The sequence below is a fragment of the Phallusia mammillata genome, chromosome 6 (assembly GCF_965637545.1).
Source record: "Phallusia mammillata chromosome 6, kaPhaMamm4.hap1.1, whole genome shotgun sequence".
NCBI lineage: Eukaryota > Metazoa > Chordata > Ascidiacea > Phlebobranchia > Ascidiidae > Phallusia > Phallusia mammillata.
In genome coordinates this window covers 20,230,458-20,483,360 of record NC_137257.1, presented here as the reverse complement: position 1 = coordinate 20,483,360, position 252,903 = coordinate 20,230,458, and the positions used below count along the sequence as shown (strand labels likewise).

Below are 252,903 nucleotides of genomic sequence, written 5' to 3'. Positions count from 1 at the left end.
CAGCTCAAGTCTAGGTTTACGTTTACTTGTAGCAGGGATTCTACTGTCATTTCACTAAATTTGTTCCTTATAAGTGCTAAAATAAGGACCCGAGTCAAAAACAAAGACATTTCTTAGAAATAGGGACATTAAATTTAAAAATTTTTCGTAGCGGGCCGGACAATTTTAATAATCAAAGCCGCGTGGCTTACAAGCCCAGCCTTTTCCAAACTGGAACTTGCGAGGCGATTTTGACAAGACCGCAAAGGGTTCATGTCTGTCCGCGCATTACTGTTTTTTGCTCTTGTCTGTGGCGTAACAAACCGCTTTTGAAACATATCTATGCGTTGCAGTCTAGGGCAGTGCTCTTCAACCTTTTTTGGTTTGGTGAACCCTTAAAATTGTTGTGACGAAATTATGCACCCTGTTTACTTAAAAGGTAAACTGAGGTAAACACGATATGAAAAATCATACATTAAAGGGCAGCCACATTTTTGATCAAAAACTTTTGACGTAAATTAGCGTCAATCCGCACTCTGCACAAAACTTCTGTTGACGTAGATATATACGCAAACCGCACTGAAAGTGTTAGACATCAACATTTAAAAAAAATACAGAGTTTCATTTATACATCAGTTGAAACCTTCATATTTTTCCTAATATCCTGTCAAATATTATCAAATATTAATCGTTCATTAAAAGTTTGTGTACTGGTGCACCCCACGCATATTTTGTGCACACAGGTTGAAGAGCACTGGGACCATGTTAAAGAGCACTACAATGTAGTCCAATTAGACCGGGCTAATTATTATTAGAATGTTTTCTGTAAGTTTACGCATCTTTAACCAAAGTTTAACGTATTACGCTAAAAATAGTTCCATACATTTTGTTAGACCGAAAATACCTTCGCAGGCCGGATAAAAAGGCGCCGAGGGCCGTAATTCCCTGTTCTGCTCCGTTTGGCGTCTCTGTTTTTGTGGTGTGCTATAGAGATCTGCTCCGTACATATTTGTAGGCTGCACTGTTCGGAATTTATCCTGTTTAAGAACCGTAATAACCAAAGCCAAGTCAAGCTCTTTTTAGGCTGCACTTTTAGGAACTTATCCACCGTCAGGAGATTAGAACCGTAAGACCAAAGTCAAGTCGAGCTTTTCTGATGATCTTAGTTCCTTCTAGCCAGTGGCTTTAAAACGGCCAGTGTATGCAACATGTTCATTCAGAGCCAGAAATGGTTATGGCTATAGCAGAATTTTTAAAGTGTTTCCTGTCTTAATAAAGAGAAATTGTTTATCGCATATGCTAACGAGATAACGTTGTATTAATTAAAACAGGTTTAAGCAGTGATGAAAGTAGAAACGTTTTTTTAAGAAACGATCTAATATTTGACAAAAGAGTCTCGAAATTTAAATCCTAGCAACGCATTTTCGCTTCATCTTTATATAGCTAAAACAAACTTAAGAAGAACTTCCAATTATTAATTACCTTCACTAGAAAGTTTTTGCAGTAGTTACGTCGGAGGTTGTATGCTACTTTAAAGTACCCAATCCATGATATCTACGAACAAAGTGTAAATTTATTAAGGTACTGACAGTAACAGGCCATTGAAGGTGCTTGGTACCAGACTCAACACATGTAAGAATTTTAGCCCCAAAAGGGTAAATATATTGAATTATAATATTATTTTTATACCAAACCCTTACCCAGGCCGCGATGACCCCAACTGTCAGCTTTTCTTACAGCTTTTTTTTCAACCCGTTTTACATGCGTTTTTAAGTGTTTTGCGTATTTTAGAGGAGTCCAGTTTACTGCAAATACAAACTCATATTTAAAGGAGATATATAGAGTTGTTAGATATGCTTTGGATGTTATTTGTTTTCATTATCGTCGGATGCGTGGAAGGGGAATGTCCTGGTGAGGATCTCAGTCTTGCTCCTCGACCTTATACAAGTAAGTTTACTTGGTTTGTAGTTGTACCTGATATTAAAAAGCAAAGTGCGCACAGCCAGGAGATGCGAAAAAGCACCCTCAGCAAGTTCACATTATTTGTTTAATACCGGCGGTATGCAACCTTTATCACTGTGCGGCCAAACACAATTACCATGATTAGCGGGCCGCACCGTTTTATAACACAGTGTGATTTTACTTCGTTGCATATCAATAAGTTTGCGTAGATTGGGGTTACCAGACGTTCCGAGTTTCCCCGACATGTCCGGAATTTTGAGGGGAAGTTTGTACCAGAAATAATAGTAAAAACACTCTTAACGGCGGGAATTAAAGCAAATTGTAGCCTAACGTGCAGCAGCTTTTCCAATTCTTTTCCCGAGGTACTCAAAAGTTTAAGGTTTATGCTGTTTTGTCTGTGCTGTTTTTGATGCACGGTGCTGCCTAACTACTTGTCAGCCTGAATTAAAGGCTATTTGGTGATTTTTGCGTCTCAAAAGCTAACAAACAAAAACTGGATCCGGTAAAACTCTCTTTTATGTAACTTATTAAGAAACATTTTTGTCGCTGTGATAGTAATGCCTTTTTCCTAAAATGGGACTGTAATGCAGGTAACATGTAACGATATGCGATATAACGCATTATAACTATTGTTTTGTATCGCCTATAATGTATTTATTTAAACCGTCAGGAAATTTGCTTACGCGGCTATGGTAACTCTAACTTAGATTCTAGTCTAAAGTTAATAGAAAAGTACATTGTAGGTGAGGATATGGCGAGTTTTAATTTAGTTACTGGAGGAGAAGGATGCAATTTTTTTTCAATGACGTTGAAATTGCATGTGTGCAGTTGTGTGGCGCTGAGAGCAAAAGTATAGGTCCAAGACTAAGTACTATATTTGGAATGGCCACAGTTCGCGCTTGCTGTATTTCGGAAACCAGCTCGTACTGTGACATAATCCTATGCCCCCTTTCTAGAATGGCAGTAGTGTTTTCCCGAGGCCCCGAAGGGCTTAGCGCAGCTAAGTTGGTCGACGGCGAAAAAGCGCGTCGGTGCGGAAAATTTATTCATCGAATAGGTTTGATTGGACGAAAAACAACTAAGCCATGTAATAAAATTCCGATATGTACAACATGTTAAAAATACAAATGATACAATTGTTTGCTCAGAGTTCGTTGGGCATGGTTAATAGTTCGTTGGGCCTATCGCTTTGAAACATGTGCTTTCTGTAAATGTAGGTTAAACCCGATTTGTATTAAGTGTACATGTAAATTTAAGAACGCTTTAACAAAAAAGCAATTTTTGTTGTGTGTGATGTTTGTGGTCTCTTGGCTACGACGTGACAAACCGCTTTTTGATCATAGTTACCATCTTTAACCAGGTAAATTATTATTAGAATGCTTTCTGCAGGTTTACGCAATCTTTAACGTATTGCAAAATGTTCCATACGTTTTGTTAAACTTAAATGCCACATTGAGTTAAAACAAGTTGTTCTGCTCCGTTTGGCGTCTCTGTTTTTGTGGTGTGCTATGGAGACCTGCTGTATACATATTTTTAGGCTGCACTGTCAGGAATCTATCCTGTTTAAGTACCATAACCAAAGTCAAGTCGAGCTTTTCGAATAATCCTATAGTGCCTTCTAACCGGTGGCTTTAAAACTGCCAGGGCATGCAACATGTTATTTCGAGTCAGAAATGGTTATATGTCTATATTAGTATTTTTAAAGAATGTCTGATCTTAATAAAAGAGAAATTGTTTATCGCATATGCTAATCTAGTGAGACAACGAGGTAATGAGATAAGGTTAACGGCGCTTTTCAGCGATTCTCGTTTTTATTCTTGACACTACCACCACTTTCTACAGTTACTCCACTAAGACACGCTCACCCTCTACCATGTGTCCGACTTCTGGCGTAAGTCTTTGTATCAAGAAAGACTCACTAAGCAAAAACTGACCTCCGAAAAAGCCCCAGAATATTTTCATGTGTTTTTTTGCTATTGTTTTGCACGCCACGCTTTTCAAAAACTCAGATTTGAAAACAAACAGGCAAACAAAAATTGTACAAACCGATTTTTTTCACCCACAGAACCTGAAAATCTCTCGGTGTGCGTGAATCCTTACCTTGTTCCCAACTGCACCTGCCCTCCGTCAATGTTCGAATGTGCCTGTCACAAGTTCGGTGGGTGTGGGGACAAACCAGGATGTATTGAGATGTCGCGGCTGAATAACTGTTGGGATGACTGTGGTGACTGGAGCGACGAGTATAGTAACATTTGTCCTGAAGGCAGATTTCAGTGTGACTGCTTCAACACTACTTGCAAAGGTAATATTGGATGTATCCCAGAGTGGGACCAGTGTAATGGAAGAACGGATTGTGTAGATGTCAGCGATGAGTTTAATTGCACTTGTCCAGCTGATATGTTTGAATGCGATTGTTATAAAACAAAGACCTGTCACGTTTACGTTAATAACGGTTGCATCTCCAAATACTCCCTAAACGATGGTTTTAATGACTGTGGCGATTGGAGTGATGAATACAACGCCCAATGTCCAGATGATATGTTTGAATGCGATTGTTACAAAACACGAAATTGCACACATATTGATCGCAGCTGCATCAACGAAGAATGGCAATGTGATGGATATAATGACTGTGGGGATTGGAGTGATGAAGTTAATTGCACTTGTCCTGCTCATATGTTTGAATGCGATTGTTATAAAACAAAGACCTGTCACGTTTACGTTAATAACGGTTGCATCTCCAAATACTCCCTAAACGATGGTTTTAATCACTGTGGCGATTGGAGTGATGAATACAACGCCCAATGTCCAGATGATATGTTTGAATGCGATTGTTACAAAACACGAAATTGCACACATATTGATCGCAGCTGCATCAACGAAGAATGGCAATGTGATGGATATAATGACTGTGGGGATTGGAGTGATGAAGTTAATTGCACTTGTCCTGCTCATATGTTTGAATGCGATTGTTACAAACCACGAAATTGCAGAAATATATATGGCTGCATCAACGAAGAATGGCAATGTGATGGATTAAATCACTGTGGGGATTGGAGTGATGAAGTTAATTGCACTGGTCCAGCTCATACGTTTGAATGCGCATGTGTTGTAACTAAAACATGTATTAGTATGGAGGGAGGTTGTGTTGACCGGTCTTTGTTGTGTGATGGAAATCTTGACTGTTTTGACGGTAGTGATGAGACACATTACACATGTAACTGCTCTGGAGTTTACGCAAGATGTCCGTGTGATCCTGGTAACAAACATTGCCCACCAACTGGCAGATTCATACCTTTTGACTGGTTAGGCGACAACTTTAAAGATTGCTTCGATGGGAGTGACGAACAATGTTTATTCTCCAACTTTACATGTCAATCTTACACAATGTTTGCCACAACTTGTAAGAGTGAACAAATTGCCAGGTATCTTGTACATTCCACAATTCCAGAGTGCAATACAGTTTTCCAACCATCGTGTGCTGATGACATCATCAATTGCAAAAGCATGAATGTGATTTGCGTCTCTTCAAGCTCCAATGAAACAGAAACATTTTGTCAGAATATCTTTATCTGTGAAAACAAAGAACTCATAGCTGGAACACATTTCTGTGACTCAGTTAGTAGTTGCAGTGACAATAGCGACGAGATCAGTTCGGGATTTGGATTTAAATGCTCTGGATCATCGAGAAAAGGCGTTTGTGTTTTGCCTCAATCAGACGTTTACGATTCAACGGCTCAATGTTCTGATGAATCTGATCTTTGTTTTGCCAACGGACAGTTCAGATGTTTTCAGTGCTTGGATAAAAAGTTGATCATATCACCCAGGCAAGTTTGTGACGGTATAGTAGATTGTTTTGATATGTCAGATGAATGTTTATGTTCAAATCAAAGTTTGTGTAACGATATTAGGGGTGCTTGCCCAGCAAATCAGATGCATTGTCAGACTAAATCTTCCTGTTCTTTTACAAGTGGGAAGTTGTGCAATTCTAGCGTGCAATGTGTTGACCAAATAAACACAAAATACTGTTCATCTTCAAACAACTTGGAACAAACCCAGTGTTTATCAAAAAACTTTGAGGGCCGCGGAACTAACGAAATATTTGAATGTGCAAAAACAGACAATAAAATGTTACGAATCAGGTTTTCGTCGTTTTCGGGTTCAGACGTCGAGGCCAAAGAATTCTTGGACGAAATATGTGATGGAATATTGGACGACCATTGGGCGATGGAAATGTCGATTGTGACGACGGCTCAGATGAACTTTTACAAACTTGTCAGAATACTCGTTACTATTGCAAAACCAAAGATAAGTTTTCTATTGACAGAACAACTGTTTGCGACGGTATCATCGATTGCGACAACGAATCTGATGAAAGCAGATGCCTTTGTGAAGAAGTGAGGTTTTATTGCACAAACAAACAACCTTTGTCGGTTGACTTGAAACTAGTGCAAAATGGAATTCTGGATTGTTCTGATGGAAGTGATGAATGTGTGAACTTGGCTGGGAACGCGTTTGCAGATGTCAACGAAATGATTGCCAATACAATATACCGTGGAATTTTCTGGATAACAGCTTTGCTAGCCCTAGGAGGCAATCTGTTTGTGTTCATTGCAACTGCCCACAGCTTATGGAATGTAGATAGGTCACAAAACGTTTTTGTTAACACAAGTATTTTTATTCTAAACCTCTGTTGCTCGGATTTTCTCATGGGAATTTATCTGCTTGCAGTTATAGTGCAAGCGACTCGATTTTCTGGCTCTTATTGTTTGTTTGATAAGGAATGGAGATCAAGTAGTTTGTGTTCGGGGCTTGGAGCACTTGCAGTTGTCTCATCACAGGGATCAGCCTTTACTATGACAGCTATGACCACTTTTCGCCTTGCATCAGTTTTCAAACCTTTCAAGATTCAAAACGTTGGCGTTCTTGGAGTTTTACTGGTTGAATTGTTTTGCTGGATTTTAGCGGTTGTTTTGGCAACTGTTCCTTTACTAAACGTCACTTCGGTATATTTCACAAGTGATGTTTGGTTTCCAAACAACTTTTTTGGAAACGATTTTGTTTCCAGGAGAAACATGTCACTTCTTGCAGAAAAAATTACCAATGTAGAGCCGCGGAGTTGGAATGATGTGAAACAAACTATAAAGAAGACATTTCCTCGCAACCCAATCATAGGAGAGTTTGGATATTATGGAGAAACCAGCGTCTGTTTGCCACGTTTGTTTGCCACAACCAGTGATTTTGCTTGGGAATATTCAACTTTCCTCATCACAACTAACTTCATTATGTTCATCTACATGGTTGTGGCATATGTTCTCATCTACAAACAGATCAACCGCATGAAAGGATCGAGAAGCAACGATATCAGCTCCAAAATACAGAAGAGAATCTCGAGGTTGATTTTGACCGACTTTTGTTGCTGGATTCCAATTTGTGTGATGGCATATTTAAGCATTAGAGGAATTCAGATACCAACAGATGCTTATGTATTGAGCGCTTGTCTGTTGCTTCCCATCAACAGCGCCCTAAACCCCCTGCTTTATTCAAAAGCAATAGAAGATCAACTTGTCCGGGCAAAGAAATGGCTGGTGGAGAAATTGTTGTCTCTACGGGCATCCACTAATCGCTCATCGGATATATCTGCAAGATAGAGTGCTGATACCCAAGAAACGGATTGACTGAGATCGGCAAATGAAACCAACAAGAACTAAATCAATTTGAATGAATATCCCCGAAACTTTTTGTAGTTTTCGGGAAGTGTTTAAATCTTGTTACCCTTAATACGGTTTTATTCATATGCATATGCTTGTGTAAATAGAAAATCTACTAACTCAAGAATTTCACACCAGTAATTTAGAACCTTATCCCAGTTTCGCTGTCAATTCAAATAACTGTGCTCTTTACGCTACCTATCGGTATTTGGCAAACTTCTCTGTTGTGAGGAGTTTAGTTCTTAACCCTATCCCAGTCTCGCCGTTAATTCAAATAACTGTGCTCTCTACGCCATCTAGCGACATTTAGCTTGCTTTTCTGTTGTAGGTTCTTGTGTTAGTAGCTGTGTGTAAATACGTTAAAACAATATTGTAAATGTAAAGCATGACGCCATGTTTAAATATTAGTGTAAATAATGTGCTGTTACTAACAGATATACTGTTGTTACTAACAAAAAGTTACTAACAGATAAACTAGCAAAAACATTTCTCAAATATTGAAACAAATTTATAAAAAAGTTTTGGACATTTCATTTGAATAAACTGGATTATAAGTTTGCTCTTTTGTGGCAAATACAACATCTTTATGATCAGAAATAAGTTTGCGACAAACTTACACAAACCAACAAGATTCGAAAAAGTTTTAGTTTCTCAAGATACATTTTCTCATTGGGCCAATAATGTATCAAATATATTGTCAGGACGACGTCTCTGTTACCAGCATAAATTCAGGCATGCATCATCTCAGACAGCTAAAGACATAAATTTGTCAAAGACATCCGCAAAATACACTTATTTCACAGTAATAACAAAATGTTTTGATTAAAAAACGGCTCGGATTTTAATAGTGTTTGGTTTAAATGTTGCAAAGAGAAATTTTTATAAACCAACTGCACAAATTGCCAAGCGGTCAGTTATAACCAACCCAAAAACTTTTTGGCCTATTTAGAGTCAAATTTTGTTTAATTAATAGTTGACAGTTGGAATTTGGAATTTGAAGTAGCTACGTAATGAGTGCTTCCCTGATCTAAAAACACGGACAGTTGTTACTATCCGGATAAGGTTAGATGTTTTACACATTGCTCAAAATAACTTGATGCTGTTATATAACTTGTTTACTTGCATTTTTGCTTCTTTTTACCATTCTTTTTTAATTCTCTTTCTTTCGAGTAAAAAGCTCTTACAATAGTTTTATTAGGTAAACCGCGTTAAAGAAAATTAATAAAAAACAACAAGTCAACAAAAAACACTACACTGTTGGTTTTCAGTTCAAAAAATCCGAGTTACACACACGATTCTGCCTTTTTTACTGATTTTAAATCATCTGGCCTTTTTTATTGATTAAAATGTAAACCGACTAACACTAGCATTTACATAGAGTTTTATGTGTCACTAGTTGAAAGTATCTGATCATAAACATTACTGCCAAGGTAGTGGTGTATATAGAATACATCGATTGAAAACATGTACTGATGATGACAACAGAGATTGTCGAAACGTCTACACGATGTATTCTATATACACCACTACCTTGGCAGTAATGTTTATGATTAAACTACTGTTCAAGTCCGTGCATAGTGTTCCTATGAAAGTATCTGCTTTTTATATTTAAAGACATGACGGTTATTATGGTTGTGTTTGAATATTAACGGAACGGTTCTGTTCTAAAATTTTATTTCTTACTAATTGATTCAACATAAATTCACATTTTCTTTTTATGCACGTTTGTATGTACATGTAAAACATTTTAGTCTGATCTTGTGCATCAATAAAGTTGCTTAAGTTTAATTTCAGACTGTGGGTTTTAGACGTTTTCTGATAAGCAACGTATTTGTGTTACTGTTGCTATATTTAGAAAAAATCATTTTAGACAAAAAGAACCACGATGCGCAACTAATCTTGAAAAGCTGCCAAATTTAAAGTAAAGCCAAATGTCATGTGAGATGGGCTGATAAGCCAAGTACGGCAGATAATATAAAGCTGTAATCTTGTTTCCATATAAAAGCTTAAATTAAGCCAGTCAGTTGTCATTTCCCAAAGCAAACAAAGCATGAAATAAGCGAAGAATAGATAAAATACTCTAAAACTTGTGGTGCTAAAAACTTGTGGTGTCAGTTTCCAAGTCTGAAACATCTGCTCGAAACATGGAAAGTCAAGAAAGCGATGTTAGCACAATTCTGTTACCAAAGAAGATTCTAGAAGCTTCGGTACCTGGGCCTTCAGGAGGAGATTTTGATTATGATGTTTATGTTATGCGAGCCGCATTTAAACGCAACTGTCGTTCCATGGGAGATTCTTTGAATGATGAAACAACACCTTTGCTTACAAACGAACAAAAACAAGGTATTGTTTAAAAAGATAAGCATGGAGTCATTTACAATCCAGTCAACTGTATGCAGTGCACTGTTTGACCTCCAAAGTCTAAACAGTGCAGCTGGTGACAAGACATTGGCCATATAGGATAGTATAGGGGTAGTGAACACTTGACACGTTAATTATATGTTAATGTCACGCCAAGTAATTCAGAACTTCCTACATTCTGGTACTAATTGATGCAATTTGGACTATTGGAATGCTTGTTTGGTGTTTGGTATGATGTAGTAGTCCTAAAAACCCAACGAACAAGAACTCATTTGGGTGCTTTCTGATACTTTTTAAGTGACTATTATACACTAAATGTTAGTAAGCGAAGCTAATATTGTTTTGACATAACAAGTAAATTGGCACCCAGCGTTTAAGATGTTGGACAAGAATTACTTTGCTCCTTACAGAGTGTGCTGTTATCTAGCTAAACTAGCTTATACATCCTTCAAACGTTATTAGATATTACAGAAGATTTGTTTAGAGATCGAAATAGATTAAAAATGGACAAAAGTTTTTTTTTATCTATACAGTACGTAATTTTTGTTTAAATTGTTTTCGGCTAATTGGTTTCAGCATAGCTTTGGGTCAGACCTTTGCAACCCTTAGAAACTAAACATAGATTTGTGGAATTTCCTGATTATACATATTTTGGCGCTGCCATCGAACTATACCAACTCGCAATAAGGTTTTTAAGTCCGTGCTCCAGACAATTCTTGCCTTGGCATAGAACAAATGTGTCAAGGCACGACTTTTCAGTCTGTTACTACCAACAAGAGTGGCGTAATCTGGCTTTTTTTAAAACGCCAGGTGCCAATTTACTTGATATGTCACAATGATAATAGCTTCACGCAAACGTTTTAGGGTGCAATAGTGGTTTGTGCCATCGGATTCAAACAGAAAGCAAGACACGTGTGCAAATGGTGGTCAACCACTGCTAACGTCTGTTACGGCCAATGTCTTGTTGTCAGCTGCATTATATGACACGTTGAAGGTCAAAACAGTGTGAAATGTATTGAATTCATAACAATATCCTTAATGAAAGTTTAAAATTTACATGCCACCAAATACGTTCATTGGGGCGCCATTATATTCCTTTAAAAAAGAAGATCTGTGAAGTTTTATTTTTTTATCTGACTTCGAACATCTTTGGATTTCTTATTTCAAGGTCTTGTTGATAAACGCCACACATTTCCCAAGCACATTCATCTGACTGACACGCCAAGTGATTTATCCGGAAATTCCGATCGTGCAATGGTATTATGGTCACAAAGCAATCACGACTTTTCGACTATTTCATCAGGGCAGACACAGACCTCCAGTACCAATGATGTAAATGTGCCAATAAAAGGTGTGCAAACTGCTAATAAGTTATTTTGTATTTAATTTCCGTATCGACCTTAACAAATTTTGGGAAGTCTTGCAGAGCACTGTTTAGGCTCGGGCGTAATTTGATATTAAACATAATTGATTTGGGCCTCATTGAACACTCGGCAAAATTGGTATGTTAATTTGGGCTGATTTTTACACAAAAAAGTAAGGTTTGGCCTGTATTTACGGGTTAGGGCCGCTTATAACTCTGCTGTGGTCATTATTTAAAATTTTACGTTGAGTAAAAAAACTTGTTCACTTTATGCTTTGCAGAAAAGGGAAAAGACAAGACCCTACGACGAATTCTCTGCGCCCTAGTAATCTTTATCTTTATTGTTCTTGCAGCTATTGCTTGTGCGCTGTTTTACTTCTTGTCAAGTAAGTTAAACCCAAAACTGCTCGAAAAAACTTTTGTTCGGCAGCTTATTTTGCATGAACTAGAAGGTATACCGTAACAGGCACATTAGAATCAAAACCATTATTAGCGTTTTTGCTACGTTTTGACTCTCGTTTTGGAAGTAGAGCATATGTATCAGAAAGAAACACATAAAACTGTTCCGCCAGAAAAAAGACAATTCTAGATTTTGTTGCAAAATTTATAACAAAAAAACTCTTTTAAATAAACTAGTGCTCCCATAACGAGCAACTGTCATAAAACACATTCGGCTTTTTTCTCATTTAAACCCATTTATTGTGTTATTTTTTGCGTATTCACTGAAGTGGCCCATAGAGCCCGTTTTTCGAACAACCGCTGTTCATAACGCCAAAAATTCTTTATGTCCTCAGCTTGTCCTGCTATTCCGCCAGACGACAACAGAACACAGCAATGCACATCTCAAAATCGTTTCCTGTCCAACTGTGTCTTCAGCTGTAAACCAGGATTTTTCCTAAAGGTCTGTACAAATTTAATGTAAGCGAGTGCAAATTAGGGCCCGAACCAAAAAGTACAATCCCGGTCCGAACGTTTTTGAAACAAAATCCGAAATATGCTCAAAGTTGGTGAAACTGCGACCCAAAACATAACGTCAGACACGATTCAACCCCTATTAACCAAACTTAAGTTCGAATCCGGCCCGAAAGCTCTGCCCTTATACGTACTTACAACTTTGGTCCAAATCACAATTGTAAGCCTTCATGGGACGGATTCTGGTTTACATTTGAAACGGGCTAGATTTGGACCTGACTTCAATTTCGGCATTATTTGAATCGCTAATCAAATCGAGATTGGACTCAAATTGTCTGCCTGCTGCTTACCACTCAAGTCCATACACTCTACATAAAATAAATTGAATGAACTTCAGCCTGACAAACCCTTTTTACAATTTCAAGGGATCAACAAACGCCACTTGCCAATTTTCTCGTCGTTGGTCATCTCCAATTCCAACTTGCCAATGTCCAGCTTGCAAAGAAGGACCGCAGTGCCAATATTCAATTGACTGGAACATTGTTCGAGGCGAAGTTTCAACAGTTGTTAAAAACGTTTACAAAAAGGTAAATAATTTATGTAACTTGTTGCTGACTACAAAATGTCATCGTTTTAATCTTTTGCTTTCATTATGGCAGATTCACTATGGAATTTATACGCTTGAATGTAAAGGCTATTGGACCTGGCCTGTCAAATATAAATGCGAATGCGTGGACGACAAATCCCAAATACGCCTTTACTGCGGCCCGATGGGTTCTCTTTCAGGCGCTTGTATTCACACTTTGGCCAATCTTATTGACAATCGGGTTAAGGCAGGAGAATACCCGGTTCCATGTAACGCAGCAGCGTTAAATGGCTCCCTCGGGTGTCCGTCGTAACTTTTTTGATTTATGATTTTTATGTGTTGTGCTGTAAATTTGATTTTCATGTGTGATCCTGATCTTGAATTGTAAAACCTATTGACTTAAAGTTACAACTTACCGACAGCAATCGTCGGAATTCCGAAAAGGTGGAGAAGATGTTAATGGGAAAATCTACTAACACCATAACTCACGTCAGCCGCACAATTAGCTAAATTTGCAATCGGTAAAAGAACACAAATCCTATTGATAACGATATATCTCAAAATATGCTTACGGTTAGGGCAGTGGTTCTCAATTGGTTTCGGGCCATAGACCACCGATCCAGTTAAAATTAAATCCTGGACCATTTATTTTTTGAGCAAGATTGAAGTATGTATACACAACATCCGTTTGGTCTTTAAACATAATTCTTTAAAACAATTATTAACAGCTACCATTTTGTTACTCTTTTAGCTTGTAATATGCAATCATTTCTAGTTTATCACCAAACTTAGTGGACGTCTTGTGGACCACCCAAAAAGTCATCATGGACTATCAGTTGAGAACCACTGTCTTCATGAGTTGTTATAACGGAATATTGATTCACAGTTTTGCCGTTTTTTATGTCATTGTCATTATCAGATTGGACAATATCGTGTAGTTTGGAAATAGCTTCATCCTTAGTCAAGGTCATAGAGGTTGTTTCGTCGTATTCAATACTTTTCAGTACAGTCGCAACAACAGAACTTTCAGCTAGAGTGGATGAGCGATAGGCAGAGAACCGGAAATTCAAGCAGCAGAGATCCACATAAGCTGACATTAACATGTGATTCGGCTCATTCCTATTCGGGAGCTCCAAGGCTATGTAAGATGTGAACTATGAAATCAATTAGTGATGCACCGAAGTTTCGGTTGGCCGAAACATTTCGGCCGAATACGCTGTTTTTCGATGTTTCGGTTTCGGCCCGAACTTTTTTGGAATATCGGCCGAAACCGAACTCTTTGATTGCATGAAATTAATACCCAAACTTTCATTTTCGCCAATACGAAACATCATAAATTAACTATTTGTTGTATCTATAAAATACTTGCCACATCGTCTGCGAAATATTACAAGTTTAGTGAAGCTTTTGCATTGTGAAAGTGATTTTGGTTTGTCATAATTGAGTTCACTTGCATCAACAACACAAGGTTAAGTTAAAAACACCCATAAAAATGCGGTTTTAGGTTCGGCCTGATTCGGCCGAAATTATTCGGCCTCGAGGCCGAATATTCGGTTTCGGCCCGAACCTTTTTAGGCGGGTTCGGTGCATCACTAAAATCAATAGGCGTTACAGACATAACGTCGAAGTTTAATTTGTCCAGCAGTACATCTTCCATGTGGATAATGTCATGAACAGATACAGACATTACAGCATACCTGGACAGTAGTTCAGTTGTAAGAGGGACAGATTGTTTTAGTTTAGACGCTACTAGCATACAAGATGTGCCCAAGTTTTAAAGGTTTGCTCTCGGAAAAGCTTTGCTCAAGTTTGAAACGCAAAACGTAGATTCGATAACTATTAGATTTAGCGAATTAAACTCATCTTAATTTATAACAAAATAAAGGCATGTCGCTTTTCAGTTCAATTTATGTTACTGGAATTAGTTAAATGAACAGATTTGTATGTAGCGTTCAAGTTTTCTATAGTTTTCGATGACTTTAACGCTAGAATTACTGGGTGAGGCTAATAATTTTATGTAATTGCGATGTTAATATCGAAAGCACAAACAAATGAACTAGACTCGGGTTTTTACGAGAAAACGGGTTTCGTTTAAATTGGCTTATAACGCGACATATATGGCGTCCAACTTCCTTTTGGCATCATCACATGGTTTCGCTTTCAAATCGTGTCGTAAGCATCTGCTGTAACACAAATGCATAACACAGGCTGCGTAAAACACATTTAGCGACATACTGTGTAGGGCAGTTGTGGGCAACCATTGGCACGCGAGGTGATTTTTTTATGGCACGCTAATCGATTTGCTAATTCATGTTCACGTACTTTTTGAAATAATATATTTACAAAATTAAATAGTGACTCTCTGTCGCAATAGCATCCGTCGTTGGTCATAAATCAAAAAGTTTTTTCACCTTTTCGCAATTTTGATGATTGCTTTTGATAAGTTATGATCAAACGGTTTTACAATTCAGAATCATAATTACACATAAAAATCATATTTACCACACAACACACAAAAATCATAAATCAAAATTCACGCGACGGACACCTGAGGGAGCCATTTAACGCTACTGCGTTACATGGAATCGGGTATTCCCCTGCCTTAACCCGATTGTCAATGAGATTGGCCAAAGTGTGAATACAAGCTCCAGAAAGAGATTGGAAATTGCCGCAGTAAAGGCGTATTTGCGTTTTGTCATCCACGCATTCGCATTTATATTTTAACCACTTTGTCCAGTACCCTTTACATTCAAGCGTATAATCTCCATAGTGAATCTGCAATAATGAAAGCAAAAGGTTAAAATGACGAAATATTGCAGTTAGCAATACATAAGTTGTTTACCTTTTTAAAAACGTCTTTAACAACTGTTGAAATTTCGTCACTAACAATGTTCCAGTCAATTGAATACTGGCACTGCGGTCCTTCGTTGCAAGCTGGACATTGGCAAGTTGGAATTGGAGATGACCAGTGACGAGAAATTGGCAAGTGGCATTCGTTGACCCCTTGAAATTTCACAAAGTTGGTCAAGCTGAAGTACATGCAATTTATTTTATGTATGAGTATATGGCCTAGAATGGCCGACAATTGGAGTCCAAACTCGATTTAACTTGCACTTTAAGTGAGGCCGAAATTAAAGCTAGATCCAAAAGTTTTATTGAAATTTAAATCCGAACCCGCTTTTCAAAAGTCGCTTATTTTGACTCACTAATCTGATTTGGGCCAGAGTTATAAATAGGACACGGCTTTTCGGGCCGGATTTAGGCCAGGTTTGAGCGTAAGATTTAAAAAAGGGCCTCAATCGTGTCGTCACCATTTGGGTCGCAGTTTCACCATCTTAGGCATAAAATGTGTTTGAAAAACGTTCGGGTCGGGTTTTCTGGCTTGTACTTTTTGATTCAGGTCCTAATTTCGTGCCCGTTTATATTTTCAATTTGTACAGACCTTCAGGTCAAATCCTGGTTTACAGCTGAAGACACAACTGGACAGGCAACGATTTTGAGATGTGCATTGCTGTAATCTGTTGTCGTCCAGCGGAAAAGTTGGACAAGCTGCAAACATAAATAATTTTGGCATTATGTGCAGCAGGTGTTTGGAAAATGGGAGTTTTAGTGAGTCACTTCAACAAACATGCAGAAAATAGCATAATAAATGGGATTAAGTGGGAAAAAAGGCGATTGCCTTTACGACAGTTGCAGGTTATGAGAGTTTCACATTCTTGGCTGAAAAAAATTACAACAAACGCTATAATTGTTCTTTTGTGGCGAAACAGTATTATCTGTTGCTTTCTTATAAATATGCTCTGCTTAGTAAACGAGAATCAAAAACGTTGCAAAGAAGCTATTAATGGTTGTAATTCAAAGTCTACAACAGATGTTTATGACACGATCTAAAATCGAAACCATGCGATGATGCCAAAAGGAAGTTGGACTCCATATAAGTCGTGTTATAAGCCAAATTGAAGCAAATTCCGTTTCCTCGTAGAAACTTGAATTTAGTTAATCCGTTATTTTTTCGGCACAAACACCGCAATTACCAAAAAATTATTAGGTCACCCAAGTAATTCTAACGTTATAGTCATTGAAAACTAGAAAACTTAACACACAAGTTTTTTTTCATTGAACTAATAATAGTAACACTGACCCTTATATTGAACTGAAAAGCGGCATGCCTTTATTCTATTACAAAATAAAATGAGTTTAATCAGCTAATTCTAATAAGTATCGATTCTAGATTAGAACCGAAACAAAATGATCGGCAGTTTTTTAAAAAATTCGAAATTGACCGAAACATGTGTGACGTCACGCGAAGTCGTACGTCACGCTTTCGACAAAATCACATAAGTTGGCAGACAAATAGTGGTTTTACTGCAACAGGGATGGTTGTGTTGTATTATCATGTTAGCTTCGTGGGTTACTAATGTTGCCTCGGTCGTCGTTGCCAGCATGCAAATAAATTACTGATATTTATTTTGTCTGCAGTGAACAAAACATTGAAGCATCAATTGACGCGATAATGGTTGTTGTGCAGTTTGAAAGATTTTGCGGTACGGTAAAAGGCGAATAAGACACGCACTTCAAACTTGGTTACTTAATAGCTTCGCGTTAGGCCGAATCGCATCAAATGATTTCGGCCGAAACCGAATAAAAAATTGTTAAAAACATCAAAAAATTGCACACTCGTTACTTAGTTTTAGGATTAAACGAATCATCGTAAAAATCGCTGTTCGTCCACCGAAGCTTTGGTACTTTACAAGCAAAAACCACAATTGTGCTCAAATGTTTACGAGTTTGGATATATCTACGCAACGTAGAGACGTTATAATGCGGGATAAAGCAAAGGCCACTGTTGGTAGATAAATGTTGATCGCGCTGAAGCCACACCGTTAATACAAAACGTTATATGGCGGGGGACCTTCAGTTGCGGAGAACGATTTTGACACTTTTGTTATTCACGAGCGCTACCTGGCGGATGCAAAATACAACATAAAATTACTTATTAGTTATTACTTAATTATAATGTTGAGTTAAAATCACGCCAATTGTTACAATCAATACATAGTTAGACGGACAACCGTATAGTGTTCACATTACAAATAAGATCTAAGGAATTTAGACCAATTAATTCTTACAACAAACATATTTTTTTCCATCGAAACATTAATATTTGCAGCATTGGTTCAAAACGTTTACTGGAATGAGAAAAAAAATCTGGTATTGTTTCAATTGCAACGAAAGCAGGTACTATAACATTAGATTTCGGCCTAATAAGTGTGTTTAAACATATGTAAACATACACAAATATATGTAGAAATCATAAAATAGTTTGGCCTTGTCGAATGCCAAGTTTATTTCACCTTTTGGCACTAGTGTTTATAGTGCAAACAACGCTAAAACCATGACAAAGTTGAAACAATGCACTATAATAGTTTCCATGTGAAAAAACTTGCAACACTTGCATGTTTGTTACGTCACAAAGCACTTTTAACAAAGGAGGTGATTGTTTGTTTCCAGCTGAAACGGATGTACATTTTCGTGTGGTTTTGTACTCATAAGTATTAGCATGTATCTCGGTTGTAGTGGGTTTTTACGTTTTTGTTTGGTCTTTAGATCAGCGACCTTCCTTGACTTGACCTTGTTATTACAGTAGTTGTATTGCAGACCTGTTCCGAAATTAAATCAGTCAGAAAAAAGTAAATTTGCCAATACAGTCTAAGTTGAAATCATTTTAGTTGGAAAATTTAAGTTACCACGTGGCAAGAAAAATCCGTTTTGGGTGTAAAATATCTTGTGTTAAACTTGTTTTACCCGATTTTTGCATCCAAATCGGTCATAATTTAAAAAAATCAAAGACTTTTTTCCATCTTTTCGGTAGTAGGGCCGAAAAAGTCAAAGTAAAATCAGATTTAGGTGGGTTTTTGCTGTATTATTCCCAATTTAAACTTTTTTGCCGGGGTTTGCCTCCTACCGAACCTTCGAACCGGAATCGAAGTTCAAATTTTGACCTAAAAAAGTAGGTCCGGACCATTACATTGTCTTGGTTCTCGGAAATCCGACTTTATTAAACTCAAATGACACATGAATTACTATTTCCAGTAAGCTATACAGGAGGTTCATGATTTGTTTTAATCCAGAAACCAGAAATTTAGCGGTGCATAATATTCTAGCGGATGTAAAATATCATGTAAAAACTGATTGGTCAACCTTTAAACCTTAAAGAATAGTTTTGCTCTTGATCGATTAGCACGAGTTAAAACTATAGTTGTACTGTTTTTCTGTTGCAAGGTTTGCCGTGTTTAGCATTACTGATACCACATTAAAAACCAGATTTCGATTTGATCTATTGTAAAGTAGCAAACAGAGCGTGAAGTCAATGCAGGTTGTCATTCTGACGTAACAAACAGGGTTAAATTGGCAGCGTTTTAGCTACTTAAGCATTTTTCGCTGTACTTTTAATGCTACAGACATATTCATGGCTAAAAGTTGTTACTGTGGTCATTTAAAGGTTAGTTTTAGAGAAAAGTTAGGCGGTACAGTATTCTAATAAGTTTAAATTGGAAAATTAGTTGTGGCAAACATGGATTTGGTGTGCAGAGAAATTTTGTTGGATTCGCGCGTTATTCGTGCCAAGAAGGACATGACCTTACTGAGGAACTCCCGGGTATTGGTGAACTTACTTAGTTTGGAAATTCGCTATGCTGTCTCAACAAGCTACTTTGTTGAAGTACAAACTGAAGTTACAATAACCATGAGACGTAAGTTATTGCTTTGGATGATGGACGTCTGTTTGGAACTGAAATGCGAAGAAAGCGTTTTTCCACTTGCAGTCAATCTTTTGGATCGCTTTCTTGGCGTAGAGCCCTTCCCTAGAGCAAAGCTTCAAAACTTGGGATCATCATGTATGCTAGTAGCGTCTAAACTGAAAGAATCTGTCCCTCTTACAACTGAGGTACTGTCCAGGTACACTGTTATGTCTGTATCTGTTCAGGACATTATCCACATGGAAGAGGTACTGCTGCACAAGTTAAACTTCGACGTTATGTCTGTAACGCCTATTGATTTCATCGTCCAGATCTTTCAAAGCCTTGGAGTTCCCGAACGGGAATGGGCCGAATTGCATGTTAATGTCAGTGCTTATGTGGATCTCTGCTGCTTGAATTTTCGGTTCTGTGCCTATCGCTCATCCACTCTATCTGCAAGTTCTGTTGCTGCGGCTGTATTGAAACGCATTGAATACGAAACGACCTCTATGACCTTGACCAAAGATGAAGCTATTTCCAAACTACACGATATTGTCCAAGTCGATTCTGAAATACTGAGAGAATGCGTTGATTTGCTTCAAGCTGATTATGTCTCACTCATAGAGCCAACATTAGATGGATAAAACTGAAACTGCAAAACATTTCAACAAGTTTTCTTCTTTTGTGTTGTTGTAAAGCATTTTCGTTCTTTAGTAATAGCCATTAGAGATGTAGTGCTTTGAGTTCCAGTTCTTACAATTTTCGTTCTTGATAAATTTCTTTGTGGCTCAGACAGGTTTACTAACTTTGCAGTATTTACAATACTTCAAAAGAATTGAAGGTCTTTAAAACTTGTAATAAACAAAAGATATTCGTTTTAAAAATTAGTATCTATTCTTGTTGTAATGAGGCTCTTTGTATTTTGTCAACAATATATTTTAGAATTTCTCTTATTAGAACTCAAGGAAAAGTGTTAGATACAAAATTTCAATTGGCACAAGTCGTCCAATCGACTTTTAAAGGTTAAACATACTTTTATGTCAGTTCTAAGACTGACTAAGCGTTAAAGTCGTTTGCAAAGTGTTTGGAATTCGAATTTAAATCAACCAGACATGCATTGTAAATGAATGACCAGAGAACCAAGATTTCAGACGGTAAGTTTTGTCGACAGGAAATCAACCGCTATTGTGTCTCAGAAATGAAGGTTCAAAACAAAATATTGCGACAAGAGAAGTTCCGCTTGACTGCGTACTGGATTAACGTTGGCATATTTTTCCTCATCAACAGTATTTGTGATTTTCTTAACATGCCCAAGATTTAACCTTTGGTTTTGTTCTTCCAAGTTAAACACTATACACGGATCTGTTTATAAGTTCAATATAACAGCCCAATACGCAAAAGGCGACAAGCTTCATTATTTAAACGTTTCAGAATTTACTAAGCGTTTGAACAATAATGCATGTCGCTTTTAACGCCTAACTAAACCGTTATCTTGGTCAAGGACAAACATAAACTTAGAGTTAGTGGTGGATAAGTTTTAACGAAATTGGAAATGACAAACCAATGGTGTTCCTTTTAGTAAGTAAAGCGTATGGCAGTGGTTCCCAAGGGAGGGAATATAAAACTTCAGGGGATGAATTTACTTTAATTTGTACACGTGGTTTAAAACGACACTTAAGCCCAGGAAATACAACCCGTGAAGTTGATAAAAGGGTACAATTTTTAAAAATGTTTGAATGGTTTAGCATCTAATTTGCAATCTTTTGGGGAGAAATGAAAATGCTTTTCGAAACAGGTTGCCACCCACTGACGAATAGCATTTTGGAGGTAGTTTGTAGTTTAAAAAAGCTGTATTTATATTTTTATAGTGTAAAAAACCTTTATCCAAACATGTTATTTAACCAAGAGTGACAACCAGTTGCGCAATAGCTGTTTTAAGATAACCACTCTTCCTGGCGTTGTGCAGATTGACCTTTTTTAACCTTATCTTGCTTGCACGTGACCGATTGCGCCATGTCATAAAGTGGTGACGTCATGTTTTCGTGGTGAAATAAGCGCTGACCTAGTTTGTTTTTAGACCGTCTTCTATTCGTGTTTTTCCTTGCGAACTCTGCCTTGTGCCGTCAAATTGTGTAACTTTGCTTACAACTGCAGACGAATACAATAATTATTTTACCAGATTGCGTTCCATACTGTTCCGGTTAACTTTCACCGCTGGCACTTTGTAATATATTCAAGACGTGTAACAAGTTTGTAGATTTTATATGATTGGATTACACGTTTTGAAAATGTTTTGGCGCTTCTAATTGGTATCTTAACTTGACTCGTTAACACTTATTATTCAAAATATCGTAATTTTTTATCGGACTGACACATGACAAACACTACATGACAGATGACACATGACAAACAACACATGACTGTTTGAACTTTAGAAGGTGAGTTAGTAAGTATAGTAACAACTTAGTTGTAACTAGAATCATCTTTTTTATATTATATATAATCATCTTTTATATTTAATATTTACAGCTTGTTTATGCGTGTCCACAGCAATAAGAAAACGCTAACCAACTTTTATGGATGGTGTGGTGGGCAAGTTAAGAACTCTTGCATGTTATTTTCATTGCACGGTTTAGGAAGAATTCCCTTCTGAGTGGCGTTGTATATCAGATTGGCGAGCGTGTGTCGGCACGCTCTGACGGAACTAGTAAATTCACTGCATTTTGCGGATTCGTGTTCTCGGACCACAGAACATCTGCAGTTGAACATAATACCTCCGAGATACGGTGTACATGTGATTTTGTGCATGCCATAATAAATCTGTAAACAAAAAATAAACTTTAGTCGACCCCAAAGGGTAAATTGGCGTTTGGTTTGTGAAGTTTTAGAAAAAAGTTATGTTTTGGTAAGTTCTAAAAGATGTTCAAGTATATAGTAAAGCGCCTCAAACTAAGGCCGAATCGAGTTTTCAAGTCTACATTTGCACAATCATTAGACTTTGACAATGCGACTGCCACCAAGGTTGTGGGTTGTAATCCTATCTCGGTCGCTTATGTTTCCCTGAGCAAGAAATCTGACCTACATTAATTCAGCCCAGTGGCTCCGTGAGCATTAAACTAAATTGCAGTCACCACCTGCACAAGTCAAAAAAATCAAATAAAGAAATGATCAACGGACCAGCAATAAAACAGGCGACTCGACGGCGGACTCATTGTGGTCATAACGCACTCAGGCATTGCCCGCCCACCGAGGATAAAAAATAAAACGAACAACAACTTACAACTTCTGGAATGTACACTATAATTGACAGTAACTGATCCGACACAATGTTCCAGTCAAGGGAATATTGGCACTGAGATCCTACATAGCAAGCTGGACATTGGCAAGTTGGTACAGGAGATGACCAACGACGAGAAAATTGGCAAGTGCTGTTTGATGATCCCTGCAAACATGCAAATTACCAACTTAATAAGCTGTATTTAGTATTTTAGGAAAATGCCTTGTTGTGGACGTGCTTTGTGTGCAAGTTTCACAGTCTTTGACATAAGAGCTAGCCGTAGAATTAACTCTTTTTTTACATTTGATGTGACGTAATGGTGTTACACAATTATTACGTCACACATGCTCCATGGTGCCCCTAGTGCCCACGTGTTGTGAGCTACGATATTTGACGTGGCAGGGTTTTGGCCTTGTGAAAAAAATACTGACGTGATTTTCCTTCTGGATTTTATATGCTGGTTTTATTTTTTTTACAAACATTGCAACAATTGACAAGTGTAGGTCTACACCGAACTGAGAAGGCGTGTAACAATAGCAACAATTGCAACAATTTTTTTTACGAAAGATAGCAATATGATTGATATTTTGTACACTTTTCGAAATATTGGCTAATCGCTTTGAAATTTTTCGGACCTTTGAAAAAAATATAGCCTTCCCACCTTTACCGAACACTACTAATATTGACTAATATGTACGTTTTGAGTGAAAGTATTGGTTATTTATAATCTAAGTAAAGGTAGAAAATACATTTAACATTTGTAACTAAGACAAAATAAGAATACAATCTGAAAATAAGGACATTTCTTAAAAGAAAAATTAAATTGGTTTGGAGGGTATTTATCAAGATAAAGACCAATCTTAAACATAAAGACGGTACCTGTTTTAAAACTAATTAAAATTAACCTTAATTTCTACCTTTAAGACAAATCCGGTTTTACATGCAAATTCACACGAGGAAAGCATTCGATTTGCAGATGAACATTGCTGACTACGGTTCGCATCATAAGGTAACACAGGACAAGCTGAAAGTATTAGAAGTGTATGCTGGTAATGTTAATTGGTTACTCTTTTAACAATAACTTCCAGTTAACAACTGCAGACATAGATTTTTTGCAAAAAGTTAAAATTAGTGGTTGCATTGCGTCACTTTTCATCAACAATGTCGAACAAATGCATTGTTTTGTTAGTGCAAATTTTTTTAACAAACATTTTTGTCTTTTTGTTACAAACGTAAATGAAAATTATAGACTGTTTATTAGAAATGGTATCGGAACTTACTCAAGAGAAAATAAGACAAGATGAGAGCAGATAGACCAAGTAAAAGAAAAAGTATCACAAAACAGATGATCCACAGTTTCCGATTGGACGGCTCTTTATCTAAAAAACGTATTTTGTCACCTTGTGAATATTATTAAATTCTAATGAACCATAATCATGATGCACGCCACCAATAATTTATCACACTACGGCCGATTACCAAGCATTCCCTAATGACAAGGCGAATGATAAAAAAACAACTGAGCTACACAGGCTCAGTGGAGAAACCGCCGAAAGTTGAATCTCAAGCACCGTTGACTGCCTTGTATGCTGGACATGTCAGCTTTGTAGTAGGAGATCGCCAGATTGACCAGTATTAGTTAAGATGAACACAAATTCATATCCAGGATCAGTCCTGAAGCGTTTATTTCGATTTTAGACCAACGATCACGATACACTCACAGTACGCCACGCAGGTCCTATGTAGGCGTCGTACCGAGTCAGCCAGTCACCAAGCATTCCCTGATATGAATTTATGTTTATCTTAACCATTATAATTTACTCGTACTTGGCACGGGAAAAGCAGTGGAAGTGGCAGAATTTATTGGCTCGTTCTGTTCACTATGATGGGTATCTTCTATTGAGTATAACACCGGTGTGCTGATATCGTCTGAAAGTTGTGTCCGTGATGCACTAACACACACCAACTTGGGAAACGTCTGCTGGTCGTCTCGAACACCTAAAAATAAAGAGGTATGGGTTAACCGTTATAATCAGTATTGTACCTTCCACTGTTTTGCGCTTCATAACGTTTCAACGTTGCGCAGCTATTTTCGGCTTGCTGGTTGTTCAGCGCAATTATGTGTCACTATGTGTTGTTTCACCAAGCGATATAAAGTCAATGTACATGTACCAACCTGGCTTTGGTTTTGCCACTTCTCGGCTTAATAAAGGTGAACGCTCGTCAAATGAAACACCGCTCACATCATAGAATTCGACGGGTTGCAGGGTGGCAGATTTTACAATGCCCACACTTTTATTTTTCGATGAGCTTGGTACTGCTTTCTTCATAAACAGCTCTGATACTGCAACTAAGCATGCACTGTCCCTAAAATCTGAACTATCAGAGGTTTCAGTTGTTCCGTCGGTCAAAAGTGGTTCTTGGTTGCTGTTAGCCATGTCTGTTACCTTGGTGGTTCAGGTTAGGTCCATACAAAGTAGCGCAGTGGTTCTGAAACTGTGGTATGCGTACTGCAACGTCGGGGCGTTTAAGGTGGTACGTGGGTAGCTTTCTGTTTCAAGTCAGATCATGAAATGCAACTTAACTGACCAAACTAATCAGCACTGATTTTGATCAAAATTCGTGTCTTGAGTAATCCTTTGGAATTGCTAACTTGCAGGTTTCAGAAACATGCACTAGTCTAATCAAGAAAACAGGCCAATATCTTCGTCTACCCACCAAAAACAGGGTTTATAGGTGGTACACAACGCCACAAAAAGTTGTCACGTGGTACGCGATCAGTACAAGGTTGAGAATCACTGGAATAGAGGTATATGAAACAAAACATTTTAACGGTGGAACGTCGCGGAAATAGCTGGAAACCTAAAATCGTGTTTTGACCAATTTCATGAAATTTCGCTTTCGCTTTAAAATGATTCACGTCAGGTCAGGATATTTATGTCACAAAACAGTTTTTGAAGCTGTATTTGGTTTTGTTTACTGTTACCAAGCCACTTCTTTGCATCGGAGTTGTAAGCGCGCCTTGTTTAGGCCATGAACTCGAAATATCGGGCAACATTTCCCGATGCTTTGTCGTACAATAACACTACCATCTGGGAAAAACAACTTTGGAATAAACGCCAAATCAGTGGTTTCGAACCATAAGGGAGGAATTTTAAAACTTGAGGGGAGGAATTTACTTTAATTTGACCGAACAAACTTGAACACGTCACAGTCGTTGTGCATCAGTCTGAAGAGCACAACGAAATAAATCGCTGGTTTCAAAGGAGCCATTTTGCAATCAAAACAAAATGTAACGCAGGCTTGACTCGTTCATTTATCGTTTGCGTTTTGAAAATTAATTCGTTTGAAAAAGGAGCCATTTTGCAAACAACACAAAAACGTAAAACAAGCTTGGCTCGTTCATTTATCGTCAGTCGTGGCTGCGAGTTAAAAAATTATCTCCAGCCAAAGCCGATATTAAGAGAAGACATTTCTTTGTTTGTTCCATATGCACAATACAACAACAACAAAGAGCACAATGTATCAGAAAATTTCATACTATAGTGTAACGGTGTCTTTATTATCACTAATCTTTTGGTTTCAGTGGGACTCCATCTCTTCTGCTGCTAATGCTTGCCTCAACATAAATCTGTGCATGCCTGTAACTTGCGATTTTCTTATAAAACTTTACTACACCTATACTTCAAGGTCTTAATCTGCTTTAAAAGAGACAAACTAAACTAAACTGAACTGTGTAAATGTCGCACAAACAAAGCAACTTTTCAGAATACCGTTCGCATTACAAGACAGCGTACTATCTTGCAATACAATTTATGCAGATGCAACGTTGAACAACCAGGTGTTGGGGGCAAACCAGTAACGGATTTTAACGATGAGCAATTTTCACGCAAGACCAAAATCACTCAACGTTCCAAACTGCACAGTATTCCGAAAAATCGATTGTTTGTACAACAACTTTCTAATACACTGTTTTTCTATTGAAGTTATGCTGTAGTCTTGGAGTTACATCGTAAAGCAATGCAAAAGTATGTCACTAAAAATGCAGGGTAAAACAATCTATAGTTTCTAACTGTCTAATATATGATAAACTTATTATTACCCTTCCTTGATACTACGCTGGCTAATGATCTTAAAAAACAGCTTTAATTTAATCTCCACTGTTAAGCTTCTGTGACAATTAACGTGTGTTAGTGCAATCCGCCGTGTGCAATGAACAAATTTATCCCAAGCCCAAGTCCGTTAGGCGTAACGTCCATATGCACAAGGCAACCGAATGCTCACTTTCCCCTCATAACTTGAAATTGTGATAAAATGGCTGTTCTTGGTGATGTAAGATGATAATGATAATGTGGTTTTGCAAATCCAAGTTGATTGTTCGTGAAACGTCCATATGCTTACTGCACGACACCATAAATAACTGTTTGTGATGGTTTGAAGAGATAATAGCCAAGCCCAGTTCTGAAGCTTGTGCTGTTGACCCAGAGTTGCAAGCGGGCCCAAAATCTGAGCCCGAACCCGGCCCGAACCCGAAAGTATAAGCCCGAAGCCCGGCCCGAACCCGAAACGTTTTTGAGAAGCCCGTTTAGGCCCGAAATTTTGATTGACAGGCCTATCCACGAAAGCCTTGCAACAAAGGATGAGAAATAAAAAAGAGAAAGACAACAAACACAATGAACAATAGTAAAAAATGGCGTAAACAATGTGTTTTAGAGTAGGGTGGGCATTAAGTCTAAGCCAGAGACTTGTTACTTAGCTGAGTGATTTTATTTAAAAAATGGCGGACACGGAACGCAAAGTCAGGCCCGTTTTAAGCCCGTTTTCTCACAAATACCTAAGCCCGAACCCGGCCCGAACCCGGCCCGAACCCGAACCCGACCCGAAAAGCCCGGCCCGACTTGCAACTCTGTGTTGACCGGAACATTATTCTGTAGAACAAAGTGGAAATTTTGTAACGTTATGCTTTGATATTATATTTAACAAATGACAAAGCAAAACAATTAAAGTTATGTTTTCCCGTTTTATTGATAAAACGCATTAAACAGTTAAACATTATCTTAAAACATACAACACTACTTCATAATTTCTTTTATTAACCGCATGAAACATAACACAGGCTGCTACTACCTATGCATGTTTCTTTATGATTAATAAATTTAATCATTAATTTAATTAAAAACACAACTGCCATACAACTTGTGTACATAGAATGTACTATACATCTTAGTGAAACCGTTTCATGTTGTCCCTTTATGGTTTGTTGGGGCAATTTATATTAAATAAAATATAAACCACTGTAGCACGGACAGCGCTAGTTAGAAGCACAGCATAGTGCGACTAATATGCTTGGCTTGTGTTCATAGAATACATCTTAGTGCAGACGTTACATAGTATTCCTGCTTTGTTTTGACCTCATTTATGTTAAGTGATATAAAAAATCGCTGTAGCATGGGTGCTGCTGCTTGAAATTAAAGCAAAGTGCGACCAATATGTTTAGCAGTGTTAGCACATTGCATACCGCCAATAGAGGGCGCTGCCACAACACGTGAGAAGCAAGAATTACACGTGGCCGAATTTATACACTAGTCAGAGGCAGGCAAAAATCTCGCAATCACCCTGGAACTCGAAATATTTTGCAATCAGCGCTTCTTGCGATTGAGCGAATAGCTTCGTTGATTGGCTTAATTATCACGTGACAGTGCTGCGCATACCAGCTATTGTTACGTCAGTTTTGAAATACGTGGATAAAACATGAAAGTTGCGCAACACTTCCATCGTTCTCAGCTTGAAAAATAGACAGACTATTTCTCAAGCTAAACATACAAAATTTATGGGACTAAATTTTCGTAGTAATTACATCGGCATTAGCAAATCAAAATGTTATCAAATGATGCGCTTGCGTGCGTACTGCAAACTTCCTTCACTTAGAACTGAGACTAATATTAGCCTTTATCGCAGAATAAGTACAGATTTTTCAAGACAATTATTACTGTCAAAAAGCATAAACCAATGGAAGCGCGTTAAATCGTTTGACAAACGTTACACTTACAACAGACTGTGACGCAAGACTTTTTTAAGGGTTTAAAGAACTCGATTTGACCACACTGTTACACATTTAACAAGTTGAATACACACAACAATACTAATACATAAGCTGTTGTTGCTAGGCATAATTTTCTGCCAGAAAAGTTAACAACAATACTAAGTATCTCATGCAAACATAGACCCACCTCTATGAAGACGTTTTTTCAAGTCACTGGCCGAAGCAATGGCCGACTTGTCGAGAACTGGTTGTTCTTGCAGCACTTTGGTGCCTCCAGATGACTGTACAAAATATATATGTTTTAAAATTTGCACTTCGTATACAACTTGTCTCTTAAACACTAAAAATCTTCAATTGCGTAAAAGTGGTTGGCATTGGTATACTTTGCAAACCACAATGGGCCTTTTCTTCCCAAAAAAATCTCAATAACCGTTTGTTTACAATCAAAATTCGCCATTATCAGCAAAAAAACTAGCACATTACCGTAAAATGAATGCAAAGTCTTGTTAATTGAACATTGTTGGTATCTTGTAGCTTCAATTCAGCAGCATTTAATTATCAGCATGTTCTGTAAGGATTTAAGTAACTGCAAATTAGCAACTAGGTTCAATTCTGTAAGGATTTAAGTAACTGCAAATTAGCAACTAGGTTTCCTATTCCTCCCTGCTAGGTGACAAACATTCGACAGCGCTTGCTTAACTTGAAATGCAAGAGCAATTTTATCAGCGAAAAGCGCCGATTGCGTGAAAATTGCGCCGTTTGAAAATCGACTGCGCAAAGTGGCATTGTTATGTAACAGGGCAACTGTAGAACTTTACTATTGTTAAATACTTTGAACTAACGAATCTTTGCAAAAACAACATATAAACACTGCAATGCATTAGATTAAGCGATGAAAGCTAATTTACATTCTTTTAGGGACAATGCAAAAATTGTTACGTTTTAATTGTCGTTTAAATGCTGTAAAACACCAACAGACTGGGTTTGAAAATAAAACTACGGTAGCGAAACAATATCTACAATTTAACTTTAGTTAATTTGAAAGTAATCACAAGTTTGCTATTTATTAAACAAGGCGTGGTAATATTTGTAATTTTTATTCAAAAACATGAATAAAAACCTGCGCAATCGTGCATTTTTTAACTTTCGCCTTTATACATACATTTGCAATTTATAGTTTGTATTTACGTTGCGTTCTTGCTTAGCAGAGAGAAATAAAAGTTAACGTCAATTTTAAATCGGTTTAATCTTGGTACAACATATAAAAGTCACAAAAAAGCACCCTCACCTCATGAGTTTTCTTACACAAAACCGGTCGTGGTGTTTACGCCTACCGAGTAAGGACAATCTGATCGCATCTGGCACTTAGTCACATGGCCACGCACAAGGGCGTATTTCATAGAAATCATGCACAAAAAACTTGTTGGTTATTAACTAGTGACGTATCGAGTCGGCTATATTTCGGTTCGGCCAAAACTAAATATTCGGCATTTTTGCCGAATAAGTTCGGCTGAATCAACCGAATTATTTATGACATTACGCAAAGTCGTACGCTATACGCGTTTGACATGAAAACGTACTATCTATACAAAGGCCTATATATCTATATCAGGCGAACAATGCTAAATAGTTTTGTTTTGTCCTTAAGTTGTGTGGGGTTTAACACTGCGCGATTTAGTTATGGTGTAGTTTGCAAGATTTCGTGGTACCTTACCAAGCAGAAAATACACGTTCTGTGTTTGTGTTGGTAAAAGATTCGGTTTCGGCCAAAATGCAACATATTTTTGGGCCGATACCGAATCTTTGCCAAAAAGTCCGATTCGGCCGAAAAAAATGCAACAAATCGAATACTCTGTATATCTGTATTATAAACGTTTCGAAATTCTTCACAATGCCGCATAGGCTCCAATGACAACTGGGCTTAAACATTAAAACCAGTTTTACGTAAGTTTTCGGTTAAAATATGCCGTTTTGCCAATGTTTTGGCATTTATTGTATGAAATTTTTACTCAAATTTTCACTTTTGCTAATCTGATCAATCAACTAATTGTTGAATTTAGAAATCAAGAGTCACGTAGTCAGAAAAAATATGTGTTTTGTTCATCTTCCATATGACAAACGTTGTTTTGGATCATAAACAAGTTTACCCGCATAAACAGCACACGGTTTAGTTGAAAAACATACATCAAAATAGATGTTTTAGGTTCGGCCTGATTGGACCGATATTACTCGTTTTCTGTCAGAACTTTTTAAGGCGGGTTTAGGTCCATCACCGGTAAACTTGGTTATTATTTGAATAAAACCTGCTTTTTTATTTACAATTGAACTAACACATAAAACGCTGTACGGTTATTGTTGTACAATATTATGTCTTATTTTAGCTTTTGGTTTCATGTCGTTTCGTGATAGTGGATTAGTTACTTTATTGTATAACAGCTTTGGCAATCAAGTCTCGCAGTTTGCCAATTGTTGTGTTCAAAGAAGTTTTAACAAAGCGTATTTGCCGAAAATTTGCCGAAACGCCTTAAACTTGAACAATTTTTACCCCGCAGGGCAAAAAGCTGTATTTAGCCTATGCTTGTTTCGATAGGTATACCCAACAAACAACAAAGTATAACTTATAACGTTGTGTATTTTGTGCATTACGAGTCACTTTAACGACTTTTATCGCAATACTCAATTTGTGTATGTATACAATAAAAACATTTGTGTTCACATAAACTCGGGTCAAAGTCTAACACAAAATGGTAAATGCATAAAACACAAAACGCATAGGATCATTGTTGCAAACCTTCTCAACATTTTTTCACGGGGTTCGAACCCAGGCGGCTCCCGAGGACGAATCCCGATTATAGTTTTATTATGTTTGTACTTCGGCCAAGTTTCTACCCACGTTTTCAACATTTGCAACCAACAAAATAGAGAGCGCTAGAGGATAAATACGCAACTTGAAATGCTGCAATAAATTTGACAGTAGAAACAGAATACAGCAAAAAGAAAAATTGAACTTGTTGTATTGCTGACGTTTCGCCCACCAGAACTATATATGGCTTCTTCATAACAACGGACATTTTGAAATCACATGACTCAAGCAACGGTTGATTAGTTCCAGTAATGTAAAATAACGTCAGGTCTCCTAATTCCCAACATACGGAACGACAAAAAGCGGCAACACAACATCGAAACCAAAGCTTTCACACGATATTGCCACCTCTGGACGCTGTATAATCTAAGTTGGATACGAAATTTGTTATACAATACATTATCATGCTACTTTTGACGGCAAAAACACTTCATTTTTTTAAAGAACGCGGACAGTGGGGTAAGGGGGTTTAAGAAGCCCCAAACTATACTTTAACAAACGTTGTAGAATTTAGAGGCAAACAATATAAAAAATATGCAACATATTGGATGATAAACGTATTGAGTATCGCTAGTCAGAACGAATGTACCATCAAACCTGGTTTTTGTCTCGTATCAGGTATTAAGAATTGCTTACAGGATACTTGGGGTTTACAAAAGTTGTATATGATAGTCAGCAGTGTATAATTAAAGGCAGCGAAAATAGATTGCTGTTAATGACGTGCATGCACATGGGTACTGGAAGCAATGTGTTGTCAAAAAAGCTTCTGTAAACCTTGGTAATCAGGACCCGTTTGGCCCCCCAAAAATGTCCGGAATGTCGATATTTTCAAGCCTTACTTTATATAGATAGTGGTTTATCGGTATAAATCACTTTAATTGGATTCAGTAACTATGCTATACAAATTTATAAACACTGAAAAACGATGCAGTGTAACAAGTAGCAAACAGTAAGCAGTTGTTATAAACCACCGTGTAACTTCAACGAGGTTTGATGTACAAAAATGACATTGTAACGTAAAAAGTCCAGATTAGCATGTGTAGAAAGAGAAGTTTTTGTTTGCGGGATTAACCAAAGCGTTTTGTCAAGAAAAATATCAAAAATCATTTGTACCTCAAGCTTTGTCCGAATTAGGCGAAGATCCGAATTAACCGAATCCGGTTTAACCGAGGTTTACAATACTCCGAAGTCTAACACGGTAATTCTTAACAGTTTGATTGTCGCTACCCCTTGTAACAAATGAATGAATTTTATATGCCTTCCACGACGTCATAGAATGATGGCTTTACGTAGCTACAAAATGATAAACTTGAAGTTTAATAATCAACAGGTTGAGAACCACTGCTCTGAAAGGATAAAGGATTTTCCACACCCTAACATTAAAAGAAATGTATATAGGTGCACAAACTTGCTAAAAAATGTTGCAAAATACACTTCTTGCATATAAAGCCATGGATAAGTAAATTAACGTTTCTATTAGAGCACTTCAAAAAAACATGCCAACTAAATGTAGGTTCGAATGGCTTTTTCAATGCGAGTTCTACACATTGGACAATTTTGAGACTGCGCAGAGCTTTGAAGAGTCTGAACACAAGAATGACAGCAACACAGATGACCACACGGTACAAAAACGACATTTGCTTCTCGGTCTAAACAGACTTTGCATTGACGTTCGTCTCTCAATTCCTTAACTTCGTCCTCCAAAGCTGAAACTTTATCTTAAAACATACACGAAACTTTTCACTTCAAACAGTATTGGGTTTACCAGTCCTTTAGGAACGGTCAAAAAAATCTCCCAAGAAAAAGTGAACTATATGATATAGTACGATGGTAAAACTAATCTAATAAATCGGCCAACACGAAAATGCTGTTTTCGGCATCTGATGCCAATAATCGGTTTCGTTACTCTTTTTTAACTGCAAAACTGACATGTCTGTGATTTTTCTAGTTGGAAAATATATGTTTGTAGAGCAAAACTCTGGTTTCTGATGTTTTATAATGACCTGTAGGTGTGCTGTCTGGAGTTCCAATGTTATTACTGACAAGCTCATCCAGTATGTCATCAAGCGTTAGTGCTCCACCTTGACGAATTCTTCTGTTGAAAAACAATGTAAAATTGTATAAGACTACTATTTAATTATCTTAGTTATGAAAAATTATGTGGAAATTGGTGATCACAACTCAAACTGTGTATGCAGAAAATATTATCATTTTCCCACAAAAAAAACATATTTTTTCAAAAGTAATGAAATTCACTGAGCATTTTACCTTTCAACAGCTTGGTATATTGCATGTTTCTGAAAACCAAGCGTAGTTAACTGTCTTGCGATTGATGAATTCATGAATTTCAGACTTTTCTGTAAAAATGTTCACCAATACATAATCAATAAAATAGAACATTGTTGTAACCTAGAAGTTAACAACACAATTCTAGTTTTGCTGGTGTTTCAGTAACCCACACCATGCATGCTTTGTTAAACTGTTAATAAACTGGGCCAAGTATTGCAAAAACACTCTTTGGAAAGAGGATGAACCATTAACAAAACAAAATGTAAAAATATTTTGTCTGTACTTGCAATATTGTAGCACGATTGCATCCTTTGTTTCGGTTGTTGGAAGATTGACGAGTAATATCTGGTCGAGCCAAAAACGGAAACATGGACAACAGCCCTTGGGACAATTCAAGGCCCTTTCGTTGAAGAACAAATTCACAGCTGGAAAGCAAAATGATTTGTTTTGTATTTTTACATAGCTTTTCTGGGTGCCCTGAAATGAACCAACCAAAGTTTCATGTTACTCCACATTTATACTTCACAAGAAATTACCTTGGATAATACTTTGCATGTTCTGTCCAAGGGTCATCTTGACTTTCCCAATTTTGTAAACCGCCATTGCAGTACCAACACTTTACCCTGTCTCTATTACCTGTTTTTAAACAAAACAAAATTGTCTTATTTTTTTATCCGTTTCTTTGTGCATTTGGTTTTGCATTCAGAATTAAATGTGCTTAACTATACCTGGTAAACACAGTTTGAAAGGTGGATAAGTCAAAATTACGTTTATTGCAATGTTCTTTAAACATTTGGCCAATTTTGAAACACTATACATGAATCTGTTTGTAAGTTTGATGAGGACAATAATGGCCCAAATAGACTTGTTTCACACCCTTCATCAAATCTTTTAAGTGTATTTTCAACTGTTGTATTCTCATTGCATTTGAACAACTGTTTTCTTTTAGAAAAGCATTTGAAAACTATAAAAGCTGCAAATCTTTGTTAAAAATTAAAAACTTTTTCAAACGAACCCAAAAAATAGAACCCAGCTGCAGCCATTTGCCGAGGAGTTGCATTAATACGATGTGCGGGCCAGAGATGATTGAAAGTCTCAAACCGAGTGTCTTCATTTCTCATATGTGGATTAATTGGGTCTTGACATGGAAACATGTTGTGGAGATTTCTCTTATACATGAAAATGAAGTAAAATATCTAAGATATATGCTCAATAAAGGCAAATACTTACCGCTTCATCCCCAGAAGGATCAGGTGGTTGATGAAATGCAGTTTGTTGACTTGAAACACCCTGTTCATCTGGTAACAATGGCACGTTTCTTGCCTCTGTACCCTGACACATTCTGCAGAAAGTTGACAAAAATCATACGCATTTCATTTATATACTTTATTATGAATGAAACTTACTTGCAGTGTGGAAAGTGTCTACGATGTTCAGTTTGCACGTTATCTCCCTGATGCCAGTTTCTCAAAACTCCATTACATGAAAAGCACTTTACACGATCAAGATTGCCAAGATAAAAAAAACCCGACTTTGCCAAAGCAGCTGGGTGACTTGTCTGTTCCCAGCCCAGAAAAGTTTGCCTTTAAAATTTTAACATTTTTGTTTAAAAGCCCATTTTGCTGTTGCTAATGAACAGTTTTTACACCCCCTATATATATTTTCCCTGTTCAAAACTCACAGTTAAATTACTGCAATCTGTTAAAAAAGTAATTCCTATTTTTAATTTGCCCAGATGTTTCTGTACCAAAGAATGCAATTGAAAAAAAAATGATCAGGCATATATTAAGAAAACCGATTTTCCATTCGTTGGAATAGCCACAGGTCGGTATGGAAAACTCATCAACACAACGAAAACGATGACAAAACGGCTTTGGCGCACCACTACGCTATTGCACACAGCGACATATTTGAAGAACATTTAGACATCGCTCTATGTTTTTTTGTGCAGTTCGTACAAAAACCACCGGTTCATTTATTGGACATTTACGAGGACAAATGGCTAAACAAAAGTGGTGCAAGCATAAACATCCAAAAAATGGTTCTTCCTAGAGTAAAATAACTTCCTTTGCCTTTCCCTCCAGTTTGTTTGTGTTTACTTTTTTACCTCGCCTTATCTCGTCAACCAACGTGTTTTTTCTGCCTGTGGATTTTTTATCGGTAGATAAAATACAATTTGCCTTGTTCCCTCCCTCCGGCTGCGCACCTGCAATATATTTTTTTCTTTTTCTTGTCTCTTCGCTTGTTTGATGCGGTAGTGGTTCACTCGTTGCGTTGGTTGACGCTGCAGCTTGAGTAACGTTTTTTAACATTCTATTTTACACTTTTATTAGTAGATTTTTATGCATACTGTTTTCATTTATTTTTATGAATCTTTCTGCTTGTTCGTAGATACTGACGATGCTGTATTAGCGAAATATATATATCTTTAAAACCAAAGGGTGAACGACTAAGTGGTTTTTCTGAACTTGCATATATTAAGATTCATAAACACACTCTAACATGTTTTAAATTAGTTTTGGTCCATTTTTGCATTTGCTTATCTTTTTTATGTAATCTGCATTTTCCAAAGCAGCTAAAGAACGGCTAAATATTTTAGATATAATTTAAAAATTTGGCAAATTAAAAAGAGAGAAATAAAGCTCCAAGGTTTATTACCTTTGAAATTTTAAAAAATTTTGAAGAATTTTAAAACTGAAAGCACAAAATACTGAACACCTTAACATTTACATTTCATTTTTTCAGAAAAAAATCTAATATGTGTCCTAAAAAACATCATTTTTACTTACAGACGATCAGTTTCATTGGCAAGATTAAGACTGGCTAAAAACTCTTGACGTGATCCACTCTGAACAATTGGGTAGTTGATCATCTGTTCAATTATAAACAATCATTTTATATCATTTTAGTTTAAAAAATAAATTCTTCCAATTAATTCTACAACAGTGGTTCCCAACCATTGTGTCCTTCACATCCAAAATATTGTAATTTATCCCAATAAAAGAGAACTTTGTTTTTTGGTTGAGGTAGCTTTAAGTATTGTGGCTTAAAAAAATACAAGCTTGAAGAACACGTATAACTACGCGCCCATTTGGCCCGCGCAGCCCACACTTAGCGGTTGTTTCGGTCACTAAGTCCTTGTATAGGGGATTTCCCCACAAAGTTTTTTTTTCTGTAATTATACCTTACCCAACCCTCACAGCCCTAACCATCAACATTTTTGCAAGCGGTGTGGGTAATCTGCTTCATGGCTGAGAGAGCTAAGCGAGTGCTAATTGGGCACGTATTTTAGATGGCCCCAGGAAAAACATGGATTTGGTATTGAAAAAAACAGATACATTGGTAAATTTACAGACAAAAACACATTCAGAATAATAACAACAAAAATAAACAAAGAACAAACCTGTGTTAATGGCCTTGGAGTGTTGCTATTGGTCTGCATGACTGGACGTCGTAGGTTAGGAAACTGGGCTACAATTCTGTGGACAAAGTTTGGCCCTTTGTGCCGAAGCAAAAATTCACATCTGAAATTTCACAACAAGATACTACTAATCATTTTTTTAAATTTTACCATGTTAATTCTATAGGAAGGATCTACAACTTTCAGGGAAACCAACATTAAAATTGTAACAACATAACAAAGGTTTTAATAAAGTTATGCATAATTGTTTTTAAATACTTTTTCAAAGGTTGCAAATTTGGATTTAAAAAACATTTTTTAAGCTTTTAGTAAGAGGCATTGACATATAATTAGAAGGTGAATTCCTAACACCCTTATTTTAACAGGGTTTCCATCTTTAAAATATTCGTTCTTATCACCATTACTTTCTTTGTAATCTTGGTGTATTGGTAAAACCACTTCTTTACAAACCAAAAATACTAAATGACTTACGATGGGTACCACTTTGCATGTTCTGCCCAAGGTTCTTGATCCGGCTCCCAATTGCGCAGTCCACCATTGCAATACCAGCATTTCACTTGATCCCTTGAGCCTGTTTATTATAAAAAACAATTAAACAACAATAATAAAGTTTGCACACTTAATTTACCCTGTTCATAGTTAACAAGGTTTAAGTCTAAACTACATATATCATCTATGACAGGGGCGTATCTAAACATTTTTAAAGGGTGAGAGGTCCAACATTTTAATTTGGGAATTTCCCTAATGACAGTTTATGACACCATTAGATCTGCTTTGGAAAATTTCCCACACAAATGTGCTAGACCGCATGTGAATACTTAATTCACCTGTCAAACTGCTACTAGTTGTTCCACTGCCTATTTTGTTTTCTAGTTAAAAACAATATGTTATGCGACCAAGCCCTTTGTCCAGAATCGCAAGCAGGGCAAAATCTGAAAGTGCAAGAACGAAACCCATTCCAACTTTAAACTTTAGCACTTTCTCCAGTTCGGAGGCGCTGATGCGAGGGCACTGGCTTTGAACGTTATTCAGAGAAGGGTAAGATGAATATATTCATTCTAGGATCAGACCTGAAGCTACGATGCTGACCAGCAATTACGGCAAACTTATCAATAAATCATGGGATGCCAGGCCTATTAAAGACATCATACCAAATTAGCCGGTCTTCCAAGATTTGGTATAAATCTTGTGCTTTTCAGTGTATATGGGCTGTAAAGGTAACCATTTGGATGATTTGGCCCAGGACTGGAAAAGGACTGGAAAAGCTAAAACCAAATATTTTGGAGTTTAAGAGGTAAAACAATAGGTGAATCAAATTAAAAGTTACAAAATTCTTTAGAATACCTTACATTGCACCAAACAACAAAGCATGAAACTCCTAGCTAATGTACTTAAGTCAGTACAGCCGTTTAAGAAAAATATGTTTTGGGGGCCTGTGGGTGAACCGCTGGGTCATTTGGGGTCAAACTTCAGGAGGATCAAATTTGGATCAGTAACTAATATCCGTGTAAATTTGAATAAATTCGAAGCAATCCTTGACCAAATGCGTATAACAAACCAGCATTACACAAAAAAAGAAGCAAAAATATGGACAAAAACGATATGTGTCCCCTTCAGGGAAGGGGTCTATAATTAAAATCATGGAAAAAACTAAAAAATCTTTAATGTTAGGTAAAATCACCAACCTAAATAGAAAAATCCGGCTTTTGTCAGTTCTGAAGAAGTTGCATCAACTTGTGCATCACCCCATTCTTGGTTGAAAGTTTGAAGTCGGTTGGTTTCGTTTCTCATGTGAGGATTTGCTGGCTCTTGACATGGAAATGATTCCCGAAGAACTTCCTGCACATATTTTGAGGCGGAGATATTAAAACTATGCATCTCAACTCAACTAAAATATACATGGATTTTTTGGTCATTGGATGTATAATATCATTGTGTTCACAAATGTATCCTTTACTTGGTGCAATCACTTTTTTATTAGTAGGCAGATGGTGAACTTTGATTGGACCCAGATGGTGGACAAATCAAACTCCAAAAAGCAACCCTGTTTTCCCAATCTTTAACTGATTTAAATCTTATTTTTTTGGAAACCTGTATTGGATTATAAATGCTGAAAAGCACTTCACTGTTGGGTACCTAGTCATGGACATTCGAATTTGATTTTAAAAATGAGTTTGTTACTTACAGCTTCATCCTCAGATAGATCAGGTGGACCCTCAGTGTGTTGACTCGAAACTGTAGCCTGTTCATCTGTTGCCAGTGGTACATTTCTCATCTCACTATCCTTGGACATTCTGCAGAAACAAACACATAATTGTAAAACATAAATACATTTTTTACATCACAGTGTGGCAATATCCTTTAACCCAGTGGTGTAGCCTCACCAGAAACACCCACTAAAAATCAGTGAGTCTAATGGGCAGAATTGTGTGTGTGCTGCAAATATCTTTATTCCCTAACACTCTTTTCCATATTGAGGTTTGTCACCATTATAGTTTGTTGTTTACTCTATTCGATTTGTCCACAAGGCACAAAATATACTTTTTGGGGGCTACATTCCATGAAACATTGAGAACCACTGCTTTTACCTAATGGCACCAAGTTGTTTGTAGTTAGGCATTTACCATGTTTGGGTTTATAACTAAATCATACTATATGATGGAAGAAATTATTTTAAACTTATAGACAATGACTTACTTGCAGTGTGAAAAGTGTCTGCGATGTTCAGTTTGTACATTATCTCCCAGTTGCCAGTTTTTTAAAGCTCCACCACAAGAAAAGCACTGTACACGATCAAGGTTGCCAAGATAGAAAAATCCAGACCTTGCTAAAGCTGTTGGGGAGACTGATGGAGTTTCAGAAGGCCAATCTTCAAACGTTTGACTATTCAAAATATTAACTTTAGTGCAATAAATCAACAAAAACCACAAATGCAACATGCAGATGAAAATGCATATTTCTCTTTTTTAATTTTGACAAACTTTGGTTGAAGGTGTAACATTGCAAAACAATTAACATTGAGGTTTGCTTACATTCTTTCAGATTCCCTTGTTAAATCCAGATGCTTGAGAAAATTTTCATGTAAAGATGATGGGATATTTGCAAGGTCAGCAATCTAAATAAATTGGGAGTGAAATCGCTTGTTTGCTTTATTCTAAAAAAATTGTAACAAAGATTTGGCAATTAGTTTTGTGAATTATTAAATGTCTAAATTAGATTTCAACTATTTGTTGGCTAGAGAGGGGAAAAGCTAAGCATTAAAAAAAAAAACTAACTACACTTCATCTCTTCAAAACTGTGGAAAATGTTAAACTTAAAATTACAACACAATAAAAATGTGTAGACATTGTTTTTAATCCGATTTGTGAATCCTAATACAGTACATTGTGTGCAAACATTGATACGAACAGGTACCACAAGAGTCACAATATAGATTATCATATAAACAGTTAAGACTGATCGCCAGACTGTTCAGCATAATCTTTGGATCAAGTTAGAAATCGATCTGGGCCTTTTAAGCTCTATTAGAAGGAAGACACATATAGATATAGACCTATTTCTTTAAATCAGGAAATTTAAATAAAAAAAAAACAAGCTGGTAATTGAAATAAGGATCTGTGATGCGGCTGTTATACCAAAAGGGTTGTGCACCTCTGCCTTATACAAATTGGATTTTAATGTACAATGCTTTTTATTGTTGTAGTGCCCTTAAAAAGACAAACTTACCCCATTGCCACATGGGTGAACAAAGTGGGCCATCCTTATATTACTGATCTGAAAGCCACATCTAAAAATGCAATCCAAGCTTTAAAAATGTTTAGAAAAACTTTGCCTAGCTTTCAATCGGCTATTAACACAATATGCAATCAAGCACAATATTTTTTATCACTCTGTCTCCTTTATCACATTGTCAGCAAAGTAATTTTACAAGGTATGAACAAACTTCCATGTGTAAAATAGTGCAAAGAGCAAAGTTGATGTGTTGCCCAATAACAAAAAGTTCAAAAATCACACCTGTAACATGTAGCTGAATTATTATTTCCGCTGCAGTAAAATCCGTTTCTTGCCAAAGTGTCTGCAATGGTGGGGTGATGTTGTAAGGAAAATATTCTGTCTTGTAATGAGTTGGGGTTCATTGCTGGTTGCTGTACAGTGCCTGATCTTGGATTTCTAACCACAAAAATGCACCAACTATACACTATTTCCTCTCGATTATTTTAAAATAAGTTTAGCAAACCTTGTTTGACCGGTTAGACTTAATCGGCCAGGAATTCTGCCTAGAATTCTTTGACAGCGCACAACAAAGTTTCGCAATGAAGGCTTATCTTGAAATACAAGTGCAGGTATGATTTAAAACAGGGTTTAGATAAAATCACAACAACTTTATATGTATAGGTAGTGTTTAGCATATTGTGACCAACAAAAACAAACTAATTAATGGTAACTTTTAAAAGTTGTGAGTTGAAATGTATTACATAAGTTTTAGCCCCTATTGTCATGGAAAATGATTATTACAAACAACATCAAAATGATGCCTGTAATACCAACAGTGCTGTATATCCAACCTATCAAAATACCAAATGCAAGTTATTTAGCTAATAAAGATTTGCTTAAAAATAGCATATGTCAATAAATGTTTAAAACAGAAAGCACTTACTTTTCTTCAGGTAGAACAAAAGCTCGTAAAGACTTTTTCTCTTGTCTTTGAACCATTGGTCTTCTGAATTAAGATTTAAAAATCTCAAATACGCCAGATTGGTCAAAAGAAAACACATGTTCAAAATCAATTGTTCATCAACTTCATTTCTAAACTGTACCATAAGTTCATCAAATCTGGACATTGAAAACATACACACTGCTCGCAGTGCTCGAATGATTGCAGATTCATTTGAATGAGATTCAATGTACTGATATGACCAAGTTCGAAAATCAGTAATAGACCCTCTGAACTGTTGTCTGATTTGCCTAACAACAGTCGAAACCCCACTTTGAATACGAGTTAGTTCATCTTCAGTTGTATTGACCAGGGGAATGGGTGCAGATATCTATTCTTGGCCTAATAAACTGTTGTGAAAAGGAGGTCAATAATATTTCAAAATTTCATGTGTAAACAAAAAACAACAAAACTACCTTGAGTTTGTGCTGTTGTTGAATTTGAACTCCTCCTTGTCAGCAGCTTCCAAATGTGGAAGTACCAACAAGGTGCACAACAAGTGCAATTTACAGAAAATCATATTTCCAAATGCCAGAAGTGCATTAGTCTGTTGGTAAAGTTATTAAATACAGAAACATAGTGGTTGCCCAACTACCAAAAGAACAAAACAGCAGTTTTTAATCTGTAAAAGTAATGTTTACCAAACTTGCAGAACATAAAAACCATAAAAACCATTTTTAATGATATAAAATCTTGTGCATTGAATTTCTGGAAGTTCAAACCTGCACTTGAGAGCATCATTTCCTTAAAAAACAAACTTATTTTTAAAATTTTAAAAGTTTCTGAAGCCCATTCCACTTAAAATTTGATTTATTCCCGTTATCAGTTACAAAAATGTAAAGGCCAACAATTTGATTGACCACAAACCCTAAACAACACATAAGCACAAACAACAATCGCATAACATTTCGTTTCTTGTGTTTTTTGAAGATGGAACAGGACAAAGTCACCTTGTAAGTACCAGGGGTTTCCCATCGTAAAAGTACCTGGGACTTTCCCCGGAAAAATCCTTTGTGCTGAAAAATTCTTCGAGTTTCAACCTTTCGAATTAAACTCATTTTGTAAATTGCATGGTATTGGGATCGAAAAATGGCAATGCATTTGTGTTTCTTTCACTCTCGAGTGTAGGAGCAGTCAATTTAGTAACATTTGAAAATACTTTGTAAGCGAAAATTATAGCGGTTCGGGTTCGGGTTTAATGAAACTAACCGCTCAAACCGGCTCGCGGGTTCGGATTTAGTTCCTGTTCGACTCCCTGCTTTTATTATTCTTGAAAGAGAAGAAAGTAAAAAAGCTAATGAATCCAAAAATAGTAATCAAAACAAATAACATAAAAGAACCTAGATCCCACTAGGTACTTTCCACCTACAATTAATTTTATAAGTTTGTGGCTAATTCGACACAAAAGGACGCATTGGAATTTGTTAGGTCTGTCGCCAAGCATTTACCTACTTCTGACGCTTTGGTAATTAACGCTAAATTTTTAATTATTGCCATTTTACTGACGACTCCTCGAACTTTGCAAGTAGGCCAAAGCTTTTTTTGTTAGGTTGAAAACTTTAGTTATTTGGAACGCTTGCAATTTAGTTCCACGGGGTCAATTAATGTCTCGTAGCGCACGCCAAACAAAGTAGAGAAACACTGCTTTCGGGACTGAAATCTTTTAAGATTAGAATTCTGACAACGGAGCATCGGCAGAAAAGTCCTCAAGACTTTTTTGAAACGGATCAAAGAATCAATCACAATTTATATCAAATAAGCTTGACAAATCCACAAATTTCGTAACTCATTTCGCCAAACTAATGTTGATTTTAGCCCGAGTGTCGTTAAGATGACCACAAAAGCCGATACGGGTTGTTCTGTTACAAAAAGAGGAAGGTTATGTTAGGGCGGTTTAACAACTACAGCTGTGTTCGAGGGTTTTGCGAAAAACAGCAAAGAGTTTTTCTTGTGTTAAAAATATCAAAAGTAATGCTCAAAAACACAATTACTGCATAATACGTTTTAATTTGACCGGAAAATGTTTAAAACGAAGTGAACAACAAAAAATGTTTACATCACAAAAAAAGCACAATAAACCCCGATTTTTAATTCATTTCTCACGATTTCCCCACGGACACACAATTTCACAAAAAAACAACACGTCCAACTCAATTGGAATGACGTTCCTCCTTTTTCCGGAAATCCGTAGTTTGAAACCAGTTCCGTAATTTGCATTATTTGGTCTCCAGAACTTCCGCTCGGTTCAAGCAACATTTTTTTAATTTCTGACATTCTGAAATAAATTGGAGTGACGTACCTCTTTTTTTCCAGGAAATCTGCAGTTTAAAACCAGTTCCGTAATTTGCAATTTCAGGCTCTGGTATTTCCACTACGTTCAAGTAGCAATTTTTTGATTTCTGACATTCTGAAAACAGCGTCTGGGGCCGGAATAAAGTAAAACTGTTCTTCCCCGTCTAAGTGGCCAATTGCGGATGTTTTTTTACCAAAAAGTTGCCACGAAGGTTTCGGTTTCATCCGTCTCTTTTCCACACAACCACTTTGCACCAAAACCTGTGTTTCAAATAAACATTCAGATTTAAACTACACATTGAGCAAGATAGGCCTGTACTAGAGTAGGCTTGAAACGTCACGATTTTGAATCCAATGTTGTCAACGAAAACTGTTAAACATGGTTTTTCAACATTTTTTCGATGATATAAAAGCCTTAATATAGGTAAAAATTTAATAATTAGCAACAGATTGATAACAAGTTAAAACAGAAACAAACACATTTAGTAGCTCACCCCTATAGTACCAGTACATTTCACAGGAAAACGTACTGCAGTGGTACATTTATTAACTTAGTACTTATCTCTCACAATTAGATGAATTGTGAATAAGTTTGAAGTTATCATGTCACATTTAGCCTATAGTGCACTGTCCAAGAGGCTATAAAATTAACTACATTAAGGGTCCGCAAATTACTTTTACCGCAAACCACAAGAATAAATGTTAACTTCTCGCGACCCATGAAACAATGAGTTATAACAGAGAAATAATAAAAGTTATACTAGAGATGTAAGTGAGCCCGGTCGGGCCGGGTTCTGGCTTATATTAGAATAAAACGGGCTTGATTTGAGCCTAAATTCACAGTAGGCATTATTGATACCGCAATTTACCCAACTTTTGGCCCTAATTTTTTTGAAACACAATTTTGGCTTTTTTACAGGTTCTGGCCAGCTCAAAGGTGCAAAACATTCACATGTACAGCTTTACAGCATAACATAACCAACTATAGAGAAGCTTTAGACCAATTTTATTTACCTCAGTCATCTCAATGACTTCAATTCGTTGCATGACGTGTGCGAAGTGACGTGTAAGGTTCTCAAGCGTGACGCCAGGATACCAGAAAATCTGAAAAATAGTGTTTTTATTAGAAACCTTGGCTGTACTAGAAACACTAATTGAGTTCACACAATATTAAAGCATGTTGGTAAGGAGATTTTGGTTTGTCAGCCTGTTACTCCCAGCGAACTGTAATGCAGTGGTGGGATTCAATTTTTTTGTCAGCCAGTTCTTTCACAAAAGTCATATTATTCCGCCGGTTCTGTTACAAAAAGTCCATTGACAGTAACCAGTAATGCTAACCGGTTCGCTGATCTCATAAAGACAGTTCTATAGAACCGGTGCGAACTGGCTGAATCCCACCACTTGTGCTATGAGATGGCTACGTTAGCTGATGCGACCTATGTATTGTCACCAGCTGCACTGATGAGACCTTGTAGGTCGAAAACAGTGTACACTGTCTGCTTATCATTATCATATATTTGATGCATTTTGCATGTGTAGCGAAAAAATATTATTTTTCCACTGCAACTTTCATTGAAAGTTATAAGGCTTGATAACGAAATGCAGATGTGCATGTCGTTTTGGTCTTATTTGTTACTACAAGGAATAAGTGGATTACTTACTTGTTGAAATACTCCGGTCATAATCATTAAAGCAGTCTTGGGTTGAATTTCACCACACACATTATGCCATGGACGACAGATAAACGTGATTGGATCGTAACTGCTCGCATCCAACCTATCACAACATGACACGTCAGCAAAATTAGAACATGAAAAAGTGGATTGAAGTCTAAATCAGATCTTGGGAACCTTGCAAAGGCCACGTGGCAATTTGTACATGTTAATCGTAAATTAGTAATGACTTCACAAACATTGTTGTGTGTAATACTGGTTTGTACTAGATGATTTAAACAGCACAAAACGCTGACAAATACGGATATAGCCTAGTTAATAAAAAGTAATGTATCGTAACAAACCGCAAACAAGGGATGCAATTGTTTAACTTATATCAACAAGTACTTGAATATGAACTGGCAATTCGTTAAATCCCGGTTTTAAAACTACAAACCCCACTGTTCAGCATTCACTGACCCCCTTGGAACCATCTCAATGGGTCAGGTAAACCTTAGGTTGTTGAAACTACAAGATTTACTGCTGCATTGTTGCACGGTAATTGTGAAAAAACTCTTGGAAATTTGTAGTTTAAGTGGACATTTTTTTACCAAACAGCAGCTGAATATATTATGACAATTCGAACTTACAGACTTAACGAATCTTTTGCAAAGGATTTTTCTACTGTCATATCATTCGCAGCTTCGTTGGCCGTGTCGTTGACTTTAGCGGGTGATGGCGTCACTGTGTTAACAATTGAAATGACATCACAAGCAGAGGAAGTCGTCGTTTTGCCTTTGGCTTGGTCAGTAGCACCACTTGAAAATAATTCAAAAACCACCAGTAAGTTGAAAGAAACAACTGTTGCAATTTCTAGTGGTAATACAGAAAGACCGGATTAACATAAAGACGAATCTACATTTTAGATTAAGCTTTTTTCATGCAATTAACCGGCTTTTTTAAATACATGGATGCGTTTAAGATTTACCATCCCTATGTAATGAAACAGGTTATGCGATAAACCAAATTCGTCTGTAATAACGAGTTCGATTTCGCATTGAATTACTACCAACAGGTTTAAGCAAGTAAAAAACGAACTGAAAAATGGATTAGGTTACTGTTGCATTTTCTATTTTACTCTTAAGGTCAGTTAATCGTCTGTTTTTTATTTACACCTGGCAATGCAATTTTTAAAGTCTTCTAAAAGGCGTGTAATAAAATCGAATATAATACACATTCTGAAATGGCTACTGCAGTTTGCCTTAAGCCCAAAGTATGGCAGCCATTTTTCTAGCGCTAATGCTAAAATGGAATTAAAGGTGAGTTGCCGTAGTTTTAAATCACTTACAGAGCAGGACTGGTCATCTCATAGCGAAGTCGCGCTGATAAATTTGTCCGATCTCCTTTAAACTTGACTCCTTCAACACACCACTTGGTGGCGTGGTGGCGCGTCACAAATCGACGTCTGCAACGACAAAAGCATTGGTAACTAGAAGGGTGGCTTAGCACATATTGCCCTTGCACATACACTATGATCTATTTTAAAACATAAATATAATTCCTTCACTTATTTTATATTGGGTCCCATATTTGCCACCGTCTTTTAAAACGTTAGTTGTTTCTGCAGGCAGAAACTCATGGGTCCCCACACATGCAAAGTTGTAAACACTGCATTTCAAGAGATAACCATAAGAAACTTTGGTGTTGTAAAGTAAAACACTGTGATTGGTACTAGGATTAAATAGTCATGCTATGCAAAGTTCAAACTATACAAATCGACTCAATTCAAGCATTGTTTAAAGTTTGTCTAGTTTAAAACAAAGAAGTAAAACACAACAATCGATACCTATAAATGGCATAACATTTCCAACAATTGCCCACTGTTTAAAAACTCACCCATTTTAGGGGGCTAGCAGGGTGACTATTGGGGCTACAGGGTTTAACACAACAATCGTCATTTGTAAATGGCAAATTGTACAAGCTATCCAAATTTCAGCCAATTCCGACCCTGTTTAAAAAATTTATCCTTTTTAGGGGGCTAGTGGGGTAACTGATGGGGCTACAGGGTTTAACACAACAATCATCATTTGTAAATGGCAAATTGTACAAGCTATCCAAATTTCAGCCAAATCCAACCCTGTTTAAAAATTCACCCATTTTAGGGGGCTAGTGGGGTAAATGCTGGGGCTACAGGTTTTAACACAACAATCATCAATTGTAAATGGCAAATTATACAAGCTATCCAAATTTCAGCCAATTCCGACCCTGTTTAAATATTCACCCATTTTAGGGGGCTAGTGGGGTAACTGATGGGGTTCTTCACCCTAATGTTGAAAATATGAAACTGCAATGACCCAAACAACAATCCTGTAAAATTTTGTCCAAATCGGCCAATGTTTCAATTTCGACCACTAGGGGGCGTTTTAACCAACAACCGTAATAACTTATGACGTCACAAGATGACCCAAACAACAATCCTGTAAAATTTTGTCCAAATTGGCCAATGTTTCAATTTTGACCACTAGGGGGCGTTTTAACAAACAACCTAATGACTTATGACGTCACAAGGCTGTGAACAACCCCCTTGACTGCTATCCGCAAACACGTTCACCAAGCAATCCTTAAACATGAGTACCATATGTAGTTGTCTTTATAACATCACACAAAACTAACGTTTGTGGTGCGCACAAACCACATTTTACATTTTGGGGTCTAGCGGGGTAAATACTGGGGTTATCATGACAAACGAAGCAGATGGCACATCTACACAACTATATCTACCATCTGTGAAAGTTTCATCCAAATCCATCAAACATTTCAGGGCAAAATGGGGTGGACAAACTTCAGGGAAGAAAAAAAAAAAGAAGAAAAAAAAAGAAAAAAAAAAAAAAGAAATCGAGTAAAATCAAGATGTGTCCCCTTCAAGGAAGGGGACCCATAACAAGCATGGCAAAGAATAGGAAAATTTGCATGTCACTTAGAACCATTGTCGAAAATACAAGCTCCGTTAGTTTATTTTAGACCACTGTGGGCAACATTAGATGTAGCTTACACGATGTGGCCACACACCAGTTTATGCTCAACACACATTTTCATGTGTCTGGGCATAAACACAGGCTTGCTGAGTACACTGAAGGCCACTGTGAGCTACATTAGATATGCACGCTGTGGTCACACACCAGTTCATGCATAGCGTAGATTTTCATGCATTAGAAAATATATATACATGCTCCCTGATTATATTCCTAGGATTGCAGCGAATATTAAAAATGCTGTGATTTCTCGTTTAAAATTTGGACCAAACCGCAAATCAGGTTCAATTAGAACTAAAGAAATCATTTCTTACTGATGTTTTCCAACGATGTAGAATATATTGGTGTTGCATAATCGTTCAAAACATTGCTGGACCAAAGAGGGTTCATATGATTTGCGTTTGGTAAAATGTGCTATCAGCTTCCAATCAACAACACCTGGTAAATACAAAAAGGGATTTTTAAAACATATTTAACTTATTGCTTTAAGTAAAGTGGACAATTTTCTGCCAGAATTCCTATACTTTGTTTTCAGAAGAGTGTTGCAAAAGTGTTTTTCATAAAAACAATAAAATTTGATCAAATGTTACAGTAAAAACGGCTACATAAGTAAAATAAGTGAATAGATAAAAGCACAGAACTCTACGAACCCATAGCACCCGCTTTCAAGACGTGATCCAACATTTCCGTTGCCAAGGTAACCAGCTCGGGGCAGTTTCGGACCACAGCAGTGACGTCACGCCTTATTGCATCATCGCCGTCATCAACAATGACGTCATCGCTCGCCACAGTCCGACAGTGAAGGCACTGTAGACCTTTCCGTAGATCTCGATCTATTTCTTGGGTAACATGAGGCAACCCCTGGGTTAAAGAGGGTTTCCGAAGGGTCACTGTACATGGGTTAAGAGATACGTATTCCCGGGTGTGGGTGAGGACGTCTTTGTTTTTGTCGGATTCGTAGTCATCAGAAACATGCCGCTACAAAGATTGAATATAAAAAGAGTTATTTTAGGAATGGCCAACTAGGGATGGGCCAAATCTGCAAATGTTTCGTTCGGTCAAACCCTTACCACAGTGGTTCTCAACCTTTCGTGGACCGTGGCCCCCTAAAGGTATTTTTTTGACAAATACTCGATTAATTTGGGAATAAAGTTTTTTGAAACACACACTTAATTATAAGCATTAAAACGGAAACTGGGTTTTAGCGGGTGTTTCTGGTGAATCTACACCTGTGCTACAATCAGACTAAATATTTTGGCATTTGTTTTACCGGGTGCACTTTGGGATTCAAACTGACGTCATCGTCCTCTTCATGGTTGAGTGATTTCTTTTTTGAAGAGTCACTAGAGACAAAGTCCCATATACATTTTACTATGCAAGCATTTTTAACCTTATATTTGGTTTACATGTAATTTACCTGTGTTCAAACCGGTTTGAAAAGGAAGCAATGCTTTCAGGAACTTGTATATCAGAGACAATGTTTCCAGATAGAAGGCCGGCTACAGAAAAAGCAAATTTGGTCAAAGTGCTGTTTCATACGTATAGTTGACTCCAGGAAAAAACAAGCACCTTATGTGCACAAAGACTCGTATACTAATAAATGCGATAAATATGTAAGTGTTTAACCTAAAAACTAAAGCTATTTCCGGTGGATCTAATGGACTATTATTGAAGCCTGTCACTCAAGACGTTATGAGTAATTTAAGCGTTTTCCCCGAACATACTTGTTTTGTTGATCTGAGCAAAATTAACACTAAACAAGGGACAGCTTTAAACAAAACATAATTGCAAGAGAGTGCAGTCTTTGGAAACACATTGACAACTGATAAGTTTTTTGTGGCTTTGGAGCAGTGATTCTCGAAGTGTGTGGCGCGGCACGCTATAGTTTGCCGGAGAGATTTCAAATTGCGCCGCACAATTTTCGTTGTTTAAAGCAGTGGTCGGCAACCGCCGGTCCGCGAGGAGTTCGTTACCGGGCCGTATAACTTTTTCTGTGGAACGGTTTAAAACATTTTGCCCATGTATCCCGGGAATGATAAACTAATTTAGGTGTTTTTATTGCTAAATATTTGTAGTTTTTTGAAGACCGGTCCGCGATAAAATTTCACTTTCAAAAACGGTCCGCGGTGCAATAAAGGTTGCCGACCCTTGGTTTAAAGTACACACATTTTCTGGTATTGTCAGAGTTTATAACAAAATGTGGCACGCATGGCAACGTTTAGAATCCCTTTTTTACTAATTTTTTATAAAATGAAATCTTATTCAGCACAATTAAGTTGCAAACCAACTTTATTTGAAAAACTTTAGTGTCGTCGGCCTGCAAAGTATGCTGCGGAAAGAAAGTTTGCTTTTGTAGTGTTACCAATTCATTGCTTGGTTTGTAAAATATAAGTTACAACAGTTTTATAATTTAAATTATATATACACTTGAAAACACTATACACGGACTTTAAAGCAATATAATCAAAACATAACTGCCGGAGTAGGCTACTTGTGCCTTATGATAAATCATGAAGACGTTTCAACAATTTTATACAATCTTGTACTCTATATACACAAGTACTCTGGCAGTTATGTTTTTGAATATACATTCAATTTTTTTTTTTTTATTAAAAATGATTTTAAGCTAGGCACCAACCAGCCATTAAAACCACCGCTCCCGTGCTAGACTGAATTCCGCAAACAATCGAATTATTTCTCTCCAATTCCGTATTCGACTCACTGGTTTCCTTATAAACTAGACCCGCTATAGGTTGTTCAAAATACCTGATAAAATAAGATAAAAATGTTTTACAGAGTTTTACGTCGCTGTTAGACGAACAAATCGCACTTGTAGTGGGCAAGTGAAAGTCTATAAGCAGGGACGCCGAAAGGGTAACGTGTTTGACGTGGTGTGTTAACTTCTTTCTTGCCTTTTATGCTCCCTGCAAACAAAATTTTTATTAGTGACAGAATCTGCTGTTTGCAGTGGGTTTTCTTTAATTGTCTTGCCTTTCCTTTAATTTCACGCATGACTGAATGTGTTAATTTTTTAAAGGCAACATGCGCAGGTTAGTATTTATTTCATTTATTTGTTTTAGGTTTGTTTAGTAACAGGATCGCTATTTTTGATGCTCGGCACAAACTGACCCGAGCATTAAATTTGCATGTTCATGCTCTGCGAAAGGGTATCTAAAAACAAAAATGACTTTTTTCAAATGCGTTAAATGATGGAAAACCGCGTACCTCTGGGGCCTGTCATAGCAATATATAATACACCGCTAGTGGCATAATGGACTTTCTAAAGCTACAAAACTTGCGTGGAATGGGGATGTTTGTGACGTCACAATGCACCGAGCACTGACTTGAGATGATCGATCAAACAAAACATTTGGATTTTTGGTCCATCCTTATCAGTTTAAGATAATTTTCGAACAGCAAATTAGATTGTGTGGAATTTTTGATCAAGGCAAAACGGGTATTACAGCGTATGGTACCTAGGAACCCTATATAAGTTACGTAAACCATGAGATATAACGCCACAGATTAACTACGCTTACCTGACGCGCGCACTAATTCCCAAGTTCTGTGAACAAGATCTTCAGGAAATTTCTCAAAAACTTTAAAAGCCTAAAAATATTAAACAAATATTTAGTATAAATTTAAATCATATTAATCTTGGAAAGGAAAAATTTCAACCTGGAATTTGCTGTAATGGTCGTCATCTAAGTACAAAGTCGAGTAGATTAGAGTTTCCAAAACGCATCGGACGATATCGGATTCCGTTCGGATATCCGAAATCGTCCGAGTCCTTCCGAACGTTTCCGAAGTTTCGTTGCTTTTGTATTTAACGGTATTAAACCTGTAAATACGATAAAAAAGTCACAAACAAAATGTTTTTCTTTGAATATAAGTTCGTTTTAAAATTGGTGGGCCGTGACATCACCTCCTAATGACGTAATAGAACAACCGAACTAATTTTTTTTCTTTAAAAAGATCATCATCGAGATAAAAATGTTAAGTCAATATTATAGCAAATTTAAAATAAGAAATCGTTTTTAGGACCTTCGATTTAATTCCTTTACGGTATCAGGAATGGGCATATCGAACTGTCCAGGTCTTCGTTTTAATCTTGCTTGTAGGAGGGATACCACGTTTTTAAATAAACACGGTATTTTCTGGAGAAAAAAAACATAGCAGTAATTATTTGTTGCATGAATATGGGGGTACGTTCTCAGCGAAAATATTATGTGCTGCATTTTGAACGTGTTTTTTTACCACTAAAGCAGTGCTCCGCAACCGGTGTGCCGCCGCAAAACAGTAACTTTTTGTTTCAAATTTGTTTTTGTGTATTTAAATATTCGAGCAAATGATACAGTTCACAACACCAAACTGAAGCTACACTACTCACTACACATTCGTGTTTCATTACGTCATAATATACTTTACAATGGCTCAATGCAGGGGTCTCAAAACACGCGGCCTGGTGTTGCCCCAAGAGGGTTTTTGTGCCGCCCGCGAACTAACTTTCAAATTTTAGGTATTTACCTTAGGTGGAATACCCAGTCAGACCACTGATTTTAAGAAACAATCATTTTTTATTAGTAATGGCTAGAAATGAAAATAGTTCCTACTGTTGTAAATCAGGAATTCCAATTGTTGCGTCAAATTTTCCAATTGTTTCGGCATTGTATGCCATTGTTTTCATACATAGTAGTTTATTGCACTTGGCATTTTTACTTTGCTACACCGTATATTTGTTTCTTGTTTATTGCATTACAAATGTTTTATGTACATTATATGGCATAAACGCAAAACATTTTCAAGGACATACTATTTTTTGTTCATATTACTTTTACAAAAAAAGTTCCAATAGTACGACCTTTTCCAAACGTAAAAAATGTTTTTGGACCTCAAAGGAGTTTAAGACCCCTGGCTTAATGCTTTTTTCGGCTTTCAAAAATTCAAATCGCATTTTTTGGTTCGGGTGTGCCGCCAAACATTTAAAGCTTGTATGGTGCGACTTGCGTGAAAAAAGGTTGCGGAGCACGGCACTGAAGCACGTTTAAACAAACCCTCTTTTAGCAGTCAACCACCGCGAAAGGACTCTTTCTTAATTAATAATAAGTCAAACAAAGAAGGAACAAGCATTTTTGATTAACAAGGTTACTAACAATAAATTATATGGACTTTTGCAACAGTTTTTAAGGAATTGGATTACTAAAAAAATCGGTTTATTTTGCACCTATGGGTTACTAAGACAGAAATATAAGATATGCTTAAAAGTGGGAAAATAGATTTAAAAAAGATATACTTAAAGTGTTCAAGCACTTGGATTGCAAAAACAACTTAGGTTAATTCTGCACCTATGGGCTACTAAGACAGAAAGTTGGGGCCACAACTAAAAAGTACAAGCCCAAAACCAGTATACGGTTTCAAACCTCAGCTTTAAAGGAAAGGCTTGTAACAATATCACACACCTGTGCATCGACATTCTTACAGCCAGAAAACGCAGTTGCCATGAATTCCTGATCGGCCATTGCGTCAGCAACAGATATTCTAAAACATTAATGGAACTTTTAAAGATGCATATATGCGGAAACCGCTTTTGTTAGGAAAACTTTGCGAAGAATAAATTTGGGGAAAGAATAAGATATTGCATTAAACCATAAATTTATTTATATTTATTTTAGAGTGTTGTTTTCTGTTGATATTTTGCGTGCACTTTTAGATTCAATTCCAAAAATTGAAAAAAAAACGATGGTATTTACATATTTTTTTAAACAAGATATTATAATTGTATATTTTTACAACGTAGTAAATCTTTTCTTGTAAATGAAATCTCCTTTCGAGTAAAGCAATTGCGGCATGTCAGGTCCATTAAAATCAGATCAAGAAAATTCAACATAAAAACCACCAAATTGGTCGCTGCGCTGAATTTTCTTGTTTTTACAATTACTTTTTTCTCATAAAAAAATTCTTGTTAAAAATCCTGACCTAAATATAAGAAATACAAGAAGAAACTCACTGGTGTGAAATTATGTTGTGGCCGTTCAACATGATTGCTCGGATACGCCGGCCGCAAGCGTATGACGTTTTGTCACGTGACTCGGCACAGTGTTCTCGTAATACGTCACGGACGGCAATGAGGGGAATCACCTTCAACTTGGTAAGGGTCTGACAACAAAAGAAAAAACACTGCAATTTTACCGGGTTTTATACCTAAGATATTGTAGTTGAAATATTCGGCTATATATACATTTCTGTTAATTGTAAGAAATTATTTAAGACTTGTACCTGTTTTTTTTTATTAAACAGTCCAAATATTCTACTATATCTCAAAAATTTGATTAAGCTCGTTCAACGAATTTATTCTTTTATCTATTAAAGACAAGATGAAGGTGTGCTTTAATATACCAATTTAATAGTCCATTTTTGCTTTTTAGGAATATTTTTTTGAAATTTGTTTCCAACTAAACCGAATAATATAAGAAGCACTGCACAATAGTTTATATATTGAGGAATATCACTAAAAATGTTTTAAACAAGAATTTGAAAACTTGTTATATTATTTTTTTATATTTTAAAAGATGTGATCTAGGATTACAGTATCAATTTAATTACCAAAACAATCTTTCCATTGGCTCCAAGGTAACCTAGCAAAACGCAAACCTAACCCCTTAAAAATCCCAACACTTTATTTAACGTCCATAACCTAGTGACTCGCATAACCAAATCCACAAAAGTACCTGACTAATTATGATGGAGGAAGCAATCTTACAAACAAGTAACATTGCATCTTCAACAGCAGAAAAACTCGATCTTTGCTTCCCAGTCATTTCAACAAGCAGTTTAAGGGATTGGACGTCCACCGGGTCAACGTATTTCTTTTTCTAAAAAGCAAAAAACTTCAAGAAAACTTACATTCTTACTTATTCAAATCAGAGACTCCAGTTAATTGCATACCGGTAAATCACTCAATCCGTTTAATATTGATTGTGAAACCGTAGCCTATAAAGTGTTCGAAACATCGTCCACTTTATAGCATGATCCGGATATTCGCAAACTAGCTTTGCAGATTGCTTATGCTATTACCCGGATTCCTCTTAAACAGTAAACATGCATTTGCTATGTAAAACTGTTTTCGTTTAAAATATCGCTAAAGATTTTTGATGCTCGAATGAACAGCCAACCCACTGAACAACCAAGATCGGCGTGATGTATGAGTGACGTATTACACCATGTATGTGTGACGTCATTGCCACATGATCTTGGTGCTGGGCCACACAGACCATATTTTCCAAATAAACATCCTAATTAAGCAAAAAACATCACGAACGAACGATGTAGACGTACCTTTGGCGTCTTTTCTGTTGAGTCAAATTTTTCAGACTTCTTTGGAACGACGGGCGACTCGGATTCTGCTGACTCACGTCGCTGTTTCCTTTTTACGCCACGTCCCCCCTAAAGCATGACATAAGACGAAAGTTGAGATTTTGTTTGTAAACTACCAAAATAATTGTAATACTAAACATGGCTCTGCGCATGTTTTTGGGATGCACATAACAGATCATATACAATTGATTTTGCACAAATTATGAAATAATGCAAAACGAAATGTGAAGAGATAGAGCGTATAGCCTGTAGCATTTTATTTAGTCTGTTTACTGAAAACATGCAGTTTGGAAACATGTTTTTAGGGGTGTTTTAAACTTGGAGACAAGAACTAATGCCTTTCGTAACAAAACGTTAAAAATATTTCTGTTATTAACATTAAAATCATTTCCAAATTTTACAGTGATGTCACTTACTTTAACTGTCTCGTTCCGTCCAACATTGTTCGTCGTTACAACCTCATAATCCGCTAAAAATAAACAGTGGTTTGTTTTAATTAGTGTTAACAATACCCATCTTTTGGTATATTAATTCTGTACCAAAATCTTTTAAAATTTAAAGAGAAGACGATATAGTTTGCAATAATTTCTTACGGTCCGTTGTTGTATCTTGGGTTTGTGATGCTTTCCGTTTTCTTGTGCCTAAAATCAATGTAAATGTTTTACTAAACAGGAAAACATTTAAAAAAGTTTGCAGTTAAGTTTTTGTCAACAATTGTTTTCGCTTTTTACAAATTGTGTAAAGAAAACTTAGTTTCAGCATTTGACGAGTTGGAGTCAATTGTCGGTAAAATCAATTACAAAAATAGAAAAATGCAAAAAGTGTTTGACTCTTAAAGGTTAGAGGCACCTCTAAACATATAAAAACGGGCTTCGCGTCACCACTGTATTGGTCAAACAAGACCAGAGTAAATTTTGCCAGAACTCGGCCCTAACTCGAGTCAGCGACTTCCCAAACTCGTGTTTGTCCTGGACTCGCAGAGTAAACTCGACTTTCCACAAAACCATTGTTGACAACACAAAGTTCTACCCATAAATCAGAGTTGCAAGTAGAGTAATACTCACCAACATTTGATACTCGTTTCTTCTTCTTCGAGGTAGCTGCAACGCCACCTTCAACAGACTGCTTTCTTTTCCGCGGCCCTACAGCAATGTAACATTGTTTTTTAAAGTGTTTTGCCTATTTACTTGCTGCACAACGTTGTAAGTAGGGTTTTTCGAAATAGGGAGGGGGAAAAGGTTTAAACAGAATAGGCTGAAATCGTGCCCGATTTCAGTTGTAAAAATGGTTTTCTGGCTCGTTTTTTTGGGGGTTGGACACTGTTGGATAGTATGCCGTATACAAAGATGTACAATCGGGAATTCAGGATCAATTGTTGTTTATTCGACGCAGGGTACTACGCTTACTTCACAATCTATCCTTTCAACGTCATTTTGTAACCAAATTATATCATAAAAAATGGATTTGTTTGCCTCAGGTCGTAAAATGTGTTTTTTTGGCAGTAAATTGTTTATTTTATAGCAAGCTTGTGTTTGCATCGTTTGCTTTTGCACCAAAGACCCAAAAATGTTTTGTTGTTTGAAGAATCGTTCATTTAATCCATACCTGTTGAGTTTCTTTTTCTTTTCTTCGGGCTTGGGTTGAGAGCTTTAATCTTAGGTGTCACAAGACCAGGTAGTCTCTCCACTGCCTGAAAATAATATAACCTACTGTTAGAAAATATCGTTTAATGAACTCAAATGTTGACTGTCCGAATTCCGAATTTACAATTCATCAATGGCATAAAAAAACTAGAAAGGTGGCTTTCCAGTATACTACCATTCTATACCAATTTACTATACACATCATTTGATCTACACATATGATTTTTTTGCAAACAAAAACGAATGGTTTCCCACATGCGTGTTTGTGCGGATTAGTTACTAACGGTAAACAAATGTTCCCATAAAAATACTTTCAATTTAATCTCTTGCTTTGACCTTGATATTGTCGTCCAAGGTCAGTTTTCAAACACAAATTTTCCTAGAAAGCTTAACAGTTGTGTTACCCTTCAGGATAGGAGACCCATAAATATAATGATTCGTTTGTTATGTTAAAATTGCATAAAATTGAAGCCTTAGATACAAAATAGGTGTAAGTATAGGACCTATGTGCACATAAGCCGTATGATCAATTTCCGAATAAAGCAACTATGTTACCAGTTACCTTTCCGTTAAGAGGAAGATCTCCAGAAATTCCATCTGTTGCACCCTGGAAAATATTAACTTGTATAAATTTACAGTACAATTATTTGGATAGTGGATATTTCGTTAATAGTAATTAACGCAGCCTAACGTTACAGTGTAAGCAGGTATTTATTACTATGAAATATAACAGCTAATGATTATGAGAATACATATTAGAACCAATAACAGGATTACCCTTTAAAATTGTACATTGATGCTACTGTGGTTTATATTTATACTTTTGGAGCCCCATACCTTAGTTTTGATATTTCGGAACCAGTTTCGATACAAATGTGAAAACAGTGAAGAATCAAAACCACCTGCTCCTTTACCATCGCCGGGAGTTGAACCATCATCCTTTGGTTGTCGTTTTTCCCTATAAACACCAATGTTTGAAACTACTTTTCGCAAAATCCAAAGCGTAATCATTTGATAACTACTTGGTCAGCAGTTCCCAGACCTTTTGCCTTGGTTTACCTTGTAGGCCGGGCCTGGTTTTTTAAAATTGTAAGCCGGGCCTGGTTTTTGGTGTAAATTCGAATAGAATAGGCTTGATTCGGGCCTGACTTTATACTCGGCCACATTTGTACCAAAATCTTCTGTTGGTATATTAAACTTTCGGCATGCAAAAAATATAAACAAAACGTTTTCTGTCAGCTAGCCTAAAAGGGTGCTTTCATACCTTTTGACATGATTTTGAATGAATTTCTTGGTGGGGATCGTGTGTCGTTCTGAATCGCCTTCGTGATTGTTGTTTAGGCCTGTAAAATAAACAGCAATCTAAAAATCAACCTTTTTTATGGCCACACTTCATTTAAAATCCAAACGTTTACACAGGCCGAACAACCGCAATTAAACGGGCCGCTTGAGTAGCAGGTGATACACATTCTGGTTGAACCCATTAAATATCAGTGACAATCAACAAAAATCTACAACACACTTTACATTTTATTGTTTACCCAACGGAGTCATTAGACAAATCTCCTTCACTCGCACCCAGAACTTTTCAACATCAGTAAAAGTTGGAAATGTGAAGCTGATATTTCCATATATGGTGCTGTCCGATACTTGCATGTAGCTAGGGAAAAAATAGATGATACGTTTAAATACTTGATGGTGAAAATGGTTGTTGTGAAAATAGCTATCAAAGTACTCTGCAATGACAACGCTCTAGAATTCAAACTCTACTATAAACGGGCCATATATTTTACCATTTTAAGACACATTGCATATTTCTGAGTAGATTGGTTATGTTCGAGTAGATTGCATATTTTTTTACCCAAAAGCAAAGCACAATAAAAATTATGCTTTATATCTAAAGTTTTCAGGCAAGAATCGAGATTTAATTGCGTGGAAAACAATAGAAACGACCCCACCTTTTATCTGACTGAGTTGTGTCCTTAATAGATGCGTTCCTGTGGATATACACCATCTCCTGAAACGCACAATAGGATGAAAACCATTGGATCGTTACAAAAACTGTTTCATAATTTTTAGATTTCTGTTTTTTAATGATCTCGAATTTACATTAGTTTTAAGTGAAGGATAAAACAATTAATTGATATCCTTATCTTTAACAGCACAACATTAACAGTAAGCAAAATACATGTGTTTCATAACTGATAACTGGTTTCATTTAGAGATGTACCGAATATTCGGTTTGCCGAATTTATTCGGCCGAATCGATCATTTTTGCAAAGATTCGGTTTCGGCCGAATAATTTGTTGCGCTTCGGCCGAAACCGAATCTTTTACGAACACAAATTTAAAGCGTAAAACGTGTCTTTTCTGCTTATTAAGGTCCACGCAATCTTTCAAAAGCCCAAACATAACGAAAAATGCGTCAATGTTTATCTTTTTCAACACATTATCGTTTTCCCCACGGTAGTCAAAAAAATTAGTAATTCATTGACAGGTTGCCAATAATGCTTAAGGCAATTTTAAACCCCACAGAACTGAAATAAGGACGAAACACAACTATTTTGCACTGGCTGCCTGGTAGATAAACATGTTTTCACGTCAAAGACGTAGCGTACGACTTCGCGTGACGTCATAAATGATTCGGTTGATTCGGCCGAATTTATTCGGCAAAACCGCCGAATATTCGGTTTCAGCCGAATGGAAATTTAGCCGATTCGGTACATCACTAGTTTCAATGCACAATGAGAATGTATTTCTCAAAATGACTGAAGAAACCACTTGTTTTCACATTACAAAAACATTCTTGTGGTAACATTGGAATAATTATGTTTGAATTCTACCTCTTCTTTGCGTAGGCAAATCGAGTTTTGGAATTTCTGCTGACTCATGGTGACGAGCCCCATGAAGCATAACATCTCGATCACTTGCGTAAGTGAAAACAAGTACTTTCTAAAGAGAATAAAAAAATCGTTCATAATATAAACAGATTGAAGAATAAAATGGGTTTTGGCAAAATTCAGTAGGCTTTTTGCAACTGGGAAACGATTTTTCGTAAAAGCTAAAACATAAGTCACTTAAATTTTAAACCGACCTTTTGTGAAGTAACAGAGCCTGCATTTTAGACGGCAGGTGGCGCACAAGAGTATGTCTACGTATCGGGTCGTTGAGATATTCTTCAATGCCGGGAATCTTAACAAAAAAAATCAAGTTACTTTCGAGGAGCCATAAAAATGTCATAAAATACAGTTATGTAAACGTTTGAGATTGTCAACTGAGAATAATTGGACGAACTTCAAATTTGTGTTTGTAAAAGATTTTGTTCCGACTGAATCACAACAAAATTTCTCCAGCGGTTTCCCAAAATTTGCCAGTAGCCTAATAAATAATTCGTTTAAGCCAGGGGTGCCCAACCCGTCGATCGCGATCGACTGGTCGATCTCGGACTGATCTCAAGTCGATCGCGAGGGTTGCAGAATTTTTTTTAAATAGTTGCTTTGTAACGCGTTGCTGTACATAGATGACTTTATTGTGTGAATTAATCATAAGGATATGTTAATAAGTTCATAAGTAGGCGCTTTGTTACGTTACAAAAGTAATAGTTGCAGTAGTAATTGTTAATTGTTCTGGTACTCGCTATGTCTTTGCTAATTTGCATTGGAATGGTAGATCTCGAGGGTTGGACTACCTCAAAAGTCGATCTTGAGTCAAAAAAGGTTGGGCACCCCTGGTTTAAGCAAATATGGCTATTTTTTGGTATTTAAATGAAACACTTGCGGTCTCCTAAAACTACTTAGCGGTCACCCAAACCAAACCTTAAAAAAAACCTGCATGTAGTGCTGTTCACCTTATAAGTATATCTTTGAAACTGGCAGATTATGGAGAGTGGAAGTAGAAAACCTGCTTCTCCAACTTGTATCCACCCTTCACCATATTCAGGGTGTTTAGGCAATGGAGGTAGATACCTGGGGTAACACAAATTCCTTAACACATCTATGAATCAGCTCTTAAGCGTTTATGCACACCAGTGATCACAGCACACTCATATCGAAATTAAGTATGCCAGGCCTTCTAAACGCAATATACCAATTTACAAGTGTTCTTTTAACTTAGCACTGTTGTGGCATTGAAATGTTGGTGTTTTTTCAACAAAATGAAAAAGTATGAATACTGTTTTGAAACATTTGCTTCATAAATTTTAAACTTAAAGCATGCAGTCAGAATTTAAAGTGTTAGTTGGGAAAACAATCTTACTTCTGCAAAAGTCACCGCTTTATTTATTTATAAGTGTTGTATAGCAATACAAATGAATTACACAACACATTTACAGTAAAAGATAAAACACTTATTTTTAAAGGCAACCTATCACACTGACCTTTTCCAAGACCGTTCTGTGTTGTATTCATAAACTTTATCAAAATCAATCACATTTTGGTCACTGTTGGGTTTTTCAATGCCAGGGTGGCCATATGCAAGGTACCATAAATAACAGTGCACTGCCTGGAAACAGATGTGCATTAATGGTACTTACACGCACTGTCACATAAACCTACCTTTGCTCTGATATGTTTTGGCTGGTATCCGCTCTGATGGGGGGGTGTTGGTAACAAGTCCTCCATCTTGATGGCATCGTCATGGATCTCGATGCCCACTGTCTGACTCAGAGGAATCTTAATACATTAAACATTATAATTAAATCAAATTACAGTAAGCTAGGCCTAAGATAGGCAAATCACTCTAGTCTTCTATGTACCAAGAGATACGCTAGAAAAATAGCATGGAGTGGGATTTGAATCAATGAAGAAACCCTATCTAGGGTTGGCTAATTGACCACTGAGCGATGTAGGCCTGTAGAAAGTCGAATCACACATAAGCGACATTGCTTGCCTTGTACGCTGCAGACTTGGACAACTAGATAATTCTAGTTGTCTAGTTGGGCAAATTAGAGCAAAATGGCGGTAATTCTAGTTCTAATCTAATTTAGAATTATCGAGTAAGCTCTAATTCTAATTCTAATCTAATTCACAGTTTTCCCAAAATCGCTAGTTTGTCCAACGGCACTTTTAGGCATGTGATCTGAGCATGCATTTTTTAACCAAAGCGCACAAATCCATGCAATTAACAAGACCAAACTACATCACTGAAACACATTTATCAGTGAAATTTGGCACATATTTATATCGGTTCCAATTACCCGATATAAACGGCAAAAATGGATTCGAATCTAACTGGATTCGAATCCAAAGGATTCGTTATTCTACCTTGAACATCCCTATTTCAGATGCACTGAATTGTATTGTTTTAAATGTGCAAATCTACAAGTTAAAATTTGAAACAAACTAAAGTTGGTTGGCTTAAATCTAATTCTAGTTTAATTTCTAGATTTTGAGAAACTTCTAATTCTAATTCTAATCTAATTTGCAAAAAAAGGAGATGCTCTAATTTTAATTCTAATCTAATTTGAAAAACCGAAAAAAAATCTAGTTGTCCAAGTCTGGTACGCTGCACTTAATTCTAATAGGGAATTTCACCATTATTTAACAATCACAAATATGTATTCAACTGGTAAACTGCCTTGAAGGATTTTTCCTTAACTCACTTTGGCTCGATAATTTTATTTCCGTGTGTTTATGATTGATATTTCTATGCATGAAAATCCCAAATGAGCAAGTTTATGTGTAACAAGATTCAAATTGCAAACCATTTTGGCAAAAGAAAAGTCAAATGTTTCATTAAAATCTTTTGCTAAATCAACCAGGTATTTTGCCCTGTCATTGCTGGTGAGGTACACATATACAAAAAAAAAATTTTTCTGTTCAAACATTGCAGCTATGGCTGGGTCGGTAATATTTAAAATTTTGATCCTATATTTAATAGCTTTATTAACGAGAAACAATCTTACATCAGTTTTGCAGTGTTCTTCAGCAAAGTTCTTGGCTGATTTCTTTGCCTCAGAGGATAAAACTCGAAATTGTGCTTGTTCAATGGCAATGTTGAATCGGGCAGAACTACAATCCAATGATGTTACGAACTCAATCTGCATTAATAATATGATTGTATATTAAAACGTTTTCAAAAAAATATGACTTGCATAATGAACATAAATTCATAACTGGAAACAGCCCTGAAGCGTCTATGCAAAACAGCGATAACGGCACACTCATATGTAAATCACAGTATGCCAGTCACAGTATGTAAAAATAACTCAACAAAATATGCTATCTATACATACTAACGCAGGTTTATGAATTGGAAAAAGAAAAAAACAGTATTAAAAATATTTAAATTTGGTTTAAGTATTTTTTTGAGAAATAGATTGTATTAAGTTAACTGAAACTATAAGAGGTATTTTTTTTATTTTGCGGACTTAATATAATCTTACTGTATGTGTGACATCATTTGATGTGATAGGGACGATAACATGCTTCAAAAGACCATCGGCATCCATCTTTTTAATTGTACGAGAAACAGTCTTTTTGCAAATTTTTGAAGTTTCTCCTAAAAGAGTAAGGAAAAGCTTGTAAATGTGCATCAAAAACTACAAGTTTTTCTTAATTATACAGTTAGTTTAATAAGCTGCAGAGAGTGCACACTGTTTTGACCCATAAGGTTTCACCAGTGCAGTTGGTGATGTGATGAGAGATTGGCCGTATTGGCTAGTGTAGCCATCCAACGGAACTCTAGTTTGTTGGGAGTAACAGGCTAAAACGCATGCCTCACCTATTCTGTGCGATGCCATAACTGGACATAAATCACAGTTAGTTTAATGATTGATAGAGTAAAGACAAAAGCTTGTGTCAAGGAAACAATAAAAATTAAAATAAAGGACCAAAGATGGTACCACTACATATTGATTCAAATATTTTCTACCTAGCTTTGATTCTTCTGCATAAAGAAATTTTTGAATGAAAAAAAGGCCCTCTGTGACTTTTTGTTCATTGATAAATCCTAAAATTAGATTGGATCTTCTCATTCGTCGAGTGGTTAGGTGATTTTTCCATTTACTTGTGTTCAATGTGGGATCCTGTGAATGTAGAAATGATATTGAAATGGTTTGTAGTGATTGTTTGCAGTAATGTAAATGGTTGAAATCTTATATAAACCATTTTCAAATTATAGTCTGTAAAATAACTCATAAAACATACTTACCACAGACATTTCTTCACAATAGACAGATTCATCCAAACCCTTAAAAAACAAAAAAACAAAATTAATCTAATTGTTCCTCATATTTGAACTAAGATATTGCAGCAATATGAAAAACAGCTTAGATTGTGTGAAGCAAGCAAAACCTAAAAAAAACTAATTACAACATTTTAAGGCAACAATTTATCATACCATTGGTGTATCTTCATCTGTTGTTACAGAGCCCAGTCTATTTGATTCCTGATCAGAAGTGCTGCAAAATATATCGAAAAATAGCTTTATAGGAAATAAACTTTAGGTTCCAAAAAGGAAACATTAAAAAAGGCATTTTTTGTCAATGTCACTAATTAAACAATGCCACTTTTGGATTTGAAAACTAATTAATACATTTTATGAGATTACTCACTGAACGCCACAGTCACTTTCTTGTGAGCTCCTGTCACATAACGCTTTATAATACAGTGTAGCTGCAGCGCGTTCAGTTATTTTCCACCAATTGTGCCCACCCCCTATTTTGCGCTCCATACCATTTTAATGTTGTGTAGATATTTCTGGCTTGATGATTGTTTAAGTGCAATTGTGAATTGTGTCGCTACGTTTTTGTTTTGTTTTTCAACAAGCGAAATAAACTCTCAACTCAAGAATCAACTCATATCATAATGGGCAGTTTGGAACAAAACACAAACAGTAGGAAAAACTTAGGTATAGTATTGGACATAGGCGCCGAGTTTCAAAAAACTGCAAGGTGGCGGACGAAAAATATGACGTCACTTCATGTGACGTCACTTACCCTTGCAACCACAGAACTCAAAGCTCTACAAACTTTCATAGAATGCAATCGTCAAAGTTAGAAGAAAAACGATATGTTTAAAATAATATCTAAGTGGCAAATTGCAAAACGTTGCTGCAGCGTTTACCATTGGTTTAATAACGTTAAAAAGATGTTTCGTCAAGTTGTTGCTGCTTCATATCACCTTAGATAACCATTTATTACAACACATTTACATTGTACACAACAATGGTCAAACACTCACTGGCAGAATGGTGTGTTTGAAGTCATAAACAAGGCACTAACCAAAACAAGTTGCAATTTTACGCCACGTTTTGTGGCTGAACCGTCAGCACGGCAAAATCGTTCCTGATTTTCTGCAAATTTTACGATATTTCGTACGATGCCGCTATAAACTAACCAAAATTTCCATGGTGGCCGCCACCGTGCTTTACAAACCCAAGGTGGCGGTGCCACCTCGCCACTGCCTACTCGGCGCCATGGTATTGGACATTTCTTACCTTGCAGCATTGGTTGATAGTGCTGGTGATTTGGCTTGGCTTAAACTATTTTCCATAGTTGTTTCGCTGGCATTTGCTGTATCGTCATCAGCACTGGCTGCTGACATAACTGAAAAGATATACAAGCAAATTTTAAACCTTTTATCTCACTTTAGGTAAGACTTAAATCTATTTTTAGTTCTATACACCTTGATATAGATCTACAAAAAGGTTATGTACAGAAGATTCTGGTTAAATGCAATTACAATTATAAAGCTGTACTTGTAATTAACAAGTATGCAAACAACTGGACTATTTTATTGTCGACGAAAAGTCAATAGCTATGATGCTATAACCAAAAAAACTCCACAAAGCGAAGTAATTCATAATATGTCATTGAGTTGTAATGAGCAATAATAATATGCTTGAAAGTTCAGGGATTTTTTATAAAACCATAGGGTAACATGTATTTATGCTTATTTCTAAAAGTTGAAGCAAAATGTACATAGCAATTGTTCTATGTTTTCTGTAATTTTTTAGTTTAGTTTTAGTATTTACCAGAAGTTTCAAAAATCTCCTGCATTTTCTTCCTTTCAGCCAGGAATTGTTTTGTAAGTTTGCTGTTTATCGCATAGTCTTTGGCGATGTACTTCTGCACTCTATGCTTGCCATGTTCGATCATAATTGTCTGATGGAAAATAAAAAATTTTAACATTTAAGTTTACAATTAGGAACACCACACATATAAAAATATATGTTTATTAGTTTTTAAATGTCATAATTGAACATAAAGCAAAAAAAGTTCCGTGCATGCAGTGGTACACAAACTGCAATATGATTTTTTTCAAAGACAAGAGATAAACAGATATATTCAATTACTAATTAGTCCAACAATAGACTGTATTTATTTTCTGGACCTAAATAGTAAAAATTTCAGCTGCTAACATTGTTAAAAAAGATAATTTGAGGCTACTTTGCCAATGAAAAAAAAAATATAACAGCCTGCTAATAATATTCGGTCAATACTTTAGAAGCCACAAATTGAAAAAAAAAATGAAAATGATTATTTTTTGGAAAATATTATGTTTGAAATGTTATTGCATTTTTGCTTGTGTTTCAACCTTTAACTCACCCGGACAATTCCAGCTTTTTCAATTTTTCTGCACACGTGTCTGCCCTCTAATGATCCATATCCCACAAATAACTTGAGCATTTCAAGTTGAGAGCAACCCTCCTCTCCAGTTGAAACCACTGCAATACATGTCAGGACTTTAAACCACAAACACGGTTTTCTGTTTATTACAAGGGTGAATAAACTTTGGGATGTACATATTTTTGATTACAGTCAATAGTGTACCATTTCAAAAAAGGTTGACAATTGCTAAACTAAAATTCAGTCAGTTCACAAACATAACTTCTCGAGAAACAAGAAAAAAAAAAGTCTCTGCACTGTAGACGACCAATAGTGATAAAAAAAAGTCTACATTAAAATATATAACTATATTTAGGCTCTGATCAACGTTTTTTTAATTCTTATCTTACAGTGTCTGAATCCTTGAAGCACGACAGGCAGTTCAGCCACCAAACCAATACAACTCCCACTAGGTGGAACTGGTGGCAAATCAGTATCTTCTTCAGTTTCTTCCACAGGTTTACTGTTTGTTGATTTCTACACAACGCCAAACATATTCATCAATAAAATAGCATCCATTTAAATGACCACAAAAGTTCAGTGTTTTTGGCAAAACAAATTATCTAAACCAATGCACAAAGAACTGCATGGACTCTTTGATGATCAGACTGAGTTAGCAATATTTCATAACAATAATAATGTTTCATCAATTTTTGTTAAACACTTGATAGGTGAGTAAAACAAAAACAAAAAAAACTTGTTGACATTTGATAAAATATCATTACATGGATTTTAATTTGATTTTGAAAATGCCAGAGGCAGCAAAAATTGCCTCTCAGGCCATATCAGGCCCAGTTGCATGTCGAAGACCCCTGGCCTCGTTGATCCTATGAATCACTGCAGGGTCAAACTATAAAATGCCAGGCTGTCCGAAGCAAATTTAGATGACTAGAATGTACCTTGATAAGACGAATATCTTTTTCTCCTCTTGATCCTTTTTTGTCTTTGCTCACCACTTCAATCACTCCTTCCATTATTAGTTTTCTTTTCAGCTTTTTAAATGCAGTATCAGCCATGCCCTAAAAACACAAAACAATTGAACTAAAAAAATGAAGTTTCTTTCTCGTAAGCTATTTTTGACAATAAATCTGGCAGTCATAAATGGCCATTTGTACCATTTCTGGTTAATTGCATAAAGGGGTAAATAGGTGAAAAAGTTCTCAAACCTAGGTTAATTGAATAAACAATCTGTCCAAATGGATATGCGATTAACCAGATTGGTTGAATAATTTAAATATTTTGTGGAGAAACATACCAGAAATAGACGAACATTTTGCAGTGACATGGTTTTATTGTCAGCGTTGTACAAGGCAGCACACATCTCATCCGATTTGTGGTCCAATTGTGATCTCACAATGGTCTGGAATGATTTAACATGCAGTAGAATTTGTTGATACAACTTGTCTCCCTTGTCACGTCTAAAACGATAAATTATTAATTCATAAACAACTGTGGGTCTAAGCTTGTAGTCATGGCACACTTTGCATAGTAAAATAATTAAGCAAAGAAATTAATTGCAACTACTGTGCCTTTAAAACAAGTAACATCAAAATATGGTTCTACTGTAGTCATCTAACTCTGTTAACATGGCATAAAAGTAATTTTATATGGCATACAGATCGAGAATTTTTGATGAAACTTAATAATACATTAAACAATAATATACAATGCATTAATGTACAATATAATAACTTGTAATAAAATTGTTTCCCACTTAAAAAACGTTTACATTTTTTTCCTTATAATTTTACATGTTTATTAAAATTTGTAAAAACAGAAAAATTATGCCAACTTTTGCAATTTTGCAAAATTTTTAAAGTTGTGTACCTCCTATACGCATATGCTTGCTTCAAAACAAGGCCTTTCGTGGTCAGGGACTTCATGACATAATGGATATGGGATGTTTTTAGGTTCCTGCGTGAAGACAAATACAGTTAGCTGTTAGAAGCATTTCTAAATGAATTTCAATTCAAGATATTTTAAGCATTTATCACCTAAACACTAAGGTATTTAGAACTGTTTGAATTTCTCCTTGCCATCGAGAACGTCCTATTCTCTCCAAAATGCAATATTCCAGCTCAGTTAATTCCTCAATCACCTACAAAGTAGAAAATTGCATACAGTAAAGCACAGCCTTGCGATATGTACCGAATACATACAAGTTAACTTAGATGCATTACAAATTTGCCAATCTTTTTGTGCAAATAACTGGACTATGCAACTAACCCACAATTTTGTCAAAATCATAAAATTAGTGTAAGAAAGACAAAAATTAGGAAAGCTATGAAAAGAACTAGAAAACAATTAAAAATGTGCCAAATTGGCTAAATTTCGATCCGACCGAAACCGAATCTTTCGCAAAAGTATTAATTCAGCAAACCGAATATTCGGTACATCTCTAGAAACAATACCTTATCGCATTAACAAAAAGTTGCAATAGGAAAAGTTACCTGTGGGTGAACACCGGATGGCAGTAGAGCCATTTCCCTTGCACTTTGTGATGCAACTGCTACCAACTGTTGAGCACCAAATCTGCAAGCACAATGGTTCTTTTAACAACAGTAATGCCGCATAAGTTTCTTGCCTAGGGAACAACAAGTGGGCTAGACAGGATTAAAACCTTCAACCTTGTGAAAACATGACAGTTGCGATAAACACTCATCCAACAATAAAACAAAGAATTGGTACTTTTTAGCCTTTTTGCCAAACAAGCTAAGTCAGCTAAAGTAATAATAAGACAATGGTCGAAATATTTTTTCTCTGTAACAAAAAGGAAACTATAGGGAAAATAAGGATATAGTAAGAAACAATTTTTACCAAAGTATAAGTAGATAGATACCTGTTTGTGGCATCATCCAAACCCATGTTTGCCTCTTTGATAACCTCACTCACTTCTAATCGACTTTTGAATTCTGGACAGGAACCCTTTATATAAGATATAAAAACTGTAATTCGTTGAGTTCCTGTCTAATAAACTTTACATATTTTACAAACAAATATATACATATAAATTACCGTAATTTTCCAAGTATAGTGCGCCCCCGTGCATAATACGCACCCTAAAAATGGCATGTCGATGCTGGAAAAAAGCCTGTACCCATGTATAATACGCACCCAAATTTTTACTCTTAAATCCGTAAACGTAAAATTATTTCAGAAAAAAGATCATCTTTTGAAACAACCGGATGTTAGTCTGCCGGTCAGTATCACTGCGCATGCGCTCGCAAACTCGAAAAAAATGTTTGTTTAGGATTTGTGTAGGGTACATAGTGACAGCAAACGAGATCTTACTGGTCGCGTTCAAGCGTAACCGATCTTAATACTTGCAGAGAACATTTTTATTTTTAAAACACAAATGAAGTTTAATATGTATCAGATTAAAATACCTAAAAATCAGAATAATTAAATTCAAACTTATAAACAAAATTTTAGTTCGATCCGTTGCATATCGGCAATGATATCACCCCATTTACGTTGTCGCTAAATGGGCAGTGTGCAGTATTTGACAATAACACACCATCAAGGATTGCACCATCGCATCAAACGATGTGTCGTCAATTATGAATTTTACTGACTAAGTGTGTTGGGCAGGATGGCTAAATGTGATGCGCGATTGACAACAAACAAGAAGAAAGGTCTGATTCCAAGTTTTATTTCGAGGCAGATTTTCTTCAAAAATTGTTGTACCCATGCATAATGCGCACCCTAGATTTTAGGACATTAAATTAATTAAATTTTGCGCATTATACACGGAAAATTACGGTATATGATGGTTTACCATACAAAACAAAGCCACAATATCTACAAAAAATCAGGCGTTTTGTTTAGCTTATATATCACCAAAAATGTTTTAAAATGTCATAAATAAGTTGCACTTGCTTTAAAAAAAAGTTCAGTTCAAACCATTCTTCAGAAAAATCCTTCCACAGGCCAACTGGGTTAGGTCACAGTTATTCAACCTCTTGGCTAAACATTTTATTACAACACAAACCTTTTTGGGTGGGTTCTTGCATTACTAATCTTAACAGACTCAATTTAAACAATTTTCACCTTGATGCCTTCATCGTTAACAGGTTTAACAGGGTAGATATCAACAACTGTGTCTAGTTCATCTGGGGCTGAAGCGATAAAACATCCACTCCGCTGGTCATATCCAGAAAACCTATAAAATGTAATGCAAGTTAGCATGTTTTTGTATAGCACTAATTCTACACTCGATTTGTTTTTATTACAGTGTTTAACAAAAGAGAACACATGTAAATAATTTGTATTTACTTGTACATTTTATAGGCAAAACAAAATTTCTCAATACAGTAAACCGCGATTAATTCGGACCCTTTGGATCATATAATATTTGTCCGATTATGTATAGATCCAGATTTTTCTATGTCAATTAGTTTAAGTATTACCACATGATGTATCATTTGTACCATGAGTTATGTCTGAATTTGGTGAAGATCCAGTTTAATTGATCTATTGTATTTCTACACTATTCATTGCTTACAATTGTGTAAAAGAGTAAATTGTAGTGGTCAATCACAGTACGCCAGGCCCATTAAAGGCGCTATACCGAATCAGAATTGTAGTGGTCACTTTTAAAACTGTACAAATTTGGCAGCATTTAAACAGATAATTGTGGTTTTTGACTTGTCAGCCTAAAGCTTACCAAGAAAGTAAACTAAAACAATACATCACATTTGTAAAAAAAAGCAAAAAAACAAACAAACAAGAACACCTGTCAAAAATGATTGGATCTTGCCGTTCATTATCCAGCGCATAAAACAGAATATCATCATGATGAATTAAAAACTGCCAAAGATGGCTTTTCAGGAGGTCTGTCAATACAATTGGGATTTTGTCTTTCCTTTCAAGCAGACGAAGCCACAAGGCCTGTATAGTGATTCCATCCAAACCTTCCAGAGCAATCTCTTGAATGCAGATGGCAAAAATGTCCATGATCAGACCATATTATTACACAGGTTTACCACTATTAGTATTAAGAAGAGTTTTTTTACAAAGTGGTTTAAAAAAATACAAGATTTGTAGTTTCTGTAATTGTGTGAAGTTAAGAAACTGTTTAAAGTTGCAATAAATTTATCAAGCCATTTATGTTGCTTTGCCAAATTTTTCATTATCAAATAGTTTCATAACACAGCATAGACACAGTAAAAACAAGTGCTATTGAGTCAAATGTCCTGCAAATATGATGCCAAAAAATACAGAAAAAAAGTTAAAAAAAACTGTTGCATTACAAAAACCAACTGTATGTCCCGAAGCAGTAATATTTGGTGAAACTGTACAATTGTTTCCTGTACTGTACGTATGTTTCGGAACCAAATACATTTCACACAATCAGGGTTTTTTTAAGGTTTGGTTTGGGTGACCGCTAAGTAATTTTGAGAGACCGCAAGTGTTTCATTTAAATACCAAAAAACTGTACTGTAGTTGCAAGTCCAAATTTTGGGAAACCGCTGGAGAAATTTGGGACCGTTTCGGTCCCCCAAAACACCTTAAAAAAACAGTGCACACAATATTTAATTCACCAAGCCAACCTTCAGAGCATGGCCACTTCTTATCATAATGGAGCCAAAATAGAAAATTTTAACTCCGGATAAGTCATAAAGATTTCTACTGGCTCCACATAAGCCTATCTTAGGTATTATGGCTCACACAAAAAAGGACCCAAATTTAATCAGCCAATATAATTAAGGCTAGTATGCAATAATATGCCAATTTGGCTTGTTAACAAGTCAATTTTTGTAAAAAAAACATTTTAAACTCTATTACCTAACCAAAACAATGTGAACCAAGTATATACCACCTGCTGGTCAACAATCTTATGCAAAGAAGCACAGCAATTCAATAACTTTGCAATTATACAGCAACTCGAAAATTGTTATTTTAAATGTAAGGTTTTGTCAACTGAGATTCAATCATAGTGCAACTAGTTTAATTTTACTGTGTTATGGCATTACACCATATCATGTCAACATTGTCAACTATGTACTTTGGTCAACACGTGCAACGCAAATCTAAACATGTGGCACTGCAATACATTTACTGCGACAACTATAATAAGCGCACTACCATTTAACTGTCAATATTTTATTATTCATATATTTGCATATGTTTAATTTAAAGCAATAAAAGCAACAAAGCAGGACAGCCAATAAGTTTTTTGCTCAAAAATCAAGCAGAATTTGCAGCCAAGCTAGTCTATGCAAAGCCCATACACAAGCAGCGCACAAAAAGAGCTTGCGTTTACTAAAGTAGCAAACAGAACAAAAAATTGCAACAAACTTATCATTGAACCTTAGAATTGATTTCAGTAGCACATGTTATCAAATATTGTCAAACAAGCAAACACGTTTTACGAAATCGAAAGCAGAAAGACGCGTTTTGATTCGGGTTCAAATCTTGCCAGCGACCATCGCCATCTTGGTTGGGATTTCAACCTTCGACCTCCGGATTTAGGCGGTCACGTGGTACACCGAACACGCGTTTGTAAAAAGCAATAGAAAAAACATTCAAACAGATTAGATTGACTTGTTGGTGAGGCTTGGATAATAAATGTGGTGTAATAAAATTTTAAAAGTGTTTTGACTTCGCGCCATTGCCTCATGTTTGCAGTTTTGAAAATAAACGTCCCTTATGTAAACTTTTAGGTAATATTATTTTTAATGCGGAAACCATATTGGTGCATAAAGAAAGATGGAAACAATTAGTACAACCACATAATTTTGCTGTTAAATTATCATTTTTATTTTTTATCAGTATTTATGTGACACATCGATAGAAATCCTAAATTATCCCTCAAACAAGACCTGTTTAGGGGGGTCACCTTGTGAATTTTAGCAAAACTACTCCCTACTTCCTATTCATACAATAAAACGTGACTGTGAGGTAAGTTTTAGTTTTGCATTGTCTCGAAATTGAAAAAAAAGTTTTTTTGTGTCACCCACTTAGACTTGGTTGGAATCATTTTTTACTTAAAAATCGACAAGCCTCAAGGCCAACTGCCCTAGGAACAAAACCGTCATGTAGCGCTGTTGAGTTGCCGCCGAAAAATATTTGCCACCAAGTGCTGCATGGAAACCGCATCAAAAGTTTCAGGCGGAAACCGAAAGACCGAATAATTTCAGCAGAATCCACACATTGTGTAAAAAACACAAAAGTCAGCAATTTCGTGTAGCACTGCTCCCGTATGATTCTGTATGTTGTCTTGAATTAAGATTTTTAGGTTGGGATAAGGTGACCCCAATTTGCAACTATCTAGCCTACTTAATTTGAACATGGGAAGTCCCAAAAAGCACGAAACAAACATTGAACGGAAAAACGGTTCTTGACAAAGAAAATCAGATTTAAAATCGTAGTTTTTATGTTTACCTGTTCTTAAACATACCAAACTATAGAAATACCTTAAATGGGTACTTAATTTTTATGCTATTAAGCCATCACACCTTACATCGATCTTTAAAAAGAATTTTTTTTTCGCGGCATATAATTTGAAAATGTTTCACGTAATACTAATATGCGGCGGCACAGTGATTGAAGAACACTAATTCAATGCACCAGCTGAGCTAGGTAAAGACAATTGCAAAACGTATTCAGAATGGGTTAACCTTATTTACCAAGGCCTAACCCTCAAACATACTCTTCCTAAACCAACTTGGTTCCCGCTGTTGAACACAAAAGCATGGGAACAAAGGAACACATTATTTGCGGTTCCGGTTTTTAAGTGAATAGCGACTTTTAAAAACAGCTTTTAAAAAGTGTATAATACCCTAAAACGAGAACAAAACGTTACGTAACCGCAAAGAGAACAGGAAAGCATTGGGACCACGTAGCAATTGGATGATATATACTGAATGATGGGGCGCTTCTTATTACCTAAAAGCTGGAAATAACCAAAATACAATGGCGTACATATTGCTATAGGGCGGTGGACAAGTGACGTAACATCGTCGAATGGAATTTTAGAAAAAAATGGTCTAGTTACCTGGCGTCACAAAGTAAACTGTTCCTGTATGTCGTAATAATATACATAGTTCCTTTCGGATATTGAATATTAATTTACCTTGATATATAGGCTGACTGTGTACTTACTTGAGCAATACAACGTCTTGTTGCATCGTTATGTAAACAGTGGAAATGTTGGAAATATTTTCCTGTGGGCGTGTTGTCGTAAAGATGCGCTTTGAATTTTTTTTTAAAAGACTCCATGAATTATAATTTCATTACGATGTGCAAATGCCAAAAGTTCCCGTCTAGTGCATCCCCAGTGCCGCGAATCGTCTCATGTTTGGCCAAGTTACCCTGAGACGAGCCTATGCCCAACTACAAAGAAGACACAATACGCGGGAGCAAACAAACGAAACATAAAGATTACGCCTGTTCATGCGTGACGGCAAAATCGTCCCTGTGGGGAAACCACCGTCGCTTAAGAAGGTTAGAATGCTAAGGCTCCTTTTTTCACTTCCTTTCGTGGTACTTACCCTAATACGCGCCTTGTTGTACTTTCCAAGGCGACGGAATCATTTCTTGGTTGTCATATATAAGCGTAAGGTCTCAGCATGGATCATATAGACTGGTATATGTGTAGACAGCAGTGCATTGAACGCGAAAAAGAAGATGAACTTTTTAACAAAGGTAAGACATATACTTGATTATTTAGATTTGTAGTTTCAAACTGATTGTTGGTTAGCTAGAACGGTGTTCTGTCGCTCAGTGGCTGTAGTAGTAGGAACAAATTAGTCTGAAAACAGTCGTCTTGTTTAGAATCAGCAAAATTAGATCTAACTAACACAAAGGTAAATGCATTCATACTTAAATCAGCCGTAAAGCGTCGTTGCAGACCAGCGATCATGGTATACATATCGATAAATCATAGTACGCCAGGCCTAATAAAGGCGTGATACCGAATCAAGACGGCCTCCCAAGCATTACCATTTCGCAAGGCACAGCAGACTAGAAAAATCTAGCATGTGGTGGGATTCGAACCCACGATAGAAGTCTTTCCGGAACTCGCGCTATAACTAACACTATATGTTTGAATAAAATAAAAAGGGCGGCTTTTTGAGTAACAAGTGTTAAAATAATTGTGATGTGCCCATACCAAAGTAGGATTCCTAGTATTCACCTTCAAGGTAAAAAGCACTGTATAGTCAGCTATATAGGCTTCAAATTCAGCAGGATTTTTTTCCTTTATGTTAACGAATAAGCGTTAAAAATTTACAAGTCGTGTGCATTTTGGTCAAAAATAATGCCTCGCCTTTTTACGACTTAAATTGTTACTTTCGTTCGTTCAGCATTATGAATCTCCAACTTGGATTTTCATGGCCTTTTTTATTACTCTGGGAGGAATTCAAGGCAGGAAGACAGAAAAACAAAAAGCATTCAATTGGATTCTGAGAAAAGTAGACAACGAATCAAAGCAGTGAGTAATTTTTTTTAATTAAAATAGGAGGAATCTAAATAATATAAAAATCTATTGGAATTTTATTCTAACTTATTTGAATTAGACGAAAACTGACAATGACTTCTAAATATACAAAAATCATAATTATGTTTAGTAAATAAATGATTTCGCTGACACTGATCGTCTGCCACTCTTCTTGGGTATTTTGTTTGACATAAAAACTTTAAGGTTTTCTTAGGGGCCCAATTATTTATACGTGGTCTGTAAATTACTGCAAGGAATTAAATTTAACGTTCTAGCATATATAGCCTTAAAACCCTAAAACTTGCAACAAACCCAAACTTAACATCGTAGGGTCAAAACTACAGGAGTTGCGTTTGGGCAAGCATCTTCTATCGTAGGCTAATACTGGGTGCTATATAATCCTCAAAAATAATTGTTTTCATATTTGTCTGAAAAGTATTTCTTTTGTAGATTTTTACTGGAGCACAATTGCAAGGTGGTTTCAATAGAAAAACCGCACGAAGGACTGGCATCAGGACGAGAAGTTACTCTTAAATGTGACAATTTGGAGTACGCACTTCACCAAGCGGTGTACTGCGATAAACGCTGCGCTCCTCCGATTCCTGGTGCAAACAAAAAGATACAGAAACAACAGAAAATAATTCGTCGTGATCATAAGAATGTACCAGTTGTGCGAAAACGTTTATTTCTGGTTCGGCAATACGGAACAGACAGGCCTGCTCCTGTTTGGCACAGGTTACCGATATTTTGCAACTGTGTTCGAAAAGAAAAGAAAAACAAGACTAAAAAGGAAGGCGGAACCAAATAAAAATCAAGTGTTAAAAATGTTACCGGTGCTATTTAAAGAATTTTATTTCGTTTTAAAAAACTACAAAAACACACGGTACAAAACCATTAAACTCAAACGCGTTCAGGTTTTGGCATTTATTTATTTGTAAATAACAAAAAACATTTTGCTAGCTATTTTTATACTGTGCATTAAGCGTTTTATTTTGTTGTTGTTTTTTAAGTGGGTGCCACGTTATTTATTTTATGCAAAATTTTTTGTCCTAAGTGTCTATGCTTGTTTTTTAAAATTTGCCAAAAATATATTTGTAAAATGTTGCTGTATCATTTGATTGTTTTATTTCACTTTAAGTACCATTAGATTGTGCTTAAAACATATAGAAGACGGACTTATAGGTTCGAAAACGCTTAGCATTTGATAATTAATCAGAATTAGGGGCTCAAATCTTTGGTTTAGGCAAAAATAAAATTAATTTACCGAGATGATAATACGTTACAAATGTGGTCGGAGTTGAAGGCATTTGTTGATTTCAACTTAAGTCCGTAAGGCACAAAGTTTAACAAACATGTAAGGCGGTAGACGAGAAGTACGACGTCACTAATGCGTGTAACCGCAAGAGCTCAAACTCGAAGCCCAACAAACTTACCATAGAATACAACGTTGGTCAAAACTAGGAAAAAACGAAATGTTTGAAATAATATTTATTTTTTGTTAGTCAAGTTGTTGCTGCTTTGTATCACCTGAGATAACTACTTATTACAACACATTTGAACTGTACACTAATAAATAGCCAAACATACACTGCTAGCAAACAATTGTGTGTTTGGTGTCGCAAACAATGCGCTAATCCAAACAGGACAGGTTTCTAGAAACGTTTTGCTGCTATTTTGCCTGTGTAAAAGCTTTTTCTTCCTCAGTTTTTTAAGATTTTCCTATGTTTTGTACGATTCCGCTACAAACAAGCCAAAAGATCTACCCCGTCACCCCTTTTCGGCGCCTATGCCTAATCCTAAATCCAGCCCGGCTTTTACAATTACGTAACCTCACCTTTGTATTTTTTTAAGCTTAAACCTGTTAGTTTCGTGGAAAAAACATATTCACACCATACCTCAGTACACTACACGGGACGCACAGATACATTCACGTTTTTAATGAGTTCAAAATGTTACGCGCAAAGTGTACGGCTGTGTTACAAAATTTTAAAAAATCTAATGATCTTTTTTGGGTGTTACTCGTAAAACACCATGTTACTTACTTGGTTTAATTTGCTCATACAAGTGATAACTGTTAGGTGGAATAATATACATGACAAAAAACTCATGTAAGCTGTTGGTTGAACGTGGTGTAACTAGGGATAAGAATCGCCGTTTGTGCATCCATGGTTTAACTCTAACTGAATAATACGTTAGGTTAAAGACCTATCTGTCCACAATGTGTGCTTGATTTGAGTTGAGTTTATATCGCGGGGTGAAGCAGATCGTAGCAGCAAACTTGCATTAAAATTTTCACGAAGCCGGAAAAAGCCGCGCGACGTTTAGACGTTATTTAGCGCGGTAATTTAAGGGCACAATTGGTTGGATGATAAACGCGCTGCAGCTACACCGTTACAAGCGTTATGTGGCAGGGGACTCACATCGAAGGGTGAAGTTGGCGCATTTGGACATCGAGACTATGAGACTACGTAGGTGGAACCGGTCTAGTCAATTTATATTAAATGTTATAAATCTGGCCCATTAAATGCCAATTATCCAAAATCAACAGACTTTTAAACAAGTGTGTTTCATTTTAATTTTGGTATTACGCTATTACAGCCCGAAAAATCCTGAGCGTGTCATCTTTTGCTACATACAAAGAACGCGGCATAATTTCAAACCCGCTTGCAACAATGTTATGCGCAACAGCGGTTTATTTGTAAACTGTGCAGAGCAAAGAAGCGCACAGCACAGACGGAACGCTGACCCCAAAGGACGCTTTGTTCGCTTGCAGCAAGCATTAAAAGACAACCTAGTATCACTTTTATACGACAGGGTTGGCATCGACATAAACACCAAAATAAGGACAGCGGCGAAACTTTAAATTTCATGCCATACAAAACGAACGTTTTGAACAAATGTTTGCATTCATAAGAGCCATGACATGTCACACAATTTGTTCCAGCAACTAATTGTTCGTAGAAAATACTTCATACATCTCACGGCAGCGCAGGTCTTGGTTTACTTTCACTTGTAGCAGGGATTTGACTTGTAATTGTTAAAAAAAGACAATATAAGGACTTAAGTAAAAAACAAGGACATTTTTGTCAAAATAAGGACAAATCTTAGAAATAAGGACGGTATGGCAACCCTGATTATAGGTATACCTGATAACCACATTTGACATGTTTAGTACCAAAAAAAGTAAAGTGAATATAAATTATATGGAGGTGCGGCCTGCGGTCTAATGATTTTAATTACAATTGACCCATATTAGTGATGTAAGTTGCACATTCTTGTTTGACCTCCTGGGTGATGTCATCGCTATCATTAGCAAACGGAACTTAAAACAATAAGTCCTCTCGTTACAGGGTCGTAAAATTACACGATTTGCCAACAAATGCACCATAAGCGTGCTCTTATTGATACAAAAGTCGTCGTTAGTGCGCTAAATAAACTCAAAGTAGCCTTTGGTCACATCATCACATGTTTCTTGGGTATTTGCAAACATAACCCGCCACCCACCTGAACTAACAAACAGCATTTGCAATAGTTAAAGCATCTGTCTCTCGTAGGCCGGGATTTTCTCGTGCATTTGATGTTCTCAGCATTTATCGTTATTGACTTGCTCTTAAATGTTGTTATACTTTAAATATGGGATTGGATGGGATATAAATATGCGTTGCTTGGGCATATCGAGTCATACAAAGAACTTGCTGTGAACGTTGCTGGAACTTGCGGAAAGAAGACAAAGAATTGTTGCTGAACTGCAAATCACCATGCGTTTTCAAACTGTAAGTGAGTGATACATAGTCTATTTGTTTCTAACAAAAAGTAACGTTCAAAGTAGACGTGAACTATAGTTAGGTTTAAATGTTCAGTAACCTTTTGTGTGTATGTTAAGTTGAGTCCAGTAAGGCAAATTGCGACGAGTTTGAGTTGAGTTGAGTTGAGTTTATTGTGAGTTTAGCTTAGTAAAGTGGAAAGACCTAAGCTAAACCAAGTAAAACTAAGATGTGTGGAGTTAAGGTAATGTAGGTAAAGTAAAGATAAAGGTAATGTGGAGTAAAGGTAAATGCAGTTAAGTCGAATAAAATTGATTTGGGTTAGTTAGTTTGCATTGGGTAAAGTTTAGTAAAAATAGATAACCAATACAATCACCAAGTCGTCAATATTTTTATGGGATAAAACGGCAACACTTTCAGTTTTTCACTTTTATTTTGCAGTTGATTTTGTTGTTCTCGATTTCTGGATTATTTCTTCTTATTACGACAGTTGGAGGCAACCCGGTTAATCTGTTCGGCATCGCAACTCGAGGAATGCACGAAGCTTCTAAAGCGTAAGTATAACATCCAGTACAAGAAGTTCCTCCAACTCTATTTATTCCTAACGCTTGGGGTGATCAACTACAATACTTATACTTTTAAACTTGAAACTAGATTCTCCCAGCTCGTTGCTTGGTGAATGAAGACTTTAATGAACCGTATGTTTATTAATTCAAGTTTATAAAAACATTAAGTCATTCATTTTTTTAAGACATGTATATTTCGCCTTTATTATCTGAAAGCAAGTGTACACACATAATGTCGGTGAAAATGTACGCAAAAAAAATAAAAATAAAAACTATTAAAAAAACCTGTGTAAGCCATAAAAATGTAAAATTAATTAGGAACGTAAAAAAATGTTTAAAAAATCTGCCGTAACTGAAATCGGGGCGGCAAACAAAATAGAGAGTTTATAGCTGAATAAAGGTAAAGAGTGATCGTCAGTTTAAAACCTATTGTTGGTGGTTTTATACCTGAAACTGTGGTTTTTAATGATAGCGACTATACATTATAGGCCGAGCTTAAATTTATGACCGAAAGCGCCACACCCTAATTGTAAAAAAATCAGCAAAACAAAGTGGCGAAATTGCGGAACAAATAGTGTTGATTGTAAAACAAGGTCTTGTTCAATATACAGCTTCAACCCGGCCCGAATTTCAACACTGCTATAGACAATACCTAAAGCCATATCTGTATTGCGCATAGAGAGACCAGCGATCACGACACACTCATAGTTAAACCACAGCAATTATGCAAGCGCAATTAATGTACTACTTCTTTAACTTAACAGTTTTTTATCAACACTTCACAGGTTTCTACGCAATCAACATTGTCGCATTAAAGAGCTAAACGTTACACAAAGCGACGGGTTTGCCCATTGGAGAAATGCAATCTTTCGTTGCCGAGAAGAAGATATTCTTACTGTGGTTTGCGATATTCGATGCCGTGACCCAACAACACACCGACCCCTATCCGTGGAATACACAAATGTGCCAATTTTACACCAACAGAGACGTTATACTGGGCGCAATGGCACCAAAGCTGTGGTAGAAATACCTATTGCTTGCCAGTGTGCCCGAACATTAGGTCCACTCAAGTGTTTGAATTCCTTTTTGGTGTAATATGTTTTAGGTTTGCTTGTCCATATTTGTAATTTCACATTCTATTTGAATACTGGAGATTTTTAAAGCAAAATACGTAAGTGTGATTTAAACCGTTTTTTTTCTGGACCTAATTTGTCGATATCGTTTTAACATGTTTAGTTGTGGTTTTGCACATTTTTTTTTCTTTTTTTGTATTTTTATGTTAAAATGTCTCTTTGTTGTCAACATTATTTTAATTTTTTGTTTTAGTAAAGTGTTTTTGGACTTGGGTGTGATTTTGTATATAGTGTAAATGACTTTAAATAAGTTGCTTTACGTTTTTATGATTTATTACATAAACACAAGCAGGTTGTGTTTTTTCTCTTTTTTAATGCCGCTCAGCATGTACAACTTCTTCAAAATGTTACGAGATCCACAATCTACTTGTTGTTTCTTAACAAAATAATTTAATTAGGTTCAAATGCTCTAATTAGGTTTAAATGCTCAGTATACTGGTTATAACCTTATGCCTTATGTCACATACAATTTTAGTAGGACTCCAAAATGTAAACATTTGTGGTTGAAATGGGAAAAACGACACGAACTTCAAAAAGAATTCTGCAAGGCTGGAGCTAGGGAGTCGGAGCTAGGGAGTTTACCATCGACGTGACCACATAGACATGGCGCAATGTTGTAACCGTATATTTTACGCATTCCTGCATGACTACGCGTGCCGTTGGGGCCCTGTTTGATAGAAAAAGGCGGCTTACATAATTGAGTTGAGTTGCTTTACCGACCTCTGTTTATATTAAGCTTTTCTTAACCGAGAGATTTGAGATATATTTTTCGGTCTGTAAATGGAAACAAAATTAATGAATTAGGCGTTACTGTTATTTTTTATGACACTAAGAATGCTAAGATTTGTTTTCTCGCATTTGCTTAGAAACCTGTGTTATATTCACAACAGAGATGTACGCTACACTTAATCAAAACAAACGTATATTTGACAAAATAAAAGCAAACAATTGGATTTTTTTAGCGATGCACTGTATCAACAACAAAAAAGATGTCAGTTGAAATAATTTTGTTGACAAACCGCGGTTAAACCTGTGCCTAATTTGGACAAAAACTTGAGGTAAAAATGATTTGTAATGTGGAAAGACTTTCACTAATCGACATCGGTTAATTTCGGATCTCGTAATTAGGTCCGGATTAACCGAGGTTTACTGTATGTTAACATAAAAACTGGTTAAATAACAAAGAAATTGTAATTATGCTAACACCATTAATCGATTATAATAACAAAAATAGGCACACACAATTTGCACAATAAAAAGAAAACATAAAAAAGAAACAATGTCAAAAACACGTGATACCGCTCAATGAAAAGAATAAGACAAAATCAACAAGAAATAACACATTTCGCAAAAGAATGTAAGTATGGAGGCATATTTTGGGCTTTTTACACACAAGGAACACATCTACAAGTAAACGGCAACCGAACACGTGTTGTAACATTCATTCTATCGTAAAATTTGACAGTGTGATAAACCGGGTAGTTGCATAGACCTCGACACGGACAGGAATGCAAATGGTTGCATATCATTGTTTTGTAAACAGAAGTTTCGAGATTGTCACAATGCAACATTACATTGCTTCCGTATGGATCATTAAGCGTGTATCCGGGGTAAATATGTCGACAATTGTAGTCACGAAGAGTCCTATCAGAAGTAAATGGAACATAAATGAGTGTGGAAATAAATAAATTAAGATTTCTATACTAATTTGGAACCTTAAGGCCCCATCCACACTGCTCGCACGATCTTTGTTTATTAATGTTTTGTCCGCAGGCGGCGCGAGCTTGATCTCACGCTGCGTGCGTCGCTCGCAGCCGAATTGAAAATCCATTGTTCGGGCAGCGCGTGCAGGCAAAAGTGAACGAATTTGCTATGCAGGGGTTGAGCCACATGGTGTTTATGTTAGTAAAACTGCATATATATGTTCTTTGATATATTTTGTGTATCCCAAACGATGTTACATAAATACCAGATAATGTTTAAACTCGTTATGTTGTGCTAGCTAGTAATCACAGATCAGCGAATATATAGCAAGTAATAAAGCAAATATTATTCAGGAAAAATTATGTTTAATAATCTTATGCGGGATTTCATATCATTTAGTCTTGACAAAATGTTAGCAGTCAACCAAGCATGAAGTAGACAATGTGGTCAACGCCGACGCAATTCCAAGCCAAGCGAGCGATCGTGCGTGCGAGCAATTAACCAGTGTGGATCGGGCCTAACTATTTAAAGTGTATGCTGTTCTTGAAAGATAGTCAATTATACTTTCTTAAAACAAATTTTTATAGTTTTCTGAGATTGGGCTTAAAAAATTGCCATTTTTGTTTCAACTTTTAAATTATTAAACCTTGATTATAAAGACCAAAAAAAAGTAATTAACTATTTTTAAACCTACTTGCTTGTTTTAGAATCGATTCTACCCATAGTAACCACCTCCTGCAAATTTAGGCCAAGTCCTCTCGCTACAGCGAAGCCGACGAAAATAAGACACACAAGTGCAATACTCAACTGCAAATTGAAAAGACAAATGCAAGATTTTTTGTGTATTTAAGTTACTAATCACTAAATACAAATAAAAACAAAATGATACCCTATAGCCTACATATGCAGGGTTGCCATTCCGTCCTCCCTTTTCTAAGAGTTGTCCTTATTTTGAAGAGCAATGTCTTAGAAAACTTTTTTGTTCTCATTGCTAAACAATGTCCTTGTTGTTGACATGAGTTTTTATTTTGTCTTATTTTCAACAATGACAAGTCGAATTACAAATTTTGTTTCAGAATCTCAAGGTTTTTCTTTCTTCTTATCTTTAAAATATTGTGTTTATTATCAAACACGATCGTATAAAGAAAAGATCCAAAAATCGCTTGCAAAAATCGTTCAGTTTTGCGCATTTTAATCTTTGCGGTTCTAAATGCAATAGGCTCAGATATCGCAAGGAACAAGGTACATAAATGTGACACATTTTAATGTTTAGCTTAACCGACAAAAGTTAGTAGTTGACTCAAACGCCTCTGTTTTCTTGAAACAATCAGAGCACAGTTAATGTGCAAAACCTTTGCATTATATTGAAGAAGAAAAAACACATTTCAACAATTAACAATAAAAATAATAAACAGTAACTTACCTTCAACATCTTTTGCTTGTCAGATAAGACAAGTAGAATAAGAGATTTTGTGAGATATTTTGATTGCTGTAACTTTAAGCTCGTAAAGATGTCCATTGTGATCCATGGCAGAACTTTTATACCCATCTTGGGGTATCTTTATCCTGGGGATAGGTTTAAAATTCAACCCCCAAGGCGCTAACCGGTAGTAGAATGAAAAAATCAAACTATACGTCTTAACGTTTTGGGGATTTTTTTGAGTTCAGGACCCTGAAGAAAGTAGCGGAATATTTTACGCTTTGGTGGGTACCGGACCCATTCCGTCATTCGCGAAACCGACTCAAAAGTTGTTTCGCAAAAATTAGGGAAATTAGGGTTTTGAGAGTTAATTCCTTTACCTGGTACTGACAGTTTTTAGGTAAGTGATACATTTATCGGATGCTTTTACCAACAGAATTATAAAATAGGAAAATTTTCCACAATTCAAAGCATTTGCAGTTATTCAAACTACCCAAAAAAATGGATCTGATTTGCAAAGTATATTTTATACCAATATTTTTAAAGGGTATTTTATTCATTTTAGCCTCATGCTACAAGCGGCGTGATGAAGTCTTTATGAACGACGGGTAAAGCAAAACTTGAAATATTACAATGCAATGTTGTGTGTTTATCAAATAGGGCATTGTTTTTGATAAACACAATTATGATATAAAAAGTTGTATTAGGGATTGAACAATTACGATACGAAATAAACTGTTTAGTAATAACGATCATAAACTTGTTTATCGGAGAAATGAAAGCTAGTGGGGAGAAACTAGTCATCATTTCCCAATGTAAAGGGCCGTTTCCCTCTTAATATTGTTAATTTTGTGTTGAAGTTATAAAAGTCTGAAAACGCAAGTGACTGCATAATACATATTTTCAATTCCCAAATTTACGCCTTTGTGTGACGTTGTATTGAACAATTTCGCTACCTTCTGGCACATTGGCGATTATTTGACGTAATGAAGCGCTGACGTAATAATTACTACATAACATATAATTTTATTATATGCTACAGCTTTTTATTTTGTCAATAAGCAACTAAACACAAATGCTTAGTTTCTCATTATAGGCCACAAATAGTGACTGGTAATCATAAAACGATAAAGCTTAATAAAAAAAAAACATTGGCCGATTAGTTTATAAAATTTTACAGTTTCAAACTGGTCTGGTCTGGTGCGTAGTGGTTTATTTCGTAGGCTAAACGTAATTTATATATATATATATATATATATTAAACTTTTTAATTCTCATATTTATTGCAGTACTTATGCTGCTTGTGTGAATCGAATTTGGTAACCCCTATTTCGTTGCAAAAACTTCCCTGGAAAGCGGTAAATAGCTAATAAAAAATATAACTTGTTTTTGCAATTTAAGACTAGCCTAACTACATAAATCATCCTTTATAGAGTGGACTTTTAGATGATAAAGACACAGAACAAAATAAACCTAGTGTGTAAAAGTAAATGAGTCGTAGTTTTAGCTACTTGTCATGATTTATTCAGAAAATAATTTATGATGTCTATAGAACCACAAAAAATAATGCACAGCTGTGTTCAGTGATGCGTATAAGAAATGCGACGCGATCAATGGAGCGTGACAAGTATTGTTTTTGACAACTTAGTGCAAAACTTGTTAGATGTTGTTTGTTTTCGCGTTATAACTTACAAGGAAACAAAGTTATATCGTAAATACTAAAATATGTGAATAAATAAGCTGCATAAGTAACAGAATAAGAAATAATTTATTGAAGTTTTGAGGTAATGAGTTTAATAATAAGGCAGATGATTTTTTTGATTTGCATGAACATGAAACGTTCTTGACATTGTATTTCATTTAACTAAATGTCATTCCATCTGTTATAAACAGTTGTGACTTGCAGGTTTTTTTTGTTATTTTTTCCAATGCTTTTTTGATGGTACTGGTAAAATGAACAGTAAACACACATTTTTTCAAGTTGATTAGCTGTGTTTTGTTATCTGACTTATTCTTTGTACGGAATAACTGAAATGGTTGGATGCATATTTATTTTGAAGATAAGAAATTTTAATCGTTGTTTTTTGACATTTTGTAGGTTTATGCTTCTCTATAGTAGTTTTCAATGATGCTTTTAATGTGTAGTTTATTATTGTAGTTTAACTACCTTAATAATGTTTTCATAAATTAATTGATGGGTAATCATATTAGTCTTTCTTTAGAGAAAAGTTTTGTCGATTTGTAATACATGTAACATTTTAAATATGGGTTTAAATTTCACGTTTTATGTTTTTTGCTCAAAAAAGCCCCATTTTGTCAATAAAAGATACAAAATCAAGAAAAAATAATAATTATACATTGTTTCTTTGCTATATTGTGGACAGAAAGTAATTTATGTTTGGTCGAATCATAAATGTCTCTTTTGGTTGACTGTTTGGTAAAGTCCATTATCTCTTTGTTGATTTTAGCAAGATACATAACTATTATTAAATTAGAAATATGAAAAAAAGGTTTAAAACTGGTCATATCTATTTGACAATTTTATGTTAAAATAACTGTAATTTATACCATTACGGATGCATTCTTTATTTATAATTAATTAAATAGTTAGGAAGTTAATAAAGCAAAAAACAACAGCAATGTTTTGCATTGTTTGCTTAGAAATTGTTGTTTTTACTATTTTAAATTGTAACATTTGTGTCCGATTAATAATTCTCCAAACAGTGTAGTTTTCCTGGTAGTCTGTTCTTTATTTTTCTCAGAACAATCCTGCTACTTGTTTCCCACAATTTCCTGGTGCAATGAAGCATAAAATTGATTCTAAGTTGGTTTCCCCAGCTATCTTCTACCCTTACATCACAGAATCTGTGGGCATTTTCTCCTAAGGTCATCAGAGTTCATCGCATCACACCAGCAGCGGGCTATTTGCTCAAGCAAACATTATACTAGTTCTCAAGTATGTCACTGGGTTAGTCAGTGCAGCGCCTCAACGACAGTCGTAAATTTGCGAAATTGGAGCTCTTAACTTCGGGCGTGCCCACAACCGTTGAAATTGTCAAGAGAAAGTGTAAAAGATTTGTTTAACCGTATTGCACCGTTGTATCTCGTATGCCACGCTGCAAAACAAGTGAAATGAGTTGTTTTGAAGCTTGTTTTGGCTGATACGCGTTCTGAAACAGATTTGTCAGCACAGTGGGCTACTTAAAAAACAATACTTTCGTCAGTAACATTGTACCCGAAAACGTTAACATTCATTTATGATTATCGGGCTAGATATCAAGCAAACAAACAACTTGTTTCAGTTGGTTGTTTAGTATAGTAGAATCACCCTAAAGCCAAAGCAAGCGTTGTTTCCTTAGTAACGTAGATTCAGTGGTTTGGCAATGAATTGGGTTTAAACCATCTTTATTAGTGCACAGGATAGTAAATCTGCAAAGAACAAACATCACAAGGAAGTTGGCCACATTAGTTTATTGCGCAGGCGTATGCAGACAATACTTACTACGTCACCGAGGCTTCAAATTTTCCGTGGTCATTTATTTGAAAGCCCTTGCTTGTGCAAACTTCGCATAGTACACTTCATACCTCTTCAATTTGCACATGTCACCTAGCTGATGTTGATTTTTAACTTTACTCATACACTGGTAAAGCACTTATTTCAAGATCCGCATAACTTTAGCACCAAAGTTAAGGCCCTAGCAAGTCACAAATTTAGGTTAAAGCATACAAACGGCATAATTTGGATGACATAAAGGCGTACGTCAATATACATGACTATTTTGACAACGCAACGAACACGTTTCCTTCAGCAAACACAAAGCGTCTATATGACGTAAGCAATTGGAATGTTTTTCAACTTCAGAACCGGCACTGGGTTATTGTGTTGTCACAAAGAATTCTTTTGTGTGGGGATAATTGATATTTCTGTAGCAGATGACGTCATGTGTACTTTGTGTGTTGTTACCTGTTTTGACATGTTGACTAGCTTTTTAGGGTGCAGTAAATTCAGAAAGTTGACTAGAGACAGACGATTGATTTGTTCGTTGCCGTTTTTAGCTTAGGTAAACAACTTGTAGACATGTAACATTTTTGCTTGGATTTGTTGAGTAGATAGAGTTATTTAATGAAGCTACAATAAAGATGGGGTATTCGTTAGAATGTAGCACTAAAATATGTGACTTGTTATGACTTCTGTTGTTCCGTGGGTAAATGAGTTACATTTTAAAAAAGTATTAGCCCTACAGTTTATACTTTTTACGAGCAACTTTATCAAAAACAAAACTGCAGGACTTGATTAGGAAACCAGTGATTATTTGAAAAATGTGCATTTACGATGTGTTTGCTATGCACAATTTTTGGGCATTGTGTTCTGTGTTCAAAGTATTTTTCAGGTCATGTCTTGTGCCACAAAACGTTTAAGCATTGAGGTTTAAATACGATCACCTATTTACCTAAAGTTTACAGAATTGGTGGATAAATAGTGATAAATGATCTGCAACTAATACGTGTAGTCTGACGAATATTTATCTGCAGCAAATACGCTTGGGCCTCTGGGCTGTCTTTTCTTGTCATTTGTGACAATTAGTGTAGTGTTTTTCTTGAGTTGTTTGCTAAAAGTTTTTGAAGTTTAAAGGATATGTGTAACATAAACCCAAAATACCTCTTCCGTTAAATTCCTTTTTAGTACTATTTTTCGACGTTCTATAAAAGACATTGTAATATATAACACACAGCACGCTTGCTAAATTAGAATTCCAACCATGTTTTTGATTCATAGAACGCAATGACGTAAGGGTAAATTGAATACATACTTAACAGGGCTCTCTTTGGCCAAGAATGTTACGTATAAAGCCTAGTAAGCCTTGTTGAAGTGTTGGCAAATTTTTTGTCTGTCGCTTTTTTGAGTGTCGCAGTTTGTCCACTTGTTCATTTCCCGATAAGAGGGGAGTTTCATTTCTCGACATTCCACAAGAATTCAAGTGCACATTCCCAGCAGTTGCAGCCACTATCTAGTTAAAGAGTGATATTCGAAAACTTGTGTAGAAAACTAGTAGCAAAATATAAATATTCAAATGATTTATTACTAAAATTTTAGTTACTGATTTTCGTTTTCTTCGACGTAAAATAACTTCTTTTCAGAGTATTAAGCTCTTTAAGGAATTTACTTGAACAAGCAGTACTTGATTTAACAATTTGATTACGAACATATTAATTAGTGAACCAGTTTACTATTAACGGGCGGTTTTAGACAGGCTTTTTGTACTAATACGTTGTAAACTATGTGTTTGATTGAGTTAAACGTTTAACAACAGTTATTAACAAGCTTTAAATTTCCCCTAATTCAGTGCATTGAAGCGTTTTGTTACTGGTCTGTAGTAACTGCGGCGTTTTCAACAAGTTAATGGAAAAACTGGAATTACTTGATAACCTGGTTTTAAACCATGTTTTTTTGTGGTTAAAACAGTTGAAAAGATACTTTTATTGCACCGTTCATATATGCAAACAAAAAATGACAACAAGCGCAACGTCTTTAGCAACAGAGTGTCGTTCTATTTGAATAAGGATTTACGAGACAGAGCAAACTCTTCAATGCGTGACGTCAAACCGCCCGGCGCATACTCAGCAATATACATTTATTGCTTGCACGGGCCTGGGACAACTGATTCGTTCGTTGTGGAACTTACAATCGCTGGCCAATTACTCAGAGCCCTAACTACGACAAAGGGTTTATTAGGCGTGAATAACGTAACAGCTAGGACCAATGACGTCAGTCAGAAACCGCAAGCCTAGTTGTGTTGGTGACTGATTATGTATTGTTAAGAATAAAAGCGAAGTGTTTGTTAGTGAAGCAAAGTAGATTTTAAAAACGGGTGCTTTGTACAGGTGTCGAAGGTTTCTGCTACGGTTTGCTATAAGCAGGGTTGCCATCGACTTGAAACCAAAAATAAGGACAACCGAAAAATTAAATTTTTATGCGAAACGAAACAAACGTTTTTGAACAAATCTTTGCATTTATACGAGCCGTGACATAATATTTGGAATATTTTGGCCAGAAACAATCTGTTCCAGCAACTCGTTGTTTGTAGAAAGTACTAAGTGCATCTAACAACAGGCCGGGTCTAAGTTTACTTTTACTTGTAGCAGGGATTTGACTACATAGTAATTGTTGAAAATAAGACAAAATAAGGACATTTCTTAGAAATAAGGATAATGAACTTTTCTAAGACACAGCCCTTCAAAATAAGGACAAATCTTAGAAATAAGGACGGTATGGCAACCCTGGCTATAAGGCAATGAAACAATTGCGGAATGTTATTTGTATGTGCAGTGTTTAGGTTTGTTTTTATCGCGACTTATGTACGCAAGTCACAATAATTAGGTTGTGTTATAGATTTCAAAGCATTCTCTATGTTATCAGTCTTATTTACAAGGCTTTCAATTTTCGATTCTACCCATGCATTTAAAGTAGCCTAACTGTGTTCTTTAAATGTGGGAGGCTTACAATTTAATTAAAGGAGAAAATGTGTGGTTTAATAAACGAACCGTTCTTATGGGCTAAACCCTATAATTCAAGGCTTACTTTCATTTCATTTTCTAGATATGGCCTCTCAGTGCATTCAAGCTCATAGGTTTAAAGCCCTACAATCATAACCAGCTTAAAGTCTTGAAATTGACGCATTAGTGGCACATGGCAACACTGAAAGTTAATCTCAATCACAAGTTCGACCAAGTTGCACATGCCTGGGGCAGAAACCTTGGTTAAATAGAAATCGACTTACGGTTTCTCGTTAGTTTATAAATACTACACAACTATATATGGTGACACGTCGTATAAGACTTTCGTGTTAGTGTTGCTGTTATCAAGAAATTAAAAACGGTATCTTAGTACATTTTCCGTTTCTAAAGTATTGTTTACAGTTATTCTTTCGAGCAGATTGCATTTAGTTTAGATCTTCTTAAGTTTATTAAGCTGTTATGCAGACCTTGTTTTCGGACTTTACTGCACTATCTGGTAGCATTATATACCCAGTTGAAACTTTTTTGATTGCAATTTCAATCCTGCATAGAGGGAGTTTTTAAACTTATCATATTAGTGAAATTTTCTACCTAAACAAAGCAAAACCACGACAGAGGACAATATTCTAAAAAAATACCATATCTAATTGAAAGTTTGCCGCAGTTTTATTTGATATACCCTTTTCACTGTTAGGGTTTGCGATAAAATCGAACGTAGCTATCTCCTTTCATATTTCTATTCTAAGTTGCACCAACGGTGTTGCTACCTTTGACGTAACAGATCGGTATCGTACGATACGAAAGGGCGATATTATCGCAATTCTTGCAACTCGATACTAGCATATCAACATTGCTATATAGTTACATGAGATTGAACAGATCATTCTCACACGTTTTCAGGAAACCAATAAGTGTAAATTCCCCCCGACGTTATTGTGATGGATCAGTCCTTTTTGTGTGCAGCTTTGCATAGCCGAAGTCGTTTTGTTCGAGCTAGGTTAAATTTGCTTCGTTTTAGCTCATTTTACACAATGCGTGCAGGCTAAAAACAGCGATTGAGAAAACGTCTGCAATACGATGCATTCTTGTACACACGCTCTTGAAGATATCAAAACGATGCAAAGTGGAAGGTTAGGTAGCTGGCTAGCTGTATCTACAGTGTTCTGTAATTGCATGTTTGTTGCAGGCGATACGCAATTGAGGTTAATGTAGGCCAGTTAAAATACTTTGCGTCAAACAATTTTGAAGCAGTTTACTGGTTTAGGTCCGCGTTAAAAATACACTTTTGAGGTCGTCTTAACAAATTCGCTTTATTCCAACATGTATATTGTTTTATTTAAAGTTTTTTAAACCTGTGTCTTGCACTTGTAAAATAAATTCATGCAAAAACCTTTTGTCTATTTCAGCAATGTTTGCTTAAAGTATCGGAAACTCTATTTCTGGATATTGTTAAAATTGCAAGCAGACCGTTGATAAATAGACAGACATGACAAATAGCACGTTGTGATAATATTAACACGGTTTCATTGGATAACTAAACTTTTAGTGACAGCAACATAGCATTCGTAAAAGGGCATAAACATACATGAAAAATGCCTGATAGTATCTACATTTACAAAAACTTGGAAAGAAATGCAAAATTTAGTATGTTTTGGTAAGAAGGCAAATTTTTGATGTTAAATAGATATGATATGTTAAGGCACTTGGGTGATTGATTATGATGAATCTAAGCACTACATCGGTTTTTAATTTAGCTGTTCAGAAAATTGGCAGGCAAATTCGCAGGATTTGTGAAAATTACCAATCATCCACTTCTAGCCATTACGCCCACAACAAGCAATTCCAAGTTCAGGGAAGAGGTTTTGTGCCCTGTAGGCCTTTGCCTTCTTAACTCGTTTCACTACAAGGAAAAAGGCAAATGCTGCGAAGTTTCATGTTCGCAAGCATGTTATATGTTGCTTGTTAACATAACGCTGTGCATCATGTTGTACATTGAAAGTTGATACTTATAGTAGTTCAGCAATTGAAAGTTTATTGTTACTGTTAGCAGAGTTTTTAATAAACAGAGTAAAAAGCGATCTTTGCTATCTTGTGTTAATGCTGTTAGACGACTTTGGACATTAAAAGTATAAAAAACAATCTTGAAAACTAGGGACAATTTTATACAACTGACAGGTTGCTTATTACCAAAAGATGCACTTAAAAAACAAGTTTGCTTGAATTACCAAAAAGACGAATGACAAACCTTAATCTACTTGACCGAAGTAGTGTTTTTACTTTTCGTGATAGTCTGGTTAATAATTAACCCAAAATATACGTTTATAATAATGACGCTTCGTCTAGTTCACTATTTACATTTAGGTTGGGAGTGGTTGTTTAATTTTAGCGCAAATTGGGCGGCTTGTGTATAGTTGTCAACAGTTTTTGCTTTAAGACAAGTGCAAGTACTGCTATGATGTAACCGTTTGTGCGTTGGCGTTTAAATCAGATTATGACGTAACAATATAACCGAGATTAATTATAGAATATTACTTTCAGTACTTATAACGCAGTCTGGCTGTTTCGTGCGAAACATTGAAATGTAAGATTGCCTTTGAAATTTCGGCGCAAATATAGTAGATAAAGATTTAAAAAGGGAGGAAAGGTAACGAATTTTGTTAAGTAATGGCAAGAAAATGTAGTAGCCTACTTTAAAATGATGTTTTATGTTGTTTGCTGCATTGCAAATTTTCACGAAATTTGTGCTTTAGATATTCTCTAAAAATCTGTGCCATAGATCAGACATTTAAAACAACAAATAATAGGTTCTTTTACACTGTTTGAGGAGATAAACTATGTAAAAAGGTCATTTTTGTATCGCCTGTGCATGAATTGCTGATGGCTTGGTCAATACAAATCAAGAGCACGCATAATCATTGCTAGCTGTTTCCTGAAGCTACTTGAGAACTTCGTCACTCGCTTTTCCCATCAGAACCTCGATTACGCCAGGTTTCTGTCGCCACGTTTTCCGGCATTTCGAGGCCCGGTGTCTGCCTGGTATCATTTCAATGACCACTGGTTGAACCGTTTTCTATGTGTGTTCTTTTTCATTATCTTTTGTAGCTTCTTTAGTAACAATCGGTTAGTCCGTTATTTGTTTATCTTTGCTAAGCCGAATGCTGTTTTAAGGAGTTTTATCAGTTAGTTGGTGTGGTATTTTCAATGTGTGCAAGATTTGCGCTATCTAACTGTTTAAACTGAATGGTAATACGTATTGGTAATACACTGGACATGGCAACCATACGCAAATGCCAAGAAAATTAGCTTAAAAATTAAGAAATTCTGTCAAAACGTCTCGTCAAGATATCCAATTTGTGGGTGTTTTGATGAAGAACTATAGGGGTAAACCTGTTATTATGTCAATATAATTACTGTCAGTTGTCTAGACTTGGAAAATTTTCATTCAGGTAGGCTTCCCCCGTAGTGGTGGGCCATTTAGACCTTGCTACAGTTTGACTGCTCCTAATGGAATAGTTTGCGACTTTAATCTGTGTTCGTGCATGAATAATTTAAGACCAGCCATGGAACGCCCAAAAGCTGGGGGCATATAGAAACAGATGTCAAATACTTTAATGTATACTGTACGCAAATTGCAAGGTCACACGATCTAAAAGTTTTGTTGACATGTTTTGTTGGGGAGTTAACGTCTTGAGGTGCTTGACACATACACGCAAAATACATGAATTTAGAGAAACCGGTTTTATAAAACGTTTGGCTTTTTTTGGACGATATACGATTAAACAGACTTTTGGCTTTTTTGGACGATATACGATTAAAGCCCCCACAATTTTATCAGCTTGCTGGCAATTTTTTTTAATAACAAACGACTTTAACCTTTATTTAGCGCTGTACAAAAGTTTAAAGACTGTTGTTTTAAGTCCTTTGTTTAAGTCCGATTGATCTGATTTCGTTGCGTTAATTTTCTTTCTTTTTCAGAACTTGATCAATAAAATTAAAATTCTCGTATTTTTGACTTCACTGCAAAAATGTTAAACTAAAAACTTGGTTTACAAATAAAATACAATGCGATTTTCGGATATCAAAAAGTTCTGGGAGACGCGCTTGTCAGGCGGTGGTACCTCAAGCGCCCACCACAAAGACCCTCAAAATCAAACACAAATCATTCACCGAAGTGCAACGAACCCCACGAAATCTACGAAACGGCTGTCATCTCATCGTCCGCGCGCTGGGACGAGCCCTAGTTGCTCCCCAGTGCACAAGAACCAGTCTAGCACGAGTCATACACCGTCCGCTGTCCGAGAGACAGCTACGTCATCGACCAGTCATGATGTCAGCATGGTTAGAAAAACTGTTGTTAACTCATCGACCGTTATAGTAGACGCTGCTGCCGTGCCCTGTGTTGAAGAAGTAGATGCCTCTGTTTTGCCTCAGCTGGGCGCACGGCGACGCAGAAAAGTCAGCTACAACAAACGAAAGCGAGAGGCCAAAAGCAAAGAAGAAGCAGAGACAATGGCCCGTGCGCCAACTGTAAATTCGTTAGTCAGTCGCTTCATCGACAAAGGGAATGCAAATTCGTCATATGGAAAGCAGGCTAATTATAACAAAGTGACAAAGAAGACGCTACGACCTGCGCAAGACGTTGCCACTGTTGCTAGTTCTTCAGCACCCGCTTCAGTTAATACCTCGCCAGTTCGAAAACTTGTAGACCGCAGTGTGCAAAGCAACGTAAAATTTAACCAGGTGCAGAATTTCTGGCAAATGCGGGAAAAAAAGCTACACAAAAAGTCCGTTGATGAAAGAAGGTAAATATGTTTGTTTACACATGTATGTGTCATTAGGACGTTTTGTCGTCAAGTTTCATATATGTTAGGAGTAAAAACTAAAGAAAGAATACTAAAAGAAACCACAAATATCCCAATATTTATTTATTTTTTGAAAAACAAGTCATTTTTTTGCATGAGGAATGCATTATTTCAAACATTTAAGCATAACTGTTGTTATCAATGCATAGTTTATATGATTCAACCTGCGAAATGATGTACTTTCTAATTATTACCTAAGGCACTTTTTATTTTTGTGTAGGTGCATCATTTGTGGGTGTTACCTGAGTAATTACCTTTACGAGCAAGAAGGTGCCCTTTATTGTGAAGACGATTTTTGGAACAAGTTTGGCCAGCGATGTACAGCTTGTCAAGGAATTATTACTGGGCCTATCATGGTAATACACTTGTTGTCAACCTTTTTAACTGGTGTCACTGCTTTTTTAAGTCACAAAATGAAATGCTGCATGTTTGACTACATCACACACAAAAACATTTGGCACAGATATCAATTTTTTAGAAATACTTTTTAAAATTAACTTGAAAAACAGTCAAATATACCCATAAGAAGGAACTTTATATACATGTTTTTATCAGATAAAAAGGGGTAGCTTTTTGTCTAAAGATAAATGTAATAAACGGGTTTTTTGCAAGTCCTATGTCTTTGAAAAAAGTAGAAAGGTTTTATGTCTAATATATATTTTAAAATACACATCTTTAAAGGATAGGCTGAACTGGCAAATTCATTGCACATCTCATCCATATTATTGAGTTTAAATCTTACAAACTAAATATGTAATCAAAAGTCAGATATTTTTCCCTAATTTAGTTGGGTAAACATGAACATAAATTCATGACTTTGATCAGCCCTGAAGCATTCATGTAGACAAGCGATCATGGCATACCTATTTTAGTGGAAGCCTTATCCATTCTATTTATAATCAACCATTGTCTTTACTCAAGAAAGTTAAAAATATTTTTCTGGACAACAAAGCAAAGTCGGTTTTAGAGCAGCATGCGCTCAGTGCTAGAAGTCTTCCAGTCATTAATTTTATCGCTATCATAAATAATGCAAGGCCCTTTGGTGCATCAATAGTAGGAAGTTGCTATGTGGGGGTGGTATGGTTTGATGTGATATAGTTTAGCCTACACAGGATTTGTGAAAACACTTGCATGCAATTAAACTGTTGCTGAAACTGTAGTTCACCGTTTAGAAATGTGGAAGCATGCTATTTTTGTCTGTACAATTTCCTATGTTATCTTGTTGTGGGTAGTTGACACTGTCGGTTGCCAATTAAAGTCAATTGGTAATAAAGAACTTCCATTTTGACTAGTACGCTTGTAGAATTTACAAGAAATTTGTATTTGGTAAAATGTAAAAGCGTTATGTTAAAAATTAAATCCCCAAAAAAGACAAGTTTAATTTTATAAGGCAGTTTAATAAATTCAAAACAAATAATGTTTTCATGTCTATGATTTTGTCCTAAAACTTTGCCATATATATATACATATATATATCCCATAAATTTATTTATTTTTGGTAGACTTTCCTTTTGAAGTATTGAAATGTTTTTCACAGTATTTAAACAATTACACTAATTTGTTTTCAGATTGCTGGGCTTCACCGATTTCATCCAGAATGTTTCGAATGTAGATGCTGTTTGAAATGTATTTCTGATGGGGACCTCTATGCCCTTGTCCTGTTCCCCGGAGAAAATGACAAATCAGTACTTTTTTGCAAGGACTGTTACCAGGTGACCACAAAATTCCAATAAATGCACCAAAACCCTTTGATTTTTCTGCTTGTAAACTGTTTTCTGCATTGATATATATTCCTTGTCATTATGTGAATATACTTGTTTACATTGTTAGACCAAGAATGACATTTTCTTATTTCTCAGAATAACATACTTGCATTTCTTTTTCAGGGTCTTGCTGACAAAAGTGTCCAATCTCAACATAATGATGATAAAGTTAAAATGTGCACAGTCATAATGGTAGTTCACTTTTTGCCTTATCCAGAAAATAAACCAATGCTGAAAAAAGGTTTGTTGCTTTATCATTTCTTACATTGTGTCACCCCAAAAAAATTATATAACACATTTTTTTCCAATATGTGCCATTGTTGCTGGACTTCAAATTTAGTTTTTTAGGCATGTGAAGACATTGTATAAGTTTATTGAACCATTATGAATCAGCCTTATCTATCGCAAGTAACATACAACAACATGACTCATAGGACTTGCCACACAGATTATCTAACTCTTACAAGTTTGTGGATAGCTTCTATACATACAATACACCCACACAATTGGCCTGTGTCAATTTGCTATTGCATTCTGTATGACATGTGTAATATTAACATTTATACAGGTGACTATGGAATTGGTGTTAGGGACCCACCTGTTATACTGCAACCTGAAATTAATGGAAACCAACCTGTTGGTCAAATTGTTTGCAGGTAAGTTTAATAAATGTTCACACATAACTTACTACAGTAAACTTTGGGTAATCATGACCTGTTTGAACTAAAAAAATGTACAGATTCGGTGAAGAACCGGTTTAACCGATGTCATATAGTTAAAGTCTTACCACATTTCAATCATTTGTACCTAAATTTTGCCCAAATCAGCCGGATCAACTAAATCCGGTTTGTGTAAGATAGTTTCAGTACCCTTTACCAAGGCCCAATTTCAGTAGTAATGTTTAATAATTAGGAAACTTAAATGAAAACTGTTTTGTGAAAATGTTTCTGGGCTGTTCATGTTAAGTACTTGATTGTTTAACACAAAGTTATTATTTTTTTAGGTTACTAAATGAGAATCCAAACTCCGTTCAGCTTGAAGACAAACTACTTCAAGTTAATGGTCTGGCTGTGGATCACAATGCGTTAGATCTGGTGAGTAACCATTGTTACCATTGTTATGCGTAATCAAGTTGCGGTTTCCGTCATGAGAATATAATGAATCAATCACCATCAATAGTTGTGTAGCATCTCTAGTTGACCAGACTGACATTTGTCAATTCATAGTGTTGCCCCTTGTACATCAATTGTTTGTAAAGAGGCAAAAATGGTTTCTTAACTACTGACCAACTTTTTTACCCTAGGGCGCATAGTAATATGGTAAAATCAGTCATTAGGACCACGCTAACTTGTTTGTTATCTTTGGGACCACTGGTCCAATTTGAATTTGTGTCCTTTTTATCAGTAAACTTTACTGAGTAAAACATTTCAAATTTGTGCACTTTGTAGATAGGCATTTAAAGTTGTGCATAATATCTTCCATAATAATTAATGCAGTCACTTTTAAACCCACAGCCTTACGACCTAAAATATCAATTATAAATTTGCGCTTTTTCGCAGATTGACCGTCTCGCTGATCCGGGAAAACCCCTCCTTATGACCGTGCAGCGTGACGTCACGCTCGATGTGGAGGCTGCCGTCGCTGGGGGGCGCTGTAGGCATCGTACTGAAGCCGAAATCCAGAAACTCCAAGCACCGCTTCACAACCCACAAGTGGTCAATTCCCAGCCAAAAGCAGCGTTACCCAATGTCGACACGAAAGCAGCCCCTGATACAGAGGATTTCTCATTTTCCTGCAATACTTTGCTTTTTACTGAAACCAAGACGTTGTGTTGCTCCCAGCCACCTAGTGACGAGACTCGAAAAGAGCTAACAGTCCCACCACGAGAGGAACAGTTCCAAAATCAGGTAAACGCGTTTATCACTAAAGTAATGGTACAAAGCTTTTTTGTAGGTTTGAACCCTGTAATAAGTTTAGCAAGTCTGTGCCCCCCATGTACATTTAACCCCACTCAAAAGGTTGAAAGTATTTTATATTTTTGCATTCATGACCCCCCTGTAACCATCTCAGAGGTAACTTGGGGTCCGTGAACCCCAGGTTGGGAACCACTGCACTACATGAGGATAATGGGATTTATTTCTTTGCTTAGCAATACTAGATATAGATTTATACAGTAGCTTGCAACCTTGCTTGTTTGCTGCACAGGATCTAGATTCGCGTGATGCTTCCAGTGACGAACAACTCTTCGATTTCAGCAGTGACGTCGACGATGACGTCAGTGCAGCAGACTCAGGTGTCGAAGATCCCAAATCCGATGAGAGCACGATATCGTCTCCGGCAACATCACCCTGCAGGACGGCCGAAGATTTTACTTCGAACGAAAACAACCAACAAGAGAACTTAAACACTGAAGCTTCTGACCGCTTGTCCGTCATCGTAATTGAAGACGCAGAACCGAGTAGTGACGTCATTACTGGTGACGTCACGAGTAGAGAAGAGGAAAGCTCGAGGTCGGCGAGGTCAAAGTCGTTGCCACCTTTATCTCCACGGGAGATGAGGGGAGGAATTAAACGAAAACCCACGAGAGTTCAAATGTTAAAGAAGGATCGGGAAAAACGGAACGGAATAAAAACGGATACTTTAACGGTGGGTAAAATTGTAAAAAAAATTATAAAATTGTATTGTGATGTTACCTGCTATTGGCTGGACCCCAAACCCAAGGCTAACAGAGTCAATCAATATCCTGCAACTGTAGGGTGGATTTCGCTACAAAGGTTACGTTTTGTTGAAGCAAAGCAATAGATCCAAGTCCTGGGGTGTCAGAAAGATTTGAATTTATCGGTGAATCTTTTTAATGACAACACCCCAAAGGCAAGACCTTTATCAAACAACTAGAAAAACATTTGATTTGATACTTTCATCAAGTTAAACCATCCCTGTTTTTATGTATTAAATTGTACATGTACATTACTATGCACCTAAAATACTACAGGTAAACCAGAGTTTCAAGAAAGTAGTGAATTTCTTAAAGGGGTGTGTTTCTGCAGAATAATTGGTAGAGCGTTCTCGATCGTTAGTATAAGGACATTTCGACCTCCAGAACTGCTAACTCATGTTAAAGTAGAAAGAAAGTTCAAGCAATTGCCGCCCAGGGAGCTCTTTTCAGAAGCCCACCCATAGCATATAAAATGGTGTAGGTTACTTTGGAAAGAAAACATTTGCTGTTATACAAATTGCATTATTTTTGTGTTTTATAGACTTCGTCCAACTCTCACAGCCCAAGAAGAAGCAATTCTCTGCGAACTGATGGAAGTGTCATTATGCGAAAAACTTCGCCGAGGTGAGTAAGGCTTTGTAACAGCAGATTTATCATACTAGGTTGTTTTTCACCCCTTTTTAGTGCCATTTTGTATTTTGGGTAATTTGCATTTTAATACACAGCAAACCTCGGTTAATCCGGACCGGTTTGAACCACAAAAATTGTCCAGATTAGCAGTGCCGGATTAACCATTAGGCAAAGTAGGCACGTGCCTACAGGCCAGTCAAAAATCCAGGCCACTTTAAAATCAGTAGAATGATTTGGCAACACTTATAATTCTAATTTTTTAGTCGGCAATCCTGATTTTCGGGCCACTTATAAATTGTGCCTACAGGCCAGCAGACCCTTAATCCAGCACTGCAGATTAGGGGAAGATCCGGATTATCCGATGTCGATAAGTTCAAGCCTTTCCACATTACAAAGAATGTGTACCTCAAGTTTTGTCCGAATTATTCGGTGTAACCGAGGTTTTATTCTAAAAACGTTTCCAAAACATGTTCAAAAGATAATAATTTTATCTCTGTTAAAGTTCTCAAATGAAATACTTTAAAAGTTGTAATTAAATATTTGTCTTATTTTTACATTTCTAAAGCTAACAACGTATCTTTAAGCACAGCAATAAATTTGTGCAAGTATTTGCCGCATGAACGGTTTTTAGTGGATTGCAGCATCGACTTATTTACATTAAAGCGCTGCAGGATGGTAATACAAGGAAGAAGTTGTTATGGTTGGCACGTTTAATTTGTCATCACATGATTGACGCCTTCCGTGTTGATGGCTTATAAGCATTAGAACGTTAGACTTTTATTAACCAACACTTTTTATTAAATCTATTCTTTGCCTGAAAGGTAAAGCAAGATAGGCAGCTTAGGAATTTTCACAATATATATGCAATGAGATTATGCCTAACATTAAATTGTATTTTAATGATGTTTTTTGGGGGGTTTAGAACCTAAGACCCAACGACTTTGAAATCACACAACATTTCTTTGTTTTTGGTTGACGTTTATCGTGCCTAACGAACAAAACTTGCTCAGAGTGTTTGCTATATTAGCTTCTGCCTTAATATTTGCAATGCTTATATTAAACGATAAAAGAAGTGCAATGGCCCAAAAATCCCATTGAAAGTAACGTGCAGAAATAAAAAATGACTGTGTTCACGAAAGAGTACACAAAATATTCAATTTTTTGTGCCATAAATCGTTAGTCCCAAAATAAAAAAATTACCTGCAGACAGTGCACACTGTTTCGATCTATATAGTCTCATAAGTGCAGCTGGTAACGAGGCCGTATTGGCTGCTATAGCTGTCCAACGGCACTCCAGTTTGTTGGGAGAAACAGGCTTAAAAGCCGTGCCTCACCTTTTCTGTTCGATGCTTTTTCCGATGTTCGAAAATTGGACAAAATTCTAAGGTATAGAACAAGCCAGATTTTTGATAGCCTATACCTTGCCATATGAGGGTATTTGGTATACTGGTTAGAGTCGATGTAACACCATAGGCATAGCATACTATAATTTACGTACAAAACAACAAACGAACAAAAAACTAATATTGACTTCTTTGCTGCAGAACGAAGCCTGCATTATCAGTATACAACCAAACCACCACTCCGCCACCTATGACCTTCAACCAATATCCACGACCTTGTATTGGGACTGACTTGAGTCGGTCAGAGTCTATGAGAATACATGGAGGCCAGATCGGTCGCACACAAAGGTAAGGTATTTTGAACGTTGCTTTTGCGGAATTTGAACCATAAACCATCGGAAGTACAAATACCACTTGATCAACCTCTGGACAAGCAATAGGCGTTTTGTGTTTGTTAGACAGTTAAACACAACAGGTCGATAGGAATTTAGATGAGACTGGGTGCATTTAAGACTTGCATAACAAACATTTCGATGTTATAACTATTTCACTCTGAAGTGACTTAACTTAAGGTAATCTTGAAGTGACTTGACTTAAGAACGAAAAAACAAATTATTTCGCCTAAATTAATCCATTTCGTCAAATTTGGGTAAAACGTTGACGTTGTTAAAGTGCTATGATAATCAACGAAAAATAACCCATGTGGGAATGCTTGGTGATTTGGTATGATGCCTTTAATAGGCCTGATATACTACGATTTTAGAGTGTGACCACTGTGACGTGATGGCTGGCCTGCATGTACGCTTCTGGCCTGATCCCAGTTATGAATTTATGTATAACTTAACCTATTCAGTATTGCCTTGTATCGTGACCAAAACTTAAATTGACTAAACAGTAAAAAACACCTTGTTTCAAGTTTCACCACGCGCCTTAACATTGTACATGGTTCAGTTCTCAGCTAATAGAACCACATTGTGGTTTAACGCTTCGTATGGTGTAACGACTTTCTCCCTACAAACGTCACAATCCAAATTATGACGTCATACTTTCACTTCCAGGGTGTTCCGTCCTTGCGATCTCATTCATGGAGAAGTGTTGGGCCAAGGTTTTTTCGGCAAAGCGATCAAAGTTACCCACCGTGATACAGGAGAAGTTATGGTTTTAAAGGAACTCAATTCGCTGGATGAAGCAGTTGAAAAGTCCTTTCTCAAAGAGGTGAGCATTTACACACAACAAATTAATATGTCAGATTTTATTGGTGTTTTCCGAATCTTTGTGTGTAGCTGTATTTTTCATTTCCCTTCGTATGAATAACATATCGGGGCTTTTTCTTCATAGAAGTTAAGATACCGGGGATTTCAAACTATTCCAGCCTATGCCTTGTCGTATGGGAATGCTTGCGAGGCTGGCTTGGTTCGATATAATGTATTTAATGAGCCTGATGTACTATAATTTATATTTGAGTATGTCGTGATTGCTGGTCTGCATGAACGCTTTAGGGCTGATCCCAGTATGAATGTATCAATCTCAGTAAACATCTTAGTAAACGTTAAACATTACAAATCAGATTTGGTGTGCTTTCGGGTTGGGATTGGACTAAGTTTAAATGTAACGGGCTAGATTTAGGCCTTACTTTACACTTTGCCATAGTTGATCTTGATAAATTAAAAATTTGGGCTTGGTTCGGCCATATGTATAGACAGCCCCTGGAAACGCTCCTGTTATGGGTTCGAGTCACACGGCAGGGTAGATTTTATTGGCCTATGCTATATCACATAGGAATGTTTGGGAGGCCGACTTGATTCGGTATAACGCCTTCAAAAGGTCTGGCGTACTGTAATTCGAAACTAACTGGTGTTTGAACAAATTTTGATTTGCAGCGTTATAAATTTGTGGTTGCTTTTGTAGGTGAAAGTCATGAGAAATCTGTTTCATCCAAATGTCCTCCAGTTTATTGGTGTTCTGTACAAAGACAGGAGACTCAACATTATTACCGAGTTCATAGAATGTGGGACCTTAAAAGGTAAGAACTCGTGCAACAAAATTTACAAACAGGGAAACGGCGCAAAAACATAACAGACCAATTTTGCTGAAAACGCTTTCTAGTTTAAAGACATGTTTTGTCAAAAAGCCAAAAATTGTGTATTGCGAACGCTTTAGACACTAAGTAGTTTGATTTAACTCAACTTAAGCACTAGGAAATGCTAGAAAAAATTGCAAACAACGACTGTTTTATTGAATATCTACAAGCGTACTAACAAGTACACTATTTTTACACTTGACACCAAGAATTGTTTTCGTTTTGTAAAGCCCCCTAGTTTAAACTTTTCCAACTAACTTCATTTGAACTAAATGGTGTTGTTTGATTTCGTAGAACTGCTTAACAACGAGATGGAGCAGTTACCATGGCAACAGAGGACTTGTATAGGGCGTGACATCTCGTCGGGCATGGCCTACCTCCATTCCATGAACATTATTCACCGCGACCTAAACTCGAACAACTGCTTCGTAAAGGAGGTATTTAACATACAACTGATTGTAAGATATACAATAAACCTCGGTTAGCAAGGATATTCGGACGAAACTCGAGGTACAAATGATTTGTAATGTGGCAAGGCTTGAACTAATCGATATCTGTTAATCCGGTTCTTTGCATAATCCGGACATTTTTTGGGTCCAAACGGCTCTGGATTAACCGAGGTATGTACTATACCCGACAATTAACCGAGGTACTGTACTATACCCGACAATTAACCGAGGTATGTACTATACCCGACAATTAACCGAGGTACTGTACTATACCCGACAACGCACAAACTATTTGTGGGTCTCCTGTCCGTATGGGGAAACACATTGTTTTTACTAAGAGTTTAAATTGTCATTTACGGTTTAATGAACTGTTCGCTTTGTTAGTTACCAAGTATGCGTTCCCATTCCAGTAATATGTGGTGTTATTTGTATTCTGCAACTGTGTTTTATAGTTAAACATCAAATGTTTGGACCGCATTCAATAAATAAACGCTGTTATTGTTCAAAGTAAATCTTTAATTTTGATTATGTGCAAAGCCTTAAAGCAGTGCTTCGTAACTATCGTTTATTGTTACCCCTGTCCACAACCTAATGATTTTCATTTACCCTGTTTTTAATACCTTTAATAACCGACTGGAACGTTACAAAATATGACACCTCGAAACTAAAAACTGACTTTTATCCTCTCAAACATGTCAAATACCCCTTTTGGTGTAATTGCCCCAGGTTAATAAACACAGCATTGGACAAAAATCTTTTTGTGAAACACTGAAATTTTTTTTGTGAACCACTGGACTGAATAAAAATTTTCTGCAACAGAACGGAACGGTTGTGGTGGCTGACTTCGGTCTTGCCAGAGTTCTTCCCCGTTCAACCGCCTCATTAGGAAGGAGGAAACGTTACACCATGGTCGGCAGTCCTTACTGGATGGCACCAGAAATGATGATTGGAAAAGTCTATGATGAAAGAGTTGACGTGTTTTCCTTTGGTACGTTTGGGACTTAGAGCAGTGCTTCTTAAACCTTTTTATTATCGCTACCCCTAATAACTAGATGAATTTAATTTTTTGTCTTCGAGAAAAAAAATTACCAACTAGGATGTCACATAAAGGTTACGTCACGGAAATAAAAGATACATTATGTAACTACACCCCGAAAAATATCAAATTTCCCGTTTTGAGTAAATAACCAAAAAGAAAAAGCGGTATCACTTAATTGTGCACGTATTGCATACAAATCCTGTTCAGGTCTAAATCACTATCAATGCAACAAGCGTATTAGCAATCAACAGTGTAAAATATGAAGAATTTTCTAATACCCTTTCACATTTCGATATGTTTAGTTTTTTCACATCCCAAATTTCGGCTTTAAATTCGTTTTCCACAAAATGAGTTTAGTTTCAATATAAAATGTTTTTCTGCTGCCTGTAAAAAGGGGTTTTACACTTTTTACTACCATCTTTCTGATATGGGTTGACAAAATTTGATTTGTGTAGGCCAACTGTATTGAGTTTGGCCATTTGTCTTAAGTGCATTTCGTGCGCTACTTATATCAAAATGTATTTAGTACATCTTTAGCCGACTTTTCGTTTCCGATGGCCTTTTATGAAATAGCACATTTAATCAATTCATGATTTATCACAAGGCACTAAACTTTTGAACAAGAAAATGTAATTCAAACGTACACCAATTTTCACCACATGATAGTTAAGTCCTTAAAGTTGCGCACTGTAATTTTTAAGCCAGCCTGGTTAACCAACAGACCCAAAGTACAGTAACACATATAAACCCAAACCTGTTTATCATAATACACTTACTTCTTCATGGTAATATCTTGCAGGCATCGTATTATGTGAGATCATCGGTCGTGTAGAAGCCGACCCGGACTTTTTACCTCGTAGATTCGATTTCGGTTTGGAAGTTCACAGCTTTTACAACAAGTTTTGTGCTGATTGTCCAGCTTTTTTCTTCGCCATAGCAGCACAATGCACAAGCATGAAGCCAGAAGAAAGGTAAAGTAAACGTTTTTTTGGTACATTTTACTATATGTCTACGATATACGTTAGGTATAAGGTTCCTAAAATGTAAATCATAGTACGCTAGGCCCTTTGAAAGCGTTATAGACATGTGAATGCTTGGGAGACCGGCTGATTCGGTACAGCGCCTTCAATGGGCCTAGCGTACTATGATTTATATGCGAGTATGCCGTGATCGGTGGTCTACATAAACGCTTCAGGGCTGATCCCGGTTATGAATTCCTGTTCGGCTGTAAAAACGAACCCACAACATAAGCCTATCCTGGGCTGGCTCTCCTGATGTATTGTACTACTAAAGTACAAACTATCACACTACTAGATAAGATGAACATACAATTATACCTGGGACTCCCGTACTACAAAGTTGACATGTGCTTTCGACGGGTTCAACACTGAGCCTGTGTTGCTCAGTTGGTAGAGCGCGAGTCCCGGAAAGGATTCTGTCGTGGGTTCTAATCGCACAGGCGTGACAGTCTATGATACAGTGTGCCGTGACCGCTGGTCTGCACGAACGCTTTAGGGCTGATCACAGTATGAATGTATGTTCATCTTAGCTGATATGGTCAATCTAGCGATCCCCTACTACGAAGCTGACTTTTGACGGGCTTACCAATACTGACCCTTGCCATAAAATGCTTGGAAAACTATTTTTTCCACCCCAATTTACCACATATAATCCACAGGCCGTCTTTTCTCCGTTTGGAGTCTTGGTTTGAAATGTTGGCAATGAGGGAATATATGCCACATCTTCCTCAGCCTCCACATCTCAACGACATTATCTACGATCTTTACCAAGAGTACGAACTCCCTCTTCCGGAAGATTTCTACTCCTCCTGCGCTTCAGATCCTCCGGATGCTCCATTGATCCGATCTTCATCCGTCCTGAGCTCTGCATCTTCTTTAGAAGGAAGATCTAAAGATGGAGATGGGGATGACAGACGTGGAACCGGTTTTTATGCCAATTTTGAAGCCAGCGATCAACTTTAACGAACGTGGCGTTTTCTGATTGGCTAAAATAAGGCAACGCCCCCAAACACAGTGGATGGGGTTGGTTTAAATCGTGAAGGAGGTTGTAGACCAGTGTAAGTGCTACCTCGGGAATTGGACTTTTAACAAAGCAAACTTGCGTAATTTGTGTCTTGCTTTGAAAACTACACAGGCGCTATTTGCATCGTTAAAGACCTCAAGTGAGCTCATGCAGACGCCTGCAATAAGATAATTGCCGATATTGTTCAAATTAGCTAGAGTCATATTTTCCCAAAAAATTATATTGGTTTTATATAGTGATGCACCGGTTCAGCTTTATAGTGAGGCCTAAACTGAAAATTCGGTCGAAAACCATTTTGCGTACAACTTTTTGGATTTTTTTGTGAAAACTATTGTTGGTTAGCTGCTTTTGTATAAACAGTTTAATGAAGTCGCATTTGGTCGAATTTTAAAAATGCGGCTTAAAATCGGTAGAATACAGATTGGACCAAAATGTTTCAGCCAATATTTTTTTATCATCAATAGATTTCCTTTTCAATTCTGTTCTTTTTTTCTTGACAATAAAAAGTTCCTTTTTAATGTGTTTAATTTACAAAGCCATTTTAATAAAATAGCTTATAATTGCCATGGCAATAAACAAAAGCATCTAAACCCAAAACAGGCCATTTTCTTTCCAAGCCAAAATTGCCCAATTGCTTTTGACAACAACAAAATTCAGCAAAGAAAATATCGACATGTGTATTAAATGCTGTTTACGAACGGTTTTTGGCCGTTTTTTCTGTTCATTTTTCAAGTCAAGTGCATTTATGTTTCACACTGTATACGTAATTTTCATGCCACGCTCCAGCGAACACCGTTACGCTTCGTCGATCGTCGTTACCGCCCAGTATTAGCGCAGAGGCACTTCGGAATCTGAAAATCTGAAACTGCAAGGCCATTCCGTTGTATATTAAGCAATGTTTTCAAGTGTAGGTTTATTTTCGGAAACACTGCTAGTGTTGTATATTTTACGTACTTGTTGCAGGTGATCTTTTTCATTACTTTTGTGCTGCGAAATATTTCTTGAAACACTTTTATGTATTTCCAACTGCTATACTACTGTTTATCATTATACATCCCACCACAACGTGTAAAATTCCTTTACAAAAATAATCCCAGTGTTTCACATTCAATATTTTCGCTTAGCCGCATCGTTATATACGTGTTATTTGCACTTCTCTCGTTTAATTCCACCGCTGCGGATTTTTTGCTGTCTCCTTTCTTCTCACGGCTGCTGGCAGTCTCTTCTTTCAAGCTGTGCGGATTGCAATACAATTTTGCCAAGTTTTTTGTGTGTTTTGCTAATACGCTTTCAAAATCAACCGACAAATAGCTTAAACCCCACTCAAGCTGGCCTTCTTGTTTACTTTATTAAGGCCGTAACTTTCGCTTTGCCTTCGAATACTACAGGTCTGCTTGGTGCGCTTAGTCCGCTAGGTACTTTTGGTTGGTGCGCTTGGGATTTTCGCTACTTCCATAATAAATTATATACACTGCAGGTAACTCGTTTTAATGCGACACGTAACTTGAAAAGCTGTAGATACTGCAGTAAGGGCCGGGTTAACGTTACCTACAGTATTTACGACTCGTCGCATAAAAACAGCGCAGCTGCAGTATTTTCGAGTTACGTCGCACCTATAATGAGTTAACCTGCAGTATTTTTAAGTTATGTTGCACGAAAAAACGTTACCAAGCGCACCTGTAGTATTATTTAATTGAGGGAGTATCCCTCATAGTAGTATGTAACTTGGGGGGTATCCCTTAAAGGTCGGGGTGAATACCCCTTACCTTTGGATCAAACCATCAATACAATAGTTAAACTGAAACAGCATTGCATTATTATCAATGGATAATCTTTGTCTATGCGTTTTTAAAATGGGATATGGGTTTATAAAAAAGCTACCAAGGAAACTTATACTATATTTTAGAGCCCATTTTTTTAACTGAAACCAGTTAATGTAAGATTTCAATTTTAGTTTCTCTTAATAGAAAAAACATCCACGAATATGTAATGAGTGCTTAGAATCGCGCCCATCAAAAATTGAAAGTCCCTTAGAATTATTATGGCAAATTTTCCCTTAATCGCAACGCAACGTAATTTTATTAGGAATCCAGCCAATTTCAACAGGCACGCCTACGGAAAAAACAGCGGAAATCGTTAAATTCCCGTAATTTCGCCACCATTAGTTTTTCCGTGAGTGGGCGGGACGGGGAAACACCCATTTTTTCGGTCACGTGTCAAACAAACGAGTGGCACGCGTTCACCGCAAACCGTGCGCGAAAGGTTACCGTGGCGCAATATGGCGTTTAAACGGTAGAATCCCCTGCGGCGCGACTCGTTTAGGCTTACCAAATGCTTCCATCACGACAAGCGGTAAAAATAGACCTCCTTCCTATAGACAAAGTGATTATGTTGATAAAACTTGTATGTTATTTTACAATTGTGGTATTGGCGGTTTAAGGCAGCAGATACGGTGCGGTTCATATACCATTGTAAAGTGCCAATTGATTCTGTTTATAAAGGCATATGCGTTTGCCTGGGAAAATAACTTTGATGAATAATTATATTATGCATGAATAGTATCCTATAATCAATTAAATAACACAAAAACATGTAATTTAAACATAGAAAGCAAACCCAATATACGGCAGTTACATCAACCTTAAAATTAAACTTTGCACAATAGATATAAAATAGCCATATTTTGCATACAAACACATTTGCATATGTGCTGTGTTACTAACTTTAACTCAGAGCGCATCAGAAAGTAAGGTATCTGAAGGTATTAAGGCCTATTGTTTAAATTTGTAATGCATGCGAAAAAGGATTCTGGTCTCATCCCACTTTAAAAATTAATACCTGCTATGCCTAAAAATGTAAACATTGTGGCATTGAAACCTTCAGGTTTATCTATCGTTCTATGCGGCGCTTGTTTCGCACCTTTTTGTCATTTCTTTACGTGACTCAAGTGTATTTTAACGGGTGTAACTGATGTGGCCCTTCATATCACTGATGATGACATGAGTATTTGCCAAAACGTTTAAAAAATAAAGCATGTCGCTTTTATGTCTATTTAGGCCGTTATTAAAAATTGATTAATGCCTTTAGACTACATCACATTAGGAAACCTCATCCATTAAAAACGAACATTATTTCCCAAACAACGTAATGCCGAGACCGCAAAGCAGTGAGCTAACTTACGGAATGTAACACAATAGGTTACGAGAATGGGAAACCACCAGGTTATCTCCCCGTCTATCAGCGGCCCAGTTGTGAGAACTCGACGGATGAATTGGCTCCCGTTATGACTCGGCAGCTTTGCGATATTGCGAAGGGCTGTCTGAAACGATAATATATGACATAATTCATAAAATTCCTAAACCCTTGGTGCGGTGATTTTTGAATTATAAAGAGACAGCTCTGCAAAGTTTAAAACGTATATTGGTCTATTTTATTTGATGACCACATTTAGCAGTTGACTCACCAAAGTTCCAGGCTTGTAAAGGTCATGAAGTACCCTTTTCGGAAGGTACCTTACGGTATATGCTTTATGTATTACAATTTCAACATCCATTTCTCACATAGCTTGATTTACAACATCTATAACAAAGCAAACATTTCCTTTTATGCAAGTTGTTTGTAGTTTATTAATAGTTTTACACTAATTTATACTTTTATAGGAGCTTTACGAACAGTCTTTCTGTAACCTGTTAAACCTTATCCATAATAATCGTAAATAATAATAAAAGCTTGTTAATTTTTAACTAACAATGTTAATAATACTGGAATAATTGCAACGCTATTGCATTCTGTACTGACAAAAATAACCCATTCTTACATCACAAAGGCATTTGTTAAATTTGTAAACAATAAGTCAGGTGTATAACTGAAGTTATTGTCGGCTTTTTTGTTTGCGATTTCGGGCCTATGTTTTTGTAGTGAATCATAAAGTCACTAATCCTACTTATAAATGTGGGTGTCGATGTGAACGATGTGGCCACTTAAATGGGTGGTTTTCGTGACAGAGTCAATTGTTTTTTAATGTCAGTTTTAGCTATGACTTAATATTGCTTAAAGCCTAAATTTGTTTTCTGCCATAAATTGGATTTTTTACAAAAGCAACAGGAACAATACAAAAAAAGGTCAATACTAAAAACTTTTTATATTCTTTTTATAATCCTAAAAAACTTTTTATATTCCTCTGGAATTATTACTAACTAAAATATTTTTCTTGTCATAAATTGGATTTATTACAAAAGCAACAGAAACAATAAGTGAAGGTCAACACCTTTAAATCGCAACGCTCTTTACGAATAAAAAACTTTTGTTACTCCTTCGGTACTGTTGCAGGCTAAAATTAAACGTTGCTGTTTCGGTAATTGCAAATCTGGCATTGAATAGGCTTTCTGGGCAAAGGGCGTCGATCATTTGCACATGACAGCCCGGTTTCTCTCTCTTTGTTTGTGTTAGGAAAAAAAGAAAAAGGCAGCAGCGTGGCGCAACCAAGCGAAGCAGGGGATTCCCCGGCTTTTTACGCTGGGCGGGAACCACTGGGCTGAATGATCAATATCAGATACATTGCGTTTCGGCTGTGTGTTCTCACGCCGTTTGGACTTTCCGTTTAAAGTTTAGGTAAAATCGTAGGTAGGTGAAAGGGCTTATATATAGGCAGCTCGCCACAATGGCAGAACATAGTTTTTGCGACAACACTAGAGCAAAGAGACAAAGACAAAACGATATCAAGTTTATTGAAAAGAGGTTTCAATTTCAGTGAGCAACAATAAAACAAAAGAGATGAATTTACCGGTAAGGTTGTTTTCTGTAACTAAGTTTTAGTATTGTCATCCTTAAGTGACAGTCGTTACGAAATTGTCTTCGAACAATAATTTGCTCATATTGTTTTTGCAACAAGTGACAATAGAACTAAAGGGCAATGACATCATGATAGTCTGAATATGTACTGCCTTAAGTTAGTATTAATTGTTTATCTTAACGACATGTAAATGTGGTAACTAAAATAGTTTGTTTTATTGGGGAACCTAATTATTAGACGTATGAACAAATCCGTACGCACTTTATATTTTTATATTGTTTAGAGTAAAGACTATACGAATTAATATTAAATTCAGAATCATACCGTTCACTTAGTATTCAAGTGGTAGGGTAAGCAACTGGCTTTAGCGCGTGTAAGGTCATAGGCCGAGACAGACAATAGAAAAGTAACCGCAATGAAACGAAACCCAACAAGGAAATAAAATGTCCAAAGTGATCTCACAAAAATATCGGAGTTAAGAGTCGCGAAAAGTTTTCCAATTGTATCCCTGTCGAGAAAATATTGTCATTTAATTTTTAACAGCAATATTCAAAAACATAAACGTAATATTTGCGTCTCATACGCTAATTGAAAACTAATATCATAATATAGCTGTACAATTGTTTTTATCATTACTCGCAGGCAATAGTCACAGCTTCATTTCTTTTCGCCTCTCCACTTTTTGCTGATGCATCACAAGCAAGTTTATTCCGACAAGCAACCAAAGGTCTCCATGCTGTAGATAAAAGGTACTTTCTCTTGGTTCCGCTTTATTTTGCTGTTCCGCAAGACATTTCTCCGATACGAGTCAAATAAAACCCATTTCCTGTAACTTTGGGAAGTGTTATCTTAAAAAATAAGCCAATTAGGGGGTTTAATTTTGGAATTACCTTTTTACAGATAATAGTTTACTTTCTAATGACAACTTTCGGTTCAACCTACACTTATGAGGTGGGGCCATTGTAGGCCATTCTTTTGTACAGTAAACCTCGGTTAAATCGGACCCATTAGGACCAAAATATTTATTCGGATTAGGCGAAGATCCGGATGAACCGATGTCGGTTAGCTAAAACTTAAAATCTTATCACATTACAAATCATTTGAACCTTGAGCTTTGTCCGAATTAGGCAAGATTCGGATAAACCGAGTTTTACTGTAGTTTGTTTTGGTATAAGTCAGTATTGTGTTTGTCAAACAGCCTTACATATATAAGCTATTGCTGCCAGGCATAATATCAAGTTTGTAGAGCTCTTCTAGCAAATGTAATTGTATTCCGACGTTTCGACGTCCTATACAGGTCGTCTTCATCAGGGTAAATAACACTGAATGCGACTAGTGCAGTACACGTGTTCTGAGTCTTATATATGTCAATATGTGTTTTCGTTTTGAAGGTTTTTATCCGATCACAACTGTAAAGTGAATTTAACTCCCAAACGGCAAGACATAAGCCCTTCAAGATGGACTCAAGCTTACTTTAAATGTGACAACGTGAACGACTTAATTTGGACTGTGGTTTGCGATCAATTCTGCGTGAACCCCTATACCTGCAGACGCATGAGAAAATACAAGAACGTCCCTATCACCTTTGGATTTCAAATCAAAACCCGAGATTCAACAAGAACCGTCCAAATTCCAGTTGCTTGTTCTTGTCAACTAAGAAAACCTCGTGCAGTATGTCCACAAATAAAGAAAAGTAGACGTACTTAACTTCTTATGGATGTTTTTGTTGCTATTGCTTTGCTGCGCATTTATTGTGTTGTGTCTGCTGCTTACGAAAACCTTTTATCATCTTAGGCGTTTTGGCTGGTACAACCCCTGAAAATGTTATGCATTACACTGCCTCTTCAAAGTTGTGCAAACTTTAACTGCTGCTTCTGTTTCTTTATTTTTATTTTTGATATTTTTTTATGTACTGTTTCTTCTTCTTGCCTGCTTATACTGTAAATGTGACTTTTTTTATTTAATGTCGATCAAGGTTTTTATTTTTTAATACAACGCTATACCGAATGCAATACCCTGCAAAGTGTCTTTAAAATCAAGTCTTTAGCGAAGAGTTTAGGTGCTCTCAGACGCTCTCAGACATATCATCGACGGGTGTCCAAAATTTAGATCGGGTACAACGGGACTTAATGTCATAAAGACTGTAAAACACTCAACTGGGTCCTCACAAAACTATTTAATTTACAACGCACGCAACTAGGCCGTTATAAAAATGTTTAATTTGCGAAAAGTGTAAAACAACCGAAGATTTACATAGGAAAGATTAGTGCATGTTTTTGTACCAGGCACTTTGAAAATAGATTGGCTTACTTTTAGGCAATTCCAAAAAATGCCGGCACCCGTGATTAAATAGATGAAATCATTACATTTCATCCTGAGGAAAAAGAACGGAAAAATGCGCTGATACCAACCCTTTTTTCTGCATGCGACGTTTACAAAGTTGTTGTAAATACTGCCGCCACATTGGGAGCAATATAAGTTAATGTATGAATATATTTGTATTTTCTGTTTTCTGGTTGAAATAAAAATAAAAAAGATCGTAAAAATATGAAACATTGCATTTATGATTTTTGTATTTTTTTGCATTTTTTGTACAAATTTGTATTTTTTGGAGGTGGGTGGATGTAAACCTGGCGTAAATTTTCTATTTAACGGTTGCTCTATCTGTCTTCCAAGACTTAAGTGATAATATGAAAAAATAATACACTTTTAACAACCTCATGGATTTTGAACGACAACACAGTTTCGTAGTTTCGCATGGAAACCATAATTCTCATCATTACGAAATACTTGAGACAATTTGCTACAGCAAGCTTTGAAAAACTATACTTTAACCGTTTAGGGCAGGGGTCTCAAACACGCGGCCCGCGGGCCGCATGCGGCCCTCCAAGGGTTTTTGTGCGGCCCGCGAAGTAACTTTTAATCTGTTTTATTCAGGCGGAATACCCTTTATGAGAGTTTACATGATGCAATCATTCTATTAGTGGTATATTGATCAGGATAATCGAACAAGCCCATTTTTAGAATCAGCCATTGCGATTTTTGCGTCATTGTAGGTCATTGTTTTCACACAAGGCAATATAGCACATAGTTGACTCTTTTACTTTGCTACACTGTGCATCTATTGCTGTTTTGTTATAACAATATTGATTTTTATTGTAGCTAATGGCATAAATAAACAGTTTACTTTTTAATCTTGCAATATTTTTCTTCGATATCGATAGTGCGGCCCTCGACTTACTTAAAAGTTTGTTTTTGGCCCTCAAAGCAGTTTGAGTTTGAGACCCCTGGTTTAGGGTTTCTGTGCTGTGCGGTAAAACCCTAAACTGCAAGCCTATGTGACGCGTTTGGCGGTGTCACGAATAACCGACTCAATGAATTTCGATTGACTGGTGCAGTATATGGCCGCGTTTACTCTTTCATTGTTAACCAATTTTGGTTAATTTTTTTCGGAACTGAAACATGTTAAATGAAAAAACCCTAAGCATTTTTACGACACGATTACTGGAAAAATTGTTGGTTTTGTTTCAGAATATACGAAAATGGTCGTAATAATTATTTATTACTTCCGACTATTTCGAAGTTGGCATAATTTTCACTTGCGACACACAATTCCCTTCTAAGCTTTACCAGGGAAATGTTCGCCTTAAAATTCTTGCCTAATAGATTTGTCGTTTTGGCTGAACTCAAAGTCACACATAAAAAATACCCAATATAGTATTTTCTAAAGTGGTTATAAACGTTTTTTGCCAATTTTTAGTTCGCTTTGAAAGAATGGTGTAATTTAAAATTTTCAAAAGAACTTAAAAATGTATTTTTAAACAGTAAGTAGTGGTACAATATCGTTTTGCTGCATCATTTGAAGAAAAATAGTGGGCGGACTTGCAAAAGCAAGGATAGTGTGGGCATTTCGCGTAAGTTTTTGTCATAAAACCCGGGGGGTTAAATCAAAATAAATTTCCAACTTGAAAACGAACAGCGCATTGAGCACACAAAAAACGTGGAGCGTCCAAAATAACGCCGTATTCGACAGCCTACGCATGACGCAACCCCACGCATACGTATGGTGTTTCCCCTAGAACGAAACCAAGGCGGTGCTTGAGGGAAAAAATGCGACTGTAACGTTTTCCCGGCTTTGGCAGGTCACAGCCGATTGCGCCTTTTGTTTAACCGAGCCGCCTACGCTTTGCTTGTTCCTGCAAGACTGCTTTGGTTGTTTCCATTTGCTACATAATGCCGCTTCTGGCTGGCGGGAATTTTACGCCGTCGTAATTGCCGATTTGGGATGGCTGTTTAATTATTACACCCTGATGTGTAAAATTAGCGATGTTGTGTTTTTCCTGCACCTGCTGCAGTATCACAAGGCCCTTGATTGAGGTAACATGACTCCGAAATGCAAGGGTGTATTTTTTACCCCAAAACCAAAGTTTTCAAACGGTGTCACATAAATTTTGATACTTCAGGTTTCAAAACAAACATAAAAGCGCCCACACACACGAAAAGTCCGCTCCTTTACAAACAAACTCCAAACTTCAGAAAAAAAATCGACTTTTCGTTGCTTCTGTCCCCTAAGGAGAAATCTTCGGTCACGGTAGCTAGCTTCCGCTGCGCTCGGGTGCGCACGATGGGGATTCCCCTGGCGGTATATTGAAACTTTCAGAATCTTCTTGTTGTCATTTGACCCGTTTCGCTCTGCTATAAAACAGGCCGCCCGGGCATGTTACAGACATACCGAGTTTGTTTACTCAAAGGAAAGTCAATACTACAAGCAAGAAGTGTTTGTTAAGGACAAACAAGTCAAACGTATTCGAAATATTTTTTTCTGTTGCATTCAGCGGTAAAGGTTGCAATACAAAAACTTCAAGGTATGATTTTTGTATTTATTGAATAATGTTGTTTTATTGGTAACATTAATATATGAGATTTATATAAAACAAACGGTTTGACGATTTTTTACTTAATGTTGAGTAAAGTTTATTTTGCTTTGGAAATAAATTTGCAAATATCATATTAGCATTTAAATTTTGAAGTTAATAACATATTAATTTACTGCGTCTAAATTTTAAATGCGCGCAAAATGAAACTACGTAAATATTTAATTGCGAGCAGACATGAAACAAAAGTAGTGTAGTTCTGTGTATAAGACAAATCGGCAATCAGTCTAAATCTGCCATATTTTGGGCAAGGGATACGTTGTAATGTAAAACGACCTTAATATGTCCAATAGAAAACTTTACACATATGTGTGAAACAAATTTAAGTTTTATTTAAATAAAACGACAACATAAAAAATTGGTTGTTGCATAAAAGGCTTTGTACTTTTAGATGATGTCTACAGCAACACTATTCTGTGTTTTTCTGCTTTTTGTTCTCACTGAATCTACAGCTTCCGGTGGATATTTACCAATAAGATTCACACGACATATGCAAAGCAGCGACATACAGTAAGTGCCATACATACAGTATTCCCCAAAATTATTACTCAAAGTTGAACTTAATGACTTAAAAATTATGCCATTGGATTTCAAGACGTTTCTATTCTCATGCACTGCCTGCACGTTTAAAAAACAAAAATCCCCTCTAGAACTGAACGAATTGGAACACTCGAAAATTTCGTCTCATTCAAATAGAATATGATACAATGGCGATAACTATGCAGTCTACGCGCTGCCCTGATTTTAGCGCAGATAAAAATCTATATTGCGCATGTTATAGTGGTGTGTGGTCACAGCGTGCACATCTAATGCTGCCCACAGTGGTCCTTATACAATATGAAAGGATTTGTGTATACCCCATATGTAAATCTGCGCTTAAAACAATATGTGACCACAGAGTACACATCTAATGTTGCTCGCGGCAGTTCACAATGTACTTAAGTAGTCCTTATTGGACATATGATAACCTATGCTGCACATGAACTTATGTGTTGCCACAGCGAGCACATCTAATGTTTTCGGTGTATTTAGGGAGTTATGCGTAGACCTAGATACATTAGGAAATTAGTCGCTCTAACCTAGCAAACTCCAAATGTTTAGGTTTCTGGAGCATCACAATTGCAGATTGATAAAACATCACAAACAACAAAACCTTGGCATGTCCCGTTGGACGTATGCCCGACTCAACTGTGACAATTTGAATGAAGAATCAATTACCACTGTTCTTTGCGACCCTTTATGCGTTGCTGAGGATGGTTGCTCAAGATCTGTACTGTACAGAAACAAACCGGTTTTTGTTGAAATGCAATTGAGGAACCGAACTGACCATATAAGCAGGATTTCAATTCCTGTTGCCTGTTATTGCATACCGCGTCCTAGAGCACGTGCTTCATTAAGCAGATGCGAAAATGTTACTGAGTGATTTTTTTCGGGCCGGCACTTTTTGAAACGTTGTTTTTAAGGTATTATGATTTTTTTAAAGGTTTCTTCATTTATTTTCTTTGAATTGTAGAGACTTAAAACTTTACGCTAGTACACATGTTTTAAACTCTTTTTTGCGTTTACCCCTTCCTGGACTTTGATTACTTATATTTACCCCCAAAGTATTCAAATTTACCCCTTGGGTGTAAAATTACCCCCGGTTTAAAACCACTGTTACAGCACATAAAGGGACATGGTCCTAAAATTTAACTTTTAATCCTAAACCATACAGTATTGTTTGTAGACAGCATGAAAAAAAGCAAAAAGGGTGTTCAATGTGTCTAGGTAAAAATGTGTTTTATACAAAAACTGTTTTATCGCATTTAGACTCGCAAAATTAGAAACGTTTTTATTTGTTCTTTATGCAACTTTTTTACCTATTTTTTATATTTCTTGCCGTTCTGTGTTTTTGCACTTAACCCCTTATGTTTCAATGCAGCAAATCTACAAACAATTGTTTCTTACTTTACCATGACTTTTATAACTGCTTTGCTTGTCGATATAGTTCACAGCATAACCTACCATGACAGTGCTTCAAATATCAGTTTTATTGTTTTGCTATGTTTTCAATTTCGTTTCTTTTTGTGATATTACATTCTTTTTTACATAAATTCCTGCATTTACAATTGGGTGCTATGTTATGTTTTGCAATTAGATTATTAAAGAAAGTTTCAACGATAAAATCAGACAGCAGCTATACACATAGGGCAATTTACATTTCAGTAACTACTTTTTTAATATAAACCAGCAAATATAACATAAACAAACTTACAAACGGAACAGAATGAAAGGTGGTAGGCTATATGGAATAGAATGTAAAACAAAGAGCCGACGGTAATTTAGAATTTAGATAATGTGTATAAATTTCGAGATTCGCAAATATTTAAACGTGTCCTAGAAAAAACTTGAATCAAATTGCTTTTTCTGCTATATTTGTTCTTTATGTACGCGTTTCACAAATTCCAAATGAAGTTTAATTATTTGCCGCTACAAATTAGTGATGATCCATTTCGAAGTACTCGAAGTATATTGCAATTATGTTTTGCAATTCGTCGCTGCAATATTACAAAACGTGTTTATTTTCAACCAATATGACGTCACAAGCAAACCAACAAATATGACGTCACAAACACCTGACGGATGCGCCAACCCGGTCGGGGGATGGGCAAAAAAATTACGACATACCTTGGAAATTTACTGAAAGAAACACTAAAAAATACGGAATAGCACAGTGACCTCTTTCGGCACGCGCCCACGTTGTTACGTCATAAACAAAGGCATTGTTTTGCGCTTGTAAAACAACTTACGTAGGCCACTGGAATCCGGATGGCAAAGTTTGTTTATATACTAACATGTAGACAACGTGGGCCGGTCCTTTAAGAGATAAAACATCTGTGTTCTGTTTGATTGTGGACATTTAAGGGGCAGCTATAGCCACATATGATGGTGATGTAACTGTTCTTGCAGCCGTACGTGTACATCTTGTAACACTATACGACTATATGTCGTAAAAGTAGTAGCATTATGCTTACTTAATTACTACATATTAAGTAAATCCTAACTATTACACACTGAATACCTGTAGTTCTAAAAATTGCAAGCATGTGGCGCAATACGGAACTTATTTATTTTCGCGGTACACTTTGCCGGTCGACAACATAAGTTGCTAAAATAATGTTAATTTTCAACTTTATTTTGGTGAGTAAAGTTGCTTTTTATGACCAGTAACAAAAATATGACTTTTTTGCGGCAGAGTTGGAAATCTCTTACGGCGCACGCCACATACAGTTTGAGAATCACTACGCAAAACAGAAAAATGGTTTTGACTCCTCAAATATTGTTAAATTTTTCAATTCATTTGAGAAAGCCTTTCTATTGCACAGAAGAAATGTTATATCTACGTTACATGCACTTACTGGAGAAAATTGGGTAACTTATAAAATTAAAATGAATGATTTAGGGCTGAAAAACTCTGTTGTAGTCTAACACGAGGGCGCCGGAAACCTCGCGGATCTCGAAACAGTGCGGTGATATAGGCACATAACTTTAAAGGTGCCATCAGTAGGCCCTTTAATATGAACCGCGCTAAAAACCACGCTTTGGAATATTATGAACCAATAGCGTTGAAAACTAAACTGTTTTAACACTACAAGTTAGACTTTGTTGTTAGAAAACGTTTTGGGAACAGATAGGAAAGTATATTCGCATGTATCTCAAACCAAACAACTGTTTTATACAAACATGAGTTGTTATGTTGTCTCGCCGGTAAAAAGTGTTTTTTCGAGCATGTGCTTAGCTACAAAAACGGGTTAAAAAAACTGCTTGGTCAGATAAATAGTAAAACTCTACTGACTTAGTTAGAGTGAATATTTGACTGTTGATTATAGCAAAAAACGGGAAGTAGACGAAGGTCCTTTTATTTTTTCTTTAAGGTTATTATGACATAAGTTTAGGCCAATTTACCACTAATCATTTTTTATTTTTTGTGTTATGATAATAATGCATTTAAACCAATGTTTATTTCTTCAAATATGCAATTGTTAAAAACTCGTAAACAAAGAAAAACGCAAATAAAGAAAAGTAAGTTTGAAAAATGTTACAGAAATTAAAAACAAGAAACAAAATCTTTCCACATACAAATAAACACAGCAATAATTAAGAAACAAAACAGCCAATCACATTTTAACAGTTTCGTTGCCAGTTGGTAAAAATCCGTTTGGAGGACATACACCTGCTTCCTCACGATATCGAGGTATGCATTGACATGCAACTGGAATTTTTACCCCCTGTCCTGAGGAATCGCGTCTCCCAATTGGGATAAAACGATAAAGTGGGTCAATAGTATAGTTGGACATAGGTATAAGGGAGTCGACGTCAATACAACGAAGGCACAAGGTAACTTGAACGACACGATCGTCTAGATTAGAGCAGAGATAAAAGACTTTAGTATGCCGAGCGAATCCTAGGCAGTCAAGAGTTGTATTTCGATGCATTTTGTGACAACGGTTGCTTCTTAAAAACCTATAAAAGAAAAAAAATGGTTAGACAAACAATCCTTATTTTTTTGCTGCAACAAAAGTTGAAATTAGTTAATACAGTGACCAACAACCTAAAAATAAGCCATATCAGACTACACGTTTGCATTTACTTACTCTCTAGTGGCGGCTGGTATGCTTTTAATTTCGTGTCGATTAAAATTCAAATGTTGTGACGCACAAATCCCAAATATTGCAACGGACAGAAAAGTGAAAATCATCTAAAAAGAAAACAAATAACTGTAAATATTATGTAACTTACTATTTCGTAAAAAAAACTAAATGATTAAAAACCTGTACAAACTATGAATTAGATTTTGCACAAAAAATGTTTAATTGTTCCATGCAACATACGGTATCTGTTTAACGTGGAGTATAATGGATTCGATTTTCAGAGATTTTGTCTATACTCAATTCCCACGGCTTAATCAAAATTTTTTGCAAAACCTTGTGAAAGCAGCCTTAACAACAAGTTTTAATCTTGCATAAGTAAGTACATCTAGCACAAAACATTCAAAAGCATACAGTAGCCTACTTACCCAAAACTGCATCTTTTGCTAGTTTTTGCACCTTTTTGAAGCAAATTTTCAGTTTTAACTCTTGTGGGCTGTAGTAGACGGCTGATGCCCATAACTTTCATTTTCACGTCCATTTATACCTAACATCGAACTGCTGAGCTAACTCTTGCCAAGTTGGAAAACCATCCCGCAACAATGTTCACATATTATCAAAATATTAACGCCATTGACTTTCAACGTAGCGGGACTTCAAACACTGTGGCACAATAGATCCTAGCAACCCACGAGGGTATGTTTCCCATACTTCTATAGAGCTGTATATGATTTTCATAGTTGCAGTTGCACCCCAGGGGGCCCCCAATTGCAGAGATGTTTTTGTTTTGTACAGTATGGGGTGACTCCCGACTAGGAAACAGAGAAAAATCATATAGATGTTGCTCAACAGCATTCGATGATGTAATACTTGCGTTGTCACTTTTTGCTACCTTGAGACATACTTTTAGAACCTATTTTCATTTTTTTCTTTTGGAAACTTTACAAGATATTTTTTATAGCCAACCTACAATGTCCAGTTTCCTACGTAAAGTATAGGTACAAAAAATCCCGCTTTTTTGCAATTTCAAACTTTTTGGGATAGTTTCTTGAAATTACCATTTTTATAGTGATAGCCCATTTTTCTTCATTCTTGAAATTACAGATTCATAGTGATAGCCCATTTTTCTTCATTTTGTAATTTTTCTAAAACTGGTAGTAAACGTTTGGTTTTTGCATTAAAAAAGTTTGTGAATATTTAACACGTCAGCTGTACCACAAAAGTAAGTTAGTCTGTACATTACAAAACGAATAGCCTACAATGTCATTTTGAAAAAACTAAAACCAGGGTCAAATACAGCCGGTTGATTGAAGGTTTTAATGCCAGAAAAAAACGTTTGGATATAAAATGAAGAGTAACCGGCTAAACTATTTTAGTGCGGTGTTATCAAGCAATTCTTCTAATTTTGGGCAGATCAATGCGCATGGTGCCATGTTTTGCAGCCTAAAAATGCGTTTAAAATCGCTTGCAAATTTTACTGGTAGTTGTTCAGTCAATTTGTGTACGTGGGCGCCGGCAGAAATTTTTCCAGGGGGGGGGGTCAAAATTTGACACTTGCAGGGGGAGTTTACTATTTTTAAAGTCATTACATATGGCATAAAATGTATGTAGTAGATTTGCGTCAACAATGAAAAATCCTCGTACAGTCACGCTACTATGAACCATTTTGTCCATTTAAAAAACATAAAAACGGCAGAGGCTATAAGAACAACACCAGATACGTAAACAAGTTGAGATTATTAAAGTCGCTTGTTTAGACATTTGCTTTGAACATCTCCACTTCCCTGTTTAAAGCATTATAGTTTCAGTCATCGCGTTTTTTCAAAAAATGTTGTAATTTTGCGGTACTTTGAAATTCCAGGGGGGGTCAAGTGCCCCCTCTTGCCCCTACGTGCCCCCTCTTGCCCCTACGTGCCGACGTCCATGTTTATGTGTGCTTGTTACAATCCATGTAGGCGTGGTGCGCGGTCTAATCTTATTAAATGTTTTCTGGTTATCATTGACAAAGGCTGCACACCCCTAAACTAAACCAATAATCTTTGTAATATTTCTCAAAAAAAATCACCAGATGCAGTTTGTTGATGCAAAAGCAAATGGCAGAAAACTAAAAAAGCCTTTTTACCAACAAATGTTTTCAAAATGGTGGCTCGCAGACAAACAGCCCAAATTTGGTAATTTTCTTGGTTGATGTAAAACAGCAGAAACAAGAAGTGTAACTAACATTACAGCTGGTCGATTCAAATGAAAATACGATATCACTATGACGTCATAACGTATGTTGTTCCTTTTAATCACAGACTTCATTGAGCTTTTATCATCTGCAAAAATAAGAGAATGGATTCTCGATTAAAGTTCCGAATTTACATCACACCATATCATATTTGTCTTTGTATTCTTGTTAGATTATAGACTTTTAATGTATTGTTGTTATTTTAATAACAACAATACTTTCGTAGTTCTGCTTTCGTATGATTATACTTAGACAGAACCAATAAGCTGTTGCGAATCTAAAAGTGATAAAAGTGTATTAATGTTTTTATTTGTTTAACCCAAGACAAACAAAGGTATAATTTAAACGTAAAAACGATCTAATTTATAATGTAGGCTACCTATCCTTTGCAAAAACCAAAGCAATTTACACCTAAATTTTATCACCAAAAAACAACTAACCAAAGTAAAAAAGAGACACTTTTTGTTGATTTAACCACACATAGTATATAAGTATTGATTAAAATAAATGAAACCAAGCTAAAGGTTCACAGTTTCACACAAATACAGGAACAGTGAAATATTTCCTACACCAACAACAATTTAACAAACTGTCACAAATAAGTCAGTCAAACTTTACTTGTTGCAAGCTATCAAAAATTTACAAATAAAAAACCTTGATAACGAAGTGGAAATTACGCTCGAGAAAACATTTCAACAACGTTAAATGATGTCAACTCTTAAAGTAACCATGCGGTAGGAGCTTTGTACTGTTGGAAATCAAGAGAATGCTTTATTTGTTGATCAAATATTTATTGCATTACAAAAGCAAACATTACGTGTGGTTTGCAAAGGTTGCGAAATTACGAAATCGTTCAAGCGTGAAATAGCGTGTTCGCATTTTAGGTAAATTTTAAATAATTTGGGCGGGATTTTTTAAGATACTAAGGAATTAATTTTATGACACGGCTATTCCCATTGTTATATAGGAACCGAAAAATACTTTAGGCAATTATTACATTGGCTAAAATCGTTAAACTTGTTCTTGTCAAATATCGTTAAATCACTTTTGCCAATTTTAAGTCTAGATATTAGGTTTCAGTTCAGTTGTATCTATTTCAACAGTTGTCCAAAGCTCTAATTACGATTTACGTTCGCTACCTCTCTCCGTGTTTGTCCGTAGAGGGGGGATTTCCGTATGGGAAAATTTTGTGACGTAAGAGTTCTCGCCCATCCTACGCAACAGTACTGGTCATTCCGCGCATGCAGAGCCGACTTTCGATTTTAGAGGGAATATATAGGAACAGTTTGCAATGGAGCGTATAACTGATCAACCGGTGTTAGTTGGAGGTACAAGCAAACTATTTCAGAAATCTAAAAAAACTATCACATCGTATTTCTGTACGAAAAATTGAAGTTCAGAGAATATATTTTGACACTCAGAGAAAGGCACCAAACATGTCGGTAGGTTGAGTTGAATTTTTCACTATGTAACTTTTTGTATAACATTCACTTGTGAGCCTATCGTATGTTAACGTTGTTTAAGAGTGCGCTTCAAGTGTGTAAGATCACAATGTAAGCCGCAATGCGTACAACCGTATTTTTGAACCCATTAAAGTGTTGCAAGGGCGCACTATTGTTAGCAATAATAAAAAAACGGTTGACGCACCGTATGTGGCTTGTAACATCATGTAATATATACCAGAAGTAACATTAACTTTAGTGCTTTTGTAGCGAAATTTGGTATCCATGTATTTGATCGATTTCTGGTCTAAAACAACGTTTTAGTTTTTGTTTGCAATACTTTCTGTTTGAGTTTATAACCTAACGTTTCGGCACAGAAATGGACAATAAGAAACTGCAGCCACATTTACCATTTTTTCATTTGCAGAACGTTCGAATTCTGGTGTTGGTTGTCCTTTTGTTTGCAACTCTTGCAATCGTCAACTGCAAAAATAAGAACAAAAATAAAGACAGCAAACGCATCCTTAACAAAATTACGAAAGGAATGTTAAAATCACACAAAAGGTAAGTGTTGTCTTATTTTTCACTTTACAAACATAGTTTACATATCGTTAAATGCCACTGTACGCTAAAAGCAAGTTCCTTGATCAAAGCAAAGAAAAGCAGATCAAAGCAAAGAAAAGCAATTTTAGCTTTGTTAGCAAACAGAGATAAGCAATAACTTCGGTTTTTATGTTTGGTTAAGCGCAAAGCATGACATGTCATTGCTCGATTAGGCTTACTACGAAGGATATTATGAGGTCATACACATACATACATTAGATACGACGTTATTCTCGTCAAAACGGTTTAGGCCTACAGCGTCGTATCGTAGTATGTAATTTATCCTAAATCCGGTCCATTAAATATGAAAGTGGAAAAATATGCCCTAAACAGCTGTGCTTTTTCTGTAAATTACAAGATGTCATAATTTTGCGAATCAAAAACTTTCATTTCGAAGTAAAAATTGCGCTGGAAGAAATAAAAAAAGTGTCGCCTAAAGTCCTAAACAGCTGTGTTACTGCCATAGGGTAAAACCCGATACGTTCATTGTGAATGGAGTTTTGTTTAGATAATTAATCGACTGGACGCGTAAGCAAAAAAAAAACAGCTCTTGACTGCCATTTAGCGGTACATTGTAAAACTAAAACTGTAGCCACAAGGTGACTCTAAAGGACTAAAAATGCTTCACTTGTGGTTTTAGAGATCAGAAGCACAATCTTGTAAACACAAAGCGATTGCACTAACTACTTGCCAATTTTATATTCACCTATTCTTTTTTCTATGTTTTTACCTATTCGTTATTTCTGTTCTTGTGCACAACAATAAACATTGTATCTTTTTTTATGCAGGTTGATTAAGAAATATTGCAAAACTGCATGGTTTGTGAACAACAGCGAAGGAGAACGGGATCGCAACGAGCTGGGATTTGCCAGGTGGACAAATGCGGTGCTGAAATGCAGTAACATCGATGAGGAAACCATTCACATGGTGGCATGCGACAAGTACTGCGTGAACCCTGTGACTTGTGACCAGCTCAGTCCAAAACGTTACTGCAACAAGCCAGTTTTCATCGATATCAAAATAACCATTCGTGAAGGTAGAGAAAAACTTATGAAAATCCCAGTGGCTTGTCAATGTGTAAAGTGCGAAAAAACTAATAAAACCGGTAGAAGACAACCAAGGGAGCTGGAAGCATAAGACTTATATATTGCTGTGTATTAGATATGTTCATGTTGCTTTCATATTTATTTATTTTTCGTGTAGTCTATTGTTACTTTGTTTTTTTATCTGCGCCCACTGTTGTATATATTATGTAAACAAGGCTGTGTAAAGTTTTTTTTATTCCAATATTATTTAACAGTATACATTGTGAAATTCCACTTTACGTGTTACCTAATTCAAGTATTTGTGTTTACTATAGTAACACGTTGTTAATAATTGTAACTATACCCACTAGGCCTATATTTCTGAACACTGTGTTTGATATATTATCTCAGCTGTAGCGTACAATTCGTTTAAGGTCCTTTAAAGTGTCATTTTTGTGCACTGTGCGGTACAACAATTTTTTATTTATTTTTGCAATAAAATTTTGACGTTTCCAACTAGTTTGACGATTTTAGGTAATCAGTACTTACTGAGTTTTAGGCCTTTAGGATCAGAGGGTCGGGTTCGGGTTGGAATAAAACAGGCTTGATAAGAGTCTCACACGAGTTTTGGTCCAATTGTGGACTTGATTTTTTTTTCAAAATCTGTTTCGGTTAGAAGTGGTTCTCAACCCTAGGCTAGACTACTGATCGCGTACCACCTGACATTTTCTATGGCTGCGTACCACCTAAACCATGTTGTAAAGGTTAGAGCAGGGGTGGGGAACCTGCGGCCTAAAGGCCGCATGCGGCTTTTTAGGGCACCAAGTGCGGCCTTTGATGTCAAAATACATTTCAGGATGTTGATATTACGGACTCCACCAGGCGCTGAAATATAGACGAAAACGTATTTTTTGACCTTTATTCCACATTATTGATTAGTTATAGGGCAGCGATTTTCAAACAGGAGCCAATGGTCCCATAGTGGTTGACAAAGCGATTTCCGCAGGACTACTAAGAGTCCAAGTTCTACAATCTTACTCGTGTTGCAAAAGAACAATTGTTTGCGCATGATCGTTGGTCTTAAACTTGTCTGTGATGTCACAAGCTGCTCTTAGATATTAATATTTGTAAACAAGCGAGTTTACAGGTAAAATAAATCCTGAATGTTGTAGTGATGGTGGAAATGTGGGGAGGAATTTTATTTAGCTTGGGCCGTAAGTCCTACAACTCTACGAAAAAGTTTGAACACCTCTGCTCTTGGCCTGGGAAATAGTCTATGCGGCCTAAACGAGTATCGATAAACCGTTTCGTGGCCTTTATAAGCAAAAAGGTTCCCCACGCCTGGGTTAGAGCAAGAGATAAAGCCCATTCTTTTTGAATCGGAAATAATATTGCTAGAACTAGCAAGGTTAACAATTTCATGTCCAAGACACGAGTTTTGCCCAACACCAAGGATATTTAGTAGGTTCAGTTAAGTTATATTTAGCGTACTACCTGAAAAGTTCCGGCGTACCACAGGTTGAAAAGTTGAGAACCACTGGTACTGTTTCTAACTTCTACTGTCGACATCAGGCCTCATGTTTAACAATCATAATTTCTGTAATTTGATCACATTTAGAACTTGGTTGCATTTACCCAAGAACTTTATAGTTCACCACAAGTAAACGATTAGGATGAACTTGCTACTCAAAATTAGTTCTGTTCTTAATTTTTGTTGAAAACAACGAGATTTGGTAAGGCAAGCGTCAAACTACTGGATGGCGATTAACCGAAGCTTTCCATGTAGTTTCCGTAGTGTAGTGGTTATCACGTTCGCCTAACACGCGAAAGGTCCCCGGTTCGAGCCCGGGCGGAAACAACCTTTTTTTGGCGGAGATTTGAAAACGACCGTTGTTGTTTGCAACTAATCAAAGGGATTCCCTACTTTCGGTAGTAACCTTTCAAGTAGTTTCCGTGAAACAAGGTGAAAACAAAGACCGAATTAGACCCGTGGTTATGTATTGATTAGTTGCAGACAGCCGTTCATTGACTAGATCAGTGGTCGGCAACCGCCGGTTAGCGGTCCGGCATCGGTCCGTGAGGATTTTTTAGGTCGAATGCTATAAAACATTTTGTCCATGTATCCTGGGGATGATAAACTAATTTAAGCGTTTTCATTATTAACTAGAAGGGTGGCTTATATACACTATAATTATTTTGTATTGGGTCCCATATTAGTCACCGTCTTTTATAACTTTAGTCGTTTCTACAGGCAAAAACTCATGGGTCCCCACACATGCAAAGTTGAAAATAATGCAATTCAAGAGATAACCATAAGAAAGTCGGGTGTTGTAAGGTAAAACACAGTGATCGGCACTGGGCTTAAATAATAATGCTATGTAGAATACAAACTATAAAATTAGATTCACCCCAGATATTGTTTGAAGTATGTCCTATTTAACGTTTTAAAAAACTGACCCATTTTGGGGGGCTAGTAGGGTAACTAATTGGGTTCGACACACAAATTAAAAAATACATAAAAAACACAATGACTCAATCAATAGTACTGCAAAATTTCAGCCCAATCCGCCAATGTTTAAAATTTCGACCACTAGAGGTGTTTTGAGCAACAACCGTTAATGTTTCTAACGTCATAGGGCTGTTAACAAGCCCCTAACTGCCATGGCGCAAAAACGACCACCAAGCAACCCACCAACGAGCAACATACAACTGCTTGCCCTTGTAAGACTATTGCGCCAAAGAAATCTTTCGTTTGTGGTGCCCAGTAACATACAAATATGTTTTACACTTTAGGGGATTGTGGGGTAAATGTTAGGACTACAGGGTTGAACACAACAATCGACACCTATAAACGGCATACTTTTCAAGAAATCCAAATTTCACCCAATTCTGACACTGTTTAAAAACTCACCCATTTTGGGGGGCTAGCGGGGTAAATACTGGGGTTATCAACAAAAACAAAGTGGGATGCACATCTACATACCTATATCTACCATCTGTGTAAATTTCAGCCAAATCCATCATACATTTGATGGAAAAACGAGTCGGACAAACTTTGGGAAGAAAACAAAAGAAAAAAACAAAAACAATTCGAGTAAAATCAATATGTGTCCCCTTCAGGGAAGGGGACCCATAAAAATCTGTTGTTTTTTAAAGACCGGTCCGCGATAAAATTTTAGTTTCAAAACGGTCCGCAGTGCAAAAAAGGTTGCCGACCCCTGGATTAGATCAATGTGCAGTTGTTTCCCTAAGTGACTCATTCTGTAAACATTGCTTTCGAACCTAATTTGGCTGTATGAAAAAATGTTCTGGTGTCCAAAAGTTGGTCCGTATAGAACTCTAAACCAAACAGATCAAGTTCGATTGAACGAGCAATAAACAATGAGTGTCTTAGACTTACAACAAAAATGTCTCTGGTTTAATAGACTGTATAACTAGAATGGTGGCTTTCTGATATACTACCATTTTATATATTCTATACGATATTTACCAATTTACTACACATCATTTGATCTACACATATGATTGTTTTTGTAAACAAAAACGAATGGGTCCCCACACGCGTGTTTGTACGGATTTACGGTAAACAAATGTTGCGGTGATTTTTAGATTTTTAAGGACAAATTTTTAGAATGCATTAACCCAACAATAAAAAAAAATTTGTTCATATTCTTTTTGCACTATTATTGTCATATAATTACAAAAACTTTAAAAAAGAACAAAAAATAATAATTTCAATTGATTCTCTTGCTTTGACCCAGATATTGTGGTCCAAGGTCAGGTTTTAAACACATTTTTTTTCTAGAAAGCTGTAACAGTTGTGTTACAGACACTTTAAATTAAAAAGCAATTTGCTACAAGTGTATACATAACAAATTGTTTTTCATTTAACTTTGTTTCGCAAAACGAGTACCATTGACCTGTAGTAACCTCTCAGGGTGCACACGCCAAACGACTGTTTGACCTTTAGACACCGTTTTCAATAGCACGCAGTCCTTGGTGTTCAACAACACCTTTTAATCTATTTTATACATGCCTTGAGTATTGATTCCTAAATCGATTGCAAAAACGCTACGTTATGAAGAAAGAAAGTTCTGAATTGTGTTAGTGATACCTACTAGTTGACCTTAAGTAACCCGTGGTCATGCGGCGGCCAACCTGACAACGAGCTTTTGAAAAAACATTTATCTTGCAAAAATGTCAAGTTTATTTTTTCATCTTTATTTTTATTAACAAAGTTTTGCTTGACATATACGAAACCGAAGCACGCTTATTAGGTTTAAATCACGTCATAGGTATGAAACCTTTGCCAAAACTGAAAATGTGAGTGATAACTTAATAAAACGAAATAGCATTGCTGTGCAAAACAGCTGATTTCTAATCACCGAAACGACGTCTCGTAAAACGTCTGTCCGACGTCAAGCTGAGCCCTCCTGCTATCGTAAACCAGTGAGTTACTCTCTTGGGACTTCTGCCTACAGTGTCTTTCTTGACCAAACGAACGTTAGACACATTTACGTTTCAGGGGCTTGTGGGTGAACCGCTGGGTCAATCGGGGTCAAACTTCTGGAGGATCAAGTTCAGATTAATAACTAACATGTGTCCAAATTTAAATAAATTAGAAGCACTCTTTCTTTACCACATGAGCGATAAAAACCAGCGTTAAAAATTTACGTTTCGGGGGCCTGTGGCTGAACCGCTAGGTAATTTGGGGTCAAACTTCAGGTGGACCAAGTTTGGATTAATATCTAACATATGTCCGAATTTCAATAAATTTAAAGCACTCTTTCTTTACCAAACGAGCGTTAAAAATTTTACGTTTCGGGGGGCTGTGGGTGAACCGCTGGGTAATTTGGGGTCAAACTTCAGGTGGACCAAGTTTGGATTAATATCTAACATATGTCCAAATTTCAATAAATTTAAAGCACTCTTTCTTGACCAAACGAGCGTTACAAACCAGCGTTAGATAGAAAAAAGAAAAAAAAAATACGGACAAAAACAATATGTGTCCCCTTCAGGGAAGGGGACCCATAATTACCTATTGAACAAAAGGGACTGAAAAACTTCGTGCACTGTTTGACTGTACATGAACTCAATCCGGCCAATGAAAATTACAGATTTTGTAGATCGGCGTCTTGTTGTAGTGGTGTAATTGAGGGCAGGCTATTAAAATGCATACTTGTCAGCAACAAAACGGGGTAAATTACACTGCTGTGTAAAAGGAAATGGACAGAAAATAAGTATTGGGTGACTTGCTTCTTCATTTTCGATGCAGTGACGATAAGATTTTGTGTTAAATGCAACAAATCGCTAAAACCAAAGTCTTGAGGCCACCAGCAACCTTGAGAATACCGGAGATGGCAGTACACGAAAATCTTTGAATAATCTTACGCTAGGTAGTGTAACGGCTAATCAAAAACATTTTGGATGTAAACAATAATACTGACGAATTTGAACAAACAAAAATGAACAAAACATCTTGCATCAGAATTATACAAGCTTCAAACATAAGCGGGGCTCATTGCTCCCATGACGTCACAAATGCAAGGGCACCGGAAGTGTGACGTCACCATTGCGTAAACAGATTTCGCAATTTCCCCTCGAAATACATCTTGGTTTTGTGTTTTGCTAATAAATCAATTTTATAATTTGCTTGCTTCTTCCTGCAAAGTAAAAAAACACGTTACATTTATCGGCCAATTAGATGATTAACACACACGGAGAGCAGGGTTACATTAGGTCAAACTAGGTGACCTTTATGGTCAGAAAAGTAAACTTGTTTTAATCAGATTCAGTATAATGACTCCAGTGGGCCTGGCGTACTATGGTTTATATACAGGGTGGCCATACCGTCCTTATTTCTGAGATTTGTCCTTATTTTGAAGACAATGTCTTTGAAGAATGTATTGTCCTTATTTCTAAGAAATGTTCTTCTTTTTGACTTGCGTCCTTATTTTGTCTCATTTTTAAGAATTACAAGTCAAATACTGTTTCGTCAAAATGTAAAAGCAAACCTAGACCTGATCAGCCGTGAGATGCACGTTTTTTACGAACAAGAAGTTGCTGGAACAGATTGTTTTTAGCAAAAGTATGACAAAAGTACGGCATGTGATATGTCATGGCTCGTATAAATGTAAAGATTTGTTAAAAAAAACAATTTAAAATTGGGGTCCATGTCGATAATTTTTTGAAAATTGGGGTCCATGTCGATGGCAACCCTGTGTATATATGAGTATGCCTTTGGTCGCTGAACGTCCGCACCTGGATTTTGAAAGACGATGACGTCACAGGTTTTGACGTAGTAACTTTCTCGTCATCAGTATGTGTGGATTCAGGATCTGAAGAACAGCCGACCTCTGTTGCTCCGGAAACCGAAGTGTCAGTACCTAAAAAATCATCTTTTTCAATTTTGCTCAAATTGATACAGGACGCGTTTTTTGCAACATAGTTTTTTTTTCGGTGCAATTTGCAGCAGTATTTGTGTAAATCAACATAAACACTGCAAAGTGCAAAACTATATATTGTTGTCATTTGTTACCGTTTTGTTACAGAATTTGAAAACCATATTAACGGAAAAAAGAAAAAAATGTGTTTTTTGTATCATATCAACATGTCAATTGGCATGGATCTGGGGTTGTTAAAACAGCACCGTTTTTCTTTCCGTCTGTTACAACACTGAATAGTGCTATAGTTGTACTAATAAGTATAAAGTAAGCAGTGTAGACATGCTGTGCCTTATATTACCCAACTATGGTATATTTACACAATTATCCAAAAATTGACAATCAGAAGTCACCACGATGGCCACAACCGCTGTATTCGCAAGGATAAACATGAGATATAAGCAGTGGTGGGATTCAGCCGGTTCGCACCGGTTCTAAAGAACTGTCTCTCGATATTTTATAAGATCAGCGAACCGGTTAGCATTACTGGTTACTGTCAATTGACTTTTTTGTAACAGAAATATTACTTTTGTGATAGAACCGACTGAGAAAAATTTGAATCCCACCGAGAGATATAAATAAACCGGGGATTTATAGAAGCTAGGTTTTATCAGCATAGATTACGCATACGCAATCCCGGCCAAACCTATCGACTTTTAAAGGCGTATTGAGTTTATTTGAAGATAAACAAGACAAAATTCGATACTGTATTATGGCTTTGCGGCTTATATAAGCAACAAATAAGTGGTCAGTTTTATTTTTTACTTTAAGTAGGCCAGAGTTCGGGCCGGGCTTTTAGGGTCGGATTCGGGCTTGGGTTTTGAACAAAAGCTTGATTCGGGCCCGACTTCACACTTCGCATAATTTTTGCTGCATTTTCATCTACTTATGAGCCTGCTTGAGATTTGGTTTCATAAACACAGTAAACCTTGGTTAAACCAGATTCGGTTAATCCTGAACTTCGCCTAATTCAGACAAAACTTGAGGCACACATGATTTGTAATGTGGTAAGACTTTAACTAATCGAAATCGGTTAATCCAGGTCTTCGCCATAGCTGGACAAATTTGGTTGGTTCAAACGGGTCCGGATTAACCAAGGTTTAAAATACATCAGTCTGGGGGCGGGTTTCGGGCTTGTACCATCGGGTTCAGTCCTCTAAATCCAACCCTACTTACAACTCTTCAAGTGATATTTACTTGAAGTTTGTACGCCACAAATTTAGGGATACTTGACAACATACATGGTAGGCGTAGTAATTGTACTGCGGTAGGAAGCAAAAGCAATTGACATCGCACCCACATGCGACACGAACCATTGTGATTTAAAGAGGCCGATTACAATATAACAGGAATGTCAAGTGTTTAAAATGTCACCAATAGCACTTAAGGAAACCCAAGCTGCTAACCTTAAGTTTGGCGGTTTTAGTGTTTGCTAACCGTAATATGGCGATGGTTTACTTTTTAAGACTCAAATCAACATATTAATGATTATATAGAGGCCATAGGCGTGGAGACGCTATTTACACGGTAAAATTTGTAAATTTCAACAAAAAACACACGCAAAGGATATAAAAAAGATTTTTCAGTTATGCACCGGGTGCGCTTGAGGAAGTACTGAGCATTTTCTATATGTCTAAACCCTTTTTTCTAGACGGTTGCAATGCTTTCGTAGCGAAATATACATTTGTCAAATGCGGCCTATTGAATAAAGGACACGTAGCCACAAATATATTCAAACTTTCAATAAAGCTTCAACGCCCCGCTAAACTTTTTTAGCGGAGTGTTAACAATGTGGCTGGAGTTATTGGCAAATTTTACTGGTAGTTGTTCACTTAAAGTAACAGTGATTAGTATGCAAAAAAGTACAGACCACTGGATATATATACAGGTCCTTCTAACCATGCTAACTGTATTTGGCCTATCTGTGGTAAAGGCTGCAAGCCATTTGTATATTGTAAGAGAGGAGAAAAACTTTATGGAAACTGCAAAGAATTGGGAATGATCCCAAAATCGATTTGCAAAACTTCACGATGTCACAGAGAAGTGAATTATTTCAGGGTTTTGAATGCGTTTGTTTTATTGATTAGTGGTTCAAACTTAGTGTTTCAGTCCAGCAAGGCGCCATATTTAACCTTTAAACTATTTAAGCTAAGCGATTAACCACAGAAAAAAAGCTAAGTGGCCGTTTGCTGGACCTGACCTAATGTCCAATAGCCCTAAAACGCCTTGTTCAAGACCAATTGTCTATTGTGTTTGTTGTCTTGGTCTTTCCAGAGGCTTCAATGTATAGACCTGTCAATCAAACTGTCGGGCCTAAACGGGCCTCTCAAAAACGATTCGGGTTCGGCTCGGGTTTTGGAATTGTACTTTTGGGTTCGTGTCGGGTTCGGGCTCCAATTTCAGACCCGTTTAAAACTCTGCACAGGACCTCAAAAATGTCACTTTTAAAATTTACCTGTAACAGGATAAAGCAAAAAACGTCAGTGTATCGTATCACTGGGCCTGAAAGCAAACGGAACCACTTGGTAGTTATGTGGCCCATCTGAACGCACACATGCGTGAAGTGACATTGTGTTGGCTGCCTTTTGATCTATTGGAAGTTATTCAACTGAAGAGCTGTTTAAAACTTGAGTGTGGTCAATATGTCAAGTGGTGGTTTGGTCCTAGTATTTGTTATCAAGTCAGTAAATGTGGTTGGATCATGGTTTTAGGCAAAGACCCCAGCTATGAATCATGTCTTAAAACATACGATAAAAAAACTTTAAATCTAAAAAAAAACATGAATTTGCTTGTAATCTAAGAAATGTACTAGTCCAAAATACGTTTTCACTATTATAGTAGAATAAAGTAATGCTTTTAAACCCACTACTTATACTTGCTCTTTCAAATGAACAAGTTTTAGACCAGTGGTTTCCAACCAGTTGAATTAAGCCAGTGAAATTTCCTTTAATATGCACATGTGGTTTATAGATAGACTTTTCAGCTTTGGGAATATAACCTGTGAAGTTGACAAAAGACCCGATTTTAATTATCTTTGTAAGGTTTAGCATCTGCTATGTAGTTTATTGGGAGGAACAAAAACGTTTTGAATTGTTAAGGGGGGGAATTATCAAAAAAGGTTGGGAACCACTGTTTCAGACTATTATAGAGAAAATATTTTATAAAGTGAAAACTAATAATACAGTAATACCAAGTTTACAACTCAAAACGACACTCTCAGGCGCATTACGTCACAAAACGTGCAAAGTGGATTGCGGTTATGACGTCATAAGTGCTAGAAAGCCACCTTTTTAAGTGTAGGGCAACAAACAAGCACTTAAAATGTAGGTAATTTGTTCCACAATGTGGTAAAATTTTCTACGATCAATTACATCACTTTGCCTTCGGGCAGTAGCGTCATTTAGGTCTTTTGTACTGTGTCGCTTGCTTGTGAAGTAGAGTTGTAAAGGGGTCTGAAATTTAGGCCCGAACCCGAAAGTACAAGCCCGAAACCCGTCCGAATCCAAATCGTTTTCAAAAGCCCGTTTAGGCCCTAAAGTTTGATTGAAAGGTCCATATATTGAAGCCTCTGGAAAGCACAAGACAACAAACATGATAGACAATAATGGACAATTGGTCTTAAATAACGCGTTTTAGGGCTGTTTGACTTGAGGTCAGGTCTAGTAACTGGCTACTTAGCTAGTTTAATGTATCCAAAACATACTGACACAAAGGGTAATGTCAGGCCTGTATCAAGCCCGTTTTTATAAGAAACCTAAGCCCGAACCCAACCCGGTCCGACTTACAACTCTGTTTTAAAGTATATCCCGCTATGACAGTTGGCTTTATGTTAAGGCCTGTCATTTTTAATAGCCCCGAGGCTAGATCGGTTAATCTTTGTCCTCTCATGTGCCAAGGTCATATGAGGCTGTGACGTAATGACAGTTTTCAAGTTGTGTGCAAAATTGAAACATAACAAGATTTTTTTAATTTTTCTGTGGATTGTGGGTAAATGAATAGGCCAATTAGGAAAGAATATGATAAACATTTTCGTTTACCTTACTATCAGCTGTAAAAAATAAACCCTACCTAAAGCAAAGTCCTTGGCCCCAAAAAGAAACAACCGATGTTCGACAAAAAAACAAACAAAGTACAACCCATAATGGAAAAATAGTTTTTTAGACCTTGATATATGGCAGTGGTTCCCAATCGGAAGGAATTCGTCGCAAGGTAAAAATTTGTGAGGAAAGGGGGAGTAATTTACTTTAAATTTGTACATGAGGATCGTGAATAGAGACTTTAGGTATGGGAATATAACCTCTCAAGTTGATTTCGTCGAAAAAGGTTGAGAACCACTGGCTTAGAGTAAACGTAGTTTTACACCCATGTCTTCTAGAGTCTTACATTAAGGTTGGTGATTATAATTAGAACTATACACACGCGTGCCTTTATCTTTGTAAACAGCCCGTGGCGCTTAATGGAACAGATAAACCACATAACCGTATAATATGGCATACAGTATAGCAGTCACGACCACCATCAGCTGACTGACAATAACCTTTCACGGTGTCACGGGACTCTTACGTAACTGCCAATCGTATTTGTGCAAACTGAAAGTTCTTTGTTTGGGCACATAGCAATTTTGACAACAGCAATCCAACTTACGCGAGTGGGTGCCAACAAAATCCGTCAACCGTGATGACGTCACGCTCCCTATGCCCTCGTCACTTTCGCTGGACGTGACGTCAATCGCTTTGACGTCATCCGTGAGGTCGGTGCCCACAGGTGGAACACCATCCTGCAAAAGACAGTAACCTACGGTCCACGTTCGGACGCTAGGAGCGCTGGAAGTGTTTAGCAGTGACGTCATGTCGCCAGGTGACGTCACGTCGCCTTCTGAGTGAAGTTGTCCTAAATTTGAATTTAAACGATTACTTAAGAAACAAATTTAAATTTCAAAATTTTGTTGTTCAACGCACCGTGAGTGATGACGTTGACATGTGACGTAGAAGCGCTACTGACGTCAGCACGTTGTGACGTCAAGAAGTCGTCCAATGGTGTGTGACTGGTGGAAGGTTCATCTACTTTAGCCCTAAACAAAAAAAGTTAAAAAAAAATCAAATCTAATTCAGTACAAAACTAAAAACACAGAAATACTCAAAAAATCCTGTTTAAACCAGACATTAAACGAATAGTAAAAAGCTGATCAGGTAAAGACTGAATGTGTGTTGCCAGAATTCAGAGAAAAGCAGAGGACAGACCAGGATTCATTTGGGTCATTAACTCTCAGTCATTCAGAGTAAGAAAGTGGCATAAATAATCATACCATCAGATTTAATGGGGTGTTGCTGTGTGAGAAAGAAGCTTGGCTTGTGTTACATGAAAATGCTGTTGTTAAGGTGCTTTGTCAACAGCCCTACTTTTTAGCCTTGTGATAATTTTGGCACTTATAAATGCTTCTAGTTTAGTGCAAAAATATTTAAATAATCTAAAATACTGTTTGGCCCTAGGTTAAAATCGGTCAGTTCTCAGTAAAACTATGTTTAATTATGAACACATATGAAAACTATACACAAATCTGTTCAAAGCCGAAAGAAATATAATGAATGACATAAAAATTGACATGTTTTATGCTTACACCTTAAACTGTTGGTAAATACTCATGCCATCATTATTGTTCCTTTTTCCATCATTGTATTGCTAAAAAGACTTGAATACATTTAGGTCTAAATTTGAGGTAACAATATTGTAAATTATAAAACAAAAAGAAACATCCCTTCTGTATAAATATCGGCATACAATATGAGACAACGCATAGTTACAAATAAAGCAAGTTTGAAAACTAAAAATCACCAACCTTCGAATTGAGTTCTCTCTATGGTGAACTACAATGCTCGGAAGACTGTCTCTTGTTCTAAGTCGTTCAGGCGTGGACTGAAAACTGGGATTGACAAACCCAGCCGGGACCCCGTTCTCCTGTATAAGAAAATAAAATAGTTAACATCAATTATGTTTTTTAGTCATTGTAATGAGCTCAGTACTGCGTTTGATTGAAACTATTGTTTGTGCTTTAGTATGTTAATGTGTTAGTACTGCTTTTGATTGAAACTATTGTTTGTACTTTAGTATGTTAATGTGCCTCATAGATGAAAACTGCATGCGCCCGAAGTAAGGAACTGACCAATTATAGTGACCAATACAGTTTTGGGATAACAGCTATCAATATAGTTCTTAAAAGTAAAACTGACTAATAAAAATTACCAATAGCTTTCAAAATAAAACCAACTAACAAAAAAGTTTCTGATTCAGCTTTGTTTTAAATAAAAATGACAAAATAAAAATTACCAATACAGTTTTTAAGATGAAACCAACCAAAAAAGTTTCTGGTACCTTTTTTTAAAAGCTGACCAATCAAAAATTACCAATAGGTATTTTAAGTTAAAACCAGCCAAAAACGTTACCAATATCTCTTTATAGATGAAACAAAAAAAATACCTCCTCATATGCCTGTTTACTCAGAGCAAGGGCTTTTTCCATATCAGATTGGAAAGAGCTTTTATTTCCACTTGGTCCATGAGCTTTGGACATTGCTCGCTGCAATTCAGCGTCAAATTCACCAGAATCAGAGCCAAGATGGGCATGAAGCTGTTTAATTTCAAACTGGAAATAAACAGAGAAGTATTTATAGATAGACCAGTTTACATGCGTTGTGTTTGACAATGTACCCAGCATTTCAAAATTTTAATTGTATTTAGATGAGTATGTTAGAGATGTTATGCACTTTTAATCAATGGGAGAGACCAATTAACATATTTAACTAATAAATGCTAATTAAACACATATCTTTTAAATGAGATATTCAAGTGTAAACTAATTGCATTAGACACAGTTTAAACAATTGACATCATTTTCTACATACTGTTGACAACCAAAACACTGAACTAAATGCATTTTTCTGATGTACAAAATATGAACATGGGTACATATGTAACTTTATACCCAAACAGTAAAGACATGGACTTACTATCGTTGGAAAACATACAACCACATAAACTACCATACATGTTTGGTGGGAGAGTAGCAAAACCAACTAGCAAGACCTATGGTGACAGACTATAGTCGTCACCCTTCACAGTGGGACTAAAAAGGTTACAGCTTTATCCCAGTGAGAACATTGCCTGGTGGCATGTATGGTCATGCATGAAGCATATATCTTTTTGATCAGTTGCAATATGGGTGACTGTACATCAGTGGTTTTCAAACTTTTTAAGCATGCGGTGCATTGACGAACTAAAATTTTCTTCCGTGGCACACTTCACAGGTAAAGAAAACAAAAGTTGTTCAGAGAATGTTAACTTTTAACTTTATTCTGGTGGGTAAGAATGCTTTTCATTACCAATAACAAAAATATGAGCTTTGAAACGTTGTCATGTACACCAATATTTCATCATGAAGTCCTAAAACACCAGGGAATGTTTACACTTTAAAATAGGAAATATTTCGCGGCACACAGTTTGAGAATCACTGCTGTACATAAATGTACTTCTCGGCCTTTTTAATCAGTTGTAACAGTAGATGTCAATATGTGAACATAATTTTAGGTGTTTATAATCAGTTACAATGTTTTAATGCCTTTCTCACATTTCAAGCCTTAAATCGTTACCTTGGTAGCAATTATATCTATAACCTGACAATTCTCTTCTTTGAAACTAGTCAAACTGGTAATATTAATAATTTCAACTTACATCTTTGTCTAGAATTTGCCGTGTTAATCTTTGGTTGAGAATTTGCATTTCGGCTTGGCAGCTTTCAGCTTTTTCCAACTTTGACTTGTAACCACGCTTAGTTACAGAAACGTAATCTGAAAAAACAAACACAGCTTTTCGAATCGCGACCACACAGTTTGTTTAATGGTGTGCAAATATGTTGGCTTTTGCAACCACCTAACAAACATTTGGTCATATAGTATAAGGCAGTGGTTCCCCACCTTTTTTTAACGTGACCCAAATACTTACCAAAATTTAGTTTTGTGGTTTCTCGCGACCCATGGACATGCTATTTTAGTTGTATTTTTGTTTGTAAGTTGGGAAAGCTTTTTGAAAATTACTACGCCAGTAACCTTATAACGAATAAACGCTGTTTTTTTACGACCAAACATTTCCATTTATTCCGAACTTGGAGCTAAAGAGGCATCATTAGCCAGACAACGCTCTACTGTGATCTAACACATCACTTTATGACGTCACAAACAGTTTTAACCATTATCACGACAAGTTGTTATTGGGCAACAATTTAAAGCCCTGGGTTATATAAAAGTAACGCTACGAGGCGTCAAAAAGTAGATGCTGTAATTGTCACTAAAACAAGCGACCCAACAGAATGTTCAGGCGACCCAACTTTGGGTCGCGACCCATAGGTTGGGAACCACTGGTATAAGGCACTGTATCCCAAACTATGGGTAACATGTTTTTGTAACAAAACAAACTAGTTTTAACTTCTATTTCATTTCAAAGTTTAAGCCCAACCTTTTTCAAAGAATTTCTTCCTTAACAGTTTAAAATATATTCCTTCCTCCCCAATATAGATGCTAAATTATGCAACGATCGTTTAAAATTGGGTATTTTATCAACTGCTTTAAGCTGTTGCGTAACAATAATTTTATGACAACTTGTATTTATGTAATAAAAGTTGTGTTTGTTTATGACGTTATACATTGTTTGTCAGCTCACTGCTAAGTGCTGTCTGGGTGATAATGAAATAGCTTTATAGTTTGGGATAAATGGGAAGTAAACAAGCATTTTTCAGGAAGCTTTTCTGTTTTACAATTAAAATTGTATCAAAATATCATGAGCCATTGAAAACCACACAATTAAATGATACCAACATTTGCTCTTACAAAGTTTGGAAAGGCCTTCTAAGCATGAAAAAAACAGTTTCAAAAACAGTTACCCAGTTCATTTGGTACCAAATTAATCTGCCACTAACTCCGTTTGTTAACTTTTTTCTCATGCTTTAAAGTGCCCTATGATATCAACTCGGTCCCGAAGATAAGACCAACACATGCCCAAACAAATTGGACAGCTACAAGAAACAATACTTACATTGCACTAAACTGTACATTCGTATAAACCTGAAGACGATAATAAGAGAAATTGCATCGAATGGTGTTTGGTAACCAGCAGCAAGTGTTGCAGCAAGATGACATGCAAGTGCCATTGTTACCACTGCACTATCAATAACCTGAAACCACATGCAAACAATTTTATCAGCATTTATTCGATACCAGGCAGTCACTACTATACTAAAAATATTGCACTCATGAAGGCATCTTTTATTATTTTAAGTGGCATTATTGGGCAAAACATTAAAAATTTCTTTTTGAAAATAGATTTAGGACAATTTTTCAAAATATGGTTTACATTGGAACACTATGTATGGATCTGTTCATAAGTTTAATGGTGAAAATAACGGCCCAAATAGACGTAAAAAGCGACTTGCTTTATTGTTCAAACGTTTCGGCAAATGCTCATGCCATCCTCAGTTTACATTTTATAGGACTTAGATTAAAGTAAATGTGTGAAATAGTGTCAAAAGTATTCAGTGCACAGCTTAAGAAGTAAATATATCATATGCAAAATTTCAAATTCATTTGGAAATTTGAACGGTTTCTAGTAAAAAATAAAACTGTTTTGAATAACTTAAAAATTTTCATTATCACAACTTTATTTATCTGAAACTTGTGTAACACCCCAAACAAAATTATTCAAAAACATGTAACAATCAAAGGTGTTTATGATAAAAATAAACAAAACTCATACAGAGCGCTTGAAGTTGATGTCAGTCACAAAAATAGGTTTATGACAAAGCCGAAAGTAAAATAGTTGACAACAATTGAGCATAAACCATACAACAAAATTGGCCTGAGGCCTCTGTAGGAAGTCATGATGATAAATTCCTTCCCATTTGTATCTACTATCATATTTATTTTTACAATATTAAATAACACTATGATTCACATATTGTTCAAATATCATCAAAGAAAAAAAAAATAATGTAATTTTTTATATAGATTTGTTGCGTAAAACAATTAAAAGTAACTTACAGCAACTATGCTTCTTGCCAGATGTGTTTTCCATGCATACACTCGCAGTATAACCTAAAAACGTGCAGGAATTATACAACTAATTCAACAATGGTATCGTACAACCAATAAAAACTTACAAAAAGTTTTAATACTATATTATTGACCTGTATTTGGTCAAGCCTTAGACAGGAATAGATTATAGTCAGATCAATTGAAACAAGTCAAACTGCTTGGGAATACCCCACAAAAAATAATTTTGCACTAAAGTATCCACTCACAAAAAATTTAGTCTGTTACCAGCATTCAATCTGTGGTGTGACTTAACTTAAGTCTTACATTAAGTTGAGTGACAAACCTGGACAAAACCTTAAACTAACTTGAGTTAAAATGTTTACCTTCAGGGTCAAAACATTAGTCAACATATTAGTACATACCTCAATAAAAAACAAGCTCAAAAATGATAAGACTGTCCAATGCAATGCAAATGAGGTAGAAGAAAGAGGTTGTTTCTCAGTAGCTGCAACATCTGGTGAGTTATTGACTGTGCTTTGCTGACTGCTTGGATCTAAGCACATGTTGAAACCTCTTATTTTTAGCGAGACCTCTTAATACGGCAAATGGCAATGTATCAAAAAGAATTCCAGAGCCTTAAACCTTGTGTTTTAAACTATGTTTGGTGAAAGAAATTAATACCTACCATTAAGTACACCCAGGTCAAGCAGTAACTCAGCAAGCATCATGAGAATAAGAAGAAATGTTGTAATTAGGACATAAAGGTACCAGTATCCGTTTGATAACACCTTTCTGAGTGGTCGTGCACCTAAAACACAAAACAACCACTACTGTACTAACAACCGCATTACATATTCAATAAGTAATTATTTCAGTAATCCACACCAAATTATTTCTTATTGATCAAATTTTTCATAGCTTTTTTTTGTAATATCTTGGTAATGTTTTTAATAGGATTTACCGTATGTGCATTGCTGTCTTCTTGTTGGTAATCCTTCATTTTCTTGTTCCCAACAACTACCACAGCACAAAAAACACCCATCACTGTAAAACAAGTGGGGATCATTTACTTATTGTTTTTATGTTTTTTTGTTATGTTGCGAGTAGGGTAGGGACCCCCAGAAATACCCGATCTCCCAAAATACCAGGATTTGAGGTTTTTTGCTACGTCCCAATCCCAGAATATTTTTGCTGAAATAACAGAATTGGAGTCTAGATTATAACACTAATTACGGGTGTGTGTTTGTTAAATTGAGAAAGTATAAACTAGCATTCCTAGGCAAAGTTTCCTTACTTTAAATAAAACATCATGCTAGAATTATTGCATGCTCCCCACATGTATACTAGTGCATTAAGACTTGTTTGCACATATATGGTATTCTGACAATACAGCATAGAGCTCAATTTAGTACATAATTTTTATGGTGTAATTTATTGCACTATAATGAACCTTGTTTCTGGTTCACTGCTTGATGCTGTGGAATTAGCCTGTGGAGGAACTGTTGTATTTCCATAGATTTGGTGCAGTGCATCCGAGGAAGATGTCATGTCAGTTGGAAGGGAAGACTTTGGTTTATTATTTTCTGATACCTCCGTTGAAATATCAATTAAAATTTCATCTGAATCCATTCTGAAAACACATAAACCAAATTAAACAAAACTGATTTACAGAAATTATCCATGTTTTGTATATTTTACCATTTTATTCAACATAAATAAACAGTATGAGAAATGTAAGTACCTGATTTCAGACATTCTGCAGCACAATGTTCGACTGTTCAACTATGAAAACTTGCTGCAGAAAACAAAGTTATGCCCTCTTTCTATAAAAAAACATCAACAACAACATGTTTGTGAGCCACGCTGTACAACGCTTTGCATTATCATGAAAACAGAAATTAAATTTTATAACATTTGACAGCAACAGCATTTTGAAACACACATTTTTGTTTATAACTACTACATAGTACTGTTGTTTTGGTTCTATTCTTAAGTCTGAGTTACACATTCTATACAAAGCAAGGCAAAAACGCACTCATTTCCACATAAACACAACTAAACCAACGCAGCTAATTCGGAAAGTAAACAAGTGGCGAAAGTAAAAAAGTCTTTCACACATGTCTGATCAAGCGGAACGAAAACGTGAAAGTTTGTGGAGCTCTTCTGGCAAATGTAATTTTATTCCGACGTCTCGACGTCCTATACAGGTCGCAGTGGCGTAGCCATGGCCCCTTTGGCCACTCCCAAATTTTTAAAGCTGTACATTGACAAACTTTAATTTAGTGTAGTTTCGTCCCTGATCATTGTGGTTTCGTTTCTCAACTACCAAAGGAATATATTTATCACCAAAAATGACTTTTGTCATCAAGTTGTAAGGCCAAATCCATGCTTTTTTATTGATGCAGACATGGAATAAATCAATAAAGCGTTTGGCTGTCCAGTCGAACCACAGTTTGACAAGTCACGTGTTTGGCAAAAGCACGCCGAGCGTTAACAAAAAGTGGTATTAGACGACTAGTGCAGTGCACGATAAACAAGAATGAAACGCAAGCACGTCACAGCGCAACGAAAACACACGAAAGATTGTTTTGGGACTATTATTTTGAAAAGGCGATAACGTTTTGCAAAGGTAGATCAGAGCCAATATAATAGCATTTAATTCTGTGTCCATCGTCGGTGGCTCCCACAACAACCAGAGTATCAACAATTTCGCAAATGTATACCTTAATTAAAAGCCAAATAAAGAGGGGAAATGGTACAAAGCGAAATCTTCTAATAGTTTAAAATTAAAGGTATTCAGTAACGTTAAATTGATTAAAAAACAACTGAATTGTAAGTCTGAAATTGGGTTTGCCCATTTGCACATATCAAGAAATTTAGGCCAGAGAACATTCGTTGCCGGTGCACAAATGTTTTTTGTTGGAAATCAACGCTAGGCAGATAATCGGAGTAATATACTAAGAATTTATTTTTTGGGAACACGCAGCTGTAATTTTTGCATTATACTACCAATGGACTAAATTAAATATTGTTTACCGGTAACCTCCGTAAAAAACTTATTTATCCGGATTGGGAATTTCCCTTTTGGTAATTGAGCCCGGCATTGAAAATTGAAATTTACAGAAATGTGTTTTACTATTTTGAGTTCGGATTTAAAGGTTAAGAAACGATGATTGGATATCCAAAAATGATCACACATCTTAACTGAGAAGGCCTGCTTGTTTGGAGGTTTTATACTTCAAGTTGTAATTGTTAAAATCTATATTTCAGGCGAACGTTTTGAAACAATATTTGTCATGGCTACAGAATTTCTTTTTGAGAAGTCCAGACAAAGCTTTAAAGTAAGTTAACTTAACTAAATGCTTTACTTAATAAAAAGTGGTTTTGACCTAAAAATTAAGTTAAACTTGGATGAACACGTTTTGTTGTGCCTTTTTGAGAAAAAAAGTGTTATTTCAATGAATAAATTACAAATTTATCATTTTTTCATCAGGAAACTTTGCTAACGGATATCAAGAAGAAAAACTTTGAAACAGTGACGCAGTTTATCGAGCTGTACAGCAGCTACACCGGTTCCGACCCTGAGAAACGAACTGTTTCGGACCAAACACTCCGGGATCTACTTCAAGAAAAAATCAGCAAGAAAAATGTTGCCAAGTCATCCACAGCTGTTGCAGATATTCTAAATATTATTACAGTATCTGTTTCAGTGGCAAAACAAGGTTTGTAAAATGTAAATACTTTACTCATTAATGAAATGCAAAACATTATGTATATGGCAGTGATTTTATCGGCTGTTTTGTCATTGCACAGCCGATAGACAGCACTTTTGTAAACAAGTTATTTTTCTTGGCATGTCTCACCTTAACCATTGTGCAGTCACTGATTGAATTTAAGGCAAATCTATGTCGAAGTTTTGATGCTCCGCTGTGGCTTTTGTTCTGTTTTTACACAATTATGTTTGTTTACAAAGATGTAGAATGACTTTAAAACAACAATATTTTGTTACTTTTTCGTACAGTAGTTTTTGTCATTAAAAAGGTACAAATTTAAGCCTTTTACTGCAAACAAAATATTGGTTATCAGCCTATTACTGATGATCTTTATCAACCTAAAAAAAACTATATCGGTCTGTTTCTATAACGTTAATATTTAACAGGTTTTTGCACACCAAGCATGCCATTCATATTACTTGGTGATGTTCTGGACTGCTATACCCTTGACCTGTGCGACAAAGTTTTTCAATATATTGAGGATAGAGTTTCAATCTGGAAATCCAGTTTGTTTTATCAAGCAGGTATTTCATGTGTTTATTTTTTTACATTTCCTGTTGGATTAGTCTGTTGGTTTGATATTGCCTGAAGTATTTACTCAAGATGTACAACAAAAAACAGAAATCATAAAATGTAGTCATTATACACATCTAATGTTAAAGTTGTATTTTTTTTTGTTACCTTGCAAGTATTTATTTTGTGTTGTTAAATACAATACATTGACCTGCAATTTTTATCTGCAAACAAAAATATGTACTTTTATGTTTTATTTAAAGGTAAAAACTACCTGCTACGAATGTGCAATGATCTTTTGAGAAGGCTTTCCCAGTCCCAAAACACAGTTTTCTGTGGAAGAATTCAACTTTTCCTAGCCAGGTTGTTTCCGCTGTCAGAAAAATCTGCTCTTAATCTGGTTAGTTTGTTGGTTTGTGAAGTGAACTAAATAGAACTTACTTTAAACATAGTAACAGGACAATAAGTAGTGCTCTGGTTGGGGATGCAATAAACACAAAACTTATTATTATAATCGCTTGTCAACAGTATTAAAAAAACTAAATTTATTTATAAACCAAGGTTACATATTAACAGTTGATTACACTGGCCAGTTGCTAAAGTGTGAATAGTTTTTTTTTGTTTAATTTTTGGTGGAGTATTTTTTCAACAAATATATATTAAGGTTTCAACAAATATATTACCAACATTTTAGCAAAGCTGGGTTAAACCCTAGATATCTTGCTTTTAATATTTGTCTTTAACATTTTTTTAGGTGAGTCAATTCAATCTTGACAATATTACCATATTCAACAAAACTGCTGACGGTGCTAAAAGTGAAAAAGTTGATGAAGTCACAGACAAGGATGAAATTATGGATGTGGATGCTATTGACGTCAATGCAGAGGAAAATGATTTAAACCCACCAACCAACAAGTACAAAATACCTTGCTATTCTCTTTTTTTAATCCTGACTACTTTCGTTAAATGATTAAACTCTTAGTGTGTCATTTGCCATTACGCAATGTGTAACAAGACTAAATACTACTTGGTACCGCATGTTATCACTTGGTAGGCCATTTTAATTGACATAAATATACTTCATCCAAAAATATAATTTTGCGGACTTACAAAGGCGCTGGTGGTAAAAGCTATTCGGGTTAAGGTGAGGGTTTGTAATTAAAATAACACTACAATCAGGTCTCATATACGCTTGTTGGGGCTTGCAATCTTATATTCCACAAATCATGTGGCATACTATGTCGATACCAAGCGATAACATGTGGTATTTAGTAGAGATGTACCGAATATTCGGTTTGCCGAATTTATTCGGCCGAATCGGCCTCTTTTGCAAAGATTCGGTTTCGGCCGAATAATTTGTTGCGATTCGGCCGAAACCGAATCTTTTACGAAGACACATTTAAAGCGTCAAACGTGCCTTTTCTGCTTAGTTCCAACGAAAATCGCCTCAATCATTGTATTGTTTAACACGTTATCGCTTTTCCCACTACAGACAAAAATCAGTAATTCATTGTCGGGTTGGCAATCATGCTTGAAGCAATGTTAAACACCACAGAACAAAAATAAGGAAGAAACAAAACCATTTTCAGCTGCTTGGCTGTTAAATAAACTTACGTTTTCATATCAAACACGTAGGGTACGACTTCGCTTGACGTCATAAATGATTCGGTTGATTCGGCCGAATTTATTCGGCAAAACCGCCGAATATTCGGTTTCGGCCGAATCGAAATTTTGCCGATTCGGTACATCACTAGTATTTAGTACCAACCCAAGTGAAATTATTAACCACGTTCAACATATACCTTTATTTAGCAATGAAATTATTGACTACAAGTTGTACAATGACATCTGGAGCCTGCAAGATATGTTTCGTTACCCTGTGCAATGCTACAACAAAGATCTCTGGGAAAAGTTTGTAAAGGTAACAGCTTCAAAGCCAACATGCCAGAGATTCCACATTGACTACAAGTATATAGCAATGATGTTGTTGTATGTGTTCACTCTGCAGAGAGTACTGCGAACAAAAAAATGTGTGCTAGTGCGTCATAAATTAAAAAGTTAACACTGGTCTGAAGCAATAAGAGTGTACTTCAATTTTGCTTTGTCCAAAAGGTGTAGTTCTCATTTAAGTGTCACTATCATGTTTTATGTTTCAGCATGCTGATTGCCTTTTCAAAGTCTTTTCAAGTTTTAAGCTTGAAGACACTCCTGGATCAAGAGGCTCAACCCCAGGCCAACAAGCCAAGTAAGAGAATGATACTAAGAAGTTCCTATTTTCTGTGCACTTTTGTTAATTTTTTTAAATGTGCTAACTATGGCTGAAACAAGTGTTTATAGAGACACTTTTTTTTTATTCAAACAGTAATCTGTACCTATGTTCATGTAAAAATGTGGTAATAATGGGACCTCTTGCTTGCAAAAACAATCATGTCGGTAGGACAAATGTTGTGTATAGTGAAATAGTAAATAGGATATAGAATATACAAAACACAAATATATAGAAAAGCCACCTTTCCAGTTATAATAGTACAAGATGGCTCTTTATGTGTGAAAAAAGTTTTGTAGTTTTAAGTTGTCATTAAATGTAATTTGTTTCTTTTCAGAACTTACTTTTCCAAATTTCTCACATCAGAAAAACTCACCAACCTTCAACTTAATGACAGCATGTTTCGAAGACAAATCCTTACACAGTTTTTGATACTTTTTCAATATTTAAGTGCAACTGTAAAGTTTAAGAGGTAAGTAAATGCTGAAGTTCACTGTTTTCTCCTAGAACAACTCAGCAAAAACCAACCTTAAATTATATCTTTGGTTTATATTTTTTTCTGTGTGTTCACAGTAACAACATGATTTTGTCGGAAAATCAAAAGAATTGGATTAATGAAATAACTAAGAAAATTTATAAGATTCTTGATGAGACGCCGCCACATGGAAAGGAATTTTCTAAATATATTAAGGTAGAGTAAAATAGACATTATTCTTTTTATTTACATTTTTTAGAATGCCAGACCCATTATACGTGTTATGCCGAATCAAGCCAGTATTTTAAGCATTTTTATATTGCTAAGCATGGACTAGAAAAATCTAGCCTGCGGTGGGATTCGAACCCACGACAGGAGTCTTTCGATTTTTTCCAGCTACACAGGTTCAGTAGTAAACCGCGAAAGTTGAATCACAAGCACCATCACCTACCTTGGATGCTGCACATGTCAGTCATATGAGAATCCTTGGGAAAACAGCTTTATTCAGTATAACACCTTCAATGGGCCTGGTGACTGGCATACTATGATTATTTGATGAGTATGCCATAAACCCTGGTCGGCATGAACGCTTCAGGGCTCATCCCAGTATGAATTTGTCTTAGTATACACCAGTGCTTGTCAACCTTTTTTGAAGCGGTACACCCTTTTGACGTTCACTCAAAATTTGTACACCCCAGTGAAAAAATTATTCAACCCTGTAACACACTGATTCTGTGGTCCTAACAGAAATAATGACGAGCAAAATACCAACAAGCCATAATCCACTTTCTACTTCAAAAAGAACTAACATTAACAACGATCATGAAGTGAAATGTTAAACTATGACGTCACAAATAGAGTTTTGTAGCTTAAAATCTACGTACACTTAATATGCATGTTGTGCCATATACTGTACACTCCAGTATGTCTGTTAAGCTGAAACCTGCCTATTGTGATACCTAGTCATAGGTATATTATATTTTGTATCTGGTACACCCCAGTACACCCCATCAAAGTGGTACACCCTTTAAAAATTATGGTACATCCTGGGGTGTACAATACACCCGGTTGAAAAGCACTGGTATACACTTTTGAAACACATACTCTGTATTTATAAGTAAGTGTTAGTAATAGCAGGGTTAACATGTGTTTAACTGTTTATAGCCAATTTTTCTGTGTATAAGTTTGATTTAAAACTGTTGGTATTGTTAGCACATTCTGGATCGTGAGGATTACTGGATTGCTTGGAAAAATGACAGTTGCCCAAGTTTCATGAAACTTCCAGACAAGGCAAGCAGTCAGGCACCGGCAGCTAAAAAGAGGAAAATCGAAGAAACTGTGAATAGTATCGGTGATGACTTTGTGGCGGGAAAACCTCTTGGCATGGGAAGGTCAGTGTAAATAAAATTTTATGTTTACATTTGTTTAATTTTTTTAATTTTGTATCAATCAATTAAAGTTTGACACTTGTGTTAACTGAAGGATGTTTATATCCATATTCAAATTTTAATTTTGTGGAATTTACTTCTGCTTTTTTATCAATTTACCCTAAATATTTAACTAGTAGGTTTTTTAAATTATTTTCAAATTTTGTGAAATTTATTTCTGCTTTTTTACCATTTTAACCCCAAATATTTAAATGGAAAATAGTTTTGATTGATTTACAAGTATGCAAAATTTCCTTGTGCTTTTTTACCATTTTACCCCAAAAATTTAACTCCGGTCTATTTTACCGTTGATTTAAAAGTTTTCTATTTTTATCTAAAAGCCCTGAATTGACACGGCTGTGGAATCTCTGCCCAAACAACTTAGATGCTTGTCGCTCCTCTCAAAGAGAGTTTGTTCCTTCCCTTAAGGATTATTTTGCAGAAAGTATCGAACAAGAAGACCCCAAAAATCAAATCGAAGAGCAATACAAGTAAGGTTATGAGAACTTGTTATAGAAATAGACCTATTGTTGGCACCGATATTGGACATATATAAGGTTATCTGTATTGGACAGCTGATAAACAACATGTTTGTAATTGTGTTATTTTTGTATTTTCGTGGCTTTGCCTTAAGCATTGGCTGATCAGTATACCGAAAATCAACCTCAAAAGCTTTAATGCTCTGATGTTCCTTTTTAAGTTCTATTTTTATGCGGTTATGTTTGTTATATTTGTTTCTATCTATAACAAAGCATGGCCCCTGAACAAAATTTTTGTTAGTTTGTCGTACAATAACTTAACATATGCATTTTGAACTATATTGGATTTGTAATAAATATTATATATGTAGGATTTTACTGGAAATAAAATAAGGGCTTTAAATGTTGGTTATAAACACCGGTAATAATCAATATAGATATCGGCCTTGAAAAACCGTTGTCGGTCTATCCCTACTTGTTATGCAAAATTTATTCTAACTAAACAGTAAAATTGCAAAAAATGCAAACAAAAATTCTGCTTGGTACATTACTCTGCACGAATTGTTTTGCAGGCTTGTGAAAAACTCAAACTTTCAGTGGAAAGCATTGCGTCTGTTGTCTAAAAGAAGCCAACTGTTTTTTATGAGCCAGCCACCTCTGATGCAATTTAAAACAGTTCCTGACTATCTTACAACAATCACGAAAAAACTGGAAAAGGAATTTCCTTCAAATGCCACCAAAGTATGAGACCAGCTTAGGTTTTTATAAATAAAATGGTCGTTTATATACTAACTGTGGTAAAAAATAGGCCCAAACTGTAAATACTCCATTGCACTATGTTAAGAACATCCTATGTTTACAGTCACTAAATTTTGTGGTATTATAACCAAGCATTGAGCGTTCACACATATAAGTGGCCATACATATGCAAAAATTTACGGTGAAAACATAATCATCTTGCTTGAAGTGATATTAGGGGTTTTTTAATTATTTTTTTGTTTGACTAAAAAAGCAGCAAATATACAAGTCTATCATTCAAATCATACCATTTGTGTGCAGAGTCATGTAAAGCGATATAAAATTGTGTTTTTGCTTTTAATACAGCAGGGTATAGGGAATTGGCCAAAAATTGAATTTATTTTAGCCCTTTTTCCAAACTTTTCTGCTTTAAATTTTACAGGTCACCAGTGCACCTTCCACACCCAAACAAGATGCAGGAAATGTTGAGCTGAGTCAGGAAAACGAGAAAACAGACCTTGCTCTTGAAGATGACTCAGCAGTAAAGGACCCGAATGATGAAGGTAATTTTTTCTTCACTGTAAAAATTTAACATCACAACATGACAAAAACTGAGAGGAATACATTCATACTGGGATCAGCCCTAAAGCATCCATGCAGACCAGTGATCATGGCATACTCATCCCTAAATCATAGTATGCTAGGCCCATTGAAAGCGCTATATCAAATCAAGCCTGTCATACAATCATTCTCGTATGGCAAGAAGTAGATTAGAAAAAATCTAGTCTGTGGTGGGATTTGAACCCACAACAGGAGTCTTTCCGGGATCTTGTCATACAGGAATGTTTGGGAGACCGCCTTAATTTGGTATAATGCCTTCAATGGGCATGGTGTACTATGACATAACAAGAACTGTTTGAATTCAGCATGCAACACTTGCAAGTTAATAGCAGTGGACAAAATATGAAAGGTAAAGGGTTGGATTTGTGTTTGAAGGTGATGATGGGGTTTTGGACGAGGATGGCTCCCTTGGTGCAGATGACAATCTCATGGACGAAAACCAGGATGATGTTGCTGCAGACACCACTGGAGAGACTGCTGAGGGTGAATAGACATTCTTATGCTAAGAGTTCTTTTATATACTATATAATTTTTTTTTACAAAAACCTTCTGTCAATAGATGGGCTAAAACTGCAAATGTTCTATTTGGTCAAGCACCGAGCATCTCACAGTCATGCTCGGTGCTCGGCCATTGTGACGTCACAAACATTCCCAATTATACGCTAGCTTTAACTTTACAAGGTTCGTTACATCACCAGCGGTGTATTAAGCTGTACAGGCCTTAGAAGTACACAGTTTTCCACAATCTAATACTTTTGAAAAAATCATTCGTTAGTTTTTGGAAACCGTTTTTCACACAAGTTTCGTATGTTAGCAGGGCATAAATATGCAAATTTAATGCTCGGGTCGGCTTATGCAAATGCCCAGCCGAGCACCGAGCATTGAAAACAGTGATGCTCGGTACCGAGTACTCGGGTTCTGGTTCAGCTAGGTCCATCCCTGGTCAGAATTCTTACACTTGTTACCCATTACATATGTGTTGGTTTTGTAATGTGTTCTCATTCCTGATGTTACTTTAATGTTTAGCTGCTACTGCATTGGACACCCTGTCAAGTGATGACATTACAACCTTTGCCACCAAAATAGCTGCAGAATGGAAAAAGTTGGCTCCACACCTAAATATATCAGCCAAGGATATCAAGGAAATAGAGGAAGACTCTGAAGATGCTGTACTTCAGGTTGTTTATGTTTTGTAAATTACATTTATGAAACTATTATTTTACATTGTTCCACTTCTTACCTAAGTAGTGCATTGCTACTACCTCTGGTATAATGCTTTGTATGTATCCAATTATCCCAAAATTTTACCAAGTTTAACCAAATATTTAATGTTTAGCCAAAATTCTTTGTGTCTCTTTAAGTAACTTAACAATCTATTTCTTTAGGCTCGCCAGACTTTGGTAACATGGCAGGATTTTGAAAAATCAAAAGCCTCTTATTCAAATTTAATCCAAGCAATGAAGGCAGCTGGGCTGGAAAATCTTACCAAAGATGTGTGAGAAGAAAAGTGTAATGCCCGACTTCTTAAAATCCTCCTCTCTGACATGAAAGTATCTGCGTGGAACAAACTATACTGCCATTGTTTTTGTTGAGAGCAATTTGCAGGTGTTTGTTTGAAATACAAGACAAGGCTTGCAGCTTCTTGGCTTTGCACAAAATAAACCAAATTTCTAAAAAGAGTGACTACATGTTGTATGGCAAATATCTGTACTTTTATATGCAGAAAGGCCATTTGAAGTGTGTGTAGGTAAGTTTAGTTCCACCAACAGTTACAAATTGTTTTGTTTACTTGTTGATGATAACGTTAGTGTAAGAAGGTAGGTTTCTTACAATGGTTTGTTTTCCTGTCGAACCCCACCCTCTTTCCTCAACGTGGGTGGTTAGTTTCTAGGTCCCCCTCAACTGGTCCAACCACGTTGTCCCCCCAGTCGTGTTATACTCACAATGCACCAAATTACTTGCTTGTGAGTTATCGCTACTTAACACGGCGTTAAGCCATTATCCCCCAATTGTGCCAGCCACTTTTTTGCGTCAGAACGTTTCAACGTTGCATCACTTCCTTGGTGGTTGTTTTAGTGCAATTATGTCACTATGTTGTCATTCACCAAGCGAACTTAACTCTCAATACCCAATTTCTAGCTGGTTTAGGTGGCCAACCTTTTTTGATGGTAAAGTAGTTTATTTGGACCGAAATAGTTCGAAGGTTTGTGAAGAAGAAAAGCTTGCTAGCTGAGAAATTTTTTTTTGGTGTGTGCCAAAACTCTAACTAAGCCTAAACAACCACTGTATTGTGATATGTCCCCTAACTGTCATGATATGGCCCAGTATGTTCATGTAGTGTCCGAATTTAGTTTTTTTTGTACAGAATAGTCCATAAAAAGTTTTTTAGCCCTTCACTAATGCATACCCAGTTTGATGTTAAATCAGAAAAATTGGGATAATAAACAGAGACCCAATATATTTTCATAACACTAGGATTGCAAACATTTTAATCAGTTTTATTTTTACCACAAAAAAACATGATAATAGAAGCAACAGCAAACAGTAATCGACTTTATGGCATGTTAGTATATATGGCTCACACGATTAGGAAACATAAATAGAAAGTGAATAATAGGATGAAAGAGACTTAAAACCACTTGACCAAAGTGGGTAATTGAGTGCAATTGAAGTGCCAAGTGTACTTAAGTGGACTTAGAAACCCTAGAAAGTAAGAGTATTCTGTCAATGGCTTAAAAGCTAAATATTTTGCATTTGTTTGCAAAAGTGGCAAGGTTGGACAAATTATTAAACTGAAAACTGAAAATGTGTAATTTTTGATTCATGCAATGCACTAAGATTCATAAATTTAAAAATAATGATAGTATAAATGACATTTGATAAGAAATAATGATAAGAAAATGGCATTTGCTTTTAGTAAATGACATTGCTTTCCAAATGCATGTCATCAAAACAATTAGACAAGTTTTTGTGTGGTATTTGCACTTGTCTTTCATACTTTGAATATTCAGATGTATCCACAATATGACTGCTTTCATCTTGTATTTCATCAATTCTTTTTAATGCATCTGGTTGCAGGTTAAGATGGTAAATGTCTTCTTGGTAGTCGGGGTCATTTTCACTAAAAAAAATTATGAATAAAATCTAGTTGAATTTATTTTTCTTGGTGAAAGAACACATATCAACACAATTGCACTGAGCCAAGTTGGAAACAGCAGTGCAATGTTCAAAAGGTCGTGGAGTCAAATTGTGGGTGGCATAAATGGTGAATCATGACCAAACACTCCACACAGTGGCTTCACAAATGCACCAAATAATACCTTCTTCCCAAAGTGACAATAAAAACTGTGAGCACCCAATTTTGAAATGTTATCTAAATGGTAAACTATTAAAACAATATGTTGTGAATATATTTTAAATGTAGTGCGAAAGTTTGTTTGGTATACAAAATCTATAGTCCAAAAGCATTGAACATGCAACTGTGTAACCTATAGCAATTATAAAGCAATTGTCCCACCACCAAGCAGCCAAATAAAATCTATTTAACTAAATTTATGGAGCTACTTTCATACAGATTCTAAAACACGAAAAATTATTACTATCAAATTATAGTGATAGTTAGTTAGCTAAGATTAGATCTGTTTGTTCAACACTGTCACCTACAGTTAAGATGAAAATAAATTCATAACTGGGATCAGTTCTGAAGAAATTTTGCAGACCGGCAATCAGGGCACACTCATTACTAAATCATAGCATGCACATTCTTCAAGCCTATGCTTGCCATATGGCAATGCTTGGTGGTCAGCTGATTGAGTATAATGCCTTCAATAGACCATGATTTACTTACGGCTGAGGTGAGGTTCGATGTAACGACTCATCCGGTGTAACAGATTGAGCTTTCATTCTTCGTTCATATTCACCTTCCAAAGGGCTAACTTCATGCATTTTGCAAACCTGTAATTAAAATTGAAATGTGTCTGCCAAAAAGTAACTAGTTATTGCAACCAAGTGCTATTGTTATGTGATAGTGCTGCAATGCCACCTTTTTAACAAATAATTTATGTATAAAAACTGAAACATAGAAAATACGCATATCAATATACATGGTAATCATTTTATTTTGTAATTTGTGAATCCTTTCAAAACAAGCCAATCAAGAAAAAGAAAAATGGAAATACAGTAACAACAGCTGATAAGTTTTGTAAGAAGGGAAAAATCAAGCAAACCCAAAATATAACCCAAGTATTATTTTAGTTTGACTGATAAATCTATTGTACTAAAAATTGTAAACGCTGTTGCACATCCTACCTCCACATATTGTTGTTTAAGGTGTTTTTGTCTGCTTGGACTAGGTGAATAACCTTGCTTTCTGTTTTCTGGTTGTATTCCTTGACAGGAACGAACACCAGGGTATCCATACTAAAACCAATAAAAAATATTTTTAACATATGGTTAATATGTTAAATCAGTGGTTCTCAAACTGTAAGTTGCGACGCCCTGGTGCGTCCTTTCAATTTTCCAAGGGCGTCGCAAAAAAGTTTTGTTTCGTGGCTTTTTGTTGTTGTATCAATAAACCCAACTTTAATAATAAGTTTCCTCATTAACTTTTATTTGCTGGTGCGTCGCAAGTCCAGAAAAACTTGTCCAGGGGCGTCGCAACAAAAAAAGTTTGAGAACCACTGTGTTAAATGATAGTTGTTAAAATTGCTAAATTAAAAATTAGGTCATTGTATGCTTAAATTCGTTAAATTTGTACCATGAAGTACCAACTAAAAGTCAGACACAGATATTAGTATATTGCTGCAAGATTTATTAATGCCTGTATATTGAAAAACATTTGTATGTAAACAATTGAAATCCAGGTATGCAATTCATGGTTTCAAAGATTCTAAAAAGAAACAACAAGCCAAAATATTTGTGTAGAACATGATGTTTTGACACATCTCATTTCATTCTCAAATGAATCAATGCTGTTTTCTCGCCATTTTTTGCTGTTGGGTTTTGACTTTCATTTTATTGAGAGTGACATAAGATGTGTTGTATACAAATATTTGGCTTGTTTGTTAATTAAAATCAAGTTTTATAGGCTTTTTGTTAAGTATGCTTTCTTTGAACTATCATTCATTATAAAAATTGCAGCTGCATTAACATTAATGATATTCAAAAGATATTTTTATTTTATAAAATTAGTAACAAAAATTTTATTCTTTACAATAAATGTACCTCTTTTATTTACAAAAGAATCTATAAGTTTGTTTTTAAGGCTTTGGTGTTAAAATGTTTGGTGTGAATAAAGTCCTACATGTTTTGTATGGTTCAATTAATCACAATGGAATCAAATATCACACAAAGCATGCCAAGAAAGATTTGGGTCAATGAACATCTACACTCATGTAAATGATACCAGGACTAACAACAAAAGCCTGAAATCACTTTGCGACCCTTAAGTGTCATAACTTTGCTGAAGGACAGACTGTATAAAATTATATTTGTACATATTTTTGTTCAGTTCAACATAAACCTTAAATAAAACTACCCAAAATAGGTTAAAAATTTAGTCCAAAAAGCTTTTAGTCCAAAAATTAAATTGGTGAATAAAATTATTGCTAATTTTACCACAACAGATGGTTCTGGTTAATTTTACACTAGATAATCACATAATTTGTTTAATTGATTTGTTCCAAGTCTATGATTGTGAAAAGCAAACCTAGCTATGTGAATGCAAAAGCTTGGTACATTAGACATTCAAATAAAGAGATTATGGGGTACAACATTTGTAACCTACTAAAAACCATTCTTTGCCAACTCTTAACTTACTTTTACAGGCCTCAAAGGCTTCAACCTTCCTTTTAATAGGCGACCTTGTCTTGAATCAAGGCGGTCAGGATCAGGCATACCCTTGATAACATGTCTTACCCGAGATATTGTAAATGCTGTTGTTGCACGTAACTCCTCTCCAGGGTGAACAAGATCATCCTGAAATACAAATTTTATTAATTATTTTTTACTTTCAACAAAAAAAGTCATGTTTTACCAACTCATGAATTTGTGTCAAGTTTACTTATAGTGCTCCAAACTTAATTTCTTGCAAGCTTCCGCCACTTAACGCTTTATAATGCTGTATTGCTGCAGCATATTTTGCTATTGTATACCTATTGTCTCTTCCACATAATGTGGCCTACAATGTTTTATTTAACAGGTTAGTGACTGATTTTATTCACTGTTCAATTTCATTGACCATTTTCATTCACCAGGCCAAAAAAAGCTAATTTAAACCATAATGTACCCCACCAAACTTAATTTTAATTTCCTGCATTGCGAGAGCTTTCAAACCATCAAGTTGCTTTTATTACAAACAATATTACTTACAGATACTTTGTATGCTGTGTCCATTGTTAGTGCTGGTACTTGTTTAAATGGCATTTTAATGAACAAGTTGGGTTTGGGGGGCAACGGCTCATTCACTTTCCATCGTGAAGAAGATACACTGCTCACAGCTCGGCTGCTTCCTGAGCGGTTACTAATCCAAGTCCTCCTTCTGCCTGACTGTGGCACAGTAGCCCTTTAAGTCAAACATTTGTATTTTAGTGCATTTGTGATATTTTCCAAAAAATATAAAAAAACTTTAGGCAAATGTATTTTTGGCAGTGACTAAATTATTGGGACCAAGGATTTTCTTTATTGTTTTAACATCCATTAAAAGTAGACTTCCTCATAAATACTACTAAAATTCTTTGTAAATTTCACATAAAAGGTCAAAATACAAGTAAGGTTTTTTAGGGATAAGATTTAATTACGGTGCCAAGAGAAAATAGCAATACATTTATGAAATTTAACTTCTACCAGCAATTACTACAAACAACCAGTAATATATTCACAAAAACATTTTTAGAAAAAATTCTGTCATATTAGGACTAAATCCTGTGTACTGATTTATGCTGATTTTATCATGTATAAATTCAAAATACTTAAATCTTTACTTAAAAACATTGTCTTCAACTAATTTACAAACATACGGCTTAACTTTGGGCAAAACAAGTTGAATCTCCATGAAAACGAATGTTTCGAGTCAGAGCAGCATTTGTTAAACAACACAGCAGCTTTAACACAACATTCTAGCAAACTACTGTGCCTTGTTAACTACAAAGGTCAAACTATAAACCATAAACCCTGTGAGGTGTCGTTGGGACGTGGTATTAAAACAACATGTCAATGTACTGAACAGGCAATTTGCAGAGTAAACTAACAGTCGTGTTTACACAACCCAAAGTGACATGTAATACGCCTAAATTACAGACTTGTACAATAAGAGTTTAGGTGATATGTAAACATAGCATACATGAGGTCTGGGTAAATCTTAACCTTCAAAGGTGATGTCAGAAAGAATATTCTAAAAGTCAAAGCTTAAATAAACATTGTCATTCAGTATGCGGCAGTTTTACTGTATGAAGCACAAGGTATGGTAGTAAAAATTACTTGACTTTTATCGATTAAGATTGATTTGTAGTTCATGGTGGTGTGGTTTAATAGGGCAAACTAAAACAAACACCACATTAGTATTAGGTACAGAAACTCTATCTGCAGATTTATAGTAGTAGTTAATTAAAGACTAACTACCATGTAGCTTATACAGTGTGTGGTAAATACATTTTATTGCAAGTGTTTCTGCAAATTGTAATCACCAGTGCAAAATAAAATGTCTGCAACGAAATTAATGTACCACAGTTGATCAAGTTTTCTTAAAGTATTCAAACCAATTTGGGAAAGATTATCAGAAAGAAAATAAAGCTGTGTATAGTTGCCCTGCAGATATTAATTAGTGCAATTTTCGTTGTAGTTTTAGTTGGTTAAACATGTGATGTTTGTTACTTTTTATTTTTTTACTGTGTTTAAACTTTTATTCAGAAATAAACATTAGGAAACTTACAATCTGTTTGGTGAATAAACAACTCGAGATAGTGGTCGCTCTGATATAACAACTCCCGGCGAGACCTGTATAAGTCATGTTTAGTAAGCAGCTCTGTAGTTTTACTAATATATTGATAAAAATTAGGGATGCGCCGAGCCGAGCCAGAACCCGAGTACTCGGTACCGAGCATCGCTGTTTTTGATGCTCGGTGCTCGGCCGAGCAGCTGCACAAACTGACCCGAGCAGTAAATTTGCATATTCATGCCCTGCTGACATATGTAACTAGTGTTCAGAAGGGTGTCTATGAACAAAAACAAATGATTTTTTCAAATGTATTAGATTGTAAAAAAACGTGTACTTCTGAGACCTGTACAGCTTAATACACCGCTGGTGACGTAAGAGACCTTGTAGAGCTAAAACGTAGAAAGAGGATTTTTGTGATGTCATAATGAACCGAGCGTGCTCGGCCGAGCACCGAGCATTAACGTGAGATGCTCGGTGCTCGACCAAACAGAACATTTGCAGTTTTGGCACATCCCTAATAAAAATCATGGTATGCTAGACCTAAGAATAATAATTGCACTACCAGCACATAGCATAAAGAAATTTGGTGAAATAAAAGGCATCAATGCTTGTGATTTAATTTTCAGTTGTAAGCCCACCATGCTTGAGTAGCTCGATATAGTGGCGGCACTGTAAAGAAATGTGGATTTGAATCACACTGCAGGTTAAATTTTTCTAGCCAGTGCCATATATGGAAATGCTTGGTGAACTGACTTGATTCGGTATACCACCTGCATTAGGCCTGGTGTACTACAAACCAGTGGTGGGACTTAGCCAGTTTGCACCGGTTCTATAGAACCATTTCAGGAAATTGTATAAGATCAGCTAACTGGTTAGAGAACCAGCTGAAAAATAAGACTTTTTTGATAGAACCAGCTGACAAAAAATTTGAATCCCACCACTGCTACAAATGTTTGCTAAACATTAACATATGAATGTGCTTAATAAATATTCTGGTGTTGCCCTATAAAATAAATTATAATACAATGAGTATTTCACTAAAGATCAATGGACATTACCTCATAAAACTGGGGTTCATTACTTCTATGTTTCGCACTTGGCCTCCGAGCAAATGAGGACAAAGTTTGGATAATTTGTTGCTTTTTTGCCATTAGATCTTCTTTGTGTCTTCTCTTTTTCTCCTCTGCCTCATCAGAGTGATGGACATCCCTATGAAAGGATCGGGATGTAGATCTTGGCTCCTCCTGACCAGTGGCCAGGTTCGGAGAAAGAGGAACATTCAATATATGTACTGAAAGTCCATGAGGATTGGTTGGTTCTGCAAAAAAATAAGAAAAGACTTCCTTAAATTTTTTTAGGCCTATTTTAATGTGTTTTAGGCCAGTAGAAAATCAGCATAATGCCAATCATTGAGCTGGAAATATCTTCACTATGTTGAAATAGTGTGAAGTGGGAACAAAGTGGTTCAGCGCTAAATGTGGTGCAGAGCCTGCAGCTACACAGTCATTACAAGACATTACGTGAGTTGTGCTAACAAAAAAGTGAGTTTGACGCATTGTTGTTAAACTAAATAAACTGAATTAACATGATTTATTTAGTACATATAACATGATTTTATTGAAAGTAAAAGTTCCAAATAGTACCTTGAATATTTATAATAAAAACTGTCGGAAGAGCAATACTTGGTTATATATTATGCCTTGCAGCAAACACTTATTTAAAAGTACCAAATTTAATGGTTTATTACCTTGCAGATGGTCTTTTTGATCACTGGTTCTTAACTCTGCTTCATTTTCATGGACTTTGTTCTTTAGGGGAGCAGTTGAATATTTGGGTGTCTCTGTCTACAAAACATAAAAATTCAGTTTCAAACAAACAACTAAATTACCAAAACAGTGTATTTTAGTGAGAAAATTTCATTACAAACAAACTTGTTGATACCTTTCCAGTTTGTGGTGTTTGATAGATGGATGTGACTGGCTCATGATGGTCTTTGAAAGTCACTGTTCCACTATTTGGATTAATGATTTGCACCTGTAAAAACATGTAAGATTATAACAGTGTTTTGTTGATGGCAAAAACAGACCATTGACAAAGTTAGTGATGCCAATTAATTGTTTCCACCATACATTTACTTTTAAGGGTTATAAAATTATTTTCTTACCAATTTTGCTACACTCATGATTATGGTTAAAAAAGTGCAAAATTTTTGGCTTTTTACTCTATAAACTTTGTTGAACGTTTTTCTAAGGCGAACGAACAGGTTTTGTTGATTTTTTTGACCTGTTTTATTTGGACATCGTGGTACGTTGCATCTAAGATGTGTTTGCCATCTCTAGGCGTCCGTTGGTCGAACAAAGTTTCACTCATTATTAGTACTAGAGAGTTTTATCGGCATAGAAAAGTTAACTTCCGTAACTTCACTAAACGTAAAAAGAGCAGACACAAAGCAAAAAACTCAAGCAGTCTTGTTTGGGGGAGTTCCCCGGGAATCAATCACGTTGTCAAGGCGAAATACACAGAAATCAAACGGAAATAAAGTCAAAAATTTAATTTCTGATCAACAAACTTCATTCAGGGTAAAAATCGCAATTAAACTAATGGCTCTGATCAAACAGTAACCTTAAATAGTTATTTATGTTGGTACAGAAGGTCAATTTACTTGGCTTGTACGGTTCTCTTTAAAATAAATTTCAAAACAATGTTTATTCTTTTTTATGTAATCTTCCCTATTTATTTATCGGACGTATTTGCTATGTGGTTTATAATACAAATATATCGCATTTTTAGGCCAACTACCCTGGTGTGTGGTGTGTATTAATTTGCTTCAGTATGTAGGCCTACCTGCCGAATTTGTTCACCATATTCGCATGACAGTTTTCAAGTTGCTTAAATCAGGCTTTCAAAAAAGCAGGATTTGGGCCCAAAATTGAGTCAGCTTACAACTTTGACACGGCTAATTAAGCCTGTGCTACAGGTATGTGCAAAAAATTGAAACTTAAGAACTATAATCATCACCAACAATTAAATAAACAGTTTTAATGGTACACAAATGTTTAAGGCAAGTTTGATTTGATTTTGCATCTCTAAACCAACAATAAATTGTAGTTTCAACCAAATTTATGCAATATACAAAACTACACAGAACAAACTAAAAAATGGACAAACAATTCAAAAGATACAAGTGGCCAGGCAGTGTTTTTTATCTGTTACTTCATAAAACTTTACAATGGGCAGTAATAGATCTACAACAGTAGGTATATTTTAAATGTGTGTTTGTAACTCAGCAAATAATAATATTTTGCACCGTTTGAAAACTATTAACTTAATATGTAGCATTAAACACAGAGTAAGAATAAATTTGTTATTTTTGTCCATAAGTGCACTAACAGAAACCAACTAAATGCATTCGCTCATTACATAAAGGTGTACCATAAAAGACAACGTTTGGCAGTAAGTTAAACAGTTGCTAAGTGGTGCTGATTTGATACTGGCAGATGAATTGCTGTTAAGATTCCGAACAATTTCAGTTTTTCAACCACGGATGAACCTCAAGGGCTGATCTGTCTCGATCTCCATAGTCATAAGTCAGTTCTTCTCCAGTTGTTATTTCGCGTTTGGCTACTATAACAAGCCGAGGAAGGATCTTTTTACTGTCGTTGCCTTGTACCCAAACAAGCCTTGTCAAACAGTTTGGATTCCTACGACTGTGGTTTAACAGACGACCCAAGCGACCACTCTCAGAAGTAGCATCAATACTAAATGAGACAAATGGCATGATTAGTTTGTTGTTTTAACAGCAACTCTTTCTTAGAACAGTGGCTCCCATCCTTTATTGACAAATGCCTTACTTAACAATGCAAAACATTCTTATTCCCCAATATAATTGCTTCATCATTTAAAATTGGGCGTTTTCACAAACCAGATGTACAAACTAAAGTAAATTCCTCCACTCAGGTTTTAAATTCCTCCTTGTTTGGGAACCACTGATTTGGAGCGTGCAACCGAAATTTAAATGCTAACATGATGTTAAAGTTGGTTTTATGTGAAATTGTAATATAAAAGTTTCATTTTAATGTATTTTTTCCCCACTATATATTTTAGGTACATACAGTTATTTATTTCAGTAACTTCAGGCCCAAAATTGCTCTTGCTTTTCAAAATTTACTCGAAAAAGAGATTTACCATGGGTTAATTTACAATCAACTAAAAACCACTGTATAGCAAAACCACTGTAAACAATTTTTGGAGTGAAATCAATCAACCTAATATGTTGGGTAGAGCTACTAACACCACACCTACGGCAGACCCACATTCCGCTAACTTTTGATAGGTGCCACAAAGACCTGAATTATTTATTTTAGCAGCTGAAAGGTAGGGTTAGGATGTAAGTTGTTGAAAATTTAACATTAGAAACTAACTTTTACTTCTAGTTTTGTTAAATTTTAAATGGTAATACCTTACCACGACCCTAATAGAGGTATGGTGTTAGTAAATTTTCCAATATGTTGGGCCTTAAACTTGTATTGTTATATCCATGATAATGCACATTTTAAAGTGATCTTAAGCAATGTCAAAAAATTATATACTAATATCACACTTCACCTAACTATGGTTACAGTTTGCAACCAACAATATATTAGTTCTTTTAAAGACAAAAAGCTTACCAAAAGTTTTGGCCCTTTGCATTGAAATAATACATGTAGCATCCCACAGCAGCGTCAAGTTGGTATTCTTGTTCTCGTTTTCGAGCCTCTGGCCAACTTACAAGGTCACCAGCATACTCGACAACAAACTCTCCTCTACTAAAAGGCCTTTGAATAAAAACACCAAGTTTAGTGAGACAAATTATATCAAAGATGACTTTGTATGTCAGCATTGCAATAGATGATTTTAAGTTACCTATAGCACAACTATGCTTGTAGCATCACATAAATTGCTTCTATAAGATAGAGCTATGCTGTTTTATAGCCACTGTGGAGTCAAAGTCATGAAGGTTTTGCAAACAAAATAGAAATAAATATTGTTAGAGAAACATACATTTTTGGGTTGCTTAATTTTAGGTTGAAGTCAGAAAATTTTACCCAACTTTTCAATGTCCTAAGCACAAACACAATGTATTAAAGTCTTGAAAAAAAACTTGCCTGGTTGAAACAACTCCCCGACCTTTTCCAGGAAACTCAACGACCTTCATTCCATCTTCACAGTTGTCCAATATTGCTTTCGTTATTTCTTCCTCTTGTTCTTTCTAAGTATAAGAATGTACAAATAATTATTTCTGTTCAGTTTATTTGAGAAATTACGAGAGAAAGTCTGGTAAGTAATGAGACAGTCAATACTAGATAAAATGGGAGTGCAAAGCTGTAGTCAATTAAAAATTTAAAAAAATGTGTTTGCAATAATCTTTACTGTTCAATATAAGGTTTTGTTTACACTTTTATTCACAACATTCATTTGTAATTTTAATGTACCCACTTTAATTAAGGAATTTGTCTTCCTGGAACTTCGTCGAACAGGATAGAAGTCTGTGAGTTTGTGGCTAACAGGGATGCTTGCTTTTACCTGTCTAAAATCAAAAAAGGCATTTTTGTCTTATACAAGTAACAGTGCCTTCACACACTGTAACCGAAAAATACAGGTTGATTTTAAATGTTTACAATACCAGCATGCCTGACGGTATGGGCTTTAAAGGCATTATTAAAACCACATGTTGATGCTAATAGAAATCTGGTTACAACATTTACTTGTTGGACTTTGAAGATTTGTTTCTCGTTGCATTCCGTTTTCCTTTAGTTAGTGGACTAGCTGGAAATGGTTCTTGTGTTTCCACATTGTTGACTTGGTTATAATCGCTCTGTTCTGTTTTTACTTGTTTCCGTTCAACAAAGGGAGACATTTTTAAAAATCCAATATCAGTAGGCGATGGTACCATTTTAGCAGTTACTGAAATGTTCACTGCCCCGCTTACACCTCTCTTGGGGTTTTGAGATTCTTTTTCTGGGGTTCTACGATTTGTTAAGTTATTGTCAGACTGCAACAGTTTGCTGTTTGGTGAACAGAAGTCTTGAATTTCTGTTTGCTTGCCTTCTGGAGATTTTGGACTGTTTTTCTTTGCAGGAACTTTTGTTTTCCCCTTTTTCCTTTTAGATGTTTTTGTTGTCGTTTTCTCAGCTATTTTTTCAACAGCTGGTTCCGTTGTTGAGGACATTTGCCTACTTAAGTGTTTAAGACTACTAAAACTCGTACCTTATATTGACAAAGATTTATTAAAACAAAATTCGCCACAGTATTTACAACGCTATTTTATGTAACTGACTAACTGTTATTTTATGTAACTGACTGACATTGTAATGCCTAATTATTTGGACAGTCAAAATCAAAACAACATATCACGAAGAGAAAGCCTTTTCTCAATTTTCATTGTGACATTTAAATTGGCAAATACGCTATAGCGAATGCGCTCATGTGTATCAAAACAAAAATAAAATGGCTCACATTTTAAAAAAAAGGTTGTGAATGAAATATTAATTACCACAACCCAGTTGCTACACTTTAATAAGCTGCTGTAGCTTGGATTACGGAGCCATATTTGCAGGAGCAAAACAACAGCCCGGCAACACGCATATTATTACGTCATTGGATATTACGTCATTGGATTAATTTTGTGTTTATTGTATTATTTTGCTAAATTAGGATTGTTGCGTATGATTAGCACTGTCAGATGATTTTTTTTCTGAAATAGCGTTTCTCGAATGGCCATGTAACAGTACTATTGCCCTCCCCTGTGTTTTTCTGGGTAGAGCTACTAACACCATGACGAGAATGGTAGAGCTACTAACACCATACGTTTCTCCTGATCCAAAAGTGCTTAATTTTCGATAGGTGGCGTAAAGAGCTGAATTATTTATTTAGCCGCTATAAATGGGTTGGGCTGGGAAATATTTACATAAAATTTTTGCATTAGTAACTAACTTTTTGGGTTAGTTTTATTGAATTGTAAGTGCTAATACCTTACCCCAACCCTAATAGCCCTAACCGTTAGCATTTTTTGAGATATACCGTTTTAAATGAAAAAAGTGCTCTTTGCGCCACCTGTCAAAAATTAAGCACTTTTGGATCAGGAGAAACGTATGGTGTTAGTAGCTCTACCGACGAGAATCACATACCCAAATTTGATTGGTTGTATCTCCAAAAATGTTCACGGTTAGGGCTATTAGGGTCGGGGTAAGGTATTTGCACTTAAAATTCAATAAAACTAACCCAAAAAATTAGTTACTAATGCAAAAATTTTATGTAATTATTTCCCAACCCAACCCATTTATAGCCGCTAAATAAAAATTCAGCTTTTTACGCCCCCTTGTGAAAGCGAAGTTCGGATTCTCGTTATGGTGTTAGTAGCTCCACCATTTCGTTTTTCTGAGGATGCCCATGGTTATATAGTATGTTGTTACATGTTACTAACCCGACAGTCCCATTTTTGACATATTAGCATTACAATTACAAAGTTACAAAACAGAAACTCCCGTGGCCTTTATGAGATCAGCGAACCGGTTAACATTACTGGTTACTGTCAATGGACTTTTTGTATCAGAACCTGCTGAAAAATATGACCTTTTTGATAGACCCGGTTGACAAAAAATTTGAATCCCACCACTGCCTGTAATTCGTGTTGATAAGTTATTTTGCATGAATGTAGTCAGCATCATGCATCAGAACAGACAACAGTTTAAACGTAAACTATCGAGTTCTTGAAAAAAGAATTGTGAGAACTATACTGTAGGCTACAAGTTTTTGAAAATGAATTCCGGACATAGATATTGCCCCAAAATTTCGGACATGTCCGGGAAATTTCGGACGTCTGGTAATCCTACATCCGCACAAATAAAAATAATGCTTTAAAATACATTAAACATATCGTTATTTGTCTGTTATACTGCTTGACTTCCTCGAACAGATCCAACCTAACTTGAGAAGCAGCTAATAAGACACAATACCACATTTAGAAAGCGTGTTGTATTTAACGCTTTTCACCATACTATAGAAGGGTCATTGGCGGTTTACAACTATGAACAATTTTTAAAACTTTTTATTTCCACACAACCATTGCTTTTTAATTTTTGTCCGTCTTGAAGTGCGTTTAGAACTTCGGCAAGAAAATAGGCGAAAAATTGAACATTGGCTTGAAGAATGGCATGATTTAAACTAAGATTTAATTTTCACCATCAAAAGAGGATAAATTGTAGCCTACAAAGCTATTTTAATTTTTTCATAGTATTTTTAAAGTGATTTTTTTCCTCAGAGTTAGTAAAAATGATGAAACTAGTCTACAAGTAAATGAATGTGGTTTTAAATCTACAAGAATAGAGTGAGGAGGATTGAGACAACGCATACAACTGATAGAGATAACGAAGCCTTGAGGATGTCCCCATCACTACAGATCCCGTTCATATTCCTGAAGATAAAAATATTAGTTTTGGCTATTAAAGTTTTGAATCATTTAAAAAAATAAGATTAGATATTACAAGGTATGTTGTTTTGTTGTAGCAGAAAATTTGCATTTGTTTGTACACATTTGTTAAAAAAAAGTATTTTTTGACTGATCATGTGCAATGTTAACAAAAAGTCTGTATATTTCCCAAGCATTTTAAATGCGACGCATAAAACTGATTTTTCAATCGGAACAGTCTACAATTTAAGGTGTTACAGCCGGTAAGGTAATTCTGTTGTAAAATATGCAGTAAATTTGTGTTTTGCATTGTGGTCTGAACTCACCTCATGTAACCTGTTTCACATGAGCAAACATATGAAGTTCCATTCCGACCGCAAACCGTTTTCGGATCGTTGCTACATGCATTGAAGTATGGGTCGCACAAAGTGATGTCTATATAAGGCAAACAGTTTGAGAAAATACAGAACTGCTTTTGCAACAGCTTATTTTTAACAGTGGCTTTTAACTGCATGGCAATTTAAGGGTAATGTTCAATTCGTTTATATTTACATATTCAGTATCAGTTTATTGCTGTAAGGTGTCACTTAATTTGTCCTACAGTATAATGATATAATATAAAACAGAAACCAGTTCGGACAGCAAACTATAGCAAAAAAAAATTTGTAGAACTAAAACGTGTGTCTTCCAGAAAAAATATGCTCCGTAGTACCGAAACCCACTCTATTAACGAATGTAGGTGCCATGCAGTGGTGGGTTTCAAATTTTTTTTCCAGTCGGTCCTATCACTAAAGTCATACTTTTGATCCGGTCCATTGACAGTAAATCCATTGTCAGTAACCAGTTATGCCAACCGGTTCGCTGATCTCATAAAATTTCGTGAGACGATTCTACAGAACCGGTGCGAACCGGCCGAATCCCACCACTGGCGCCATGTAATAACGGCCCTTATATACACCGAAACGACGCCACTTACTCGGAAGGTTAACGTGGGTAATTACGTCACAGAGTCCGGCAGAACAGTATTTTGACTGAGTGGCCTGGTCGTAGTTGCTTCGGATTGTGTAGGTATAGTTCTGGCCTGGTAGTAAACCTGTAAGCTTCATCCGAAATCCTGTGCTGCGATTGTAACAGGGAATTTGCAGTTCGGGAGGAACCATTGGATTGGTTATTATTTCCACTGGCTGCAACCAACATGAAGTTACCAGACTGCCAGTGATATGGCCTATAAAGCAGGGGTCGGCAACCTTTTAGGCGACAATTACTTGTTATTTTCATGTGTTAATGACCTCGCGTGCCAACATTTTTTTAAATATTCGTGGCAGCAGATTTCAATAATGCAGAGAAAGCAGAGTGTTTTGTATATGTAAGGCTAAATTTTAAAAACAATGGCATGATAAAAACCATAAACAAGCAGTGAAACAGGTAAAATTGTTACTTCAATATGAACGCGCAAATCAGTTGGCGTGACATGGAAAAAACCCGTGTGCCAAGGTTGGGGTTGCCGATCCTTGTTCCAAAGATATAACCAAACAACGTTATTTATCAATTCTATGTCTTATTGTAGAGTTAGTTGTCAACACCAAAAGCAAATCAACGCCTACCTCTCTTGTAAAAGTAATACTTGGATCAATAGACAAAGCCCCGGTGGAGAAACTAAGATTTTCTTGCAAAACTGGTGGTAACCACGTGATATGCAACGTCACAGTCGCCGCGTTTAAATTGACTGACGTCACATGACCTACGTTGACGGGTCTCACTTGAGTAACGTTTACGTCTGCAAATGAAAAAGAAGTGCTGTAATCGCTAGTGGCGTCACAAGTTTAACAAATTGCAGAACCGACGTCACAAGGTCACTGAATCGCAGAAGGACGTCACATTTACGCAGGGCATAACCCGATTTGGTCGCAAAAAAAACGGAATGACATCAAACTTGCCAATTACGTCATCAATTTAACACAAAATTGACGTCACACTTGCACAATGCATGAACCAATTTTTCTACATTCTGCAAAAAAAAATGTTAGCAAATTTGTTACAGTCGTCGTAAATTCGTTTTAGCGCAGAAGTAGCGTCACAGCTGTACGGTTTTATTGCGATTAAACTTACCACAACATACCGCAACAGCTTGTAGCGGTGTGCGGTTGGTGTTGGATGCTATTAGAGCTGGGCAGTCTGAATTTTCGGTGTTAATCGCAAACACAGATGATGGTGGACGAGTAAATTCTCTTAAGACAAACAAAAGTTTTTAGTCTCATCGTTCGTTACAAAAAAATCTTCTGCACTTATTTGTCGAAAAAAAAAATAAAATAAATAAAAGCACCGAACATGTGTCTTGTGTACGGCAAGTGTTTCGATAAAATTTATGGAAAGTGTTTTTAGCATTGTTACCATTAGTTATAATAAATAAACAGTTATAATAAAAAGAGTCTTTCTTGCCACTGTTATACCTTTTATATATATAGATATCGGCCTGGTATGCCTCATGGAAGTAGCCTTCAAATATTGCTGAGCGTACATCCTGTTAAAATAATAAAGGAGCAAATAAACACAACGAATAAAAGATGGAAAGAAGTAACGAACCCGGCTGTATGGGGTAAAACCATCTCTAATGAGGTTAGCAGTTCCTCTACACCTCGTAGCGTTAACTTCTTGGTAAAATGGACAGGTTGCGTTACAGATGCATGACGAAGAAGTTGCTGCACCGGTGCATGCAGGGGGTGAACCAATGCTTGAACACTCAGCTCCTCCAAGCCAAATGTGCTGCCCTCTACAAGGTTTAAAGAATAGATGAACGTTTCTAATTTTTCACAGGTTCTGGGTGTTATTTGTAGGGGATTTGAACCTAGGACGCTCTCTAGTATGAGTCCCCATTAGTTTTTTATGTTTATGGGTCAAACGCAACCGAGGCAAGGTTCTTGCAGGGTTTATATTTTTTGCTTCAGAACGACCGCTGCCGAAAAGTTACTGCTTACATAAGCGACTTTATAAATACAAAAACAATTTGAAATCTACAATGCACAAACAAAGTTGATTTGATTCGATTTGTAATTTAAGCAGCTTCCAAACAAATTAATTCTTACTCGGAAAGGTTTAATATGATAAATTAAGGTTGGAAACCACTTGTTTGTAGCATAAAGTTGACCTGAAATCGATACTATTTGGTATAGCATCGCTTTTAAATTAGTTTTTTTTCAATTTTACTACATCATAAATACAAGAGGTCGCAGCTGCACAATTTTCCAGGTTTAACGCTTTTAAGGTTTAACGCGTTTTTTTTCTTTAGCGCTTTCTGTAGAATGTTCGTGCCAATAAAGCGATTTGAGTCATCGTTAGAATGCTAATGTTGGTTTCGGTTCTTATTCTTTTGTTGAACCGGATCCGGTTCTTGACCCTTAGTGGATGTACAAACAAGCAAAAAATGAAAATCGATTCTGGGAAAATAACACCAAAAGGGGGGAAGCGTGACAAATGACTAGGGCCACCATAACCGCAATAGGTTTTTTTCTGTTTTGTCGATCAGTGTGCATTTAACTTGTGTTTTTATCACCCACCATCTGTGGTGTTGTGTTGGGTAGCTGACATTACCCTGATGAAGACGCCCGAAGGAATATTATTACCAGATGAACAATAAAGAACGTTTATAAAATGTGCCCGACAACAACACTATGCACACACAAATGTGTACGTGTATATAAAAACGTTTGTATTTGTGGTTGTGTAACTATAAAATTATTTTCCAAACACCGTGAGTGTGGTGTAGATCAAGCCATTGGTGTAGTTATATAGCACATCGGCGAGTCGAATTAACACGTAGATTTTTCTCGGTATTTCTGTAAATTTGCTGGAAATGAGCATAAATATTCTGCGTTAATAATTTGGCGATTGTTCAACCAAAAATTTTACAAATCTTTTGTCTTGATTGCGACATTACGACTTAAAATACTAAGATCAGGCACTTATAAAACAATTGGAAACCACTGTTGTAGACGGTATCTGGATCTTATTTTTGGTTTCCTTGCGTACAGTGTATGAAAGATGAACCTTAAATCCTTAAATGTCAACACGCTAGGTTTAACATCAAAACTTGCTGAAAAGACCAAAAGCTTGCCAAAAGTAAACATCTAAGTTTATTGTGAACTTACGCGGGAACACAGGGCTCAATGGGCCGCAGAGGCAGATTACTTGGACTGCTGGTTGATCGTACTTTCAACAAGAAACCATCAATCGCATCTGGGTGAACAAATACAAGATATTAACCTCGACCAGTGTGATAGAATATTAGGCGTTCGTTCTATCCCGAGTCAGTATTGTACAAATTTGGGGATTTATCTACTATTGTGTAGTAAAGGGTGTGACGTTTTCACACTTTGTATGTGCGCAAAGTTTTTAAAGTATTGGTACTTTAAAAGCAAATAAAATTCTGTGATTCTTATCATTTTCAAGTGCTTCCATCCGATTACGTTTTGTGTGTTACATCAATGACCAACGTGATTGTGCAAAAAATGGAAATTCTTTTCTTTGGACAAGCAGCTTCTTCAAAATCATTACTACTAGACACTTACATAATGAATACATTTACAGACGTTTACACAATTATCATTGTTAACATCACAAATCAGCGTTTGTTATCACAAATCAGCGTTTGCTTGCGAACACTTTCTGCATACTATTATCAATTGGAGCTGACATAGCTCGAAATAAGATGCTAATCATCAAATTGCAGGTCAATATGTGTCTATTGTAAGGTACCGGGTAAGGTATTATAAGCAAAAAGGGGCCTTTTTTGCACGATGTGAAGACATATATACGCGTTGACTTTTTAATTTGGCTCTTAAATTTACAGCCCGTCAAGTTTTTCACAACCCTAATGTTGCCTCCATCTCCCCACTTTTGGACCACCCTGCTCCAGTGTATTTCAAGTTTAAAAATTAACGTAGGTTTTGTATTTGCTTCATGTCACTTGAAGCAAAAAAATGTCACACAGTGTTTGCAACCCTATCCGACAAAGCCCTTAATGGTCGTTCTTCTAATCTGTGAACCATAACAACAAAGACGAGGCTAAAAGCCGGAACGAATGCACCATTAAAAAGTGATTACATAACCACCACAATGCTAGTCCAACAGCCTCAAAAAGAAACTCTCACAAAGGCAAACATAAAAACCTGATAGCAACGGTAATGTAACTTTGCATAGCATTTCTTTATCCCTCCCAGGTGTTTGGAAGTAGAATCGTTCAGCAGGCAAGAGAAATCGTGCTATTATGAAAACCTTCCATCAACACCACGTACTTTTTTTCATATGTTTGCCCTTTGAAATGCTACTTTGCTCAAAAATTGTGTCAGTGTATAAATCCAAATCTTTGTATTTAATCTTATAACTTATCATTAGGCCGGGGTAGTGAGTAGCTTGACATTTAGATTGTCAAAGATGCATTACAAAGAAGTGATGCTTGGGTTTTTGTTTGTTGTATACGTTGCAAATAAGTAAATATGTAAAACTATTGTAATCCCTAAGAGGATAATTATGAACCTTTGTCAAAGACACACTTAAGTTTGTAAATCACTCTACATTACATTATACATGTTTGCAGTCATGCATAAAAAAACATGCTAACCGGAGCAAGTTCACGGTCGAGTGCATACTATGTTAGGACAGGTGGTGGTGTTGAAGTTTCGTTTTGTGGTTTCCGTACCAATTCAGGCATTATAAAACTACACAAACTTTTGCAATAATGAAACTGGACAATACGATAAGTTTAACCTTTACCCTCTGATCCATCGATTGTCCACGAAACATTGATACGGATTGTTCCTGTTGTGGCCGTCTGACTGGCATCATACAACAATGAAACCGCCGGAGTAATACTGTTTATTGCAAGTGAAACTGCAAAAGAAAGAAGAAATTGTAAGGTAGAGCCATGGGAATGTCATAAAAGACTAAAAAAGGTATTCAAATAAAAGAGTTTTAAGTTTAATTAAGTAGGCGAGATTGCTTTTGGTAATTAACAAGAAGAAACCTTTTCCACAAAATTGTGTTGCAAACAACAAAAACGAATACCTCGCGACCCCCTTGCACAATTGTTTACTTTGGTACTACTTATAGATGCCATTTATGGCCAAACTGGTATTGTAAAGTCATAGACATCGGTATCTTTTGAAATATGCTTTGAAAACAATGCAAATGGTTATTGCATGGGTAGTAGCCGTTCAAAAACAGTTACCCTGACCAGACCGCCAAAAGCAACAGTTTTCTTGTAAATGTTACGCGTCCTTTACAACGATTTACACAAACAAACAAAACGTTCGTCGAGTTTTAATTTTTAGCCGAGCATTGGGGTGGGTCCAATTTTTCCGGAGTGCCCGATTGCTTAAAACGTGAGGTTAGTAAAGTTTATCCAAAACATCAGTAACACTTACAGTTGCTGCACGATCTTTGGCACGAACCACAATCCAATATAGATAGGAATACAACCAAAATAACAGAAGCTGTAAAAAGCGATTCCATATTTGCTACTAGCCTAAACTAAAAATACATTACTTAATTTACCAATATACGCTACCAACCTTATGCTTGCAAATTCACAAAACTACGAAAAAACAATATTACATGCGAATGTAAACACTGCAGACAAAAGCCTGTTTTAAATCGTTAACTTTCAATTTTTTGTGGTTTCGTTGAAAACGTTTTTGTTTCAAACAGTGCAAATACAACATTGTTTGAACTTTTACAGTAAATCTTTTTATTACATCAAAGTCTCTGTCAGTAGCCGTTTAAATCGAACATCAAACACAAGTTAAACAAATCCCTGGCTTTAACTGTTTGCTCTACAGTGCAACCAACCAAAATAACAGGCTCTTTTAAGTCAAGTCAACACTTCACCGCATTGCATACCCGCTGCACACAGGCTTCGCATTACAAAAGTTGAGGAGTCTTTTTCAAGCTCTTAAGCCCTAAATATTGGTGCAAAAAGTTATGCCTGGTCTGTGCCCAACAGAGTGTCACAAATCATCAGTTTAAGGACACCATCTTGCAAAAGACTGTTCAGAAACCGTAGAACCCAACCTATTCTGTCTTGTGGTACAATGTGTTTTTTTATGGTAAAAATGGCTTTGGTTAGTACGTAGAATGCTATACAGCCGTTTTGTTATCTCTCTATAGTGTAAATATTAAGTCTTGTCTGAAAGTTATGCGCAGTTTTATTTGCTTTTCAGTGGGAATGAATGTTTTCAACCAAGACGAACCATACTAAAGAATCACCTTTCTAGGATTATCTGTTTGTTATTAAATTACTGCGACATTTATACAATATACATGGTATTTTATGCTGGCCTCCCAAACACCAATTCAATTTGAAATTTCTTGCTAAACAGCAGCACAAAAATACAATTGTTGAACTACTTAACAGACATTAAACGCCTCCCACCAACAAAACAAAGGTTATTACTTTTTTCTCCCGTTTGCTCTTGGAACTAAACCCACAAAACGAAACGTTCTTGTTTACCTGTACTTACCCCCAAAGCATATCACATTTTTGAACCTGTCTGTAGAGACAAATAGATTTTTAAGAGCGAACCAACTTTTTTGCATTAATTTCAAACATGCACATTAAATAAAGCCTGTTTAATTTTCGGCCATATGGCAAAGTCATGTTTTAGCGCCAAAATAAGTGACTATTATAAACATCGCTCACAACACGGCTAATGCTAAACCCAACAACGGCTTTCGCTACGTAGCGGCGTCAAGTGATGCTTACTATAACTGCTTTACTACAATGACGTTTCGCACGTTTTGGGACGACTTGGGTAACTTTGGCTCGAACTCAATCTGCTAGAGTGCTAGACAGTCAAACTGTTTTGTCCAAAGCGCTCCAAAACAACACCATATATACGATGAGGGGTTTTTGTATCCTATTTTTACTTTTTACTTGATTCTAAGAATTATTTGGGTCCTTCTGTGCTACATTTTAGCAGCTTAACAACTAGCGGCGTGGACGTCTTTGCGAGGAAATAATTATTTTTCCCAAATAAGACGAAATGTGAAGTGTTTTTTCTAAAACGTTTCGGTGAATCACACTAAAAACATGAACTTTTACCAAATGTTAGACACTAAAGGATGCCGTTATTTAACATTTTTTGTGCTTCACGTGTTTTTGAAACATTCTTTCGTTGTTTGGAAGATACTGTCACGTATTAATCCTAAACTCTATCGCAAAAAAGTGTTATTTTGCCCACACGTAAAGCAACACAAGGTCTTGTCTCGCGTTACAACGACAAACAAGGCGGTCGTCAGTACGCAAGGCCTCCGAGGTCGTTTGGGGTTGATAGTCGATTCGGGTGAACTTTTTTGCCGCAAGAAACCTCCATACTGGGATGACGAAACCGCGAATTTGCTCATGCGTGACCAACCGAAACATTCTTTTCCTCGGCAACGTCACCTGATAACGTGACAGTTTACTGTAATTAAAAAACGACTGACTGATGATGTCGGTTTTGTTGGCAGGCACAAACACACAAAATGAGATTCATCATTGTTTGGAAATCCTTCTATTATGAGAAAAAAGGTCTAATTAAGTGAGAGTAGTTCTACTTTGGCGATTTGTTATTTCTCAAATAAACTGACTTTGTATCAACTACAGCGATTTATAAGCAGCAATTGCCATATTCTAATCATTGTTTTGTTTGAAACCATACTTTTTTTTATCAGTAATGAAAGTTAACAAACCAGCGGCATTCCGTTGTGTTTGCTTTATTTCGATGTTTTTGTAAGTAAAAAAGAGTTATTGTCGTTGGTACGAATCTGACCGCAAACGTACATGTCGAATTCGTCAAAAGTCGGATGTGAACTGTTGGTGTAGTCTTTATTTTAGCGGTTAACTTGTTTTTAAAATATTGTTTGTTGGCGTAAAAAAACACTAGTTTAAACTTCCAAGAACGCTTCTTCCACTGGATGGCGAAGTGGTTTACACTAATTGGATGTGCAGCCTGTGGCCCGCAAGAAATTTGGGTTTTAAATGAAGGGCGGGCTGCTATACAATTTCGCTCCAATGCTATAATAAGCGAAGTATTTGGTTGATATGAACCTATTCGGTTGAACTTGAACAAACCGTAATCAACATAACCTGATAGCAGATTAGTGACTATATATTCAATAACCGATTAATAAATGTTTGCTGTGTTCCATAGTAACCAAATTTGCATGGGAAAAGTGTACGTGTCATAAAAACAAACAAACAAAATATTCATAAAAAAAGGAAAAATCTTTTTGTTATTTTTTACAGGACGAAGCATCAAGCCAATAAATGATAAATGCACACTGCGGTTGTACTAGTAGCCAACACGGCCTATCCCCACCTGTCTTTTCATCAGCTGCTATAAGTCAGAACAGCAGTGTGCACTGTCTGTAGCTTAAGTATCCTTTTTAACGTATACAGTACAATAACGTTGGTAAAAAAGTCTATCAATTTGCGCTACAACAGCTTGTTAGCGCTTTGTTAATAGGGGAATAAACGCATTTCGTGTATTAATGAGTATATACAGTACTATAAACAGACCGCCCGATTTCACAATTGCTCTTATTTATAGTACACGTAAGCATAAAATTTATCAGTTTTAAAATAGCTTTTACGCCGCATGCCTAAAAAATACAACTAATGTAAATGCAAACACCTGTAGTCAATATTACAGGTAGTCGAATACGTAGAACCCCCTAATTACACGGGAAAGGGTTATGATAGAGCCATGATTGAGATAAAACACTCCCTGAGTTAACACGTTACTTATCGGAAGCGTAGGCTCTAATTACAAGGCAATTACCCGCCCTTTGCTGATGCTACACTGTTAGTTGACAAGCGCTATCGGCCCTGTAAGTTTGTTATGGCCCTTTTTATAGATTTCCGGTTAGACTTGGTCGTTTCAAAATATAAAGTTTTTAAACTTTAGCAACATCAAAAAACAAAACTTTTTAAAGTCGGGTTTAGGTAAGTTTTGTCTTGCAAACATGTTAACTAAACAAGATTTAAATATGTGAATAATATTTAATAATGGTATAACATGGCCTTAGTTCAAAACGGATTTTCTTCTATTTTGTTTATCAAGCTTGACAATTAACAAAATTTAAATGAACGTGATTTTGGAATATTGTGTGAGTAGGTTAGTCTAGAGGCAATTTTTTGGGCCATTACCGCGAACAATTTCATTCAATTAGCGCACTATTATAATGGCAAAGTAAATGCAAATGACCCAAACACTAAACAAAACAGTTATTTGTACGCACAACTTATGAAAACAAAAGAAATGATGTTTAAAATAGTGAATTTCCGTCAACCATTTTGTAGATAATATTTTTGTCATGTAGGCATAGGGCTCATAACAAATCAGGTAGTCTTAATCGTGCAGGAAACGACGCCCGTTAACCTTGTGATCGTTCCTGCTAATACCAGTAATTTTAAGCGCCGGGCAAAGCGCACTGCTCCAATCTTGTGCTCCCAATTAATCGACCCTCAGTCAACCGTAGGAAAAAAAACTTGACTAGCACAAGTTAGAGGTCTATGTCAGTTCACAGACTCTTGTTCAAATAGCAAGTGTGTATGATGGAATATCGCAGGGACAGAATGAATGTGAATGCGGTTAGGACGGAATGAAACCGCTTTGGGTGTTTTTATCACATATCGTAAAGGTCAATATACAGAAAGAGTAAGCGAAAAAACGATCAAAGAGTTATGATTTTTTGAATATAGTTACTAATGAACATTATTTTTGCCTAAAATTTTTGCCAGGAAGTTGATTTTGGTGTTGTATTATGATTTTTGTAAACGTCAGGGTGAACCAAGTTTGTGAAGTAACAGAAATATGATGTGCTGGCTACAAATAATACATTATCAGCTGTAAACATATAGGCTACATTACTTATGTATTTTGGCCATGTTTTCTAGCAACAACATCGTGCTTAAGGTTAAGAAATGACAACAAACTTACTGTGTGTCAGCACACAAACAAATAATTTTGTCAGGACTCTTACTTTACTGCTGTATATTGTCTGCTTTAACAGAAATTGTTTACAAAGAGACAATGGTGTCAATTGTTGAGGCGAGATTTTTGATGTCAAACAAAGTTCATCTGTGTTTTGTAGAAAAAAATGCTTGGTAAAGCGGGATCACTGCTGTAGAAGGGTAACGCCACGTTAAACTGTGTAAATAAAAAAACGACGAGTTTATACACCCAAGTTCGTGGTGCTGTCCATTTTCAACGGCTTTGGAAACCCATTAGGAAATAGAAAAGCGTAAAGCCTGAGTGGAGCTCACATACATAAAGTACTAATGGTTTTGTACCGGATTAAACTTTAGGAGAAAGGATTAAACTTTAGAAAATGTGTTTGTTAGTTAACTTAGTTAGGATGATGAAAGAAAAACGTTTTTACACTACATCATAAGTTCCGTAGGTTTTGATGATACGGTTTAAGCAAAATCGATTTGGAAACCCATTTTAATAAACCAAAGTGCCCACGTCTGCAATTAGATCATTTTGAAGTCTCCAGTTTGACAAAGCATTAAAATATAAACCCAAAATTTAAATAGTTGGTCAACAAGTATTGTCTTTCATGGGAGAATAGCACCTCGTACTGGAAGCTAATTATAACTTTGACGTCTTACCACTTAAAACAGTGTACATGGGACTGTTGAAAAAACGTGTTGCTTATATGGGAGGGTGTACTAGTAGAAAATTTAGCTATGCGAAAAAGCCACTAATTTGTGGTCAAAATAAAATTGGTCGTGACCGAAAAAATGACACCTTGGAAAGGACTTTTGGAAATCGTGCAGTTACTGCATGGAATTCAAACTCATTATTATTTACGCAGCCGTGTTTAAAAGGACCCAAAAAACTGGAGAAACCCATGTTGTTTTCGACCCCCACATCTACGTAACATCTACGTCACAGACGTGATGTGAGGGTGGAAGCGTGTTTATTCGAGCGTAACGCGAGCAGGTAATTTTCTGCACGAGTGGACAAATTCGCAAACTGCGGCTGTTAGAGAAGTTTAGATTTTTGTTTTCTAGAGGAGCATCAACAAAAACCTAATGTTGAAATAAGAATAGTTGTGCTGTGAGTGAACTGGGAATTGTTGTTGTGATTTAAAGTAGCGTTTTATTATCGTTGTTTGTTTTGTGCTGTTTCATGCGCACGTTCTTTGTTCGCAGCAAACTTGTGTTATTATGGTGCTATATATGGCACAGTACTCAACTAATGTGACAAAATATGGATTCCTAAACAGAATAAATATCTTGAAAACTTATTGTAGCCTAAAGGCGGAGAAAAGTTGTGCAAATTTATTGCCTTTAGTGGGTATGAAGCAAGTTAAAATTGGTCAAGCGTATATTCCTGGCTATTCTCAGACAAAAATTGTGCCGTTAAGTGTATTAAAAGAGCAACGTAGTTGAAAACGCCGCTAGCGTGCATTGACAATGTGTTGTTTACCAGATGTACAATTTCGCTCGAATCTGTATTTTGCCTTAAACTGTACATTTTGCCAACAATTTTTTTTGTTAGAAGAACGTTTAGGTGCTGTCACAAAATAGATAAACAATGCGCCTGAAGATACTTATCTGTGTTTTTGTAATATTTTGGAGTCAAAGTAAAATCGATGGTCAATTTTTTAATCCTGAAACGTTCGTTCTTCCAAGCAACTATCTCCGACATTGTGAAAACGGTAGGTATGCTTTATACCACAAATTTTCGGGACAAACTATGGCGCAAAATTTTTTTTTTGAAGAAAAAACACACACACACACACAATATACCAGTTTTAAGAACAATGTTTTAGCGTTAGTTGTAGTTGTAGTGTAGTCATGCTAAAACGTTTTCATGCATAATCCTGACAAAGGCGCCACGAAATCATAAAAACGTTTACGATATTTTACGATTTTTTACGAATTATATACTTACAAAAAAGCCCACCAAAACAATGTATGGTATAATAGGATAACACCACAGTTTGTTTTTAATACAAGACTTCTGAGATAGCTATGGTAACTTTAAAATGTTTGGGATGTTTTAGACGAGCTTACCTATAGCAAAGGGTAAAGTAATTTAATTTTCTAGATTTATACAAAGTCTTATTATTTTCTTTTCAAATGGTTTTTGGCATAAACGCAAAACTTACCTCAGCCTAACAGTAAAACATGTTCTCTCTAATTTACGCCACTGCGTCCTATTTAATGCATACATGTGTACAACAAGTAATGCTCTTCCAGCAGTTTTATTCTAATAAAGTCGACGTTTCGACGTTCTATAAGAGACGCCTGTTACGGCTGTTATGTATACCTTCGCTCAACTAATAGTTTTAGCTTTTTTCATAAAATTTTGTGCTAAATACTGTGCAACCAACACTGATGCAAATCACTGTTGGCGACATTAACCTATTACTTTACAAAAACACTAAATAATTTTAATGTATAAATTACAGACACACCACTTAGACCGATCCAAATAAAGTTGAGAGAATGGTATTCAGCTCGCGTCGAACAAGCTGGAAATGAGACCCAAATCGTTCCATACGCTCATTTAGATTGGAACGTGATCAATCCAGAAAGTAAGATAAAGCTATTAACGTTTCAAGAATAAAAGAAGCATTAGTGTGATACTGAAAAATGTTTGCATGATTTTTTTAAAAAATTTGACGGGTATATACAAAGTAATATTAAACTTTTTCTTAATTTGCAGTGCTGGCGTATGGACTCGTTAAACAGTTTTGTTCTTGTTAGAAACAATATTATACACATTAATACCAACTATAGGATTATTAAATAAATATGGCTTTTGATTTTTTTGGTACTTAGTGAACCTTAGCCATATACAGTCATCACGTTTGAAAACTTAGGTAATAAACGTGCCCAAAATGGTCCAATGACCATGAAGTATTTGTACGGCTCACAGTATAACTAACATGTTGTTATTGCTTTTTTACCCAATAAGTCAAGATTTATTTTTTCTGTTTGAATGATGTTTAAGGCAGGGATGTGCAACCTCTAGCCCGCGTGGCAAATGGGGTCCATTGAATAAAGGATGTGCGGCTCACAGTATCGTTAGAATTTTAAATGAAGCGTGACCCATTTCTGTGCTAGCGAACAATTCTAATTCATTTTACAAAGTGAAATCAACTTATATTGTAAAAGGTGTTGCCCGCGGCCATTGAAGGGGCAACACCGAATCAGCCGGTCACCAAGCATTTACCACCATATGGCAAGATGTAAGCTAGAAAAATCTAGCCTGCGGAGGGATTCGAACCCACGACAGGAGATTCAAACCCTTTGCATTATGTTTTAAAAATCTCTAACCTTTTTCAGGTTCCCGTACCACGACTGTGCAACAAAATGGTTTTAAATTATTTTTTAATTTGCAGACGCTTCACTAGATGGGTTTGCCGTTTCATTTAATGAGGGATTGAAACTTCAGATGCCGCCTTCATTGAATCCTGTAAATCATTGCAACGCAGGGTCAGTAATTGCATAAAAAATGATAATAAGTAACTTAAACCAATTGCTATGTCCATGTCCAAGCCTTAAACCCACACTGACTCTTTTCTCAAGCCTTACCTTTTTCTTTTAAAATTAAAACTGCAGTATAAATTAAAGCCATATACTCGATAACCCATCATGTGCACCATGTTTTACAACATGTACAACTACCTTAAGCAAACGGTTTGTATATGAATTTTGTGCTATGTCTGTAATGACGGGATTTTTCACCTTTGAAACGTGTTATGACTCAGCAGATAATTTCCACAGGAATTTTTTGAACTTTAATTAGCGATAACATCGATTTCTATTGTGATTACATTTAGTTTGTGAGGTAATATATAACCTAACGATAAAATGACGTCATCTATACCACAAGTAAATAACAAACAGTCAATGACGCAAGCAATGACGTCATTAGATTAAAAACGGAGAATAATAAATTTTGTTAATTTATAGCCGAGGTCATTTCTGGGTAAAAACCAACGATTCTTCAGTTTGTGAAGAGACGAATTCAACATGTCAAAATCGGACCACGACTAGCGAGTGTTTGTGCAAGACCAACTGTAGTTTGATCCAGTTCAACCCGAGGGAATGCAAACACGTCGGAAACTACTACATGGACAAGCTGGGATACTTCACTGTTCCAGCGGTAAGAAAAGTGAAAAGCACAGCTAGGCCCATTAAAGGCGTCATTCCGAATCAGCCAAGCATTCATCACCACATTGCAAGGCGTATTGCTAGAAAAAAGCTAGCCATTCGAATTCACGATAGCGCTCTACCAACTGAGCAACACAGGTTCAGCGGCAAACCCGTTAAAAGTTGAATCACAAGCACCGTTGCCTGTCTTGTATGCTGGACATGTCAGCTTCGTAGTGAAAAGTTGTGGGTTCCCACCCAAGCGGTTAAGTTGCTATGTTAAAAAAGGAACGATTTTTTTGGTAGTTTGATTAAAACGAAACTGTAGAGATGCTCAATAGAGATTTTTCACACAACTGGTCTTTTATAGGATGTACGTTACTTGGAGTTCAAGCTGGAGTGGTACAAGCATTACGCAACTCACATACTGCCGTATTACAGGTAGGCATCGACCGAACACCCTCAGTCGTGTTTACTCACAATGCTCCAATCTCACTTTCTTGTGAGCCCCCGTCACATAACGCTTTTTCGTATGATGTGGGTGCATCGCGTTCAGCCATTACCGACCAACTGAGCCATTCACTGTTTTGCGCCCCATAACGTTTTAACGTTGCACAGCTATATCCGACTTGGTGATTGTTTTAGTGCAATTGTGTCGCTATGCTTTTTTTCACCGAGCGAAATAAACATATATTGGATAACAGACTTTAAATTAGAATTTTCGAGAAGATATTGTTTTAATGGTTGTTGGTACTACATAATACGCAACTAGCTAGTTCTACATTTGATACAAAAAAATATTTTAAATATACTATTCTTTACATACGAATTAAAAGTATTTGAGATAACAGCGTAAAAAATGATTGTTTGAGAAGATATTGTTTTGATGATTGTTGGTACTGTAGAATGCGCAACTAGCGTATACCCTATATAACATGCAAAAAAATGTTTGAAGAACGATCTTTTTACATAGAAATTGGTAAACAACAGATTTTTTCCTCTATAGGCAATTTGTGGGCGACACCAACGACAACAAAGTCTCATTTGTTTCAACTGTTTCCGACTGCATCGAAACACTTCTGAGGGGAGGGGATCATTCACACACAGTTGCGACTCAGACGTGCTGTGGTAAGTTTAAAAACAATCCAACCAAGTCTGTTGGGGTTAGGTTGTTCTGCTGCATCAACAGTCTGTCAGTACCCAATGCAAACTTATTAAACTGTTAAAAGTGTAAAACGGTAAAAGGCAAGCAGCGCAGTCACAAAAGTCGCGAAACAACCACCGCTCGACCCCAACGCCAAATGCCGGCTTTTAAGCCGCGTGGGGCCACGTCCCTTCAAGAATTCGCTACAGCGATACAACATACAAATGTATTTGTGATATCGTAGGACGGTACCAGAATAAAAACGTAACAAAGTTAGATCAGTTGTTCCTAACTTATCTCTTATCATTCATCACGACCTGAGAACTGGATGAATTTTATTTACCCCGTTTTGAAAATAAAACTAAAATTACCAAATATGACGTCGCAAAGTAATGGCGTCGCGGAAATAAAAAAATGACAATGTATTTACTCGTCTAAAATGTCAAATTAGAATTTTGATGGGTAAATACTCACAGATGCTCTAAGGCGGACGAAGTTCGGTATTGCAATCGAGCATCAAATTACGTTCCGATGTTTTTGAAACCAGTATATCAAGATCTTAACCTTTTTTATTGTTACAGGGGTCTTTTTGGAAGGCCAGGGGAAAAATGTTAATCGTTAAAGAAGGCCTAAAAATGGGAACGGCTCATGTTAAGGTGTTAATTTGGAATTTTTCTCTATTTTCAGATCACGGATTCCTAAGTACAACTATACGGAATTTTACTCTCCTTCATTACTCCCCGGATTTTAATCTACAGAGGTTGGACGTCACTGCAACTTGGCTTCCTCCAATCAACAGAACCGAATTCATTAGATTTAGACCGACGGTTTATCCCATTTTCGGCCATAACACGTCGATTGAAGTAAGCATACGGAGAGAGCTAATCTACACTTACTTAACATGTATCTGTACATTGGTGTAAAAACTTTCAACTCAATCGTTTCCAACCCACCCCTCTTTAGCTACAATATTAATAATTTAGCTCTTTGCGCCACCTATCGACATTTTGCAAAATGTGGGGCTGGCGTGAGTTATGGTGTTGGTAGCTTTACAGTCATTCGCAGCCGAACTGAGCAACCAAATGCGAATGTGCATGTTTTAAAGTACTTTTACACGCACAAATTTCACGAATTAAATGGCAAATACCAGTTTACATTTTAGAGAAAGGTTAGGTTCAATGTGTGTTTTAACCATTCTTTGTGTGTAATTATTTTTGTTATTTGTTGTCAATCGCAAATATATTATATCAGTTTGCCTTTAATCTAACAAAAAATTAAATTTTCGGTTTTCCTTTAATAAACCGTTCCGCATGACTTCACGCAGAGCGGACGCTGGGTAAATCTGACCGAAGAGGAAAAAAGTCAGCGGGCGAATTGCGACGACACAACGCAAAAATACGAGGTCGTCATCAGTGACGTAGTTCCTGATAGCAACATCATGCTCCTAGTAAGATCAGAATACGAAGCAGATTTCAGTGACAAATACTGCGGGACTGCTAGGGTAAAAGATCGGTGTATGTCGGAACCTTCAGAGCGCACGCCACGTAAGTACATAAACTTTACACATGTAAAAAGGTGTTTACCTAGTGGTGGGATTCAGTCGGTTCGCACCGGTTCTATAGAACCGTCTCACGAATTTTTATAAGATCAGCGAACCGGTTAGCATTACTGGTGGACAAAATATCGGCAAATACATATAAGAGACTTTACACTTACAATGTCATAGTCAATTGTCGAAACACATATTACAGCTTGGATTTACCTTTTCAAATATCTCTAACAGCTTAAAATTGATTAAGATTTAGACTTTTACATTGGTTTATGCATTTTAGCATTTAATGTCTGTGATCCGATGTACAAGTTCTGCGATCCCATTGCAAACTGTACACCTTTCGGGGATCTTGGTACACTGAACGCGACGTGCACCTGTCCTATTGGCTATGAAGGAAACGGAATCAATAATGAGACACGTAAGGAAATTTGGATAAACCTTAACCCCACTGTTCCGATTTCTGATAAATTGATTTATTCGACTTAGGCAGTTGGTGACTTCAATTTAGTTCAGCCCATTGGAAACCACTGGTTTAAAGCAATGCCGCTTAAGTTTCTTTTAAAACTTTTAAAGCTGGCAAACGTTCGGCATTACGATAATTAAAAAAACTTGAACTTTTTAGTTGCTCTCGGGACCAACTGTAACGACATCGACTTCTGCATACCGAGTCTGTCTCCTTGTTCTGCGTCAGCGAACTGCGATGACTTAAAAGGAACCACTCTGGGTGCGAATTGCTCTTGTTGGCCAGGATACTCAGGAGACGGGTAAATAACAGATTTTGTGTTTGTTTATTTCTTTTTGTTTGTTAAAACTTAAGTATAAGTTATACCAGTGTCATTTTTTCTACTCAAGGGGTGGAATATTTAAAAATTTTGTACATATGTTTTGTCAATAGACACTTTATAGCTCTGGGAATAAAACCTGTGGAGTTGATAAAATATCTAATTTTAAATAATCTTTGTATGGCTTAGCATCTACTATGTATTGTGTCGGAAAGGAATAAAACTGTTTGAATTGTAAAGGAAGGAATTCTTTTTATTTTATTTTTTGGAACCATAGCTAAGTTATATGTTCAAAATTTTGGGCTGGAACCACAAACTAAAAAAATGAAAGTACTCAGTATCTGACCCTACAGAAATATATCTTGCTTTTTAGGTACAAAAACGGCACCGTTTGTAGAAGCGACCTCGTTTTGGCCTTACCCATCAGTTTATCATTAGTAGTCGTGGTGTTTGTTATCATTGGAGTTGTCATTTACAAAATCATAATGAAACAAAGACGCCGCAATGACTTCAAGTGGTCACAATTTGTTGCCAATACCGCTTTGCAGTACACTGTACCTTTGAATGTGGGAGATTCGGTAAGTTTTCTATGGCACTAAAATTGCAACACTAAACTCAGTTATGGGCAGCCCAAAAAGACATATGCGGTGGTGTGGTTCAGCCGGTTCGCACCGGTTCCATAGAACCGTCTGACGCAATTTTATGAGATCAGCGAACCGGTTAGCATTTCTGGTTACTGTCAATGGACTTTTTGTAACAGAACCAGCTGAAAAATATGAGTTTTGTGATAGAACCGACTGACAAAAATTTTCAATCCCACCACTGAACAAAAGCATCAAAACACACAAAAATACAAACAGACCCCAACGCAGTGATAAAACATAGTTTAATGATGCAAAGAAGCCGATGATTTATCGCCATTATATCTTTGTTTTAACGTTCGTCGTGTTGGCGCGTAAAGGATTCTAGAAAACCTCGCTTGTAATAATATGTTTTCCTCGCAAAGAATATATATATTGCATTAACAATCATTGCTCTTCGAGCAGATATTTTGTAAAATAACCAAATATGTTAGAATTCTGATAAAGGCGTTAAAACGTTGATTTTAATTGTGTGCCTGGCAGCAACAACCTATTTAAACTTTTGACTGTTAAAATTTAGCGACCTAAAAGGCTGCCTACTGAAATGTTGTTTAAATAAAAAAATGTAACTGCCAAACACCTGTTGAGAATTTAGTAATCGGTTTGTTAGCACAGTTTTGTTTTATCCCTATGATTAGTCCACGACCACCTTAAGACATACCCTAGGGGCGTGCGCTGACTTCGTCAACTATTCCATGGTTTTGGGGTCCGTTGCGAAAAATAGTTGCACGTCCCTGACTTACATGAACGTATTTTCAATTCCATTTTTTGTACTTTAATGGTAAAGCAAAAATAGTCAGCGACATAAAAATATAACAAATCATTTGTTTATTTTTTACCAACTGAGGCTGTTTCATAACATATTCTCTTTTGACGCAGAACGAATGCCTTCCCACGTTTGGAGACAAATGGGAATTGGATCGTGACCGTATTCGGACGGGTGACGTACTGGGTAGGGGAAATTACGGGGTTGTGTACAAGGGCTGGTACAATGAGGGAAAGAGCTTGGTCGAAAGTTCTACCGAAATTCCAGTTGCCATCAAACAAGTCAAAGGTACATTTGGTCGTTACTGTATTGTTGTGATGCAACTAAGTCATTGATCGCGAACCAGAAAAAAAATGGACAATAAATCTGTATAGATTACGAAATGGGCGTTTATGCATATTTAATGTATATAACTAATGTAAAAGCATCCAGTCAGTAAATTATAAGCAGCATACATTCCCACTGTTTCGACCTACAAGGTCACATCAGTGCAGTGGTGACGAGAGATTGGTCGTATTGGCTAGTGTAACTATTGTAAGTCTGTTTCCTCTGTGGTTTATGCCCAGCAGTGCATGGAACAGAATAGCATGCCTTTTTAGCCTGTTTACTTCCAACAAACTAGAGTGCCGTTGGATGGCTACACCAACCAATACGGTAGTCAATTGTGGCACAAGTGCCTAAAAAGCAACGTAACAATGCATCAATGATTTTTTGTAATTGTGTCGTTATTGGGTAGATACTGGTTCCTATTTATGGAATTGGTACTGGTCAACCTCTGTCTAGATAGCGTTAACCTTAAATAATCTATCCGGATCCTTGCCTAATCCGGATAGTCTTTTTGGTCCAATCGGGTCCGGATTAACCGAGGTGTATATATTTTGCCCATATGGCATCGCCCGTGCTTTATTAAAATAAACTTGTTAATCACATTAACAGACGGTCAGAATGAGGAAGATAAGTTGGGAGATTTTCTGGCCGAAATCGGATTTATGTTGAATGTCGGAGATCATCCTAATGTCCTCAAGGTTATTGGATGCTGCACCACCAAGAAACCTATCTTTCTGGTCACTGAGTTTCTCAAGTATGGCGATCTTTTACATTTTCTCTGGGATGCGAGAGAGGTAAACTGAAGCTTACATATTATTATTGTTTTCCATAGCTTTATAGCTCATTCAATACTCGTTCAAATTAGTGATGTACCGAATCGGCTATAGCCTATTTCAGTTTGGCCAAATCAACCGAATCATTTAGGACGTCACGCGAGTTGAACGCTACCTATTTAACATGATATTGATAACGTAAGTTTATTTTCCAGACAAACAGTGCCGAATAGTTGCGTTTGGTCCTCATTTTAGTTCTGTGGAGTTTAACATTGCCTCAAGCATGATTGCTAACCTGCCAATGAATTACTGACTTTTTTGTCTACAGTGGGAAAAACATTTTAGTTATGGTATAGTTCGAAAGATTGCGTGGTACCTGACTAAGCCAAAAAGGCCTATTTAATGCTTTAAATTTGTGTTCGTAAAAGATTCGATTTGGGCCCAATCGCAACAAATAACTCGGTACATATCTTGTTTAAACTGCCTTTTTCAAATAAACATACGTAACTTTTGCGTTTGATACGTGTTGACTTTAATTCGCTAGACGAAAGAAACAAATAGGAACGAAACTGCACTAAAACAACCACCAAGCCTAAAATATCTGCGCGACGTTGAATCGTCAAGTGCGAAATAGTAAAGTAATCATTTGCCAGATAATGCCTAAATGCGCTGCAGCAAAACTTCTCTGCTTTTGTTAAATAGGGTTGGAGCCCTTTATAATTCTGGCATCAAATTTAAACAATTTTCTTTGTAGCCCACCAAGTGCATGGAAGACGCTTTGTACCACTTAACGGAGAAATCTCTTTACGAAATGTCCCGCGAGGTGGCGCAAGGGATGGCTTACCTTACCAAAGCCCGAATCATCCACGGAGATTTAGCTGCGAGAAATATTCTGGTCGGAGAAGGACTTGTTTGTAAAATATCTGACTTTGGTTTGGCTAACGACGTTTACAGGTATGACCACCATATAATCAAGCTGTTGCCGTCAGGCATAATAAAGGAGTATTGCCATTTTTTTCATTTAAATTGGCCTTGCATAGGCAACTGTAAATGACGGACAGTTTAACTAAATGACCTTTTACCCGTTCTAACTTGATGACGTCACACTCCTTGTTCAAACATGACGACGTCACAATGTAGTCGGCGAACGTAATGACGTCGACGGACAGTTTAACTAAATGACCTTTTACCCGTTCTAACTTGATGACGTCACACTCCTTGTTTAAACATGACGACGTCACAATGTAGTCGACGAACGTAATGACGTCATAAAGCAATTAAGGACTTTTACCCAATGCAATAATGTAGACTACGTTTTGATTTTTTATGTGTCATTTGGACCCTTTATGTCTTTAACTATTGTACGATTAACATTTTTGCATTGGCCGGCAGGTACGGAGTTATTAAAGGTCAATCTGAGAGGTGCGTTCCTTACAAGTGGATCAGCCCGGAGAGAATGATGTCAGGAAAAGTCCCTATTACAAGCAAGAGTGACGTGTAAGTCTTTGATTGGCCAAATTCTTTTCCATTTATTGAAATAAATTAAGGTGTTTATATGCAACGAAAAAGCGACAAAGGCAGTACAATGTACTGACAACTAATCGGATACAAAATTGAGGTAAAATCACCACATAAATGTTTGCGGGTGTAAAATCTGACCCGAATCAAGCCTGTTTTATTAAAACTTGAGGTCAAAGCAGATCCAGCATATCTTTCTATATTTTTGTGCAGGTGGTCATTTGGCAACCTGATGTATGAAATGGTAACACTTGGTTGTATGCCGCATCCTGGAGTTGGATCGGAACTGCTCTTTGAGAAACTCAAGGCCGGATACCGTATGAAGCAGCCTAGCACATGCAGCGATCGAATGTAAGTTCGTTTTCTTACATTGTATTTTTGCATGGTAAGTTTTTGGTATACGAATTAGTGATGCACCGAACCCGCCTAAAAAGGCCGAATAATTTCGCCGAATCAGGCCGAACCTAAAATCCCCATTCTTATGGATGTTTTCAACTGAAACTTTTGTTGTTGATGCGAGTGACCTCAATTAAGACAAACCAAATTAACTTTCACAATGCGTAAGCTTTGCTAAACTTGTAATATTTTGCAGACAACGTGGCTCGTAATTTATAAATATAACAAATAGTTAATTTATGATGTTTCGTATGGGCGAAAATGAAATTTAAGGCTTTAATTCCATGCAACAAAAAAGTTCGGTTTCGGCCGAATTTTCAAAAATGTTCGGGCCAAAACCGAAACATTGGAAAACAACGGATTCGGCCGAAATGTTTCGGCCAACCGAAACTTCGGTGCAACAGTAATACGAATGCGCCCAAAGCCATTTTGGTACGAAGCTCAAATAGTACTTTGCATTGATCACAGTACGTTAGGCCTATCAAAAACGTAACATCGAATCAGCCAGTCATCAAGCTTTTCCATATGACAGGCTATATAGGCTGCGGCGGGATTCGAACCTGCGACAGGAGTCTTTTCGGGACTCGCGCTCTACCAACTGAGCTACACAGGTTTAGCGCTTGAGCTTTCGAAAGTTGAATTACAAGCACTGTTGCCTGCCTTGTATGCTGCACATGTCAGCTTCGTAATAAGGGATCACGAGGTTGACTCGTATCAGTTCTATACTATGCATTGATATATAGGTATTTACAGTTTCATAATTCTAACAATTTAAGTTGTAAGTGGGTCTGAAACGGGGGCCCGAATCGAAAGTTCAAGCCCGAAATCAGGCCTACATCAATATTTTAACAAATAAAACCCGGAATTAGACCCAAAATGGTCAGGCCCGAATTAAGCCTGTGTTATTCAAACTTAGCCTTAACCCGAGCCAAAAAGCTCAGCTAGACGAGTAATTTGCCCGCCAGATGGGATACCTAAGCCAAAACTTCAACGTGTAACTTTTTGCCTCAAAAGACGATAACATTGTGCTGGGCAAATCATAGTGTGTTGAACCCAAGCATATATTATTATTATTATTATTATTTGCAGGTTTTCCATCATGTCAAAATGTTGGAAATGGCGCTCCTCAGCTCGACCTTCATTCACCGAAATCGTTGGACTTCTAGATACCGCCCTTACAGTGGACGCGCCCGTCAATTACGTAAACCTTGCCCACGCAGTTGAAGAAATTGACAAAGAGGTAAACTGCATTCAAACTTGATTTTATGAGTCTGAAAATATCACATTGCAATTTTTAAATTACAGCAAAGCGAAAAACAACAACAGATTTATGTATCACGTTTTTGTGGTTATTGAAGCATTAACTGTTTGTACCCTAGCAATGCGGTCTCAAGGCGATTCACTCTTATAACTTCTTTTCGGTGACTTTGAATATAACACGTGAGCGCATTCATTACTGGGGTCACCGATATAAATCAGGGACTTCAAAACGTTTGTCAAGGGCCCATGCTTAGGCCGTGAACCACACTTTTATGTGTAGCCTAAAAGTTGATATTTATTTGTTGGCCTAACAGCTACAAAGTAAAAATCGTAACTGCCTCTAAGCTAAATATGGCACGGGGAGTAGGCCTAGTCTATTGGCCGGCTTTGAAATAACACACAATTCAATTGACTCGCCAACACTGCACTGAAGTAGGTTAGCGGACCACACTTTATTTCCAATCATGTCGTCTTCGCGGGTCGCAATACCTTATTCAATGAACTGCTACTTGTAGCCTACAACCATGTATCACAGGCCTAATAAAGGCGTGGACCCTATCAAGTCGCTCGTTTAAACATTATGCTTAGGCGCTTGACTCGACATATAGCCTATGTGGTAAAGATAGCCTATAAGTATCACAGACATAAACTATTAGAATTTTTCTTGACAAAAATAATTTTCTAGTTCACTTTATAAGTTTTTATCATATCTTAGGAATACAAAAAGGTTGTTGAACCCAACAATTCGTTGGAAGATGAAACAAAAAGTATAGTGAACCCGGCTTTTGTCACCACCGAACAACTGGACAAGGCGTCTTTTTTAGAAGTTTGAAGCTTTAGCCTACTTACGATTTAATATAATCTGAGGCAAAACTAAACTCGGTCCCGGTGTGTCATGAGAGAATGTAACCAGATTGCCTCAAGGCTTGGGTGAAAACGTACTTATGTTGATGTTCTCGTTTTTGTACAGATATGTTAATAAACGAAGTAAAACAAACCATTTTTGACTTATGAAATGTAAGACTGGTGTGTTTGAACTGCTTCTAAGAGCTAGATTTTGGACTGCACTAAAATCTGGTTAGTTTTTGAGTATTGCAAAACTCTTTTTTACCAATTAAGAAACTTGTCTTGCAAGATATACCATTATCCTGATGAAGGCGTCTTAAGACGCCTTCTTAAGATACAATTGTATAGGACGCCGAAACGACGATTGCTTGCAATAAAACTGCTGGATGAGCAATACTCGGTTATACATTGTGCCTGGCTGTAATATCTTATTTAAACAAGCCTACGTTTTACAACTTATGCGAGGTGACTCGATTTGATAACCGAGTGGTTCGAATTTCCCCTGTGAAAAAAAATCCAAACACGTGACCAAAACAATAATATTACGTCATTGGGTTTCACACTTTCAGTTTCAGCACACGCGTTGTGTCCCGCATTGCATTTTTTGGCTCGACCACAGTTCTTATTTTTTAGTGTGCTTGTAAATTCTGTTGCACAGACTCAGAAATATGTTTAACTTTGCAAAAGTACCGATTTTATCCTAAGAAAAAAACTAGTTTAAACATACGAATTAATATTAGTATAAGCCAGGGATGGGATGGCGAACCTTTTTAGTTGAATGGGTCAAACATGATATAAAAATTGTTGCTGCATCTTTTCTGCAAGTCTTGTAATCCTAGGTAGTTATCAGTTTAATACACGCGTGCTGCAGCAGTCAAATCTGAGCTAAGACGATTCCTGGCACTTGATTTTCTGAAATTCATGTGTGAAAACAAAGATTCGCATGAATATGTGGAACAGAACAGCGTCAACAAAGGTACAACAAATCGTTTCAAGTTGTACGTTTAGATAAACATATCTGTTGCCTCACAATTGACTCAATAATCTGTATTTTGAGACAATAGGCAATCTGGCAAAGGACTGTTAGTCTGTTACATTGGTTTTTAATCTTGGAAATCTGGTACCCTACCTATAGTAACCAGTATAAATTTTTGAAACTACAAGTGGGTCACTGGAATTCGCCATGCCTGGTATAAGCCAATAAATAACATTGTGTAAAATAAATTGCGATTGTTGGTTTATTTTTCTCAGGTAAAGTGGAAGATTCTATTTGTGTATATAGCACCGCTTCTAATATGTAATATTCAGTAATTTACTAATTTTATGCATAAGTATTGGGTCTGGTATACTTTCATGACCCAACGTCATAACTACGTCATACCTGTACATACACCAATGACCTTGTAAGTTAGAACTGGATAGTTTTTGCAGGAAATATAAGTATTTGGCAAACTATTTCTTTCATTTTGCTTAGAAATCTTTGTTTTTGTTTGTATAAATACAGTTTTCCTGATTGTTATAAAACAATGGAAGTATGAGTTCACCAAACTTACATAAAGGAAACTTGGAAGGTAAGAATGCTGTATCAAAAAAATACAGTTTGGCATGTATCGCAAAAATACAGTTTGGCATGTATCGCAATTGAATTAAAAAGAACGAAATTTTGTTACATTAAAGCAGTGGTTCCCAAACTATGCGCCGCGGCACACTTGTGTGCCGCGAGATGTCATTAGGTGTGCCGCAAAAAATATTGAAATTAAAATCAATCAAGTAGAGTAGTAGTACCAGGTGCTTAGACCACTAGGCCAACATGCTCCACGTCTCTGAGATGCTATTTAACTATGAGAGTGACCTGTATAGCGGCTTTATGACCTCATAGTTAGTGCCTTTGTCAGCTAAAAAAATTATTCAAATGTTCGAAGTGTGCAAATAATTTTTGTTTTTTCTAAAATGCGCCTTAAAAGAAAAAAGTTTGGGAACCACTGCATTAAAGAAACCAGCAGGTGCATTTAATTATCAAAAATTGCAAAGGGGTTAAAGAAAAAAAATGCTGTACTTAAACATGTTTTTTTCTTCAATATGACAAACAGTCAGCTCCAAGGTAATGCATGTTGATGTGTTTTGTAGACGCTACTTTCATGAAAATACTTGAAAATCAGGAGTGGGTGACAGAATGTGCTGGGATGCTTGGAGATTTTAAACTTGTGAAGCAAGTAAGCGGAAAGATGAACAATCAAGTTTGTTACAACAGTTCACATTTGGTACAACATTTGTGTGTTTTGTCTTTGGTTGAATCGCTGTTATTAAATTTTCATGAAATTTAACTTACAGGTTGAAGCTGATGGCAACATTTATGACAGGTTTGCAAAAATTAACATGTTGTAACATGTACCAAAATCACAGTGTTTTTTAACGTGACTTAGAGCTAGGGACTAGGGATGTTCAAAGTAGAATAACAAATCCTTTGGATTCGAATCCAGTTAGATTCGAATCCATTTTTGCCGTTTATATCGGGTAATTGGAACCGATATAAATGTGTGCTCTCGTCGTTGGCAAAAATGTAAACACATGTGTTACGCTTTTACGTCGACGCCCAGTCATTGTACCGGTTGCAAAGACGTCAAGTGCATCGTCGCCGTCAAATCAGTGAGCGCTATACAAGTTATAGCGCCAAGTCACGAGTCGCTATAACAACGCCATAACGACGGTTGTGCGTTGGAGGCATAATTAACGATTACGCATCTGATCACGTGTTTATGCTTATGCCATTAAATGACATACCCGCGACTTTTCTTACCAGCATCTAATTGTTTCCAACTTTTTTTAGTACACGCTGCAAAGTTTTAACCTTATGCTAATTTTTCTGGCATAGTGGCTTTTGGGTCATTTAGTTTCAATGCAGTTGTGCAAAGTTTTTTCTCAGTGTTTTTCTTTGTTTTGGTTGTTTTTTTTTTACATTATAAATTAGGGTTGGCAAGCCGGTCAATTGACCGGTCAAATACGGTCAATTGACCAGTCAATTGACAGCACTTTATTTAACCGGTCAAATACTATTTTTAATTTTAAAAATCAAATGTGTTAAATTTTTTTGTACTTGCTTTTTGGTTGTTGGAAAGGATAAATTATGTCTAATAACCCTCAGATAGAACAGTTTAGGGCATACTTTTGTATTAATAAGTGCTTTTAAAGCCAATATAGATGTGTTCTGTTCATTTAAAATAAATAACAAAACAATTAGGAGATACTTTTGATTTGAAATTATGATCTGATTTACGTCATGGCAAACTTTGCAAGGTTTACAATGCAATTAAAAAACATGGATCACTTCTAGTTTATTTAATAAAAAACTTTTTATTTTAATAAAAATCGAGTGTGATATGTCCATGGGGGAAAGTTAGTTCATTAGTATTTACTTGGACATTTTTGTAAATGTTGCACATTTTTATTGACAGATAAAAAAATCTAAGCTATTTATAGCATCTGTGTAAACTTGTAGGTCTACAGTCCTTTTTTCTATAGTTGATCCAAAAATTGTTTGTAGCTATTAGCTTATAATTGCCCTGAATAGATTTTTTTGGATAAGTTCCAGGTCAGTACTGATTGGGATAAAGTACGTACATTTTAAGCTTTTGTATATTCCTTTTTTGTCATGAATAGAGATGTGACAACAGCGTAACAGCATAAATTACGACTTTAAGCAGGATAAGCAAGTTTTACAGTTAAATCTCAGTCAAAATTAGACTTTAATATGATGTATATAGAATATAATGAGAATCCAGTTCACAAATGTGATTACTGAATGAAAATTACAGGCACACAGGTGCAGTCGGAGTAGTCTGTAATAGGGTTGGCAAGCCGGTCAATTGACCGGTCAAATACAGTCAATTGACAGCACTTTATTTAACCGGTCAAATACTATTTTTAATTTTAAAAATCAAATGTGGTAAATTTTCTTGGACTTGCTTTTTGGTTGTTGGAAAGGGTAAATTATTTCTAATAACCCTCAGGTAGAACAGTTTAAGGCATACTTTTGTAATAAGTGCTTTTTAAGCTAATGTAAATGTGTTTTGTTCATTTGAAATAAAGTCCATAACAATTAGGAGATACTATTCATTTGAGTTAGTTCATTGGTATTTACTTATTCATTTTGCAAATGTTGCACATTTTTACTGACAGATAAAAAATCTAAGTAATTTAAAGCATCTGTGTAAACTTGTAGGTCTACAGTCCATTTTTCTATAGTTGATCCAAAAATTTTTTGTAGCTATATATTTAGCTTATAATGGCCCAGAATAGATTTTTGTGGATGAGTTACAGGTCAGTACTTATTGCGATAAAGTACGTACATATCAAGCTTTTGTATATTCCTTTTTTGTCATGAATGGAGATCTGACAACAGCGTAACAGCATAAATTACGATGTTAAGCAGGATAAGCGAGTTTTGCAGTTAAATCTCAGTCAAAATTAGACTTTAATATGATGTATATAGAATATAATGAGAATCCAGTTCACAAATGTGATTACTGAATGAAAATTACAGGCACTCAGGTGGGGACATTGATGAAATGAAGCATGCAATGCGGTTGAAAAAGTCTGTAATATAATATAAACTGAACATTTCCCATTTCACAAACAAATTTACATGAGTTGAAACCTTCATTTCCATTACTTATGGTTTAGCAGATGATTTAACTATCAACTTTTAACTAAAAATGCAATTTAATAGTGTGTATAGTATTTGACCGATATTTGACCAATTTGACAAGTATTTGACCGGTCAATTGACAAGATTTTATTTGACCGGTCAAATGCCCAACCCTAGTCTGTAATATAATATAAACTGAATATTTCCCATTTCACAAACAAATTTATATGAGTTGAAACCTCCATCTCCACTACTTATGGTTTAGAAGAAGATTTAACTTCAACTTTAAACTAAAAGTGCAATTTAATAATGTGAATAGTATTTGACCGATATATATTTGACCTATTTGACAAGTATTTGACCGGTCAATTGACCAGATTTTATTTGACCAGTCAAATGCCCAACCCTATTATAAATGAAAAATATGTTTTATAATGTATAAAACTGGTCTACTTTAGTTGTTGTCAAGATTAATGATTGCTCAGTGAAAAATAATATAAGAATTGGATTCGATATTCTAGATTCGCATCAATTATTCTAGAATACCCAATTATTCTACTTTGAACATCCCTACTAGGGACCCACCTGGGCAACGCAGCATCTACATTCCACCAGGTGATACATTTAAGGAATCATACAGACTCTCTACATTCATAAAATTCCCACAAGAAGTTCCTGTCAACCCGAGGCACCTTGCCTCAGCTGGGTTTTACTACACTGGATATAAGGACAGGGTGAAGTGTTTCGGGTATGGAAACTTTTATGTTTTATCAAACCTGTAATGACCTGTTTCAATGAGCAGAACATTGCATGGAAACAAAATCTGAGTATGGTTTATGGCTTATTTAGGCACAGAAAAATTACATCCTATGAAAAGGAAAGTATTAAAAATATATTTTTGGTTTAGCTGTAGAGGCATTGTTTTGTTTTACCCAATTTGACTATATTAAGGTCTGTTTTATTGATGTTTAACTTTATCCACATTTTTAACTTCACTAAACTATTTCTAATGTTGCCTAAGTTTTTGCATTGTTTTCACGAATCAAGACTAATACCGGCAAACCATACATGCAATTGCATGTTATAATATAAAATGCAGTTGCATGCATTTTTTATGTTTTATTTGACACATTTTCTGGATTTAGAAATTAGAAGCCTGTTTATGTTTATGTACAGCTGTGGTTTATGTGTTGAGAATTGGGTGGTTGGTGATGATGTTCGAGGGGCACAATGGCATCGTAGTGATTGTGTCTTAGTGCAGGCCGAGGATAGTGGAAATGTTCCTATAGGTAACTTGATTAACAATTTAAACATTGAACAGACATAGATCTAATTTTAAAATCCCTTCAAAAAAGTTGCTTTGATACGTTTCTATTCTTAGGTGGGGGTGGTTTTTCTCGCTTTTTAATGTCGAACAGGTCTCAAGATGGTAACAATTCAATTGGTACTAGATCAGTAAGTACTTATTTATTTTGCTGATTTTAAAACAATCAAAATATGTACCTTATGGTATGAATTTTGGTGTAGCCCTCTACTGGTGGTGGAAAACATACTACTTTCACTGGAAAAGTTCTACAGTCGGACACTGCAGGTAGTGGTAAGCAAAATCAAAAATATGTTGGTTTCATTGAAATAGTGTTTTATACAAAAACGTTAGATATATTGGATCAAAAAAGGGATAAAACACAAGTTAAGAGCCTTCAGTAGTTGAATTTTGTGTCATGCTTAAAAGTACTTATAAACTGTTAAAAATTCTGATTACTTGTTTGTTAATTTTTAGCAGGACCTGTTCCCATGCAATCAGCCCGGCCAGTGGTTAGAAACAGACAAACCGATCAGGTATGTAATAATATGTGGCTTGACATTTGCACAGAAGCAACCTTATAGTAAAATGCTCATTAAATTAAGCAACACAAAGTAAATAAGACAGTCAATATAAAAAATAAGGCAAAATGTGTGATGTGTGAAAAACAGCTTTCCTACATTGAAACACATTCCCACTGGGGAATCCCCTATTTGTTTGTGTAGCATTGTGTGTCTGGCTTAATATATTCTTTTATGCTTGCATTAGTCCATTCTTTGTTCAAAGTCATTTGTGTATTGTAGATTGTAGAATTTGCAACCATAACATCTCTATCTCATGAAAACTTTCTAAGAAACCTTGACCTTAGAAAAGAATCTGAAAGAAAGTGAGTACATTATTATGGGTCCCCTTCCAAGGGGACACATATTGTTTTTGTCCGTATTTTTTTTTTCTTTCTTCTTTTTTCTGTCTAACGCTGGTTTGTGAGACGCGTTTGGTCAAGAAAGAGTGCTTCAAATTTATTCAAATTTACAGAGATGTTAGTTAATAATCCAAATTTGATCCTCCTGAAGTTTGACCCCGTTTGACCCAGCGGTTCACCCACAGGCCCCCTAAACGTAAAATTTTTAACGCTGGTTTGTAACGCTGGTTTGGTAAAGAAAAAGTGTTTCAAATTTATTTAAATTTGGACATATGTTAGTTATCAATCTGAACTTGATCCTCTAGAAGTTTGACCCCGAATGACCCAGCGGTTCACCCAGAGGCCCCCGAAACGTAAATTTTTTAACGCTGGTTTTTATCGCTCGTGTGGTAAAGAAGGAGTGCTTTAAATTTATTCAAATTTGGACATATGTTAGTTATCAATCTGAACTTGATCTTCTAGAAGTTTGACCCCGAATGACCCAGAGGTTCACCCACAGGCCCCCGAAACGTAAATGTGTCTAACGTTCGTTTGGTCAAGAAAGACACTGTAGGCAGAAGTACCAAGAGAGTAACTCACTGGTTTACGATAGCGGGAGGACTCAGCTTGACGTCGGACAGACGTTTTACGAGACGTCGTTTCAGTGATTAGAAATCAGCTGTTTTGCACAGCAATGCTATTTCGTTTTATTAAGTTATCACTCACATTTTTAGTTTTGGCGAAAGTTTTACACCTATGACGTGATTTAAACCTAATAACCGTGCTTTGGTTTTGTATATGTCAAGAAAAACTTTGGTTTTCAAAGAAAAGATGAAAAAGTTAACTTGACTTTTTTGCCAAATAAATGTTTTTTTAAATGCTCGTTGGCGGCCAACGCCGCATGATCACGGGTTACTTAAGGTCAACTAGTCGGTATTACAAACACAGTTCAACTTTCTTCATAACGTAGCGTTTTTTGACAATTATTTAGGAGTCAATACTCAAGGCATGTATAAATTAGGCTTAACAGTATTGTTGTACACTAAGGACGGCATGCTATTGAAAACGGTGTCAAAAGATCAAACAGTCGTTTGGCGTGTGCACACTGAGAGGTTACTACAGGTCAATGGTACTCGTTTTGCGAAACAAAGTTAAATGAAAAACAATTTGTTATGGCGTGTGCACACACTTAATAATAGTGCAAAAAGAATACGAACAAATTTTTTTTATTGTTGGGTTAATGCTTTCTAAAAATCTGTCCTTAAGAATCTAAAAATCACCGCAACATTTGTTTACTGTAAATCCGCTCAAACGCGCGTATGGGGACCCATTTGTTTTTGTTAACAAAAATAATCATATGTGTAGATCAAATGATGTGTATAGTAAATTGGAAAATATTGTATAGAATATATAAAATGGAAGTATATCAGAAAGCCACTCTTCTAGTTTTCTTTTTACGTTTTACGTACTTGCATGAACACAGTGTAAATCCTGAAAACTGAATGTGTTTTTTCATGCTTTAAAACATGTATAAACATTGTTTTCTTTTCTTTTTTTGCTGTTACAGTTTAAACTTTGAATTTTCATGAAGATTCTTTGTATTGTAACCATTGTCTGCAATAACTGAAAGCAAATATCGAAATTTAAGAATATTTCAAAGTGAAATGACGTATTTTTTATGCAATTAGTAGAGTTGTTGTAAAAATTATGTATAATTTTTTTCAAAAACTATGCTAAACTTTTTTATAAGTGAGCCTTTATTTTGATACCATACCTTGCAAGCCCTGCTTTGGTGCCACATATTTCTGGTTCAGAAAAATGATTTGTGTCACACAGCCGGACATTCGCACATTGGCCTTCAGAAACTCGAACAGTCTACTCAACAGACTTAGCAAGGTCTGGATTTTTCTACCTTGGCAACTTTGATCGTGTTCAATGCTTTTCATGCGCTGGAGTGTTGAGGAACTGGAATTATGGGGATAATGTAGAAGCTGAACATCACAGACACTTTCCACATTGCAAGTAGGTTTTTGGTATAAGTTCTTCAATAGCAACTAGTATTTTGTTTAGCTTTAACCAGTTAAATGACAAAATTTTAAACTGGTCAAGACTGTTCATACTTTTGGCATGAACCAATTAAGCTTGGTTATGTGCATCACAATGATCTCAACATGAATTTGGACATTTTTTTGGTTTTTGTGTAGAATGACACAAGGTTCGGAAACAAGAAATGTACCATTGTCACAATCTGAACGAACAGCTGTTAATCAACAGATTGTGTTTCATGAACCTCCAGATCCATCCGAAAACGAAACTGTAAATTGCATTTAAACTTAATTTTTGACCTGTTGCTAGATAGCAAACGTATGTTTGTTCGTTTTTTTTGTTTCAGAGGGACCTCAGAAATATGTTTCCATGTCTAGACCCTCACAATCCTCACATGAGAAATTTGGAAAACCGAATTGAATCTTTCCAAAGCTGGCCTTCAAGTCGAATCAATGCAACTCCTTTTGAAATAGCTAGAGCAGGATTCTATTATCTGGGTAGTAATTAGGGATACGCCAAAATTACAAATATTCTGTTTGGTTGAGCGCTGAGCATCTCAACGTTAATGTCAAGCACTCTCTGTGCAATGCACTGCATTACTAATATTTTTAATTCCATGCTATGTTTGCAGCTGTACAGGCCCATATTAAAAAATGGTCATTGTAGTTTTTGGATACCCTTGTTCACTAGTTTAGATGTAGTAAATATAATCCCTAGCATAGGCGCCGAAATTTTTTTTTTTTTTCCGGGTATGCCGTATTATATGACGTCACAAAATGACGCCAAAATGCCAAATATATTTTCTGCGGAAGCATATGGTAAGAATGCATTAAAGTTGCAGTATATAAGCTTTACACAACGTAATTCCACCGCCAGGCCCTTTTGCTACTGTTGCAATTTAACGACCTATTTGCCGAAATTACGGGTAGGCAAAACAATAAAGATAGAAAAGATTTAGTTCGACTGTCACCTAACATACTTTGCCGTGCGTCGCAAATTACTTTAATGTTTAACATTTATCTTCTCTGTAATAACTATAACAAAAATGCTTAGTTTTCACGTAACAAAGCGCACACACTTCTGGCCTAGCAATCACAATAATCCTTTTTGTTCGTTTTAACGTCGCTTGTTTCGTTTACAACGTGTCGCATATTTAACGCAGTGAGTTGTATGTGACGCATAATTAATTTTAAAGTTCAGTGTACTTTGTTTCAACGATGTTCTGACCTGCCTGAAACTTTCGACAACGTTAGTTTTTGTAGGCTAAGTACCAACCTTACGTTTGTGATGTAACATTGGGTGGTAATTGTTTTTTTTCTCGGTTGAAACTAGCCAGTCGTTGTTCTTGTGTTGTAGGCAGTTACAACAAAGGTTGGGCTGTATTTTTATAATTTAGTTCACAAACGGTAAACTTTTTTTATCACGTGGTTGTTGACAAAATACCCGGGGCAGCGGCGTTTCTACCATAGGACAGCGTCAATACCTTTGTTGTGCTACTTACCACTTTGATGTTTAAATTCCAATGCTTCTCGAATACGTTTCACAACTGTAATGAATACGAACAATTTAATGGTTGTGAGACAATAACCTCGATTGTAATCATTTGCGTATATTACGTATTAGTCGAAATAATTTTACAAAGCAACAACGCATGACTAACGTTGGTCCGATTCTCGGGTATGTGGCATACCCGTGTTCAGCGCCTATGATCCCTAGTAAATATTGTTTTTGATAGATGTGTCAATGTGCATTAAGTAGAATTGAAGACACAGAGCATATAAGTTATCTTATGTAAATAAATATTATTTGCTGCATTATAGGTGAGGGAGATCGCGTCAAATGTTGGTATTGTAGTGGAGGGCTACAAAACTGGGATCCACAAGATGAACGCTGGACAGAACATGCAAAGTGGTTTCCAACGTAAGTTCTTTTTCAGCTTGCCCTTCTGTTAAGAATCAATTTTGTATTTTAACATTTCTGTATAAATGTATCACTTCTGCTATTTTTGTAATGGCATCACAAACTTTTATGTTGTCCTGAAAATACTAAATTGTTGGTTTTTCATGTAAAATCTTGGCTTCACCAAAACTATCAACATGATATGAACACTTGATGACAGTGATATAGCTCACAACAGACAAAGTTTGCTAAATACTGATGGATGGCATAAAGATCCCAGTTATGTAGACTAACAGTCAGACTGGGATAGAGTTAAGAACTAAGTTTTTAGGTTGGTTTATTGTTATCATCATTATAAACCTCACCCCAACTCTAACAGCTCTAACCATCAGTATTTCACACCATTTGCTTTCAAATATTTGCAAGTACTTCTACTTGCACCCTCTATTTGCAAAAACATGTGAGTTCTATCTTCTTGTATTTTAGCACTATTTCTTTCAATAGTTTTTCATATCATGGGAATGTCCCAAGGGAAAATACCTTGTGGTAGATTTTGTTGGTACAAATATAGCTAAGGGACTGAGCCCTTTTGTGTGCTGTTAAATTGGTGATGACTTTCATTTTCCTGCTGGCATAATTTGTATGTGCATAATAGTTAAGTAGGAAATAAAACAAACTCTAATTGTTTCTAAACCTGTTCATGCTATGCAATGTTCATTTATGAAACAAGTATTCCCACCAACTACTCACATGTTTTTGGCTTTACAAGATTTTCCAATAGCTATTAACATCATTTTGCTCAGGGCAAGTCACTGCATTTTATTCGCCCTAAACACTAGATATCAGTTACACAACAATTAAATTTATCCCTCTTTTCAAACAACAACAAATTTTCATTCCACCCTGTCTTGTTTCATTTCTTAGTGCTAGGTCTTTACAATTTTAGTGTAGTTTAACAATTCAGGAGTCAATAAAAATATTTTTTGTGCCTATATAATATAATGTATTCTTGAGAACAGTTTATTATTCATGATGGTAATCACAGTAGGTTAAATGGGGTCACAAACAGGACCAAAAAATGTATAAAACATCCAAGCGGAGAGTATGCTTTGTGCAAACACTTTCTGTATGCAATCATGAAAATTGAAAAGACATTGCAGACAGCAATAAGCACTTAAACATGTGTATTGTGATGTAATAAGGTCTATTTTGGTCATTCTGGCGACATAAGCATGTTAATTTTTGCTCTTTGTTGCAATACTGAAAAAAGGTTAAAATACTTTGTAGAGATTAGTATAATTTAAGCCAACATCCCCAGCAAGTTAGAACTTTGTATCTGGATCAGTGTGTGTATTTTGTGATTTTTGATGTAAATAATATATATTTCTTGTAGATCTGTGTGTGTTTGTAATTAATATAGAAAGTATTCACATTTTTTTATGTTGTACACTGCATTGTTGTAGTTGCACAAGGTATCATAAGCGGTGGGCGTCTAATGACTATATATATTTACTTGGTCGCATTAAACAGTTGAAAGTTCTAAATGGGGTCCTGCAATGAAACACTAGGGAACTCCTGCAGTAAGGGGTTGTTTCACAGCAACAATGTGGTCCTATGTTCTGGATTACGTATATATGCAGCCTGCAGATTGTTTCGGTGCAGCCCAGTTACACATTTCTTGGGTTTCAGCACCTGACAGTGGCTAGGTGTTTGCTTAACACTTTTATGTTAGGTACTCAAAAATGTCATTTATGCATGTTTTTTGTGGAAAGTAGCGAACTTTGTTTAATCATGATACATAGAATACGCGCCTTGGAGCTGTTCGCCGTAGTATTGCTTCTTGTTTTTCTTTCATCATGGGTACATGTAGTCCGCATGTGATTAATGTAACGCGTCACTTGCAAGCTTGTATAACTTTATGTAATAACAATCACACTCCGTCTTATGATGCAAAGTCGCAGATGTACTTGTTTTGACCAAAAAAATATTACACAATTATTGCACAAATACATATACGTAGCAACTTGTGATACCTTACGTAAACTTAAAATTACAAATTGACCTTTACACAGTCAGTTAAATATTTCACAATTATCACATGTGCACTAAATTGTTTCTGTTTCCTGAAAATATGTTTGATACAATTCTAAGTAAAATCGTTACATTGTAGTTGTATTAAATATAGTAAGGTGATCATGATATGCTATAATCTTTTGTGAGTTTCCATTAATGGTCGTTTGCAATTCATCTATAAAACTTATTTGAGCCTTTACTAAACCTATTAGTATTGCTTCTACAACATAATCTCTTCATCACTCTAAAAACAGAGGCTTTTTAAATTTTTTGTAAATGTTGTACGTACTGCTTTTCAGATGCGAATTTTTGCTGCAAAGGAAGGGTCCTGATTTTGTCCATCGCATGGTGTCAATGTTCCCTAATCTACGTCGACCACTACTTCGCTCACAGTATGTTCCACCGTCTAACCCAGCACCAACTGCTAGGGGTGAAATTTCGAGCAGTGATGATGAAGGCAATGAAAATACCACCCAAGCCCACCCAGCAACCTCCGAAAAACCATCAGTAACAGGTTTTTTCAAAGTTGAATGCCTAACTTAAAACATGAAATAAGATACCAATATTTAGTGGCTCATGGCAGATGAAGTTGTGATTTTCAAACAGCCATTGGCCACTTTTACCAGAAAATATTAGTGTGAACTAGTGGAGCTTGTTCCACACTAACAAAGTGTAATTTTCTTTCGAAACCGTTTTTAGGCTAAAATACATTTTTTTCTAATAAATAGATTTACCACTTAAATGTAATGACTAATGAGTGAAATTGCTTTTAATAAATATAAGAAAAAAGAGGTGTTTGTGTTGTATTGCGCAATCTGTACATTGTTGTTAAGGCCGAAAACAGATTACTTTGAAGGATACAGTTTGAGAATCAATTAAACATGAACTGAATAAATCAACTTTTTTGGCAGTTCAAGTAGTTTTACTTATTTCTAAGATGCATTTTAAAAAATTGGCATGTTTTAAACTCCAATTATTGCACAAGGTTGCAGATTAAAATGTTGGACTTCGGTTTAAAAGGGTTTAAAACTGTTTTTGCAACTTGGCATAGAATTGGGTCATACATTTGCGAAAACTATTCCCTAAAATGGTTTGCACTAATGGTCTGGGAGAACACCTTAATTTGATTCATGGCTGTCAAGATTTATTAGCATATTTTATGTTGTTTAAACATTAATTGTTTTTTTTGTTTTGTTTGTGACACAGGCAGAAGATCACAGGTAGAATGTGGACCCTACCCAACACATCCGGTGAGTTTTGTTCAAATAAACTGCTTAAGTACATGCCTATCCACTTAACACTGATTATATTTAGCATAACTATAACAACACAACAACAACAACATCGCCATCTGTGAATCGTAGAGGTAAGTGGGTTTACTTAAACCTTGTGTTGTTGATGCAAATGTCAAACGAACTTGTTTATGACACTTAAAAATCTCAATTCGTAAGTTTGACCAAACCTCTAATATTTTGTAGGCGACATGGCCCATATTCATAGGCCCCTTTCCTGAAGGGGACACATGTTTTTTTTTCGTATTTCTTTTTATGTCTAACGCTGATTTGTTCCAGCGTTTGTTCAAGAAACGGTGCTTCAAACTTATTCAAATTTACGCACATATTAGTTAGTTATCCAAAGTTGGTTCTTCTTAAGTTTGACCCCGGATAATCCCCTGGTTCACCCGCATACCCTAAAAACGTAATATTTAAAAACGGCTATATGCCCAGGTTCAAAATTGGTGTTTTTGTGAAAAATCTAAATACATGCCAACAGTGTGCATGTGTTATTTGTTAGGTCGTGGTGGGACACGCCAAGCAGACCCACAACCTGCTCTGAGATCCAGTGAGCAAAGCTCGGTAAGTACCAAGTGTTGTATATGAGTCAAGTCAAGTCAAAATTATTTTGCATTGTCACTAAATCATCATGACAGTGCAGTAACAACCGAGTGTACTCACATTTTTCCCTTGTAATAATTGACGTGTTGTTTGCGTAATCGTTCTTTAACAACTGTTTTGTTATATGACTCAACGTGTCAGGTTTGTGAAGTGTTTCATAACCTTTTTTCCTGTACCGCCTCTTTAACGTCTAAGTAATTTATAAAGACCCCATCAAAACACACAAAAACGATTTCACATGCCATATCCGTGCAATATTTGAGGGCCTTTTTCACAAGCTATATTTTTGCACTTAAAACGCAAATATGCTAATGGTTCTTTCAACATGAAACACTAACCTACAGATTGTGCTCGTTGCTTTTAACCAGATACCCTAAGCGGGCAAACCGAGTATTGAAAGAATAATACACCACCACACAATATGCCAAGCACTTAACTCCTGTCTGCAAATTTTGTTCTTAAAGCGCAGACAAGCCCCGATAAATGAGGTATCGTGATTCACACAAAATGCATGTGAGATCATCATAAAAAAGCACACTTTATTAGCAAGGTAGCAAAAACAACTGAAACCTTTGCCTAGATTTCCATTTTACTAGTCGCTGAATAATATATGACAAAAATTACCTGTTTCATTTTGTTTTTACTTATCTTAGCGCCCCCTGGATGATAGCAAACTCCCCTAGGGGGACGCTGGCGCCCATTTTGAGGAGTACTGCTCTGTACCTCTTGTACAGAAGAAAATGTTTTTAGGTTCATAAACTTAATAAAAATACGACAGCTGTCTGAACAAAACTAGACACAACTGTGTCGTTTAAAATACCTTTTCCATTCAGACACATGCTGAGACTGGACTTTCTGTACGAAACCGTGTGGAAGAGTTAAAGCAACAAGCCAAATCCATTCCTCAGAGATTACGTTTAAGTTGGACCAAGCAACAACTGCAACATTCCTGGGTGTCATCAGCTGTGCCCAGTGATCAAATGTATATTCATCGAGCTTTGCACTTAGTTTGTTTTTCTTCCCTTTCTGTTTTTGATGTTACGATGCAAAATGCTGAAACTGCCATTGAACTTCACCCTTCTATGCTACTTGCACTTGCCTATATGTTGGCCAACCCTTCCATCGTCAGTGATTTGAAGGAAATGCCTCAGAGAGACTGGATTGCCGAAAAAGCGAAAGCGTTTAAAGAAGTTCTGATGGAATGGTGGATTAGTAAGTCATTGTTATCTCTTGAAACAGACCTCAACATTAAGCAAATCACATTTTTTTACTGATTTATCATTACATAAGTGGTCCTAACCCCAAAAGTATGGTCCGAGAAAATTCAGTCAGAAAGCTCTGACTGCTGCATCACAACATTTTATTTCACCGACGGCCGCCAAGCGTCTGATTTTTTTTATATTACTGATGTCTCATATATATACCATCTAATGGTTCCTAAAACACATGAATAATTTCTGACGGATCGAGCTGAACGGTCTGACGATCAGTTTTAACTTTTGCCGTCATTATCTATATTGAGACGCTGGTGTTTCCTGTTGTTTTGTGTTTGCACATAATAGACTTGCTGTGTTTTTCCTATATGGCTACTTGGCTGGTAATACTTCTTCCAGCCCCACAAAGTTTGTTTACAGAGGTTTAAAATTCAATTTTTTTTATATCATGATACATGATCACGGTCGCATGAACTCCTCTGCGGCCGCAGGTTGTGCACCCCTAGCTGTAATAGAACAACTCTAACTTGATTTTTAATATGACAGTATCCAACTGGTGTAAAACTTTACTAAAGCTTATAATTGTGTTCCAGGTATGCCCGAGATACGGTTTCTGCTCCGTCAATGCATCAGAATTATTAGGAACATTCCGTAGCAAGTGAGTAGTACCTTTAAACTAGTGGCGAATCGTATGTTGGTGAAAAACCCATTGCATTCGGCTAAGTTCAAAAAGTCATCATTGTTTAGTTTTTGTTGGGAAAATGATTTGTTATGGATGTACAGTTTTGCAAAATTATTGCTGCCAACTAATCGGTTTTTGACATTAACAAAGTTCCAGAAAAGAATAATTATTTTTTTATGCACATGTCTTTTTATTTTATAATTTCAACCTGGCTATATACCTGGAGTAACCAAACTTTGTTTGCGGCCGGCCAGATAACATTTGAAATGACAAGCGAGTACCACATAATTTCCAATTCTTAACGCAGCGCCGTTTCAAGCTATAGCCCCCGAAACGCCTTTTCGGGACCAACAAGAATGCAATCTTTATTAGAGTCGGATGGTGCCACTGTCAAATAGTTAAATTGTGTTGAATATTATATAATTTCCTCTAGCTTACCGGCGTAACTCATTTGTTCCAACATAATTTACAAAAAAGCGTTTGTTCGCGCACAATAACGAAGGCATTTATACTTTTAGCATGACCTGTGATGTAGCAAACAAAAAAGATGGTTGATTTCAAGACTATTCAATCGAAAGTCATTTCCATCCAGTCATTTTTTAAGCCGGTTTGAGGGACTGTGCCCGATGTAACTATTGTTTTCTCTAATATCTCTTATTTCAAGCTCTGTTTTTGTTTGCAGGTGACCTTATCCATTTCCTTGCGAGTTGTATCAATCAGGAAGTTACACATACTTGTGTTTGCGTGAATCTGATAATTCTTTGATGTCTATGACTGTCTTCGTTTGGTGTGATGTGTTCTTTTGGTTCATGTTTATTTCCTTTATTTGCCGTCTGATGTTTGGGCTACGAGTTGGGGAGAATGTAACACATAATGTTATAAATCACAAGCCCCGTGACTCACTCTATGACTGTAAATCATTGGTTTGCAAACTTTTTGGTCATAAACTGTCCTCTTGTGCTAACTTTTTCAAGTGGGCATATTGTACACAAAGTCACGCTTTATTCTTGTCTTAAAATGGTGCTAGAAGGCACACAAAATAACGGAGACAGACTTAGGTCTTTTATATGGGCCTTTGTTTTTTTTAAATTTTGTCCAATGCAGCACGTGGTCGAAAACAACTTGACAATTGCTGCTGTAAACGAAACAAGTTTCACTATGCGTACAAGGCCTGAATGATGGTGCTCGTTTTTGTTGAAGGATGTTGGGGTCGTTCTCAAGTTACCCAACCTACAAGGCAGCACTCTTATCCAAGTTGTTAATTTAAATATCTGTGCTTGTATAGCAAACATTGTCTGTTGTGAGTTAGTATCTCTACTGTCAAAGGTAATGGACATACTTGATCCTGATCAAAATTTGTCCAACCCTGGTTTTGTAAAACAATAAAACAGATGTTAATTTTGACGCAAATGACAGTTACTTTTTGTCTTCTAAGGTAGGTGAAACAGGTAGGTGCCTCTTTCAGCCAGACTTTTTCTCGGTAGAGCTACTAACACTGGAATTAGTCTGGCCCCTCGTTAAAAAATGTTCGATAGGTGGCGCAACGGAGCATATGCGTTTATAGTGCCAAAACCCAAATTGCTGAGTCAGCACCATAAACGCCTATGGTCCGTTGCGCCACCTATCGAACAATTTTTAACCAGGGGCCAGACTAATTCCAGTGTTAGTAGCTCTACCGACTTTTTCAATCAAGTAGCCTACATTTGAATGTTCTGTTTGTTCATATTCATTCCTTTTAAGTATTGATTTTTATTGAGCAAAGACACAATCGTGCGGAGAAACGAACTTTTGCCAAACTGGCATTTTCAGTTCATATAAAACCACAGGTTAATACATGAATAAACAAAAACACCTGACGATGAAAAAACAGGCAACAGCAAACGAAATGAAGCAATCACTAACCCAATTAGTAGTCTAAACTAGCGGACTTGGGTTAACAATAGGGCTACCAGACGTCCGGAATTTGGGCGTAAAATCTGTTTCGAAAATTTTTTGGCCTATAGTAGCTTAACCTACAGTAGTTTCCCTATTCTTTGTATGGGTGACTTGAAGATTTGTGTTACAACTGCTGTCTGTGGTGATTTTGATTCACGATTCACCCTACTGCGTGCATTCAGGCAAAACAACGCATCTTGAAAGCTAAAAATACTGTTAAAAAACCGGATCTGGTAAAACTTTGCTTTGTAACGTATTTCGAAAATACTAGCGCTTTGAATCTCTGTTATAGTAATGATATTTTATTAAAAATACTCTGTCTAACGCATATGCCGTTCCTAGTCAAGAACATCATCTGAATTTGGATGTTAAGTGACGCACCAGTAATTTTAAGCAAAGTTCATCTGCATGGTCCATTAAATCGGGAGTCGAAAACCTTTTTTGCACTGCGGACCGTTTTAAAACTAAAATTGTATCGCGGACCGGTCTTCAAAAAACTACAAATATTTAGCCAAAAATGCTTAAATTAGTTTATCATCCCCGGGAGACATGGGCAAATTGTTTTGTAGGATTTAACCTAAAAGGTTATACGACCCGGTAACGAACTCGTCGCAGACCGGCGGTTGCCGACCACTTCATTCAATTTTTCTCGGGCTTTCGACAAATGTCACCTCAACGCATTGGCAAGGTCATTTTGTTAAATAACACTGGGCAACAAAAAATTATTTTTTTACTGGTGTCTGTAATGTTTTAACTGAATTTGACTAATTCTAGTGCCCTGATTTCAAAAATGCAATCGGTTTATCTGTATCACGTCTAGTTTTCCTGTTATGGTACATCGACGTTTGAAAAACAATCTATATGTATACACTATAGGGAAACTGGTTTTGAGTATTTTATTTGGAATTAACGTTTTTGCAAGAACAAAATTTCGAATTTAATTTTAAATGTAACAGCTGGACACTCCTAACAAACAAAATTCAACACAAAAATAAAAAAAAATGTTTCAAATTTGTAAGTTATCAGGTATAGGCCTACACATGTACTTTGGTAACTTTCGGAACCGAATGGCAGCAAATCGTCCCGTTTAATTAACCAACAGCAGTTAGCCAGGACCACTTTATTCCCTCTTCCCTGACACGTTTCGTTTTACTGATATCCTGTTGAAACCTTTCAGCTTAATTCTCATAATTTATATCCCCTACGTTTTATAGGAAGTGTAGCTTTGTATTTATTTTCGTACCGAATTTTTCAGACTGCTTAATAACTTTGTTATGTACTCTTTCTAATAATTTCAGTCCCTTTCTACTGTTTTTGTCCATTACTGCAATATTCCAATCAACATTAGGTAAGTGGAGCGCATTGCTTGTCCTAAACCCCCAAAGTCACATCAAAGTGTGCAAGATATGCACATTTGATACTTTTTTTTTCTCGTTTTAGTTGTGTTGTATGGGTATTCACCAGTAATGTAGCATAAAACATCTTGGTAATTCATGCAACACCTTATAGATGACCTAGCCACTATTAATTTTAGTATTACCACGTTGCTTTACTAGTCTGAAAATCACTCCATAAAACACGTTTAGTTTAAAGTTACCGCTAGCCCGCACTAACCATTTTTAGACAGAGCATAAGCATAGAAGGCATATTCATGCTATGAAATTGACTGGACTGTAGGAAATTGATGTGTATAATGTAACAAAACTTTAACAAACACATAAAAGCATGATTTTAAAGTCATTGAATCAATATGGTCATGAATTTTGATTTTGTAAATAACTTAAGAAGTTGATCTGATTGAAGAAAACCGTAATGATTTTTGAAATCAGCACCCCAAAATTAGTCAATATCAGTTTTAACATTAAAGACACCAAAAATTGTGTTGGCCAGTGTAATTATCGTAATGCTTTAAAGCGAAGTGTTGGCATAGCGATGCGTTATCGCTGTACGACTCAAAGTTGTACTGGGTGAGGGGACTTGCCAACATTTACAAAATGCGTTTTTCGTCTGGGTTTTGTCCTTTTTATCTGCGTTCTTGAGCAGCTTTAAGTGTCTGCTGATGATGACGCGACTTGCTGGTGGATGACTTTGAGGTTGTTTGTTAAAGTTTACAAGTGAGATTCTGGTGGTTGGCAGGTGTTCGTGATGTAACTGCTACCAGCTGCTACTGTCTGGTTGGGGTCATTTCCTGGCATGAAAATCACTGTTATATCGCAGAACTATTTGTTATGTAAGGATCAGCGCTGTACGTCCTTGAGTCGACAGCGTTATTGTCGGTTATTATAAGTTCGACACTGTGATTGTGTCCTTTTCATTCGGTCAATAAAAATCGACATTCAACGTATTGGAATGTAAATGTCGACCTTAAAGCAGAATCCATCCGTTTTACCATGCCCCGAAGTCAAAACTTTTATTTGCGCCAAAGCTGACAAACATATTTTACCATTTTTTATTGTTTCAAAAAAGCAGAGTTGGGCAAATTTCCATCGGGATTAAATATGTGGTTTGGACCGCATAGACGCTATACACTAGACCAGGGGTCTCAAACTCAAACTGGTTTGGGGGCCAAAAACAAACTTTTAAGTAAGTCGGGGGCCGCACTATCGACACATTTGTTACGGTGTAACATGACAAGAAAAGACATTGCGTGATTAAAAAGTGAAATGTTCATTAATGTCACTAACTACATTAAAAAACATAATTGTAATAAATAACAAACAGATATACAGTGTAGCAAAGTGAAAGAGTCAACTGTGCTATATTGCTTTGTGTGGAAACAATGGCCTACAATGACGCAACAATGTATAAAATATGACGCAACAATCGCAATTGCTGATTTTAAACATGATCTCGCTCAATCAAACGCTGCATATACCACCAGTAGAGAATGATTGTGCCATGTAAATTCACCGGTCTTATGGGATATTCCGCCTAAATAAAACACAAAACTTCTCAAAATTACTTCGCGGGCCGCACAAAAACCCTTGGAGGGCCGCATGCGGCCCGCGGGCCGCGTGTTTGAGACCCCTGCACTAGACACTAGAGCCATCGTGTGGATGTTCTTACCAACTTCGACGGTCGGCTAGTAACTTAAGAACTCACAACATACGGATTTTGCTAAATACTGATCGATCTGCGTAAAGAGCACAGTTAAGTAAATTCACAGTAAGACTATGATAGGGTTAGAAACGGAATTTATCGTTAGGAACAAATAGGTTGTTTTTATTGTTATTATTTTTACAAAACCTCACCCCAACCCTATTATGCCTAACCGTCAGCATTTTCACACCATTTGCATCAAAATGTTCGCAAATGCTCTTTGCGTCACCTACCGGTATTTAGCAAAATTTGTCCGATGTGAGTTTTATTTGTTTGCAAAACTATTAACTTTGACAAAAAAAAAAACGTTTGTTGTGTGGAGAATATGTTTTGGACAAATTTAAAGGCACCCAATGCTTTTAATGCACATGCCCGTGATTGCAAGGCCGACGTCTTGTTCAATTGGGGAACGGTGGTTGAATCTGCAAACCTCAGCGCCGTCCCACACACAAGAGACAAACCTTTGCCCAACGTAGATGTTGTACTGAAATAACAGACACAAATTGACATCAGTATTATTTCAAACCAAAGTTGTAAGCGGGCCTGAATTTAGAGGCCGAACCCGTCCTGAACCCAAAACAAAAGCGCAAAGCCCGGCCCGAATCATTTTTGAGAATGATTGACAGGACTATAATATAGAAGACATATAGGATAGACAATAATAGACAAAGTCTTGAACAAGAAGTCTTAGGGCTATTGGGCATTAGATTTGGTCCAGCAACTGGCTACTTATCTTAGTAATTTATAAGTATGTAGCGAGGTATTTATTCGAGGTACAACGTACTAGAATGACACAATGAGCGAATACGACGCATAAGACGAGAGTCAGAGAAAGAAGGCAATCTGTCCGGTTCGCTGTAGTATGAAGGCACACGATAACGGAAGTGAGAGAGGCCGCTACATGACCCTCCTCCAGAAATGGACATAATAAAATTAACACATAAAACGCGACGGAGTGTGAATTTGACGCGTGCGCGTGTGTTGGCCCGAAGGTAAAGTTTCTGGCTGGTGACCTGGTGGATCCGCCAGGGCAGGAACGGGTTCGGGTGGAACCGGATCGGGCGGTGCTGAAATATGCGATTTCTTCTCGGATGGCACCGGTTGTGTCGGCGTTGGTTGGTGCGCGGAATTGGGAGGGCGACCACGGCGTGGGGGTTGGGCCACTTGTACCGGCTGCGTAAGGTCGACATGCGCTGGCTTAAGACGGTCGATGGAAACGAGCTGGTTGCTTTCGCCGATAGCAAGCGTGAAACCCTTGCTTCCTCGATCAATGACGCGAAAAGGGCCATCGTAAGGTGGTGTAAGTGGGGGTCTATGGCCTTCTTTCCGTACGAAAACGTACGGAGTGGAGGCCAATGCTGCGGGGACCGTTGTGCGGACAGGACCGTGGCGTGACATTGGAGTCGGTACAAGTTGACGCACCGTAGCCTTTAACGATGGAAGAACCGTTTGGGGTGAAAGCTCGTGATGTTCTTGGCGGAAAAAATCGCCTGGAACGGTAATGGTAGAGCCGTAAACAAGTTCGGCCGATGAAGCCTGCAGGTCTTCCTTTGGAGCTGTGCTGATTCCAAGCATAACCCATGGCAGTTCGTCGACCCAATTGGGGCCCGTTAGACGTGCCATGAGTGCACTTTTCATGTACCAACGTAAGGAGGTATCTGTTACACTGCGAAGGTGCAAGCGGTCCAACAATGTCGACGTTGAGATGCTGAAAGCGTGCATAGCAGGGCGGGTAGCTTGGTAGAGGCGCACGGACGTGGCGTTGGACTTTTGCCTTCTGACAGCGGACGCACTGTTTTGCCCAAAGGCCAACTTGGCGTTCTAAGCCGTGCCAAACAAACTTTGAAGCGACAAGTTTGCGTGTTGACCGTATGGATGGGTGCGAAAGACCGTGTATAATGGCAAAAACTTTGCGTTGCCATGAGGTTGGGACAATTGGACGAGGCGATCCAGAGGAAACGTCACAAAGAATTGTAGTTCCACATGGATCAATCTGTATGTCCTCTAGCTTAAGGTTAGTGACAGCGGTACGATATGCTTGAACCTCCGGAGCGACCTGCGCAGCTGCCAGTGCCGAATAATCCAAGTCAAGTGGGAGTCGAACAGCATCAATGGAACCGCGGGAGAGCGCGTCTGTCACGTGGTTTTGTTTGCCATCGATGTGGCGCACATCTGTGGTAAACTCAGAAATGGCGGTTAAATGACGTTGTTGGCGTGCTGACCAGGGAGCGGACACTTTGGTAAAAGCAAAGGTCAGAGGCTTGTGATCGGTATAGGCAGTAAACACGCGACCTTCCAAAAAATAGCGAAAATGACGAATGGCGAGATGCAAGGCGAGCAGTTCCCTGTCAAAAGCGCTGTATTTGAGCTCCGATGATCGCAGGCGTTTGCTAAAAAATGCCAATGGTCGCCAGGCATTATTGATAAATTGCTGGAGAATAGCCCCGATGGAATGCTGTGATGCATCGCTAGTCACAGCAGTCGGTGCATCAGGCAAGGGATGGTGCAACAGCGTGGCGTTCGCTAGGGCGGTTTTTGCCTCCGAGAAAGCCAAATCTAAGCTGTCACTCCAAAGCAACGTTGTAGGATTGCCCTTGAGTGCCTCGTAAATAGGAGTCATAATGCGTGCAGCGCCAGGAATAAAACGGTGGTAAAAGTTTACCATACCTACAAACTCCTGAAGGCCTTTGACAGTAGTGGGGCGCGGAAAAGTTTGAATAGCCTCGACTTTGTTGGGAAGGGGCCGGGCGCCGGTACGGTCAACGCGATGCCCCAGAAAATCGATTTGAGAAACTCCAAACTTGCACTTTCCCAGGTTGATGACAAGGCCATGGGCGGAAAGCTGTTTGAAAAGACGCTTTAAATGGTCGTAGTGCTCGGAAAGAGACTTGCTTGCGACGAGGATGTCATCAAGATAGACGAACACAAAGTCTAAAGATTGACATACCGTGTCCATCAGTCGCTGAAAGGCCTGTGCCGCATTTTTATGGCCGAAGGGCATGCGAAGGAATTCAAAAAGGCCAAAAGGGGTAATGACCGTGGTTTTCGCGATGTCATCAGGTGCCACAGGAACCTGGTGGTAGCCGCGAACAAGGTCAATTTTGGAAAAAACGCAAGAACCTGCCAACCGAGCCGAAAAGTCTTGAATGTGAGGAATGGCGTAACGATCAGGCTGGGTAGCTGCGTTAAGACGGCAGTAATCGCCGCAGGGGCGCCACCCACCGGACGACTTTGGAACCATGTGCAGTGGCGAGGCCCATGGACTGGAAGAGCGTCGAATAATGCCCAGTTGCAGCATGTTGTGAAATTCCTTTTTAGCGATGCTGAGTTTCTCGGGAGGGAGACGACGAGCGCGAGAGTGCACTGGTGGGCCGTTAGTGGGAATGAAATGCTGAACTCCATGCTTGGGAAGCGACTGTGAAAAGTGGGGAGTTGTTATTCCTGGGAACTCGGCCAATAGTCGAGCATAGACAGACGTGCCCGAGGAAACAGCATTAAGGTTCGGCGCTGATTGGGAGGCCTTGCCAAGTGCGACGCTGGAGAAAGTTTCGGCATTGATGAGGCGTCGGTGCTTGAGGTCAACTAAAAGAGAATGTGCCCTCAAAAAGTCGGCGCCGAGCAGCGGTCGAGAAACTTCGGCAAGTACAAATTTCCATTGAAATTTGCCGGAAATAAATGCATGGATACCAGACGTGACCCGTACGTCAGGATATGGGTGCCATTAGCAGCAACGAGGGTTTTTCCGGGAGGATTGGTGCGGCGCTCTAATCCCGTGGGAGGTATGACGCTTATCTCTGCGCCAGTATCAACAAGAAAATTACGACCTGCTGAGCTATCCCAGACAAAGAAAAGGTTGCCAAGTGCGCCGGCCATCGTGGCAGTTAGGGATGACCGGCTTTTTCGTTTCCCTGCTGTGCGAGTGCACAAGGGTTACGACACTTAATCGCATTTCTGCCAAAACGACGATGATAAAAGCAGAGGGACTTTGAGTCAGGCATCGCCTGTGGTGAAGACTTCCTACCTCGTTTTTGATGCTGGTCGGGAGAAAACCCATTGCGTCGAACGTTGGACAGTGCGGGTTCCGTAGGCGTCTGATTACCGGACCATATCGCATCTGCTTTGCGGGCCAAGAGCCGTGATTCACTAATGTCCTCTCCGCTCAGCCGTGTGCGGATATACTCAGGCAATCGCTCCAAAAACAGTTGTTGGAAAACAAAACATTCCTTTGCATCGCCAAGTAATGCAAGCATGTCATCCATTAAAGCGGATGGCATTCTGTCGCCCAAAGGAGGCATGTGAAGTCCCTCTGTGGGCGCGAAAGACAAAAGGTTTCTACCAAACGTGTCTTGATTGCCTCGTATTTGGCTGCGTCTGGAGGGCTTTCTAGCAGGTCTATAAGACGATTTGCTGTGTCCTGATCCAGAGCCGAAACGACATAATAGTACTTCGTTAGATCTCCTTTAATGCTTTTAAGAGCGAACTGTGCCTCCGCTTGCTGAAACCAAACTCGTGGCTGAGCTGTCCAAAACGTCGGTAACTTTACTGCTACAGCATTCTCTGAGTTTGTGGCTTCTGTCGTAATGCAAAAATAACGTTTTTGCACGCTTGGGGTCACCAAATGTAGCGAGGTGTTTATTCGAGGTACATCGTACTAGAATGACACAATGAGCGAATACGACGCATAAGACGAGAGTCAGAGAAAGAAGGCAATCTGTCCGGTTCGCTGTAGTATGAAGGCACACGATAACGGAAGTGAGAGAGGCCGCTACAAGTAAAAAAAATACGGACAAAAAGTTTAAAGTCAGGCCGGAATCAAGCTCTTTTTCTTTGATTTTTTTTAACCTAAGCCCGAACCCTGCCCAAAAACCCCGACCCGTCTTACAACTTTGTTTCATACACATAAGTTTTACCACTGTAAGCCGCCACTTTACCTCGTACTCGGCACCGACACGCTTCTTTCCTCGTTTTTCCAGTTTCCGCTCACTATATTGTTACGCACAATCAACTTTTCGTCGAACCTTGGGTTTAATTGAAAAGCGATGTTGTTGTTGCTGTTGTTCATCTTTAAGTTGAAGATGGACCTTTTAAAACAGGAAAGTGGGATAATTATCCTAATTGCACTTAGTTTGCTAACCTTAACATCACCGGCCGGGCTTTCGGGCTTTGATTCAAATTCGGGTCCAGTTTGGGTTGGGCCTCGAAAAGATCAAGCACAAAAAATCTTGATTTGGTTGTGACTTTTACGCTAAGCTTCATTTGTGTTCATTTATTTAAAAATGGTCCATCGAATTTCGATTGGGTTACGGCCTGGGTTCAAGCTGGGTTCAGGCTTAGGTTTCTTAAAAAAACGGGATTGATTCGGGCCTGACTTTAAACTCTGTGTCAGTGTTTTTTAGATAAATTTAACTCGCTAAGTATCAAGTTGCTGGACCTGACCTAATGTCAAACAGCCCTAAAACGCCTTGTTCAAGACCAATTGTTGATTGCGTTTGGTATCATGGTCTTTCCTGAGGATTTAATGTGTAGGCCTGTCAATCAAACTTTCGGATCAAAACGGGCTTCTCAAAAACGAATTGGGTTCGGGCCGGGTTCAGGTTCCAATTTCAGGCACGTTTACAACTCTGTCTTAAATCAGTGCTGGTACTTGAAAGAACGCACACTCTCTTTGGCATGATTTGACAGCATAAGATATTATTGGCTGTTCAGCACATCAGAGTTGTTAACAGGCCTGAAATTCGAGCCCGCACCCGCCCGAAACCGAAAGTACAAGCCCGAAACCCGACCCGAACCCGAATCGTTTTTGAGAAGCCCGTTTAAGCCCGAAAGTTTAATTGACAGGCCTATACACTGAAGCCTCAGAAAAGACAAGACAACAAACACAAGAGACAACTGATCTTGAACCCAGACGATTTAGAGATTTTTGACATTAGGTCAGGTAGCAACTGGTTACTTAGCTAGTTAAATTTATTTAAAAAGAATACTGACACAGAGTGTAAAGTCAGGCCCGAATCAATCCCGTTTTTCTTGAAAAAACCTAAGCCCGAACCCGGCCCGAAAATCCCTGTCCGACCTACAACTCTGCACCACATTACCAACTTTACTTTCACAGGTGTTGCAACCACTTTGATGGTCTTGCCCAATGTTACTATGTTCTGAACGTCCACTTGTGTTTCCTGCAAACAAAAAACAAAAAAAAACATGAACGGATATAAGTGTTGTAATTTGGACTTTACACCATGAGTATGCAGCCTTTATCATTAAAGGGCAAAATACGATCATCGTAATAAAGCACCTTTATATAACTGATGTTGGGTTTACTTTGTTGCGTAACGTGTTTTCATTAAGGTAAAATTACCAGTAAAATTTGCGAGTAATTTCAGCCGCATTTTTAAAACGCAGGAAAATAAAACGAGTCCACTAAACAAAAAACTGGCCTACACATTGAAGTCTCAGGAAAGACCAATACAACAAACACAATAGACAATTGGTCTTGAGCGAGGCGTTTTAGGACTGTGTGACATTAGGTCAGGTCCAGCAACTGGCTACTTAGCTAGTTAAATTTATTGAAAAAATACTGACACAGAGTGTAAAGTCAGACCCGAATCAAGTCCCCTTTTTTAAGAAACCTAAGTCCGAATCCGACCAGAAAAGCGCGACCTGACTTACAACTCTGGGCCAAAAACACTAGTTACCACTTTGGCCGCATTTCCGCTGTTGTCCTGGATGTCAACTCGAGTCACATCGAGCCCACCGATCGTCAACCCAACGTAAGTGCTCGCATCAACTCGGGTTGGAAAGTACACCCGTCGAGTTTTTGTCCATTCCAATAACAGGTTATTTCATTGTCTCCAACGTCGAATTTGAACTACCACAAACGACATTAAATTGGAAAGATAAGAAGAACAGTTGGTTTAGAAAAAAAAATGTTTCGCAGTTTAAATTTAGGTTCATATAAGTTATATATTACCAAACAAGACTAAGCTTTCTAAGAATATTAAAATTTTGAATTTGAATTGACAAAAAGTTGTTGTTTTGTCACAATCCCTAAAATTTCTTTGAATATCAACTTTATGTTTGTTGATTGTTCTGTTTTCTTACATCTGTAGGCGAATAGTACACTACATCTAATCACAGAACATGACTATTTTATCCAAATGCAACAAGCAAATCTCATAATTAATCCAGGTCGTATCCATCAATTACTTCATAAAAATTTAACTCAAATCCTGGTTAATAAACTTGTGTGCTCGTCACGCCACAAAGGATCAACAAACTAGAGATGTACCAAATATTCGGTTTGCCGAAATTTTTCGGACGAATCGGCCGTTTTTGCAAAGATTGCGATTCGGCCGAAACCGAAAATGTCAAACGCGTAGCGCACTACTTCGCGTGACGTCACAAACGATTTGGTTGATTCGACCGAACTTATTCGGTAAAACTGCCCAATATTCAGTTTCGGCCGAACCGAAATTTAGCTGGTTCGGTACATCACTGCAACAAACCTTTGCATAAGAACTTTGGGCCCAGACAAAATCACCCGTTCTGGCCCATTGTTCTGGCTGCCAACCTGCATTCGTTTTATTGTTTCTCTCGATCTCTTCCTTGTCAAAACAGGGGCTGAAATGAAATCCGGTAACGTCCAAGTTATCATACACCAAAAAGTTGATTTCAACCCTGCAATAAAAAGCGATTAGTGCCAGTGTTTTTTTAAGGTGTTTTGGGGGACCGAAACGGTTTCTCCAGCGGTTTCCCAAAATTCCCGTTTAAGCAAATATGGCTATTTTTTGGTATTTAAATAAAACACTTGCGGTCTCTTAAAACTACTTAGCGGTCACCCAAACCAAACCTTAAAAAAAACCTGATTAGTGCGAATGCTAATTTAATCCTAAGGCTAAAAACGTGACTGTGGCTGGGGCCGAGATGTAAACAGGCGTAAAATCGGAGCCCGAACCCGGAAGTACAAGCCCAAAACCCGGCCCGAACCCGAATCGTTTTTGAGAAGCCCGCTTAGGACCGAAAGTTTGATTGACTGGCCTATACGTTGAAGCCTGAGAAAAGACCAAGACAACAAACACAAGAGACAACTGATCTTGAACCAGGCGTTTTAGAGATGTTTTTAGGTCAGGTCCAGCAAATGGCTACTTAGCTAGTTAAATTTATTTTGCAAAATAAAGACACAGACGGTAAAGTCAGGCCCGAATTAAGTCAGTTTTTTTCAAGAAACCTAAGCCCGAACCCGACCCGAAAAGCCCGGCACGACTTACAACTCATGGGTTGGGGTATAAAGGATGTTTGATAAAATATATGTGTGGCGCAGAGTAATGTTTTAGTACCTGTCGTCGGAGGGCCTTCCAACTACCGTGATAGTTTTGCCAAGAGTCTTGAGACCTTTGACTGAATAGTCAGTTGTTTTCTGTTAAATTTTAAAAAGCTCAAATAAAATCGTTGTACTTACGAAAGTACAAATAACTGTAACAAATTCTTACCGGTGCAGCCATTTTGTTGCGATGGGATAAACTGTTCAAATCGGAATCGAAAGTTAAACTTATAACTTTAACTTTTTCAGTCGCTAAAGCTATCATTTCTTTCTGTTCGAAGCAAAATTATTTAATGCTAGAATGTATTTGACAACCATTGATCCTGCATTACGACGCATAACAATACATGAAATAAACAAGCAATAATGGATTAAATGTGTTCTGAAAAAAATCGGGATCATGAAATTGAACGGTAATAATTAAATCACGGCAATAATTTAAAAAAACACCAGTTTAAAAGTATCAAAAGTCTTTCTTTACAAGTCTCGGAAAGACTCCTGTCGTGGGTTCGAATCTCACCGCAGGCTAGATTTTTCTAGCCTAATGTCTTGCCATTTGGTGGTGAATGCTTGGTGACCGGCTGATTCGGTATGACGCCTTTAATGGGCTTGGCATACTGTGATTTCTTTACAAGGCGTATGTTGATACTTTTTAATGACTAAACCCGTTTATAAGGACTTTTTTCCGTTTACAGCTATTTATCAATCATAGGTTGCCGAAAAAAACAGCCCGACATGTTTCTTGAAACAGTTTTGTAACGAATTAGGCAACAAAAACAAATATAATTGCAAAACAAATATGGGATGGGAAACCATATTCGTTAAAACCAGATTGGTTTACGCATATTACATGATTTTCATCAACCGAAGTGATTTATGATTTTGCAACCGACAATTAACAAATTTGTGACATCACTATTGAAAAATTTCTATTAAATATAAATAATTCAAATATAAACACAATTATTTCATTTAAAGAATTTTTTTTGTTAACGTAGGGGGAAATTCGAAGTTGGTGATTGACTTTAGTGGGAAACTACAGCAAAAAGGTTAAGAACCACTGCACTAAACTAAAGCAAATCGCTGAAGACATTGCTTGTAGTCTTAAACTACAGCTTAACTTATTTGACAAACAACATCAAGGTCATCCTCCAGCAAGTCACGTTTATCACTAACAGACACTTAAAGCTGTTTAAAAACGCAGATAAAAATGACGAAACACTGTTGCAAGTCCCCGTACCTTCTGGAACATGTAAGTTTTTCTTAACTGTGCACTATCTTTCCTTAACTGTGCCATGCCTAACCGTAAGTATTTTTGACACAATTTGCAATTAAATGTTTTCAAATGCTCTTTGCGCTCCCTACGGGTATTTAGCAAAATTTGTCCGATATGAGTTTTCTTGTTAGCAAAGCTATCAACTGCGGCAAAAAACGTTGTGTAGATAACATGTTTTGGACAAATTTACAGGCTCCGTATGCTTTTAATGCACATGCCAGTGATTGCAATGCCGATGTCTTTTTCAACTTGGGAACGGTGATTGAATCTGCAAACTTCGACTAGTTACCACTTTGGCCGCCTTTCCGGTCTTGTCCTAGATTTCAACTGCTGTCACATCGAGCCCACCGATCGTCAACCCAGCGTAAGTGCTCGCATCAACTCTATGTTGGAAAGTGCACTCGTCGAGCTTTTGTCCATTCCAATAACAGGTTATTTCATTGACTTGAACGTCGAATTTGAACTGCAACAAACGAAATTTAAAAAAAAGAATAGCAAATTGGAAAGACAAGAAAAGCTGTTGGTTTAGTCGTGGAAAAAGTAGGATATATCACAGGTAATTTTTTTTCCAAACAAAACTATAAGCTTTCTAAAAGTATTAAAATTCTATAAAAATTCTTAATTTGACAAAAAGTTGTTGTTGTTTTGTGACAATCTCCAAAATATCTTTTAATATCAACTTTTATGCTTAATAATAGACTATGTCGGATCACAGAACAGAAATATTTTATCCAAATGCAACGAGCAAATCTCATAATAAGTCCACGTCTTATCTATCAAATACTTACATAAAGATGTAAAAATGTATTAAAAAAAATCTTTATGTATTCAAAATACATAAAGATTCAACAAAAAAAGTCGTAAACACGTGTTAATATACTTGTGTGCTCGTGACGTCACAAAGCAACAAGTCACCTCTGCAAAAGAACTTTGGGTCTAGATAAAATCTCGCGTTCTGACCCGTTGTTCTGGCTGCCAACCGTAACACAAAGGTTAGCGAACTACAGCTTTTAGACAGTTTTTAAATCGGTTATAAAAATATCTATTAGTTCAGCATCGTTTTGATTTCTACAAAACACCTGTATCGTTCGCTAGTGATGTTCTTCCTCGGACAACAGTAGCTTTCAAATACATTGATCACAGCTTCAAAGTACATTTCTTGTCTTTCTTCAAATTTAAGTATTGAGTAGATGGTTTGACCTTGCTCTTCCAAAAAGTGAGCATCGTAGATGTTTTAACTTTCCGTCATAACCAACAGCTATCAATAAACCGTAATAAACTTAACCCAGTTTGCGACACATTGCCACACCATTGCAAAGCCTCCGGCTGCTAGAACGAACATTCTATTTGATTAAAAAGCACTTTTTACACCATGTCATGAACACACACACCTTTAAGCAGTGGTGTGATTCAAATTTTTTGCCAATCGGTTTTGACGCAAAAGTTATATTTTTCAGCCGGTTCTGTTACAAAACGTCCAATGATAGTCCCCAGTGTAATGCTAACCGGTTCGCTGATCTCAAAACAATTCGTGAGACGGTTCTATAGAACCGGTGCGAACTGGCTGAATCCCACCACTGCCTTTCAGCAGTTACCTCTATATTGACTGGCACGTTTAAGACGCGGTACACGGTTATATACGACACGAGACGTCATAACTCAGGGACGACATCTAGCGATAAATACATACATCACAGTTTTTATTTTATGTTCGACACTTCTAGGATTCTGTAGTACTACTAGAGTCATTGTTTTAATTTATGATACACACTCCCTAACAAATAATTCCACATTTTTTATTGGTAAACGGTGGGCCATTGTATTTAAAGTCTTCTTTAATATGACCCACGAATAAATAAGGGTGAAGAACTGCTGATTTAGTACAACTTTGGTTTATTTTTGTTTAATAGGCATTGATTAGATTTACCATTTTAATGTATTTTTTAGTACAACATCTATGTTGGTCAAGATTATTTCTCGTGTGTGTGGGAGGGAGTGGAAGTTTGCAGATTCAATCACCGTTCCCCAGTTGCAATCAAGGGCATGTGCATCAAAAGCATACGAAGTTTTGCTTAAAATTAGGAAAAAATTAAACAGCAATTTAGCCGCTTTTTGTGTATTTACTTGCATTTAAAAACGTATTACAATATTTTGTTTTGTTAAACCAAAAGATTTTGACATGGAGTAAAATTAACATGCTTTAGTGTGAACAATGATTAAGCAATAGATTTGAAAGCATTTTTATTTAGATTTCTCGCATGTGTTAGTTATAACATAGGGGGACCTGTCTGGTTTGGTTGTACAATTTTTTTGAAAGAATTTGGAAAACAAATACTCAGATTTGTTGCTTCAAAACATAACTAATTGTTTAAAACAAAATGTCTAAACAATTCTTGTGAACCAACAACAATATGTTTGAAATCTTTGAAGCAGTACAAGTACGAGCAAAATTAGAATTTGAAACGCACTTTGTGGATTCACATCACGCACGCACGCACGCACGCACGCACGCACGATAACAGTTTGCAAAGTTCTCTACACCCTGATACTAAGCTCAACTCGCTAGCTTTGAGACATCACGGATTTGCTTTGTGAGGAGCTGACGTTCCCTAATGCAAGGATTTACAGACCGTGGGATCAGACAGTAAAAAAGAATGAATGCAATACAATATGGCAGCCTTGCGACCTGCTAAATACGATTTCCCACATAATCGCAACCTCAGTGAGTCGAGGGTTTCTAAAGATGACATGCCGGCGACTTTCATTGATCGCTCGCTCGGTTTGTGCGTTTTGCTCATAAACAGCACATTACGTAGATTGTTATTCCACCGTATCAAACACACGTTACATATTTCTTCGTACAAGTTATAGTTTAGTTAACATCTTACATCTACCATACACTAAAAAGTTATCAAAACTTGAGACAATTACGCTATATATTAAACTTTGACATATCCCAAGTTTGGACTAGGCGTTAAATCTTAAAAGTGTAAATAAATGTAACATAACATAAAGTTAGGCGTAGCTTGGTAATATAACGTTCATCAAAATGCAAACTTAACTTTGGGCGTTTTTAACGAACAACATCGTCATCGACGTTGTGGTCCATTCTGCTTTATGCTTGTTTCCATTTCCGTGGCGATTTTTGCTACTTCGGTCACGTCGCTGCTTGGTTGGTTGAAGTATCAAAGTATCAGAAGGTGTTGCGAGTTCCGATCACGTCGGGGTCACCATTTATGTAGCGACTCCGACGCTTGCTGATTCTTCAATTGAACTTCGTTAGTGCACTGTTAAATGCGTTGAGACTTTGTATTAAACAAGAGTTAAGTTGAGTTACAGTGATGATACTAAAGTGATATAGCATCGTTCGAAACAACATGTATATATACGCAAGGGCGTCCGCACATAGGGGCAAATGGGTCAGCTGACCCCCCCCTGGAAAATTGTTCGATGAAAAATGATTATACGCTTGCAGTTCAATTTCTTTAGTGTTTTGACAAATGCAGCTATATGGTGATTTGTGGTTCGTAGATATCAAAATAATTGAATTTGGGGATTAGTGGAGAATGCTCAAATCTTTTTAGGGACATGTCTAAAAGACGGGAATACGGGACGACGGAAATACGGAAATCGAGGTCTAAAAGATGAGACAGACGGGGTTACGGGACAGACGGGAAAAGTGCCAAACTAAAGGACGGGAGAGGCGGGACTACGGAAAAGCATTTGTTAGACAAGACTAAAAGACTGGGCTGGATGTAAATTCACATATAGTTCTTATAGCGTTAGTGCGCGAAAAAGGCACCACTTGTTTGACTTGATTGATCGATGTGTCCATATTAAACAATTTGTTGCTTCCTATATCTATGGGTGGCCTCAAATGTGGGAGTCTAATTTCTTGTCAAATAATGGCCGAGGAATGTGCTATTACCAAAGTAGCCTACAGACTCTTATGCTTGCAATACGCGACCACTGTATATGCGTTTGAACACCTGTTGAAAACGGTTGATGCTTTTTGTAGTTTAAACTTATTACAGCATTTCAATGTCTTGCGTTGCACTCTGCTATTAATGCTGGTTGTATCTTCGAAGGTAGTGATGCACCGAAGTTTCGGTTGGCCGAAACAGTTCTGCCGCAAAAGGTTTCGGTTTCGTTTTTTTTTAGATGGGTTCGGTCCAGGGCTGCCACTTTTGTTTGAATGAAAACATCTAGTTTTGCCTCAAAAAATATCTAGAAACATCTAGATTGGAAAACTAAGCACCCAAACACGTATCTAAGCATAAAACAATCCAATTTAATGTCATATATTAGCCAAACAACAACACATATGAAGGTTTTTAATATAAATTGCTCCATATTATATATTAAAGAAGCTTCCTTCGTCCTTATTATGACTCTATTTTTTCTGTTACAGTTATAACATCATAACCTTGAGGCTTTTGTGGTTATCTGGGTGGGACGTTTGTAGGGTCTGTTCCTATAGTCTTTACAGACGTTTAAAAAAATATCTAGATTTATAGCCATCATCTAGATCCCAAATTTTACATCTAGACTTAACCAAAACTATCTAGATCTAGATCTAGCTATAAAACATCTAGAGTGGCAGCCCTGGTTCGGTCCATCACTAGTTGTAAACAAATGCAAAAGAGAAAGAAACACGAAACAAAACCAAAAAGTATTCAATTTTTATTTCTGATGTGTCCACATGAAAAGTTAAGTACCAGAACACGTTGTTTGGTCAGGTAAGCAGGTGTTGAACAATATATGTTTCTCTCGAGTTTTACCTCCTTGGCAATGCCCTTCCTCGTATTTGGTCCACAGGTTGGGTTGGTCGTTTGTTTCAAAAAGGTCCGAAAAGCATTCATTCAAGAGCGGAAATATTGGGCAATTACAACTTTTCCACATTCTCAGCTGGTCAAAAACGTTAATCTTTAGACTTTTTATTATGACGTTTCTAACTGTCGCATCGCTGACAATAAACCTAAGCCAGTTACGAGCTTTTATGTCACATGTTTTGGCGAGGGGAATGTTGTTTATTATGGAAAAACAGTTTAGTAAACCCTCTTAACATACAATCGCGCTATTCCTGTTTGCGTAAGACGGTAGCCTACTGCTCATGTTTTTAGGCTACACTAGCTCTGCAAACTTTAGTTAAAGTTTTGGATTCATTGATTAGATGAACTTGATGTTTCGTCAGTCATATTTTCAAGCGTATATATGGGAGGCAAATTTATTTTCTGACTTAAACTTTCGCTGGCATTTGTTGTCGCTGTCCGGCCATCAATCTGCAGTTGTGTTTTTATCAGGTCTTCTTTCAGGGGCCGGTCAAAGTAACCACGAAAAGATGAGGAACATGTGCTGCTAAGAATTTAAGAGCAATCCTCATAATCATCCAGCCCCGTCTAACGCTATAAGAACTATTACCCAGTCCCGTCTTTTAGTCATGTCTAACAAATGCTTTTCCGTAGTCCCGCCTCTCCCGTCTTTTAGTTTGGCACTTTTCCCGTCTCTCCCGTAACCCCGTCTTTTAGACCTCCATTCCCGTATTTCCGTCGTCCCGTATTTTAGACATGTCCTCTTTTTAGGCTCACTGCAAGTCTCAAATCACCACATATAGGATACTGGGAAACTGCATTTACAGCTTGCCACACTTCTACCAGTCCTTGGCAGATTGAAACTAAGCTATTTGAACAATCGCTAATTTTCAAATTTGCTGTTGATATAATCACAACTCATAACTTTTGCTGTGTATGGTTTTAAAGATTATAGACTCCCAAATACCACCGTGTAATTGAAATGCTTCTTTTTCTCAATTCTTACCTTCCTTTATTATCTCTTCTTGGAACTACTAGCTACTAGCAGACGGTCGCTGCGGAAACCACACAGTTATGACAAAACAAAGTGCATTATTACCCCAAATATAGTATATATTACACCTTACGCAAGGTTCACTTGAGCACGATAATAGTATGCAATAAAACGATTATATAACTCTGATAATTTGTGCTCTGGCCAATTTTGATAAAAATCCGTAGAAATGTAAACAGTGATAAAAATGATAAATTGTCTGGATGGTGTAGGGGAGATTAGGGACCATTGGGCCAAAATTCAGTTTTTCATGACTATTTCTTTGAGTTCGAAAGAAAAATCGCCATTGAACACCTGTACTAATACTACACGTTTTAACACACTTACACAAGGGCATAACTTTCTTATTTGGAATTTACAAAAAATATGGCTCAAAGGTCCTTACCCTTGGGGACCATTGAGCCTCGCATAAAGGACCTTTGGGCCAGTATTTTCATGTGATATTCTGGACCATTAAACCACGCATGAGGTAGTTTATTAAGTGTTGTGTTTGAAAGTAGAACAATTTTATTGAAAAATAAATCTAATATTAATCAAAAGAAAGAAATACAACCAGCATCATGAGCTTTATAGGCCCACAAATACAAGAAATCACAGTTTACTGCTTAAGTCAGTGTCAAATTTTGGAACACTCGAAAGTCGCTTGGTGTTAGCAACGGGCCTCGGGTCTGGAAGAATGCATAAAATGTCTTCATTGCTGACAGAAGCCACATCTTCATTACTAGCCTAATATCAGTCTCTATTAATATAACAATTTATTTGTGTAAAGGTTTTTGACAGTTTAATATGCAACATAAATACATTGGCCTAACACAAAAATTCATACTTGAAACCCACAAACACAACGCATGTATTAACGCTATTAATGTGTAAAGTCAAAGGACCTTTGGGCCATGCCCAATGGTCCTGTGTACAACTGGCTCAATGGTCCTGTATTGCCGCCATTACGAACTTATCTGACTGAACTACGTTACACAGATCAACTTAAGAAGTACCATTGCACATCTAACGCTACAATTAACTAACTAATATCCTGCAAACTTCGTGTTTTAACTGGCTTTCTCTCATAAAGAAATTACAAAAATGTAAAGGAGCAAAATATTTACTTTCAAGCTGCGAAAAGTTAGTTATGCTCACAGTTTCTTCTGTAAGTGACTGACCTTCTTGTTGTTACAGCTTTAAAACTATTGCAACACAAGTACTTTAACGCAGTGGTTCCCAAACTTTTTTCTTTTAAGGCGCATTTTAGAAAAAAACAAAAAATATGTGGCGCACTTCGAACATTTGAATATTTTTTTTAGCTGACAAAGGCGCTAACTATGAGGTCATAAAGCCGCTATACAGGTCACTTTTATAGTTTGTCAACGACAAACAGTCAACAAAAGGTGACAACATATGGTATACAGCTGTGTGGAATTAAATGCTTGAAGTGTTGATTGATTTACTTGTCAAATACGTTTGTACAGATCATAATCTCACAAGCGAATGTAATTAAATTAAAATTAATGTGCGATTCAGGAAAAAAGTAGACTGATACTGAAAAATGAATTTGATTTAGAAAACAATGATATGAAAAATTGTACAGAATGGCAGGGAAACGAAGCACGAAAAGCATTGAACAAGCAGAAGTTGGAAATTTTAGCAAGCCTTATGGCATAATAAAATCACATCATTTGAACAAAATATATGTTACTTTGACAATAACACGAACACATTCATTTACAAACAGCCTGATTGACTCTTTCGAATAAGCTATGAATACAGTTTCTGTGTATGTACGTTTGGCGGTGTTTTGATGACTGTATATTAATGTTTTTAATCGGTAGCCTTTGAGTAATTTGGTCAGTATTAGGTAGTCCTCGTCTTCAAAAAGGGATTGGTGACCCCTGCGTTATTGTGTGACCGTAGTTGGGTTATTGACACTTGCAGTTTTTAATGTAAAATTAGGTAACAAATATATAAAAAATATTGGTACAACTGTTCTGTGTTAATGCAAACTATGGTTAGATTTTTATATTTTTCAAATGTCCATATAATTTGTCTGCCGATGCTTTTACACATGAAAAAGATTGATATAAATAAGCAACTGTTTTTTTAATGACATCAAGTAGAGGGCCCAAAATTCAAGCCCCTACCCGAATCGTTTTTTGAAAGCTTTTAAGGCTTTTTGATTGACAAGTCTATATAAAGAAAACATACACAATGGACAATAGGCCTGTAAGATTGAGGTCTTACAGCCTTGCGTGTTTAATATTGGAATATTAATTGCTCCAGAAGTTTGGTTGTTTTGTAGTTTATTTCGATTCTACTCAGAGCGATCCACGTACATCAGTTTAATGCAGTACAACAGAATAGAAGTAGAATAACGCTCGGCCCAGCTTACTACGTATATATAGATATAAACAAAGCGTCAGTTATTTCAGGTATAGCAACGCTTAACACGTGGGGGCCAACGCTCAGGAGCTATTGTCCAGTTGGCGTCCAGCATATCAGCTGTCCAACTGTCCAACAACTGCGTTTACGAAACCAACGCGATCTGAATAAAGCAAACACTCGTACACAATGAGTTGTTACCAAGGGAATGAGTAGAACCAGGGAACTGATGTGTACACAATAAGTAGTTACCAAGGGAACAAAATACCGTTGCTGCAGTCAATACAAAAGACGTTAGTGAACAAACATTATTTAGGGCGTCGGACTAGATTCCAAAAGAGCCATTCAAATTCCCACGGTTCGTTGCTAGTAAACAACGGCCAAACATTTCATCAGTGGAAATTCCATGAAACAGCACAAATTAATAAATCGCAATATTAATACGTTACAGGCCAAACAAGGCATTTGGGCATAAGGTTATTTCCAGCAACTTGCTAAGTAATTTATATTTTTAAAACAACTTCTGACATTATAAGATATGAATGCATTGATCCTTAGCAGGGAAACCGCACAAAAGTCGCATTTAAACTGCGGCATTTGTATCGTTATGTTGATGTTATCGAAATAATATCCACAGTTAGTTTGAAAAATTGATAATAAAAAAGACAAATATTATGGCAACAGACATGACAATATTAATTGCAATTAATGTTATGCCGTTATAACGAGTACTTCTGTTGGTGTTTTGTACAATTTCCCCTTATTTTTAAGTTCCCTGGAATTTTGCACAGTAAATTAAATTTTATTGATTGCTTATTTCCTGGACATGCCGATGTGTACAATGTTTTCGGTTTCCCAGCACACAAAATATATGTAGACAATATAATTGGTTTTTAAGGATATGGTTTAACATGCCATCCAGGATAGAAGCGAAAAAGTTTCAACAGTTTGAAAACATTAGCAGATAAAAAGGGTTAACATAATTTTTATTAACTGGTTTGGGGTAGAGTGTTTATCTCTTATGGAAGGTTTCAGATCTTTGTGCAGGACCTACGCAGAACACATTTAGACTAAATGATTTATTGTTTGTAATATCATAGCCAGAATGAATTTTGTTGTTTCTAACCCACAAAGTCAATTAAAAATAAACGTATATTGTTTGAATTTTATTTTAAATTTCAGTGTATTAGGTCGTTGATCTTTAGTTTGAATCTGTAAAATCGCTACAACGAAATGGCCGAAGCGGTGAGATTTTGCATTAACTCTCTCCCACCTCTTGCATAATCTTAATCATTTTTACTTTTTATTTTTATTCAGAAAGATAAGTTCCATCTTCATTCCCTTCGGACTCTTGGTCATACCATAACCGTGGTTGGAAAGCCTATCCAAAACAGGTACTGACAATTTTAATTTTTAGAATAACAATCGAGTCATTTTATGCTAATTGTAACTAAAAAAAATCATTGTTTTAAGATTTATTATTTAACTTCGAATCTAAATTTTGTCGTTTTATCGTTTTTAGAGTTTGAATGTTGTCAGCGGGCCTCCAATTGGCCCCAAAATCTGACCGAAACCCGATTTATTTTAAAAACAAATCCAGAATCGGGCCCAATTAGTGGTAAAAATGTTAAGAAAATGATACCAAGTGTACAATCCGGTCTGAACCAAGCCCGTTTAAAAAGAAAAAAATATTGGAAGCCCGTTTTAAGAAAATTCAAGCCCAAATCGTCCCTCAAACCGAACGTTACAGCTCTGGTTTGTTTTGCACCAGTCAAGGGTTATTTAAAACATTTTCATTCCTCCGTAATATACGACTAGAAGATGCCACACCATTAGAGACTTATTTAAAATTGGGTCTTTTTATCAACTTTACAAACCACATGTAAAAAATTTTCCCTTAAGTTTTAACATTTCTCCCTTGGGAAAATTTTCTCCCCCGTTGTGAACCAAACAATAATCTTAGGAGATTTCTCTTTCAGTTTATTTGCACAAACTCTATGTCATAAATTTGAAATACTTCATTAAAAAACTGCGGCAAATCGTGCTTAACAATTAATGCTTTCCTTGCAGGGCCGTTATCAAGTTGTTAGTTGGCGATGAACGTAGATCTATCGCTTTTCGTTTCGAAGCCAGTTTTGACGAAAAGGTAATTATAATAAACAGTCACTTGGATGGGGAATGGCAGACCGAGCAAAGAGACAGAGAAAACGACTTCGAATGGTCGCAAAGCTCGTATGCTGAGGTAATTTGCTGTAAGAGCTTCGTTAAGTTATTAACTCTGTTTTTAAGAGTGCATAGTTTTTTGTGTGTGTTTTGTTTGATTTAAACCTCAGTTTTCTGTATCACTCTCTGTAAACTTTTGCAAAACATTAAACGGATGATTTTTTAATCGGCGCGAGGTCTGAAGTTATCTTTATGCCCATATATGTCAAAGTTAACTGCGTCACCACACATTAAACAAATACCTCTACCCTTAATCTCACAAGCTCGTAAGCTTTCTACAACAGAGTCCTGAAATCTACACACAGGTGTCTTTCACTTCAGTTCGTTTGTTTAGTTTACTTTTTCAAAAAATGATACATGCTAACATCAACGAGCACAAGTCAAATATGCTGACTAGCTGATATAGAATAGCTAGAATGATTTCCAACGTAACAAGAGTAGTTTCCGAATAAAGGCGTTAACTTTACCCATGTGCTCTTGCGAATAGCTCTCGCACAATTCCTGCACAAAGACGGCGTCCAATCACAGCACAGGACAAAACACACAGCTAAAGCAAGCAAACATCAGATCACAAAGTCACATCTTCCGATAGTTAACTGCCACAAGAAATATTGCAAAGTTCAATCTTGATTTAGAAATCCGGTTGAATCAAAGTGTTGTTTTATTTAACTTACTTGCGAATTTTGAATTAGCAGTTGAAACGAGTTTCGCAAACGAATGTTACGAAGATTTCACAGTTTCAAATCGCAATAACTACATTTTTTCTGTCATTTTAGATGTATGGTACTCGGACTTCGAAAACGGGGTCCGTTATAAGAGGTACGTTCGCATTTTAGGGGTATAGTACCAATGTAGGGGTACGAGAAAATGGCGACAAACCTAAGCTGTTTAGATCTATTCTTGTAAAAAACGCAAAGTTTCAGTTTGGTTAATAACTATTGTCAAATATCAAATCTAAACACAAAAAAACTGGAAAAAATACAAACAATGTGCGAAACATCTCATTGTAGTTCGGTTTAACATTTGTTTTGACATCAATCATCTTTTGTAATCACAGAAACATCACTTAACCTAAACGACCGCGTTTCATGTTTTTACAGCAAAACTATTTTATTTCTAGGCCGCGCACAGTGCAAACTGTTTTGACCCGTTAGGTCTCATCAGCTTGGCCATTAAATTCAAGCTAGTTCTTCTGTGGTATATGCCCTGTTGTGACTCGAACAGAATTGATAAGGCAAGGCTTTTTAGACCGTTATTCTAACAAACCGTAAGCTACATCAGCCAGACGGCCATCTCTGGTCACCAGCTGCACTGATGAGGTCTTGTAAGTCGAGATAGTGGGACTTCCCGTTTTGACCCGTTTGAAAACTGAAATTTCGTTTGAAACTGAAAACCCGTTTGAAACTGAAATTTTGAAACTGAAATTTTTCCGTTTGAAACTGAAATTTTTACCACAGATCGGCCTTTAAAAACTACAGATGCTCAACACTGAAAATTAATTACAGTTATTACAACTTTGATTCAGTGTGAACCTTGAAAAAGTTGTCTGTGGCCCGGTAACGAACCCCTCGCGGACGGGCACCGGGCAGTGGACAGATGTTTATCTTTTGTATTAAAATAAAACAATGAAGGTGTTTTGTTACAGTACAAAATAGAAGTTGGTACCGAAGAGATCACCTGTTCGTGGAATGGACAAAAGCTTCCTGGTTGTACATTCAAACATAGAGCTGATCCGAAGACTTACGCTGGTCTAAAAGTGGGCGGACTCGACGTTGAGCGAGTTGACATTCAAAACAATGGAACCGACTCGACATTAGAGGTAGAAGTTTTTATCATAGAGAGTTGTAACTCGGGGAAGGATCAAACCGACTCGAGTCCTTAGGCAAAAATCTCTAGTTTAAGTGAGCTTAGATTTACATTCATTTTCTGTGCATCATATAAGTACGCCAGGCCTACTGAAGGCTAATTAATTAATTAACTCAAGTTTTAGACAACTCAAGTTTAGTTCAGTCACGTACAAAAACAGTTTAATCGGCCCAAACTGGTTGAATCGGTTTTAAGTCTATATTTCTGTTTACTTGCCTTGCCGTGAAGATGATTAGCAGCAAATGCCTACACAAAAAAAATAAAAACAAATTAACAAATTAAGGTTTATCGTTGCAGGAAACTCCATTGAACTTTAGGCAAATACCTGTAGCAGAAAGAAACATTCAGCTTGTCGCAACACCAGTAGAGGCGAGGTTGGTATAAAAAAAAGCAAATCACAAAAGCTAAAAAGTCATTGCTGTTGGGAATTAATTCGAACGCCAAAAATTCAGGGACTGTTTTTTTAGTGTTGGTTCAACATAACGTATTGGTCCAATAAAAAAGTAATCAACCAAGTATTAAAACCATCAACAAATTTGTACCTCACTACTAATAACAGTTTCGTGTATAATGCTGCAAAAAAGCTTCAAACAACAACAAAGATTCAGTTTGTGTATTTTAGTGCATCTTTAGTTGTGTGTGTCAACCAAATATATTTAATGTGTGTCATTTATTTTAGTGTATCTTTGGTTGCGTGTGTCAACCAAAAATATTTAATGTGTGTCATTTATTTTAGTGTATCTGTGGTTGCGTGTGTCAACCAAAAATATTTAATGTGTGTCATTTATTTTAGTGTATCTGTGGTTGTTTTTGTCAAAAAAAATATTCAATATGTGTTCTTTATTTTAGTGTATCTTTGGTTTTGTGTGTCAACAACAAAATATTCAATGTGTGCTATTTTTACAACAGGTCGATTTTCAACTTTAACATAGACGACGTTGATGAAAAAATCGCCTTCCATTTCAGCCCAAGGTTTGATCAAAAGGTGATTGTGCGCAACAGCATGACGGACGGAAAGTGGCAAACGGAAGAAAGAAGCCTGTTGGTCCCGTTTACATGGCAACTTAATCAGGAGTATGAGGTAAGTCGCTGTTTCGAGCAATACTTGCGTAGATTTTTGATTTTATTTCGAGTTTTTTTTATTTGGTACAGCTTTTTTCAAGGGGGCTCTATGGATCCCTAGGGGCCAGGATTCCGGACTGCTTATTTAGTGCAACTTTGGTTTATTTTCTTTTTAATAGGCATTGATTTTCTTTACCATCTTAATGTTTTTTAGTACAACTTCTATGTGGGTCAAGATTATTTCTCGTGTGTGTGGGAGGGTGTTGAAGTTTGCAGATTCAATCACCGTTCGCCGGTTGAACAAGACATCGGTCTTGCAATCAAGGGCATGTGCATCAAAAGCATACGAAGTTTTGCTTAAAATTAGGAAAACATTAAACAGCAATTTTTTGTGTATTTACTTGCATTTAAAAACGTATTACAATATTTTGTTTTGTTAAACCAAAGGATTTCGACATGAAGTAAAATTAACATGCTTTAGGGTGAACCATTATTAAGCAATACAGTCAAAAGCATTTTTTTCTTTAGATTTCTCACATGTGTTAGTTATAACGTAGGAGCTCCTGTCTGGTTTGGTTTGATAAGTTGAAATTGATTTTGCTAAACATGTACTCAGATTTGTTGCTTCCATATACATCAAATTGTTCGAAAATAAAATGTTTAAAACATTTTGTGTTTGATCTAAACAACACCGAGTCGTAAATCGGACCGAGCTTTTCGGAATGGGTTCGGGTGCTGGTTCGGGTTCGGGTTCGGGTTCGGGTTCGGGTTCGGGTTCGGGTTCGGGTTCGGGTTCGGGTTCGGGTTCGGGTTCGGGTTCGGGTTCGGGTTTGAGCTGAGGTTTCTTCAAAAAACGGACCTGATTTAGGCCTGACTTTGCACTTTGTGTCGATATTCTTTTGAACAAATTTATCTAGCTAATTAGCCAGTTGCTGGACCTGATCTAATACCAGTTGCTGGACCTGATCTAATAAAAAGTCCTAATATGTCTTGTTGACTACCAATTGTCTATTGTGTTTGTTATTTTGGTCTTTTCTGAGACTTCAATATATAAACTTTCAAGCATAAACGGGCTTCTCAAAAACGATTCGGGGTCGGGCCGGGATCGGGCTCCGATTTCAGGCCCGTTTACAACTCTGGGCCGACAACAATAAATTTGAGATCTTTAAAGCAGTACATGTACGAGGAAAAATATAATATGAATGCACTTTGTCGATTCACATCAACCATAAATTTAATAGCAAAACTTGAACCAACTTGTCATATGTTGAAGTGTGACCGTAGTTGGGATATTTACAGTTGTAATTTTTTAAGTACAAATATGCAAACAATATACAAAAAAATGTTGGTAGAACTGTTTTTTTGTTTTTAGCAAACATAAATAACTTATGTAAAAAACGTCTGTTTATTAAAATGACATCAAGTTTGGAAAACGATTTTATAAATTACTAAATCGCCTCCAAAACACAGACTTTAGTGATCTAAACACAAAGAAGGTAAATGAAACTAACACGCGCCAAAGAACCCGGTTGATGTTCGACCACCACTGCATAAAGAACACACAAATAGTTACTTTTAAAACAACTTGTATTTCAAAATAAACTGAATATATGGTAAGCAACAAATCTGAATACATTTTGGAAAACTGGTTGTATAATTTATAAAACTAAAACAATAATGCGAAGTTTGTAACTACGAAGCATCAAAACTAAGGACGTATGCAAATCAAACCTTTAAATATTGTATTTTCCATATAAATGTAAACTAAAATAGATCAATAGCTCTGTAAGGAACAAGTTCGGACAGATTTAAATGGTCCGAATGCCTTTAACGCACATGCCTCTGATAGCAAAACCGACGGCTTGTTCAACTGGTGAACGATGGTTAAATCTGCAAACCTCAACGCCGTTCCACACACAAGAAAAGTAAGCTTCAGTCACGTAAATGTTGTACTAAAAAAGTTAAACAGAAAATGACCTTAGTAAAATAAATGGTACCTGAAAGTATTAAAGCTCACCCCTTTTATTCAAAGTGAAAAAGGTTTCTGATTTCATGTGATTTTCGAACTGATACGTACTCACAACAGTTTACTAACTTTCACATTAAACGAATCATAGAAAAAGAGGGTTTATAGAGTCGTGGAACATTTACTCGCGCGCCAATACAATGAATATAAAAATTTATGCTCCAATGCCGACTAGCTATCGGTCGCTTTTACACCGCTAAAATGCAGTTTTTACCAACGTTTTATCATTGTTTTTGTGCAAATCTCGTTTCGTGTTTAGCACATTTTAAATGGTTAAAAGTGCTCTTTCCGCTAAAAGTACCCATCAAAAATTAGCTAAATGTGGGTCTGCCGTCAGATATAATATTTTATGACTTTCTTCTAAAATGTGCCTGCCAACAACACTATATTCATTGAACGTCAGTATTATTTCCTAAAAATAAGATCTACTACTGGAAACCGTAACTTCACCTCATACTCCTGGTTGAGCTGCCATGAAAACGGCACAACCATGCTTCTTTCTTCGTTTTGCCAGACTCCGTTAACCATATTGTTGCGCACAATCACTTGTTGGTCAAATCTTGGTTTGAAGTGGAATGCAAGATTGTGGATGTCGTTGTTTGCCTTGAAGTTGAAAATGGACCTAACCAAACACGTATGTGAGAAAAGTTTCGAAAATGATTGACTTCGTTTGCTGACTTCAACACCAGAATTATAAGTCGGATCAGGCTTTTGTAGCAGAGTTGTAGGAGGGCCCAAAATTCGAGCCGACCGAAACCTGGCCGAACCCGGGCAAGCCAGAATCGTTTTTGAGGCGCCCGTTTAGACTTAAACAAGACACTTTCCAGCTGTTGGGCATTAGGTTAATTCCAACAACTAGCTACTTTGCTACGCAAGTAAAATTAAAAAAATTTCAAGACACAGAATGTCTCGAAAATGTAAGAAAATTTGGACCATAATTTTGGATGCGGGTATTGGACTTCTTTTGGGTTCAAAGCCAATTTCCAAGCCCACTTAGAACTGTTTAACATGCATCATTTTTGTTTAGTAAATATTTAAGCTATATTTTTAAGAAACCATCGCAAGCAAACCGATTGGTATGTCAAGTCAGTACAAAATATTTGCCCTTTAAGCGAGATTTCAGAGCAACAGAATTTGTTTAGCTGTATAACAAGGCACCGACCTCACGCTCACTGGGATTGCTGTCACCTTAAAGGTCTTGCCCAAAGCTACTATGCCCGTAATGTCCATTTCTGTTTCCTGCAACAAAGCATGTATAATAAACAGTCATAAAGACTTGTTGATTGTCACGTTTGGTGAAGGGATGACAAAGTCTCAAAACGTAGAAACAACTTACCACTGGTTCAGAACTGGCTCCATTGTCTTCAAAGTCAACTTTTTTTACATCAAGACCACGAATTTCAAGCCCTTTGTAAGTACTGGCATCAACTCTATGCGCAAATGTGCAACCTTCAAGTTTTAGGCCATTCCAATAACAGCTGACCTCGTTGGTACCAACTTTAATTTTGTACTGAAACAGGACATCGTTTAAAACAGAGACATTTGTCAAAAAAGTGAGCAATTTTGTTGGTAAACCCTATATTTTGTTTGGCGTTAGACCGAACGGAACTGAACCTATAAAAAATGCATTTTTGTGATTCCCTTTTTGAAACAGCGCACTGAAGAACATGAGCGAGATACAGCAATAGAACATGTCAAAAATGACATATTTGAAAGTGTTCTGCACTGCACAGACCAAATTATTCGGTAACGTATTGCAGATGATGGGTAAAATTAATATTAAAAGAAAGGGGATTTAAACCAGTTCAAAATCCGGGAACCGGCCGGGACCGGGTAATTTTCCAGAACCGGAACAATACTCGAACAGAAAAAATCTCATTTTTAAAAAAGTTTACCTAAACCCCTCAAAATAAAACAAAATGAACCCGAACCGAACCTGAACCCATATGAGAAGCGGTTCGACTCCTTAATTTTAAAGTAGAACAACTTACCTCAGCAGTAGAGCTTTGCGACCACTTGAAGTCGCCCTTTCTCGCCCTTTGTTCTTTTCGCCATCCTCCGTTTACGCGATTGTTCAACACAATCTCTTTTTGGTCAAAACGGGGACTAAAATGCCATCCGATATTACGTGGATCATTGTTTATCAGTAAGTTGATGACAACTCTGAAACAATTGCGATCATTGCCATTGGTATTCAATTTCAAGGAAAGTAAATAGACTGTGCGAGTATATAAGAGTGTTTGACTAAATAATGTGATGTAATTTGTTATACCTTGTGCCAGTGGGCTTTCCAACAACGGTGATCGTTTTGCCAAGAGCCTTGAGATTCTTGACTATGTATTCTGTTGTGGTCTGTTTAATACAAAAAAGGTCTAAATTGCAGCAAATGTTGAAATATGACAGAAAATACATAATAAACAAATGTTGAAATATGACAGAAAATACATAATAACTGCAACATGATCTTACCGGTGAAGACATTTCGTTGTAATGAGACAGAAGGGTTTAAGAATTTCAACTGTTTGAATCTAAAACAAAACGTAAGTAATGATTTAAACAAATTATATACACTCGAATAAACTGACTTTAAATAGCCACAACACAATCAAATCCAAATAGGCCTATTCACGATAAGAAACAGCAGAATAAAGTTTCACAAACAAAGATAAAAACATTTTCTTATAACGACTTGTCTTTAAATCGTGACAATCTACTATCCGCTGTCTGTGTTCCAATTTCTTTCATTCTGTTTTCTCATTGCACCCATTAATATTGACTGCTGAAATGTATTTAACAACGCGTGACTATATACTGCAAATGCGGTGTTGTTATTTCGCGCCGCGAAACAGTAAAGGAAATGAACAAACAATAACGGACTGCTAAAAAATGAATTTTCGGTGAAAAAACGCCGGGAGCATAAAATTAAACGGAAATAACGGCATTAATTAACGAACACCAAATAACAACACTTTGATGTAATGTCAACATTTGTTACAAGGCACATGTTGGAAATATATTTTTGTGTTTGCAGCTATCATTTTCGTATGGGGCAGTGTTTAGTTAATACTGGTAAAATGTGTCTAGTAGGCTTTGTAACCAATGAACATATTAGGCTAAATGCGGCCTGTTTCATGAAAGACATTATTTGTATGCTATAATTAGGGTTGCCATACCGCCCTTATTTCTAAGATTTGTCCTTATTTTGAACTGCAATGTCTTAGAAAAATATATTGTCCTTATTTCTAAGAAATGTCCTTCTTTTTGACTTACGTCCTTATTTTGTCTTTTTTTCAACAATGCAAAGTGCAAGTCAAATTCCTGCTAAAAGTAAAATTAAACCTAGACCTGAGCTGTCGTGAGATGCACGAAGTATTTTCTACGAACAACGAGTTGCTGGAACAGATTGATTCTGGCAATAATATGGCATGCAATATGTCATGGCTCGTATAAATGCGAAGATTTATGCGAAAACGTTTGTTTCGTTTCGAATGGGAAACTTAATTTTTCGCTGTCCTTAGTTTTGGCTCTGTGTTGATGGCAACCCTTGCTATAATTATGCACCTGTTTTTATGTGCGCAGAAATGTGCAGGTCAAAATGTGCGCATATTTTTCGAAAATGTGCAAACTGCCAAAATGTGCGCACATTTTCCAAAAATATCACCTATTTATTCAAACTGCTCAATTTAAGTAAAGTTTTAGCGGGAATAGTTTTAGCGCCCAACCCATTTGAGACGGTATATCTCTAAAATGCATACTATTAGAGCTGGAAAGTATTATTATAAAACATTCAATAAAACTGCTTCAAAATTTGACCTGCAGAGTAAAGCCAGGGCCGAATTATACAACCCTGGTCGGTGTGGTATGAAATCTCATTTACAAGCAAAAAAGATCACCTAAATTTTATAGTGTCATGAGTTAAAACCCAAAGGGTTTGATCGTGTGTGTGGAAAGGTGTTGAAGTTTGCTGATTGAATCTGTATCGGACCTTGGACTTTTAATTCAAAATAAATCGGACTTTGGACTTTTTAATTCAAAACATTTTAATTCGTATAATTGTTGTGTCATATTGTCCCGGTCAAACTCGGTCAAACCTCACCTTTTTTCTACACAAAAGTTTGACCGGCTTTTAAACCTGTTTTCTAATCACCACGCTGGTCATATACTGGCTTAAGGCTATTGTTGTATCGCTTTTAACGTGTTAACAAGAACCACGTCTAAATTAACCTCTAGCCATGTTATACGTGACACTTCTGTAAAGCAATTTAAAGAATAATTACGGTTTAGAACTTACTTAACCTTCTCGGGCGTACGTTTTTACGACTGCGCTTGCATAACAACATTTGATCTGAACGCTATAAAGACCGACGTGTTTCAAACTAAAAATCAGTCATCTAGAGTTACTTTAAGTCATCTAGAGTTACCTTAAGTTACCTTAAGCTACCTTAAGTGACTAGAGTACGCATTAGAATTGATGTCTCACAGTTGATTCGTGCGCGGTGACTTTTGTGTTGCGTGTTTAGCCGCAAGAGGCGCTTTCGTGGCATGCCTTATTGAAATATAATGGGGGAACGTTAAACCAGTTTGCGTTTTTTTTAGTTTTGTTTCGACAGTGATAGTTTGTTTGTTTATTAGAGTCAGATATACGGCAGTGTTGTTTTTATTGTCTACCCACAGGGTCAGTACAAATTTGGTGACCCCGACGTGATGGTCCCTTTAAGGTATTGAATAAGCATCCAAAGTTCTTTACCTTAGCTATGAATGGTCGCGAGAACACAGTTACTGTCGATAGGCTTAAGGTGGCTAATCTTCCTACTATTGAAGGCATAACCGATGCTACTGTGTTACCTAGACCTCCTGTTGATACTTCTGTCACTGAAACTATTCCTATATTAACTAGTCCAACTGTTTATATAGATTCTAGAGTAGATACGGGTGACTTAAGTAACACTTCTGCCTCTGCACCACCAATTGAAATATCTGAACAAGACCCACACATTACTCGAAGAGGACGTATAATCAGAAAGCCCCTTCGGTTTCGAGATTAAGCAAGAACTTGAAACAAAATGCATCAATTTGGTATTTTAATTTTCACATTACTTATGTGCGATATGGCTCAAAGTGGGACACAACAATTTAAGCTCTGTCATGAAGCATTATTTAAAGGGGAATATGCCATACCTGAACCCATAACTTGTAAAAGGGCAGATGCACCAGTCTTTCAGACATGTTTTGGCCGACTTTACAACCCTTCGGCAGACTTCATTCGGTTAGAGGTATATTCGTGTCAAATTTTTGAATCGATATATGAATCCCATTATTATTTTTTTGGAGGTAAATTTCATACTAAGAAATCTGTAGCTATTGCACCCCCGTCCTCAGGTGCTTGTGAAGATTGGCAACACACTCATACTGCACCTTTGATTGGGCGACTTAGTAAAACTAGTGATAACGTTTGGTCTTCCTCTAATGAAATTAAAGTAACTTATAGATGGCCTACATCTTCAAAAGGTGTTATTCATAATGGTGTTTTAACGAAATCCACTATTTTATACGATCCTATTCATAAACAAATGAAAGGTGCTTTGGGAATTATGTCTAAATGTATCATACATAGGGGTAGTTGTGTTGTCGGAACTAGACTGTTTACCTGGAAAGTGCCCAACCGAGTTGATTGCCCCGTTGTCACGCCTTTGGGAACTCATGGTTTGACCTTGCATTATCGGCATACCGGCGATTTATATCGTTTGGAAGTAAAAGAATTAGGTTTAAGTATTCACCATCAAACCATTTGTTCTAAAGCCATTCGGGATTGCTATGGACAAGACTCAATTTGTACAGGTGGTATGATTATTGAACCCGCACAATGTAATGGTACAATTCGATTACCACTAATGATCAATAAAGCTAATTTTTCAACTCCTAATGGTGGTCCGGATAATGTTGGACTTTTTATTAACGAAGCAATGGATACTGTTTCTGGGACAATAAGTCAACTCACTTCTGATATTCATTTTTTAGAATGTCAAACTCAATCATTACTAGCAACTATATATTCACTCTTGGCCAGACAATATCCTGGCGAAATATTAAGTAAACTTTTAGGAGGACAAAGAGCCGGTATAACTGTTGGAGATCTAATGACAGAACTCTCTTGTGAAGTTATTAATGGAATTATAGTAGAAGATTTAAGACATAAAAACCTGTTTGCAACACGACCCTTAATTAAATATGTTGACTCTAAAGGTAACATGTCCGTAGGACAGTTATACAGGGATGGTTTTGTTTATCCAACTGTTAAATTTGTAGAAAATTATGCTCCGGGTAAAGTAATGTCTTTTAGAATTAAAGATACATATTACGTCTATGACAATTATACTCTAGTTCACGTTGACTCTAAAGTTGACTTTATAACACCTACCTTAGCACCTGTTAAATATCACCGGGAAGAATTAGATTTTCAACGGTATGAAGATAATTTGCCACGACCGAGTAGCGGTTTTGAAGATTTAAACTCAATGTTGGCGCTTTTAAGCCAAACCCGCCTAACAAACGATAAACTTTACCAGTTCATTGACAGCAACACCGATCCTACAACAGAAGCGGACGTTTCATATTTGTCCTCAACTCTGGAAGCAGCTTCGAAGAACGCACTTCTACATTTGATCAGCTCAATAACCTCGCCCTTTTTATGCTTTATCTTTTTGGTTATATACATTCTAGCAGGAATATGGGCAGTTTTGCTCACCGGATGGTTTTTCAAGGTCTACGGCAGACTTGCATTTGACAAATTGATGGAGCTAAAGAACGCTCGACAAAATGAACAACCGGACGGTAATAATTTAGCTGACCAAGTACATGCACAGCCCTTGTACCCTAAGTTAGCCTAAACGGACATGACACACAGTTGTATAACAACTATATTGATATTGAAACAACAAAAAAACGATCATAACATTCGTTCTAAGTACCTAGTAGGTTGACCCTGTATAAAAATAATTTTAGATTTGACATGACTATATGTGAAACCAAAACGGTAAAATTGAAATTGTGTTTGATCAATTAAACGTGCCAAGGAAAAATGCAGGAGAATGCTACAGTAATAAAGCGGAAAGATGTAAAAGCAAATGCAAATGGCCTTGACATTAGCGCCGCCGAAGCGCAAGCGTTCCTCGAACGCCAAGCCACTGGTTCATATTGAACTTTATAATTCAATGAGCACAGCTCAAAGCAGCATTGCTGCTCAGTCGCTAGGCCAAATACCGCCTAAAAAGCAATTGCAACTCAAATGAGATTGATTGCCTAAAAATCCTTACCTTGCCTCGACGGCAGAGCGAAAATATAATAATCTATTACAGATTGGCCTGTCGGGTCGAAATGGCGAGAGTAATACTACAAAAAGCGACTTACCAACTCACAACCGCAGATTGCTAAAGCACTGCAAAACCCTTACAAGTGGGAGGATGCAAAGCCAAATTTCACATGTAAAATCAAGTCGCCAGCATAGCTACGCGTCAAACCGTAAAAAAACTTAGCAAAAACTCTGAAAAGTACGGCAGCTCGTTTAATTTCATACAAGAATTCGAGGCAGAAACACTTGTCAAATGTCAAAACTATTTTTATTTGTATATCACAAACCTACATAGTACTTAGAATTTAATTCGGAAAACATCATTCAGGAGAATCTCTTCCGGAAAACATTTCACGGGACGGAGAGTGATGTATCGGACCTTGGACTTTTAATTCAAAATACATCGGACTTTGGACTTTTTAATTCAAAACATTTTAATTCGTATAATTGTTGTGTCATATTGTCCCGGTCAAACTCGGTCAAACCTCACCTTTTTTCTACACAAAAGTTTGACCGGCTTTTAAACCTGTTTTCTAATCACCACGCTGGTCATATACTGGCTTAAGGCTATTGTTGTATCGCTTTTAACGTGTTAACAAGAACCACGTCTAAATTAACCTCTAGCCATGTTATACGTGACACTTCTGTAAAGCAATTTAAAGAATAATTACGGTTTAGAACTTACTTAACCTTCTCGGGCGTACGTTTTTACGACTGCGCTTGCATAACAACATTTGATCTGAACGCTATAAAGACCGACGTGTTTCAAACTAAAAATCAGTCATCTAGAGTTACTTTAAGTCATCTAGAGTTACCTTAAGTTACCTTAAGCTACCTTAAGTGACTAGAGTACGCATTAGAATTGATGTCTCACAGTTGATTCGTGCGCGGTGACTTTTGTGTTGCGTGTTTAGCCGCAAGAGGCGCTTTCGTGGCATGCCTTATTGAAATATAATGGGGGAACGTTAAACCAGTTTGCGTTTTTTTAGTTTTGTTTCGACAGTGATAGTTTGTTTGTTTATTAGAGTCAGATATACGGCAGTGTTGTTTTTATTGTCTACCCACAGGGTCAGTACAAATCACCGTTACCCGGTTCAACAAGACATTGGTCTTGCAATCAAGGGCATGTGCATCAAAAGCATAAGAGGCACAAAAATTAAGCATAAGAAGCACAAAATTTTGCTTTGAGTTAGGAACACATTAAACAGCAAATTAGCTGCTTTTTTGTGTTAACTTGCATTCAATAAAACTTATAATGTTTTGTTTTGTTGAACCAAAGGATTTCGACATGGGGAAAAATTGACACGTTTTGGGGTTAGTCATTATTAAGCAATACGTTTTATGTACGCGGATTAATGCATTAAAAAAAACTTGTCGTTAATTTTTTTTTCAAATTTTGTAATAGATAAACAAGAAAAATGAATACCTTTGTTAAAAAGTTTTTCTCGCATGTGTTGGTTATAACATATGATCACCTGCCTGGTTTGGTTTTAAAAGGTAAAATTGAATTTGCAATCCATGCATTCAGATCTGACTCCGAAAATAGTCAGTGGTTCGAAAATAATTTGT

At 36.6% G+C, this 252,903-nt stretch overlaps 16 protein-coding genes, 3 long non-coding RNA genes, 1 other non-coding gene and 3 pseudogenes across 25 annotated transcripts; 10 read left to right on the top strand and 13 right to left on the bottom strand.

The window, feature by feature from the left end:
- The first annotated feature begins 9,663 nt into the window (after window positions 1-9,663).
- LOC145234477 (uncharacterized) lies at window positions 9,664-11,399 on the top strand. The gene is made up of 2 exons (XM_080099203.1): window positions 9,664-9,995; window positions 11,182-11,399. Exons 1-2 carry the CDS (start codon window positions 9,797-9,799, stop codon window positions 11,397-11,399), a joined length of 417 nt encoding a protein of 138 aa, XP_079955329.1. The 5' UTR covers window positions 9,664-9,796.
- A 271-nt stretch (window positions 11,400-11,670) lies between these two features.
- On the top strand, window positions 11,671-12,869 carry LOC145232017 (uncharacterized). The gene is made up of 3 exons (XR_013860809.1): window positions 11,671-11,762; window positions 12,171-12,277; window positions 12,714-12,869. It is a non-coding gene; the product is annotated as an uncharacterized LOC145232017 (long non-coding RNA).
- Window positions 12,870-19,448: 6,579 nt separating this feature from the next.
- On the top strand, window positions 19,449-20,255 carry LOC145234476 (G1/S-specific cyclin-D2 pseudogene; annotated as a pseudogene).
- An 840-nt stretch (window positions 20,256-21,095) lies between these two features.
- LOC145234475 (uncharacterized) lies at window positions 21,096-25,326 on the bottom strand. Its single transcript, XM_080099202.1, has 6 exons — window positions 25,065-25,326; window positions 24,716-24,886; window positions 24,169-24,267; window positions 23,806-23,912; window positions 22,892-23,053; window positions 21,096-22,431 (listed from the first exon to the last, which is right to left on the bottom strand). Exons 1-6 carry the CDS (start codon window positions 25,324-25,326, stop codon window positions 22,186-22,188), a joined length of 1,047 nt encoding a protein of 348 aa, XP_079955328.1. The 3' UTR covers window positions 21,096-22,185.
- Window positions 25,327-27,799: 2,473 nt separating this feature from the next.
- Window positions 27,800-30,270, bottom strand: LOC145234706 (uncharacterized). The gene is made up of 4 exons (XR_013861321.1): window positions 30,220-30,270; window positions 29,415-29,499; window positions 29,119-29,212; window positions 27,800-27,816 (listed from the first exon to the last, which is right to left on the bottom strand). It is a non-coding gene; the product is annotated as an uncharacterized LOC145234706 (long non-coding RNA).
- A 1,275-nt stretch (window positions 30,271-31,545) lies between these two features.
- Window positions 31,546-42,845, bottom strand: LOC145233193 (E3 ubiquitin-protein ligase XIAP-like). The gene is made up of 20 exons (XM_080097870.1): window positions 42,635-42,845; window positions 42,162-42,568; window positions 41,742-41,829; window positions 41,519-41,674; window positions 41,231-41,291; window positions 40,537-40,619; window positions 40,202-40,387; window positions 39,690-39,798; window positions 39,190-39,343; window positions 37,976-38,075; window positions 37,487-37,607; window positions 36,873-36,955; window positions 35,490-35,666; window positions 35,314-35,425; window positions 35,099-35,252; window positions 34,620-34,719; window positions 34,367-34,508; window positions 34,063-34,151; window positions 33,798-33,889; window positions 31,546-33,512 (listed from the first exon to the last, which is right to left on the bottom strand). The coding sequence occupies exons 2-20, from the start codon at window positions 42,352-42,354 to the stop codon at window positions 33,298-33,300; spliced, it is 2,415 nt and encodes an 804-aa protein (XP_079953996.1). The 5' UTR covers window positions 42,355-42,568; window positions 42,635-42,845; the 3' UTR covers window positions 31,546-33,297.
- Window positions 42,846-44,205: 1,360 nt separating this feature from the next.
- On the bottom strand, window positions 44,206-72,873 carry LOC145232342 (general transcription factor 3C polypeptide 1-like). 2 transcript variants are annotated; one of them, XM_080096941.1, is made up of 49 exons: window positions 72,553-72,873; window positions 71,868-71,979; window positions 70,657-70,742; window positions 70,268-70,349; window positions 69,812-69,915; window positions 69,645-69,731; window positions 69,073-69,235; window positions 68,717-68,836; window positions 68,168-68,294; window positions 67,758-67,876; window positions 67,184-67,313; window positions 66,647-66,755; window positions 65,549-65,609; window positions 65,360-65,398; window positions 65,081-65,234; window positions 64,593-64,708; window positions 64,113-64,247; window positions 62,764-62,880; window positions 62,586-62,710; window positions 62,058-62,175; window positions 61,305-61,402; window positions 61,054-61,162; window positions 60,170-60,228; window positions 59,753-59,871; window positions 59,476-59,554; window positions 59,049-59,169; window positions 58,774-58,818; window positions 58,174-58,258; window positions 57,633-57,710; window positions 57,162-57,209; window positions 56,985-57,037; window positions 56,530-56,637; window positions 55,923-56,066; window positions 55,202-55,350; window positions 54,654-54,732; window positions 53,239-53,351; window positions 52,873-53,035; window positions 52,734-52,803; window positions 52,025-52,118; window positions 51,833-51,960; window positions 50,612-50,693; window positions 50,465-50,537; window positions 49,845-50,172; window positions 49,509-49,632; window positions 47,511-47,627; window positions 46,813-46,980; window positions 46,172-46,286; window positions 45,525-45,614; window positions 44,206-44,771 (listed from the first exon to the last, which is right to left on the bottom strand). In XM_080096941.1, exons 1-49 carry the CDS (start codon window positions 72,771-72,773, stop codon window positions 44,571-44,573), a joined length of 5,565 nt encoding a protein of 1,854 aa, XP_079953067.1. In that variant the 5' UTR covers window positions 72,774-72,873; the 3' UTR covers window positions 44,206-44,570. The 2 variants fall into 2 exon arrangements, with proteins under 2 accessions (XP_079953067.1, XP_079953068.1); XM_080096942.1 differs by having other exon boundaries at window positions 62,764-62,865.
- Window positions 72,874-96,320: 23,447 nt separating this feature from the next.
- Window positions 96,321-110,553, top strand: LOC145232894 (LIM domain kinase 2-like). The gene is made up of 16 exons (XM_080097572.1): window positions 96,321-97,164; window positions 97,445-97,580; window positions 98,793-98,936; window positions 99,111-99,228; window positions 99,556-99,643; window positions 99,991-100,081; window positions 100,547-100,894; window positions 101,193-101,633; window positions 102,245-102,327; window positions 103,878-104,024; window positions 104,735-104,891; window positions 105,585-105,699; window positions 106,051-106,193; window positions 107,025-107,193; window positions 108,044-108,215; window positions 108,923-110,553. The coding sequence occupies exons 1-16, from the start codon at window positions 96,425-96,427 to the stop codon at window positions 109,224-109,226; spliced, it is 3,396 nt and encodes a 1,131-aa protein (XP_079953698.1). The 5' UTR covers window positions 96,321-96,424; the 3' UTR covers window positions 109,227-110,553.
- A 20,173-nt stretch (window positions 110,554-130,726) lies between these two features.
- On the top strand, window positions 130,727-130,799 carry Trnav-aac (transfer RNA valine (anticodon AAC)). Its single transcript has one exon. It is a non-coding gene; the product is annotated as a tRNA-Val (tRNA).
- Window positions 130,800-134,059: 3,260 nt separating this feature from the next.
- On the bottom strand, window positions 134,060-147,302 carry LOC145233076 (uncharacterized). The gene is made up of 14 exons (XM_080097735.1): window positions 147,201-147,302; window positions 146,910-147,089; window positions 146,421-146,503; window positions 146,145-146,267; window positions 145,882-146,012; window positions 145,466-145,519; window positions 144,465-144,603; window positions 143,109-143,224; window positions 141,859-142,023; window positions 141,221-141,339; window positions 140,343-140,455; window positions 140,029-140,274; window positions 135,203-135,327; window positions 134,060-134,604 (listed from the first exon to the last, which is right to left on the bottom strand). The coding sequence occupies exons 1-14, from the start codon at window positions 147,212-147,214 to the stop codon at window positions 134,584-134,586; spliced, it is 1,629 nt and encodes a 542-aa protein (XP_079953861.1). The 5' UTR covers window positions 147,215-147,302; the 3' UTR covers window positions 134,060-134,583.
- An 812-nt stretch (window positions 147,303-148,114) lies between these two features.
- Window positions 148,115-157,430, top strand: LOC145232474 (THO complex subunit 1-like). 2 transcript variants are annotated; one of them, XM_080097100.1, is made up of 17 exons: window positions 148,115-148,251; window positions 148,730-148,800; window positions 148,953-149,181; window positions 149,619-149,756; window positions 150,009-150,145; window positions 150,500-150,660; window positions 151,558-151,666; window positions 151,902-151,990; window positions 152,349-152,483; window positions 152,585-152,702; window positions 153,699-153,877; window positions 154,255-154,404; window positions 154,965-155,133; window positions 155,573-155,693; window positions 156,127-156,234; window positions 156,778-156,929; window positions 157,137-157,430. In XM_080097100.1, exons 2-17 carry the CDS (start codon window positions 148,756-148,758, stop codon window positions 157,248-157,250), a joined length of 2,154 nt encoding a protein of 717 aa, XP_079953226.1. In that variant the 5' UTR covers window positions 148,115-148,251; window positions 148,730-148,755; the 3' UTR covers window positions 157,251-157,430. The 2 variants fall into 2 exon arrangements, with proteins under 2 accessions (XP_079953226.1, XP_079953227.1); XM_080097101.1 differs by lacking the exon at window positions 148,115-148,251 and adding an exon at window positions 148,455-148,673 and having other exon boundaries at window positions 148,732-148,800.
- Window positions 157,431-158,233: 803 nt separating this feature from the next.
- On the bottom strand, window positions 158,234-166,656 carry LOC145232475 (uncharacterized). Its single transcript, XM_080097102.1, has 10 exons — window positions 165,968-166,656; window positions 165,626-165,718; window positions 165,432-165,528; window positions 164,743-165,002; window positions 163,679-163,743; window positions 162,121-162,313; window positions 161,569-161,727; window positions 160,060-160,170; window positions 159,599-159,705; window positions 158,234-158,872 (listed from the first exon to the last, which is right to left on the bottom strand). The coding sequence occupies exons 1-10, from the start codon at window positions 166,052-166,054 to the stop codon at window positions 158,665-158,667; spliced, it is 1,380 nt and encodes a 459-aa protein (XP_079953228.1). The 5' UTR covers window positions 166,055-166,656; the 3' UTR covers window positions 158,234-158,664.
- A 52-nt stretch (window positions 166,657-166,708) lies between these two features.
- LOC145232476 (histone-lysine N-methyltransferase set-1-like) lies at window positions 166,709-169,960 on the bottom strand. Its single transcript, XM_080097103.1, has 5 exons — window positions 169,429-169,960; window positions 169,160-169,250; window positions 168,829-168,932; window positions 168,352-168,498; window positions 166,709-167,442 (listed from the first exon to the last, which is right to left on the bottom strand). The coding sequence occupies exons 1-5, from the start codon at window positions 169,890-169,892 to the stop codon at window positions 167,211-167,213; spliced, it is 1,038 nt and encodes a 345-aa protein (XP_079953229.1). The 5' UTR covers window positions 169,893-169,960; the 3' UTR covers window positions 166,709-167,210.
- A 1,850-nt stretch (window positions 169,961-171,810) lies between these two features.
- Window positions 171,811-173,900, bottom strand: LOC145234000 (uncharacterized). The gene is made up of 4 exons (XM_080098769.1): window positions 173,735-173,900; window positions 173,107-173,314; window positions 172,457-172,565; window positions 171,811-172,136 (listed from the first exon to the last, which is right to left on the bottom strand). Exons 2-4 carry the CDS (start codon window positions 173,288-173,290, stop codon window positions 172,037-172,039), a joined length of 393 nt encoding a protein of 130 aa, XP_079954895.1. The 5' UTR covers window positions 173,291-173,314; window positions 173,735-173,900; the 3' UTR covers window positions 171,811-172,036.
- An 819-nt stretch (window positions 173,901-174,719) lies between these two features.
- Window positions 174,720-178,002, bottom strand: LOC145231941 (uncharacterized). Its single transcript, XR_013860793.1, has 3 exons — window positions 177,900-178,002; window positions 176,276-176,363; window positions 174,720-174,900 (listed from the first exon to the last, which is right to left on the bottom strand). It is a non-coding gene; the product is annotated as an uncharacterized LOC145231941 (long non-coding RNA).
- A 6,680-nt stretch (window positions 178,003-184,682) lies between these two features.
- Window positions 184,683-197,437, top strand: LOC145234689 (uncharacterized). The gene is made up of 18 exons (XM_080099409.1): window positions 184,683-184,835; window positions 185,592-185,717; window positions 186,528-186,621; window positions 187,102-187,294; window positions 187,652-187,722; window positions 188,288-188,409; window positions 189,113-189,288; window positions 189,750-189,969; window positions 190,258-190,395; window positions 190,600-190,741; window positions 191,133-191,337; window positions 192,280-192,454; window positions 193,103-193,287; window positions 194,021-194,220; window positions 194,659-194,763; window positions 194,998-195,135; window positions 196,270-196,420; window positions 197,156-197,437. Exons 1-18 carry the CDS (start codon window positions 184,712-184,714, stop codon window positions 197,270-197,272), a joined length of 2,682 nt encoding a protein of 893 aa, XP_079955535.1. The 5' UTR covers window positions 184,683-184,711; the 3' UTR covers window positions 197,273-197,437.
- A 592-nt stretch (window positions 197,438-198,029) lies between these two features.
- Window positions 198,030-215,354, top strand: LOC145232658 (uncharacterized). Of its 3 annotated transcripts, XR_013860918.1 has the most exons (22): window positions 198,030-198,262; window positions 198,791-198,857; window positions 199,414-199,547; window positions 199,618-199,646; window positions 202,509-202,679; window positions 203,108-203,220; window positions 203,313-203,386; window positions 203,459-203,528; window positions 203,712-203,770; window positions 204,038-204,120; window positions 205,972-206,157; window positions 206,340-206,451; window positions 206,528-206,678; window positions 208,002-208,101; window positions 210,453-210,667; window positions 211,360-211,403; window positions 211,468-211,519; window positions 211,948-212,009; window positions 212,882-213,260; window positions 213,856-213,920; window positions 214,463-214,551; window positions 214,627-215,354. XR_013860918.1 is itself a non-coding variant. In XM_080097324.1 (21 exons), exons 2-20 carry the CDS (start codon window positions 198,821-198,823, stop codon window positions 213,915-213,917), a joined length of 2,127 nt encoding a protein of 708 aa, XP_079953450.1. In that variant the 5' UTR covers window positions 198,030-198,262; window positions 198,791-198,820; the 3' UTR covers window positions 213,918-213,920; window positions 214,627-215,354. The 3 variants fall into 3 exon arrangements, 2 of the variants coding, with proteins under 2 accessions (XP_079953450.1, XP_079953449.1); XM_080097324.1 differs by lacking the exon at window positions 214,463-214,551 and having other exon boundaries at window positions 203,459-203,522; XM_080097323.1 differs by lacking the exon at window positions 214,463-214,551 and having other exon boundaries at window positions 198,031-198,262.
- Window positions 215,355-219,911: 4,557 nt separating this feature from the next.
- LOC145234474 (uncharacterized) lies at window positions 219,912-222,851 on the bottom strand. Its single transcript, XM_080099201.1, has 3 exons — window positions 222,666-222,851; window positions 220,888-222,393; window positions 219,912-220,799 (listed from the first exon to the last, which is right to left on the bottom strand). Exons 1-3 carry the CDS (start codon window positions 222,849-222,851, stop codon window positions 219,912-219,914), a joined length of 2,580 nt encoding a protein of 859 aa, XP_079955327.1.
- An 8-nt stretch (window positions 222,852-222,859) lies between these two features.
- LOC145234473 (uncharacterized) lies at window positions 222,860-224,040 on the bottom strand (annotated as a pseudogene).
- On the bottom strand, window positions 223,621-227,476 carry LOC145234472 (uncharacterized; annotated as a pseudogene). Its single transcript, XR_013861290.1, has 6 exons — window positions 227,465-227,476; window positions 227,312-227,391; window positions 226,481-226,652; window positions 225,671-225,843; window positions 223,910-225,151; window positions 223,621-223,743 (listed from the first exon to the last, which is right to left on the bottom strand). The product of XR_013861290.1 is annotated as an uncharacterized LOC145234472 (transcript).
- Window positions 227,477-237,989: 10,513 nt separating this feature from the next.
- Window positions 237,990-242,619, top strand: LOC145233393 (32 kDa beta-galactoside-binding lectin-like). The gene is made up of 7 exons (XM_080098116.1): window positions 237,990-238,054; window positions 238,127-238,203; window positions 238,880-239,051; window positions 240,678-240,851; window positions 241,196-241,272; window positions 241,808-241,979; window positions 242,175-242,619. Exons 1-7 carry the CDS (start codon window positions 238,043-238,045, stop codon window positions 242,319-242,321), a joined length of 831 nt encoding a protein of 276 aa, XP_079954242.1. The 5' UTR covers window positions 237,990-238,042; the 3' UTR covers window positions 242,322-242,619.
- A 1,104-nt stretch (window positions 242,620-243,723) lies between these two features.
- Window positions 243,724-246,516, bottom strand: LOC145233991 (32 kDa beta-galactoside-binding lectin lec-3-like). Its single transcript, XM_080098760.1, has 7 exons — window positions 246,456-246,516; window positions 246,259-246,338; window positions 245,978-246,149; window positions 245,323-245,496; window positions 245,149-245,225; window positions 244,437-244,608; window positions 243,724-243,912 (listed from the first exon to the last, which is right to left on the bottom strand). The coding sequence occupies exons 1-7, from the start codon at window positions 246,465-246,467 to the stop codon at window positions 243,769-243,771; spliced, it is 831 nt and encodes a 276-aa protein (XP_079954886.1). The 5' UTR covers window positions 246,468-246,516; the 3' UTR covers window positions 243,724-243,768.
- A 2,178-nt stretch (window positions 246,517-248,694) lies between these two features.
- Window positions 248,695-250,918, top strand: LOC145234006 (uncharacterized). Its single transcript, XM_080098773.1, has one exon. The coding sequence runs from the start codon at window positions 249,050-249,052 to the stop codon at window positions 250,871-250,873; it is 1,824 nt and encodes a 607-aa protein (XP_079954899.1). The 5' UTR covers window positions 248,695-249,049; the 3' UTR covers window positions 250,874-250,918.
- The last annotated feature ends 1,985 nt before the right edge of the window (window positions 250,919-252,903 follow it).

Coding starts and splice junctions, on each gene's coding strand:
- LOC145234477 (XM_080099203.1), top strand. CDS start 9,797: ATGGAAAGTCAAGAAAGCGATGTTAGCACAATTCTGTTACCAAAGAAG. Junction 9,996..11,181: donor TACAAACGAACAAAAACAAG/GTATTGTTTAAA, acceptor TCTTATTTCAAG/GTCTTGTTGATAAACGCCAC.
- LOC145234475 (XM_080099202.1), bottom strand. CDS start 25,326: ATGGCTAACAGCAACCAAGAACCACTTTTGACCGACGGAACAACTGAA. Junction 24,887..25,064: donor AGTGGCAAAACCAAAGCCAG/GTTGGTACATGT, acceptor CTTTATTTTTAG/GTGTTCGAGACGACCAGCAG. Junction 22,432..22,891: donor TAGTGTACATTCCAGAAGTT/GTAAGTTGTTGT, acceptor TTTTGTTTACAG/ATTTATTATGGCATGCACAA.
- LOC145233193 (XM_080097870.1), bottom strand. CDS start 42,354: ATGTTTTCAATGTCCAGATTTGATGAACTTATGGTACAGTTTAGAAAT. Junction 38,076..39,189: donor AGCCGGATTTTTCTATTTAG/GTTGGTGATTTT, acceptor TATAATAAACAG/GCTCAAGGGATCAAGTGAAA. Junction 33,513..33,797: donor TCCAGACAGCACACCTACAG/GTCATTATAAAA, acceptor GTATGTTTTAAG/ATAAAGTTTCAGCTTTGGAG.
- LOC145232342 (XM_080096941.1), bottom strand. CDS start 72,773: ATGGACATTTTTGCCATCTGCATTCAAGAGATTGCTCTGGAAGGTTTG. Junction 70,350..70,656: donor TTGGATGATGCCACAAACAG/GTATCTATCTAC, acceptor TTGTGCTTGCAG/ATTTGGTGCTCAACAGTTGG. Junction 62,711..62,763: donor CAAAACATATCAGAGCAAAG/GTAGGTTTATGT, acceptor ATCTGTTTCCAG/GCAGTGCACTGTTATTTATG.
- LOC145232894 (XM_080097572.1), top strand. CDS start 96,425: ATGCGATTTTCGGATATCAAAAAGTTCTGGGAGACGCGCTTGTCAGGC. Junction 105,700..106,050: donor AGAATGTGGGACCTTAAAAG/GTAAGAACTCGT, acceptor TTGATTTCGTAG/AACTGCTTAACAACGAGATG. Junction 106,194..107,024: donor ACAACTGCTTCGTAAAGGAG/GTATTTAACATA, acceptor TTTCTGCAACAG/AACGGAACGGTTGTGGTGGC.
- LOC145233076 (XM_080097735.1), bottom strand. Junction 146,268..146,420: donor AAGACAGCAATGCACATACG/GTAAATCCTATT, acceptor TTTGTGTTTTAG/GTGCACGACCACTCAGAAAG. Junction 135,328..140,028: donor TTTTGTTGGCACCCACTCGC/GTAAGTTGGATT, acceptor ATGATTTTTTAG/GTACTGACACTTCGGTTTCC.
- LOC145232474 (XM_080097100.1), top strand. CDS start 148,756: ATGGCTACAGAATTTCTTTTTGAGAAGTCCAGACAAAGCTTTAAA. Junction 149,182..149,618: donor TGTTTCAGTGGCAAAACAAG/GTTTGTAAAATG, acceptor AATATTTAACAG/GTTTTTGCACACCAAGCATG. Junction 151,991..152,348: donor ACCCCAGGCCAACAAGCCAA/GTAAGAGAATGA, acceptor GTTTCTTTTCAG/AACTTACTTTTCCAAATTTC.
- LOC145232475 (XM_080097102.1), bottom strand. CDS start 166,054: ATGAGTGAAACTTTGTTCGACCAACGGACGCCTAGAGATGGCAAACAC. Junction 165,529..165,625: donor AAACACCACAAACTGGAAAG/GTATCAACAAGT, acceptor TATGTTTTGTAG/ACAGAGACACCCAAATATTC. Junction 165,003..165,431: donor TCAAAAAGACCATCTGCAAG/GTAATAAACCAT, acceptor ATTTTTTTGCAG/AACCAACCAATCCTCATGGA.
- LOC145232476 (XM_080097103.1), bottom strand. CDS start 169,892: ATGTCCTCAACAACGGAACCAGCTGTTGAAAAAATAGCTGAGAAAACG. Junction 169,251..169,428: donor AAATCTTCAAAGTCCAACAA/GTAAATGTTGTA, acceptor TTTTGATTTTAG/ACAGGTAAAAGCAAGCATCC. Junction 168,499..168,828: donor CGGGGAGTTGTTTCAACCAG/GCAAGTTTTTTT, acceptor TTTTATTCAAAG/GCCTTTTAGTAGAGGAGAGT.
- LOC145234000 (XM_080098769.1), bottom strand. CDS start 173,290: ATGGTTCCTCCCGAACTGCAAATTCCCTGTTACAATCGCAGCACAGGA. Junction 172,566..173,106: donor TACCCACGTTAACCTTCCGA/GTAAGTGGCGTC, acceptor TGCCTTATATAG/ACATCACTTTGTGCGACCCA. Junction 172,137..172,456: donor TGTGAAACAGGTTACATGAG/GTGAGTTCAGAC, acceptor TTTTATCTTCAG/GAATATGAACGGGATCTGTA.
- LOC145234689 (XM_080099409.1), top strand. CDS start 184,712: ATGCGCCTGAAGATACTTATCTGTGTTTTTGTAATATTTTGGAGTCAA. Junction 184,836..185,591: donor TCTCCGACATTGTGAAAACG/GTAGGTATGCTT, acceptor TATAAATTACAG/ACACACCACTTAGACCGATC. Junction 190,742..191,132: donor CCAGGATACTCAGGAGACGG/GTAAATAACAGA, acceptor CTTGCTTTTTAG/GTACAAAAACGGCACCGTTT.
- LOC145232658 (XM_080097323.1), top strand. CDS start 198,821: ATGAGTTCACCAAACTTACATAAAGGAAACTTGGAAG. Junction 203,221..203,312: donor TAGTGGAAATGTTCCTATAG/GTAACTTGATTA, acceptor TTCTATTCTTAG/GTGGGGGTGGTTTTTCTCGC. Junction 203,771..204,037: donor GAAACAGACAAACCGATCAG/GTATGTAATAAT, acceptor TGTGTATTGTAG/ATTGTAGAATTTGCAACCAT.
- LOC145234474 (XM_080099201.1), bottom strand. CDS start 222,851: ATGGCCGGCGCACTTGGCAACCTTTTCTTTGTCTGGGATAGCTCAGCA. Junction 222,394..222,665: donor TGACGTACGGGTCACGTCTG/GTATCCATGCAT, acceptor CACTTTTCACAG/TCGCTTCCCAAGCATGGAGT. Junction 220,800..220,887: donor CAACCTCATGGCAACGCAAA/GTTTTTGCCATT, acceptor GGCACGGCTTAG/AACGCCAAGTTGGCCTTTGG.
- LOC145233393 (XM_080098116.1), top strand. Junction 239,052..240,677: donor CGCAAAGCTCGTATGCTGAG/GTAATTTGCTGT, acceptor GTTTTGTTACAG/TACAAAATAGAAGTTGGTAC. Junction 241,980..242,174: donor AACTTAATCAGGAGTATGAG/GTAAGTCGCTGT, acceptor AATGTTTTTTAG/TACAACTTCTATGTGGGTCA.
- LOC145233991 (XM_080098760.1), bottom strand. Junction 246,150..246,258: donor GGAAAGCCCACTGGCACAAG/GTATAACAAATT, acceptor CAATTGTTTCAG/AGTTGTCATCAACTTACTGA. Junction 244,609..245,148: donor GCAATCCCAGTGAGCGTGAG/GTCGGTGCCTTG, acceptor GTGTTTGGTTAG/GTCCATTTTCAACTTCAAGG.
- LOC145234006 (XM_080098773.1), top strand. CDS start 249,050: ATGCATCAATTTGGTATTTTAATTTTCACATTACTTATGTGCGATATG.